The sequence below is a fragment of the Peromyscus eremicus genome, chromosome 5 (assembly GCF_949786415.1).
Source record: "Peromyscus eremicus chromosome 5, PerEre_H2_v1, whole genome shotgun sequence".
In the NCBI taxonomy this organism is placed as follows: domain Eukaryota; kingdom Metazoa; phylum Chordata; class Mammalia; order Rodentia; family Cricetidae; genus Peromyscus; species Peromyscus eremicus.
The window spans coordinates 96,096,726-96,342,941 of record NC_081420.1 but is presented as its reverse complement, the minus strand read 5'-3'; the positions used below and the strand labels follow the sequence as shown (position 1 = coordinate 96,342,941).

At 46.3% G+C, this 246,216-nt stretch overlaps 6 protein-coding genes and 2 pseudogenes across 12 annotated transcripts; 2 read left to right on the top strand and 6 right to left on the bottom strand.

Moving 5' to 3' along the window:
- Positions 1-17,255: 17,255 nt before the first annotated feature.
- On the bottom strand, positions 17,256-22,120 carry LOC131910668 (chymotrypsinogen B). Its single transcript, XM_059262558.1, has 7 exons — positions 22,069-22,120; positions 19,492-19,595; positions 19,325-19,404; positions 19,142-19,220; positions 18,731-18,911; positions 17,847-17,980; positions 17,256-17,433 (listed from the first exon to the last, which is right to left on the bottom strand). The coding sequence occupies exons 1-7, from the start codon at positions 22,118-22,120 to the stop codon at positions 17,272-17,274; spliced, it is 792 nt and encodes a 263-aa protein (XP_059118541.1). The 3' UTR covers positions 17,256-17,271.
- An 8,259-nt stretch (positions 22,121-30,379) lies between these two features.
- LOC131911096 (chymotrypsinogen B-like) lies at positions 30,380-44,054 on the top strand. Its single transcript, XM_059263058.1, has 7 exons — positions 30,380-30,509; positions 41,772-41,875; positions 41,963-42,042; positions 42,147-42,225; positions 42,456-42,636; positions 43,346-43,479; positions 43,893-44,054. The coding sequence occupies exons 1-7, from the start codon at positions 30,380-30,382 to the stop codon at positions 44,052-44,054; spliced, it is 870 nt and encodes a 289-aa protein (XP_059119041.1).
- Positions 44,055-58,042: 13,988 nt separating this feature from the next.
- On the bottom strand, positions 58,043-95,812 carry Bcar1 (BCAR1 scaffold protein, Cas family member). 4 transcript variants are annotated; one of them, XM_059263973.1, is made up of 7 exons: positions 95,626-95,812; positions 69,580-70,212; positions 63,337-63,498; positions 63,016-63,132; positions 60,857-61,954; positions 60,136-60,225; positions 58,043-58,959 (listed from the first exon to the last, which is right to left on the bottom strand). In XM_059263973.1, the coding sequence occupies exons 1-7, from the start codon at positions 95,773-95,775 to the stop codon at positions 58,447-58,449; spliced, it is 2,763 nt and encodes a 920-aa protein (XP_059119956.1). In that variant the 5' UTR covers positions 95,776-95,812; the 3' UTR covers positions 58,043-58,446. The 4 variants fall into 4 exon arrangements, with proteins under 4 accessions (XP_059119956.1, XP_059119958.1, XP_059119957.1 ...); XM_059263975.1 differs by lacking the exon at positions 95,626-95,812 and adding an exon at positions 93,105-93,200; XM_059263974.1 differs by lacking the exon at positions 95,626-95,812 and adding an exon at positions 81,193-81,306.
- Positions 95,813-112,563: 16,751 nt separating this feature from the next.
- Cfdp1 (craniofacial development protein 1) lies at positions 112,564-207,416 on the bottom strand. 2 transcript variants are annotated; one of them, XM_059263972.1, is made up of 8 exons: positions 207,205-207,416; positions 198,962-199,079; positions 195,162-195,366; positions 193,683-193,810; positions 182,708-182,827; positions 126,362-126,520; positions 115,157-115,289; positions 112,564-113,009 (listed from the first exon to the last, which is right to left on the bottom strand). In XM_059263972.1, exons 1-7 carry the CDS (start codon positions 207,266-207,268, stop codon positions 115,199-115,201), a joined length of 885 nt encoding a protein of 294 aa, XP_059119955.1. In that variant the 5' UTR covers positions 207,269-207,416; the 3' UTR covers positions 112,564-113,009; positions 115,157-115,198. The 2 variants fall into 2 exon arrangements, with proteins under 2 accessions (XP_059119955.1, XP_059119954.1); XM_059263971.1 differs by lacking the exon at positions 112,564-113,009 and having other exon boundaries at positions 114,976-115,289.
- On the bottom strand, positions 151,399-151,549 carry LOC131912159 (U1 spliceosomal RNA; annotated as a pseudogene).
- Positions 207,417-213,489: 6,073 nt separating the features above from the next.
- Tmem170a (transmembrane protein 170A) lies at positions 213,490-229,007 on the bottom strand. 3 transcript variants are annotated; one of them, XM_059263969.1, is made up of 3 exons: positions 228,702-228,996; positions 219,779-219,880; positions 213,490-216,836 (listed from the first exon to the last, which is right to left on the bottom strand). In XM_059263969.1, the coding sequence occupies exons 1-3, from the start codon at positions 228,838-228,840 to the stop codon at positions 216,706-216,708; spliced, it is 372 nt and encodes a 123-aa protein (XP_059119952.1). In that variant the 5' UTR covers positions 228,841-228,996; the 3' UTR covers positions 213,490-216,705. The 3 variants fall into 3 exon arrangements, with proteins under 3 accessions (XP_059119952.1, XP_059119951.1, XP_059119953.1); XM_059263968.1 differs by having other exon boundaries at positions 219,710-219,880; positions 228,702-228,995; XM_059263970.1 differs by lacking the exons at positions 213,490-216,836; positions 219,779-219,880 and adding an exon at positions 227,602-228,160 and having other exon boundaries at positions 228,702-229,007.
- Positions 229,008-230,460: 1,453 nt separating this feature from the next.
- On the top strand, positions 230,461-230,556 carry LOC131912120 (U6 spliceosomal RNA; annotated as a pseudogene).
- An 11,617-nt stretch (positions 230,557-242,173) lies between these two features.
- On the bottom strand, positions 242,174-243,455 carry Chst6 (carbohydrate sulfotransferase 6). Its single transcript, XM_059262557.1, has one exon. It carries the CDS (start codon positions 243,444-243,446, stop codon positions 242,259-242,261), a length of 1,188 nt encoding a protein of 395 aa, XP_059118540.1. The 5' UTR covers positions 243,447-243,455; the 3' UTR covers positions 242,174-242,258.
- Between the last annotated feature and the right edge of the window lie 2,761 nt (positions 243,456-246,216).

The following is a 246,216-nucleotide window of genomic DNA, read 5'->3' as shown; positions in this document are numbered from 1 at the left end:
AGAGGCCTGGACTTATTCCCCAAGAACCCACCTTATTGGTTTAGGATGCAAAGCTTTATCTAGGGAGTAATTTGAAGCTGGCAGCTACCCTGTTTTTCAGTTCTAGACTTGGTCAGCAGCAGGCTGCCTATGACTTTCCAACTCTGAGTTCGAGACAAGCTGGTGTCAGCTGCCAACTAGAAAAGAGAGGGGCCCAGCGCCTCCTGCTTGTGACTCTGATGAACTCAGATGGATCTTTGTGAGTTCAAGGCCATCCTGGCCTACAGAGCGGGTTCCAGGACAGCCAGGACTAAACACACACACACACACACACACACACACACACACACACACACACACGCACGCACGCACGCACGCACGCGCACACACACACGTACACACACTCAAAAACCACAGCAATACTTTTTAAATTGTATTTTATCGGTGGGATGAGGGAGGGTGGGTGTGGGTGTGGGTGTGTGCATGCGTCGTGGTGTGCATGTGGAGGTCGGAGGACAGCTCTGTAGAGTCTATCCTCTCCTCCCACTTTACATGGACTCCTGGGACCGAGAACAGATCACCAGCTTGCACGGCACCTCGCTGGCCCCGGCTTCATTGTGACTTATTGACGCCCTCCCCCGCCCCCCGACTATTCTGCCATAGCATTGCCAGGCTCTTCCAAGCATCGCCATAACCCCACCTCTCCTGCCATCATGCTTATGGTGACTACCCACATCGGTGCGTTGGCTTGGGCCCCATGTACCCTCAGTGGCAGCCACTTCCTGGACTGCAGTGGCTCTCACTGTCACCCTGTGACAGACAGCTGTTGAGGAGCCTCTTAGCCTCGGAGGCGCCTCTCATGAGCATATCCCTTAGTGCTTTGGTGACTGCATGCGCCTTCATGGTGTTTCCATGGGACGTGTATCCACCTCAGAGTCCTCAGTCCCTCTTCCATCATGGGCGATAATTCTAATGCTTCTGTCTTGCCTAGTGTGTTCCATTGCCTTTGCCGTGCTTCAAGGAACCACCTGGAAGCATGTTTGCACCACCCCCTAGAGGCCTGACCAGAGTGTCAAACGGCATGGCCTAGAATAGCATTCTCCAATGAATAAACTCTCTCTTGTGTGTCAGGCTCTGTCCTAGTACCAGGTCTCAGTCAGCTGCTCCTGACACTGGTCAGAGCCTGCAGCTCCCTCGGGACATAGTCTCTCAGCCCTCCTTCTAGGTCTAAACACCAGGACAGCTTGGGACTAGGTGCACACAGATGCAGAGCCTTGGGTGTCTGGAGAAGAAGTGAGTGTAGCCTCTGAGAGGGAAAAGGGGCCCGCTTCTAACCGCTCTGAACTCAAGAACCCTGAAGGTTTGAGGCTTCAGGCTGCGTCAGCCCAGAAGTCTGTATTGCATGTGCCTTGGGCCCTGTCTTGGGCATGGTAAGCCATCCAAGCATGCGGAGAGAAGACAAACCAGGAGCCAGCTCTCTCCTGTGACCAAGTGCCATCCTGAGATCAAAGTCAGCTCATCAGGCCCATGCAAGCACCTCTACCCTCTCAACTGCCCTCACACTTCATCCTTAATTGTTAACATTTTTTGTGTGTGTGGTGTTTTGACTCCATGCAAGTCTGTGCCCATGTGCATGAAGTACCCTTGGAGGTCAGAAGAGGGTGTTGGATCCCCTGGAACTGGAGTTACAGACGTTTGTAAGTTGATATGTGGGTGCCAGGAACTGAACCCTGGATCCTCTGCCAGAGCAGCCGATCTCTCTGAGCCTTCTCTCCAGCCTCACGCATCATTTTGTCATTTAAATTGTTGATTACGCTCAGCTTCTTGACGTTTCCAAAGCCTTTTTGTGTCTTTAGCAACAACCACACAATTTCACCACCCTCATAGTTACTCTGTCCCCCATATTTCTCAAATTCCTGATACTTAGAACCTGCTAATGAGTTCAAATCCACCAGAGTGCTATCCTCACTGGGCATAGGGCCAGAGCCTGTAATCCCAGCGCTCTGGAGGCTGAGGCAGGAAGCCGTTCTGAGTCCTATGGCAGAGACCCCCATCTCAAAAAACAAAAGCAAACAAAATAAAAACCTATCGTGGTTCAGCAATGGAAGCTCTGATGAGCTCATTGCTACCTTGTGTTTGGGCTACCAACACGTCCCCCACGAACAGCGAGGGTTCCTGGAGCCAGCCAAGCTCACAATCCCATCTTACCATCTTTGTGCAGTCTGCTCCAGAGACTCACAACCACAGTTGGAATTTCAAAGGAAGCAGCCTGAGACACGCAGGAAGCATACCAGGGAAGTCCGAAGCTCCAAACCGGAAAAGGGAGGGAGGTTGGGAGGGACAGAGAGGGTGGAAGCAGAAGCCGAGACAGGCAAAGAGAAATTAGACAGGCTTCGGTATTGTTGGCGGTTGAGTCTGAGAAGCTGAGAGACCGGGGCCTTTAAACTCTGCACAGACCGATCACCGGAAGCCGGATGAGCAGAAAGGAGGTGGGATCCCACCCAAGACCAGGCCCTTCAGCTGAGTATGTTCCCAAATACAACAGCCAGCTGAAGGCTCTCTGCCACAAAAATGCGGCTAGGCCTGCATCCTGGAGTCCCGGAGGGGAGCAGCCTGTGTGCAGTAGCCACCGTGAGCACGGATACAGGTGCTGTATGGCTGAGCCGCGCCTGCTGGCGGTATGCATCTCAGCTGGTAAAAGCAAGGTCACTCACGAGAGAGACACAGGGAGCAGAGCCTGTCTAACGTGGGCGGACTCGACATGGGCACGGCAGTCAGAGCAGCCCCCGACTGGTTCCTTTTCTGTTTTGTTTTTTGAGAGGGTCTCTCTCTATAGCCCTGGCTGTCCTGGAACTTACTATTTAGACCAGGCTGGCCTCAAACTCATAGAAATCCACCTGCCTCTGCCTCCCAAATGCTGGATTAAAGGTGTGTACCACCACATCTAGTATTTGTAGTTTTTTACCCCCTGGTTGTTGAGTATATTTGGATTAATTTGGGTATATGAATCTGGTTTTTTCTTTTCTTTTTTTTTTTTTTTCTTTCTTGTTTTGAGACAATTTCACGTTGTAGCTCAAGCTAGGTTGGGATGCATTGCATAGCCTAGGCTGATCTGGAGTTCAGAAGAGGGCATCACATCTCCTGGAGCCAGAGTTACAGTCATGAGTCTCCTTGTGTGCTCAAGGGAATTGAACCTGGTGTGGTGAAAGCAGTGTGCTCTCAACTCCTGAGCCGTCTCCAGCCCCGGGCTACCCTTGAACTCAAGGCAATCCTCTCTGCCTCAGCTTCTCTAGTGCTGGGATTACACACACGAGACACCACACCCAGTTTGAGTCTGACTTTTGATTGTAAATTTTTTAATATTTAAATATTTAACAAGTGTATTCGATGAAAATTTAGCATGTAAAGCCAGATGGTGGTACCTTTAATCCCAGAACTTTCGAGGCTGACACAGGCAGATCTCTGTGAGTTCAAGGCCAACCTGATCTACAGAATGTGTTCTGGGACGGCCAGGACTGTTACACAGATAAACCTTGTCTTGAAAAAAAGAAAGAAAGAAAGAAAGAAAGAAAGAAAGAAAGAAAGAAAGAAAGAAAAATCTAGCACATAAAAGATGTAAATGTAAATTCTCATGAGACACTATAATAGTCATAATTTTTAAAAAATGCAAATTGTTTAATTTTAAATGATAATATTGAATATATTGGAATAAATACATTATTAAAATTAATTCACCTATTTCTTTTTGGTAAGGCACAGAGCTGGGTTAGAAAATGGCTGTGCAATTTTCACACTGACCACCAGGTGGCAACCCTATCTCAGAACTGCTGAGTTCAGGCTCGCCAGAGGCACTTTGGGACTTGGCAGGAGGAAAATGGACCTAGGTTTGTGTTTGCTGTTCTGTTTTTATATTAATTACACCTCACATTTATTTGTATATAAGAAGATCTCGAACAAGATATGTGTCCTTCGCTCTTGGGTCCAAGAGCTCTCCCCTATGAAGCTGCTGGGACTTTCTTAAGAAGTTGCACTCTTGTTGGAGGTGGGAATGGGGGGGGGGGGGGACAGGACTGAGAGAAAGAGATAAATATGATCAAAATACATTGTATGAAATTACCAAAGAGTAAATAAAAATATATATTTAAGATGTACTCCTTAGGCTGGGAAGTAGTGGCGCATACCTTTAATCCCAGCACTTGGGAGGCAGAGGCAGGCAGATCTCTGAGTTCAAGGCCAGCCTGGTCTACAGAGTGAGTTCCAGGACAGTCAGGAATGTTACAGAGAGACCCTGTCTTGAAGAACAAAAATAAATAAATAAATAAATAAATAAAATAAAAAATAAAAAAAGATTGAACTCCTTTTTGTTTGCTTGTTTGTTTGTGACAGGGTTTCTTTGTGTAGCCCTGGCTGTCCTGGGACTCACTCTGTAGACCAGGCTGGCCTCAAACTCAGAGATCCACCTGCCTCTGCCTCCCCAGTGCTGGCATTAAAGGTGTGTGCCACCACATCTGTTGACGGTTTTTTTTTTTTTTTTTTTGGTTTTTCGAGACAGGATTTCTCTGTGTAGCTTTGCGCCTTTCCTGGAACTCACTTGGTAGCCCAGGCTGGCCTCGAACTCACAGAGATCCTCCTGGCTCTGCCTCTCGAGTGCTGGGATTAAAAGTGTGCGCCACCACCGCCCGGCTTTTTTTTTTTTTTTTTTTTAAAGATTTATTTATTTATTATGTAGACAGTATCCTGCCTGCATGTTTCCCTGCAGGCCAGAAGAGGGCACCAGATCTCATTACAAGTGATTGTGAGCCACCATGTGGTTGCTGGGAATTGAACTCAGGACCTCTAGAAGAGCAATCGGAGCTCTTAACCACTGAGCCATCTCTCCAGCCCCTGTTGAAGTTTTTTTAAAGTGTACTTGCCAGGCGGTGGTAGCGCACGCCTTTAGTCCCAGCACTCAGGTGGCACAGGCAGGCAGATCTCTTCGAGTTTGAGGCCAGCCTGGTCTACAGAGGGAGGTCCAGGACAGGCACCAAAACTACACAGAGAAACTCTGTCTCGAAAAACCAGAAAAAAAAAGTGTATGTGTGTGTAGGTGAGTATGTGTATGTGAGTGTAGATGCTCGAGAAAACCAGAAGAGGGCGTCATATCCCTTGGAGCTGAAGTTACAGGCAGTTGGGAGCCACCCAATGTGGGTGCTAGGATCTGGACTCAGGTCCTCCGCAAGAACAATAAATTCTCTTAACTGCTGAGCCAGCTCCCCAGCCTCAGCCTGAGGCTAGAGGATATTAAATTTCTCTGTTTTTGTTGGGAATAGAACCTAGCCAGGACCTCACACATGCTAGGTAGGTGAGAGAGCAAGCCAAACTCCATTTTTCCAGAGACACAGACACCCAGCTAAGACTCCAGTCAAGGTGGACACCCCACTCCCCCGCCCCTGCCCCAGGTTGGGTAGGCTGCTGGTCAAGAAATAGTTATGAAGCTAAAACAGAGGTTTAATCCATCAAAGTCTCCAGTGGTACTGGGAGAGTCTCCAAATGTATTTTGTCTTCTGTAGTTCTTCTCTTGGCTAAATGTTCCTGTTAACTGAAGTATGACCCTGAAATGCAAAGGCTTGTACCCTCACCTTGTGGTTTTTCCCTTTAAAAACCCTTTACTCGGGCAGTGGTGGCACATGCCTTTAATCCCAGCACTTGGGAGGCAGAGGCAGGTGGATCTCGGTGAGTTCGAGGCCAGCCTGGTCTACAGAGTGAGTTCCAGGACAGGCTCCAAAGCTACACAGAGAAACTCTGTCTCGAAAAACCAAAAAAAAAAAAAAAAAAAAAACCTTCACTCTGAGAGCTCAGGGCCATCCTCCTTCACCTGGCTAGCCAGTGTGTTGGATGCAGACCAAGTCCGGGCTTGCTTGTTTTAATTAAACCCCTTTGTACTTGCATTGGATATTGTCTCTGTGGTGGTCTTGCTTGGGGGTCTCGAGACACGGGCACAACACAGGCACCCCACCACTGAGCTACATCTCCAAGCCCTAGTCCTGGATCTTAATTAATTAATTAATCATGGTTTTGAGACAGGAACTCACTATGACAGCTCATGGTTAGTCTAGAATTCTGTATGTAGAGCAGACTGGCCTTGAACTCACTGGGAGCCGTTTGCTTCCTGAGTGTTGGGATTAAGGTGTGCCCTGGCCCGATAGCACTCTTTGAAGTACCCTATTTTAAGTTTTGCTCTTCTTCTTATCCTTTCTCCTTTTGTTTGACTTCTTTGCACAAATTCTACCCCAAATCAAGGCTGTTTTCATGTCCTTAATAATTCAGTTGTCCTGGCAGCCTTAGCTTCAACTCCATACCATCAGAATATCTAGTATTCTACAAGTCAGAGAAAAAAATACTATGAAGAACCCTGAGGAATATAGAAAGGAGCTCAGCTCCATGCCCACCAACAGGCCAGGCTAGTGTGGCTATTGCTGACTCACCCAGAATGACCAGGGGAGACACAGAGAAAACCGAGAGGAAGCAGAGATGCACTGGGAGCAGGAGTCACAGCTGAGGCCAGCGGCAGAGGCTGAGGACAGGCTGTGGGAGGATGAAATAGAAAGGGCCAGAACCTGCTGTTTCTCCCCACTCTGACGCTGTGGGCAAGAGGTGCCAGCCCTGGCCTGCCTGCAACAGCTCCTCCATTCCTCGGGGTGCAGGGGTCAGGCGCAAGTGAGGAGCCAAGGATGACGGGAAGATCTCCTTGTTCCCATCCCGTCCCTCGCAGTCTTCTCTGGACGCCACTCAGAGACATCCTTGCGGCAGGGGAAGTGCTTCCCTGGTGTTCTGGAGTGTGGGGCTTTTCAAAGGACTCACCTCACTCTCTCTGCGTGATCTTGGGACTTCGATTTCTTCCCTCAGCACTAGTAGAATTAAATAACAAGAAAAGAAAATACTCGAAAAGAAAACCCACTCATTGGGATTACAGATTCCATTAGAAAAAGGAACATCGGGGCGTGTGGACAAGATTCAAAACAAGCAAAATAAACACAGTAAACAAAAGAAAATGTTAGCAATATCAAATAAAAAAAATATTAAAGAATCCGGTAGAAATGATATCCAAACTAGAGTTATTGACAAGGGAATGATAAGTACCTCAGCCCTGTAATCCCAGCACTCAGAAGGCTGAAGCAGGAGGATTGCCATAAATTCAAATACAGAAGGGATTCCATAGTGAGTTTCAGGGCCTAAATTACAGAGTGAAATTTTGTCTCAAAACAGACAAGCCGGGCGGTGGTGGCGCACGCCTTTAATCCCAGCACTCGGGAGGCAGAGCCAGGCGGATCTCTGTGAGTTCGAGGCCAGCCTGGACTACCAAGTGAGTTCCAGGAAAGGCGCAAAGCTACACAGAGAAACCCTGTCTCGAAAAAACCAAAAACCAAAAAAAAAAAAAAAAACAAAACAAAAAAACCCAAAAAAAACAAAACAACAACAACAAAAAAAAACAGACAAACAAGCCCAGCTGTGGTGATGCATAGCTTTAATCCCAACACTCAGGAGGCAGAGGCCAGCCTGGTCTACAGATCGAGTTCCAGGACAGCCAGGGCTACACAGAGAAACACTGTCTCGGAAAACCAAACAACAACAAAAACAATCTGTTGTGATTGCAGTAACAGCAATAGATAAGCTTAATAATAAAACTAACGCATCAAAGAAATTAGTAAATTAGGTCAGGTTAAAGAACACTCTCAGAAGCAGGAAAGAGAAATAAAAAACTCAAAGACATGTGATGTGAAAGATACCAGGGCAAATGCAGTATCTAGTCCAGGAAGCACACATAAAATCAAACGGGATATAAATAGCCATCTGAAGAAACAGTGGAGGTAAATTCCTCAGATTGCAGAACTCTGACCTGTAAACCTGCAGGTCCAGTTTTCAGGGCCTGAGGCAGAAGGACAAGTGACTAGGAAGCTGAGAGCAGCCTGGGCAACCCAGTGAGATCCCATCTCAAAATCAAAACCACAGATCTGAGCTGGCCAATGCTCTGGCGCTGTGTCCTCAGTCACGGGAGACAGCGGCAGGCTGGAGGGTCGCAGCTGTGGTGTGAAATTCCAACGGTGACCGCCACAGGCTGGGAGGAGGGGGCTGATAGGCAGGGCAGCTCTGGGGCTCCTGGTGCCGTGAGTGTGTGCCCATGTTAGGAGAACTCGTCAAACTGCACACTTCTGAGTTGTGAGCTTTGTTCTCCATCGAGAAGTGCACCGTGGTGGGGGGGGGGAGGAGGGGACAAGATTGCTCAGTGCTAAGAGGCTTGCTGTGAAAGCAAGAGGACTCGAGTTCAAGTCCTCAGGACCCAAGCACAAGTCAGGTGTGACTGTATGTGCCTGGAATCCCAGCTTTGGGGGACCAGGGGCTCCCAGGAGCTTGCTGGCCAGTCACCCTATCAGAAACAGCAAGCTTCAGTTCAGTGAGAGGTCATGTCTCAAACAAAATGAGGTGGAGAGTGACAGAGGATAACACCAGAAAAGCGTCCTTGTCCTCCATATTCAGGAAGGAGCATGCACGCGCGCGCACACACACACACATACACGCGCACACACACACGCACACACACACACACACACACGCACACACACGCACACACACGCACACACACCCCCAGAGATGAAGCACAGTTGGTAGAATATGAGGTTTAGTCCTCACCATCCCATAAACTGGCACATTCATAAATGACTTGGGAAAGCGATATTCTATCACAAGAAAGGGCAAGTACAGAGCAAATGTTCCTCATGGTACAGATGAAAACGCTACCTGAGTGAATCCAATAGTGTATCAAAAGGATCCTCTACCATGAGCACGTGGGATTTGTCCCAAGTGGGCAAAGAGTGATTTGACATGAGAAAATCAGTCAGTGTAATGTACCATGTCAAGAAAATGAAGGAAGAGATCACATGACCATCTCAGTTGATGCAGAAAGGGCCTTGGACAAAATCCAGCTTCATTTCATTATCACTGAGAAAAGTAAGACTGGGAGAAAAGTTCCTTAACATGGTAAAGAGGCCTCATAAAGAATGCCGCAGATTGTATCATATTCAGAGCCAGGTGAGGTAGCTCACACCTGTGTTCACAGCACTGGGGAACCAGAAGTTGAGGGGCATCCTCAGCTACATAGACAGTTCGAGACTAGCCTGGGACACATGAGCATGTGTCTCAGAGAGAAAAGAAAGGTCTAGAAAAATGGCTTGGTGATTAAGACCACTGGCTGTTCCTCTAGAGGACCTGGGTTTGACTCCCATCACCCACATGGCAGCTCACAACCATCTGTAACTCAAGTTCCAAGGAATCTGAATCTTCTGGTCTCTGGGGCCACCAGGTATACATGCAGGCAAAGTACTCATGGACATAAAATAAAACCTTTAAAAACTCTACAAAGAAAACAAAACTAGCCGGGCGTTGGTGGCGCACACCTTTAATCCAGCACTCAGGAGGCAGAGCCAGGTGGATCTCTTTGAGTTCGGGGCCAGCCTGGTCTATAGAGTGAGATCCAGGACAGGCACCAAAACTACACAGAGAAACTCTGTCTCGAAAAACAAACAAACAAACAAACAAACTAGCTTGGCTCAATGAGGTAGCATCATATGTCCAAGCTCTCAAGAGAAATATCTACAGGGCATTTATATAATGAAGAGATAACATGTTTTCCCCTTTTCCGTGTGTGTGTGTGTGTGTGTGTGTGTGTGTGTGTGTGTGTGTGTGTGTGTATACATGCGTGAGCACGCATATGTGTGTATGTGCATGTGTGTATGGACATGTGGAAGCCCACAGATGATGTTGGAAATTCTCTTCACTCACTCTTCTCCCACCCTGTTCATGGTCTCTCAGTCAAACCTAGGCAGAAGGATGTCAGAGCCCAGGCCACTGAGACCAGCCTGGGCACAGCTTGCATAGGGATCCCCTGTCTGCTTTCCAAGACTGGAAGTACAGGTGGGCCCCCTCCGACACCTGACATTTACGTGGGTTCTGGAGATCCAGAATGCAGTCCTCATACTTGAAAGGCAAGTGCTTTAACCACTGAGCCATCCTCCAGCCTTGGAAAGACTCAAACAGAAACCCTGGCGTGGAGGGTCCCGCAGGCCCAAAGCTGCAGGATCTCCACGACACAGGGCAACAGCAGGATGTCCAAGAGGGGTCCCAGCCAGAGCCCAGCACTGATAGTGTGGCAGAAACCAGAGGCCTCGAACCAGACCAAGGACTCTGCAACAAACACTTGCAAATAAAGATACATGGATAAAAGGGTTTATCACTGTATCACATTACAGCATCCATGACGAGACTGATTTTTTTTTTTTTTTTGCTTTCCTCTTAAATTTTATTTTATTTTATTTTGAGGGGGAGCTTGCAAGGGCAGAGGAGGGATACGAAGGGACGGGGAAATGAATGGGATGGAGATGCATGTTGTGAAAGACACAAAGCTGCAAGTTCATCCCGGAGTTCACTGCACTGAGATCACAGTGTCAGAGGCCGAGGGAGGCGGTGTCTTCCACGCTCACCCTCTGCGCCGTCTTTTGCCTGGCAGAGCCGCACAGCAGCCTCTGTTCCTCTGCCACGACTCATCTCTGGGTGTCATCTCAGCCTCTCTCAGGAGCCAAGATCTGTGATGTAATCACATCTGCGTGTCGTCAAGCCTGGGGACCAGTTGGTAGCTCAGTTGGTAGCGTTTGCCTAGCACTCATGAAGTCCTGGGCTCCATCCCTAGAGCCACATACATCCAGCATGGTGGTACAAGCCTGTCCTGGGAAGGCAGGTGAAGCAGATGTTCAAGGTCAGGCTGAAGAGGTGACTCAGAGGTTCAGAGTGCTTACTGCTCTTGTAGAGGAACTGAGTTTGGTTCCCAGCAACCACACCCAACGGCTAACCACTGCCTAGAACTCCAGTTCTGGGGGATTTGAGGCCCTTTCTGGTCTCCACTAGTACCCATGCTCACTTGGCCCTGGTCTCCCCACTTCCATAGATAAAATATATATATATATATATATATTTAAATTCATAAATAAATTCATAAAATAAAAAATATATATTTAAATTCAGGGCCTTTGTTTTAGTTAGGGTTTCTATTGCTATGAAGAAAGACCATGACCATGGCAACTCTTACAAAGAAAACATTTAATTGAGGGGGCTCACTTACAGTTTCAGAGGTTCAGTCCATTATCATGACGGGGAGCATGGTGGCATGCAGGCAGATGTGGTGCTGGAGAGGTAGCTAAGAGTCCTACATCTTGACTCAGAGGCAACAGGAAGTCAACTGAGACACTGGGTGGTATCCTGAGAATAGGAAACCTCAAAGCCCACCTCCACAGTGATACATTTCCTCCAACAAGGCCATGCCCACTCCAACAAAGCCACACCCCTGTGGTGGTATTTTACTTGTACTGAAATGTGATTTTAATTGTATGTTAATAAATAAAGTTGCCTGGGGGGTCAGAGTTTTAGAGCCATAGCAAGTGCATGGCGGTGGTGGCGTACGCCTTTAAGGACCTGGAGGGCGGTACATACAGGCATGAAACAAAGGACTACTGATTCTTGCCTAAACAAGCGTGGTTATATGGCTTTATCAAAAGGCATCTTCTGAGGCCAGGACAATATGGCACCATCCCTGACGTGGCCTTCGCAACTCGGAAAAGGTACAGTGCCCTTTTCTTCGAAGGCAGCTGAACAGGCAGTGGGCCGATGGCTTCTGATGTGCAATGGAACAGCAGCTGAAACAGTTATTCTTGAAGAGTAACTAAGCTCACGCCTCTCAATAGTAAACTGGCATTTGATAGAGGGATGTGGAGAAGAACGGGATGCTGAGATGAAGCCATATACTGTGGTAGTTTAAATGTAATTGGCCCCCATAATCTCATAGGGAGTGGCATTATTAGGGTAATGTAGATGTAACCAACCGTCTTATTAAATAAGAAACACAGAGCCGATTGAAGAGTATTGAAGTACACAGCCAAGAAGAATGGACAGCTGAATTAAAAAACCATCAACAATTTCCAGATTTTAAAATCCTGAATCATGACATGACACTAATGGAATTCAGGTGTTTCTGGTACATGGACTGATCTCACCCAAAGTGAGGTTGAACTGTTGACCTTGTGTACATCCTACTTCACAAATGAGTCTGTCAGATATGCTAAGCCTATAGACTGAAGATGATGCCCCAGCATTGCGGAGAAACCTCAGGTGACTGTCCAGGCAGCTGGCTATTTCTGTCAACTCACAAATTTTTTGGAAGTTGCTTGCATGCACTTTCTGTTTTTATTTTTGTTAGTTAATATTATTTCCTTCTTGGGTCTCTGAGGGAGTTGAAGATTAGTTAGTTATAGTTGAAGATTAGTTAGTTATAGTTGAAGGTTAGTTAGTTATAGTTGAAGATTAATTAGGATAGAAAGTGAATTAGATACATTTTGGACTTAACAAAATAGGATAATGAAATTATTATCTCTGAATTTGTCAAATACAAATGGACTAGACATTGTTTAGACATTTATTATTTGTATATATTGTATATAGTTATTGTACTTTTGTATATAGCTTTTCTTTTGTTAGTTATAACCTTTTTCTTTTTTTTCCTTTTTATTAAAATAGAAAAGGGGAAATGTGGTGGTATTTTACTTGTACTGAAATGTGATTTTAATTGTATGTTAATAAATGAAGTTGCCTGGGGGTCAGAGTTTTAGAGCCATAGCAAGTGCATGGCGGTGGTGGCATACACCTTTAAGGACCTGGAGGGTGGTACATACAGGCAGTGACAAGGCAGTCACGTGTTTAGGTTTACAATCAATGAGAAGGCAGAACAGCTAGACTATATAAAGACATACACACAGGAAGTAGGCCCCTTTTTCAAAGAGCTCTCTTGGCTGAAGCAGGATCGCTGAAGCAGGAAGGGTAAGGCTCTTAGTTCTGACCTCTTGGCTTTCTTCTCTGAATTGGCTCTGTGTTTCTTATTTAATAAGATGGTTGGTTACATCTACATTACCCTAATAATGCCACTCCCTATGAGATTATGGGGGCCAATTACATTTAAACTACCACAGTTACCCTCAGCTACATAGAAAGTTTGAAGCCAATCTGGGATACATCCAAGACTCTGTCTCAAAAACAAACAACAAAATAGACCATTTTTAAAAATAACATTTATGGGTTCCAGACACAAGGATAAATTGTCCCTAGTGGCCAAAATTTAGCTCGTTATAATATGTATAAGTAGAGTCCTAAGGCAGCAGAGGACCACCAGAGTCACCGGGCAGACAGCACACATAGTATTTGGAAAGAGAATGGATGAGAACATTTCTGAAACAGATTTTTTTCTTTCTTTTTTTAAATAATTTATTTATTTAATACCAAATGCAGTTTATTGAAGGAGGGAGGAGGTCTTAAATACAGGGTTACAGCACAATGGGAGAACACTGGAGAGCAGAAGTTTGCTACCGATGTTTTACAATCTTGCATCTAAGCTGTTAACGCTCATTATGCAGGATACACAGACAAGGATCTTCCCTTAAGCATTCAGGAGGGTGGAACCTGGGAGGGAATTAGCATAGGGAGGATATCAAGGTCAAGGTCAGCAAGCAAGGCGACAGCTACCCAAAACGGGTGTCAGGGCCCTACAGGTCCCCCTTTTACTAAAAAATGATCTTCTGACTTAGGTTGCATGGGACGTCAGCAGGTCACCTTACCCGTCATGGAGACGCCTGCCCAGGCCACACAGGCACTCTGTCTTAGGTTGGTGAGCACCCCCTAGGCATTACCCGTCTCTGAATACTCATTATCATACAGGCTCAATCTGTGTGTGAGCTGCAGAGTTAACTGTTGCCAAAGATCTCAAAGTGGTGCTGGGCTTACAATCTGTGTGTTCGACATAGAAAAAACACACAGAAGTCCTAACCCACCCATAGCCAGTAGGCTAAAGGCAACTGAGCCATTCCCTTCCTTAACGAGCCTTACTGCAAATTGGAGTCCTTGTACGATGGTATCCCAAAAGCAAATGGAACTTGAGTTTATAAATTTATAATTTTCAAAGCCAATCGAACTGTGTATAACTATTGAATTAAATTTATCATGCCAAATAGAATGAAAGATTAACTAACTGTGGTAGCTACTTTTGCTGCCAGGGTCTCCACTGTGCTAGCTGTAGTAACCAACTATGAAATGGTAATCCCAGAAACAGTAGCAGCCGTGGCCGCCACTGCTATAACAGCAACAACGGCAGCAGCAATGTCAAATTCTCTTCTGGAGCGTGTGGGCATCCACTGGCATGGATACAACTCCAGGAACACGAACCGCCAAGGCCCATTTTTCTTGATCCCAGCATGACTTAAGCTGGCAGCTCTGCAATGACACCGATTTTTAAAAGCAAGTAACTTTTTGGATGTTTTAAATTCTCTTTAATTTTTTTTCTTTTCTTTTTTTTCTTTTCTTTTTTTTTTTTTTTTTTTTTATTTTCAAGACAGGGTTTCTCTGTGTAACAGTCCTAGCTGTCCTGGAACTCTCTTTGTAGACCAGGCTGGTCTGCACAGTGAGTTCCCAGCTAGTCAGAACTGCATAGTAAGAGAGACCGTGTCTTCAAAAAACAAAACAGCAAAACAAGTAGCAGGGAGGGTTGAGGACACAGCTCAGTAGGAGAGTGTTCACCTAGCAAGCAGCGGGCCTTAGATTCAGTTCCCAGTACAGACAGACAAGTAGATAGAAGACCATTAGGAGAAGGCCAGAAGATATGCAGATTTAACTGTGCGACAGATTAACCAGGTCCGGATCCTTTCCTGGGCAAAGAGTGACCTGGCCTCAGGTTGCCTCTATTGTCTTAGCGCTAATGAATGCTCAGGTTGCCTCTGCTGATGGATGCTTGAGTTGCCTCTGTTATCTTTGCTCTGGGATGTCTGACCTGTGGAGGCCCACAAAGGTTCCTAGTGAGATCTGAGCTTGCTTTACCCAGCAGAGCTGCCTTAGAGGATTGCTTGACCATGTGTGGTTACCAGGTGTTTGGAAGGGTCTACACTCGGCTGTGCAAGGAGGAGGTCTTTTGCTCCACCCCTTGGCATTCCTATAAAAATCCCTTTAGAAGAGACAGGAGGGGCCGGTGGATAAGGATCCAGGCCTTTCTGAGCTATCCTGTGTTTCTATCTGTCTCATTCCCTTCTATCCTTCTATCTAAATATTTTTCACTTCTCCCCCATCAGGAGTACCCTGGGAAAAAAGTGGAAGCTGGTCTCCCACACTGACCACTCAAGAAATAAGGGAAACCAGGGGGAAGAGAAGCACGTTCTTGCAAACACACTAAGGCAAAACATCCTTAAAAATTATGAGTGACTTGTGTTGGGAATGGTAGCACACGCCTTCAATCCCAGCACTTGGGAAGAGAGACAGGCAAATCTCTGTGAGTTCGAGGCCAGCCTGGTCTACAGAGAAACCTTGTCTTAAAAATAAAGAATAAACCAAAATTATGAGTGACTACTGAAAACTAAAATAAAAGGCTGTGTGTACTGGCTCACACCTGTAACCCCCCAACACTTGGGAGGCAAAAGGCAGGGGGATTACAACTTCAAAGACAGCCTGGACTATGAAGTGACTCCTATTTTGTTTTGTTTAATCCCAGATGGGAGGTTGGAATCATGTCATATATCAAGGAAACAAGGAAAGACTATATCAAAGTGTCCAAAGTACCCGCTGAAGACGCTCCCGCTGGCCAAGGTAGGAATAGTTAAGGTTCAGTAATGATGACAATGGGTCAAAACCCTCAGCTTGTCTAAATGCACACATGCAATCACTAACTGGTCACTGTTGTGGGAGAGTGGGGCTGGAGAGATGGCCCAGCAGTTTAGAGCACTGGCTGCTCTTTCCAAGTTCAGCTCCCAGCACTTACATGGCAGCTCACAACTGTCTGTAACTTCAGTCCCAGGGGATCTGACACTCTTTTCTGGCCTCTGCGGACATGCATGCACATAATGTACAGACATACAAACAAGAGACGCATACATATAACACAGAAAAGAAATATTAAGTATACATAATTAATATAGATTATACATATACACGCATACATAAAGTGGGCAGTGAGATGGCCCACTGACTCATTCCTGCCCAGTCTGATGACCTGAGTTCCATTCCAGGGCCCACATGGTGGAAGGAGAGAACCAACCCCAGAAAACTGTCCCCTGATTTCCTCATGCCCACGAATGCATGCACATGCATTAAATGAACGTGATAACTTCTAAAATTAGCAAAGAAAAGATGCCTAAAAATTGGTAAAGGAATAACTATTTACCCAGTGTGTTCTGTGTGAACGATACCACGAGGGCCTTAAGTGACAGATACGGGAGCATCTCTAGTGAAGAAGAAATGAGAATGAAATGGTAAGGTGGAGATACCAGTTTGTAATTCTCCAGTAAAGGCATAGCATTGTTAGTGAGGTCAGGCACCCTCACAAGAGGAGACACAGCACTCCTGACCCAGGGAGGGGCTACTCCATCTGTAACCTGACAAAGAGGCCGAAGCCAGGGGGATCCAGCCTCTAAACACCCAAAGGCAGGAAATAGTGTGTGGACCAGGAGAGGTGACAGCATGGGAGCCAGGCGTGGTGGCACATGCCTTTAATCCCAGCACTAAGGAGGCAGACACAGGTGGATCTCTGAGTTCGAGGCCAGCCTGGTCCACAGAGTGAGTTCCAGGACAGCCAAGGCTGAAGGAAGGAAGGAAGGAAGGAAGGAAGGAAGGAAGGAAGGAAGGAAGGAAGGGAGGAAGGAAGGAATCTGACAGGATGGCAGTTAACATCCAGGGCCAGGAACTCACATTGAGTCCAGGGCAGATGCAGGGATGGGGTCTGAACAGGAAGGATGCTGTAAGGATGTGTATTCTTGGGCAGTGGGGAGCAGGGGCCTAAAGGCAGAGAAGAGTCTCCAGCATGAGGTTCACTGTGAGTCTGTCAGGGCTCTAAAGGTGACTGATCCTCCAGGACTGTGGACGATAGAGTCTGGCCAAGGACTACTGCCTTCCAGAGAACACTGGGGGTCTAGCTGGTTCTAGTAAAAATAACCTGAGTTCTGACCTCGGGGGGGGGGGGGGGGGGGGGCGGGCGGGCGGGGGGAGTTCTAAGAATGGAACAGATAGGAAGAAGGAGGGGCCATCAGGGTGTATGTAACCCAGGAAGGGACCAGTGATATGTCTTCTCGGTGGGTGACAGGGGACAGTCTCATGTCCCTGGACCACAAAGACACACAGAGAGTCAGTGTTCTAATTAGATGATTTTATTGCAGATGTTTGGAGGGAAAGGCAAGAACCACGGATTCAGTTGGCTTCCAAGATCTGCTGAACCCAGGGCATGAGGGCTGTGACTCGGGCATACACAGCAGGAGTGGAGGTGGAGCAGACGCCACTGCCCCAGGACACAATGCCGGCCAGGGTCCAGGCTCCATCCTTCTGGCAGACCAGAGGGCCACCAGAGTCACCCTGCAGAGAAAGACAAAGGACTTGTCTTCAACCCTGACAAGGATACCTGGACCTGGTGGGGTGCAAGGGAGAGTGTAGGCAAGTCCTTGGGGTTCAGCGACAGCCCCAGCTGTGCTCAGGTCCTCCTGGAAGGACCTACACATCTAGCCTCCCTCTGGGAATAGGAGACACATACAGCTCACAGAGCTGGTGGCAAGAGTGGGTACCCTGTGGGCGGTACAGCACCAACTGGGCAGAGGTGCCACCCAGGGGTGACTGTTGGCATCAGCCCATCCTTTTCTGGGCACTGGGAAGGAATGAGGTTCAGCAGAGAAGGGCAGGGGGCAGTGGGAACCAGGGCACTGTGGGCCTGTGCTCTCCACTAGCCTGAGCAGGGCTAGGCCGGTCTGGAGAGGGTGGGGTGGAGGCTGTACCATGCAGGAGGAGACACCACTGGCGCCTGCGCAGATCATCACATCGGTGACCTTGGATCCCCAGAACCCCTTGCATTCAGCGGTGGACACAATGGGCAGGGCTGCCTGCTGCAGCTTCTCAGGAGTCTTGAGGGCTACAGGGACAGAGGGGGTGGAGTCAGGGCCCCTGAGTCCACCAGCAGGCTGGAGAGCACCACTGGGCCTTCCAAGCGTCTGTGGGGCAGCTGCCGTCAGGTTCTCCACCACAGGCAGGGCTGGGCCTCAAGCACGGATGTCATATTGTTCTTGCCCTGCCCAGGCCCAGCCCTACCATGTGGCCACGGGAAGTGGGTATGTAAGATTTCAAGACAGCATGGCCCCCACCCTGCTGGAGTCTCAGAGACCCATGATGGGACTCACAGTCAGTCTAGGGCCAAAGAGGACTGTACCTCCTGCTGGGCTGAGGGCGTCCTTCCCACATCTTATCAGCAATCCTTTGTTTGTGCTGGGTGAGTTTGAAATCTTAAGCCTTAACTGACACATACTAATTGTTAACTTTATAGATTGCTAGTTAATTTTTTTTTTCCAGACAGTGTCTCATTATGTAGCTCTGGCTGCCTGGAACTCACAGGATCTGCCTGCCTCTGCCTCCCAAATGCTGGGATCAAAGTGTGCTGCCGTGTCCAGCTTTAATTCACAAATTTCAAATTAAGAAATGGAAAATGTATTAATATTGAAATTTAGACAAAGGAAGGAAGGTAGGAAGGAAGGAAGGAAGGAAGGAAGGAAGGAAGGAAGGAAGGAAGGAAGGCAGACACCATGGAGGTCACACCTGGAGGAGCCTGCTGCCCAGGCAGCCTGACTCTGGGGACAGCCTCTGCTGGACAAGGCCACAGCACACTCACCATTGTACTTCGTCTTGCCCCAGCCAGTGGTGGCACACACTGTCCCCGCGGGGAAGTCATCGTCAGCACTGGGCAGACACACGGCAGACACAGTGTCAGAGAACTGGGCAGGAGTGGCCAGCTTCAGCAGGGTGATGTCATTGCGCACAGTGAACATGTTGAACTTGGGGTTCTTGAAAACCTGTGGGGACCAGAAGCTTAGCTGAGACCTAGGAAGAGCTGGGCTCTGCTGAGTTCCAGGGGACAAGCTCCATTCCTGTTGGCCCCATCAGAACAGAACAGAAAGAATTCTAAGGCCAGCCCCAGCCCTGCTGGGCTCCTGTCCTTCAAGCAGCCAGGGGCTTTCCCTCCTGGCCTTGCCCACCCCCGGCTTGTGGGCTGAGCCCTTCAGCCAGGCAGCAGCCTATGCACCTTGGCGATCTTCAGAACCTGGACGTTCTCCTCATCGGAGCCCTGGTCAAACTCGCCGGCCACCACCACATCAGATGTCCTAGGCATCGAGACACATGGGGGTGAAGATGAAGAATGGGTCTGGTCCCCTCTCCAACCCCAAATAAAGCTGGAAGCAGAACCCCAAGATAGTCTGGGACTCACGAGACCCCGCAGTGGGCAGCAGTGACCACCCAGTCTTCGCTGATGAGGGAGCCCCCGCAGAAGTGAAAGCCAGTTTTGTCCTGGGGAAGAGGAAGAGGAAGGTCAGTGCCTCCCACCTGGGCATCACCCCAGAAGGTGCCTTCATGTGCCCAGAATCCCCCTCTCACCTGCAGGGACACCTGCCAGGGCCAGGAGCCAGGGACAGCATCCTCTCCATTGACGATCCTGGACAGACCCGTCAGCACAGGCTGGATGGCAGGGACCCCACAGCCTTGGGGGATAGGGAGAGTCATGATGTAGAACTCCTCAGCCAACTCAGATCCACTGAGACCATGCCATCTCCCCTGGAAACATCTGGCTCCCCTCTAACCTCTTGGCTCAGGGGGCCCCACACATGCAGCCTCCTGACCCAGTTATCCTCCCAGGAATGAAAAGAGGCACAGCTGCCCTCTCCAGGCATATCACAAGAAAGGACCAGAAAACAGGCTGGACCAGTAGACTGTCTGCCTCAACCTCCAGGCTGGACCAGTAGCCTGTCTGCCTCAACCTCCACGCTGGCCATTCTGGAAACCTGCCAGTTTTAAGGAACTATTCATCATGTGAAACTTGGTTCTTTAACTTTGGTTTTGGTTTGTTTGTTTGTTTGTTTGTTTTTTGAGACAAGGTTTCTCTTTGTACTCCTGGCTCTTCTGGAAGTTCCTCTGTAGACCAGGCTGGGTTTGAACTCAGAGCTCACCAGCCTCCTCCTCCCCAGTAGTGGGAATAAAGAGGCATGCCACCATGCCCACCTCACTTCCTCAATTTTTAAAGAAAATTAGACTTTGTACAGGTGTGTTGGTGCACTCTTCTGATATCAACATTCAGGAGACAGGCAGGGAGATCTGAGTTCAAGGCCAGCCAGGGATACATGTAAGCCCCTGTCACAACTTGAGAGAGAGACAGAGACAGAGAGAGACAGAGACAGAGACAGAGAGAGAAAGAGAGACAGAGAGAGACAGAGACAGAGAGAGACAGAGAGAGACATACACACACACACACACACACAGAGACAGAGAGAGAGAGAGAGACAGAGAGAGAGAAAGACAGAGAGAGAGACAGAGAGAGAGAGAGAAAGGGGACTTGATTCTTGACCAGCACAGAACACGTCACAGAAGAGGGAGACAGGCAGAGGGAGCGTCAGGCATCTTGGGCGTGCCAGGACCCACTTGCTACAGTGGCTAGCACATCTTCACAAGGGCTTCACAGTTTGTACATTAGAGCAGTGTGACCCTGTGACCAGCTTCACCACTTCTGCAGTCTCTGACTCCTCAAGGGCCAGCGTCTCTCTGTCTTGTGCACAGAGACAAGGAAATGGACAAGGCCCTTCGATGATGACTGATCGACCCCCCAAAGTCACAATAATCCATTTTTATATTAGCCCAAACAATGAGAACTAAGAGTCATGTGTTCTCACAGCAGAGTATATTTGAGTGAGTGAGTTGGGTCTCCATGGCAACCCGGGTTGATCTACCACATTCTGAGTGGAAAAAGAGCATGTTGTAAAACTGACAGAGTCAGATACTGTTTATGTAATTTGAAGGATATTTGCTTATGAATGTATAAATATGTAGTGTGTTTGTATAAGCCTGAAGAAAATTGACTCAGTAGAGTGTGGGAGGCAGCAAAGGGAAGCTTGGCTGAATCTGGGTTATCATTTACAAAGAAGTATTTGGTCTGGTGGTGGTGTCATACACCTTTAATCCCAGCACTGGGGAGGCAGAGGCAGGGGGATCTCTGTGAGTTGGAGGCCAGCGATGTCTACCGATTTCCAGTACAGCCAGGACTACTGAGGCTGAGGAGAAGGCTCAGTGGATAAGAGCATTCACCTTTAATGATGACCTCAGTTCAGATCCCTGACACCCACATAAAGAAACAAAGTAGGCTGGTGTAGTAGCAAATGCCTATAGTCACAGCTGCTCTGAAGGCTGAGGCAGGAGAACTGCTTGAGCCCAGGAGTTGGCAGACTGAACAACAGGGTGCGATGGTACTTCAGAACAAAATAAGCAACAGCAATTAAAAAACAAAAACAAAACAAAAGGGAGGGATAGAGAGTCTTCTGAAATTGAGTGTAATGGTGCATGCCTGTAATCCAGCACTTGGGAGTTGGAGGCAGGAAGGACTACATTAGACCCTGTCTCCGCAGGAAGCATCATTTCCCAAGTGCTAGGACCACAGGACACACCACCACCTCTGGCTAATCTCTCTCCTTTTCTTTTCACTAGTTATTTTCTTTGTTTTTGCAAAATGTTAAGTGGATGTGGTGGCTGGTACTGTCTTTAACCCAAGTACTTGGGATGCTGAATCAAAAGGATCGCTCAAAGTTTGAACCAGCCTGGACTGCATAGTAAATTCTAGGCTAACCTGGGCTACAGAGTGAGACCCTGTCTCAAACAAAAAAAGCAAACAAGAGAAAGAAAACAAAATGCTCAGCATTTGCCAGCATGGTAACTAAACCCCCAGAGGGGCAGCTGACACCTGCTGGGCCACAGCACCCCCACCTCAGCCACATCTGGATCTACAGCCCACTGCTGGGCCCTGACTTGTCTTTCTGCTCCTGAAGCAGGGTATGAGGGCCCCGAAAGTCCTCACTGAGGTTTCAGTGTCCTGGTCATGGTTCAAGCAGGAACGGTGGAGCATCAGCTCTTTCAGTACAAACCCCCCTTATGGCTCCTTCCCTCTGATGGGACCTGAGCCCCAGCACTTACCAAAGGTGGCCCCCACGAGGGCAAAGCAGGACAAGAGCCAAAGGAATGCCATGGTGCTGGTCAGGGAAGTGAGGCTTGCCTAGTCTGAGACTCTTTTATGTCCCCTAGGGTCCTCAAGCTCCACCCAGTCCCTGTGACCCTAGCCAACTTGGAAGGCCCAAGAGCCACCCTCCCTGCTATCCAGAGACCTTGGACAGAAGTGGGGGCCAAGCTTCTTATCACAGTCCAGCTTGGCTCTTAGCCTGCCATGCCCAGCCCATGGGAAAAGGACAGCTGCCCTGACGGAACAATACCCATGAGCCTTGGTGGTGCCCAGCATCCCCAAGGCACTGTGGGTAAGACTCCAGATGGACCGGAAGCGATGCCCTGCAGAACCCTACTCGTGCATTCTTTCTGAGAGTGGGGCTAGGAGACCCTGGTGCCCATCCCCATGACACAGGGAGGCCTCCCAGCTCTTAAATGAGGCAGTCCCAGGACGGATTCAAAGAAGCTGGTGATTGAGAGGCCTCAGAGAGGGTGGCTGGCCCATGACCACAAATGTGTGTCACTCATTTGAAACAAAGGGTTCCATGGCCAGTGAGGATTATCCAGGGCTCACCTTGTCCCCAGTGCCATCAAACAGTCTGAGTGTGGAGAGGAGGAGCAGGAATGGTCCTAGGCAACAGGACATTAACCCCAGTGTGTCTGTGATCAGGGGGATTCCCTCCTGTGGTAATTCACAACAGGTAATTCCTCCTGTGGAATTAGTCTTGGGGCTGGGAGCACCTGCCTCACACACATGAAGCCCTGGGTTCAATCCCCACCACATTATACACTGCTGATGTAAACTATAATCTAAGCATCCCAGAGGTGAAGGCAGGAGAATCAGAAATTCAAGGTCACTCTCAGCTACATAGCAAGTTCTAGGCTAGCCTAGGCTACTTAAGAGCCTGTCTAGAGGAAAATGAAGAGGAAGAAGAAGGAGAGGAGGAAGCAGAAGAAGATGAAGAAGAGGAAGAGAGTCTTTGTCTTTGGATAAAGTTTTAGTTTCTTTTCACGAGGATATATTCACTGCACTACAGTAATGACTAGTGCATTAAGAGCACCGGCTGCTCTTGCAGAGGACCAGGTTGGAGTCCTAGCACTCACCTGGTGGCTCACAACTGTCTGAAACCCTAGTTCCAGGTGACCCTGCGCCCTCTTCTGGACTCTTTGAGCACTGCATGTATGTGGGGCATAAGTAGACACAGAGGCAAAACACTAACACATTTTTTAAATGACATTTCTTTACTTAGGGGGCAACACGCATACATGGCATGGTGTATATGAGGAGGTCAAGGAACAGCTTCTAAGAGTCAGTTCTCTCTTTCCATCATGTGGGTCCCAGGAATGGAATTCAGATGGTCGCGGTTGGTGGCAAGCGCCTTTACCCATGGAGCCATCTCACTAGCCCAGAGCTTTGTTCCTGTAAAATGAGGCTTTGTTTCTGCACACATTACACAGTAACAAGCTCTTTCCATTGCTGCAGATGGGGAACCGAGACAGGTGAGAAGCCACACGGATGAATGTGTTCTCAACAGTGTGCATGCAGTCCCTCCGTCCTGTGGCCAGGCACTGTTCCAGGCTGAGGCTCCAGAGCACACGGAGAGGCCAGAGGTGGGGGACACACTGAAGCAGTGAGAATCTGAAGCAATGATGATCAGGACAAAGTAAGGACCCTGGGGGTGGGACTGCAGGTGCCGGAGGGTGCTGCACATCCTCACTGTCCACGCAGTGCCAGCCCAGAGGGCAGCTCCAGTGACACATTCCTGCCATCCCAGCACTGCAGAGGCAGGGGCCTGCACATTGTGAGGACAGCCTAGGGGCTGGAGAGCCCTAAGATTTTCTAAAAATAATTCTCATTTCATGTGCATTCATGTTTTTCCTGAATGTATGTCTGCGTGGAGATCTCATATCCCCTTGAAACTGGTGTTACATGCAATTATGCCACATCATGTACGTGAGAATTGAACCCAGGTCCTCTGGAAGACCAGCCAGTGCTCTTAACCACTGAGCCATCTCTCCAGGCCCCTAAATACGGTTTTTAAACTATTCTATAAGGGACTAGAGAGATGACTCAGCCAGTCAGAGCACTTGCTGTTCTCCCAAAGGACCAGAGTTTGGTTCCCAGTACCTGTGTCTGGTGCTCACACCCACCTGTAACCCCAACTCTAGGGGATCTGATGCCTTCTTCTGCCCTCCGAGTACACACATATGTGCACATGCTTAGACACAGACACAGACACAGACGCACGCACATGCGCGCACACGCAGGCACGCACAGAGAGAGAGAGACAGAGAGAGAGAGAGAGAGAGAGAGAGAGAGAGAGAGAGAGAGAGAGAGAGAGAGAGAGAGAGGGAGAGAGAAATAAAAATAAAATGAATACATTATTTAAAGGCTAGCCTGGAGTACACGGCAAGTTTGTAGCTCTCCTAGGTTGGAGACATGTCTAAAAAACAATGTTAAAAGGAAGGAAAGCAGGCAGGAACTACAGAAAACTGAGTCTTCATCTAAGGCCCTGGGGCCCTTTGGTCTTCAAGGCCAAATGGCAGGAGCAAAGTTGAGTCTGAGTCAAAAGGACACGTGTCACTAGGCTGCTGAAGCCAAGCCGTTCATCTGAATCTGTTTGGGTTCAGTGTGAGCAGATGTCCCTCCAGGACAGCCTGAGCTCTGGCAGCTAGAGACAGCCAGGCCTCTCAGGGAGTGGCCTGCAGATCCTGAGCCCTGGGCCAGTAGCTCTCCCTAGCTGCCACTAAGGCTTTCCCTATGGTAGCAGCTGTGTAGCCGCCCTGCAGCACTGGGACCCTTAGCCACTGATGTGAGGAATCCATGCTCCAGCTCCAGGCCAGGCTGAGTTACTGAATCCTCCCAAGAGCTCCACTCCTCTCCTCAGCCTTTCCAAGCAGGTGGCCAAGCCATTTGGACTTCCCTCGCTTAGGGGAATTTTCCAGAGCAGAGAACAGAAGCAGCTCCAGATCTCTGGCTCTTCCAGCTTCTGTAAAAGCCAAACTCATCCCAGACTGGTGGACAAGGGTTGTCTGGCTCCAGACAGGAGAACAAGGGTTTGTGTGGCCCAGTTGGCTCTGAGTTACATCCTAAAGCACCGTCAGGGCGTCTCTCTTCTCTCTATCTCTGTCTTTCCCCTTCTTTTTTGATAAAAAAGATTACAGGGTAGCTTGGACAGGATTGCAATCTGATAAGATAAAGCTTTGGGTCACAAGAGTTGCAAAAGGGATTTAGGACATGTCTTTTACAATCAATGGGGTTTTCTTTCTTCTCCTTTTCTCTCTGCAGTTATTTCTGAGATTCCCAGGAAATTCCAACTTTGCTGCTGGGAAGGGAGGAGGTGATATAGGCCCTATATGCATGGCCTTCAGTAGGACTCCCTGCTATTTTAACATCCTCATTTGAATCACCCCATGTAAAAGGAAAACTGTCTCTGTAGGCAACTTCTTCAGAGTTTGGTATGCTAGAATTCCTGACTCTCAGCTGGTAAAAGGCTTCAACCAGATGCTGGCTGAGTCTCTCTGGCTTGCCTGAGGAGAAATACGGATTTATTGGTGTGACTTCTCCCAGAGGGGCTGCGGGTGGCTGCCTCTCTCTCCTTAGGAGGCCCTCTCTACCATCCATTCTTTCTGTGTTCTGTAACCACTACTACCCTGTCCCTTCAGTATGAGGTGTGTGCCTACTGTAGGGAGCTCCTGTGTATTTCACCAGCCTTTGTGGCTTTCCTAAGCTCTACCCACCTCTGTGAAAATAGCTTTGATGAAACTCTCCTCCATCTATCCTGCTGTGACTCTCCAAATGATGCTTTCTTGGGGCTGGAGAGATGGCTCAGCAGTTTAGTGCACTGCTGTTCTTTCAGAGGACCCAGGTTCACTTCCCAGCACCCACGTGGCAGCTCACAACTGTAACTTCAGTTCCTGGGATCCCTCTTCTAGCCCCTGCAGGCACCAGGCACACACATGGTGCACATATATACATGCAAACACTCATCTACATATAATAAAAATAAATTCAAAGTAATGTGTTCAGATCTGATATGGTGGTTCATATGAGTAATTCCAACATGCTAGAGGCTGAGGCAGGAGTATTGCTGTGAGTTTGAGGTCTCCACCAAACAGAAATTCTCCTCCAATTACTTGGAGATTTTTGTTTTTGCTTTTGGAGACTAGGTCTCACCCTGTAGCTCAGACTGGCCTGGAATTCATGATGTAGCCCAGGGTAGCCTGATAAATACATGAGAAGATGGGCTACAGGAACAATGATAACAAAATGTAAAGAAAAACCACAGTGAGGTATCACTTCCTGATTACTGGGATGCCTACAGGGTCTCACTCTGTAGCCCAGGCTGGCCTAGAACTTGTCACATAACCCAAGCTGGCCTTAAATTCCCTGCTAGAATTAGAGGCATGATCCACGGTGACTAGCCTATAACTTAATGTGCAAAAATGGGCCTGGGACGTAGCTGTGTTGGTAGATTGTCTCAAAAAATAAACAAACAAAACAGAGAGAGGAATAAATGCTGGTGAGAAGGTGAACAGAGCAGCTGCTGGGGTAGAACTCACTAGTGCCCAGAGAGCTAAAGGTAGCATCATTTTATGATCCAGCAATTCCACAAAAATCCACAAGAGCAAGGACTTGGGCAAATGGTCACACACCAACGTTCACAGCAGCAGTGTTCACACACAAGAGCCAGTACCAGTCACCACCCCACATGTCAGTTCCGCAATGAATGACTGGATACATAAAGTATGGAATATGTACATATTATTCAGTTATAAAAAGGAAGGCAGTATAGCCACCTGCCAGTGTAGGTAAGGTGTGAAAACATAAAGCTAGCTGAAGTTAGACAGACAAATGATGTTGGATGAGTCCCTTACAGCAATATGGTAATGGGGAAATTCCCATAGGAACCTGGTTCGAAGTACCTTACCAGGGACTAGAGAGAAAAGACACTGAAGTTCAATGGGTAGAGGTTCTGTTTGGAGTGAATAAAAAAAGTTTTGGGCTGGAGAGATGGCTCAGCTGTTAAAATACAGGCTCACAACCAAAAATAAAAGAAGTTTTGAAGACTAGTGTTGCTGTGGGATGTTCTGTATGGCAAATGTGTTGCTAATTAGTCAATAAATAAAACACTGATTGGCCATTGGCTAGGCAGGAAGTGTAGGCAGGACAAGGAGGAGAATAAAGCTGGGAAGTGGAAGGCTGAGTCAGAGAGAAACTGCCAGCCGCCATGATGACAAACAGCATGTGAAGATGCTGGTAAGCCACGAGCCATGTGGCAAGGTATAGATTAATGGAAATGGATTAATTTAAGCTTTAAGAACAGTTAGCAGCCGGGCGGTGGTGGTGCACGCCTTTAATCCCAGCACACGGGAGGCAGAGCCAGGCGGATCTCTGTGAGTTCAAGGCCAGCCTGGGCTACCAAGTGAGTTCCAGGAAAGGCTCAAAGCTACACAGAGAAACCCTGTCTCGAAAAACCAAAAAAAGAAAAAAAAAAAAAAAAAAAAAAAAAAAAAAAGAACAGTTAGCAAGAAGCCTGCCACGGCCATACAGTTTGTAAGCAATATAAGTCTCTGTGTTTACTTGGTCGGGTCTGAGCGGCTGTGGGACTGGCAGGTGAGAGAGATTTGTCCTGACTGTGAGTCAGGCAGGAAAACTCAAGCTACAAAGTGTGGTGGCACACACCTTTAATCTCAGCACTCAGGAGGTAGAGGCAGGCAGATCTCTGTAAGTTCAAGGCCAGCCTGGTCTACTTATCAAGTTCTAGGCCAGCCAGGGCTACATAATGAACCCTATCTAAACCAACCAACAAAACAAAAATAAACCAAACCCCACCACCACCAAATCTGGGTGTGTAACTTGAGTGGTCACCTTCAGGAACTGGAGAGATGGTTCAGCAGTTAAGAGCTCAGGGTAGCTCGCCCAGGAAGTGGGACAGGAACAGAATCTAAACAATGACACTCAGGCCAAAGAGGCTGGCACTCAGTGCCTGGCCCACACTGTCTTAGTCAGGCTTCTATTGCTGTGAAGAGACACTGTGACCACAGCAACTCTTATAAAGGAAAGCATTTAACTGGGGTTGGCTCACAGTTTCAGAGGTTCAGTCCATTATCATGGCAGGAAGCATGGCAGCATGCAGGCGGACATGGTGCTGGAGAAGGAGCTGAGAGTTCTGCATCTGGATCTGCAAGGGTAGGAAGAGAGAGAGAACCACTAGGCCTGGCTTGGGTTTTGAAACATCAAAGGCAGTCCCTGGTGACAGACTTCTTCCAACAATGCCACAACTCCTGATCCCTCCCAAGTAGTGTCACTCCCTGAAGACTAAGCATTCCAATATATGAGCCTATGGAGGCCATTCCTATTCAAACCATTACAGTTTCCCTGTATTTCTCCTTATTTCTGATTTAGGAAGGAGAAAGCCCGATATAAACCCTCCACGGACCCAGCAGGAGGCTCCATTTGTGTTACCCTGTGTTCTGCATCTGTCTCGTGCTGCCACAACAGAATACCCATGTCAGGACAGTTTATAACAAACAGAAATTGAGTTCTGCCCTGCTCTGGATATTGCAAGTCCAAGATCAAGGGGCCAGCCACATTGGTGAATCTGAGTCCAAACAGCCCTGTGAAGGCTGCCACCTTACTAGTCTCCACCTGAAGAAAGGTAGAAGGGCTAGAGAGGCAAAATGGGCTGAGCTTGCTCTTTCATAAGACTTTTAGTCCCATGTGTGAGAGGATAGACCTCAGGGCCCAATCACCTCCTAAACATCCTGTTCCTTAATACTGCTCTGATGGCAACTCCATGCTCCTGTAGTAACCTCCAGCCGGGCCTGGGGCCTTTGTACATGCTAAAAGTGCTGAACTATATGCAGCCTAGCCTCTTGCAATTGCTCTTAAAGGGTGCATCCAATTAGTTATCTATTCTGTAGGTAAAATTTCTAATATTTGGCGTGGGTGTAGCTCGGTACCACAGCTTCTGCCTACTGTGCATGAAAATCTGGGTTTGATCTGCAGCACCACCCCGCTCCCCCAAGTTAAGGGAGGGATGAAGGTACAGAGCAGGGTCAGTGTGCTTGGATGACATGCACAAGACACTAGTTTGATTACCAAGAATGACTCAAAATGAAACAAAAATTGTTAAGACTTAGCCGGGTGGTGGTGGTGCACGCCTTTAATCCCAGCACTCAGGAGCCAGAGGCAGGCAAATCTCTGTGAGTGCAAGGCCAGCCTAGTCTACAGAGTGAGTTCCAGGACAGCCAGGGCTACACAGAGAAACCCTGTCTCAAAAACAACAACAACAAACTGTTAAGACTTAAGACATAAAGTACATTTTAAGTCAATAAAATGGCTTACCAGGTAGAGGTACCCACAGAGGTACCCACCACTAAGCCTGACAGAGAACTGATTCTAACAAGTTGTCCTCTGACATCCAAATGTGTACTGTCCCATGAGCACACACAACCCTACCCCCAGCCTATGAAATAAAAACGATCCATGAAGCCAGGCATAGTCGTTTATGTCTATAAATCCCAGGAGGCCAAGGCTACGTGGTAAGACCCTGCCAATGTGTGAGTATCCACATGTATCAAAACGTGTTGACTGCCGGGCGGTGGTGGCGCACGCCTTTAATCCCAGCACTCGGGAGGCAGAGCCAGGCGGATCTCTGTGAGTTCGAGGCCAGCCTGGGCTACCAAGTGAGTTCCAGGAAAAGGCGCAAAGCTACACAGAGAAACCCTGTCTCAAAAAAAAAAAAAAAAAAAAAAAAAAAAACAAAAAAAAAAAAAAACGTGTTGACTAATAAATCTAGATGAACAGTTTCTGGGGCAATGGCAGGCCTAATTTAACAGGCTTTCTGAAGACTTGAATTCAAAATTTCCTAAAGAAAAGTTGGGAAAAAATATGCTTTTTAAAATATCTTGAGTGGACAGGGCTAGAGAGATGTCTCAAACGGTTAAAAGCACGGGCTGCTCTTGCAAAGGACTCGGATTCAATTTCCAGCATCCACAAGGCATCTCACAACTGTCTGTAGCTCAAGCTCCAAAGAATCCTACACCAGGCACCAGGCATGCATGTAATGTAGTACACAGACAGACACGCAGGAGAAACATCATATACATAAAATAAAAATAAATAAATAAATAGCAACGGAGATGGGCGTCCTGAGGAAAGAGCCACAGTCTGGTGTCCACAGCACTGAGAGCACCATCAGCAGAACCCTGCACTGTGTCATTCCAGGGCGGGTTGTGAAGCTGGGTCCCCAGTGGCCACAATTCAGTGGCCATCATCGGCATGTCGGCTGGAAAGAAGAAAGACCATGGTGTGCCACACTGGGAGACTTCCCTGGTCAAAGCTGAAAAGTGGACATCATTTACTCGGCTATCCAGCCTGGATCACGTGACCATGACCACTGCTGAGAAGTGTAAGAAATGTCATCTAGCTGGGGCCAGGGGTGTCCAGGGACAAGAGAGAACCATTTGTTTTGGTAAACTGTCAGCTCTCTGAGTTTTTGTTCTGTTTTTCCAGAAAGAAACTCTAATTTTAAATATTTGAAAGTGACCAAATGGCTACAGAACATAAGACAAGTTTATTGATTTCATTCTCCACAGTCCATGTATAAATCACTATATATCTCTATCTATCTATCTATCTATCTATCTATCTATCTAGATAGATATAGATATAGATATAGTTTAAATTACCAAGCTGATTTCTGTCATCGACTTTTACATTTGATCATCCTTCTTTTTTTTTTTTAAGATTTGTTTGTTTATTTTGTACACAGCATGTATGACAACAGGTCAGAAGAGGGCACCAAATCTCATTACAGATGGTTGTGAGCCACCATGTGGTTGCTGGGAATTGAACTCAGGACATCTGGAAGAGGAGTCTGTGCTCATAACCTCTGAGCCATCTCTCTAGGCCTTTTTTTTTTTAATGCCAAATGCTGTTTATTGAAGGAGGGAAGAGGTAAGAGGTCTTTTTTTTTTTTTTTTTTTTTTTTTTTTTTTACGAGACAGGGCTTCTCTGTGTAGCTTTGCGCCTTTCCTGGATCTCGCTCAGTAGACCAGGCTGGCCTCGAACTCACAGAGATCCGCCTGGCTCTGCCTCCCGAGTGCTGGGATTAAAGGCGTGCGCCACCACCGCCAGGCGGAAGAGGTCTTAAATACAGGCTTACAGCACAATGGGAGAACCCCAGAGGGCAGAAGTTCACTACTGATGTTTTACAATCTTGCATCTAAGCTGTTAACGCCCATTATGCAGGATACACAGACAAGGAACTTCCCTTAAGCATTCAGGAGGGTGGAACCAGGCAGGGAATTAGCATAGGGAGGATATCAAGGTCAAGGTCAGCAAACAAGGCAACAGTTACCCAAAACGGAGGCCAGGGACCTACAAGTCCCCCTTTTACTAAAAAATGAGCTTCTGACTTAGGTTGCGTGGGACGTCAGCAGGTCACCTTACCTGTCATGGAGATGTCTGCCCAGGCCACATAGGCACTCTGTCTTAGGTTGGTGAGCACCCCCCAGGAATTACCCGTCTCTGAATACTCATTATCATACAGGCTCAATCATGTGTGAGTTGCAGAGTTAAGTGCTGCCAAAGATCTCAAAGTGGCACTGGGCTTGCAATCTGTGTGTTTGACACAGAAAAGACCAACAGAGGTCCTATCCCACCCACAGCCAGTAGGCTAAAGGCAACTGAGCCATTCCCTTCCTTAACATAGCTCTCTGAGTTTAAGGGGAATCATTCGTTAGGAACACAGTTCCAACACGAGGAGTCCATGATGTAGAATGTCAGGGGTGATCATGCCCCCCAGGGGATGTTTTCCACAGTGGGATCTCTGGTTAGTTCAGGGACTGAGATACGTTGTCACTGAGGAAGGCATTTCCCTAACTCACTCAATTGGAGATCAACCTTGGAGAGAAGAGATTAGGTAAAGAAGCAAGTAGCTGAACTGCTCTTGGGATTATTTACACACTATGACAAGGGTTAAGTCCTGGGTAAGCTGGCCCCTAGCTGAAGCAGAAAAATTTCATAAAGGTGAGTCTCAGAATTGGCAAGGCTTGAATCTTTCTGTTCTGCTATTAAAGGAAACTGCTAGATAACCAGCATGGAAAACTGCTAATAGTTTCCACAAACATCTGCTCACCGTACCACCTGGGCCTTCTGTCTGTGAACACTCAACTCAAGAGAAATGACTCCACAGGCCTGGGACCCAGCTACTCTGAGGATAGACAGGTGGATCCTAAGTTCACATTCTTTTCAAAGATAATAAGTAAATAAATAAATAGAAATGTTTTGAAGAGCTAGTTAAACCCAGGCCTTGAGATCAGAAGTGCAAGGCCATCTTCCACCATTTAGTAAGTTGGAGACCAGCCTGGGCTACATAAGACCCTGTCTCAGTAAACAAACCAAAAAGGCTAGGGCGTATGTAGCTCAGGGGTAGAGTAATTACCTAACATGCTCAAGTGCTAAGGTCCTGAATTCAATCCCCAATATCAAAAATCTCAAAGTTCCCCTCCCTTCATCTGGTCCCTGTGCACTGGGCCTCGGTTTCCCCAAGCAGCTCCCTTTCTGAGAGTATTTGGAACTAGCTCTTTGGGCCTTTGAGGGCGTCTTACTCCCCACGGTATCAGGATTACAAGCTGGGGCGCTGCCCCCCTGCATAGTTCCCTTGCACCTTTCCACAGGGCTGTTGTTGTGAGTCAAGCCAGCCAGCACTGTCCTGGTTCCCACCCCCACCCCCAACCCTGCTGCTCACAACCCTGCGGCAGCTGCCCAGGTTCCCACAGCCCCCCACAGCCCCTCGTGCCTGATCGGTCAGGCCAGCTGTGGGTTCCCACGGACAGCACATGTCTGCGCAGGCTGATGCTGCTACCAGGGCCAGGCCACTGCAGCCATCCACCTGTCGGAAGCGTGTGTTGGCCAGGCCCTGGGGAGTGTGATGCTGCCTCTGCAACGGGGACATTGGAAGATAACTCTAGACCACATGCTCCCCTTCAGGCCCAGAGTCACCGAAGAACCTGGCAGCTGGGGGTCCTACCCACTTCCCCATGCCCAGCCAGTCAGAGCTTCCCTTTTTTTCACCTATGGGTCAATTCAATATGGTATGTGCTGAACATGAGGACACTGAGGACCTGGACTCATTGAGTGTGACGAGGGTGGCGGCTGACTCAGCTCAGAGTCTCAGTTTCCCTATCAACAACCTGAGGGTCACATCATTACTAGCTTCACAGGACCTGTGTGAGGATGCAGGACAGACCAAAGTTCTTGCTCTGTTCTTGATGTACAGGAATTGCTCACAGCATAGACTTTTTTTTTTTTTTTTTTTTTTTTAGACAGGGTTTCTCTATGTAACAGCTCTGGTTGTCCTAGAACTCACTTTGTAGACCAGGCTGGCTTGAACTCACAGAGATCTGCCACCTACACCTCCCAAGGGCTGGGATTAAAGGTATGCACCACCACTGCCCAGTGCATAGACATTTTAAAAGATTTATTTATGTATATGAGTGCTCTGTCTTCCTGTAGGTCTGCATGACAGAAGAGGGCATCAGATTCCGTTATAGATGGTTTTGAACAACCATACAGCTGCTGGAAATTGAACTCAGTAGCTCTGGAAGAGCAACCAGTGCTCTTAACTACTGAGCCACCCTTCCTGGCCAAAGAAAAGACATTTAAAGGGTCAAATATGAAGGTTCCAAAGGTGCTAAGTCACCAGTGCACACATGCTTATCTTCAGGTGTTAAGAGGACCTTTGTCCCTCCAAACTTGTCTTTCCTGTCCCACAGGATGCAATGTCTGGGGTTAGCCCTAGGAACATCACCCTTCTGAAACTGTGAGCCAACCCCAGTTAAATGCTTTCCTTTATAAGAGTTGCTGTGGTCACAGTGTCTCTTCACAGCAATAGAAGCCTGACTAAGACAGTGTGGGCCAGGCACTGAGTGCCAGCCTCTTTGGCCTGAGTGTCATTGTTTAGATTCTGTTCCTGTCCCACTTCCTGGGCAAGCTGCCCTGAGCTCTTAACTGCTGAACCATCTCTCCAGTTCCTGAAGGTGACCACTCAAGTTACACACCCAGATTTGGTGGTGGTGGGGTTTGGTTTATTTTTGTTTTGTTGGTTGGTTTAGATAGGGTTCATTATGTAGCCCTGGCTGGCCTAGAACTTGATAAGTAGACCAGGCTGGCCTTGAACTTACAGAGATCTGCCTGCCTCTACCTCCTGAGTGCTGGGATTAAAGGTGTGTGCCACCACACTAGTCTTCAAAACTTCTTTTATTTTTGGTTGTGAGCCTGTATTTTAACAGCTGAGCCATCTCTCCAGCCCAAAACTTTTTTTATTCACTCCAAACAGAACCTCTACCCATTGAACTTCAGTGTCTTTTCTCTCTAGTCCCTGGTAAGGTACTTCGAACCAGGTTCCTATGGGAATTTCCCCATTACCATATTGCTGTAAGGGACTTATCCAACATCATTTGTCTGTCTAACTTCAGCTAGCTTTATGTTTTCACACCTTACCTACACTGGCAGGTGGCTATACTGCCTTCCTTTTTATAACTGAATAATATGTACATATTCCATACTTTATGTATCCAGTCATTCATTGCGGAACTGACATGTGGGGTGGTGACTGGTACTGGCTCTTGTGTGTGAACACTGCTGCTGTGAACGTTGGTGTGTGACCATTTGCCCAAGTCCTTGCTCTTGTGGATTTTTTGTGGAATTGCTGGATCATAAAATGATGCTACCTTTAGCTCTCTGGGAGCTAGTGAGTTCTACCCCAGCAGCTGCTCTGTTCACCTTCTCACCAGCATTTATTCCTCTCTCTGTTTTGTTTGTTTATTTTTTGAGAAAATCTACCAACACAGCTACCTCCCAGCCCATTTTTGTGCCTTAAGTTATAGGCTAGTCACAGTGGCTCATGCCTCTAATTCTAGCAGGGAATTTAAGGCCAGCTTGGGTTATGTGACAAGTTCTAGGCCAGCCTGGGCTACAGAGTGAGACCCTGTAGGCATCCCAGTAATCAGGAAGTGATACCTCACTGTGGTTTTGTTTTACATTTTGTTATCATTGTTCCTGTAGCCCATCTTCTCATGTATTTATCAGGCTACCCTGGGCTACATCACGAGTTCCAGGCCTATCTGAGCTACAGGGTGAGACCTGGTCTCCAAAAGCAAAAACAAAAATCTCCAAGTAATTGGAGGAGAATTTCTGTTTGGTGGAGACCTCAAACTCACAGCAATACTCCTGCCTCAGCCTCTAGCATGTTGGAATTACTGATATGAACCACCATGTCAGATCTGAACACATTACTTTGAATTTATTTTTATTATATGTAGATGAGTGTTTGCATGTATATACGTGCACCATGTGTGTGCCTGGTGCCTGCAGGGGCTAGAAGAGGGATCCCAGGAACTGAAGTTACAGTTGTGAGCTGCCATGTGGGTGCTGGAAAGTGAACCTGGGTCCTCTGAAAGAGCAGCAGTGCACTAAACTGCTGAGCCATCTCTCCAGCCCCAAGAAAGCAACATTTGGAGAGTCACAGCAGGATAGATGGAGGAGAGTTTCATCAAAGCTATTTTCACAGAGGTGGGTGGAGCTTAGGAAAGCCACAAAGGCTGGTGAAATACACAGGAGCTCCCTACAGTAGGCACACACCTCATACTGAAGGGACAGGGTAGTAGTGGTTACAGAACACAGAAAGAATGGATGGTAGAGAGGGCCTCCTAAGGAGAGAGAGGCAGCCACCCGCAGCCCCTCTGGGAGAAGTCACCCCAATAAATCCGTATTTCTCCTCAGGCAAGCCAGAGAGACTCAGCCAGCATCTGGTTGAAGCCTTTTACCAGCTGAGAGTCAGGAATTCTAGCATACCAAACTCTGAAGAAGTTGCCTACAGAGACAGTTTTCCTTTTACATGGGGTGATTCAAATGAGGATGTTAAAATAGCAGGGAGTCCTACTGAAGGCCATGCATATAGGGCCTATATCACCTCCTCCCTTCCCAGCAGCAAAGTTGGAATTTCCTGGGAATCTCAGAAATAACTGCAGAGAGAACAGGAGAAGAAAGAAAACCCCATTGATTGTAAAAGACATGTCCTAAATCCCTTTTGCAACTCTTGTGACCCAAAGCTTTATCTTATCAGATTACAATCCTGTCCACAGTACCCTGTAATCAAAAAAGAAGGGAAAAGATAGAGAAGAGAGACGCCCTGACGGTGCTTTAGGATGTAACTCAGAGCCAACTGGGCCACACAAACCCTTGTTCTCCTGTCTGGAGCCAGACAACCCTTGTCCACCAGTCTGGGATGAGTTTGGCTTTCATAGAAGCTGGAAGAGCCAGAGATCTGGAGCTGCTTCTGTTCTCTGCTCTGGAAAATTCCCCTAGGCGAGGGAAGTCCAAATGGCTTGGCCACCTGCTTGGAAAGGCTGAGGAGAGGAGTGGAGCTCTTGGGAGGATTCAGTAACTCAGCCTGATCTGGAGCTGGAGCATGGATTCCTCACATCAGTGGCTAAAGGTCCCAGTGCTGCAGGGCGGCTACACAGCTGCTACCATAGGGAAAGCCTTAGTGGCAGCTAGGGAGAGCTACTGGCCCAGGGCTCAGGATCTGCAGGCCACTCCCTGAGAGGCCTGGCTGTCTCTAGCTGCCAGAGCTCAGGCTGTCCTGGAGGGACATCTGCTCACACTGAACCCAAACAGATTCAGATGAACGGCTTGGCTTCAGCAGCCTAGTGACACGTGTCCTTTTGACTCAGACTCAACTCTGCTCCTGCCATTTGGCCTTGAAGACCAAAGGGCCCCAGGGCCTTAGATGAAGACTCAGTTCACCTGTAGTTCCTGCCTGCTTTCCTTCCTTTCAACATTGTTTTTTAGACATGTCTCCAACCTAGGAGAGCTATAAACTTGCTGTGTACTCCAGCCTAGCCTTTAAATAATGTATTCATTTTATTTTTATTTCTCTCTCCCTCTCTCTCTCTCTCTCTCTGTCTCTCTCTCTCTGTCTCTCTCTCTCTGTGCGTGCCTGCGTGTGCGCGCATGTGAGTGCGTCTGTGGCTGTGTCTGTGTCTAAGCATGTGCACATATGTGTGTACTCGGAGGGCAGAAGAAGGCATCAGATCCCCTAGAGTTGGGGTAACAGGTGGGTGTGAGCACCAGACACAGGTACTGGGAACCAAACTCTGGTCCTTTGGGAGAACAGCAAGTGCTCTGACTGGCTGAGTCATCTCCCTAGTCCTTTATGTAATAGTTTAAAAACCTTACCTAGAGGGCTGGAGAGATGGCTCAGTGGTTAAGAGCACTGGCTGCTCTTCCAGAGGACCTGGGTTCAATTCCCAGCACGTACATGGCATGGCATAATTGCATGTAACACCAGTTTCAAGGGGACCTGAGACCTTCACGCAGACATACATTCAGGAAAAACATGAATGCACATGAAATGAGAATTATTTTTAGAAAATCTTAGGGCTCTCCAGCCCCTAGGCTGTCCTCACAATGTGCAGGCCCCTGCCTCTGCAGTGCTGGGATGGCAGGAATGTGTCACTGGAGCTGCCCTCTGGGCTGGCACTGCGTGGACAGTGAGGATGTGCAGCACCCTCCGGCACCTGCAGTCCCACCCCCAGGGTCCTTACTTTGTCCTGATCATCATTGCTTCAGATTCTCACTGCTTCAGTGTGTCCCCCACCTCTGGCCTCTCCGTGTGCTCTGGAGCCTCAGCCTGAAACAGTGCCTGGCCACAGGACGGAGGGACTGCATGCACACTGTTGAGAACACATTCATCCGTGTGGCTTCTCACCTGTCTCGGTTCCCCATCTGCAGCAATGGAAAGAGCTTGTTACTGTGTAATGTGTGCAGAAACAAAGCCTCATTTTACAGGAACAAAGCTCTGGGCTAGTGAGATGGCTCCATGGGTAAAGGCGCTTGCCACCAACCGCGACCATCTGAATTCCATTCCTGGGACCCACATGATGGAAATAGAGAACTGACTCTTAGAAGCTGTTCCTTGACCTCCTCATATACACCATGCCATGTATGCGTGTTGCCCCCTAAGTAAAGAAATGTCATTTAAAAAATGTGTTAGTGTTTTGCCTCTGTATCTACTTATGCCTCACATGCATGCAGTGCTCAAAGAGTCCAGAAGAGGGCGCAGGGTCACCTGGAACTAGGGTTTCAGACAGTTGTGAGCCACCAGGTGAGTGCTAGGACGCCAACCTGGTCCTCTGCAAGAGCAGCCGGTGCTCTTAATGTACTAGTCATTACTGTAGTGCAGTAAATATATCCTCGTGAAAAGAAACTAAAACTTTATCCAAAGACAAAGACTCTCTTCCTCTTCTTCATCTTCTTCTGCTTCCTCCTCTCCTTCTTCTTCCTCTTCATTTTCCTCTAGACAGGCTCTTAAGTAGCCTAGGCTAGCCTAGAACTTGCTATGTAGCTGAGAGTAAACTTGAACTTCTGAATCTCCTGCCTTCACCTCTGGGATGCTTAGATTATAGTTTACATCAATAGTGTATAACGTGGTGGGGATTGAACCCAGGGCTTCATGTGTGTGAGGCAGGTGCTCCCAGCCCCAAGACTATTTCCACAGGAGGAATTACCTATTGTGAATTACCACAGGAAGGAATCCCCCTGATCACAGACACACTGGGGTTAATGTCCTGTTGCCTAGGACCATTCCTGCTCCTCCTCTCCACACTCAGACTGTTTGATGGCACTGGGGACAAGGTGAGCCCTGGATAATCCTCACTGGCCATGGAACCCTTTGTTTCAAATGAGTGACACACATTTGTGGTCATGGGCCAGCCACCCTCTCTGAGGCCTCTCAATCACCAGCTTCTTTGAATCTGTCCTGGGACTGCCTCATTTAAGAGCTGGGAGGCCTCCCTGTGTCATGGGGATGGGCACCAGGTCTCCTAGCCCCACTCTCAGAAAGAATGCACGAGTAGGGTTCTGCAGGGCATCGCTTCCGGTCCATCTGGAGTCTTACCCACAGTGCCTTGGGGATGCTGGGCACCACCAAGGCTCATGGGTATTGTTCCGTCAGGGCAGCTGTCCTTTTCCCATGGGCTGGGCATGGCAGGCTAAGAGCCAAGCTGGACTGTGATAAGAAGCTTGGCCCCCACTTCTGTCCAAGGTCTCTGGATAGCAGGGAGGGTGGCTCTTGGGCCTTCCAAGTTGGCTAGGGTCACAGGGACTGGGTGGAGCTTGAGGACCCTAGGGGACATAAAAGAGTCTCAGACTAGGCAAGCCTCACTTCCCTGACCAGCACCATGGCATTCCTTTGGCTCTTGTCCTGCTTTGCCCTCGTGGGGGCCACCTTTGGTAAGTGCTGGGGCTCAGGTCCCATCAGAGGGAAGGAGCCATAAGGGGGGTTTGTACTGAAAGAGCTGATGCTCCACCGTTCCTGCTTGAACCACGACCAGGACACTGAAACCTCAGTGAGGACTTTCGGGGACCTCATACCCTGCTTCAGGAGCAGAAAGACAAGTCAGGGCCCAGCAGTGGGCTGTAGATCCAGATGTGGCTGAGGTGGGGGTGCTGTGGCCCAGCAGGTGTCAGCTGCCCCTCTGGGGGTTTAGTTACCATGCTGGCAAATGCTGAGCATTTTGTTTTCTTTCTCTTGTTTGCTTTTTTTGTTTGAGACAGGGTCTCACTCTGTAGCCCAGGTTAGCCTAGAATTTACTATGCAGTCCAGGCTGGTTCAAACTTTGAGCGATCCTTTTGATTCAGCATCCCAAGTACTTGGGTTAAAGACAGTACCAGCCACCACATCCACTTAACATTTTGCAAAAACAAAGAAAATAACTAGTGAAAAGAAAAGGAGAGAGATTAGCCAGAGGTGGTGGTGTGTCCTGTGGTCCTAGCACTTGGGAAATGATGCTTCCTGCGGAGACAGGGTCTAATGTAGTCCTTCCTGCCTCCAACTCCCAAGTGCTGGATTACAGGCATGCACCATTACACTCAATTTCAGAAGACTCTCTATCCCTCCCTTTTGTTTTGTTTTTGTTTTTTAATTGCTGTTGCTTATTTTGTTCTGAAGTACCATCGCACCCTGTTGTTCAGTCTGCCAACTCCTGGGCTCAAGCAGTTCTCCTGCCTCAGCCTTCAGAGCAGCTGTGACTATAGGCATTTGCTACTACACCAGCCTACTTTGTTTCTTTATGTGGGTGTCAGGGATCTGAACTGAGGTCATCATTAAAGGTGAATGCTCTTATCCACTGAGCCTTCTCCTCAGCCTCAGTAGTCCTGGCTGTACTGGAAATCGGTAGACATCGCTGGCCTCCAACTCACAGAGATCCCCCTGCCTCTGCCTCCCCAGTGCTGGGATTAAAGGTGTATGACACCACCACCAGACCAAATACTTCTTTGTAAATGATAACCCAGATTCAGCCAAGCTTCCCTTTGCTGCCTCCCACACTCTACTGAGTCAATTTTCTTCAGGCTTATACAAACACACTACATATTTATACATTCATAAGCAAATATCCTTCAAATTACATAAACAGTATCTGACTCTGTCAGTTTTACAACATGCTCTTTTTCCACTCAGAATGTGGTAGATCAACCCGGGTTGCCATGGAGACCCAACTCACTCACTCAAATATACTCTGCTGTGAGAACACATGACTCTTAGTTCTCATTGTTTGGGCTAATATAAAAATGGATTATTGTGACTTTGGGGGGTCGATCAGTCATCATCGAAGGGCCTTGTCCATTTCCTTGTCTCTGTGCACAAGACAGAGAGACGCTGGCCCTTGAGGAGTCAGAGGACTGCAGAAGTGGTGAAGCTGGTCACAGGGTCACACTGCTCTAATGTACAGACAAACTGTGAAGCCCTTGTGAAGATGTGCTAGCCACTGTAGCAAGTGGGTCCTGGCACGCCCAAGATGCCTGACGCTCCCTCTGCCTGTCTCCCTCTTCTGTGACGTGTTCTGTGCTGGTCAAGAATCAAGTCCCCTTTCTCTCTCTCTCTCTCTCTCTCTCTCTCTCTCTCTCTCTCTCTCTCTCTCTCTCTCTCTGTGTCTCTCTCTCTGTCTCTCTCTGTCTCTCTCTGTCTCTGTCTCTCTCTCAAGTTGTGACAGGGGCTTACATGTATCCCTGGCTGGCCTTGAACTCAGATCTCCCTGCCTGTCTCCTGACTGTTGATATCAGAAGAGTGCACCAAGACACCTGTACAAAGTCTAAGTTTCTTTAAAAATTGAGGAAGTGAGGTGGGCATGGTGGCATGCCTCTTTATTCCCACTACTGGGGAGGAGGAGGCTGGTGAGCTCTGAGTTCAAACCCAGCCTGGTCTACAGAGGAACTTCCAGAAGAGCCAGGAGTACAAAGAGAAACCTTGTCTCAAAAAACAAACAAACAAACAAACAAACCAAAACCAAAGTTAAAGAACCAAGTTTCACATGATGAATAGTTCCTAAAATAGGCAGGTTCCCCAGAATGGCCAGCGTGGAGGTTAAGCAGACAGTCTACTGGTCCAGCCTGTTTTCTGGTCCTTTCTTGTGATATGCCTGGAGAGGGCAGCTGTGCCTCTTTTCATTCCTGGGAGGATAACTGGGTCAGGAGGCTGTATGTGTGGGGCCCCCTGAGCCAAGAGGTTAGAGGGGAGCCAGATGTTTCCAGGGGAGATGGCATGGTCTCAGTGGATCTGAGTTGGCTGAGGAGTTCTACATCATGACTCTCCCTATCCCCCAAGGCTGTGGGGTCCCTGCCATCCAGCCTGTGCTGACGGGTCTGTCCAGGATCGTCAATGGAGAGGATGCTGTCCCTGGCTCCTGGCCCTGGCAGGTGTCCCTGCAGGTGAGAGGGGGATTCTGGGCACATGAAGGCACCTTCTGGGGTGATGCCCACGTGGGAGGCACTGACCTTCCTCTTCCTCTTCCCCAGGACAAAACTGGCTTTCACTTCTGCGGAGGGTCCCTCATCAGCGAAGACTGGGTGGTCACTGCTGCCCACTGCGGGGTCTCGTGAGTCCCAGACTATCTTGGGGTTCTGCTTCCAGCTTTATTTGGGGTTGGGGAGGGGACCAGACCCATTCTTCATCTTCACCCCCATGTGTCTCGATGCCTAGGACATCTGATGTGGTGGTGGCCGGCGAGTTTGACCAGGGCTCCGATGAGGAGAACGTCCAGGTTCTGAAGATCGCCAAGGTGCATAGGCTGCTGCCTGGCTGAAGGGCTCAGCCCACAAGCCGGGGGTGGGCAAGGCCAGGAGGGAAAGCCCCTGGCTGCTTGAAGGACAGGAGCCCAGCAGGGCTGGGGCTGGCCTTAGAATTCTTTCTGTTCTGTTCTGATGGGGCCAACAGGAATAGAGCTTGTCCCCTGGAACTCAGCAGAGCCCAGCTCTTCCTAGGTCTCAGCTAAGCTTCTGGTCCCCACAGGTTTTCAAGAACCCCAAGTTCAACATGTTCACTGTGCGCAATGACATCACCCTGCTGAAGCTGGCCACTCCTGCCCAGTTCTCTGACACTGTGTCTGCCGTGTGTCTGCCCAGTGCTGACGATGACTTCCCCGCGGGGACAGTGTGTGCCACCACTGGCTGGGGCAAGACGAAGTACAATGGTGAGTGTGCTGTGGCCTTGTCCAGCAGAGGCTGTCCCCAGAGTCAGGCTGCCTGGGCAGCAGGCTCCTCCAGGTGTGACCTCCATGGTGTCTGTCTTCCTTCCTTCCTTCCTTCCTTTGTCTCAATTTCAATATTAATACATTTTCCATTTCTTAATTTGAAATTTGTGAATTAAAGCTGGACACGGCAGCACACTTTGATCCCAGCATTTGGGAGGCAGAGGCAGGCAGATCCTGTGAGTTCCAGGCAGCCAGAGCTACATAATGAGACACTGTCTGGAAAAGAAAAATTAACTAGCAATCTATAAAGTTAACAATTAGTATGTGTCAGTTAAGGCTTAAGATTTCAAACTCACCCAGCACAAACAAAGGATTGCTGATAAGATGTGGGAAGGACGCCCTCAGCCCAGCAGGAGGTACAGTCCTCTTTGGCCCTAGACTGACTGTGAGTCCCATCATGGGTCTCTGAGACTCCAGCAGGGTGGGGGCCATGCTGTCTTGAAATCTTACATACCCACTTCCCGTGGCCACATGGTAGGGCTGGGCCTGGGCAGGGCAAGAACAAATGACATCCGTGCTTGAGGCCCAGCCCTGCCTGTGGTGGAGAACCTGACGGCAGCTGCCCCACAGACGCTTGGAAGGCCCAGTGGTGCTCTCCAGTGTGCTGGTGGACTCAGGGGCCCTGACTCCACCCCCTCTGTCCCTGTAGCCCTCAAGACCCCTGAGAAGCTGCAGCAGGCAGCCCTGCCCATTGTGTCCACCGCTGAATGCAAGGGGTTCTGGGGATCCAAGGTCACCGATGTGATGATCTGCGCAGGCGCCAGTGGTGTCTCCTCCTGCATGGTACAGCCTCCACCCCACCCTCTCCAGACCGGCCTAGCCCTGCTCAGGCTAGTGGAGAGCACAGGCCCACAGTGCCCTGGTTCCCACTGCCCCCTGCCCTTCTCTGCTGAACCTCATTCCTTCCCAGTGCCCAGAAAAGGATGGGCTGATGCCAACAGTCACCCCTGGGTGGCACCTCTGCCCATTTGGTGCTGTACCGCCCACAGGGTACCCACTCTTGCCACCAGCTCTGTGAGCTGTATGTGTCTCCTATTCCCAGAGGGAGGCTAGATGTGTAGGTCCTTCCAGGAGGACCTGAGCACAGCTGGGGCTGTCGCTGAACCCCAAGGACTTGCCTACACTCTCCCTTGCACCCCACCAGGTCCAGGTATCCTTGTCAGGGTTGAAGACAAGTCCTTTGTCTTTCTCTGCAGGGTGACTCTGGTGGCCCTCTGGTCTGCCAGAAGGATGGAGCCTGGACCCTGGCAGGCATTGTGTCCTGGGGCAGTGGCGTCTGCTCCACCTCCACTCCTGCTGTGTATGCCCGAGTCACAGCCCTCATGCCCTGGGTTCAGCAGATCTTGGAAGCCAACTGAATCCGTGGTTCTTGCCTTTCCCTCCAAACATCTGCAATAAAATCATCTAATTAGAACACTGACTCTCTGTGTGTCTTTGTGGTCCAGGGACATGAGACTGTCCCCTGTCACCCACCGAGAAGACATATCACTGGTCCCTTCCTGGGTTACATACACCCTGATGGCCCCTCCTTCTTCCTATCTCCTCCATTCTTAGAACTCCCTCCGAGGTCAGAACTCAGGCTAATTTTACTAGAACCAGCTAGACCCCCAGTGTTCTCTGGAAGGCAGTAGTCCTTGGCCAGACTCTATCATCCACAGTCCTGGAGGATCAGTCACCTTTAGAGCCCTGACAGACTCACAGTGAACCTCATGCTGGAGACTCTTCTCTGCCTTTAGGCCCCTGCTCCCCACTGCCCAAGAATACACATCCTTACAGCACCCTTCCTGTTCAGACCCCATCCCTGCATCTGCCCCAGACTCGATCCTGGCCCTGGATGTTAACTGCCATCCTGTCAGATTCCTTCCTCCCTTTCTCCCTCCCTCCCTCCCTCCCTCCCTCCTTCCCTCCCTCCCTCCCTCCCTCTCTTCCTTCCTTCCTTCCTTTAGCCTTGCCTGTCCGGAACTGACTCTGTGGACCAGGCTGGCCTCGAACTCAGAGATCCACCTGTGTCTGCCTCCTGAGTGCTGGGATTAAAGGCGTGTGCCACCACTCCTGACTCACATACTGTCACCTCTCCTGGTCCACACACTATTTCCTGCCTTTGGGTGTTTAGAGGTTGGATCCCCCTGGCTTCGGCCTCTTTGTCAGGTTACAGATGGAGTAGCCCCTCCCTGGGTCAGGAGTGCTGTGTCTCCTCTTGTGAGGGTGCCGGCCCTCATTAACAATGCTATGCCTTTACTGGAGAATTACAAACTGGTATCTCCACCTTACCATTTCATTCTCATTTCTTCTTCACTAGAGATGCTCCCGTATCTGTCACTTAAGGCCCTCGTGGTACCGTTCACACAGAACACACTGGGTAAATAGTTATTCCTTTACCAATTTTTAGGCATTTTTTCTTTGCCAATTATAGAAGTTACCACGTTCATTTAATGTGTGCATGTGTGTGCATTCGTGGGCATGTGGAAATCAGGTGACTGTTTGCTTGGGTTGGTTCTCTCCTTCCACCATGTGGGACCTGGGAATGGAACTCAGGTCATCAGACTGGGCAAGAAGTGAGTCAATGGGCCATCTCTCTGCCCACTTTATATGTGTGTGTGTGTGTGTGTGTGTGTGTGTGTGTATAAAATCTATATTAATTATATATACTTAACATTTCTATTTTGTTTTATGTGTATGGTTCTTTCGCTTGTATGTCTGTCTCCACATTATGTACATGCACGTCTGCAGAGTCCAGAAGAGTGTCAGATACCCTGGGACCGAAGTTACAGACATTTGGGTTTCCTGGATCTTCATATCCTGGATGTTTTCAATATCGGAGTCCTGGTCAAACTGCCCAGCCACCAGCATGTCAGATGTCCTAGGCATTGAGATACATGAAAGAGGAGTAGAAAAAATTGACCTCCCGTCCTCCCTTCCAAATGGAACTAAAACTAGAGCCCCAAGGCAACCCAGGCCTCACTTGACTTTTCAATGGACAGTCAACTCTTACCCTGGCAGCAACCCTAGGTGAACAACCTCCCAGGTCGTGTCCTCATGTACCCAGAATCCCTCTCACCTGCAGGAGGAACACCTACCAGGGTCAAGAGCCTGAGACAGCATCCTCCCCAGTGACCTTCTCCACAGCCTGGGAGATGGGGAGAACCCAGAGCTGACTCTGACTTTTGTGTGTTTGTTTTTGTTTTTGTTTTTCCATATGAAGTTGAGTATTGTTCTTTCTAAGGTTGTTTTTGTTTTTTGTTTGTTTGTTTGTTTTGTTTTTATTTTTTTTTTTGAGACAGGGTTTCTGTGTTGTTTTGGTGCCTGTCCTGGATCTTGCTCTGTAGACCAGGCTGGCCTCGAACTCACTGAGATCTGCCTGACTCTGCCTCCCAAGTGCTTGGATTAAAGGTGTTCGAGACCACGGCCAGGCTGTTTTTTTGGGTTTTTTGTTTTGTTTTGTTTTGTGTTTTGTTTTTTTGTTGCAAAGTTGACTCTGAGGACCTTTTAAGTCTTGCCTCTTCTTGTCCCTGCCTCTTCTCACCCATGACCTATCCCAGTATCTGGGGACCAGGAAAGCTGATCCCCCATAGCTGGAAGTTTTCCTGTGTCCCGCTGGGTCTTCCAGCCACTCAGAATGATAAACATACAGAGGCTTATAGTAATTATGAACTGTATGGCCATGGCCTATGGCTCAAGCTTCTTGCTAGCTAGCTCTCATAACTAAACTCAGCCCATTTCTATTAATTTATATGTTGCCCCGTGTTCTGTGGCTTCACCTCTGTGCCATGACATGCTGCTCCCTGGATGGCGGGATGGCATATCCTCTGCCTCTGCCTTTCTTCTTCCTGTCTCTCCCCTGATTTTCTGCCTGCTCTAAGCTGACTTGCCATAGGCCCAACAGCTTTATTTATTTTTTAATTTAATTTATTTATTTATATTTTTAAAAAGATATTTATTTATTTATTTTCTGAGCTGAGGACTGAACCCAGGGCCTTGTGCTTGCTAGGCAAGCATTCTACCACTGAGCTAAATCCCCAACCCCTTTATTTATTTATTATGTATACAGAAGAGGGTGCCAGATCTCATTATAGATGGTTGTGAGCCACCATGTGGTTGCTGGGAATTGAACTCAGGACCTCTGGAAGAGCAGTCGGTGCTCTTAACCTCTGAGCCATCTCTCCAGCCCCTATTATTTATAATTTTTATGTATGAGTGCTTTGCATATATGCCTGCACGCCAGAAGAAGGCATCAGATTCTATTACAGATGGTTGTGAGCCACCATGTGGATGCTGGGAATTGATCTCAGGTCCTCTGGAAGAGCAGCCAGTGCTCTTAACCACTGAGCCATCTCTCTAGCCCCCAAACAGCTTTATTTATGAACCAATCAGAGAAACACATATTCACAGCATACAGAAAGACATCTCATAGCACTTCCCCTTTTCTTTCTAATCAAAAAGGAAGGTTTTAACTTTAATATGGTAAAATTACATATAACAGACAAGCAAGAATTACAGTTACAATATTTAGTCTATTTGAATTTGGCAAAATTAAAGAAAATATTCTATCGATCCTATATTTGTGAGTCTAAAGTTTTATATCTAATTTATATTTTATCATAACCAAGGAAAATTACAACTATCTAGTCTTCAACTAACAAAGACCTCAGAAGGATACAATATTACCTAAGTAAACAGGAAGAGCATTGTAAGCAACTTCCAAAAATTTAGAATGACAGAGGCAGCTGGCTGCCTGGACAGTCACCCAAAGTTCCTCTCTAATGTTGGGGTATCCATCTTCAGCCCATAGGCCTAGTCTCTCAGTCATTTTTCCCCCTCTGTGTTCTGTAGAATGTTTGGCAGTATCTTCTGTGAAACGGTAACCTGAAGAACCATCTCAGCTTGCAAAGTTCAGTGGTCACCTTCCTATGGGTCCTGAATGTCCGTCCAGTCAATACAACATTTTGTCAAGCAGTCCAGGCAAGTACAGTTTCTTGCCCAAATGGCTATTTTTGCCAAGAAGATAAACTCCATCTAGAGTGTCTTCAATGCCCATCTTTCTCACTGAAGTAAATCGGTGCTGCCAGGAGCAGACGTGTCTCACTGTCCAGAAAGTCTAAGTTTTTAAAACATTTTAAATGCCATATTCTGTAGGTCTTTGAAGTATTTGAAGATTACCTAATTGAATTATATCTGTGTATATGTAGAAAACTTAACTAACATGACTATAACTGTGATTATCATAGAAGACTAATTATTAATCTGTATTTCTTAATTATTCTTTACAATTTCAAATGAGCTGCATGAACATAATGCATTAAACAAGAGTAGAAATATACATCATTGCCAGCTTCATAGGACCGGTGTGTGAGGATGCAGGACAGACCAAAGTTCTTGCTCTGTTCTTGATGTACAGGAATTGCTCACGGCATAGACTTTTTTCTCTTTTTGAGACAGGGTTTCTCTATGTAACAGCTCTGGCTGTCCTAGAACTCACTTTGTAGACCAGGCTGGCCTTGAACTCACAGAGGTCTGCCACCTATGCCTCCTGAGTTCTGGGATTAAAGGTATGCCTCACCACTGCCCAGTGCAGAGAATTTTTTTTATCCTTTTTTAAAAATTTATTTTTTTTTTAGTTTTTCTTTAATTTTATTTTATTATTTTTATTTATTTATTTTGATTTTTTTCAAGACAGGGTTTCTCTGTGTAGCTTTGTGCCTTTCCTGGAACTCAATCTGTAGCCCAGGCTGGCCTCAAACTCACAGAGATCCACCTGCCTCTGCCTCCCCAGTGCTGGGATTAAAGGCGTGTGCCACCACCGCCTGGCTGGGAGGAGGTCTTAAATACAGGCTTACAGCACAATGGGAGAACTCTGGAGGGCAGAAGTTCGCTACTGATGTTTTACAATCTTGCATCTAGCTGTTAACGCCCATTATGCAGAATACACAGACAAGGAACTTCCCTTAAGCGTTCAGGAGGTTGAAATCCGGGAGGGAATTACATAGGGAGGATATCAAGGTCAAGGTCAGCAAGCAAGGCAACAGTTACCCAAAACGGGGGCCAGGACTCTGCATAGACATTTTAAAAGATTTATTTATGTATATGAGTGCTCTGTCTTCCTGCAGGTCTGCATGACAGAAGAGGGCATCAGATTCCGTTATAGATGATTTTGAATAACCATACAGCTGCTGGAAATTGAACTCAGTAGCTCTGGAAGAGCAACCAGTGCTCTTAACTACTGAGCCACCCTTCCTGGCCAAAGAAAAGACATTTAAAGGGTCAAATATGAAGGTTCCAAAGGTGCTAAGTCACCAGTGCGCGCACGCGCGCGCACACACACACACACACACACACACACACACACATGTATATATCTTCAGGTGTTAAGAGGACCTTTGTCCCTCCAAACTTGTCTTTCCTGTCCCACAGGACGCAATGTCTGGGGTTAGCCCTAGGAACATGAGTCTTCTCCCTGCCTCCCGCCAACCTCAGACTAGTTGGGCACAGGGAAGTAGTGGGTCCCCCAGCTGCCAGGTTCTGAGGTGGTTCTGGGCCTGGGAGGGGGCATGTGATCCAGAGTCATCCTTCAGCATCCACGTTGGAGAAGTGGCATTCTTGAAACTCAGAGGGGATCAGCCTTTCTTGGGCTCTCAATACTGGGAGAACCGAAGACAAAGGGGATCAGCTTTCCTGGTCCCCAGACATTGGGATAGGTCAGGGGTGAGAAGAGGCAGGGACAAGAAGAGGCAAGACTTAAAGAGGTCCTCAGAGTCAGCTCTGGGTTCTCCCCATCTCCCAGGCTGTGGAGAAGGTCACTGGGGAGGATGCTGTCCCAGGCTCTTGGCCCTGGTAGGTGTTCCTCCTGCAGGTGAGAGGGATTCTGGGTACATGAGGACATGACGTGGGAGGTTGTTTACCTGGGGTTGCCGCCAGGGTAAGAGTTAACTCCCCTTTTCCTCCCCAGGACAGCGCTGGTGTCCACTTCTGTGCAGGCTCCTTTTGGCCACCAACTAGCTCCCAAATCATGACACAGAGACTTTTTAGTTTGGGATACTTGGCCTAGCTTAGGCTCATTTGCGGCTAGCTCTTTTAATTTAAGTTAACCTGTTTCTCTTTATCTACCTTTTGCCTCAGGGTTTTTTACTTTGCTTTCTTTCTGTATATCTTTTTTTTTTTTTTTTTTTTTTTTTTTGGTTTTTCGAGACAGGGTTTCTCTGTGTAGCTTTGCGCCTTTTCCTGGAACTCACTTGGTAGCCCAGGCTGGCCTCGAACTCACAGAGATCCGCCTGGCTCTGCCTCCCGAGTGCTGGGATTAAAGGCGTGCGCCACCACCGCCCGGCCCTTTCTGTATATCTTACTTTCACTGCTTCATGTGTCCTGCTGCCTGGCTTCTGGCCCCGGGTGTTTCCTTTGTTCTCTCCTCCTTCTCTCATCCCTTTTCTCTCAAGCCTAGATTCCTCCCTCCTCCCATTTATTCTCTCTGCCTGCCAGCCTCGGCTATCCCTCTCCCCACTAGCTTTGACCATTCGGCTCTTTATTAGACCAATCAGGTGCTTTAGGTAAGCAAGGTGAACCAGATACAACACAGCCTTACATGATTAAGCAAATACAGCAGAAACAAAAGTAACACATCTTTACCTAGTTAAAATAATATTCCACAACAAGTTCTCTCATCAGGGAAGATTGGGTGGTCACGGCTGCCCACTGAAGAGTCAAGTGAGGCCTGGGTTGCCTTGGGGCTCTAGTTTTAGTTCCATTTGGAAGGGAGGACGGGAGGTCAATTTTTTTCTCCTCCTCTTCCATGTATCTCAACGCCTAGGACATCTGACATGCTGGTGGCTGGGCAGTTTGACCAGGACTCCAATGTTGAAAACATCCAGGTTCTGAAGATCGCAAAGGTTCATGGGCTGCTGGACAGCTTGATGCTCACCAGGGGCTAGGAGAGCAAGCCTAGGAAGAAGCCCCTTACTGCTTGAAGAATGGACCACAGTGGGGCTGAGACTGGCCTTGGACCCTCCTTCCAGGCTCAGAAGCTTGTCTCCTCTTTCTTTAACAGGAGGGGAGGGCGTTGTTGAGACAGGGTTTTCCTGTGTAACAGTACTGGCTCTCCTGGAACTCGCTCTGTAGACCAGACTGTGTTTCCTCTTTCTGAGAGTCCCACTTCTCCCAGGGTTGGGGATCTGGTCCTCATTGGCATGTTTCCCAGAAGCCCACATTCAACATGTTCACTCTCCACAGACATTTACCCCACTTGAAGCTCGCCACTCCTGTGCATTTCCCTGAGATGTGTCTCAATGACACAGGCAACTTCCCTGCTGGACACTGTGTGCCTCTACAGTCTTGGGCAAGACAGAGGACACCAGTGAACAGCTGACATGGTCCATGAGAGGTGGATGTGGCTACAAGTACTGACCACTTGCTTGACCCTCCAGACACAGACACCTCGGCCAGGCTGCAGCAGGCTGCCCTGACCTGCCCGTCTACCACTTATTGTGAAAAGTTCTGGGGCCCCATGATCACAAATGAGATGGTCTGCGCTGGGACCAGGGGTGCTACCTACCACACAGTACAGCCTCCTGGGCTCTTCCCAAACCCTCTCCCCTCCCACTCTGTAGGAGATGCAGGCAAAGAGCCTAAGGCCAGGTCTTGGGCAGGGAAAGTAATAAAAGTTCTAAGTAGGTCTTTGTATAAGGTCTTCCCAGCTTTCTCTGGACATACCTGCCCATTATCATCTAAGAGCCTGGGTTCCCATTTCATCATTGATAACCTTAGCAGGAGTCAAGGCAGGGGCCCGTTTTCAGAGCCATCATGTTACAGAATTTCACCGAAGCCGATGAGGATGGCATTGCCTAGGCTGAGCAGTGCACAGCTTAGACGGTGGGACAGGATAGGCTGGAGGATTCCAGATGCTGCTCAAGTCTTCCCCTTCGCCAGTGGCTCCATGACCAGCACCACTTCCTCTCGGACAGACCAGTTCTACTGAGCTTCTGTTAGGTGGTGTTTCCCCGGAGGTAGACCTGATATTCAGGGCATAAACCACAAAGGAGCTGGGATCTTTTATAATCTACCCAGTTAGCATGGGCACAATGTCTACTGTGTTAGGCCTAGCCCTGGGCTTTACAGCAATGTCCAGAGGCTAGACTGCCTGGATGGCCAGACCAAAGCCCCTCTCTTTCTCCTGCAGTACCACTCTGGTGGCCACTCGGTCTACCAGAAGGATGGAGCCTGAACTCTCATGGGCAACATGTCCTGGGGCAGTGACACCTGCTTTATCTCCATTGCTGCCATGCATGCCCATGTCGAAGTGCTCATGCGCAACAGATCCCAGCAGCCAACTAGCCACTGCCTCTGCCCTCCATGCAGCCTCACTAAACCCTGCAGTGTGAGTCAATGCTGTCTGTCTCCTGTTTGGGGGCCTCCAAGGCTGCACTCTGGTCCTGAACTTGAAGCTTCACTGGGTTGGACCATAATGGGCAAGGTCAGATTAGGTGTGGAAGTTTCTGGAAGGGTCCCTCTTTGGTCCCTGTCCTCACCACTAAGACTCCACTTCCCCAGAGGGTAGTGAGGAAGGACACTGGTAGATGAAATAGGAGTGTCACAGGGAGGGTGGGATCTTGGTGAGTGGAGTCCAGGTCAACCTGGCTTATGCACACTCAAGGCAGCAGGGCTGTTACCCACCTGTTGCTGTGCTCAGGGGCCCTACCTTGGGAAGAGGGTGCAGGGAACCAGCCCATTCTGACCTCATATATTTGTGGTTCTGTGACTCTTTCCCACGGAGGGCTCTCCAGGCCTTCTCTTTCCCAAGCCATGTTGAAGTCACTGACTTTATCAGACAGACCAAGGCCTTGTGATAAGGGGGAATGTGCAGACAGGCTGTGACTGGAAGTCTCAAGGAGGCCCATCAGGTGGGACCCTCCCAGTTACACACATGATGGCCTTGTTCTAGGTGGGTTCTCAGATACCAGTTTTGGTGAGTAGAGGCCCAGACAGCTGGGAAGCCCAGATCACACCTACCTATTGTGGCCCCAATACCCACAGACAGGAAGCAGAGAGGACAAGGGAAGTGTGTAAGGGCTTGTTGCTCTAAGAACCCCACCCCGTCCTGGTGGGGTATCATATGGCCAGATGGGCCATCTCATACAGGGTCTCTACATAGTCCTGGCTGCCCTGGAACTTGCTATGTAGACCAGGCTGGCCTCAAACTCAGAGATCCACCTGCCTCTGCCTCCTGAGTGCTGGGATGAAAGGCGTGCGCCACCATGCCTGGCTTACAGGGGCATTTGAAGTGAACACACCCTGGCACTTGTCTTGCCTTGATTTTGTTCACTCAGCCACCCACAAAGCTCCTCCCCGCTTTCAGCCCTCCTCTGTCTCCTCAAGCTCAATCAGCTCTGCCAGCGGGGGATGAGGGCAGCCTCCGCCGGGTTTGTCTCCTTCGAGTCCCAATCCTCTCCTGACACATGCTCTCAGGACATAAAAGCAGCGAAGACCTCAGGAGCAGCATGTCCCAGGACTCAGCTCTAAAGGGACAGACATTCCCCTTGGGTGCACAGCTGGGCAGAGGCTGCCGAATATGGAGCCCCAACTTTAGATGCCCTGAGCCTTTGACCTCCCCCACACAAGGGCTTTCTGAAGATGGCTCCTGGGCAGAGTAGAGTTAAGGGTTTTGTAGGAATCAAAGATCTGAATGTCAGGGGGCTACACAGGCCTGGAACCTGCAGGTCTTTGCTCTGGCACGCTCTGGAAACATTCATTAGTGGGCCTGTCTGTGACTGCCACGCTGTATGGTCACCTCCATTACATGCTGGACTGGCCTTGGCAGGTGTCTCTGAACATGAGAGGGAATTCTCGGCATGAAGGGGCTACTGTAATGTTATTCACTCCGCCTATGACCTTGGGCTATGTGCCCCAAAGGAGGCGGTGCTTCCTGCCATTGTACATAACCTCTTATAAGGAGTTGGAGAAGGGTCACATGCCCCTTCTCCCTGCTCCTGCCTGCGAGGTGGATTCACTCCAGGTCAGATCAGAGGGTGACTTCTGTCTATTCCATTCTGTATTCATGAGTGTATTTCCTCAATTCATCTTAATAAATCGTTACCCATTTAATAGACTCATGTGGATTGATCTTTATGGGCTACTGTGGAGCTAAGAGAGCTGTCCAGTTGAGACTTGGGACTTCCCTGCTTTCTCCAGGGAATAGCAATGTCTCCCTCGAGCTGGGAACCCACACCATCAGTAGTGGGGTGGTCACTACTGTTCACTGGGGGTCAAATGAGGCCTGCCTCAGGCAGCCAGAACCTCCTGGGGGTTGACATGTCTCTAACTCCAGTCAATAGTGTCCAAAAGAAAAAGTACCCGAGAGACCACAGGCTGGGGACAAGCTACTCCCATCCCCTAGTGGCAGGCTGAATGACAACCTGCCAGTCTGCCAGAGATGGCTACTGACCCAGTGGTGCCACCCACCACCCTCCTGTGCATATAGAGAAACTGAGGCCCAGGGTAAAGGTCTCCCTGAGATTCAGAGGTCAAGCTCTGACTTACTCCGCCAGCACATTTCAGTAGGAAGAGCCACCTTATGGCAGCCAGAGCACCTGACCTTGCTCTGTCTGGAGGTACCTGGGTGCTGAGGGCAGATGAGGTAGTTGGGAGGTGGGCGTGTGTGACCAAGGCAGGGCAGCAGGGGTCTGTGGGGGCAGGTGCTGCACAAGTGCCTTCAGTACGCACCGTCTTCCCCAGGTGAAGCCTAGTTACACAGACAGCTGCATCCGCTGAGCGCACACTGGGGAGGAGTGTGGTAGATATCGGCTCAAGGGTGACCAGCATTTGCTTCTTTTCCAGAGGACCTCAGTTCAGTTCCAGCACCCAGCTAAAAACCATCTCTAACTCTAACTCCAGGGGATCACACACTCTTTTGACCTCTACAGGCACTCCACATACACACACACACACACACACACACACACACACACACACACCAATAAACCTTATTTAAAAAAGAAAATAACTGGTTTGGGCTGGAGCTCAGTGCTAGAATATTCACCTGGTGTGTGTGGAGCCCTGGGCTCAATCTCCAACACTAAAATAATAAGCTTGACTTATTATTGAAAAGCATGATGCATATATAAAAACTGAGTGTTACTGTGTGTCAGTCATGATGCTCGCATCAAAGCCACTTCATTTCTGTGTCATTTCCCTCAATCTCTGGTGTCCCCCAGCCTGGTCTCGAAAAGCTTGCTTGCATGCCTGTGCCCACAGAACTGTCCAGGACATCTCCCTGCTGAGCCTGGCTCACCTCTCCAAGACATTGTCCCTGTCTGTCCGAACAGCAGCTTGCCACAGGCTAAGTGCCACAGCAGGCTGAAGCAACACTACCCACAACGCCAAGTGTCTCTGCAGGGGCTTGTTAGAGTACGAGATCTGTCTTAGCTGGAGGTCAAAATTCCAATTGTAATTTCCCATTAAGAAAGAGCACAGCTGGGCGGTGGTGGCGCACACCGTTAATCCCAGCACTCTGGAGGCAGAGCTAGGCGGATCTCTGTGAGTTCGAGGCCAGCCTGGTCTACAGAGCGAGATCCAGGACAGGCACCAAAACTACACAGAGAAACCCTGTCTCGAAAAACCAAAAAAGAAAAAAAAAAAAAAAAAGAAAAAAGAAAAAAAAAAAAAAAAGAAAGAAAGAGCACTTGTTACTTCTGCAAAGTACCCAGGTTCAATCCCTAGGATCCACATGGCAGCCCACAACCATCTGAAACTCCAGTTCCAGAAGGTCCAATGCTCTTTGCTGACCTCCGTGAATACGAGACACAACGTGGTGAAGACATACATACAGGCAAAACACACATATACATAAAACACAAACAAAAAAACCAATTCCACCAAGCAGGGAGGTGGCTCAGCAGTTAAGAGCTCTTGCTGCTCTTCCAGAGGACCCAAGTTCACTTCCCAGCTCACATATCAAGGGCTCACAACAGCCTGTGACTCCAGCTCCTAAGCCTCAGGCTTCTTCAAGCATCTGCACATACAAACACGCTGGCACACACATAATTAAAAATTAAGAGATGTCCATCAAACAGCTGGACATACATGGTGGTACGCATCTTTAAACCTGTGCACCTGTAATCCCGGAGGCTGGAGCTCAGGGTCATCCTTGGTTGAGCTGGAGGCCACCCTGGACTACACAACCTCTCCACCTTGCAAATAAATAAAAATGACAAAACCTATCAAACACAGATAGAAAAAGCTGATCCCAGGGTCCTGAGGAAAGCTTTGCCCAGAAGGTAGCAACCACCAGGAAGCCTGCAGTACGGCCTGTGGGTCCTCACTGGCATGTCTTTAGCTCTTGAAGGATGGGATTGTGCTGCCCTGCAGTCCCAGCTCCTGGCTGTCCTGGAACTCCTTCTGTAGACCAGGTTGGCCTTGAACTCACAGGCTTGTATCAGTGCCACCCAGCCCTCAGCTGGGAGTCTTCTGGCTGGGTAAGCAGTCCCAGAGAGTGGTCCTGTCCACCTTCCTGTTAGCACAAGCAAGTCTGACTGTCCTATAGAACCTGAAGTTGTGTGGTTCAGGCTTCAACTCACCATGGACCCTGTCTCAAATCACTGACAGGGCACACCACTGAAGATGGTAGGCTCCCCTCTCTTCTTCTCATTCACCCCTGTACCCTCACCGGGCTAGGGAGGACAGGAACAGTGACAGCCTTATTTGAGGCCTAGCCCTTACCTGGGGTAGAACGTGGCAGCAGCTGTTCCACAGATGTTTTGAAGGACCCATAGCTGTTTTTAGTGAGCTGCTAGGACGAGGGTCTGCGACTGTGACCCCAAACCCCTCTGCCTCTGAAGCCAAGACTTCACACAAGGTGCACCAGGTGGCTCTGCCCTTTGTGTCCAACTCCTGCTGCCTGCAAGTTCTGGGGCAGTGAGATCACCCACAGGAGGGTCTGTACACACACTGATGGGGTCTTCTCCTGCATGCTACAGCTTCTGGAGCAGTGAGATCACCCACAGGAGGGTCTGGACACACTGATGGGGTCTTCTCCTGCTGCCTCCAAGTTCTGGAGCAGTGAGATCACCCACAGGAGGGTCTGGACACACTGATGGGGTCTTCTCCTGCATGCTACAGCTTCTGGGGCAGTGAGATCATCCACAGGAGGGTCTGTGCACACACTGGAGTCTCCTGCATGCTACAGCTTCTGGCCCTCTCCATCACCGATCTGCTGAGACCTTGGCCAATCCCTGGCTCCCAGCTACTCTGGCTTCCTCTACTGAACTTCGATCCTTATCAGTGTACCAGGGACTGGGCTGATGCCGACTCGCCTGGGAGCCTCTGCTCAGGGTGCTTCGGGGAGTGGGAAACCAGATGCCCAGGTCCCTCAGGTTAGAAGGTAGAGATGGGGTTACCACTGAACCTAGACCTGAGTAACGAGAAATACCAAGCCAATATACCCACACTCCCAACTTCACCCCTCCCTAGTTGAGGCATCCACAGGCTTTGGAAACAAGACCTGTACCCTCTATGCAGGTCACTCTGATAGGCCTCTGGTGGGCATGTTCTGGGACAGCATCACCTACCCTACTGCCTTTCTGGCCTGTTAGGTCCAGGTTTGGAAGGTTCTGGAAGCTCAACTCCTACCATCCCTGCATCCAAGTGAAATCCAAATAAAAACAGCAAATACCCGCCCTTGCCTCTCCACGTCTGCTCGCCAGGGTGGTTATGGGGTAGGAGGCTAGGTACCCTCAGTGGGTTCCTTGGTGGCAGATCATCTAATCCTAGACCCTTCTTTATATAGGCAGGGAAACTGAGGCCCATATGAGCATGCCCAATGGTCAAAGCTGAGACCACCACACCAGAGCGCCAAACACATACTCTAGTCTTCTCTATGGGCCAGAAGCTGCCAAAACTCCCAAGACAGCAGCCACCAAGGTCAAGGCCTGTTCTAGGCCTCTGTCTTCCCAGCTTGGAGGCCAAGTCCTTGTTTAATTCAAGGAAGACACTTTGGGTGTCCCAGGCTCAAGTTCTTTCTAGAAGCAAGGTTGATAAAGACTGGAGGGTGAGGCTGTTTTGTGCAGTACCTCTGCTTGTGAACTTTCTTTGTGAGGAACAGAAGACCCAGCAGGTACCTTGCTGTTCTGGGCCTCAGGCCCTGAACCTATAACACGTTCCACTTGGCACAAAGGACATTGCCACCTTATCTCCCTGGCCAGCTCAGCCTTCCTGCCTTCCCCCAGGTCCTTGGGCCTTGATGTTCTTCTGAAAGGACCAACCTTCCCTTCACCCTCCCAGAGTCTTCACCATGCCTAGTCACTTTGGTGGGTCAAGGGTACATCTACCTTCCCACATAGAGGTGGTCTCAAACATCTTTGTAGACTGCTTCTCATTTTTTAAATTTTATTAAATGTAGACTATTAGTCAAATGATTGGAAAAATCAATAGTGAAAAATAGTTCTTTAGGGTTTTTTCTTGGTGCAGAGGTGCACACCACTCTGTACTTGCCTGTCACAGGGAGCCCTGGGGATGGGGGCCTGTGTGTCTCCACCCCGGCCCCAGCCTGGTGATCAGCAGTCACAGTGCACTCTTATCCAGCTCCTCTGAGGAGGCATCCCACACCCTGCCTTGCTATAAATATGTACAAATCCCTGGACAGTTGAGGGCACCAGGCCCAAGGCAGAGCTGGGGTTACCTGTCCCCACACCTGCAGGATCTCCACTTTCAAGACAGACGCTTGGTAGACCTTCACCGCCCACTCCCCAGCCTCCATACCCTAGCCCTCTGCTCTCAGGCAGCAGCCAGCTGGCCTAGGACACGGCGGAACTGCTGAGTGCTGTGGCCCAGCTCCTTGACCCTGTCTACCATGTCCTGAGCAGCAGAGGGCGATGGATACTGCAAGGCAGCGGCCTTGGTGGTGGCCACAATGCCACGCAGGAGGTCACACAGCAGGTTGCTATAGTGAGTCACCTGGCTGCGCACATCCGCTGCCTTTGCCTGCCGTGACAGTGTGTCCCCAATGAACACCAGCTTATGTGCGCTGAGGATGACAAACTTGCTGTGTGCCACAAAGATCTTGGGGGGCTGGTTGGTGGCCACCGCCGTGAAGAAGGCGTCTACTGCATCTGTCAGTGTGGTCAGGTTGGCCTCGCACTGCTCCAAGTAGAAGAGCAGCAGCTGTCGGTCCGAGGGCCCCAGGGCCCCTGTCCGCCCTGGCACCAGGGGCTGGGCTGGTGTCCAGTTGGCCAGGTCGTGGTCTATGGGACGAGACACCTCCTGCTCCAGTCGCTCAAACTGTTTCAGCTGTGGAAGGCAGGACACGGTTAGGCTCTTGGCTGACGGACATGTGCAAACATTTGTGCCCCATCGAGCACTGCCCACCACAGGAAAGCAAACCACCAGTGTCAAGGACAGCATTCCTAGCTGAGGACATGCAGGGGTTCACGGGAAAGGTAACGTGCACACCAGCTTCTTGAGACGGCACCATGGCCACACGTGTATTTCTATTTCAACTACTAGTGTTGGGGACGGGTTATTTTGCCACATATCCTGGCTGGCCTCAAACTTAGGATCCTTCTGCCTCTGTCTCCTGAGTGCTGGAATTTCATTATCAACATGGATTTCCTTTCCTGTTTTACATGCCACACACTTCCCAAGCAGTTCACACTGCTCATTTACCACCGACACCACACCTGTGAGGCAGCTACCAACTATGAACCCCACTTGGTATCGGGGTAACCAGTGAAAAGCCCAGCTCAGGGTGGGGTCATCTGTCCCTTGCCATCCTTTTCTATGCCCAGAGAAGGGGTAGTGAGAGAAGTTTTCATATTTACTTTGTGTTATTATCTTCACAATCAAAACTGAATGTCTTTAGTGTTTTTCAAAAATACTTTCTTATCCTGAGAAATGATTCAAAATATGAAGAAAACTGTGGCTAAACACAGCACTATTATTTATAAGGAAAACGATACAATGTAAACATTCAACAATAGACATGTGGCCTATAAAAAGGAGTTAGGGCCAGTGTTGAAGGCTGAGGAATTCTGCAGACAGAGGCAGAGTGTGACTGCTCACAAGTGTTATCTCGGGCAGGCACAGGGAGGCACAGCTTGAGAGGAGCTGGCTGGGGGGAAGCAGCCTGTCCCCGCTTCTGTAACGCCTCTGGCTGCCAGTGCCTCCTAACCCGACACTGTGCTCTCTACAATGTCCTCGTTACTCTGACAGTAACTTCATTTGTGTCTTATGCCTGTGATTGTCAACTGCTACGGTCACAGCTACTCAGGAGGCGGCCGTGGGAGGGTCAGCTGAGCTCAGGGGGAGTTCGAGATGAGGCTGGGCAACACAGTGAGATTGCCATCTCAAATTAGTTAGCCAGAAGACAGTGATGGCCACAATGCTGGACACTGACTGGCTGGGTAGAGGGCAAGCAGGGCTCTATCCCTGGGGGTCTCACTGTGAGGTGAGGACGGGAAGCCTCACCTGCTGCAGCTCTAGCTGGCCTTTTCCCTGCCGAATGATGTTGCCCTTTTCCAGCAGCTCCTTCTGGGTCTTCTCAAATTCCTCCTTCCCCTGGGGGGAAGAGACAAGGCCTGCACTGAGAAGTCACTTCTGGGACAGAGGCACCAGCAGGTCCCGTGGGTGCAGGGGCCAGGGAACCACCAGGTGGCAGTGCAGGTACACCAGGCCCAGGAAGAGGCAGCCCCTACAGGAAGGGGCTCGCACACAGGAGGGTAGCCTTGCAGTGGCTGCACTCACTCCCCACGGCCATGGCCTCCTAGAATGGCTCCCACACCAAGAATCAAATCCAAATCTTCCCCTTGGCCTACAAATGACATGGCATGCAGGTGTCTTCTCAGAGCCCCATTCTCCTCCCACCTCCCCATTCCCCTTGTCCTACACCCTCTAGACACCAGCGTCTGTCTCCTCAGAATGTCTCCACAGCATGGAGCCAAATCTACGGCCACGAGGGATGCCCACCTCCAAGTGTTCTGGAGCCATCCTGATTGGCATTTCAAGCTCCAAGGACATAGCTAACGGGACAAAATACGGGGAGGGCACTAGGATTCACCAGTGACCATTCCTGGAGCCCGAATCTCCCTTTGACCACAAGATCTACGTGTGGGATGAGAAGGCAAGGGAGGGTCCCTGAAACAACAGTGGCATGGTCAGAGCTCTTGGGCCTGGCAGGGTGAGCACCCACCTGCAGGTGGACATAGTCATAATCCTCCATCCAGCCCCCTTCACTGTTCTCATACTGCCCATCTGGAGAGTCCTGGGAGGTGAACTTGGGGGGTGAGGGTAGAGGGCGTGACTGGATGCTGCTGGCTTTGTCAGTGGGGTTGGGGTGCAGGGAGCTGCCTCCCTCAGGCCCTGGGCCAGGGGCTTTGGTCCGTCTGAAAAGTAGCGAGGCATTGCCGTGCAAAAAGGAGGCCAGCTGCTTGGCATCCTCGGGCACGGCCCGTGAGCAGGCCACCAGGCGGTCCAGGTCTTCAAGGGTGAATCCTGGGCTTCCCCGGCCACTGTCAAGGACTTGACCATGGACCACCAGTGTCTGGTACACATCCTCCATCTTCTGTAACTGCCGGCTAAGCTTGGCGTGCAAGGTGCGGTCAGAAGTGTGGGTGGCATTGCTCACAGCACTGCGGGCAAACTCCAGGAGCTCATGGACTGCCCCATGGACTGCAGCCACTGCAGCTTTCAGGTCCTGCACGGGAGGTTCCTGGGGCTCGGAGGTGCTACGCCAGCCCCCAGGCCCACTGGCACTGCCCACCAGGTCCAGAAGGTGGGCTACGGTGGTGCTCACACCCTGCTGCAGCCGAGCCAGGGACTCCACAGCAACCTCCAGCTCCAGGGGCTCCCGGCCTGGCACCACTACCTCCAAGGAAGATGCCGATTGGCTGCTGCGTGTGCTGCCTGTGCTGGAGGCCGACAGGCGCTTGCCATCTGTTGGGGCCTCTCGTTCAGCTGGTGGGGGCACAGCATAAACACCATCATCAATCACACTCCCATCAGCCACCTCCGGAGGGAGTGCCCGCTCACGAGGCACATCATACAACGTTCCGGGGCCAGGCCGCCTCAAACCAGGGGGCACATCATAGAGGTCAGGAGCAGGGGGTGGCACATCATATACGTCCTCGGCTGGTGGGGAGTCTGGAGGAGGTGCAGCGAGGATCAATGGGTGTCGGGTCGGGTCAAAGGGCTTGGGCTTGGCGAAGGCAGGAGGTACATCATAGGTCTCCTCTCGCTGCAGTGGGCCATCGGGCACATCCTTGGTCACGGAAGGAGGAACATCATACACCTAGGGGACCAAGTGGTGGTTAAGGCTGTTGTCCATCTGCCTAGCCCTGGAGCTCAAGCTCAGCCACACAGACCCAGCTGATATACACATCCAGCATGATTCTTAGCTATGATGACTATGCCAAGAGACTAGCCCTGGGTCTGGCTGACTAATTTTCTGTGCCTGGTTATTCATGTATAAGATGGGGAACTCCCTCCCAATATAAGGGCTACATATGTGTTCAGTACGCAACACAGGTGTGTTCTTACTGCAGACAAACAGGAGAGACTTGCTACCATACTGCCAATGCTGCCTGGATCATCCTTACTACAATCACCCAATGTCACTGTCATTGGTGGACTTTCTATTCTGTATCAAGCACTTGGCTGCTAAACTCCTGTTGGCTCTCAAGACAATTCTGTATGATTATCAGTCCCCTTTTATATTCCAAGTGTCCTGGTTTGGAAGGCAGATTTTGTCGTGTCCTTGCTGATACCTCTCAGAGCACACATGAGAAGACCTGGCAGTGGGCCATTTTCTGAGGTTCAGAAGGACATTTAGTTTTGTTTTTTTCCCTGGAGACAGGGTTTCTCTGTAGCTTTGGAGCCTGTCCTGGAACTCATTCTGTAGATCAGGCTGGCCTCAAACTCACAGAGATCTCCCTGTCTCTGCCTTCCGAGTGCTGGGATTAAAGGTGTGCACCACCACCACCTGGCTAGTTTCTTTCTTTCTAATTAATTTACTATTTTTTTTTAAATGTGTATGGATGTTTTGTCTGCATGTATGTCTGTGCACCACATGCATGTCTGGTGCCAAGAGGTCAGAAAGGGATGTTGGATCACCTGGGACTGCCAGACACTGCATGGATGCTGAGAACTGACCTTGGGTCCTCGGGAAGAGCAGCCAGTGCCTTGACCACTGAACCACCTCTACAGCCTGGGCATTCAGATTATATTTGTCCCCAGATCCAGTAAGGACAGAGCCAGGGTCTGCAGACAGCAGTCAAGCCCAGCGCACATATCGTCCATGCTTTCACTACCTTTAGAGGCCTCCTGGGCTGCAGCATTTTGCCGACTGCTTACCGAATGATGGTTGGATGGTGGCAGGCCTTTCTCCACACTCGGAGGCACATCATACACGTCCATCAACGGGTCTCTACCGTTGGGGCCCTTGACTGCCATGGGAGGTGTGTCATACACCTGGAGGGCACAGGACAGGCTGCAGTGACTACGACTGTCAGGGACACCTGTTTAATGGGAGAGTGCAAGTCCCCAGAAACCTGCCTTGGGCACCTGGGCTGTGGCTGCTGTGCTACCCAGGCCCTGGCTAGGCTGAGAAAATGCAGCTCCCACAGAAAAGCCCAGTCCTCGTCCTCTCCCATGCCTCCGATCCCCAACACTTACCTCCTGGCCATACTGGCTGGGAAGCAGTCCTCGAACAGGGGGCACATCATAGATGTCCTGAGGACCTGGAGCTAGGAGGTGGCGTGGGGTGTCATACTCATCCTGCTCTGTCTGGGAGGTCTCGTATACATAGCCCTGTCCCACTCGAGTAGGTACCACCACCTGGGAACAAACAGCTGGTTGCACCACTGGCCCTTGAAGCTAGCCCCCGTGATCTAGCCATAGGCCCACAGGAGACTACACTGAGAGGGAGGCAAGGCACACAAAGGTAGTGCTGGGTTCTGCAAGGCGGGCTTGGAGGCGTTGCTTCTCATTCCCTATGTTCTCCCTTTCTAGAGTGAAATGCAGAGCTTGGGAAGTAGTTATCAGACCCCTAGGTTTTGTTCAGAGCTGCCTGGTTCTGAGCCATGAAACAAAGTCTACAGCTGGATGACCCAGTAGATTCCACAGAGTAGGGTGTGTGTATGGTTACACACAGAAGACAAGATGGGGCAGGAAGGGTAAAGGCCTAGCTCCAGAGGCAATGCCAGTGGGCAGGGGGCCAGCCTGCACTGGTCCCGGGCACAGCAGGACCAGAGGCCCCATGTAAGGTTCCCTGTGCCATTCCTGTTGACACCTCTCAGCTGCCCCGCCCCACGAAGTTCTGCTCAGCAAGAGAGCGACCTGATCATAGGACCACCGTCATTTCCAGACTCTGGAGCAGAAGATGTAGCCTGGAAAGGCAGCAAACAACCCTCCCTTAGTAGGACTAAGTAACAGTAGGACTACCGAGCATAATGACCTCAGAGCTAACTCTTGAGCAGACACACAGGGCTAGGATGTAAGATCAGCTACATGGCAAAGGAATTCTAACTGGAACCACTGTAGCCACACCCATAAGCTGCCTTGCCCACCTGAAAGGGTAAGGCCTTAGTGGGAGTCACTGGTCAGAGGGAACCAGCCCCTTCTTTCCCAGGGCCCTGACCCTGGATCCAAGGCAGTGGGCCACAGCATCAAAGCTGTGGCTCTGTATGGAGGGTAGGCAGGGGTTGGGGGTATACTCTGGGATGCTTATACACTATCCCCAGGACCATGCTGTCCCCTCACAGCAGCACTCAGCCTGGGAGGGATGGAAGTGTGCCAGACAGCCTCCCTTCTACAAGATTCTCCAGCCAGGCTCAGGGTAACCTCCCCCATGGGGCTCCCTGTTCAGCCTTCTCCACAGAAAGGCCTTTTGTTTTCTAATCAAAGGGGATGTCTGGGACAGGATTGAATCAGGGCCTCCACACACATACCCTGCCTCCTTCAGGCTCAACACTCTAGAATCCAAACCAAGCTTTAGCAGGCATGTACCAACATTATCCCCCAACCCCCCTGACCCCCTGCAGGACACAGGGGCACCCAGCGGACCCAGACCTGAAAACCTCCCAGGCAGCACATCTGAGCTAGGCAGTTGATATTCAGTCCAGCTGGGCTTCTGGGCTGCTTCTAGCAGACAGCCTGGCAGGTTGGTGTGTGCCACTGTAGGGCTGCAGGGTCTCCTCTGTGGGGTGTCCCCACCCACCAATAACAGGGCCTGGGGGCGGAGTTGCAGCTGCCTCTCCAGACTCATCTCCCTGCTTAGGCCCCAGACTTGAGTCTCCTCCAGGGCTATTTTTAGATGTTGGAACCTGCCCATGGCAGAGCAGACTGGGGCTGAAGGGACGTGGCAGGTTAGACAGGCCTGTGGCAAGGCCTGAGGCTTCTTTAGGCCAAGGCCTCCTAGGTGTGAATTCAAACCCAAAAGGGGCAGATAGTGAACTCTTCAGACAGAGGCAGGCCAGGTCTCAGTACAGAGCATCTCTGCTTTGACAGCACCCATCTGGGCCTCATGTAGACAGGGCTGTAAGCACAGGCCAGAGGGTCTCACTGCCAGACCCCTAGAGGTCGGTCCTAGGACTAAAGGGCAGGGCAGCACCTATTCCTACACCTCAGTCAGGTTGACAGTAAGCAGCCATATCGGCTAGTGAATATTTTTGTTAGGAAAACAGCACTAGAGAAAGCAGGAGAAAGAAGCTCATCAGGGAAATGGATTCATCAGAGAATGCTGAGCTGCTAATCATAGGCTAACTGCTCTGCACCTGATGCCCCATTAGCAGGCCCTGGAGACAGACAGACACACACATCCAGGCTTTTGGGGAGGGCTGTTGTTTTTCTCTCTGTCCTGTACTCCCCACAGGTTTCAGGGAAAAGGGAGATGAGCCCAGAAGCATACCCCAGCCTGTCAGTCCTAAATGGGGACGAAACTTCTAGAGTAACCCTGGCTCTACAGGGACCAAGGCAGGGATCCAAGTAGCAGGAGTCAAGTAGGAGGAACAGAGACAAGAGGAGTCTCTCTTGGCTGTTCATTCTGTTGGGGCCCCACCTCTCCAGACAGCTTGGCTGCTGATCTTTCCCCCTGCAAAATGGACAACATCCCACCAGCCTAGGCCAGCTGTTGGTTTGGGTGCTTACAGTCTAGCCCTCCTCTCATTAAGATGTTGCTTTTCCTTTTTTGGGAATGGAGGACCACAGGAATACTATGGGGCCAGACAGGTGCCTACTTTGCTGAGCATACCATCACCTTTTACTGGCCAGGAGTCTGCTTCCAGACTTAGTTCACATGCGTTCCCCACCCCTGGCAAGTTGTAGTTCCTGACCCAGGAATGAGCCTTCAAAAGTGGCCTTGCACAGCCAGATGCCTTCCCCTGGGGTCCCACCTGCACGTTTACAGCCTCTGTGCTCATGCCTAGCCAGAGGACCCTGGATACTCCTGACCTTGCTTTCTCCAGCCACACACCAGATGGCCACTGCTGCAGGGCTCCACACTCTCCTGGCCCCACCCTTCTCACTTCCTCCCACAGGTACTACACGCTACGGCACTACCTCCTCAGTCCTGCAACAAGGAGTCTTAGTTTCACACACCAAAGGGGGAGCCCTAGAGGCCTCTGAAAGCAAGACCGGAAATGTAGGCACAAATATGTACCCTAGGAGTTTACCACCATGCTCTTTGTAGTAAAATCAAATCCCATGGTATACAGAGACATAAATTAAGAAATAAAAATATATTTTAAAAGAGTGGTGGGAGTGGGGGCCCTGAGAGATGGTTCAGAGGTTAAAAGTGCTTGCTGTTCTTGCAGAAGACCCGAGTGTGGTTCCCAGCACCACATCAGGCAGCTCACAACTCCTGTAACCTCAGTTCTCCTCTAACCTCCACAGACACGTGACACAGACAGACAGACAGACAGAATACAAATCTCCAGGTGTGCCGGGCGGTGGTGGCGCACACGCCTTTAATCCCAGCACTCGGGAGGCAGAGCCAGGCAGATCTCTGTGAGTTCGAGGCCAGCCTGGGCTACCAAGTGAGTTCCAGGAGAGGCGCAAAGCTACACAGAGAAACCCTGTCTCGAAAAAACCAAAAAGAATCTCCAGGTGAGGCTACAACACAGAAACAAAACTCAGGCAGCTACTCCCATCAGTCTTGGGAAGAGATTGAATGACCAAGAAAATGCTTTTGGAATCTTGTAATGGATTTACAACTTCAAAATGCAAAAGTAACATGCATATGATCACAGACTTAGGAGGCTGAAGCAGGAGGATTGTGGGTTCAAGGCCAGTGGAGGATATAGGATGTAATGAGGTCCAAGCCACCTGAAAGATAGAGTAAGTCTGCCTAAAACAAAAAAAAGGACATGTACAGATCTGTAAAAGACAAACAGAGAAGATGCTAGATGAACTACGCCAATGTTTCTCAGTGATTATTCCTTGACTGAGGGCTTATCCCTAGACTTTCTCATACATTATGCATTGTCTATGGCAAACAAGCATTTCTCTCATGTTAAGATAAAAACAGAGGCAATGGCCGCCCAGCTCAGGAATGACAAGGCTTCTCAGGCTTCCTAGGCTCTCAGTCAGGTCACAGTCTTGGAACAGCTCCACCAATGGCTGAGGCAGAAAAGGACACAGCTAGTGAGCCTCTACGTGAGTGAGGGAAGGTGTCTTGACTTCTCCCTTTGGGCTTCCTCCTCCAGCCTAGATGAACAGTTGTCCCAGGATAAGCTTTACTGCAAGGACAGGAGGTGAAGAACTGACTGGGGGCGAGTATGAAATGTGTGCATGTACACTGTATGTGTGGTGAGTGCACGTGGAGGGATGGAGCCTGGCCTGTCTCAAGGCTCACTGAACAGGCACTTTTCCCAATTCTCCAGACAGCCAGCCACTCACGCACACATGCACACACACATGCATACACACATGCACACACGCATGCACGCAGGCTTCTATTACCTGACTAAAAGAGGCAGGAAGTGTAGGAAGTGGGGTCCAGTGACTCAGGGACCCTTGGTGGTCAGGTTGTGGGCCAGTGTCTAAGAAATCTCATCCTATGCAGGCCTGTGACTCCTAGTCAGGCCACTGGATGCCAAGCTTCTCTTTGGGCAGGGATGGGGTGACACTACCTACTTTCTAGGTGGTACCAATTAGGTTCTTGGCACCGGGTGGCTTTAAAGACAGAGGCTCTGTGCCATGGCTGAGCATGCATCTGGCCAATGTCTCACTAGACACAGCACAGACATAAGATGACTCTGGACCAGACGTGATCAGAACACGAAACTGACTTAGCTGGGCTTACGCTGTGTTCTCGTTCTCTCCCTCCCTCCCCCTCCCTCTTTTTTTTTTTTTTTTTTTTTTTTTGAGACAGGGTTTCTCTGTGTAGCCCTGGCTGTCCTGGAACTCACTCTATAGACCAGGCTGGCCTTGAACTCAGACTTGCCTGACTCTGCCTGCTGAGTGCTATGATTATAGGAGTGCACCACCACTGCCTGGCTTATGCTGTTCTCTTGAGGGCTGCTGTGCCCACCACAGTTGGCTGTTTCCACCAGGCCACCACCTGCCTAGCTATTAAGGCCTTCTAGTGGACAGTAGATGAAGGTATGGAGGAGATGTGGGAAGCTGGACATGGCAACTCTATCCTCAATATTCGGAGGACAAGTCCAGAAACTCCATTCCCTAGGTCTTTTTGCTTTGTTTTTTGAGACAGGGTCTCACTATGTAGCTCTCTGGCTATCCTGGAACTCACTCTGTAGCCCAGGCTGGCCTCAAACTCAGGAGATCCATCTGCCTCTGCCTCCTGTGTGCTGGGATTAAAGGCATGAGCTTTGATACAGGAAAACAGGCCAAAATGAATGCAAGGAAAAGTGGCTCCTGATTGAGTGTGAAACCAGGGAGCCTCTCCTTCTACTTCAGTCCTGCTTATTCCATGGGCAGAGGGTCAGAAAGCAGCATGGAGAAACTGAGGGCCCAGACACAGCCTAGAGCCCAGAGGCCCTGCCTCATAGAGATGGAATGTCTGTGGAGTCAGGAACAACTAAATGTGCTAGGTCTCCACCAGAGATGACTGCTGAAGGACTGGTGTGAGCCCCTAAGCACAAGGTAGCTTCCCTCACCCTCATGGGGGCCCAGAAGGCCACAGGGGCCAGTGACTGGACTGAGAGTCCTTCAGGAGCTCTGTTCCTTCTTCCTTAGAGAAGTCCCTTCAGTGACATACTCAGCTACCTGATGAGGCTCACTGCCTAGCCTCCCAAGCAGCTGGATGGGCAAAGGTCAACAAGCAATGTAAGTAACCTCCAAAAAAGCTCCTTAGGAAATGTGTAGTCTCTGTTCCCTCCCCTCTTCCTGTTGGCAAAAGGGCAGACCCACTGGTTGGATCTCAAGTAGCCCTATGATGGTTCTGGCCTGCTTGCCTCCAGATGCAATTTTAAGAAGAGACATGGAACTCTTGCCATTTCTCCCCTCTGTCTTGTCACTCTAAGCCTTGCAACCTCATTTTCTGGCCCACAGGCTTTATGCTTTGCTGTACTTTCCACTTGGGCCAGAATAAACTGACCAACATGAACTGCGCAGGTACAGCTTGGGTATCAAGCAGGCCCCTGAGGCTGTCCCTGGCCTGCTGCTCACTTGGAATACAGGACACGTCTCCATACCTCTAGACCTGCCACAGGCTGTAACCTGTGGTTAACATTTTCCAATTCAGGCAGCTTGCTGTAGACCTCCTCATCCACCATGGCCAGCTCAAGGTCCCTTCTTCAGACTAATATATACGTTTATCCAGTTACCTCCCTCCTTGACTTCAGACTAAATACATAGAGACACTGCAGTGTGGGTACTCTGGTGACCAGGCCCTGTTAGGCCCACAAACCAGGGCCTAGGCTAACCCAATAGGGCTTTGCTGTGCCAAGTTGGCCTTACCTTTGCCGGGGGCTTTGTTCCCTCCCAGCTGCGGGTGTCCATAGATGGAGGGACTTGGTAGATGTCATGCCCTATGCCAGCGGAAGGTGGCACCTGGTAGATGTCCTGGGCTGGACTTCCAGGCCCTGGGGGCACCTGGTAAAGGTCTGTGGCTGGGCTGGGAAATGAGTGATGAGGTGTCTGCTTTGAGAATGTGGATATCTGTTTGGCTGGGGGTGACTGGAACTGTGGGTTGGGCCCAGGGGATTGGTAGAGACCTTGCTGAGCCTTGCTGGGAGTGGGTACCAGGTACACACTGTCAGGCTGGGGCTGGTATGCAGTGGGGAGCATGGGACTGTACTGGGAAGCCGGGGGTACCGGGGTATGGACACTCTGAGGGAGGTTGGGCTGGGGCTGGGGTGGAGTGGCAGGTGGGCCTGGTCCAGGCCCTGCTGGCTTCTTGTCATACATGCCAACCAGGATCTTGAGGCGGTTACCAGGGACAATGCCCTGGCGCCCATGCAGCGAGCAGAGCCACCAGCCATCCAGGCCCTGTGTGTCCCGCTCCAGCACGGTCATGATGTCACCCTTTCGGAAGGAGAGCTCATCCGGGGACTCAGCTACGTTGTCATAGAGGGCTTTGGCCAGCACGTTCTGGGGAGAGAAGACATAGGTGGACATGAAGGCAGGAAGATAGGCACAGAACTCACCCAGCTCCCACCTATTCCAGAATCAGTAAGTACCCAGCTTTAACTTCCAAAAAAAGACTTAGTCACATCTGAAAATAGCAGGGGGTCTTTGCCCTCACTGCTTCTGCCTGCCCCCCAGCAGCAAAGTGGAGCTGACCCCAGTCTATCTTTTAGCTAAGCTAGGGCCCTCAAGACCTCGACGGCGGCAGCTGCTACCAGCTGCCATCAACACTCCCGAGATGGCTCTTTTCATGTGACTAAAAACCATTCCTGGGTCTGGAAAGACGGCTCAGCAGTTAAAGGGAGTTTCCTGCTATTGCAGAAGAACTGAGTTTTGTCTCTATCAATGATATTGGGTAGCTCACAACCTAGATCCAGGGGACCCAATGCTCTCCTCTGTACTCTGTAGGTACCTGTACTCACTTGTGCGTATATACAGACACAGAGACACCACATATAATTAAAAATAATAAAATCTTTTCCAAGTTCCTTAAGTCATGTGACAGTCTGTATCAGAAAAGTTAAGGATAATGACAATAAAGCCACTAAGTTACCAAAGGATAGTTCAGTAGAGTTCAGAAACTGATTTGAAACAGTTTCTTAAGATAGAAACACTGGGGGGGGGGGGGGGGGGCGAGGATTTTCCCAAGTTCACCTACCAAAAAGCCAGTAATCAATGGAGAAACTTAAAAAACTGCCCCTTAAGCTCAGAAGAAAGTAAGATGTTCTCCCCGTTCTAGCTCCAAGGTTCAGACCCTGTGTCCAGGGCATTGCAATTCTCCAAGAGGAAGAAATTGATGGGGTGAGGGAGGACCATGCACATCACAGGGGGACAAAATGGTCATCCTCCGCAGACCACATGATCATCTTTGTAAAGGTATTCCAAGTAGAAGAATCAGCAATTGATGAAAACGTCACAGCAAAGACAGACCAACAGGAGTTTTCTGCAAACTCGCCACACACACCTTGCACAAGACTGGAGAGGACAAAATGTTTTTACTCAAGTAAACACTTGAACAGAAGGAAAAATGTGCCAAGTTCCCAGTGAGATGACCTTAACACTGTACAATGTTCATTTGCCCATACTTTCTTAGTACAGCAGCCTGCCCATCATCATGGTTTCACTTTCTGTGGTTTCAGTTAGCTACGTATGGTCAACCATGGCCCAAAAATATTAAACGAGAAATTCTAGAAATAAATAATCCATAAGTTTTCAATTATCGGCCATTCTAAGAAGCATGATAAAATCTCTTACTAGTCTACTCCACCACCCTGGGACCAGCACATCCATCCTATCTGTGCTACTTTGCTTATTACCCAGGCTAGCAGATCCACTCAGCTACTGCAGGGCTTACTGTGTCTGAGTAAGCCCAACTGTGATGGCCCCAAAGCACATGCACACACATAATAATTCTTACATAATTCAAATTTGCCAAAGAGAAGCTATAAAGGTGCTTCTGCTAAGTGAAAATGTCAAAGTTAATAATTTATGGTTTTAGAGAGACCAATCACATACCTTTTATTATAACATATTAATTATTCTACTAATGTTATTAATCTCTTACCATAACACATTTATAAATTAGACTATTACAGATGAAAGTCAAGTACGGCAGAGCACGCCTTTAATCCCAGCACTTGGAAGGCAGAGGCAGGTGGATCTCTGTGAGTCTGAGGCCAGCCTGATCTACAGAGTGAGTTTCAGGCCAAACAGGGATATATGTTAAGAACCTATCTCAGACAAAAAGAAAAAACAAAACAAAACAAAATCTACTACTAGACATGTATTGGAGAAAAATATAGTATACAGAGTGTTTAATACTAACCTGAGCTGGGCGGTGGCAGTACATGCCTTTAAACCCAGCATTCAAGAGGCAGAGGCAGACAGATCTGTGAGTTTGAGGATAGCCTGGTCTACAGAGTGAGTTCCAGGACAGCCAAGGCTATACAGATAAACCCTGTCTCAAAAAACAAACAAACAAACAAACAAACAAAACTAATCTGAGGTTTGGAGCATCCATTGAGAGTCTTGAAATGCACCCCAGAGACTGAGGGGAGAATAATGTGAACTCAGTATAATTTAATTGTATCATAATAATTCATCATGATAAAAGTGCCATAAGGCTTTTTTTTTTTTTTTTTTTTTTTTTTTTTTTTTTTTTTTTTTTTTTTTTTTTTTGGGGGGTTTTCGAGACAGGGTTTCTCTGTGTAGCTTTGCGCCTTTCCTGGAACTCGCTTTGGAGACCAGGCTGGCCTTGAACTCACAGAGATCCGCCTGGCTCTGCCTCCCGAGTGCTGGGATTAAAGGCGTGCGCCACCACCGCCCGGCAGGCTTTTTTTTTTTTTTTTTAAAAGGAATTCTTTTACAATGAAATGGAGGCATAGAGGCCAATAAATAAACAAGCCACTTCTAAAAGGCACAGGCACTCTTTTCTAGACATGAGAACAACTCCAAGCAGGACAGGGATGGGACAGGACAAGGGCTGGGAAGCAGAGGGAAAAGGCTAAGACTCCACAGAGAGGAAGGCAGGAAACTCACTGTAAGAAGGCAGCCAATGTGGACACTGACCTTGGCATTACAGACTATCAATCAGGACTCAAATACAAATGGCCTAGTGCTGGGACAAGTAAAGTTAATAGGAATTTGGAGTTCATACAATTAAAAAGAAAAAGATGCCAGGTGGTGGTGGTGCACACCTTTTAGTCCCAGCACTCAGGAGGCAGAGGCAGGCAGATGTCTGTGAGTGTGAGACCAGCCTGGTCTACAGAGCTAGTTCCAGGACAGCTAGGGCTGTTGCACAGAGAAGCCTTGTCTCAAAAAACAAAAAACAAAAAACAAAAAAGGGTGCAAGACCAACAGAAAGCCCACAATATATAAAAAGGTCACCCAAGGGAAATTAAATGGATGCTTAGAGTTCCAGCAGGAAGAGACACGGAGGGATTATGCCACACGGTCCTGCAGGTGTCCTGGTATTTAAGGAAGTGGTGCAGGCAGGAGTATGCACAGGCTTTACTGATCTTAAGAGCACTCAGCACCAGGGTGCTTGCCTATCACATATGGGGCCCACCTGTATTGACCAAAGAGCAGTGAGAAGGTAAAAGTGAGGCAAGTCAGCCCTGCCCTCCTGAGTTAGAGTAAGAAACAAATGTGTTATGGGTCAGAACTTTAAAGCTATAAGCACCTACAAAGACAATGGTTCAGGGACAGATCCCAGGCACATTACTAATGTGGGTGCTTCTGGGGCTCCAGGAAGAAGCAAGAGGAAACCAGGAGCATCAAGCAAAGGGAGAGCAGCACCTCCCATCTTTACTGGAGCTCCCTCCTGTCATCTGTCACAGCTACTACAAGACCTGGGTACTATGTCCTTTCCATGTCACAGACACTCCCAGAACAGGAATCTGCACTTCATGTGGCCCAGAAGCCAAGTAGCCTGTGCTGGAGCCATGTGTCTTGAGGCAGGAGGACAAGAGTATAGGAAACAGGGAAGAAGGCACAGGAACCCGGCGGTGGCTCCAAGATGCCACTGTGACTTGAGCAGGCCTGCTGTCACTGCCTCCTTGCCCAGGAGCTGGGCTTAGAGATGGCAGAGGGCAGGACAAGGAAGGAGTCTGGGCTAGGTGTGGCTGGGACATCATCTGTCCTCCAAGAGCAGCAGAAGACTGTATGCTTCAGGAGGGCTGGTGGCAGAGCCTGACTAAGACCCCACTGGGCACTCAAGGTCAGATGCACTCTTCTGGCCTTCAACCAAACATCAATTCTGGGTGACCTACAAGGTCCCTCCTAAGACTCTGGGTCTGAAGACACAACAAAGATCTAGACTTGAAAATAGGACCTGGGCTCTGGCTACTTGCTGTGTGGCCTTGCCTACTGAAACTCAAGAGGTAGAACCACGCTCTGGCCAGGCTGCTGGTACACAACCTGCAATCCCAACACTTGAAAGGTGGAAGCAGAGAATCAGGAGTTCAAGGCCTGGGCTAGTGAAACCCTATCTCAGGAAATCAAAGCTACATCAACCAAACAACCAAAAACATCCCCACCCTCTGGACCTCACCTCCTTCATGGAACCAATTAGGAGCTGGAATTCAGGCGGCAGGAAGGGCCATACCCTAGGGACAGAATCCAGAGTGGGAGCTCAGGCTCTGAGGAGAGGAGTCCCAGGGAGCTACCTCTGATTTCTTTCTCAGGCCTGCCACACTGAGAAGTATCACCAGCTGGCATCTGTTTCTCCAGGACATCTTGAACTCTCCAGTCCCAGAAAAGGCAGGGGCAGAGGAGCTAGGAACCAAAAAGAACAAGTCCCAGGGAGAGACCAAGTAGGGAGGACGCCTAAGGAGGGCAGAGCCCTGAAACTGCCACAGTTCCTGTGCTCTGTCTACACCAGTTACAGAAGGTTTAAAGTGCACTGAATAAACTGGGCACTGAGTACACCAGTACTTCCACCACTCAGAAGGCTGAGGTAGGAAGAGACTGAGTTTTAGGTTACTTTGATCTATAGTGATATCCCCACCCCCTCCAAAAAAACTCCACAATAAAACATCATTTGCAATTTTAAAATGAGGTATCAGAATATCACTAAACATACTCAAGACAATAGGGGTGGACATTCTCTCATTTCCAGAATTTTTCAGTAAGTATTTCTTATTCTGAAGTTGAAAAAAACTGTTTGAAGGGAATCAACCAAAATTAAATATGTATGAAAATGTCATTAAAAAAAAATCCTGTTACTCTGAAAGCTAGGGTTTTTTTTTCCTTTTTCCTTTCTTTCTTTCTTTCTTTCTTTCTTTCTTTCTTTCTTTCTTTCTTTCTTTCTTTCTTTCTTTCTTTCTTTTTTTTAAGGGAAGGAACAAAAAACTTATCTAGGAAAGAAAACAGTGGGTCACATGCCAGGCTCTGGGTCAGGATGGACAGCCATAGTGGGTCCAGAGGCCAGAACCCCTGGAGGAGCAGGCCGGGATGGGAACTACCTTACAGCCCACCAGGCTCACAGTCCCATCCCCAAGCTGCAAACAAGAGAAGCGAATTTCCCAAATATGGTCTGCAGCCTGCCTCCGGGAATCACCAGGCCCACCCTCCCTCAGTGACCCCAGAACATCAAGCTGCCTGGCTGGGTCCCCTAGCCCCTGCCCTGGTGACCACAGGAAGTGCCAGCAGAGTGAGTCACAGGGAAATTCCCTCCAGCCAGTCAAAGGCGGGTGGAAGTGTAGACAGAAGGGCCTGCTCCTAAGTCCCTCACCTCTTAGGATTGCTGTGCAGGGAAGGCTCAGAGAGAGGCCCCACTGGGCGGGTCTGGGGACGCCAGGAGAGAGCTAAGGCAGGAGGCTAGAAGCATCTGTTGAAGGGAAGGTTCAGTAAACAAGCTAAGCAGAGAGGAACTGCAAAGCCCAGGTGAGCCGTTCGGGGGGTTCTGGCCTCCCAAATGCTAGCTCTACTTAAATAAAACACATACTCACTGAGTGCCTGCCAAGTACGCCTTGGCCAAGTAGGGTTGTAACTGTATAGTCAAGGGCAGCTGGAGCCGGCTGGGAAACACCTCATGGACTGGGCACGTGGCATCAAGAGCCTGGCACCAGGAGTTCCTCCGCCTGTGTCAGCTGGTGTGCTCTGGCCCGGAGCCCCTGTAGCAGCCTCTCTCCCGCCAACCCACGTCCTAAGCACTGCCAGTGCCTGACCCATCGACGACGGTTTCAGCCGGCCAAGCAAAGGCCCTCTCAGCCTCTCTGCCTCCCGAGTTATTACTCAAGGCCACATTGCTCCTTCCCTCTCTCAAGTCACTAGGCAACAGTTCAGCCCCAGACCAGCGTCCAGCTCTCCCTCCCACTGCTATGTGACCTTGGGTAAGTCCCTTCTCCCCGAAACACCAGACTGTCACAGCTACGATGACAAAGCTGGCTTCAGAAGACCCTACTTCTGTTTAACCAGATTACCCCGGCTCCTGCGCTTGCCAAACTCCTAAAGCAGTGGTTCTCCACATGTGGGTCCTAACTCCTTAGGGGGTCACATCAGATATTTATATTACGATTCATTAACAGTAGCAAAATTATAGTTACGAAGTAGCAACAATAATGTTACGGTTGGGGTCAGCACACCATGAGGAACTGTGTTAAAGGTCTGGTCGCAGCAGCAGAAGGTTGAGAACCACCGTCCTAAAAACAGCACATATCCACCTTCTTGAGGCCTGGTCAGCAAAGCTTACAACTGCAGTGGGCAGAAAGACATCCAGCAATAATTTGCCCTGTCTAGGAGTGTAGCTCAGTGGCACACTTGCCTGGATTGTGTGAGGCTCATGAAAGCAATAATTTGCAAGAAGGGGGAAAGTGGGGTGCGTGCCAGAAATAATGAAGGACAAGATCTTTGCATACACGTGGCCTTCCCAAGGAAGCAACACTCTAGCTGACTTACCAGCTAAGTACACAGGGCATAGCAAGGGTAGAATCCAAGGTGCTGGAGCAGGAGCAATGAAGGGAGACTTCTGTGACCCCAGAGTGGCACATAGATAGGGGCTGATTACTGTAGGATTCCACAACTTATCCCTCTATCGTCCCAGGGCCAATAAACGCCATCCAAACAATGGCTTTCTACAGCCAAATGAGCCCAGATGGGTAAAAGTCCACGGCAGCCTGAGCATTCCCGCCGCAGTCATGCTTTCTCCCCTAGCAGTCTCCCACGGGACTCTGTCATGACTGAAGCTGGAGAAGCAGTCAGCTTCCTGAGCCCATTTTCCAGTCTCCCTCAGCTGAACAGTTGTATGGCTCATGCTATGCTATATATGTTGTCTCAAGCTCACAATGGGTACAACTGGGACTCTAAAAAATGCAGAGCCAGGTTACAATTATCTGTACAGACAAGTGGTTCTCAACATGTGGGTCGCAACCCCTTTGTCAAACCTCTATCTCCAAAATTATTTCATTATGATTCATAACAGTAGCAAAATTACAATTATGAAGTAGCAACAAAAATAATTTTATGGTTGGGAGATCACTACAACATGAGGAACTGTATAAAAGGGTCATAGCATTAGGAAGGCTGAGAATCACTGGTCTAGACGATGGTGCCAGTCACATCCAAGACACCATGGAGGCTGCTGCCTGGCTTCCCAATCTCTGGCCACCTCACTCTGGGAACCTACTGCTGCACCCTACATCTACAGAACCATATCAGACATCATCCCCTTTCCTTCTTCAGGAAGGCCCAACGATTATCTGAAGACACCCACTTCCCCTTTTGCCCACCTCACATACTGCCATTTCTTGTTATCGCCTAATTCTTGTTCCTAACTCAAACATGGGAAGCACAAGTCTATCTTCAGCAGAACCCTGAGTGCCAGAGCACCAGGACTGTCATAAGAGGAGCCATAGCAAGTGCCTGTTGAAGTCAGTAGAGCCAAGAAGACCCCTAGCTTGATGTCAATGTTCCCTATTCCACACAACATCCTTGTACATGGGAGGACTGTCCCACAGGTACCACCTGGTTGAAAATGGCCCCCATTGTGTCCTGGGACCTGTGAAGGCTTCAGACCCAACAGGGTTCAAGCTAGCCTTGGAATGCAGAACAGCAGAGGGAGAACTGATGTGACGGTTATTCTTCTTAGCTCCAGCTGCCTTGGGGGAGTCCTGGGAGTACTGTGGGATTCCCTAAACCCTGACAATGGTGCAGGGTGCAAGCTGGTGGCTTCGAGTGCTGAGGAGAAGACACTACAGTTTCCCCTCCACAGAGCCTTCAAGCAGTGCCAGCCTGGGCCCACTAACCAAAGGAGGCGCTGCACGCAGGCCCAGGTCCAGCTGGTTCATACTCATTTACACAGCAAAGCATGTTCTCAGCAGCCCTAAGCCAGCTCAAGATGGGAACCAGGTGAATCAGAAAAGGAAATGGGCAACTTGACACAGCCAGCAGGTTCCTAATGACAACACAGTGGATTTTACCCTAGGTGACAAGCCGAGCTCCTTCCTGCCATGTTCATCTCACTTCATCTTCAAAACTACCCCAGGACACCAAGAATTATGTCTATCTTATCTGAAGGAAAGCAGAGGCTCAGAATGGATACACCTGTCTGATCCAGAGACAAGAAACAGTAGAGCTAGGTCGAAGGCTCTGAGATTAAAGTGGAGTCAGGGATTCACCGGAAATGCTGAGCTCCACAGAATCCTGGAGTGTTAACTGCACAAGCCTTTCCTACCCTGCTAGTCCCACCCCAAGGCATACACCCTGGCTCCCACCCCAAGCACAGAGCCTCACACACAGCAGGCACTAAGGAAACACTGGCTCCCTTCATACTCAGAACCACTGCAAATGTGAGCCAAGTTTATTTCTGGGATAATCTGTTTGCTTGTCCCAAAGCCACCTACCCAGTGGCCAATGGATATAGGCCCAGTGAATGGGTGCCCAACTGGCAGTCATGCTCACCATTTGTCCTCACTCATGCCCAGGTATCCACCTGGAGGGTCATGTAGTCGTAGACCACTGACTAGGGACCTGGCAGTTCTCCTTGCCCCAATCCAGGATCCAACGGAGTCCCGAGAGATGGCACTCCCCCCCCCCCATCCTGACAAGCCAGCTTTGACAGCACCCTGCCCTAGCATTCCCATGGACAACTAAGTAGCCAGATCATGTCCCTGATATGCTGATATGGAGTAAGAGTGTGAGAACCATGCTCAAAATTACTTGTGCATGAGCCCCACATTCCAGAGCCATCCCAAGGGAGCCACAGCTCCAGTCTTGCCTTCCTCAGGAGTATGTGACAGGCAGGGAGGGCATAGTGGGTAGCTACCAGCTCCATGTCTGACACTCTGCAGCCAGGGCAAAGGTCTGGAAAAGGAAGGAGTGAAAACCCACCTCCAGTGTGGCCCCTGCCAGGGATTCCCCGACATACACATACACTGTCCTTGGTTCTAGTAGCAACAGCTAATGACTTTGTGTCGAGATCCAGCTCTGGGCCAGAAGCAGATTCCTGCTCCAACTCCTGCCAAAGTGTCACAAGTACTATATCTTTGGGAGTCTGGGCAGAGGTGTAGTGGCATAAGGAATCCTCCTGCTGTAGAGTATGGCATCTGCAAGCCCCCATCACACCATGGAGGGTGGAGATACCTACTGCTTCCTTCCCTGGCCCTGGGATTCTAACAGAGGATTTGTGAACCTATCAGTAGACTGGCTCTAGTTCATCTTTGTGATTTGGTGCCTTAGCAGAGTTTAGCTTAAGACTGACCCTTCATTTCAGGGACAATATGGGGCCCAGAATAGAGGTAATCCCCATCCTTGACTCTGCCATCATGGAGGATCCAGAGATCAGAGCAAAGGGACAGTAGGATCTTAGTACAAGGCCTTGGTTTATTCATTTTCAGGTCTTAAGTCTCCTGGAGCTTTGACACTCTATAGCCCTAAATAGGCTTCAGCAGCTTGTAATATAGTTCATCTTCCTGAGCAGGGACAGGGGGACAGTATCACAGAAGGTGTGGTTCTCCAACATACAAAACACCCCCCCCTCCACTTTCTACCTGTCCCACAAAGGCCTGACTTTGTAGCTCACCTAGAGGTGGGAGGGTTACACCAAGATAGACGTGGAGCCTTGACTCTTCTTAGAGATCGGAGGACCAGACAAGGGAGCCTAGCCCCATCCTCTGGGTCTGAGGCCACTCCATAACCCCTCCACGCTGGGAAGAAAGGCTATCTGCTGGAGAGTGATCCTCATCACCCACCTCCCAGTCCCCAATATCAAGCCTGATTAACACTGCCTCTTTCCAAAGGCCTCCCAGCATGAGCAGGTTGGGTTGGGGCAGGGTGCAGAGAAGAAAGCTGTCCAGTCTTGGGGAAAAATTGTGGTGGGGCCTCCTGAAAGAATGGATGCTAGCAGAGGACCACAGAAGAGCCCAACAGCTACTCAAGGCCAAGTTCCCTCATCCCAGACAAAGAGTGGGAAACATAAATGGTGCAGTACATAGAGACCAGGTTCTGGGCCCTGAGTTCAAAGAACTAACTCACCCTCTCTCTCTGCCTCACCTCAGTTTCTACACTTAAAACCTTACAACCAGGATGGGGAGCAACAACTGATTCAGGGGCCTTTCTTGTGCAGACAGATTCCTTGAGACACTGCCCTAACTTCATTCCTTGGCCAGACATAAGGAGATCGCACAGCATTCACTCTTGCTCTGCACAACCACTAATGGCCAGAAGCTCCATTCTTCCTCCCTTGACCAAAGGTGACTTTGCTCGCACAACCTGGACTGCCTTACGCTGCCCTGCCTCCACCCAGCTTCCAATGGGTTCCTTCCTTGCTCAGGGCAAAGGGGAGGTGAGTGCTGGTGCCAGGAGGGTGTGCCGGCAGTTCCTCCCCAACGGCTCCCTTCCCTAAGGCACCACCTGGCTCCTGGCTCCTGATCCTCTAGGCACCCACACCTGCTATTCTGGCCCATCAGCCCTAGCTAGTCACACCATCCAACACTCCATCCGGAGAAAGGAGGGCGTGTCCCTGGAGCAAGACAATTGGAAACTTTCTCACTTAGCAAGGAATGGACACATGGTCGTTATGTGAAGGTGACCAAACTCATAGCAAACCCTAGATCGGGAGCGTCTCTCAACCTAGACCTTTCTACACCGCAGAGCTGTGAAGATAAGCTGCTGCCCTCAATGGGATTCTCCCCAAATCCCCCCAGGTCCTAACCTGTAGCGGCTCGCCGCTCGCCTGCAGCCCTCAGCAAATCTCTGCTTCTCAGAGCCCCGCAGCATACCACCTCGGGTTCAGCCTCAGGCAGCCCGGCCCGTGCCAGGACCCAGGAGCTGCGGACGCCGAGTGCGACACGAAAGCTCCGTGGGCTGCGGGGGGTCGAAAGGCTGGCCGAGGGAGGAGCGACTCGCTAACGCGCCGAGCTGACCGGTAACTGCGGCCGGAGGGACGCGCTGGGCCCGCAGGAAACGTCCTCCTCCCCTCCCGCCCGGCCCCGCGCCCACACTCACCAGGTACTTCATGGTGCCCGCCGGCCAGAGGCCGCGCTGCCCGCGTACCGCCTGCCGCCCGCGCCGCACGTCTCAGCCGCCTCCTCGGCCGCCCGCAGCCGGTCCACTTCGCCCCGCCCGCCCGCCGCCGCCCGCTCCCGGCATGCCCAGCCGCTCTACCATTGGCCACCGTGGGCCCCCATGCAAATGAGACGCCGAGTGGGCGGGCCGTGCTGCTTACAGCCCGGTGGAGGTCCCCGCCTCCCGCGGCCGCCGGCAGGCTCTGCTCGTGAAGGTCCTCTGAAGACGCCGCCCGGCCCCATCGCTCTGCTCGGGTGCAGCCTCTCCTACCCCTCCAGATGCCGGCCTTCTGCCTTCCTCACCTACCAACCCAGGAGTATTCCCACGTGTGTCCGCGGCATCCTAATCAGACCTGGATTCCGAGGCAAAGTGGAGGGAGTATGCCCGAAGAAACAATTACTGAAAACAGTAATAGCGCACGACTGTAGACAGGCCTTACTGTGTAAGGATACCAGGAACCCCGCGTGATAGTTCATGCCTAAGGATCCCAGCAATCGGGAGGCGCAGTCAGAAAGCCAGCCTGGGCGACAGAAAAGACCCCAGGGTTGGCCAGCTACAGCCTAACCTGTTGCAGTTCATAGGCAGCAACAACCCCTGCCCCTCTGTATTCCTCGACCATATAGAATTTCAGCTGGTTCCCTGAAGCCCACGGGGAGTGAAACCAGGGCTAACTACGTCCACTCCACAAATGCCTCTGGCCACTAAGCAAGGAACTAGAGGCTTGCCAACTCGTGCTTCAGTTCTTCACTGAACTCAGTGAAGGTTCCGGAAGCAGGGTCTCCACGATCAGGTCACAGTCATGCCCTAGGAGGACACCCCCACCCCATTCCTGAGTCCTGTCCAGACACAAAACTCGTGCCCAGCAACCTACTTGAAACCTGCTCCAACTTGTCTATTTCAGGAACGTCGAAATGTGCACATTGAGAACGAGAGAGAAGGAAAAGGCACCCGGGGAAAGCAGTGGACAGAGCCTCAGCTCACCTCAATGCTCCTTGCTAGGTTTCAGGTCAGTAACTGTCACCCAAGCAGCAAAATCTGGATGCCGCAAATCTCTGAGCGCAGACTGCTGGGAAAACTGGAATGAAACTTATTTCAGACCTCACAGGACCCTGACCAGTCCGCAGTCCCTAGCCCCTCACTGCACACTATCAGGCAGCTTTTGATGCCAAGAAGCAGTGAGACAGACCCACTTACAGCATAAAGTTCTGGAGAAGGTGGGTAACATACACACATGCTCAAAGCCAACCTCCACAGGCATCTGTGCAGACTTTCTCTCAGAGCTCCTTCATCAGGGGCTGGGCTACAGCAGCACGGAGAGTGCTCACAAGTCCTCTGAACACCTGGTTAAACCAGATTCCTGGGTCGTAACCCTCCTGAAAAAGCTAAGACACCTGCATTTCCCCAGGGTGTCTGGCTTAGAAACCACTGGCCAGAGCTCACAGCATGGGGGAGGGGCAAGGAGAAATGACCCAGTGTCCTGGAACATTCTCTCCTGCTGGTCACCATGCCCTACTCCTCCCTCTCTCTCTCTCTCTCTCTCTCTCTCTCTCTCTCTCTCTCTCTCTCTCTCACACACACACACACACACACACACACACACACACACACACACACACACCCTCCTACATCCACCTCCATCCAGCTACTCAGTGGGTCCAGGCTAGTGGGAACATGCCTAAGCATTTGTCCCAATGTGTGGGGTTGAAGGGGTCCTCAACATGTCATGGGTCTCTACTTTGAGGGGAGGAACAGGATCCAGGAGTCACTGCCAGGCCTGTAGGGCAGGCCTTCAGGTAGGAGGTTTCTGCAGGGTAAATAGGAACACAAATGCCTGGTCCTCAAAGGGGATAGATAGCCTCTATTCCCCCCCTGGCCAAGGGAAGTCACCACAGGGAGGCAGTGGACTAGCCAGGACCTTGGGAACGGGAGACCCTCCTTTCTCAGAAACAGATTGAAGTGGCACTGGGGGTGGGGCTGTGGTTATGAGTGTGGAAGTGGGGGAAGGGAGCTGGACTCAGGCTCAGGCATTTCAAAAATTTGCTCCTTTTCCACTTAAACAACCCCCCCCCCCCCCAGCCTGTGAGCCTTGGAATGGCATTTCCGCTCTGGAAACAAGACCCCAGGATTGACACCCCACTGTGCTGTTGGGGGGTGTGGCGCTGCTTCCCAAGCTACTGGAGAAGGAGCACCCATTAGGCTGGTTATGCTTCGTTATGTGGAAGAGCACTGACAGGGATACTGCCTGCGCACATCTGTGGCCTCTGTGCTGGCTGGGGACACACGTGCTCAGTGATCCAGTGCCCTCCCCGGCACCGACACATGCTGGCTGGGGACACACATGCTTAGTGATCCGGAGCCCTCCCTGACACCGACACATGCCAGCTGGGGACATGTGCTCATTTCATGCCCACAGCAGCTTTGCAACAACACAAGCTTTAGTGCTGGCCCCACTTTACAGGTGACGGAACAACTGTCACACAGCAATCCGTGCACAGGAAGGACAGGGCTGACATCCGGAGGAGGAGGATGGTGGGGATGCTAGACCTTAACCTACACGGACCAAGCTGCAGTAGAAAGGGCACTTAAGGACAAGGACACTCCAGGCTAAAGCTAGAGACCTAGGTCACATTCGGGGCTCCAAACAGACAGGTGTCTGAGACCCAAGTAATCCCTCCTCTCCCATATCCCCCCCCCCCCAAAAAAAAAAACACTAACAATGACCCTGCATCCAGCACTGGGACCAGCACTCCTCCGAAGTTTAGTTTCATTGATGAGGGGCTGTGTGTAATGAGGTGGAACCTTAGAGGTGGCTCTTGTGGGAAGAGCTAGCCTGAGACCTGAGAGGAAACCAGAGTTGTTGTTTTTTTGTTTTGTTTTGTTTTGTTTTGTTTTTTGAGACAGAATTTCTCTGTGTAGCTTTAGAGCCTGTCCTGGAACTCACTTTGTAGACCAGGCTGGCCTTGAACTTGAATTCACAGAGATTCACCTGGCTCTGCCTGGGATCAAAGGTGTGCTCCACCACCGCCTGTCTGGAAACCAGATTTTTGCCTGAGCACACAGACAGACATAGGCACACGGTGCAGGCACAGGCACACACAGGGACGAGCACACAAAAGTACAGCTCCATACAGGTGCAGCATGCACACACAGGATCAGACACACACAGGTGGATCTGCAAAGGAGGAGCTGAAAGACGGTGCCGGTGCCGCTGGAGAAAGACTGCACAGGCATGGCCAGCCCACAGCTCCCACCCTCCCAGACAGTTGTCAGCCATCCCAGGAGTGGCCTGGAGTCTCTACCAGCTTGAAGATGAGCTCACAGGATGCAGGGGGATATCACTAACTTCTGGGGCATGGAATGGGCATTTGCACAGTAAACAGAGGAGGCCACTCAACTGCCTATTACTGCTTGTCCTGGACCCTACTGAGAACAGCCTGGGATAAGGTTGGAGTCTTCTGGCTTTCTGAACCTCAGAAGCAGTACAGGCCCCACAGAAGAGCTATCACCACTTAATGCCCTGTAATGTCCACTGTAGCACTTACAACGGCAAAGAAGGGAAAGGAATAATGGAAATATTCAACTCTAGGGGAAGGCCTGAACAAGCCAGCCCCTCCAGGAAGACCATGCAGCTACAAGAGAACCACTTCCAAAGAGCAAATGACCGAGAGTGAACAGAGCAGGCATAAAATGACTTGCATGAGATAAGGCACACAGCCTCTCCCCTCCCGAAGCTTGGGCTGGACAGGTCAGCTGATGGCCAGCTCTGGGAGCGGCAGTGGGAAAGGATTTCCTGAGACCGGAGGTGAGCACTGCAAGCCCCAGGGACAGGAAGACATGTTGTCCCTACAGGGCCACAGGAGCTGTTGCCTTCCTTCTGAGAGGGATACAGTGTCAAGCTCAAAACCTGGGCAAGGCTACAGGGACCCTTTGACACAGTCTATCTCATCAGTCAATCCTCATCACTCTGGGGACCAGGAGATGGAATGCCACCACCCCGAGGCTCAGAGGGCAGTGCCTCTGCCAGCTTACATGGCCAGGAAGTGGCAGTAGAGCTTACATCAGTAACGGCCCATTCATCAACCCAAGCATGTCCCTATGGGAAAGGACCCCAGGTGACCTCAGCACAGTGTGGACTCCTAGGGCAGGTATTGGAGCTATTAGCCTTAGAGCTTCCCTGTGCTCCAAGGCTGGAATGACCAATGAGAGCATTCACTCCTCGTTACAGTAGTAACTCTGTAGAAAGGTGGGCGGGGCCCTACAGCCTGGAGCCAGATTCTTCCTGGTCAGCCATGTCCTTTGTCATCCTTCCTGCGAGTCCCCATGGGCTTGATGCAGAGGTAGGTCCTCGCTATGTAGGGACAGCCCAGGGATGAGAAGGGTACAAACTGACTGAGGCCTCCCAACAAACTCCAGGGTATGTAAAAGCAGCACCCCTCGTGCACAACTCCCCTGTCGCCCTCCATGTGTGGTTTGGACATTTTCACATTTCTGCAGCCGTGGCACTTTCAGAGAAGTGCTTCTTTCACACAGGACTCCCCTCCAGCAGAGGCCTCACTGGGAGCTGGCAGCCAAGGGTGGGCTAGGACTGGGTACTATTGCTCCGTGTGTGGACCAGAGGCTGGGGACTAGTGTGGCTGCCCTTGTGGCTGCCTCTGGAATCTGACTCTTGCTTCCTCATCCCCTCTACATTACGGAAGAGTCAGACTAGTAGAGGAACCTGTCAAGGAAGAGAGGAACAGGGAAGAAGGACACGGGAAACATGGGACAGGTCCCTATCCCTGGAGAGAAAGCTCAGAGGCTGGTGGCTGCCCTACTTCTGTCTGCTAGGCTGGGTGGGCAGGGACAGGGTGTGGTCAAGAGACCTCACCAGCTGAGCCATCTGCTCTCACTCTCCCATAGCAACCAGCAGTTCAGACAGAGGGGGTAACTTCACATGCCATCTGCTACATGCCCTCAGCAGCTTCTACTGAGCACCAGTGCCCACACCCACAGATAACCACAGATGGGCAGAGAACAGGGTTGTCAGACACAGGGGCTGGAGTCAGTGAGCTACAGGGCCAGCAGGGTCACAGGCAGCAACCCAGGGATTCCAGGGTATATAAAAGCAGCTAGCTCCTTCCTTGCAAAGAAACATTTGATCCCACAAGAATCTATTTCAGCCTACACAGCAGGGCCCCATGTGCCTCAGGAGATCCAGACCAAGGCCTCATCTTGACTAAACCTCCAGGAACAGGAGCCTTCACAAATGTCCAGGATTTATCTTCTCTGACCTGCTCTCCTTGCAGCCCTCCAGCCAGGGCCTTCAGGACAGAATGAGGCCCTGGGAAAATCACAGGTGACTCAAAAGCCTGAAGTTAACCTTTGATGAGCGGGTGGAGGAATGCAAACTCTTAAGGTCCTGCTGGGGAGGCTGTGAACAGGGAGTTCACAGGAGAACTGTGGTCTCATCACATTCTGAGCCAACAGATCATTTTGGTAGATACAGTGTTTGAGGGCATAGACTTCTCTGGGGGTGCATGATTAGATGTCGTGTTTTCTTTTCTTTCTTTTTCTTCTTTTTGTTTTTGTTTGTTGAGACAGGGTTTCTCTGTATAACAGCCCTGGCTGTCCTAGAACTCACTCTGTAGACCAGGCGGGCAGATATACCAGGTTTCTTTCTTTCTTTCTTTCTTTCTTTCTTTCTTTCTTTCTTTCTTTCTTTCTTTCTTTCTCTCTCTCTCTTTCTTTCTTTCCTTTCTCTCTCTCTCTCTCTCTCTTTTTCTTTTCTTTTCTTTTCTTTTCTTTTCTTTTCTTTCTTTGTTTTGTTTTTTGAGACAGGATGTCTCTGTGTAACCATCCTGGCTGTCCTGGAACTAGCTCTGTAGACTAGGCTGGCCTCAAACTCACAGAGATCTGCCTGTCTCTGCCTCCCAGTGGGAGTAAAGGTGTGCACTACCACTGCCCAGCAGATACAAAGTTTTCTAATTCCACCAATATACCAATGGTCTGATAGTTAAAAATCCACATTAAACAAAAGCAAGAGACAGCTATCCATCAATAAGAGGATGGGCTAAATGCACTGTGGCATATCCATAAAGAGAATAGTATTCAGCAGCCAAGAAGGAAGAAAACAGTGATGCTCCCCATGTGGATGGCAGTTTCTATTTTGTTGACTGAAAGAAGCCAGAAGTAACACAGAATGAACAGGCAAGTCTAAGACAGAGAAAGCAGAGTGGTGACTGCCTGGTGGGGGCCTCTGAGAACTTTCTGAGGTGATGATGACATTGCTTGTCCTGATGGAGGGCTTCATAAGCCCAAACCTTCCCTATTGTACATTTAACACCTGCACATCTCATGATGTGTAAGAATCTACCTCAATATAAAAATCTCAACAGGTCAAAATGAAACAAAGCACAAACAAAAAGGATGCACGATGCTGCATAATATTCTGAAAGACCCCAAAGCAGGTATTAGGACCTTAAACCCACTACTGGGTGTCACGGAACTTACAGTTAAATTTCTGTGCCCACTTAACCTAGGCTTTCTGGACTAATGTTCCTCTTTGCTCATTTATTACATAGTTCTGGAGGTTTTGATGATCCTACACTGTTTGTGTCTTCCACTATAATCTGTTTCAAATCCTTCTTGGAATTTGGCAGGTTTAATAATAAAATTACTGAAAAGCCCCCTTAGCCTCTAATCTCCCCCCTAGAAAAGAGATTAACTTTTGAGCCACAACTTGTGACCATCTCTCCTGCCAGAGTGGGTGTCTCTCAACCTCTGCTGAGGTCCTGGCTCTCTTTCTTGGATGAGGAAGACAATGTCTCAGCAAACAATGACTAAGAGCACACAAAAGCAGTGGGGGTCAGTGAGAATCAAGGGCACTTGCCAGGCAAGTCTGACAACCTAATTCCCCTCTCTGGGGCTATATAAAGGAAGAAGGAGAGAAATGACTCCACAAGTCATCCTTTGACCTCTACTCTGGGTTTCTCTGAGTAACAGCTCTGGCTGTCCTGGAACTCACTCTGTAGACCAGGCTGGCCTCGAACTCACAAAGATCTGCCTGGGATTAAAGGCGTGCGCCACCACGGGTGACAATGGTGACAACAAGGACAATGATCCAAAAGAGAAAATAAATGAAGAGGTTTGGCCAGGAAACAAAGAAAGCAGGCAGCTATGTAGAGGCTAAGTCCAAGGCTTGGACATGGAAAAGATCCTTGAGGGCAGTAGGTAGGAGGGGGCGTAGTTGACTAAAAGGAGTGGCCTGGAGTTGCCCAGGGCCACTCGCTCTTCTGATGCCATCATTAGCACCTTAAGGTACTGGGATCTACGGATGGGATTGAAGTCCTGCCTGGCTACTTCCAGTGCTAGACCACGCTGCTGCAGATCATGCCTGAGGACAAGCCTGCACCCCCGTAGCTTTCCATGCATGTGACCCTGTCCACACAGAGAACACAGCAGCAGAGCACCCATGGCCTGAGATATGGTGGGCTAGCCAATGGCGCCATCAGAGGCCACTCTGCTGGAGAAGTGAGGACAATGACCTGCCCAAGTTATAAGAGGATGGAATCCAACAGTCTGTGCAGAGTGGGGGAGAGGCCAGGGTCATCTGACCACTAAGGCCTTGGCAGGAACTGAACCACAAAGAAAAAGCCACTGGAGAGAGACAGGGGTCAGGAGCGGATCCCTGGATGTCATACCTGCCAACAGAGGCTGGAATCAGTGACTACCTCACAGCAGCAGCCACTAGACAGCCTCTTATGAAGAGCTGCATGCATTCCTTGCTGACTTCCTCCCAAATGCTAGGGCTCAGTGCATTCCCATACCACCCCAAAGGAAACTGAAGCATGAGGTTCTGTAACTCACTATTGTAGAATCCAACAAGCTTCCTCCTAGAGCCCGTAGCCCTGACCTACCAAAACACTGTCCCCATCCTGAAGCAGCAGCTTCTGTGATCCCCACTTAATCTTCAATAAAAAAGAGACTGGGAAAAAAAAAAAAAAAAAAAAAAAAAAAGCAACAGCCATTTCGGGACTGGAGAGATGGCTCAGCAGTTAAGAGCACTGACTGCTCTTCCAGAGGTCATGAGTTCAGTTCCCAGTACCCACATGGCAGTACCCACATGTAGTCTGTAACTACAAGATCTGACACCCTCACACAGACATGCATACAGGCAGACCACCAATGCACGTAAAATAAAAATAAATAAGTTATTTTAAAAAAATAAATAAATAAAAAAGAGACTGAGCAATCTGAAGGTTTATGTAAGGCTGTCGTTACCTGCCCTGGCATGGTGGCAGATACGGGAGATAAGAGGTGCACTCCACACCCTCAGCAGGCAGCTGAGCTGGCACAACGAGAGAAAACATAAGGGGCCAGGTGGTCACAGTCCTGCACCTGACGAAGCCTTCAGTCTTGTGACAGAACCTGCTAGCAACCACGTGATCCCGTCTTTACACAGTAACAAATGAGGCCAGGAGGTGTCCAGGGGCAGTGCTGCATGGGTGCGCAGGGGCAACCTACCTGGTAAAGAAGGCACAAGGTTCGAAACCAGTTCCTGCAATGGGAAGGGGAGGAAGGACCCAAGTCCAGTAACAGGAGAGGGCATGGCATGGGCTTGGGCATTGAGCTGAGGCTTGGGACTCGACATTTTACCCCACCTCCTGCGCCCTTCCCACAGGGCTGCAGTTGGCTACCCGGCCAGCCCTGGTTCAGACCTCTGGCTCCCTGGCCACCTACTCAAGCACAGAGGGGCCCCAGGATCATTCCAGCTTCAACCAAGTGCCCACTGATTTCCACTGGCTGCTGCTAGATTAGTCAAAACTACATTGACTCTCCTACCCGGCCATGGACAGGCTGCCTAGCTTCTGTGAGCCCAAGATGGCTGTCTGCACGGACAACAAAGAGACTAGGTTTGCCTTTCAGGATAGTAAACAACAACAACAACAACAACAGGTAGGGTCACACTTGGAAAGCCACAGAAAGCTGTCAACTGCTCTCTGGGCTGCAGCCCTGAAATTAGAGTGGCCGTGCAGCAGGATGATGGTCATTTTACCACGCTGACACTCTAGTTCCCACTGCCTTACCTCTCACTGGCCATGTGACTGTGGGCACATATGGGTCCTCCCTGAGGCCCTGTCCACGCTCATGCCCATGCACAGCACACGGGACACTGCTCACATGGGGCAGCATCTGTGTTCCTTGAAAGGGCCCACCCTCCAAGAAGGGGCACAGCAGAGGCTAGATGAGCTGCCCAGTTTCACAGACAAGAAACAAGAGGCAGAGACACACTGCCTGGAGTTGCTCTGTGCAGGACTTGCTCTTCACCTTACCGTGACAGGGCAGCCAGCCTCTTGTCACTCATGAGCATGGGTCTGAGAAGGCAACACAGTCATCTTCTAGTGCGAACTTCAAGCTAGGACAGACTGCCAGAGAGGCCTATGGCACTGGCCAGCCGTGCACTGAAGGAAGGCAGATGTCAGGGGACGGTCAGGAAATGAGTGGCCAAACACTGCTCAAGTTCCTTGCTCTCAGCTCCCAGCAGAGGCGAGAGCATGAGCTGGAGCCAGGGCCACCATGGATCCCATTCCCAACAGGGGTCGAAAAACATAGCTAAGACCCTGGCACAGCAAGACATGATGGTACAAACCTTTAAGACCAGCACTTGGGAGGAGGCAGAGGCAGAGGATCTCTGTGGAAGTTCAAGGCCAGCCTGGTCTACATAGTGAATTCCAGTCTATTCAGGGCTACACAATGAGATCTTATCTCAAACACCAAACCAAAGCAAAGCAAAAACAAAACCCTGTACAGGCCCTGCTTGGATACCCAGGAAACCACATCAACTCGACCTAGTCCATCCCAAGTTCTCTCTCTGCTATCATCTCCCATCTCCATCGGTAGCATCTTGTAATTTCTGTGGGCCAAAGTGCCTGCGTCAGCTTTATCCAGGAAAAGGCTGCCCAAATGAATGGGTGTGCTTAAAACTCAAACGTGTCCCTGAGGATCACATGGCCACTCACCAGTCTGGGCTCCCTGAGCAAGGACAGAGCAGGCAGCCCTTTCTAGAAGCCTCCACCAGGGTACCAAGGTCCCAGGAGAGAGGACAGGGCCTGACAACCTAGCTATACGCCATGCAGAATTACTGAGGGCTGTGGCTACAAGTGAGGGGGTGAGAAGTGACTTTTAGAGGGGAGTGTGGTGGGGACAGGGCTTGACTTTAGCTCTTCATAGTGATTCTTATCTATATAAGTCCTACCAGACCCCTTGCCCTTTCTAGTTACAGATGGTGCCACAGAGTCACAGAGCCGAGGACGACTACTTGAAATCTTGTGAGGTAAGGGTCTGCATGCCATGTAAGACTCCACGTCCAGAGCTCTGTACTGACTCTAGACAGCCAAACCAATCCTGGACCTCCCAACCATAGGCCTGTCCAGAGGGGCTCTCACTGTTCACTACTGCCCTGGAGACCCTGGCCCTCCAGCATGCTCGGCCGTCTGCCTTGTTTCTCTGACCAGTGTCCACAGGGGCGGAGCTGGCTGGTGCCCTATGCCCCAAGCCAGAGAAAATCCTGAGCTCTGCAGAACAGTGGAGCAGAACAGGAGAGGGGCTTGGCAGGCTTTCTCTGTCTCTTCCTAGAGATGAGGCAATTATGCTTTGAACCAGAAGAGATGGGGGTGGGGGCTCCCATCAGCACAGCCTGGAAGCCCTAATTTTTTCATCTGTAACTCAGCATTACCACTCCTGGGGGCGGGCAGGAGCTGGGATCTTTAATTCTGTAATAACAATGCTTTGCACTTACACAAGCCTCTTTTCTCCAGGAATCTCCATACCCTATGGTGGTTAATTAAGAGGCCACTTGCGCTGCCAGGAAGCCTCGACTATGTGCATCACAGAGAGAACCCGGTCCCCAAGTAGATGAAGAGCAGTCCCAGAATAAGGCCAGGCTGGACAAGGCTCTGGCCCATTGCCCCTTCCTGTCATTGGGAAAAACCCCTGACTCAGCAGAGAAATCATGGCTGCAGGCCATTACTACAGTGCAGACAGGATGAAGGTGTGGCCTCACACCTCTGTCTATCTGTAAAGTGGAGCCTGTACCTGAGTCAGTCCGTCACCCAGGTAGCCATAATCGCTGGCTACCTCAGGAGGAGAGAGACCCATGGCCCAATTGTGAAGCCCTGGACTAAGGGCTGCTCAAGTCTGTCTGATGGGTTAGGAAGACGGGGTATCAAGCAAGGGGAAGCCCCTACAGAAAGGAGGCGCTGGTCGAAAAGCCCTGGGGTTCAATCAACTGTTCAACAAAACTTCCCACAAAGTGAGTGCATAAAGCAGAGGTAGGGGGAGGTATGCTCTTTCTATTAACCATTCCGGAGCGAGGGTGTCTCGGGGACAGCACAGACCCCGCCCCACGCCTGGCCATCCGGGTGGGGATCCGGGAGCACAATAGGGCAGCTCTCCCAGGGAGTTTGCTAGGGAACAGCACAGACCTTCCGACCCCTCGGCCGGCCCGGCTGACCTGGACAGGGCTTTCCAGGGAGTGACAGAACCCTCTTCTCGGTCGACCTGGCCGCTCTGGTAAGAGGTCGGGGGAAAAGCGCGGACCCCGGCCGGGTCCACCAGTCCCAGGGGCCCGTAAGAGGCCCACACACACCCTCTCCCCAGCCCAGGCGTCCCAGGGAGCTCCCGGTGGGGCCAGCACGGGCCCCGGTTCCACTCGGCTATCCTGGAAGAGGCTGGCAAAGCGGGGTCGGAGAAGCCGGCTAGGGGGCGGCGCCCCCATCCTGTTCCCCCACCACAACCCGAGAAGACCCTCCGGCGACCCCCGGTGGCCCGGGCCTGCAGCGGGGGGCGCGGGGTCTCGGGCGGTCAGCACTCACCGGCACGGTCATCTTGGCCGCCGCCCCCGGGGCCCTGCGGCAGCGGCGCGGGCTGGCTCGGGGCTCGGTGGGCCCGCGCCGCTCACAGCCCCCGGCGCCGGCTCCCGGCGCTCGCCGCCGCTGCCCTCAGTCTGCTTTCCGCCACCGGACAGTCCGGCCGCTCCCCCCGCGCCGCGCATGCGCCGCCCGCGCCGCCCCTCCCCCTCCCGCCTGCTCCGCCGCCGCCCGCGTTAAAGGCGAGGACCCGGGACCCCTGCATTTTTCTGTCGGCACAACAGGGAGAGGAGGCCGTGTTTCCACACCTTGCCCGTCCTTCCAAAGGCCACCTCCAGACGCACTATTAGAAAAAAAAAAAATCCCATCCGGTCTGCCCACCCGGTTCTGGAGCCCAGAATCCCCCCCCCCCCTACACACACACACACACACGCGGCACGTCCCTTGGTTGTGGGTCCCAAGGCTCCTACTCCCCAGGTCTGGGAGCAGATAGGGTAGAGACTCCGTCTGGGTGAAGGCGATCTTAGATCAGCTAGCAGTACGCCAGAATTCCTCTGCACCCCCCGCCCGAAGCTGAGAGGGAGCCTAAGGCTGCTCCAGGGCCCACTCGATCCCCCAGGGAGCTCCAGTCTCCGGGCAAGCAGCCTGACTTAACCTTGGGTCCCCACAAAAGAGAAATTTAGAGTGGGTTTTAGGGAGGGTCCCACAGTGGGCCCTCCTGCCCAGGACTGGAAGACAGGCAGTCCTTCGGAGATCTGAGCCTTCCTTTCCCCCATGTTAACACCCCTAATTTCTTCAGCTGTTTCACACCTGACGTGGTACCCAAACATGCACCTGCAAGCAGTGGGCACGTGAACACTGGTCTTCAGACTGCCACACTCTTGCTGTTTTCACCTTCCTCTCAGTGCGCTGAGATACATCAGCTACCCAAAGGCTAAGAACCAGTGGTCTGTTCTGCTGCCCAACCACATACACATGTCACTGCTCCAGGGGGCCTCTTCCTGGACAAGGCCAAACCCAGGGTAGTAAGTGGCTACTGTTTCCTGGGTAGGTGAGCACACCTACCTACACCAAGTGGGAGATGGACTCCGTGGGCAGGTGTCTAGAAAGTCAACCTACTGCTTTCCCAAAGGAGCAGGTACATAGCCTGTCCCAAAAAACTGATTGGCAGCTGACTTCACTCATGAGAGGACCTAGGGGCCGAGAGCTTCAGCTAGCCCGCTAGGAAATTTGTAGTATTGTACCTAGAGACAACGTGGCTGTGGCTCCTCCTCCTCCTCCTCCTCCTCCTCCTCCTCCTCCTCCTCCTCTTCTTTTTCTCTTCCTTTCTTCTCCTCTTCCTCCTCCTTGTCTGGTTTATTTTATTTTAGCGTGTGTGTGTGTGTGTGTGTGTGTGTGTGTGTGTGTGTGTGTGTGTTTGTGCATCCATGTATGTACACCATGTATCTGCCTGGTGCCCTCAGAGGTCAGAAAAGGGCATGGGATCCTCTAGAACTGGAGTTACAGATATTGTTCGCAGCAGCCATGTGGGTGCTGGCAACCAAACTTGGGCTCTGTGCAAGAGCAGAGAGGGCTTTTAACCGCTGAGCCATCTCTCCAGTCCCAGGGACAAGCATTTTTGTCTTCCAAGTGTACAGTGGGTGGGTATCTGACTTCCTCAGAGGCTCAGGGGTGGCCCCAGGTCCCCCAACTTTTTCCTCCTAAGGTCGGGGCAACCTTGGTCCCCTCATCCCCTAGGTAGATTCTGAGAACGGACCCAACAATAAAGGGGAATATTCGAGAAAGGGGCCATCAGGACAGCCACCAGACCCAGGTCCTAGAGCTAGGTCTGATGAGGGGGCCCTTCTCTGCTTTGAATAGGGTTGCCCCTGTACCTCTTGAGTAGCTGTTCCCAGTGCTGTGCAAGGCATTGCTAGGAGAGGGCAGACAAGGCCACAGCCACCAGAGGGGTGCCTGGGCCGACAGCTGCCATCTCCTCAAAGGGCATTCTGTGTGTGTCTGGCACATGGCCCTACCCGTGCCCACCCGCCCGCGCCCAGCTGGCACCCGGGCTTCTGAGCCGAGAACAGCAGCTCAGCCTGGCGCCTGGGCTCCAGGCCACACGCGCCCGAGGTCTCGGAGGCCCGCCCCTCTAACCCAGGCTCCGCCTCACCTCCCTCCCTTTTCTTTTTCTTTGGCCGGGGAATCTCGCAGACTTCTGGCTCCTCTCCCTTCTGTCTATTTTCTACGTGTCCAGGCCAGAAGTCGGGGAGCAGTGGGTAAAATGCCCCTTTCACACTATGGGTACAGGGAAATGGGGACTCGGGATAGCGCATGTAGGGTTGGGCTTAGAAAGACAGCTAATGGTCCTTGCCTCCAGCACAGCAAACTCCCAGGGAAAAGGCTCCCTGGCAGAGATCAGGAGCTTGGGTATGGGGTGTGAAGCCGCTAGAGGAGGATCCCTCTGGGATCTGACTATCCTGGATCCCTAGAGGCCATGGCTGCTCTTCCCTCACTAAGCCTTGCAAATGATTCCAGAATGACTCACCAAGTTCTTCAGAGAACAGCCTGTGGGGATGTCCAGACCAGAAGCAGCTGGACTGCCTGACGGAGGCGCCGCAATAGAGAGGGTCCTTGAGGGCTCACCGGGACCCTCGGAGGAGGGCACTCCCTCCGGACCACAGGGAGGAGGTAGCATACTCAGCTGTCCAGACGCTTCTGTTCCCTGGGCCTTGGCCCATCTCTAGGGACTGAGGGCTGGGAGGTGGCTTCTTTATTCCCCTCCCACTCTTACCCAGGGGACTTCCGTGGTCCAGAAGCCTCTGGCCCAAGAGAATACAGCGAGTCTTTGAAGACTCTGTGACAATTTTTCCTTAGCATGCTACCTTTGTCACCGTTAGTGAGCCTGTATTGCATACTATTAACCAAAGTTCACACTTTGTTCAGATCTTAGTTTACCCCACTCTCCTTTTCTGATCCAGGATCATAGTTGTCATGTTTTCTGAGTCCTCCTGTCAAAAACGGTGACAATTTTTTGACATTTCTTGTTTTGATGACCTTGACATTTTTGAGGTGTGTTGGTCAGGGAGTTTATAGAATGCCCCTCCTTCCGTATTCATTTGACGATTCTCTCATGATTACTCTAGGGTCATAGTGTTGATGAGGAAACCACAGAGGTAAAATGCCACCCATCATATCAAGGGCACATACCATCAGCATGGCTCACTGCCGTTAGTAATGGACTTTGATCTCTTGCTGAGGCGGTGCTGGCCGGTTCCACTGCTGTGAAACCCTCCCTCCCTCTCCAGAGGAAGTCAGTGCACACGACCCTGCTCCAAGCTTGTGCTCTGCCTCTTCTGGGAGCTCCTTTTAAATGACTTGGAACTTACTTTCCATATGAGAGAATTCGCCTCTGTGTATATTTCAATCCTTTATTTTATCATGTGGGCGGGCCCATGAATGTTGCTTGTGACAGGGTCTCTTGTATCCTGGGCTGGCCCTGAACTTGCTGTGTAGCCAAGGATGACCTTGAACTCCTGATCTTCCTGCTGCTACCCCCCAAGTGCTGGGATCACAGGCTTGCTGGTGCAGCCACACCACTCGGAGCCTCCCTGTGATTAGTGCTGGGAACTCAGGTCCTCCGGAAGACTGGGAAGTGCTCTGAACCACTGAGCCATCTCTCCAGCTCCTATTTTATAATTTTCTAGAGTTCATTTATGCTGTTTTTTTGTTTTTGTTTTTACAATAAACACTTTTCCCCCCCCTGTGTCAGATCTTGGAGTTACAGACAGGTGTTAGCTGCCATGTGGGTGCTGGGAATTGAACCCAGGTCCTCTGGAAGAACAGTCAGTGCTCTTAACCACTGAGCCATCTCTCCAGCCCTAGTAAACACTCTTTAAATTGTGGCAAAATACAAATAACCCAAAACTAGGCATTTTCATCAGGCTGATGTTTTCATTGAACTCAACTCAATAACTCAGGAAATTCCTTTCATCTCAGAAGCCTTAGTCACATATACAAAGTGCCTTTTGCCTTCTTAAGTAATAGATTCCAGAGATTAGGGTGAGGATGAATTCGAGGGTCATATTCAACTGACCACAGGGAGGCTCAGGCATTGGCCTTGCTGTTCTCAGAGGTAAAGACCAATCCTCAGTAGTCACCCACATACCACTCAGAAAACCTGTCCCAGATACAGGCCATTCCCTGACTAGGGGGCAGGTGACTCACCCCTAAGTAGCTTGAATGGTGAAGTGAAGCCCTTTCTCCCTCATAGGCAGCATGCCTGAACTCCTACCAGGGTTTGGCCAGTGTAGAAATCCTTTGCTCAGTTTAAGTATCAACTCTCACTGCTAATGGGAACAGCTAACAAGGAGGGGCTGTAGTGGGCACTCTGACAAGAGGCCCAAACCCCTATACCAAGAGATTCTTTTGACACCAAAATTCCAGGAATGTTTATATTTAAAAAATTCTCACAAGTAGTCAGGGAAACATAGGCTATGTATGAACATGAAAACCTTAGGACTTACATGTTCAATAATGGACATGGGTTAATCAAGTCATGGGTGGTTGGTTACTGCTCTAATTATCGGCCTGAACCTGGGAAAGTGGGGCCTAAAACTCAGGCAGACTAAAGTCTCATGCAATAGCCAGCTTTACTCAGAGCATCAGACAATTTATACTCTTGAGGGTTAAGAAGAGTCACCCGAGTTTCAGTGACAAGACAAGCCGCATGAGGCAAAAACATGTTTTTCCATAGAGGCATATGAACAAATAATAGCCAGTGTAATAATCTGAAGTGAACTCACTCCTGTCCACCACACCTGGGAGGGTCAGGAAAGCACATTCCACGAACAACCCATGTAATGGAGGAACCGAGATCACAAGACTCTTGTCTTGTTTACTTGAAGTTTTTCCACAAGGTCTCAGAAATCTCCTCACATAGTTTGTCCATGGACCCTGTCGCAACAATGGGAACCCTCAGACGGCAGAATCTGAGTATAGAACAGATCCAGCAGGAATATATGCTGACAGTTTTCTGTAACAAGAGAAAAAGAAAATAAACTCCCAAAGTTGCATAAAATCTACATTGATGTTATGCATTTGTACTGGGAACTGACAGGAGGAGAGATGAGAAAACACCACCTGTAGTTTTATGTTGAAGGTGGGGATGGGGTTGGTACCATGCTAGCTCAGAAAGGGAGTCTCTTTTGTCTTTTCTCAATTTTCACAGACAAGATTATTTTACTTTTGAGACAGGGTTTTTCTGTGTAGTCCTGGCTGTCCTGGAATTTGCTCTGCAGACCAGGCTGGCCTCGAACTTGGATATCTACCTGCTTCTGCTGGGATTAAATGCATGTGCCATCATGCCTGATTTGTTTTTTCTTTCTTTCTTTTTTTGTTTAATTTTTATTGGGGTGGAGAACAGTTTGGGTGACTATAACTATTTTTTTAAGTTTATTGAGATTTATGTCTGCAAGTGTTTTGCCTGTATGTATATGTGAACTAAATGTGTACCTGGTGCCCATGGAATTCAGAAGAAGGTATTGGGTCTTCTGGAACTGGAAATAGGGATGGTTGTGAATATCATATCGGTGTTGGGAACTGAACGCTGGTCCTCTACAAGAGCAACAAATGCTCTTAACTGCTGAGCCATTTCTCCAGCCCCTAACTATAATTTTTTTTTTTATTTTCTAATTTTTCAACTTTTATCTATGAGAGAGAATGCTTGGAGCTGATGTGGAGAGACACCTGATGTGGGTGCTGAGAACTCAGGTCCTCTGGAAGAACAGCTAGCGCCCCTAACCACTGAGCCATCTCTCCAGCTCCTGTTTTCTAAAATTTTCCTGAGTTCATTTATTATTCAGGCTGGTTTTTTCAGTAAACACTTTTAAAATTATGGTAAAATATAAATAATCCAAAATTAGCCATTTTCATCAGTGTTAAACATACATTTTAGTGGCATTAAACACATTCAAAACCTCTGTGTGACCTTGGAAACTGGAGAGACAGATCAGTTAGGAGAGCACCTGCTACAAAAGCATGAGGCCCTGAGTTCGTATCCCCAGAACCCCCACCAGCTGCTCAAAGCTTCCAGCTTCAGAGGATCCACTACCTCTGCAGGTACCTGTACTCACACACATATTACTCTTATGCACACCCACTTAAAAATAATATTTTTTTTTTAAGATAGGGTTTTTCTTTGTAGCTCTGGTTGTCCTATAACTCTGTAGACCAGGCTGGCCTTGAACTCAGAGATCCTCCTACTTCTGCCTCTCAAGTGCTGGGATTAAAGGTGTGCACCACCACTGCCTGGCAAAATAAATAAATAAAAAATAAATCTTTTTAAAAAAATATAATTTATTTATTTTTATTTTATTTGTATTGGTGCTTTTTTCTGCATGTATATAGACTGTGTGAGGGTGTCAGATCTTGGAGTTGCAGACAGTTGTGAGCTGCCATGTGGGTGCTGGGACTTGAACCCAAGTCCTCTGGAAGAGCAGTCAGTGCTCTTAACCACTGAGCCATCTCTCCAGCCCCCCAAAATAAATCTTTTAAAAATTACACACGACCCTAAGTGAATAAGCAAAGCACAACCAAAGACAAATAGTCAGTTACACAGGGAGCCGAAGATTCAGAAAGTGCACAGGAGGTTACCAGGAACTGAAGAGTGGAGGGGTTACTGTGTCATGAGCTCAGGGCTTCTGTTCAGGATGATGAAAATATGTGGAAATGGACAGTGATGATGATCACGGGAGTGTGTGTATATGTGTTGTGGAATAATCTTTTTGTGCACTATGAAGATGTGTCTTTGCCAAGGTGCCTTCTGATTGGTTTAATAAAGAGCTGAATAGCCAATAGCTAGGCAGAAAGAGGTTAAGCAAGACTTCTGGGTAGAGAGAGAGGGAGAAGAGGAGATGAATCTGGGTGTGAGAGACACCAGAGGACACAGAGAAGGAAAAGAAGGTGCAAGATGGAAGAGAGGTAAAAAGCCACAAGGAAAAAATGTAGATTGATGTAAATGGATTAATTTTAGTTATCAGAGCTAGTGGGACAAGCCTAAGCTATAGGCCGAGCTTTCATAATTTAGTAAGTCTCTGTGTCATTTTTTGTGAGCTGGTAGCCCAAAGAAAAATCCATTGTGTGTGTGGCTTATGCTTGAACACATATACAACTCAGGTCTTCTGCAAGAGAGCACTGTGTGCTCTTAATAGCTGAGCTATCTCTCCAGCCTCTACAAGTGTAACTAGTTTTGGTTTTTCGAGACAGGGTGTCTCTGTGTAGTTTTGGTGCCTATCCTGGATCTCGCTCTGTAGACCAGGCTGGCCTCGAACTCACAGAGGTCCGCCTGTCTCTGCCTCCGGAGTGCTGGGATTAAGGTGTGCGCCGCCGCCGCCGCCGCCGCCGCCGCCGCCGCCGCCGCCGCCGCCGCCGCCACCACCCAGCTGTAACTAGTTTTTTTTTTTTTTTTTTTTTAAACAACAAACTTTTACACGTACAAGTGTTTTGTCCGTACATGTGTATGTGTACCATGTGCATGTCTGGTATCCATGAATGTCAGAAGATGGTGTTGGATCCCCTGGGACTGCAGTTACAGAAGGCTGTGAACTGCCACATGGGTTTTAGAAATTGAACCTGGTCCTCTCCAAGAACAACCAGTGCTTTTAACCACTGAGCCATCTCTTCAGTCCCAGCGTAACTTATTTTTTAATACAATTTTTTATTATTTATTTATATTTTGAGACAGGGTTTCTCTGTGTAGCCTTGGCTGTCCTGGAACTCACTCTGTAGACCAGGCTAGCCTCAAACTCACAGAGATCCGCCTTTTTCTGCCTCCCGTGTGATGGGATTAAAGGGATGTGCCACCACCACCTGCCTGGCCAATTTTTATTTTTTATTTTTTATTATTTTGTGTATGGGCATTTTGCCTACATGAATTTCTATGCACTTCATGTGTGCCTAGTGCCCTTGCTCCCAATCCCATGGAACTGGGGTTACAGACAGTTGAGAGCCATCATGGGTGGGTGCTAGGGATGAAACCTATGTCTGCTGAAAGACCACTGAGACGTCTTGCCAGCTCCAAATGAGATAGCAGAGGATGACTTCAACCCATCAACCGCTGAGTTGTGAACCTCCCAGGTGTAAAAAAAATTTCCCCCAAGGCAGGGTTTCTCTGTGTAGCTTTGGAGCCTGTCCTGGAACTCACTCTGTAGACCAGGCTGTTCTCAAACTCACAGAGATCCGCCTGACTCTGCCTCCCGAGTGCTGGGATTAAAGGCGTGCGCCACTGCCCAGCCAGGTGTAACTTCTTAAGGACATTTTTTCTTTCTTTCTTTCTTTCTTTCTTTCTTTCTTTCTTTCTTTCTTTCTTTCTTTCTTTCTTTCTTTCTTTCTTTCTTCTTCCTTCCTTCCTTCCTTCCTTCCTTCCTTCCTTCCTTCCTTCCTTTCTTTCTCTTTCTTTTTCTCTCTTTTTTTTTTTGAGATAAGGTTGGTCTTAGTATATAACTCTGGCTGGCTTGGAATATGATATGTAGACAAGGCTGGCCTCAAACTCTCAGAGATCCATCTGCCTCTGCTTTAAAACAATTTGTTTTTGAGACAGGGTTTCATGTAGCCCAGGCTGGCTTCAAACTTGCTATGAAGCTGAGGATTATCTTAAATCCCTAAGCCTCTCCTCTCCATCTCCTGAGTTCTGGGATCACAGAGGTGTACCATCACACCCAGCTAACTTTGAACAAGTTTTGAGAGAAATGCAATTACTGATTTATAAGAACCGCAAGCTGCCCTGAGAAGATTCCCCGCCAGTCCTCCGGGGCCTCATCTAAGGGTCTTCTCCGGGAGCCAACACTGAGAGAGACAGGGAGCACAACTGAGCAATGAGCCATAAAATATGAACTCCACATGCCACCCCTCCTCACCTCTAACAAGGCAAGAGATGAAAGAAGCGCTTTCACTGGACAGCTGAGCTGGGGCAGACCCCCAGAGTAGTCTGCTGGCCTCCTAGTCCTCCAGAATGTTTGCGAACACCCGGTGACCACAGTCCCTTCCAGGAACAAGCTCCCATCTTTAGTCACTCTGACAAGTGGAATTTCATTCTTCACTGGAAAAAATCCCCAGGGCATTTCGTTTCTGAACTCAAAACAAAGCCAATGGCCTGAATAGTATACATTCTCTAAATAATTAAAGGGCCCAAATCAGCAGCTGCCACGTTGGGGTCATTAGTGCCAGTCCTCAAAGCCACAGTGTCATGTTCCCAGTGAGGGCAGATCATCAGGCACCTCCTTCAGAGGCTCTGTGATGTTGCCCAAGGCCAAGGGTCTTCCCTAGGAAGGGGGCAGGGCACTGGGAAAGTCTTGACTCTCAAGGAGTGAGACCTCTTTGTACAAACAGGAAGGAACTCAATGTAGGGAGCAAGGTCTGCATTTTGGCAAGAACTCATGGTACTTGTCAGCCTTGACCTCCAGTATCAGGGCAGGATAGGTTGGGGCTGGCCTGGATTTTGGTCCCTGTGTGAACTTCTGCCTGGTATCTTACTTTCAAAGGCTATTTCTTCCTCATCTGTCAAATGAGTTTTTCATAAGTCAGCCACCAGTGCCAGGGGTACCATCCCTATTGTGCTCTGTGATGACATGAGACACGGTGGCCCAGGGCCAAATAAATGCAGTATCTGTTTTGCTAGGAAGCATTAGGACGTCTCGAGTATGGGCTGGTGTGGCAACAGGAGGCACTCAGTTAAATGTCAACACTATCAGAATCGTATTTGACTCTGTTTTCACTCCATGGAGCCCTGAGCTTTCTACTTCTTGTGTGCTGGAAGGATGCCCTGTGTTTACTGATGGGCTGACTGCAGGGGAGATTAATGTGGACACCAGAGGCATCCTTGATGACCTCTAGCAAGTTCTTTTTTTTTTTTTTTTTTTTTTTTTTTTTTTTTTTGAGATAGGGTTTCTCTGTGTAGTTTTGGTGCCCGTCTTGATTCATTGTCAATTGTTTTGTTTTGTTTTGTTTTCTGTCGCTCTGGCTGTCCTGGATCTCACTCTGTAGACCAGGCTGGCCTTGAACTCACAGAGATCCACCTGACTCTGCCTCCCCGAGTGCTGGGATTAAAGGCATGTGCCACCACTGCCCAGCGCAAGTTCTTAAAATAACACTCAATGCTTGATCAAAGGAATGTCTGGTAGAAGATTCTACAGAGTGACAACTCTGTGACTATGAGGTCTAGATGCAAGGAGATAGACCCTTATGGAGGAACCAGAGATGCCCATTCTTTCCTTTTGGCCTGCTGGGAGTGTCAGGGCTTTCCTGAGGAGGCAGCCTTGCAATAGGAGCTCAGAGAGTGTATAGGAGTTCAGGGGTCCTCTCTGGGCAGAAAGCTGCTCTAGGGGGCTAGAGAGATGGCTCAGAGGTTAAGAGTACTGGCTCCTCTTTCAGAGGACCTGGGTTCAATTCCCAGCACCCATACAGTAGTTCACAACTGTCTGTAACTCCAGTTCCAGGAGCTCTGACACCTTCACACCAATGCATATAAAATAAAGTTAAATTATTAAGAAAGAACGAGAGAGAGAGAGCCTTCACACCAATGCATATAAAATAAAGTTAAATTATTAAGAAAGAACGAGAGAGAGAGAGAGACAGAGAGAGACAGAGAGAGAGAGAGAGAGAGAGAGAGAGAGAGAGAGAGAGAGAGAGAGAGCAAGCAAGCAAGCAAGCTGCTCTAGGGAGCGGCTTTCCTCCCAGAGTCCAGTGGCCTGAGCCCCACCGTGTGTGTGTGTGTGTGTGTGTGTGTGTGTGTGTGTGTGTGTGTGTGTGCGCGCGCGCGCGCGCGCGCGCGTGCGCACGTGTGTAAAAACAAAATGAGGTTCAGGAAAGCTGTTCCTTATGGGAAAGGCTGGGTCAGATATGACTCTGCCTGCTCTGGGGTGTGAGATGGGCAACGGGACACACAATCAAGCTGGTGAGGAGTCCCCACCCTGTTCAGATGTCTTCCGCAAAGACACAGACCTGGGTCTATGCAGCAGAAGATTCTGGAATTCAAAAACTGTATAGTCTAATTGTTCCTGGGATGGCCTTTATCTTCCTAAGTCATTGTATGTCTTATCCAAATTATTGGAGGTACACTCAGAGACAGGCAGACAGGCCTTTTTTGTATCGGGGTTGACATAAGCAGTGAGGGCCATATATGTGCTTCTCAGAAAGAACTGGGCATTCTGTTTCATATTTGATCGGGTGCATCCAGGGTGGTCTGACATTCTATTTCAAAGCCTTGAAAGTACACACTTTCCCTGACATAACACCACCTTGTAAAAGTCATCTAGAAATAACTAGGAGTGCAGATAAAGAGCTAACAAGACAGTTCAACATAACATTATTCAAAATAAAACATGTTTCCTAAATGGCCAATGACAGAAGATCAATAAAATAAATTATAATATGTGGTTCTTAAAAACTGAGTCTTCATCACAGGTTTGAAGCCAGGCTGGGCTATACATAGGGATGGATACCTTGTCTCACAAAGGCAGAGTGTGGTGGTGCACTTGGAAGGCAGAGTAAGGTGAATCTCTGTGAGTTCGAGGCCAGCCTGGTCTGCCAGAGGTGGAGATGTAGCTCAGAGGAAGAAAGCTTGCTTAGCATGCCTGAGGAGCTGGGATGGCTCCCCAGCAGCCCATAAAAACAAGACGGTCCAAACAGCATACAGAGGAGCGGTCTGACAGAATTTTGCAGCGGCTGCAATGCCCCACCCCCCACAAGCCACTGAGCACATACAATCACTGAGTACACTCAGTCTCTGACTTCAAAAATGCTTTTGATGAACTGCATTTTAAGTTTTCGTGTGTGTGTGTGTGTGTGTGTGTGTGTGTTGAGGACTGAACCCTTCCTTACAAATAAATGTTAGGTCAGTGCTGTGCCATTGAAGTACTCCTGTAATGATGCATTTTTTTTATAGTACATTAAACTTACAGGCTGGAGGGATGGGGCTTGTTTTGTTTACACAGCCTCAAGTGTCCCAAGCTAGCTTTGAACTCACTATGTAGCCTTCATTTTTGTATCCAATTGCCTTCCCCCTGAGTACTGGGATCACAGGCATGCACTACCAAGCCTGGTTTTATGTGCTGCTGAGGCCTAAACTGGGGCTCTGTGCATGCTAGGTAGGTACAATACCAACTGAACTATATCCCCAGTCAGAATTTTATATTTCAAAACAGGGTCTCACTATGTAGGCCTGGCTGACTTGGACCTTGTTGTGTAGATCAAGCTGGCCTGAAACTCACAGAGTTCAGCCTGTATCTGCCTCCCAAGTCCTAGAATTAAAAAAAAAAAAAAAAAAAAAAAACAACAACAACAACAACAACAAAACACCTGGCCAGTTGTGGTGGCACACATCTTTAACCCCAGCATTCGTGAGTTCTAGGACAGCCAGAGCTACAGAAAACAAAACAAAACAATTGGCATATGCTATCACACCTGGCTCCCAGCATTTTCATTTTAATGTATTAAGTCTTAAATATCATCACTGGAGTTGGTTCTGTTCTTCTACCATGTGGGTTCCAGGGATCCACTCACTTCTCCAGTCTCGGAAAGTCTTTACCCCATAACTTCAATGGATTACATTTTTATTATTGTGTGTGACTGTATGTTGGTATGTGCACCCACATGCTGGTGGTGATGTGCGTGGAGAGGTCAGGGGACAACCATCAGGAGTCACTCTCTCCTTCCACTATGGGTTCTCAGATTTGAACGGAAGTCATTCAGCTGGGCAGCAAGTCCTTCACCTCCTGAGCCACCTCACTGGCCCTCGAGTATTACAGTTTTAAATACCCACGTGATTGGCGATTGGTGCTGTCCGTATTCTGTCACCTAAGTACAGTGTAATCTCAATTATATCAAAAGGTATGAAAAACACAGGGAAAAAATATCCTGAAGTCTATACAGATTTTTTGTTGTTATAGGATCATGTGAGATTTATATTGTTTAATTTTTGTTTTCAGTTTTTCTTGGGCAGGGGAGGGGATTGAATCTACATCCTCATGAATGCTAAGCATGTAACTTACAAGAGCTACACCCCAGGCCCTTGTTTTCAAATTTTCAATGAACAGATAGATTTCTTCTATAACCAGAACAGCACAGCAGTAAGAGGAATGCAAGCATGGGGCAGCAGGAGGTGAGAAGGTGGCCAGGCTCAGGTTAGGCTCTGCCCTGGCCAGGAGCAAAAGAACCCATGCACTGCTTGTTTTGACAGGGTGGCAGGCATCTGGTGGTTGGGTTCTCTCCAAGTGGCAGGGTAACCTACTGGACACACTGCATGCTCAGTTTAGCTGATGCACACACACTTGGGTCTCACCATCTGTGGCCAACCTGGCAGCAAACTATTACATCATCAGCTGTGGCTGCTGGGAACTTTGGTTCTGTTGCTTGTATTCCTTGCCTGCTTCCCAGGCCTGACTTCAGTGGCTTCTTTAAGTTCTTGAGAACTAAGGGAGGCTTCAGCTTAGCCCTTCGCTGGGACTCCAAGGATTTAGAAAAGAAGGAGGAACTCTTGTGGGTGAGTCCCAGCTGATGCAGGAGGGACTGGGGCCTGGCTGGTTCAACTCACTGTGGTTTTGCTGATGTGGCAGGAATTTAAGAATGAGAATTATTTAAAACAGTAAGGATAAAGGGAGATGTAATTTTCTCAAATATATAGCTGAAGGCTTTGAAATATTTTATATAGGCAGGAAGTATATAAGGCCATAAAACACTGTTGTACCTAAAACATCACCTGGTTGCTCGTACATTCATTTCCAAGAGGAGCTGAATGACAGTAACACACGTGTAGTTTCATTTGAGTGGCTGAGGAAGGATGACTGGAGCCCAACAACCCAGGGTTAGCATGAGCAGCACAATAAGATCCCATCTCTTTCTTTCTTCTTCTTTTTTTTTTTTTTATAAAGATTTATTATGGCTGGGCGCACGCCTTTAATCCCAGCACTCGGGAGGCAGAGCCAGGCGGATCTCTGTGAGTTCGAGGCCAGCTTGAGCTACAGAGTGAGTTCCAGGAAAGGCGCAAAGCTACACAGAGAAACCCTGTCTCAAAAAACCAAAAAAAGAAAAAAAAATTATTATGTATACAGCATTCTGCCTGCATGTATACCTGCAGGCCAGAAGAGGGAGATAGATCTCATTTTAGATGGTTGTGAGCCACCATGTGGTTGCTGGGAATTGAACTCAGGACCTCTGAGAGAGCAGCTAGAGCTCTTAACTTCCAAGCCATCTCTCCAGTCCCAATCCCATTTCTTTCTCTCTCTCTCTCTCTCTCTCTCTCTCTCTCTCTCTCTCTCTCTCTCTCTCTCTCTCTCTCTCTGTGTCTTTTGGTTTTTTGAGACAAGGTTTCTCTGTGTAGCTTTGGAGCCTTTCCTGGAACTCACTCTGTAGCCCAGGCTGTTCTCAAACTCACAGAGATTTGCCTGGCTCTGCCTCCCAGTGTTGGGATTAAAGGCGTGAGTCACCAACGCCCGGCTTAAGATCCCATCTCTTAACACAAAAAAGAGACCCAAACCACAAAACAAAACTCCACCTAGATTATTCAATGCACCCCTTCATTTTATAGAGGTAGGAATGGGATCAGGAGGGGCAGAGGGCTGGTCAGCAGAGCTAAGTTTAAGTCTACATGTCTTTACACATCATAGGGTCCCTCAGTATGATGTACTATTTAGGGGAGGAGTAAGACAAAAGTGAGGTATGTGTGGGTTTTCTCCAAACTAACCAATTCTCTTAACACCAACTGGTTAGCCAACAACCTGATTCAGTTCTGATACTAACTACCCACATGATAAGGGCTTGGTCCCACAAGCCCAGTCCCAAATGCCAACTACAAATGAGTGCCCAGGCTATCCACCCCTCTGCCCAGCTGACTACAAATTTGGGGACTCCCATGACCATTTCCCCCTTTGTTTGATAATTTTCTAGAACTCATAAGCTCAGGAAACTTCCCTACTTACAAGTTTATTACAGAGAATGCAAATGAGCAGCCAAACAAGAAGTAGGTAAGGGGTTGGAAGGTCCTCGGCACAGAAGCCTGTCCTCAAACTTAGGAGTACAACATCCTCTTGGTATATGGATTGTCCCCAACTTCCAGAACTTCTTTGTAGTTTTTATTGTTGATTTCATTACATTGTTAGGACTGATTAGATCACTGGCCAACGGTGATTGATTTCTCTTCCCTGGAGATCAAGGAAAGGCTGAAAGGTCTAACCCTCCAATCACAGGGCCCTTCATTAGCATTCAGAAGAGGGCAAATTCCAAGGTTCCAAGGTTTTCAGGAACTCTTATTTCTTTTGGTTTTTCGAGACAGTGTTTCTCTGTGTAACACTCCTGGCAGTCCTGGAACTTCCTTTGTTGACCAAGCTGGCCTCGAACTCATAGAGATCCACTTGTCTCTGCCTCTGCTGGGATTAAAGGTGTCAGGAACTCTAATCAAGCCTGTCTTATGGCCAGTTGTTTGCAGCTGGCTCTGGCACACATGCTGATGTGGGTGGTGGTGGTAGCAGCAGCACATGACTTTAATCCCAGCAGGCTGATCTCTGTGAGTTTGAGCCAGCCTGGTCTACAGAGCAAGTTCCAGGATAGCCAAGGCTGTTACACAGTGAAACCCTGTCTAAAAAAACCAGAAAACAACAAAAAAGGGAAGTTCCCTTTCTTAAATTTCACATTCAAAAATCCCAGAATGGAGTTAAGAGAACAGAGACCTATTAACCAGCGTAAAATGGGGTAGTCTGAGATGGCATCTTCCAAGTTTAAAAATGTCTTCTAATTAGGCATGATGACATACACCTGTAATCCCTGTATTTTGTAGGTGGATGCCAATAGATCAGGAATTCAAAGCCATCCTTGACTACACAGTAAGTTCCAGGCCTGCTGGAGTTATAGGAAATTGTACCTCAAAAAACCAAAGCAGGAGCTGTAGCTCAGTTGCTAGCATGCATGAAGCCCTAGGCCTGATTCCCAGTACCACATAAACTGGGCATGGTGGCACAGAACTGTAATTCCAGTACTTGGGAGGTGGATGTAGGAGATTTGAAGTTCAAGATCATACTCAGCTACAGAGCAAGTTCAAGGCCAGCCTAGGCTATGGGAGACCCTGTCTCAAACAAAATAAAGCCCAAGCAAACAAAAGCAAAAAAGAACAAGTGTCTTCCATTGGTCGGTCAGTGTTTAATAGGGCAAATGTGCTCAGGGGAGATGAGGTGGGCATGGTGAGGGGACCAAGGACAGCGACATTCCTTCATGCCCTCAGTCATCTCAGCCGTACTCCCCAGAGTGAGGGCACCCACTGAAGCCTCAAGCCATTCCGATGACCTAAGGGCTTGGGGACAGCTCAGGATACTGGGTATGTGAATATAGACCATTCCATACGTAACTTCTGCTACAAAATCTGGACACAGACTGAGATTCACGCTGGTATCTGCAGATTTAAAACTCACTTATCCAAGTCAGGAACCATTTATTTTGCATCTAACAAGTCGGGGCCTGCTGCAGTATCTAACATATGGGCTGCTCACCACCCATCTCTGTGCGTCTGTCAGGGCTGTCAGTGAGGGAAGGCCAGCTCGGCCTTGATGGGCTTCACCATCAACTAGTACAAGTCCTAACACACCTGTTCTGGGAAGAGGTACATGGCCTGACCCAGTCTCCTCAGCTCCCCCAGCCAACCCTCAGCTGTGTGTGTGTGTGTGTGTGTGTGTGTGTGTGTGTGTGAGTGTGTGTGTGTCTGTGTGTGTGTGTCTGTGTGGTTGTGTGCACTCATGCTTAGTGGGAGGCCAGAGGCTGACATCAGGACTCCTCCTCAGTTTCTCTCCACCCTATTTTTTGCGAGTCTTACTGAACTTGGACATCGCTAATTTGGCTAGACTGTTTGGCCAGTGCACCCCGGAGATTGACTCCCTGTATCCTGTCATGCTTGGGATCACAGATGAGCTTTTTTACTGGCTCTTACATTAGTGCTGAAGATCCAAACTCGGGTTCTTATGTTTATCCACTGAGCCATCTCTCCAGCCCCTCAGACCTGCTTTTTACACTTGTTTTTGTGTGTATGGGTGTTTTGAACGCATGCTATGTGTGAGCACCACAGGGATGGCTGGGGCCCACAGAGCCCAGGAGGGGGCATAGGATCCTCAGGAACTGGAGTTGCGGGTGGTTGTCGGCTTTTATGTGGGTGCCGAAAATGAATCTGGGTCTTTGGAAGAGCAGTAAGTGCCGATAAGCCACCTTTAGCCTCTCAAATCTGCTTTTGAAAATAGAGTGGGGGGCAACTTGACAAGACACTTTTCTTGGGCTGGAGAGATGGCTCAGAGGTTAAGAGCACTGGCTGTTCTTCCAGAGGTCCTGAGTTCAATTCCCAGCACCCACATGGTGGCTCACAACCATCTGTAATGAGATCTGGCTCCCTCTTCTGACCTGCAGGAATAAATGTTCTGACACTTTATACATAATAAATAAATAAATCTTTAAAAAAAAAAAAAGACACTTTTCTTTTGGTTTTTTGAGACAGGGTTTCTGTGTGTAGTCCTCTGGAGAGCAGGCTGGCTTTGAACTCAGAAATCTGCCTGCCCCCCTCCACTTGGAATTTTATTTATTTTTATTTTTTTGTTTTTCAAGATAGGGTTTCTCTGTGTAGTTTTGGTGCCTGTCCTGGAGCTTGCTCTGTAGACCAAGCTGTCTTCGAACTCACAGAGATCTGCCTGCCTCTGCCTCCTGAGCACTTGGATTAATAGTGTGCGCCACCACCCCGCTTTTTTTTTTTTTTTTAAACTGGTCACTTTGAACTACTCTTCTGAGAATTGCTCCTGGAGCCACTGAGGCAGGGGATCAGCTGGAATGCCTGCCAGCCTCAATGGGACATAGAGAAAGCTTGCTACCTAGAAAGCTCATCACTATGTGATAGTACAAGGATGGAAATGTTCAAGGCAAATCTGATTGCTGAACTTAGTGCTTGGATGGTGTATCTCACTGAGTATAATAATGTGAGGGGGTGGAACAGAATTAATACTCATCCCTAGCAACTTTTTGAATATGAGGACTCTAAGCCAGAGGTTGGAAACAGGGAGGCAACTGCAGTATCTGACTGGAAGATGCTCTCCTTAGTTTCTCAGCCTTATCCTCCCCGACTCCCCAGAGCCAGGCAACATCCAGAAGTGAAGGCAGCACTCCTACCTCAGCATAGCAGAGCTCGATGTGAGTGATACCTGGCTCCATCCTTTCAGTCCAGGCCAAAGATGTCTGAGGGATCTCAGCTGCACACCTACCTCTTCAGCAGAGTCTCAGACGCTGCCCTGGCTGGGGAGGCCCCAGGACAGTGGCCTGTGTGTCCTTGACTTTGCTGTGCTGTTCCCTCCACTACAGACATTTCTGTATGTTCCTCTGTCTCCTGACACTCCTCTCCCAACACTCACATGGCTGCAGGAGCCAAACAGCACTGAGAGGCCGTTCAGTGTGCTGTGAAACCACATGATGTGTGCGCGCTCTGGCCAGTTCCCTGATGACTTCAGGCAAGTTTCCTATTGTGGAAAATGGGGCCATGCGGAGGCTGTGTGGTGTGTGTGTGTGCAAGTGTGTATGTATGTATGTTGGGGTGGGTGATCCTGGGAAATGGTTTTATTTGCTGATGACACCAGGAGCTTCTGGTCTGTTGACCTATCACCTTTACATTCAGATCAGTTCTGTGTGTCCAGTTCTGTGTGCTGCAAACTCTATCAGCCATGTCTTACCAACATACCTAAGTACTTCTAGCTCTCATGAGGAACTGGTACCAAAAGGCAGAACACTGTATTTTCTGGAGTGTGCATCGCACATTTCTCATGCCAGACAGACCCCGGCTCAATAGTGGCCAAGGCCTCAGTGTCTTTCTTCCTCCTTAGCTCCACAGTGTACACCACACTCAAGGTTACTTCTTAATGTGTCCCTGTAAGCCCCTAGAGGCCTTGTGCACAACTCTTAATTAGAGCACTGTGTTCCTCAAGAAGTAGGTGAACAGAGTACAGAAAGAGGCTTGTTTTATTATTTGACCTCATACCGCTCTAGGGCAGTCAATTCCCCCCCATACCCCCTAATTAAAAGGTACCAGATACTCTGGAATTCTGACACACCCAACTGGGACATAGAGAAGACAAAGGACTGGGGCAGGGACAGAGAACTCAACTCCTAAGACAGTCTCTGTTCCACAGGATCAGTCATAGAGGGCCCTTAGATACCTCCTTAGTCAATAGGCCCATGGTGAGGGCCAGCAAAGCACTGGACCACCAGACCCACAAAGGGCTCCAAACTGTCCCCAAGTACTGACTCATCCTTCACAGGTCCCCACAAACATTTAACCATTCCTAATTCCAGAATAAAGGGCACCATCTCTGTGGGAGCTAGATAAAATACTTTTTTCACACATTTTTATAAACTGGGTTAGATAGTGTCTACCATGGTTCAAACAAACTGTTAGAAAAGAGGATTTTTTGGGGGGTGGGGGAGTCAGTGCTGGGACTGAACCAAGGGTCCATTGAGAAATGCCAGGCATTTGTCAAGGTGGCTTAACCCTTTGAAAGTGAAGCAGGGTATCAGGACAGCTAACAATGTGACTGAGAAAGCAATTCCCACTAAGAAGTCTGGTGGGCTCACACAGGAGTACATACTGACCAAGAGGAAAAGCTCCTGGGTGGCCCGTGCCTGTCCCCCATGTCCCACGTGTGTCCTCCTGTGTAGTTCCCTGCCTCCATGCTACAGTCACTGCATTCAGGGCACAGGGCGTGGCCGGCAGGGCTGAAGACTCCTGGCACCTCTGTCTGGTTTATGCCTATGAGAAACAGCCACTTGTTCAGAGAACAGCCATGTCCAGTTCAGGCGGCCTGGCTTGCTGCTGGGTCCTGCCCCTCGACTCTGACGTCACAGTGAGAAGTGCGGAGTGTGTTTTCCGAGCTGTTGAAACAGATGTAGATCTTAGTGAGCAGAGAGGACCTCCTTCCTAACAGGCAGCCCTCTCCTACACTTCTGCAGCCCTGGGAGTCAGCTGTTGGGAGGCAGGTCACCCTCTTCTGGCTCAGCCTGAAGCGCTTCAAAATCCTTCCTTACACAGAACACAATCTCTTGGATAATGTTGAAAAATGGGTTCTGTTTGTCTGTTTTGTTTTGTTTTTCGAGACAGGGTTTCTCTGTGTAGCTTTGGAGCCTGTCCTGGATCTCGCTCTGTAGACCAGGCTGGCTTCAAACTCAGAGATCCACCTGCCTCTGCCTCCAGAGTGCTGGGATTAAAGATGTGTGTCACCACTGCCCAAAAAAAAACAAAACAAAACTGAAATCCAAGTTCAGAATAGCTCAGCAACTACCAACACATGGCCATCTGCTTTCCTCTCTTACCTCCCTACCCTGTTGGGACAGCTTTAAAAAATAAACAGAAAAGGCTGTTGATGACAAAGGCTGGTGGTGCGGGCACGCTGGCCAGCTAGTCCCAGTTCCCTCTCTTTCAGCCTACCCTTGTGACAGAGGCTGGAAATGCTACGTGCACACATCTGCAGCTCCCCTGCAGCCGGAGTGGTGTGCTGACCCAGGGCTGCTTTGAGGCCACTGTCTTACTGATCCTGACACACACCGGTTCCCTCATTTGTATGTTCACATGTACTAGAGTTAGGCAAGGAGGCACTTCATCAACACACCACGTGTACTGTAGAGAAGGCTTTTAAACTGTGTGAGATAGGGTGCTGGGGGCACACAGAACTGCAGGAACAGTCAAGAGAGTAGTCACCCCAGTGCAGTGGGTGACATGCCAGACACCACCACAGGTCTCTTGTAGGTCTGGAGATCCTGGGTGCTGGCTGGTTCAGGTTAAAGACTTCCTCTGTCATCCCAAGACCTGTAGAGACCATCTGTTCTGATGCCAGCTTAAAATGCTCTCTTGCCACCTGAACAGTCCTTTGCAGATGGATGTAACAGACCACGAGTTCAAATGTAGCTTGTAAACTCCCTTTCTGGGTAATGAGATGCTAGCCATCTGGTGCCACCATTCAGTTTGGTTGCTACAAACACCGCCCACACATCTGAGGCCTAGATGAGGAAGCCTAGTGGTGTTCCTTGTCCTTGTCCTGATGGCATCAGCTCACTTCAGCCTTCTGAGACCCTGATGTTACTCACACCATCCACAGGCCAGAAAACAGAGCTGTGGTCAAGGTCACAGAGCTGTGGTCAAGGTCACAGAGCTGTGGTCAAGGTCACGGAGCTGTAGCCTTGAAGCCCACTTTCTTCCTCACTCACATGCCCCAGGAGCAAGTGACGGGATTTAATGCTGTATTGGCATGGGGGGTTTGTTATTGATTTCCTTCTTTCATGCTTCCTAGGCAGGTAGTTTGGGTTTGGAATTTCCCTAAGGAGTATAAAGACAATAGTTCTTTAGAATACTCCCCACCTCCCATTTTTAAGACAAGATTTACGCTATAGCCTAGGCTGACCTGGAACTATACATAGCCCAGGTTGGCCTCAAATTAGTAGCAATCCTGTCTCAGTCTCCCAAGTGCTAGGATTCTAAGTGTGTGCTAGCACTACTGGCAAGAATATCCTTTGTCAAATAAAAAACTAAAGAATTACTGAGGTAGAAAATACATCTGAAGTAGACTTTTTTTTTTTTTTAAGAGAAAAAGGGAGTAGGAAAAAAACAAAAAACTACTCAGTATTAATTTATACCACTATCCCACCTTACACATGAGAATTTCATATAAGAGAGAAGCTGAATCAATTGAGAACAAATGCCCAGGGACTCAGCATCTGCCCAGGGAGCCCCCTCAGTCTCTGGGAAAGGCTGATGTCAGAGAAATGCCTGTGGCCTCACAAAACTCCCACCACCCGGACAGGGCTGGACGTCGTTGCAGCAGAGCGAAGGAAGGAGAGTGGCATCTTCACCTTCACCGACCTCACAGAGGGTTTCTATTTGTTTATTTAAATCAAATTGTAAAAAGTAAAATGGATGAAACCAGCTGAGATTAAGATACATAAACCAAACTGCAACGTAGAAAAAGGGCCTTGCTGGAAACATGATGAACACTGGAAATATTTCACAGACACACGGAAGAGCTCACATTGTCAATAGGATTAAGCTGCTACTAATTCTCCCCAGAATGTCAAGGTTTCATTTTGCTCAGCCTGAGATCTCGCTCAATTTCAAACTGCCTGTGGTCCACTCGATCCAGAAAAGCTTTCCGTTCAATGTACCTGGAAGAAGACAGAAACAGTGTCAGTAAAGTCTAGCAGAAAGGCGTCCACCCCTGCACTGTCCCAACCCAGGGGAAGATCAGGCTGCAGTAACCAGTGGGAGAGCCAGGTTGACTAGATGACCACCTGGACTATCACGGACCCAAACCATCAGGCTGCAGTAACCAGCAGGAGAGCCAGGTTGACCAGATGACCACCTGGACTATCACGGACCCAAACCACTGTCATTTCACCCACACAAGGACAATTCTGTTCAGACATGACTGAAACTAAAGTGGAAAGAATGAGCAACCCCTTTTTGTTTCAGACAGGATCTCACTCTGTAGACCAGGCTGACCTTGAACTCACAGGAATCCACCTGCACAGAGATCCACCTGCCTCTGCCTCCTGAGTGCTGGGATTAAAGGTGTGTGCCACCAAGCCAGGAGGACTTTGAGGAAAGGAGAAGTAATGCCATCTTATTTACCTATTGGTAAATAATGGCTGGGCAATTCTGGTCAAAGTTTGAATCTTTCTGAGCCTCACTGTTGTCTACAGCAACAGGATGACACTGTATTTTCTGGCTTCAGTGGTATGTTGAGTTGGCAGGTAAGAGAAAGATATTCATCCTCTCTCCCCCTCTCCCCCCTCCCCCCCTCCCCCCCACCTTCTCTCTGGTTTTTCAAGACAGAGTTTCTCTGTGTCCTGGCTGTCCTAGAACTTGCTTTGTAGACCAGGCTGGCCTGGAACTCAGATTCGCCTGCTTTTGCTTTCCAAGTGCTGGGATTAAAGGTGTGCTCCACCATTGCTAGGCCAAAATATATTCTTTTCAAAAAGAGATGTATTTTGTGCTTGTGTATGTGTGTGTATGTGGGCAGGCACATGTGGAGGGCAGAGGACAGCTAACTTGTAGGGCTGCTTCTCCCCTTCCACCATGGGGTCCTGGGGACTGAACTCGGGCTGTCAAGGTTGGCACAGTTGCCTTTGACCCACTAAGCCATCTCACTGGGCCAAAGCTATGTTTTTGTGTATCTCAAAACACAAAAAATATACCTGAAAATGGAAGAAATAGGCTAAAAAACCAACCACCAAGGACTACTCTGAGGGTGAACCATTAGCCAAGGTTTGCAAAGCCATCTGATTTCCTCTGCTGTTTCCCTAGGTACCTTCTCCTTAGTTTGGGGTCAGGCTGCTTCTGCGGCATAAGGAGGAGGCCAGTTCCTGAATTCCCCTAGCAATGAGACCAAACACCTCTGCATCCACAGTCACACACAGGGCTCTCCTGGAGCCTGGAGCTCTGCTCCAGCTCTCAAGCCAAGGTCAGAAGGCTCCCTCGAGGTCTCCCTCAGTCTTCCCAGACAGGGTGGGAGGGAGGCCAGCCTATGCTGGCAGGCATGATGCTCAGGAGGGAGCCTGGCTGCTTAATGAGACACAGCTGCATTTTAATGGCCCCTTTCTTGCCATAAAGTGTGCTGCGATTTGCTTGAGGGGAGGAACTCTCTGCTGCTAATTAATCTATTGAGGGAGCAAAATTGCCATTAAAAATGGGAGACATAATTGAATCTCTGCACTAATTTTTCTTTGTTGCACTGTGGAAAATGTGCATCTGTCACTACAAGGTTATTACATTCATGGTGAAATGTAACCAGGTCCAGGAACCTGTGTTCTTCGCTGAGTTCAGGTCTTGTTTTCTGCCCCTCAACATCCTGAAGTGAAGCCCATCCCACCTGCTTGCCAGATGAGCCTGTGGCTACTAATCCTCCACACACTACCAAGGACTATACAGGTTCTGAGGACAGTGGAAGCTGAATTTGAATCCTGTCACTCACTGGCTGTGTGGCTCTGGACAAGTCATATAAACTTAGCAAGTCTCAGTTTCCTAACATATTAAAAGGGGAGGGGACAACAACAAAGACACAGACACAGACACAGACACACACACACACACACACACACACACACACACACTACTGCTGAGGCTGAGGCAAGAAGACTGATGTGAGTTCTTATACTAGCCTGGGCCAGAGACCACTCCTGCATTTTTATTTTTTTGGAGACGGGGTCTCATGCATTTCAGGATGGCTTGCTACATATAGACCAGGATGACCTTAAGCTTCTGACTTTACCTTTCCAGTTGCTAAGATTACAGGTATGAAGCACTATACCTGTCTTATGTGATGCCAGGGCTTTGTACACACTAGGCAAACACTATACCAACTGAATTGTCTCCCTGGATCCTGAAATACTGTCTTAATGAACAACAAAAAGAATTCCAAACCAAAAAAACTTACACCCCTCCCCCTGCCAAAAGAAAAGGTAGAGGGAGACAAACCCTCCTTACTCAGATGGGCTGCTCTGAGGAGTAAATGAAATAGTATATTAATAATGCTTAGCATGGCACAAGAGCTCAACAAACCGGTGACATAGCTAATACTGTCACTATGATTTTCGGTAGTCAGCTTCCATCAGGGTCTTGAGGACAGCAGATGGCCCAAGTTGGGATGTGTGCTGTCGGAAACTAGTAACTACTGCCTTGTCTGGATCAGCAATTAGGCTGTGGTGTCGAAACTGTCAATGAGGCCAGATTAGCTGGAACACACGGAAAGGCTGTGCTCAGGCTTGACACAAGTCCCTTGGGTCAGAGTTGTCAGATTTAGTAAGTGGAAATAAAGGAGACCCAGTTAAATCTGAAATTCAGATTCCCTGGCAGAGAGAGCAGTGGCACAAACTGTATGCTCCTCTGATAAAGGCAAAGAATGGGGACCTGAGTGAGGAGGTGTGGACACAATCCGAGGGCCTCACCTACTGCGATCAGTCGTTCCCAGCCCCTGCCTATCCTGGATCTGGAGTAGACATGTGGGAATAGGGGACTTGGTGGCAGACATGCTAACTGCCCCTTGGAGGAGCCAGCAGAAGAGCAATGAACACAGGCGAGAGATGGTACTGTGTAAGCGTCACGTGTGGGTGTTTCAGGACAGAGCTCTCAATCTGCTGGGAGAGCAGGAAAGAGAAGGAAGCGTCTCTTACATTGGGATGCTCACTGAGCATGGATAAGGGCTTGCAGGTTCCAGATGGCCTGGAGACCATCTAAAGTGCAGAATAGATGCTAATGGGGCAAAGCTGAGGCCAAGGGAGCCTCAGACAGCAACAAGGGCACACGCACAGATGCAACCCAATTCTCCAGGGCAGCCCAGACAAAGGCCATCAAGGCAGGTCTGGCTATTTTATTCCCCTGTTCACAGCCACAGGCAGCTGCTAAGAGGATCCTGTGACAGCTTGGTTTACATACAAGAGCTGAGCTTGCTGATGTGCAGAGGCTGACATGGTGCTGTGGACGAGAATGACTTTGATATCTACTATCTGTACTTTGGGGAAAGGTATAGGTATTTAACTTTTGGCTTTTTGTGTTTGTTTTTTTTCCTTCTCTGTAAAACAGGAATAAAATGTAATGGCCCTCTGTGGACACAATGAAACTCAAGAAGTGCTTTGTAAGAGCCGGCTACACGAGCTGTTTGGGGTTTATGTTCTCGCTTCTCACCAACTTAACCACAGCCATAATCTGTAAGGCCTCAGACCAGGACATTTGGAATCGAGACCAAGACTGGAAATGCTCCTGAGGAAGGGCTGCCTTGAAGGCCACCTGAGAGGTCGCCTACTTCAACTGGGCTGCAGTGGTTTCCAGGCACTTTAACTGGGCCAAGTTCCAGAACACATCTGCTTGCTGACAGGTGCAATGGGAATTATGGTTCTTACTCTTCTTTGGTCTTGCTACTTTTCTGGCCTGAAGGAGTGTGTCATCCTCTCATGCTACTATACTCTTTTATGGCCCATTTAAGCAGCAGCAGCAGCAGCAGATTTATTTATTTACTAATTCACTCACTCTACTCTTCCTTCCTTTCTTCCTTCAAGACAGGGTTTCTCTGTGTAGCTCTGGCTGTCCTGGAACTCACTCTGTAGTCCAGGCTGGCCTCAAACTCATGGAGATCAGCCTGTCTCTGCCTCCCGAGTGCTGGGATTAAAGGTGTGGGCCACTGTGCCTGGCAGAGCAAGCAGGTCTTTATTATCATTAACAAAATATACTAATAGCATCAAGAACTGAGGTGATTTTCCAGTTTCCCTTCCAGAACTGGGTTATACACAATAGGCTCTGACATCTTTGGAATCTTTTGGCTCATATTACTTTTCTGCCTCAATTATCTTGAAATTCAGGACACTGGGTAGGAAAGAGTAGGGAGCATTATCAGGGAAGATGCCAGTACCTCCTGTCAGAGAACCCAGCCTGGAAGAGGTCAGAGGGTGCTGGCTCGCTGTGTACGTCTGGTGCTGCACAAACAGCACAGCAATGATAAACTCCAGCTCTGGTGGGCAACAGAAGCACTCAGACCCCCCATGTCTCTGGGGTAGTCCTACAGGGCAGGAGTCCTCTGCTCTGGGGGCTTACTGCACACTAACACAACATGACTACATCAGTCACTTAGTACAGCAGAGAAACAGGGTCATGTGACCGAGGTGGTGGAGCTATTCTAGAGTGGCATCTGAGCCGACAAATCAGAGCCTGGAGGGGAGGGACCTCACAAAGGGAAGAGCACCAAGGCTGGACTGCAGCAAGCCGCAGGAGAAGTGGACAGAGGGGGCGGGAAGGCCCTTCTGTTCTGAGTCACTGGCAGAAAATGGTGGCTAAGTCTTAGAACCAGTGTTTGCTTGAGAAGGCAGAAAAGCCAGCCTGGGAGACTTGGAGAGATGCCTCCAAGCTCTACCCCATCACCATGGAAAATATTCCTAAATAGCTGGCCAGGACTTCAATGGATAAAGCATCCGGCTTTCCAGTAAGGTCTGAGTCTGGGGTGGTCAGTTAATGCAAGTGGGAGAAAAGAATGTGAGCAGAAGCCTGCGGAAGGCCGGCATTTTGCCGTTTTGCTTCATTATCCTAACACCAGGAGAGGCCTAGGAAAGGTTTCCACTGTACAGATGACTGAGCTGGGACTAGTGCCTGTCCTCGTTAGCTAGCTCTCTGCTGCTGGGAGGAAACAACCATAACCAACTTGGAGAAGTGCAGATTTATCTGACTTACGAGTTATAGACCATTATGGAGGGAAGCCATGGCAGGAACCTGGAGACAGGGACTGAATGAGAGCGCTAGGATTAAAGGTGTGCACTAGGATTAAAGGTGTGCATCACGACAGGGGTGGTGGTGGTGGTGATACTTTTAATCCCACTTTTAGCACTTGGAGGCAGAGGCAGGCAGATCTCTGAGTTCGAGGCCAGCCTGGTCTACAGAGTGAGGTCCAGGACAGCCAGGGCTACACAGAGAAACCCTGTCTGGAAACACAAAAACAAAAAAAAGGTGTGCATCACCATGTTTGGCAAGATTTATTTTTAATTTATGTGTCCATGTGTGTATGTGTTGTGAGTGCAGGTGCTACGGAGGCCAGAAGAAGGCACCCGATTCTCTGGAGCTGGTGTCCCAGGCGGTTGTAAGCCGCCCGATGTGTGTTAGGAACTAAACTCTGGTCCTTGGGAAGAGCAGCAGGCACTTTAAACCACGGAACCATCTCCAGTCCTACTGTCTTTTTTTTTTTTTTTTTTTTTTGGATATCTCCATTGACCTCTAGTTGCTGCTACTGCCATTTCTGATTCTGACATAAACAGAACTCCATTCTGTGTACTCTTCTGAGACTGATGTACTAGTTCCACCTGCTCTGACCTTCACTTCAGTACAGCCGCAGCCTCCCTTCCTCCGTTACACTTCAGTGCTTCTGTGACTCGCCTGTGTTCACACCCCCGGCTGGACAGCAGCCCACTGTGCAGACCGGTCATATTTGATTTAACTGTCACACTAGAGACAGACCGTTGGGTTATTTCTTGTTTCATATGTTGTGCATACTGTCAGTACATACCTGCATTTCTGCTGGGAATAAAGTTGAGAGTGAACTGCTGAATTACAGAGAATGACTATATGAAGCCTGAGCAGACCATGGTAAGTGGTACTTTCCAGTTTAACCATTCTCCTCTCAGCTGTCTGCCACATGAAGAGACTGCCCTCTTTGTCACTGGTAATGTTCTGGTCTTAAGGTCTACTTTGTCTAATATGAATGTCATTGGATCAGTTTTCCTCTGGCTAGTACTACATAATTCATCTTCCTTCCTCTCAACATATCCTCATCCCACATTTTTCATCAATCTTTTTAAAATGCCAAATTGTGCTTTGATTTTTAAAAAAATTTAACTTGTTAATTTCTAACCTTTTTTTTGGGGGGGGGGTTTCGAGGCAGGGTTTCTCTGTGTAGTTTTGGTGCCTGTCCTGGATCTCACTCTGTAGAGCAGGCTGGCCTCGAAATCACAGAGATCTGCCTGCCTCTGCCTCCCAAGTGCTGGGATTAAAGGCGTGTGCCACCACCGCCCAGCTAATTTCTGACTTTTAACTGGAACATTTTGTTTATTTACATTCAATAAAAATATGATAAATGTAGTCTTAAATCTACCATTCTAAGGGCTACAGAGATGGCTCAGCCAGTATTGCTATTGTTGAGGACACAATTCTGTTCCTACCTACACAGGTGGCTCATAACTGCTTGTAATTCCATTTCCAGGGTATCTGAAGCATGTGCACATACCTAAAGACACACATACTCATAATTAAAATAAAACAAATCTTAAAACAAAACCCCCAAACCTATCATCCTATATGCTTTCTATTCTATTTGTCTGGCTATTCCCAGGTTGCTCTAGAACTCTCTATGTAGCCAAGGATAATCTTGAACTTCTGATCCTCCTGCCTCTACCTCCAAGGTTGGGATTACAAGCTTGCAGTACCAAGCCCAGTTTATGTGGTGCTGGGGATTGAACCCAGTGCTTCATGCAACTAGGCTAGTGCTCTACAGATGAGCTACATCCCCATCTTAGTTACACCATTTCCCATTTTCTGAAAAGTCCTCACTAGGTAGACACCTTCAATTTCTTTATTATTTTATGTACATAACTGTTTTGCCTAAATATGTATCTGTGCCTGATGCCAATGGAGGCCAGAAGAGACATTAGATCCCCTGGGACTGGAGTTATAGAGGGCTGAAAGCTGCCACGTGGGAGCTGAGAATTGAACCAGGTTTCTAGAAGAGCAGCCAGTGCTCTTAACTACTGAGCTATCTCTCTAGCCATTGGATAGGTGTCTTTTTTTTGTCGTTTTGTTTTTTCGAGACAGGTTTCTCTGTGTATAGTTCTGGCTCTCCTGGAACTTGCTCTATAGACCAGGCTGGCCTTGAATTTAGAGATTTGCCCATCTCTGACTCCCCAAGTGTGTGCCACCACCTCCTTATTGGGTAGGTGCCTTTTTAAATCTTGTTTTCCACTCTGTATTTTATTAACACTCCCTTATCTCTAACAGCATTGCTCCTTACTTTTATAAGATCTCTATCTGCTTGAACATAGTGAATGTTGTTCAACCCACATAATCAATACTCAGAGAGGCAATCCAGTGTAGCACACTCTAGCACTTCTTCTGCTATGTAGATCCCTGTGCAAAATTGAATAGCTTAGCTAGACTGACTTGGATCTGGTGGTTAAGCAAGCTTATAATCTTTTTTAAAAATTTTAAAACATATTGGATAGCTTCCAGGTTGATTTAAATGTTAAGACATTTAGAAATACCTCCAGGGCCAATGAAATGGCTCAGTGTGTAAAGGTGCTTGCTGCCAAGCCTGACGACCTAAGTTCAATCCCTAGGACCCACCATTAAAGGAGAGACCTGAAACCCACTATGTGTCCACCTCTCCATAAAATTGTAAAAGAAACAAAACAAACAAACAAAACAACAACAACAGAAACAAAAATTCGCCCAGTTTGGTTCAAATAATGTTAAGGTCTTATTTTGAAATATTACTCCAGAGCTGGGTGTGGTATGCATGCCTATAATCTCACTTAGTACTAGGGAAGTTGAGGTAGGAGGATTGTGCAGGCTGGTTTGGGCAACACAGTGAAGTCCTATCTTAAGAAAAAGAAATACAATGCCCCTACTTGTTTTTAATTATAATTTAGGGTATATTTTATTTATTTATTGGCTGGCCTGGAACTCACTATGTAGACCAGACTGGCCTCAAACTCACAGAAACCTATCTCCTCCTGTGTGGTGGTTGAAAGAAAATGGCCCTCATAGAGAATGGCATTATTAGGAGGTATGGTATTGTTGGAGAAAAAGTGTCACTGGGGTTGGGGGGGGGCAGGCTTTGAGGTCTCATATACGCTTAAGCTATACCCACTCTGACACACAGTTGCTGTGCTCTTGCAGATCAAGATGTAGACCTCTCAGCTTCTTCTCCAGCACGATGTCTGTCTGTACGCTGTCACTGCCACCCACCATGATGATACTGTAAGCTAGCCTCAATTAATATTTTCTTTTATAAGTGTTGCTATGGTCATAGTGCCTCTTCATAGCAACAGAAAACCCTAATTAAGATACCCTACCTCCCAAGTACTGGGATTAAAGGCTAATTTAGGCTAATAACCTGAATAACATGTACTTATACAGGCCATCACGTGATGATTGGCCGTGTCAGAGGAGCAGCAGGTGGCAACTGACTCCAGGAGATAGGCCCACCAGAATGCAAGTCACTGGGGGTGAATCTCGGATAGGCAAGGGGCTTTGTCTCTGGAATGTCTCTTGCTACTGCTGTGCCTTTACATGTTTGCCACTGCTATCTTTCTCTGGTATCTGGCATGGTGTGATTGGGTGTTAGGGGAATCCTCCCTGCCTTTAATGTAGTGTGATTATCTCATGGAAATATCCTACTCTACTGGGCATTTTTACCTGTGGATTATTATGAAGATGATTTCTTCTTAAGCTGTACTGTTTAAAGTGTTGCCCCTGCCCCTGATAAAGTGAGGGCTACGCAAAATAGAAAATAAGAACAAGGAAGTGTCACACAGCTAGGTCTTACAAGTTTTTCTTGAAGAGCTGTTTAGGTTAATGATTAAGGAAAACAATCGAGTCCCAGGAGTTAGCTCAAGTTCTTTTTGATATTGGGAAAGGTGTTTATGGGTTTCGGTGTGCATCATAGCTAAAACAAAGCTTTTAAAAATGATTTAAGGTTAGGTTAAGGTTTTTTTTTTTTCTTTCCGGAGCTGAGGACCAAACCCAGGGCCTTGCTAGCAAGCGCTCTACCACTGAGCTAAATCCCCAACCCCAGGTTAAGATGTTTTTGTTAACAGCTTTGAGATAGAAAAATCTCAGGGAACAATTTAAAGTTCAGAAAGGCACACATTCAAAGTGTGAGTGAGGGACTCACTGATATCAGGGAACCAAACAATGATTGCCTGGCCATTGCTGGCTGACGTACCTTTCTTGCTCGGATGGGTTGTTGATCAAAGGTGATGATTAATTCCTATACCCATTTCTGCCCTCAGCTTCCTGACATAAAAACTGTAGATGAGTGGGTATGCACCCAAGGATTTAAAGTAGAGCTGACTGATTGTCTTGCATATGTAAAAGTTTAGATGTATGATTCTTTTAAGATTTTTTTTAATAAGATTACTTTTTAAATAATAAATAATAAAGTAATTGATCTTTTCTTTGTAACCACAAAATGCAGCCTGCCAGTAAAAGAACTAGCTGAGAAAAATACCTTGCTTGCTTACACTCTGTTAATCTATAACAAATTGCTTAGACATAAATGTATGCGGGTTCTTGGGAAGAATTTGTTTTTTACCTGTAATACATAAAATGTTTAATCATAAGGGAAATACAAATAAAAAACAACGTGTAATTCATTGTAATCATTCACTTAAAAAATAGTATGTAACCACATTGTAACTTTCATATTGCTTGAAAGATTCTGCTGGGGTAAATAAGCTGTAAGGGAAAAAATAAAAACCCAGAAGAAACACATCTGGGTAGAGGTAAGAAAATAAAGGGATGAGAAGAAGATGATAGAAAGATCCTGAAGGTGGTGTAAGTGTGTGTCTCCCTTTTTCGCCAGCCCCTGATAGTTAAGTTTTGCTCTGCTCAATGGCCTCAGAGAATTTTAACTTTTACTGCCTCAGATAGAAAAGTCAAATTGAGTGATGAATCTGCCGATTCATGGCTGCTCTTCAATTCCTGAGCTGCTGAAGGCTCTTTACGGCAGCTCTCTTCAAAGTGCTTTATACATATTACATCCATGTAAGTGACATATACATTCTGCTTTCACCGGAATGCAGGTGTAAGATTATACCGATTTTACTGGTAAAGGAGCTGAGATGACTGCCATGCTGAGAGAGAAGATCTTACTGGTGAGGTGCAGGGTTGATGGGAAGCCCAGACTGTGTAAACGGCTGTTCAATACCTTAGGAGTGAGGAATACTGACTGAAGCCATGTGCCTGTGTTCCTTAGGTTTCTCTTGCACTCCCTAAGCACTAAATGAGCCCCATTTCTTTCTACTTACCAAAAAACATACAGGAAAGCTGGGTGTGGTGGCTCTTGCCTGTGATCCCAAACTTGGAGGACTGAGGCAGAAGGATTGCCATGAGTGTGAGGCTATACTAGGTTACAGAGTGAGATCCTTTCTCAACACTCCCACAAGGAAAACAAAATAAACACTAACAAGGAAAAGGTCATTTTTGGTTTACTCCAGAGTGAATAGGAAACGGTACAGCAATGGCCTTGCATATATCTTATAGGCTGTAGAAAATGGTCAGACTATGCCCTGGACCATAGTAACCAAACCATTCATGATAATGTGACAGTATCCTGGCACTGGGTTGGCTTCCTTTGCTTTTGAAGCACTTGAACTAGCCCAATTCTCAGAAGATCAAATGATTCAGATTAGGATAAGCCAGCTGCCATAAGCCAGACCCAGCCTTGTGAATAAACCAGGAGACTTACAGATCACTGAGCTTTAATTCAGCAAACTCAGTCCAGGGGAGCAGTGCTCCTCACTCCTGGCCCCATCTTCACCCAGTGGCATCTCACAGATGGGATCTGCCTCATCTTACAGAGCTTCCCCAGTAACCAACGCACTCCATTTTCATTGCACAGTGAAAAACTCCTGCTTGCTAAACAGGATGGTTTGAAACAAATCATTGCTGAGTTCTGAGGCCACAGAGGAACAGAACTACTCCTTACCCTTCTTTCCCTCGGTTATGGATAGCCAGTTCTTCACCAATCCCTTCTTCCTCCTTGAAGCTCTCCCAGTCCAGTTTAGACTTCTCAAGGGTGCTCATTTTCTGTTTTTTTGCTCCAATTTTCCCCAAAAGGCTGCTCATGCCACTTGACCTTTTTATCCTATGGAAAGAAAAAAAAAAATGAATATAAGAACACTGATCTCTGGATTAACAGTTTGTTTGTTTGTTTTGGTGGACCCAGGATTCCCTAGATTGGAGCCATTTGTCTCAATGGAAGCTTGTATTTAGGGCATTTTCTTTTCTATGTGGAAACTGTAGGCAGGGTAGAATCCTAATCCGCCTTTCCTGCCTAACACACATGACTGCTCAGCTGCACAGCTGACAGGAAGCCCTCAGCCCTCAGACCTCTGTGTGTGAGGCAAGTCTCTGCTTGCAGGGAGGGAGGAGGATGGTGGGGTTCAGACAAGGCTTTGGAGTCACATGCATAAGTCCAAATTCTAGCTCTATTCCAATGACTCAAGGCTAATTGTTCAAGTACATGTGTCTCGATTTCCCAATCTACACTGAATGCTTACTCATGGATGGTGGGAACTGTTCATATAAAGGGCTAAAACAGCATCCAGCATAGGGGTCAAGGTGCAGTTAACTGTTGGCCACTGTGAATCACTGTCCTCGCTTGTGTTCTGAAGCCCCAGGGGACTATTTCACAGAGTAAGAACCAGGGCCTACTACATACAAGCAAGAAGTCATAGCACTGTAATAGGGCCTTTTAAAGGCAACTGCCTTTCAACTCCTGGAAACAGGGCCTGTTTTTTTCCCAGGAGGTAGAGAACATCCCAAAGCAGAGAATGTACAGCCTGTGCTCTACTTGCTGATGATGCTATCTATCATGTGCTGTGGGAGAAACCCCAAATGCCAAATTCGAGTCTCGGCAGGTTGAATGTTTCTAGTCAATGTCACATGAATGAGATAAGGCAAACAGAAGGCAACCAGAGTTCATAAGAACTGATGTGAGAGGAGGAAACTATAGAAAGAACATGGGTGTAAAAACATTAGTTTTTTGTGGGTGGGGGGCAGGGATGTGCAGATCAAAGGTCAACTTTGTGGTGTTGATTCTCTCCCTCCACCTTTATCTGGGCATTGATGCCAGGCTTGTAGACTTGGACTGTCAGGTGCCACCCACCAAGCCATCTTGCCAGCCTGCTTTGGGCTTTATAAAATTAAAATGAATTCTCTGCTGGAGGAAACTGGAGGTTATTTTCTGCCTCACAGAGATAGGCAAGAGTTGAAATATGCAGGCAGCGCAGGCTGGCCCTGCAATGCTTACTCTCCCAGTGCCTTCTCAGCTTCCTTCCCATCTGACGTGCATTTGGCCTACTGGTGTAGATAACTTCAGGTTTAATGCCGAAGGGAATTGTTTCTGAGCCGACCTATTATCATTCCAACCTGATACGAAACCATGGACTGTGGGCTATTTGTGCCCTAGGATAGGCCAACAGGTTAGTGCCCACACCAAAAACACAAGACTCAGGAGTGATACAAACATTCTTATTCTGATAACACTGATACAGAGGATGTCAGGCTAGTTCATTCCCCTACACACTGGGCTTATTCATTATTAAGATCAATTGGATAAATAAACAAAATTAAGAGAGGTTAAACAAAAATACAACGAAGGCCAAACCAACAGAAAATGCAGATACGAGACAAAATGAGGCCTCAGGACTTGAGTGTTTCCAAGATGAGAAGCTGCTTAAGAGTTTTCTGAGATCTACTTTGCTTAAGATAATTCTAAATGGGATCTAATGCACTGTATACATATATGAAAGGACCCTGGTCCTTTTTGTGTGGTAGTACTAAGCAATGATCATAAGAAAATTCAACTCCAAGGTATACCCTCCTGTTAAGGAAACAGATATTACGTGTGTCTTCTCTGCTCTGTGCCTCAGCAGGGACTTTGACTCATTGCTCTCTGCAGGAAGAGTCCTACTGCTGCTCATCCTTGGTCATGATCTAGGCTACTGTCTATTTACAAGGTCTGGAAAGGAACTGAGGAAGAGGCCCCTATTGAAGAAGTTGGCAGAATGTGCCAATGAGGTTCGATGACGTACAAGACCTTCCTTCCCTGTGAACTTTAACAGCAATTCCAGTAACTAGGCACCCACAGGAGAGTTCTTGGTTTGAAAAGGGATTTAAAGTCATCTTTTTTTCATCCATCAATTATAGTCATTCAACAGAGATAGCAGCTCCATTGTGCTTGAAATTAGGAACACACACACACACACACACACACACACACACACACACACACACACATACACACACACACACACAAAGCTACAAGGTCTGATCTTTGGCTATGAGGCGAAAAAAAAATCTAGTAAATAGGGTAACAAATAGGCAAACTGTGACCATTTACTAGAAGACTCTAAAGAGGAAGTCGCTGAGGGGCTGTTTAATATAACCTTATTCCACACATTTGTTAACCACACCGCACTGTAAGGGAACAAACCTGTTACAGTCCACAGTGGCGGACCTGGGGCTAGTTCAGTGCTCCTCACACCAGCTGCTGGCTTCTCCTGTGCATGACCCGCAGCCTGGGACACAAATCCCGTATCTGCTTGCACACTCCCATTTCTACTATTGCTCAGTTGGGGGAGGAAGAAAGGTCCACTTTCCCTGTTGTCCTGGAGCTCATCCATGCCTTACTCATTCCTTTTTCTCTGTTGAGACACGGTCTCACCATGTAGCCCAGCTGGCCTGGAACTTGCTATGTACACAGCTGACCTAGAACTCAAGAGATCTACCTGTCTGTGCTAGGATTCAAGGCGTGAGCCACCCCACTCTGCTGTCTTACTCACTCTGTCTCACCCACACTGAAGCAAAAGCTTACTCACGGCATAAGATTTTTAGACTTTTAATTGACCAAGTCCCCGGTTTGACAGCACAGTTACTCAAAAAAGTTAACTATTACTCACAGTTACTCAAATGAAAAAAAAAATCCCCTCCTCATAACAAAAAGACTCAACACTGTTTGAACTGACAGACAGAAAATCAATCCAAGTGGACCAGCAAGCACAGCACATGTCTGGAGCATTAGTGAGCTCTCCTTAGAATATTTACAGAGCTGGGCTCAAGTCTACACCTCACATCAAAACTGGCAGAACCACTAACGTGCCAATCATCTGCAGCAGACTCTTTGGCAGAGAGCTGCCTGTCCCTTAGTGTCTGTCCTCTGTTTACAAGGGAGGGACACACACATGAACTACTTTCCAGGGCTGGGTGTAGGCCTGGCACCTTGTAGGAATGTGAGGAAAGCTCAACCTGAGAACTCCCTGTTGCAGGCTTGGAGCTGCTCTTCCTCTGGGTTTTCCCTAGATTAGCTGAAAGCTCTAAGAATGAAAAGTACAATCCAAATCTCTGATGGCTCATTTCACTACCCACCTGTTAACTAATCTCCCCAAAGCCCCGATCAGAGCAGAGCACTCAAGGAAAGGACTAAAGCCAGCAGTGACGAAGCCTCTCTAGACCCACCCATCTCAACACTGAACCTGAAGGCAGAAACCCCTATGAAGAAGTCCTAACGACCGTCTTGTGAGTTTAGGACCATCGGAACTCTTTATACTGTTGAAGCTGATACAATCCCAGGAAAAGATGCGGCACCTATCAACAAAAGGTGAAAACGAAAGCTGGCCAGCAGCCACAATCTCACAGCCTCACACTGCTCTTCAGTTCCACTGCTCCTGTGCTAATCCAACGGTAAGGGCATTTGTTGGTGTGGCTTGATTTCCCTGAGACAGGGTCTTGCCATGTAGCCCAGGCTAGCTTCAGATTTTTTAAATATGTGAATTAAATATACCTGATTATTGTAATGGCAAATGTCTCTTCAAAAACAATGCTAGGAGCCCCTCTCCATGTGTTCAGTGTGGAGATCTGATCTGTTCTGCTGTGGACTCTCAGCTCAAAGAGGACAATGCAATTGTAGCTGACTATGGTTCAATTTGAATGAAGATCTCCTCCTAGGTAAGAGCCCTCCATTTCCACCAGTGAGACCTGAATCACCTCCCCAGAGCAGAAGTACTTTAGCTACATGGTTTCTGGTTTCTGCTGTAATCAGGCCATTAATTTGGAGACAGTTAACTGGAGCTAAGTGTTCTCAAATGACACCAATGTGACTGACCTGCTGGACTCACATTCCAAGAGACAGTTAATGGCCCTCCCCTCTGTGAAGTGTAGTCCTCTGCTGACCTTTGGTTCTGAGACCAGCCAACTCAGTTGGGTTGTGTCCACACACAGAGTAATGTATTATGTGTGCTTACTGATGTGCCTAGTTTAGAACTTCTGGAGGGAGTCCAGGTTTGACCAAGTGTTGGGGAGACTGGACCCCCCTTTACTTCTTTCTTGGTATACCCAGCAACTGTCACACTTGCTTCACATACTTAATACAAAAGGATAAGCCAGGTGTGATGGAACATTCCTGTAATCCAAGCATTGAGGAGACCAAGACAGAAGATTGGGAATCAGTCTACCTACACGGTGAGACTCTTTTCCTCAAAAACAAAACCAGAAGCAAAAACAAAAAATGCAAATGGATATGCACTGTCAGTCAATAATGTGAGCTTTATGGCATGGTACTTCAAGTTCACTCTGTTCCTGCTTCTGAGCAAGTTTATGAAGAACATACCTCAGTTCTTCAGAAAGCAATATTCTACCAAACTAGTTTTCCTCTTTGCATGTAGATGCTTCACCTATATAAAATACATGTCGCCGGTTGTGGTGGCGCACGCCGGTAGGATTTGCTGAAGGAGGCGGAGGCAGGAGGATCACAAGTTCGAGGCCAGCCTGGGCTACAAAAATATATTAAAAAAAAAAATACATGTCAATTTTAGGTTCAAAGCTGAGCTGCTGAATCTGCCCCTAAGCAAACCCTAACCTGAGTGAGATGTGCTTAGTCAACTTGAGAATTGTAGCATATACCTATGATCCTAGCAGGAGTCAGATGTTCAAGGTCAACACCCCCTACAGGATGAGTTCCATGCCAGCCCGGGATACACAAGGCCCTGTCTTAAGGTATGGGGAGATGAGGAAGGGAGGGAATCCCTAAATACACGCTACAACATAGATAAACCATATAAACACTACACTAAGTGAAAGAAGAAAGTCACAGAGAATGCAGATCACATGATTCCATTTATATGAAATGTCCAGAACAGGCAAATCTATGCAGACTACAAGTGTTAACAGAGTAAGAATCTCCACGATAGAGGGGATGGAAGGGGCTGGAGAGCTGAGGCAATGGCAGCTGTTATGGTTGGAATATGAATTACACCCTCCCATCCTTTGCTCAGATTGGTGCTGTTGGCAGCATCTAATTAACTGACCAATCTATTCACAGCTGAATGAGCTATTAGGAAGTGGAGCCCAGCCGGGCGGTGGTGGCGCACGCCTTTAATCCCAGCACTCGGGAGGCAGAGCCAGGTGGATCTCTGTGAGTTCGAGGCCAGCCTGGACTACCAAGTGAGTCCCAGGAAAGGCGCAAAGCTACACAGAGAACACAGAGAAACCCTGTCTCGAAAAACCAAAAACCAAAAACCAAAAAAAAAAAAAAAAAGGAAGTGGAGCCCAGTTAGAGGAAGAGGGTCATTGGAGGCATACTCTTCATTTATTTTTAAAAACTTGACACAGACTTACTATGTAGCTCAGCTTGGACTCCTTCAGCCTCTTGTGTGCTGGTATTACAGGGATATGCCACCACGTCTGGCTTTAGACATGCCTTTTAAGGGTGTATTTTTGTCTCGATCCTTCCTTTTCCATTCTCTCTGCTTTCTGGCTACCGAGGTAAACAGCTTGTTCCTCCCTGCCTTCCTGTCAGTATGCTGCCTAGTATATCAACCTGACACAAGTTAAGAGTCATTTTGGAAGAGGGAACCTCCACTAGAAAATGCCCCCACAAGATTGGTGTGTAGAGATGCCTGTGGTACATTTTCTCAATTGATGGTTGATGTGGGAGGGCTCTCACTGTGGGAAGTGCCACTCCTGGGCTGGTAGTCCTGGACGATGTAACAAAGCAGGTGAGCAAGCCATGAGGAGCAAGCCATTAAGCAGCACATCTTCATGGCTTCTGGTCCAGTTCCTGCCCTGACTTCCTCCCTTAAACTTCCTTTGATGATGGACCATGACGTGGAAGTGGAAGTGAAATAAACCCTTTCCTCCCCTGGTTGCTTTTGGTCATGGTGTTTTATCACAGCAATAGAAACCTAACTAAGACAGTCAGTGTCAGATCTGAAAGTAATGGGGCCAGCTGACCACAGACAGAACTTCTGAAACCACGATGGGAAACACACGATTCCAAAATAAATAAAGAACCAGTGATATGATTCAGTAGGTAAGGGAGCTTGATGACCTGAGTTTGACCTCTGAACCTTGATGGTGGAAGGAGAGAACCGACTCCTGCAAGATGTTCTTTGTTTAACCACACCTGAGCACACACACAAAATAAAGAAATGTAAAACAATTTTTAGTTAATGAACTTTCCTTCTTGAAGTTCTTTTTCTCAGGTATACCGTAGCAATTAGAGCTGACTGAGCAGCTGAGGGTGCAGGTTTCCTTTTAGGAATAATACAAGTTTCCCTGGGAACTGCTGGAAGACATGGCTCATTTTCCATATTCTGGTTCCAGAGCTATGTGGACAGATGTACAGCCTGAGAAGATGCTAGAAGCCAGCTAACTCCACTCTCAATGGAGAAATTCTACCTCAATAAAGCTATTTTGGAAAATGTATACCTATTCTCTAAGCACTGAATTTACATACCTAATTTATCTTTTATTGTTCAAAAGAAACTAATTTTTGATTTGTTTTGTTTTGAGACAAGGTTTCTCTGTGTAGCCCTGGCTGTCCTAGAACTGGCTTGGTAGACCAGGCTGGCCTCCAACTCAGAGATCCGCCTCCCTCTGCCTCCAGAGTGCTGGGATTAAAGGCGTGTACTACCACTGCCCAGCCCCCCCCCCCCAAAAAAACCTATTTTTAAAGCAAAAACATTACTTAGATTCACAAAGGTACCTTAAAATTGAGCTATCATGTGGCCAATCCGAAGGTTTTCAGGCCAGGCATGGTGGCACGTGCCTTTAATCTCAATACTCAGGAGGCAGAGACAGGCAGGTCTCCATGAGTTCAAGGCTAGCCTGGTCTACATAGTGAGTACTGGTTCAGCTAACACTACAAAGTGAGATCCTGTCTCAAAATCAAGTTGCCAACCAACAAAGGTCTTCTGGCACACCATTTATAATGATAACGATAGAAATGGGCACCAGTCTACAGTCATACTTCCCTAACCTCCTCTGAGCTTAGATGCTGTGCAGGGTTGGGCTTGGTTAGTTCTTGGAAGGCAGAAATGGGAAGCAATGTTAGTCAGTGGTGTTGCCCTCCACCCCACTCTGCTGCTTGTTTTTATAACAATAAGAAGACAATTTGGAAAGGCCACGGGAAATCAGTTTAAGATTTCAACTTTTCAGTTTGAAAATGTCAGAGTGAGAGACACAGCACTGCCAGTATCTGAACAAGCTTCACTTAGACTCGTCAATTAACTTTTGGCCACATATGCTTTTTTTCTCCTTAATATATGTTTACTTTCGGAGACAGTATGGAACTATTCTTAAATAATTTGTAGACATACCACGGCACCTCTCACTACTTCAGCTTTCATCTCCTAGGACACTCTCCTACATAAACTCAACACCTCATATACCCAAGAAACTTAATACTCTTCCCAGCACAGCACATTTCAAAGTGTCTTAGTCTCCTTTTAAACTTTAATCTTGAGCAGTCTTCTGCCTTCTGGCCTTGGTGTCATTATTAATTTTTAAGAGTCTACTCTGGCTGTCTCATAGATTGTTGCTCACTGGATTCACCTGTCTTTTGTGGACAGATTCAGGTTAAACAATTCTGCTGAGCATGCTACCTTGACAAGGCTTGGATGTGTTTGCTGTACCATCAGTGGCACAGTGTGAGGTCAGCATATACTGAACGTTAGTAACCAGCGGCAGCAGCCTACCTCGCCACTGAGGCAGTTACGTCATCATCCGTCACCAGGCACCTTTCCACCATTAGCTACTTGACGTGTGCACCCCTTAAAAGTGTCCGCCAGGCACAGCTCCCTCTCTTGCTTCTCTTGCTTCTTGCTCCTCTTCCCTGTCTGTCTGCCTCTCAATGTCCCTACTCCTAGAAGGCTTTTTGCTCTTTCACTCTCTTCCTCCCTCCCTTACTAACTCTTGGACTAACTTCATTGTGTGCTGGGCGTTTGGTTAGTGGCATACCTTGGCAGAGCCCACCAAAAGGTACCCACTTGGCCTTTTTTTTTTTAAAGCATTAGACTGAAGACATTAAGTATTATTCCTATAATAAGGGGATGACTGTAGGTACACTTCCTCTCTCTAATTAACTTGTACTATGGAGGATAATTAACTTGTACCAGAAGTCCAGGAAATTCTGGTTGCTTATTTTTAGTACCTCATTTTGTTATGCCCAGCCATATCTAAATACACACTCGGGTAAATGAACAGTAAAGGATCCTACTAGAAGGATAAACACACAGAAGATCCCCAGAGGATAATAAGCTCTGGCACGAGAAAGTCTTAAACTCATGAGAACAGTACGAAAGAAATGGTGAAGGATCATGGAATTACTAGCAGAGCCCTGGTTTGAAGAGTACAGCCTAAGGACTGGGCCTCTCAGGACAACACCACAGAAATGCACCTAGATGTGTGAACCATGAGGGGCAAATGATGTGAAGCTGGTGGCAAGGCAGAGCCTCTGACTCTCAGACATTAGGAAATCCGACTCCTGAATTTCCCTTGCCCAGTCCCACTCCAGTGTAGTTTCACTTATTCCCAAGGAAAGAGATAATTCCACAGCCCTTCCTGACTCTGCTCCAGCAGTTTCCTTCCTGGAGCCATTCCCAAGGTGGGGCAGGGGGACCTCCTGGCAAACAGGGAAAGGCACGCCACTGTTTCCTGGCAGTAAGAAAGGAAGGCAGTGGCAAGCTCTTTGAGAAGAAATATTCAGTTTAATGGGAAGAGGATTATGCATGGAGAGGGGATGTTTTGTCCCTGAGGAACAAACTGCTGTTGCTTTCATTTGTGTCCCCAGATCAAGCTGGGGACAATGATTTATTGACCAATACAACAGACCATTTGCACTTCTGAGATGGAATTTCAAAAAAAATTAATATTAAACACAGCTTCTAATAAAGACCATGATGACATTTAGCTTTATGCATAGCCCTGGGAGCACAGTGGAGGAAGATGCAGCTCATTTTCCAGATACTGATTCCATATGGGTTCCCAACCAATCCGAACCACAAAGCTAAGAGGAGTCCAGGCAGACCCAGAATCTGACATTTAAAAGGCAATGATCTCTCTCAAGGAGAACATTGCTTAGCTTTCTGCTATGACCCTGCCAAGCCCATGAAGGTCAGGCATGTGCTGGTCGGAGGGACAGAGCCATATACTCACATAATTAATACTCCTGTTAGGAAAACACGGCTGGACATAGCTCTCTAGGCTAGCCCCGGAGAGAAGCAAAACAGAAGACAAATGGGTCTCAATGATGGGGTGTTTGGCTAGCTGCTCAGGGAGGACTTGGCACATTTTCTAAACCCCAGTGTTGATTTCTCTGTAACTTTAAGCATCCCTCCCTCCCTCTCTGTCACCTTACAACAAACCAACACTCAAGAGTCTGAAGATATATCAGCTGGTACAGTGCTTGCATAGGAGGAGGAAGCCCTTGGTTTAGCTTCCAGGATCAAGTAAACCAAGCATGATGGCGCATGCCTATAATCCTAGCACTCAGGAAGTGGAAGCAAGAGGATCAGAAGTTCAAGGTCATCTTCAGCTATATTATGAGTTTGAGGTCAGCATAGGATACGTGAAACCCTGTCTCAATAAACAAAACACTGAACAACCAACCCTGGGTATGTTAATATTTTAAAGACAGCTTTAGTGGCACATGCCCATAATTCCAGAACTTGGAAGATGGAGGCAAGAGAGGAGCAGAAGCTCATTATCAAATTCAGCTACTCAGGGAGCTTGAGACCATCCTGAACTAATACACATGGCCCGTCTCAAAAATCAAACAAAAAAATCCAGATGTCAATAAAAATAAAATGTAAATTCATAGGCATCTTCAAGGTTGAGGTCATGTTTAAATTTCAGGACATGGAGGTGTCTTCAGTCAGACCAGAAACAATCCCTTGAGGTCATAGACACCTCATTTAAAACAGGTCATGTCTGGCCCTTTTTAGGAACAGGTAGACACACTAATCACATGGCTCTAAATGATACTTAATAGCTGGCTCATATATTCTTTTGTAGACGTTTCTCCAACTCTTCTACACCTCTGACTGCCATTAAATAGCATGTGAAATCCCAAATAAGGAAATCGGTGCTGGACACAACTGTGATTACTGATAAAGCTCAGCATTCTGTCTGGAGAGGAGTATGAGATATGGTCCTTTTGTCAGATGAGGCTGAAGTGGTCGGGAAGCTTCTCTGGGAGTCCAATTCCCAAATCCCCTTCTGGTCAGCATCTACAACATGCTTGCTTGCTCAATTGCTAGAGTAATGTCTCTGTCTTATAGAAACTACAGTCCTGCTAAAACGTCACTGAAAAATGTAATGACGCTCACCTCAACCTATCCTTCTACCTCCTGGGGCAGCTCCCATCTGTCCTCAGAAAGCCAGATGTTCCATCAGCAGCTTTCCCCTTGTCATGCCACCCCTGCTAATCTAGAGCTAAGGAACTCATGAGAAGCAAAGACCTGCATGCAACTGATTTCAGGAAGGCAGCTGGAATCCCAAAATGTCACTCTGCTAAGGAAATGTAATGGGTTTCAAGAAATATTTGCTCTCATGTAGCGTGGGACCAGAAGCAGAAGATTCTTTCTCTTTTTCTCCCTCCACTTACCTCTTTTTTAGACGCAGGAAATGGTTTTCATAGATGGTGGCCACAGCCAGGCCATCTGTCAACCACAACATTGCTTCTTGAATGGATGGAAGGCTTTTACTCATTCCATCACTGACCACCGAAATAAGAATCCCCATCTCTAGATCCAGAGAAAATGGGTAAGCACAGCTGCTTTCCTTAAGCCACCAATCAGTGGGTGTGAGAGCAGCCTTTTCATATAGAAATACAGACAGTTCTGTTATGAACTCTTCAGTGCTGAGTGATGGTTTCATTTGTACCTAGGTTCCTCAGTGCATCTGCATTTGTACTCATAGCCACAATAGGTCACAATGAAAAGACGTGAGTCAGGTCATTCATGGTAGAAACATCTACTAAAGCTGTTAACAATCACAAGCTGTCACTGGCGGCCAGGCAATGAAATAAAGCTAGCCGACCCAGCAGACACGTCAACTAAGATTAGACTACTATAAAAAATTCAAGTGTGGCCGGGCGGTGGTGGCGCACGCCTTTAATCCCAGCACTCGGGAGGCAGAGCCAGGCGGATCTCTGTGAGTTCGAGGCCAGCCTGGGCTACCAAGTGAGTTCCAGGAAAGGTGCAAAGCTACACAGAGAAACCCTGTCTCAAAAAACCAAAAAAAAAAAAAAAAAAAAAAATTCAAGTGTGATTGAGAAGGGCGGAGTATTCAGTTCTCCTGGTTGCCCCCACGTACCTGCCACATGCTCTGGGAAATGGGGCACAATACCCTCTGCTGAGTGAGGCTCTCAGGACTTTTACTCTCTCCTGGGGGACCAGTGGCTTTGTGCTGCCTGGCATTCCTGTTACCACGGAGCTGGACTAGTAACTCTGCAAAGACTGAATGAGCAAGCACCATCAATGCTTTCACAGTCTGGACTCAGGAAGGAGACTGAGCATGGGCACTGACAGTCTGACCTGAATGGTACAGCTCAAAGTGGGGCACACATGTGAAAACCAGAACCAAACCCAAACCACAGCCTCAATCACTTTGAAGAAAGTTCTCCTGGGAATGAAGATAATGGAAATCACCCAAATATAAGCTACTAAACTTATGCTCTGAAAGCATGCTGGGAAATCTGATGATCAGCCAATTCTTTTTTTTTTTTTTTTTTTTTAATAATTCCTGAGTCCTCTGGAAGAGCAGTCAGTGCTCTTAACTGCTCAGCCATCTCTCCAGCCCCAACCAGCCAATTTTTAATCTCAGAGAATACTTTTAAAATAACTTTATTGGGATATAATTCACACAATAGAGAGCCCACCCACATAAGGCATAGAACTCAACGTTTGGTTTTTTTGGGGTGGTGGTGGTGGTGATGGTATTCAAGACAGGGTTTCTCTGTGTAGCCCTGGCTGTCCTGGAACTCCCTCTATAGCTGGCTGGCCTCGAACTCAAAAAGATCTGTCTGCCTCTGCCTCCCAAGTGCTTGGACTAGAGGAGTGTACCATCACAGCTGGTACAATGGTTGTTGGTATATTATCATAATCTAATTTTAGAACACTTGGTCGTCACCACAAAAACCCTCACAACGGGTGTGGACAGGATGGCAGGATGCCTGAGAACTACTTGTGCAGCAAAGTTCTAGGTGTTGCCAACACTACCTTGAATCTATGCTTCTAACGCACTGAAGCGCTATGGCTTTACCCACCACCTAATTACTACATATTTATCTGTACTCTGTACAAGTTAACTTCTTGAAACTCAAATAACCCATTAGTAAAATGAGGGTAGTAATAACCACCTTGAAGAGTGATAATTAAACCAGAGATAAGACTTATGCTAAACCCTTATCTACAGAATGCCTTTGGTGAGCCAGCCTTTGCTGCCACTGGAGACAGAGACACAGATTTTTTTCTCTTTTAATTCACCCACAAGAGACAAATATGCAAACAAGCAGTTATTTTCTTTAAAAACTGCACACAGAACCAAGTGGTGGTGCACACACCTTTAATACCAGCACTCAGGAGGCAGAGGCAGGTGGATCTTTGAGTTCAAGGTCTACAGAGTAAGTTCTAGAACAGCCAGGGCTACACAGTGAAACTGTCTTGAAAAACATAAAAACCAAACCAACCCCCCCCCAAAAAAACAACAACAAAAACCTTGCACACAGGAAGTGTAGCTGAGCAGAACAGGGAGCAAAGAGATGGGGAAGGCTACAAGAGGAAGGAGGCGGTCAAGGAGAAATGTGCAAGAACAGCCGGGACAGAGGAACCCAGGTGGAAGCATCTGATGGTGATGGCTGTGAATGTACACATCACAATACTCAGCACACTAACGTTTCCAGCAGTCTCCACTATGGTCTTCATGTGTCCTCAAAAAGATGCACTCTATGCAGGGAATGGTGGCGCATACCTTTAATCCCAACTCTCAGGAGGCAGAAGCAGGTTGATTTCTGTGAGTTCAAGGCCAGTCTGGTCTACAAAGCAAGTTCTAGGACAGTCAGGGCTACACAGAGACACCATCTTGAAAAACCAAAACAAATAAAAACATGTACTCTAAAATCCACACACATACAAATTTAAAAATTTTTAAGTATTTATTTTTTATATGTATGTAACATAACATTTGTACACATTTGGGTAGGTCTCGAGGTGCTAAAAAGAGGGTATTGGACCCACGAAACTGGAGTTATAGGCATTTGTGAGCCTAATATGGATACTAGGAACCAAACTCTGGTCCTCTGAAGAAGCAGCAAGTATACTCAAGCAATAAGGCATCTCTCCGGTCCCCAAACTTAAACTGTTACTGCTAGAAACATTAGTGGACTTGGGATCTAAGAGTTGCTTGTTCTGCTTTTTTCTGAAGGTAAGTCATATCTGGCAGCAAGATATGTTTTATCTCCCAACCCCAAATAAGTCCCTTGAATTTCAAATCAAGAAAAGCCGATCTATTGTGTAACAGCCCCCCAAACCCGAGAACTGGCTTTCTATTTGGACTTGGTCTGATTGTTAAGTTTTAGTTTCTCTGAAGATCTCTGGGAGCCTTCTAAATAGTCAATTTTGGGTACTTTTTTCCTGACACTCACTCTCCAGATGACATCACTTGGCACACTGTCTGGTCCTGGTATGTACTCAATAAATATTTGTTAAAAGAATGTATGAATCTTGGGAAATAATTTTGTACATCATGCATAAATTCTCATAAGTGAAATGATTTAAGTGAAACTCTGTTGGTTAGGGCCTTTGTGGCTGTCCATCCTTAGCAATTTCCAGGCAGCTGTGAACTTCAAATCAGCAGCAGAAAAGCATTTGTTTATTGCAACACATGACAGACATTCTGCATAGTTGTCAGAAGTGTGGAGCTTACCCTAGGCTGGCCTGCACCATCCTGAGGATCTGCAGAATGTTCCACCATCATATCATAAACTCTAATGTTAGATACTTGGTTACAATCATTTCAGTGACAATAACTAAAGAGAAAGAATGGAAAGGAGCTGGTGGTGGTGGTGGTGGCAGCAGCGGCGGCGGCGCACGCCTTTAATCCCAGCACTCGGGAGGCAGAGCCAGGCAGATCTCTGTGAGTTCGAGGCCAGCCTGGGCTACCAAGTGAGTTCCAGGAAAGGCGCAAAGCTACACAGAGAAACCCTGTCTCGAAAAACCAAAAAAAAAAAAAAAAAAGAATGGGAAGCTGATGAATGTTTTCCTTTAGGGTAGAATCTGTAGTAAGTGAAAGAAAGGCAGGTTCATTTTATACAAAAATGGAACTCTGTAATAACTAGATCATGAAGACAACCGAAGACTTCTTTATTGTAGCAGGTTTTCCCACTCTTACTGGAGACAACACAGCTGGGCTCTTTTTAGGGGTGTGTGTGGGTATGTTGTGGGGTCACTAGTGCTTGTATACATGTATTGGAGGTTGGTGTTGTATGTGGGTACATGTACAAGTATGTATTGCTAGCAATACACAAGACATAGGACCTAACATATGCTAGATAAGCCCTCTGCCCCTGAACCTGTATCCTCCAGCCTGGAGGAAAGAAGTGGGGCCACTTTCAAAGTTATATATAACTTGATGGATATAATCAGAGCAATGAATTAACTCAGTACTTAGCCAACTGCATTTCTTGTCAGAATCTGCCAGAAAGAATCATCAGGTTTACAGATTTGCTACAGGCACAGGATAGCTTCAGAAAAGCGAGCATTCCTCCAGCCGTGCAAGCTACATAGCAAGACCCTGTCTCCAAGCAAGCAAGCAAGCAAGCAAGCAAACAAAAGCTTTTGGGGGTGGGGGAGTAGGGGTGGGGGAGTCGGGGTGGGGGATTGGTGAAATGAGGTCATATACAAAGGCCCCCAACTTCAGAATTGCTCTGGACTTCTCAAGAGCAGCTCTGGAAGCTGGAAGACTGACAGCTTCCTCTCACCATTCTCCAGGGAAGACTCTTCTCAGCAGCGGTGCTGTACCAGTGAAGCGAAGGCAGAAAGAACACTCACTACCACACACTTCACCTCTCACAAACCTGTTCTGAGGAAGGCACTAGAAGATGAGTTCTATGACAACCCGGAAAATCAACCCAGAAAGAGGAAGTTATAGGACCAGGGAAGAAGGACAGTCCACAAAGGACAGAAGGAGTCCCAGAACAAAGCTGAGAGGATTGAGCAAGAGGAGGAGAGGCTCTAGAAGGGATCCCGAAGGGAATGGAGGAAGGTGGACAGATCGCAGCATGTAGGGGCCAGGATTATGGTCTGATGTTAGAATGCTTGTCTAGCATTTCTGAGGACCTGACTCTGATGCTCCATCATACAAATTATAAAAAACGAAAATATCCAATATAAAACATAAGACTATATCAAACAGTAGAAATTAGTAGAAAATAGTCTTCAGCCAGACTTTAAGCTTTGATGGAGTCTGGGAAAAAAAAAATGGAAACACAGAAAACCAACCAGACAATAAAAAGTATGTATTTATAACAGGAAACACAGTCCACACCCTTTGAGTATCGAGCTAAATGCAGTGACCGTTACCTCGAAAAAGGTGCCAAGGGAAGGAAGCTAGTATAAGAATATTCAAACAGGAGGGGCAGCTGCTTACTTTTTCTACCCTGAAAACAAAATCTAGGGCCTTCTCATGCTAAACATGCACTCTACGCAATGAGCTATACCCAGCCAAGCTGGTGCTTCTTAAAGGCTGGAGGAAATTAATAGAGACTGTGTAAAACTTACAAAACAAGAAACAGCACTACAGAAGCACATTATTTTAAAATATGGAACAGAGAGTCGGGGGGAGAGGGAGGGAGAGGAGTAGCTTAGAAAGTTTTTATTAAGTGACAGCGTCTAGGAAGCAGAAGACAGGTTGCAGTCAGGTGACTGGTATGATATATTTTGGCTTTTCAAACTGTACATCTGTATAATTTTGATTAAAAAAAAATTCACTGGAAACTGGAGAGATGGCTTTGTTGTTCTTCCCAGGTTTGGTTCCCAGTACCCAGGCCCAGGCACCCTTCCTTACCCTGCCTATTAACTCCAGCTCCAGAGGATCCTAAGTCTTCTAACCTCCACAGGAATCCACACAAGCATAGCATACACACACACACACACACACCAGATACACAGACACACACACACACACACACAGACACACACACACACACACACACACACACACACACACACACACACACGGGTGTGTGTAGACTTTGTGACACAGACTTTAAATCCTAGCACTCAAACTGCAGTTAGGTGAATCTCTATGAGGCCAGCCTGATCTACAGAGTTCCAGGCTAGTCAGGACTACATAGTAAGACTCTATCTATATCAAAAACCACAAATTTTAGCCAGGTGGTGGTAGTACATGCCTTAATCCCAGCATTCAGGAAGCAGAGGTAAACAGATCTCTCGGAGTTTAAAGCCAGGCTGGTCTATAAAGCAAGCTCCAGGACAGCTAGAGCTGTTACAGAGAGAAACCCTGTCTCGAAAAACAATAAATAAATAAATAAGCAAATAACCAATCACTGGTAGTCAATTTGGGTTAACCTTTTTTTTGGGGGTGGGGGGAGGTGGGGATGATGATATGGTGTAGCTCAATAGTATTGTATGTGCCTGGCATATGTGAGTTCAATCTAACAACCACCCAAAGGGGAAAATCCTGGAGAATCTTCAGTCTTCCCCTGTTAGTGTCTTCATCTTCCTAATTTTGAAGCTGTCCTGTTTCACCTCTACTGCTGCAGTATTTTAGTGTCCTACTTATTATTAATAGATACTGTGCTTACGGATCTGCAGTCCTCTCCACAACATCAAAGTTCCCGAATGGAGCTGTTTTTGATAGCACTCTGTGCATATGCCATTTACTCTAATTAGTTCATTTGCTCATTCACAATGTCCTGTATTCTTTCCTAGTCTATGCCAGCAGCCATGCTGAAGCCAGGGACACAGCGTACCCAGGGTTCCTATTCCTGGGAGCTCTGGCTCCTGACAGCGCATGATAAATAGAACACCAAGAACATCTACTGCCTGCTTCTCCTCCAACAGCCACCACATCTTGTTTAGTGTTCCTCAGAAGTCTAAGAACCATCAGCTCTGGAATCCCTGAATTACTAAGAATACAAACTTGGGCCCACAGGATGGCTGTGTGGGTAAAGGCCGTCAAGCTTGACTCCTGGAACCCACATAGTAGGAGAGAACCGATCCCACAAGCTGTCCTCTGACCTTTATAAGTGTGCATGCAAGTAGAAACATACACAAAATGCAAATTCTAGGTTCCCTTTCTTGTTCCCCAAGACATACTCTAGGAGCAAGGCCCCGGCCTCTGCACATCACTAGGAATACACTTTGGGTTGAGGACCACCATTTAAGCAAGCTCTTGATTTCTTTGGCCGAAGCACAAGCAGTCACCCAAACGTTAAAGCGTGGACATAGCTGAACTGGTCCTAACTAGATGTAGTTATTAAGTCAGCAAGAGGCAGATTTAAAAAACAATGAATATATAGACTTAAGATTCAAGAGAGGCTGGGATGGGGTAGCCATTAACTTATTGCTCTTTCTCCATTGGAAAAACAAATGAAAAAAAACTCTCATTGAGTACATTGATGGAATGAAGAAAAGTAAGAAGCTAGAATATCCTTTCAGTGCCTAACAGAAAAGGTTTTACAGAATCCTACTTCTTAGTAGATTCATGATCTAATGACTAGACCATGAAGAGTTTACATATCTCTTGAGAATGACCCTCACTCTACAATCAGGTCCATTCCCAAGCACAATGTATCCACAGAGTTTTGCTATTATTTTGAAGGCTGCCTCTCAGGCAGGCCATCCAGTCTCTAGGACAAAATGAAGCAAATTCCAGCTCTTAAAACACAAAATGAGGGCTGGAGAGATGGCTCAGAGGTTAAGAGCACTGCTTGCTCTTCCAAAGGTCCTGAGTTCAATTCCCAGCAAACACATGGTGGCTTACAACCATCTGTAATGAGATTTGGTGCCCTCTTCTGGCCTGCAGGGATATGTGCAGACAGAAGATTGTATACATAATAAATAAATCTTTAAAAAAAACAAAACACAAAGTGAGCCTTATTCACCAGGGTTACATCAATGAGTAATAATGGAGTTTCATTCTGCAGCTATGAGGACTGCTACTGGCACTGCTTAACCTGCTATGTGGAGACATCACATTCTTATGGTCAGGAGCTTGAAAAGAAAAATCACCACTGATGTGATGATGGTTCACCCCTGTAGTACCAAGATTTAGGAGGCTACAGCAGGAAGATCAATTCAAGGCCAGCCTCAGCTCCATAATGAAACTCTACCTCAAAACAAAACAAGAAGGGGGGTTTGGAGAGATGGCTCAGTGGTTAAAAGTACTGGCTGCATTTCCAGAGGAAATAATAGGATAAAAAGGGTAGATTATTGAATCTTCAAAGAAAAAGAGGAGGATATAGATATAAGATAAGAGGTAGATTATTACTACCTTTAATCTACTTAAATTTAAAGTAGATTAAATAGAATTTAATCTACTTTAAAAAAGCAACTACTAATTTTAAGTATTTTACATCCAATCCGATTTTTGTATACTATATAGGTATTATATATAGATACAAATTTGAGATTAATTTTGTTAGAAAATACTGTACATATATTTCTAATCTTATTCAGGTATTGTGCCTATGCAGCTCATTTAACAATGTAATGCAAATTGCTAGTCCTTGAAAGTTATTATTACCAACTAATTAGGATATAAAGAAATACAAGTTAGTAATTGGTCACCTATTACAATCCAACATATAGTCAGGTTACACATGTTTTTAAGGTCAAACAGAGATATAGTTTAGACAGACAGGTCATCTTCAAACACTTGAGATCTATAAGATATGGCATTTAAGATGTTTTAATAACATAGATTCTTTTTTTTTTTTTTTAATGACAGTGAGACATGTCTGCTCCTGGCAGCACCAATATACTTCAGAGAAGATGACAGGCACTGAAAAAACAAAACTCCACATGGAGTTTATTTTCTTTGTGGCAAGTAAGCCACTGGGCAAGAAAATGCCCTTGTCTCAACTGTTGATAATATGATGTCTAAACTGGATAAGCAGGATACAAAAGGACTGCTGAACCTTGCCAAGACAAGGTAGGAAGGCCCTTTAGAAAATCCTGCTTAAAAAAAAAATCCGCTGGGCGTTGGTGGCGCACGCCTTTAATCCCAGCACTCGGGAGGCAGAGCCAGGTGGATCTCTGTGAGTTCGAGGCCAGCCTGGGCTACCAAGTGAGTTCCAGGAAAGGCGCAAAGCTACACAGAGAAACCCTGTCTCGAAAAACAAAACAAAACAAAACAAAACAAAACAAAAAAATCCTGCTTCACAGATGAGTCTGTCAGATATGGTTAGGCCTATAGGCCGAACAAAGATGGATGCCCCAACATTGCAGAGAAATCTTGGGTGACTGTCCAGGCAGCCAGCTGTTTCTGTCATTTCTCATATTTTTTGAAGTCACTTGTTTGCACTTCCCACTTACTTAGGTAATATTATTTCCTTCTCAGGTCTCTCAGAGAGTTGAAGATTAGATAGTTATAGTTTTCCTTGTTACTCACTGAAGAGGTGTAAAGTGTATAAGATTGAAAGACATCAAAAGATATTTTTGGTTGGTAATACAAGTTAGGATAGAACATGAATTAGATACAACACTTTGGACTCACAAAAATAGGATACATAACGGAGTATTTTCTCTGAATTTGTCAAATGTTTATGGACTGGACATTGTTAATGTAACTCTTGGCTGTATATATTGTATATACTTATTGTATATAGTTTTTCTTATATTAGTTATAACCTTTTATTATTTTAGACAAAAAAAGAGGAAATGGGTGATATACTGTGTACACTAATAAAGCTTGCCTGAAGATCAGATGACAGAGCCAGCCACTAGATTAGACATAGAGGTCAGATAGTGGTGGCACACACCCTTAATCCTATCACTAGGGAGGCAGAGATCCGTCTGGATCTCTGTGAGTTCAAGGCCTCACTGGAAACAGAGCCAGGCAGTGGTTGCACACACCTTTAATCCCAGGAAATGATGTCTGGGCAGAGAAAGGTATATAAGGCGTGAGGAAACAGGAACTCACTCTCTTTAGGCTGAAGATTTTGTAGAGGTAAAAACCAGTGGCTGGCTGCTCTGCTTCTCTGATCTTTCAACTTCTACCCTGATATCTGGCTCTGGTGTTTTTTTTTTTTTTATTAAAAGACCATTTAGATTCGAACAACAACTTGTGTGTGGTTGGTGGCTTCCATGTGGCACAATGCCCTCCAGACTCACCAGTGTTACAAGGACCAGTGGCTGGGTCCTCATTATTGCCATACTTTGCTAATCCATCCTCCTATCTCTGGACACCTGAGCTGTTAGCAGTTTTACACTATTAGGAATAAAATATGGCATGAAGTCTTTAAAATTCACCCGTTTTCATTTCTTTTGAATGAAAACAGAAGCAGAATTGCTGAGTATGGAGTAGGTGCATATTAAACTTAACAACAACGATGCCCAATAGTTCTCGAAGTTGGAAACTCTCCTAGGAGTTTGGCTGCTCTATATCCTTGCCAACATTTGGCATTCCTTATCTCATTTCAACTAACATGGATTGACTTTCACTTCCTTGAAGTCTCTTAATGTCAAACATACTTTCATGTACTTATTTATCTATCTTCTTTTATGAAGTCTGTCTACTTTTATTTAAAACATTGGGTTGTCTTATGCAGTCAAGTTTTATATATATAGATATGTATACACATACCAAGATATCTCCAGTAAACACTTCTTGTCTTTCTGTGCCTACTCATGTTCTTAATAATATTTCTTGAAGAACAGGAGAGGTATCTGCATGGCTACTGGGTCAACATAAAAGAAAATCACTGGCAATGTTACTTATCTAAGGCGCAAACTGGGGCAGGTGAGATGGCTCAGTGGGTAAGAGTGGTGTACATCTGACATCCCAGCGCTCAGGAGAGGTGGGAGGATACAGGCTAGCCTGCACTATGTAATAGACTGTCTCCATGACTGCACTCCCCAAAAGGAAAATTGTGTCTCAGCAAAGTCAGAACCATTATACTCATTCCACTGCCTAAATGCGGTGTGATGTGCTCAGGTGAATTCTAAAATGATAAGTCTTTGATGGTTACCTGTTTCAGATATATGCTATGTTTGCTTCAGGACCAAGGAAAACCACAAGAGATGGCTACATGGAAACATGCCTCTGTCAGATAGAAATCAAGAAGGGGAGCCCTGAAATGCTGCTTAGATTGCCATCAAACAAGAGTTGTGGAGCTTTTTTTTTTTTTTTTTTTTAAAAGTAGAGGAGAAAACCAAAAGAGACAAGAAAGGAAATACTTAAAACCCCTCATACCACACTCTGGTTACTAACAAAGCACACGGCCATTCTCACACTCTCCACAAGCTGATTATACATAAAGAAGGAAGTTATGGTGGTTAGCAAGGCGTGACCACGCCAAGGCTTCTGGGCTGCGCTCCTAATTCATCTGCTATGTGCACTGCCCCACCCTGGAGAAAGTACTCTTTCATTTGTTCCCCTTCAGTGGCTGAGGTATCAATTTAACTCAGGAGAAGACTGAGAGCTTTACTAATTATTAAGCTCTACAAGAGCCCATGTGGAACAGAAGCACTGGGTTATCAGTTACCTCACGGTCCTCTGGAAAAACCCAGAACTGCTTGCCTACCTTCCTGTGCCTAGCACCTGTAACCTCTTTGTAATCTTGTCCATGAAGACTTACAAATGTCTCCCTGCCCCGCCCTCCTTGAAAACAGTAAGATGAGTGCAAGGACCAGAAGAGGATGGCACGAGGACAGAACTGTCACAGCAACCTACCCTGTACAGAGAAGCCTGCATTCACTTGTTTTTCTAACACCCGCATATCCCTGAGGCACAAGCCCCAGAGTCAGTCTACAAGGTGACTGGGTAACCAGTTGTGAAGCAGAAGCCAAGGCTGATGGCTGGGGAGATATGGTCAGCAAAAGAAGGAAGGAAGGGCCATGCAATGGCACAATAAACCTCTTGTCTTTTTATACCACTTACATGCAACATGGGCTAGAGAGACAACCCAGAGGTTAATAGTCCTTGCTGCTCAATCATGAGAACCAGAGTTCAGATCCCAGCACACATCTCTAACTCCAGCTCCAAAGGATCTAATGTCCTCTTCTGGCTTTGGCAGGCACCCACACATACATGTGCCTAGTCACACATACAGATGTACACACATAAATAGAAGACATTTTTAAAAGAAGAGAAACACAATCTCAGTCTAACAAACTGAAGTCTAGAGGCATGGCTTAAAAATGAACAAAATGAACAAAAAGATGTCCCAGTAAAAAATAATCTACCTGTTCCAATATACCCTGTTCACGTAATTTTTCTCATTTCTTTTCTAAAGATTAAATGTTTTATTAGATTTACTTACTTAATTTATTGTATATGAGTGTGTGAGTATGCCTGCACATACCACAGTCTCTTGTGTGTCCATCAGAGGACCATTTTCAGGAGTCACTTCTCTCTTGTACCATGTGGCTCTGAGGAACCAAACTTAGGTCCTAAGACTTGGCGGCAGGCTCATTTACCAGCTGAACCATCTTGCCAGCCCCAGAGTTCTGACTATGTCCACTCAGAGAATCTGAACATCCACAATCATTTACAGTTCCTTCCCCACCAACATGTAAAGGACATCCCACTCCTTTAAAGCTGAAGGCCACTCTATGGTACAGAAGGACCATAATTTATCCTGTGGTTACCACTGATGCTGAGGAGGTGATACCCAGGAGAGCAAAGTCACTGAGGAGAGAAGTTCCAGTGTGCAGGTGGTCTATAATAAACACAGGTCTTGAAAAGCAGCGTGACTGAACTTTATGGTTTCTGAAAATCTGGTGAAAAACGGCTTCTCCTAATGACTGGAATCTGTGGGTTTGGGGCTGGAGAGATGGCTCAGTGGTAAGAGCACTGGCTGTTCTTCCAGGGGACCTGGGTTTGATTCTCAGCACCCATATAACTCCAGTTCCAGAGGAGCTGACATCCTCTTCTGGGCTCCACAGACAATGCATGCCCATGGTACTTAGACATAATGCAGTCAAAACCTCATACATGTAAAACAAACAAACAAACAAACAAATCCGTGAGTTTTTTTCTCACTGAGAAAAATGCGGCATCTTTCCTAAAGTGTAGGGGTCATTTGCATTTCCTTTCTTGTGACCTCTCAGTTTAGTGCTCTTTAAAAACTTGAGTGAGGCTGGGTGTGGTGGCACATGTTTTGATCCCAACACTCAAGTGGATCTCTATGAGTCTAAGGCCAACTTGGTTTACATGGGGAGTTTCAGGCAAGCGAAAGCTACATAGTGAGACTCTGTCTTAAAAAAAAAAAAAAAAAAAAAAAAAAAGTAATTTAATTGAAAACAAACAAATCTGAGTTGTTGTGATTAAGTTGGTTTTCTTCCAGAGATTCAGGGATGGTTCAACATAGGCAAAACAAGACATGTAATATAGTGTATAAATGGATTCAAGGGCAGAAATCACATGATCATCTCAACAGATGTTGAAAAGGCTTTGGACAATATCAGTATTCAATCATGATAAGGTCTTGAAGAAACTAGGAGTGGGAAGAACATAATGCATGTATACACAATGAATCTATAGCCAACATTACACTAGATGAGGGGAAAATTAAAGCATTACCACTAAAATAAAAAACAAGGTCCGTTTTCTCCAATCTTATTAAATATGTAGAATCAGGAATATATTAACTTGCAAAGAACTCAAAAACCAAATATGATATCAAACAACCCAATCAACAAACAGGAAAAATGAAATAGTAATCAAAAACTAAAATCCAAATAACTTGAAGGAGGAAATAAAAGGGTAGGGACGAAAAGGACGAAGTCAAAGGATCATTATCTTCAGGTGATATGATTCTACAGATAAAGGACCCTATGGATTCCACTAGGAAACTCTCCGATCTGATAAATATTCAGTAGTGACAGGATATAAACTAACACACAGACCCCAGCAGATTTCTATATGCAAGTAACATGCTGAAAAAGAAATCAGGGAAACATCACCAGTTACAACTACCACATCAAGAAAAACACAACAGGACAACACAACACAGCACGTCCCTGCAAATGGAGTCAAAATAAAAAGCCCAAGACATAGAAGGCCCTTGGCAGACTTCGCTTCTTTGCACACAGGTTCTTTTCTCACTCTGGCTCCCATTTGCTCACTAAGAGTTAACTCCTAAATCAGAGAAATGCTGTTTCAGCTTTACAGAAAGCTTCTAAGGACAGGGTCAATGCAAGGACCAGATTCTTCATGAACTCATTAACAAGACAGGTCACTGTGTCCTCAGGGTTCATTCATCAGCAGGAAAAGTTCTGCTGGTAATGGCTGGCTGTTTCCTGCACATTCAAAATGCACAGCAGAGCAGTGGTCTCCATTGTGACTCTGCTTCCTGACTGGGAAGGAAAGAAAATATTTTCATGATGACCACTCTCTTCTTAGGCTAGTGTTACATTTGGCTTAAAGCCATCAGGGGCAAGCACAGAGCTTCCACTCCCAGGGCAATTTTTTTTTTTTTAATTTTTTTCTTTTTTTCAGGGGAGAGCGCGAACGCAGTCCCCCACTACCACAAATTATGCAGTCGAGTTTCCCGCATTTGGGGAAATCGCAGGGGTCAGCACATCCGGAGTGCAATGGATAAGCCTCGCCAGGGCAATTTTTAATGCTCCCCTTTCCAGTTAATTATGCTCTAATGATGCTATGTTTTCTTCACTAGGTTTCACTGACAAGGCATCAGTTTTTAATGAATTGTGTGTACATGCTGACAGCTGTAATTAGAAAGGTTTTGTAGTAATTGCCTGCCCAGCTGCCTGTACAGCACGGCATCAGCTGTACTTCTCTGGTTGCCATTCTTGACCTTACTAGTCCTACTCCAAAGTGAGATTCGAAGCTGCTAATGGAAATCCAACTGATTCTGTTGTAGCATTCAGAAATGCTGTTTTATAATGTTGAGCTCGGTACCTAGCCTGAGGAAAACCATGTAAGACTGCACAATTACCATGCTGTCGAGAGAAAACAGGTGCTTCTCTCGGAAATAAGACACCGGCTGAGTTGGCAGAGGGCTCCAAAACACAACTCCGAGACAAACCTCTTGGAGCTGGACAGGACTCGGAGTGTACTCAGCATTGTGCTGACAACCCCAGGCAGGAAGGCTCCTTTGGCCTTTATATACACAGCAGGTTTCAGCAGGAAATGGTGGACAGGGTGGTTGTGGGAAAACTGACACTTTTCACAGCTTTGGCCTCAGCACTTCTGGAGGAGTTGAAGAGTTCTTTTCCTCTTCCTGCTTTTCATTTACCCGCATTTCTAAGATTCTCTTTAAAAAGGCAGCATGGATCCATGGAAAACAACTCTAGCGGGAACACGCAAAGGCTTCAGTCTTTCAACTCTGCTTTGCTCCTTAGCCTTGCTCAGGTTCATTTCCCATGGTCTGTTTCACATCTAAAGTTCCAGTGGCATTTAACTGATACACATTCCAGCTTTGTGCTTCAAGATGACCTTGTGCCTGAATGTCCCAGGTCACAAGGTGATGGTTCCACTCAGCATGTCAAAACATCTACTGCCGGGACCCTTCCTCTGTATTTGTGTGCTAGAGGTTTTAGAACCCTTTGTTAATACCAGGGCTTGTTTTTCACTGCAAGAGATTGAGAACCGAGGCTGGGAAGACGGCTCAGTAAATAAAGTGTTTGCTGTGCAAGGGTGAGGACTAAAGTCCAGATCCTCAGGCCCATGTAAAAGCCTGGCAGGTGTGGCAGTCACTTCATTTTCAACACTTGGGAGACAGATAACAGGTCCCCCAGAGCAAGCTGCTTAGCCCGTCTAGATAGAATTAGCAAGCTCCAGGTCAAACAACAGACCTTCCCTTGTTAAGTAAGTGGAAAAAAGACTGAAGAAGCTATATGATGTCAACTTTGTATCTCCATATACACACATGTGAATGTGCATACACATGTACACATACAAACGTACACATGTGCAGATGCTTAAAAAAAGACAGAGTCCAGGCAGTAGTGGAACACACCTTTAATCCCAGCACTCGGGAGGCAGAGGCAGGTGGATCTCTGTGAGTTGAGGCCAGCCTGTCTAAAGCATGAGTTCCAGGAGAGGCTCCAAAGCTACAGAGAAATCCTGTCTCAAAAAAAACCCCAAAAACCAAAGCAAAAAACAAACAAACAAACAAACAAAAAAGAACACCCCAAAAACCAAAGCAAAAAATAAACAAAAAAGACATAGAGAAAACTGGTCCTTTCTTTCTTAATTATTAAGACTAGGAAACGCTAGGGCGTTTAAAGAAACTGCTGTTCACTAGGGTGACCACCCTTGCTGGTGCTGCTTCTCACTGGTAACCCTTTCCACTCCTCCATGAAGAACAGCTGGAACTCTGGTGCACAACCCTGCTGTGCCTCAGCCCCAGCAGCTTTACCAGAAGCAGTCTGTTTTCACTACCAGCGGATGAACAGGAAGACTACAAAAGTCTGTTTAACCAGAAAGAGGAGAGCAGGCAGCGAGGAACCCACTGCTGTCATCACTTTCCACCTCTGCTGGCAGCTAAAGGCAAGAACAGGATTAAGACTTCTGCCTGGCTCCTCCTGCACACCACATACCCCTGCTCCACCAAAGCAAAACCTCCTTTCTCTAAGAAGGGAAACTATCTAGAGGCTGAGAGTCAGGAGCCTTTATGCACCCTAGGACAAAACGGATTGCACTGTGATGTCTGTCATTTTGATACACTGATGGATCTGTCTTGTTGATGATATTTTGATTGCTTTCCTAAACATTCAAGACTTTAAATTTGTTTGCACAGAAGCCCCAATCATGACAATATGAACAAGATCATTTGTTTTCCTATTGTGAGTGGTTTAAGGTAGACCAACATGGACGCTGGATTATAAGGAGTGTAGTTCAGTTAACTTGAAACAATGACTCCAGTGTGGATGTTTGGCCTTCATAATAATCTCCTATGAGGACTTTGCCTTGCTTAAAGTGTGCAGCAAATTCAAGGTTTGCTGGTACAGACTTGGTGTCAGTTCAGAAAGGTCATGAGACTGTGTCCTGGATCCTGACAGGGAAGAAGCAGGTAAACACAAACGCAAAAGAACGCAAACTACACAGCCTCAGGATAAGTAAACTTGCCAAACCTCTCTAAGGGAACTCTCAAGTGCACGTCATACCAGATTGAGAGATAGGATGCAGGAAGTAACAGAAACTAGATCATCTCTAACAGTCATACTCTGATTTTCCAAAATAGCTCTAAAAACTTCCACTCAAAAGCAACTCTCCTGCAAGAGATTCTATGCCATCTCCTTCCAACGTTGAAAGCAAATCTCTCCTATTCCTCTTTCTATTCCACTACTTAAAAAAGAATTTTAAGTCTTGTCAGTCAATAGGACTTCCCACTCTGAAAAATGACTTGGCTTCTCTTAGAAAATGCACATGGTCTCACCTCTCCTATCATTTGACAGCAAGTAGGTAAGGCCACAGTGAAGTCTGAAAGCTCAAGCATGCTGACAAAAATAAGTATTTATTTAATTTTTTGAGGTAGGGTCTCACTGTATAGCCCAGGATGACTTCAATCTTGCAGAAATCCTCCTGCCTCAGCTTCCCAAGTGCTGTGATTACAGACATGCGCCACCACACAAGGCAATACATCTTTATTAACAAACAAAATTAATTTTTTAAAAAAGCTGCTTAGCCAAGAACCTGTCACAGACTGGTGAAGACTCAGGAGATCTGACAACTTACTGCAAGACAGAATACTCGTGTGGATCCTGGAACACAGGATGGTTTTAGTGGGAAACCAGCAATGTCGTGACTATGGCCTCCTGAATAAAGTAGAATGGGCATGAGTGGAAATCCTAGTCATGTTCTTATCTTACTGGGAAAGCACCCAGACTCTCTTGAGTATGTTGATTATGGGATTTTCCTACACAAGCTTTCTCAGGTTGAAGAAATTCCATTCTGTTCCTAGGTTGTTGAGAGTTACTTCATCCTTCTTATGGCTGAATTCCATTCCATTCATTCATAGATACACATTTTGTTTATCTGTTTACCACTTAGTAGTGACTGGGCCATTTCTACTTTTTAGCACATTTGTGCACCAACTTTCTGTGTGGCTGTTTTAATTTCTCACAGGTATAGCGAGTGGAACTGCTGGGCCACGTGGTGTCTATGTTGGCTAATTTTATGTCAATTTGACCCGGGCTAGAGTAATCTGAGAGGAGGGAACCCCAATTGAGAAAATGCCTCCATAAGATTGGGCTGTAGGGAAGCCTGTAGAAGATTTTTATTATTATTATTATTATTATTATTATTATTATTATTATTTTATTTTTTGGTTTTTCGAGACAGGGTTTCTCTGTGTAGCTTTGGTGCCTGTCCTGGAACTCACTCTGTAGACCAGGCTGGCCTCGAACTCAGAGATACGCCTGGCTCTGCCTCTGGGATTAAAGGCGTGCGCCACCACTGCCCGGCTGAAGACTTTCTTAATTAGTGATTGATGGAGGAGGACCCAGCCCATTGTGAGTGGTGCCATCTCTGGGCTGCTGGTCCTGGGTTCTATAAGCAAGCAGGCTGAGCAAAGCCACGAGGAGCAAGTCAGTAAGCAGCACCCCTCCATGGCTACTGCATCAGCTCCTGCATCCAAATTCCTGCCCCTTTTGAGTTCCTGTCCTGACTTCCCTCAATGATGGAATGTTACCTGGAAGTTTAAGCTGAATAAACTCTTTCCTCCTCAAGTTGTTTTGGTCATGGTGTTTCATCACAGCAATAATAACCCTAACTAAGACAATAACTCTGTTTATTTTTTATTTTTAAGGAAATGTCAATTTCTTTCCTGTAAAGTACTTACATTTAATCAGCAGTATAGAATGGTCTTGGTATCTCCATGCTCTGGCTACACCTGCTATGGTCAATCTTTTTTTGTTTTTAAAGAAACAGCCTCCTTTATAGTGCACACTGGCTTGAAGCTCACAATAATCCTTCTGCTTCAGGCTTCTGAATACTGTGATTCCATATGTTGAACCACCACTCCTGGATCATCTTTTAACAAAATCATTTAATTTTTAACTTCACTTTATTTTACATGCATGGGTGTTTTGCCAGCATGCACATCTGTGCATCACATGAGTGACTGGTGCCTGATGAGACCAGAAAACGGTGTCAAACTGCTGAAACTGGAGTTACAGATGTTGTGAGCTGCTGTAGAGTGCTGGGAATCCACCCAGGTCCTCTGGAAGAGCAGCCAGTACTCTTAACCTCTGAGCCATCTCTCCAGCCCCCTACATTATTATTATATGAGCTACCCTAGTAGGAGTAAATTGGAATTTCATTATATTTGATCTGCATTTCCCCAATTAATTATATACACCAAACTCTTTAAGTAAATATTACTATTTTTATTTAAATCTACTACAGACATTTAATTGGGCATAATTAAAGTTAACAGATAACCTTAAATCATACTGAAATCTTGCTAGAAACCACAAGAACACACAGCATAAGCCTGCTCAATGCAGGACTCTCCTTTGTCATAACAGAGATGAGAAATGGACCCAGGCTATCTTGTTTGCAAGCAACAGGTAAGAAAACTTTGTAAGTACACAATCAAGTAACTCCAGGGCACACTGAGTGAAAACAAAGTGTGGAACGTTCTGAGACGTATGAAGGTTAATCTACGGAGGCAAACACAGCCAAATTTATTACGGAGACAAAGCCATCTCTACAAGTTAAAAACTACAGCAGAGGAGTCTAAAGATAAGAAGGAAAAAAGCCCTTTCATAGTCACTGATACATCTCTAGTGAAATACATTCCAAGAACAAACAGAACTGCAAAATTAAAATACAGCAAACACCAACTGGCCACAGGCAGGAAATGCACAAAATTAGACTGGATTATTTAGTCACACAGATCAGACGGCAGCTATCAAAGACAGAGGGACAAGTGTCAAAGGACATGGGAATGTACTTGAAGTAGTAATGCCAAAGAGGAAACAACTTGAGAATCAGTAAGGATGGTAACCACAACAAACTGAAATAAGACCAAGTATTTACATTTATGGTTCAAAAATAAAAATCAAAAACTGAAATTAAGTTCATGGCTTTATGATACAAATATTAAGTAGTCACTACTGGAGGATGTTAATGACTGAACCAGTTTGCAAACAAGTAAATAAATGAAAACAATTTATTTTTCCTATATAAACTAGGAACTAAAGAGAGGAAAGATTCTGTTATTCCTTATTTATTACTTACAATACTCATAAAGACATAAATTTCTCCTCCTGTCACCATTTTCCAAACATGACCAGGTTTATAACCATTAGTGGCTACTAATGTGTCTGTCTCTCTCTCTCTCTCTCTCTCTCTCTCTCTCTCTCTCTCTCTCTCTCTCTCTCGCGCGCGCGCGTGCGCGCGCGCGCACACACACACAAAATCAAAAATTTAAAACAAAAAATTAAGCTTTATGAGTTTCCTAATATAAAATGTTATTCAACATTTTCAATACTAAGCATGATATAATCTTGGTACTAAAAAACAAACAAAGCTGGGTGTGGCAGCACATACCTTTATTCCCAGCATTTGAGAAACAGAGGTAATCAGATATCTGTGAATTCAAATCCAGATTTGTCTATGTAGTGAGTTCCAGGCCAGCCAGGGCTCATGGTGAGACCATGTCCCCAAACCAACCAACCAACCAACCAACCAACCAACCAACCAACCAACCAACCACTGCTCAATTATACATGAGTGAAATCTAATCAAGTCTCTATATTAACACCAATTTGTAAGATACGCAAAGGATAGAGGAATACATTAAATGCCACTATGAAGTCAGGTGAGTGGCACATGCCTGCAATACTGACAGACAGACAGACAGACAGACAGACAGACAGACACACACACACACACCCACCAAATACATAATTAATTTAGTTGAAAAGAGAACTTGCCGGGCGGTGGTGGCGCACGCCTTTAATCCCAGCACTCGGGAGGCAGAGCCAGGCGGATCTCTGTGAGTTTGAGGCCAGCCTGGGCTACCAAGTGAGTCCCAGGAAAGGTGCAAAGCTACACAGAGAAACCCCTGTCTCGAAAAACCAAAAAAAAAAAAAAAAAAAAAAAAAAAAAAAAAAAAAGAGAGAACTTGTGTACATCTGGTTATAGAACTGTTTCCCTTCAATCACTGGGATTCCAGTCCTTGAAGATGGAAACTTTTTCATTCTTCTCTACATCCCTAGCAAAACACTTTGCAAAAAGTATTCTTTAGTTCTGAAGAGCTAAACAACATAAGAAAGAAAGGGAAGTAGGGAAGAGAGAGACAGAGACAGGGAGAGAAGCAGAAAGGAGAGACCAGAAAGAAGCCAGTTTCACTTAAGAATGAAGTAGTAGTTTGTTGAGTGCATGTCACTTGCCCTGCACAGGACATTATGGCGGGGAAGAAGTCTTAATGTCTGATGCCAGGCTTGAAGTCACATAAGCAAGAGATGGGCAGTGTTGGAGGTGTCCCATGTATACAGATGGGAGGCACCACAGCCTCTCAGTTCTGACAAGTGCATCTTAGGTCTGCAAGATGTTGGGTGAGGTATACACAGAGCATACTCTAATTACCTTTGCAGTTTTTTCTAAATCTACAATTCATTTATTCTCTCTCTCTCTCTCTCTCTCTCTCTCTCTCTCTCTCTCTCTCTCTCTCTCAGTTTTTGAGACAGGGTTTCTCTGTATAGCTCTGGCTGTCCTGGAACTTGCTCTGTGTATACCAGGTTGGCCCAGAACTCACGGAGATGTGTCTACTTTTGCCTCCCAAGTGCTGGGATTAGAGGCATACACCACCACTGTCTGGCTTTATTTATTTTCTTAATGTAGTAGGAAAAGTATTGGGTGTTTTTTTTTGGGGGGGGGTGAGTCAGCGTTTATCTGTATAATCCTGGCTATCCTGGAACTCGCTCTGCAGACCAGGCTGGCCTTGAACTCACAAGATACCCACCTGCCACCACTACCTAGCAAGTACTGTTTTAAAAGTTGCTATCTTTGGGCCAGCAAGATGGATTAGTAAATAAAGATGTTTACCCTGCAAACCTAGTGACCTGAGTGTGTTTGAGCCTTAATACTCAAGCAGTGGAAGGAGAGACACCGACTTAATACTCAAGTAGTGGAAAGAGAGGCACTGACTTAATACTCAAGTAGTGGAAGGAGAGGCACTGACTTAATACTCAAGGAGTGGAAGGAGAGACACCGACTTAATACTCAAGCAGTGGAAGGAGAGGCACCGACTTAATACTCAAGGAGTGGAAGGAGAGACACCGACTTAATACTCAAGGAGTGGAAGGAGAGACACTGACTTAATACTCAAGGAGTGGAAGGAGAGACACCGACTTAATACTCAAGCAGTGGAAGGAGAGGCACCGACTTAATACTCAAGGAGTGGAAGGAGAGACACCGACTTAATACTCAAGTAGTGGAAGGAGAGACACCGACTTAATACTCAAGTAGTGGAAGGGGAGGCACCGACTTAATACTCAAGGAGTGGAAGGAGAGACACCGACTTAATACTCAAGTAGTGGAAGGAGAGACACCGACTTAATACTCAAGTAGTGGAAGGAGAGGCACCGACTTAATACTCAAGGAGTGGAAGGAGAGACACCGACTTAATACTCAAGCAGTGGAAGGAGAGACACTGACTTAATACTCAAGTAGTGGAAAGAGGCACCGACTCACACAAGCTATCTTCTGACTTCCACATGGATGTCATGGCAAAAACGTGTCCACATACGTACACACGCACACACCAAGGAAGTGAGTAAACAAATGTTAACCAAGACCCTGGTTCGAGAGTACTTTTCCTGGGAGGGAGCCTTTCAGCATGTGGGTAAAGCCGTCAACCAAGGCAAGCTCTTCAAGTGAACATGTCTTGCCGTGGCCTAGCTGCCTGCACCTACCCTTCAAGGAAGATGGGGTCATTAAAGGAAACTGAACATTGGAAAAAACAAAAACAAAAAACAAAAACAAAAAAAAACTAAAGCAAGCCGGGTGTGGTGGCACATTCCTTTAATCTTGGAAGCAAAGGCAGGCAGATTTCTGTGAATCTGAGGCCAGCCTGGTCTACAAAGTGAGTTCTGGGACAGCCAAGGCTATTTATTACATAGAGAAACCCTGTCTAGAAAAACAAAAACCAAACAAACAAACTAAAGTAGCTTCCCACAGCAACAGTGTCCTTCTCTAGAACAGCAACAGTGTCCTTCTCTAGAACAGCAACAGTGTCCTTCTCTAGAACAGCAACAGTGTCCTTCTCTAGAACAGCAACAGTGTCCTTCTCTAGAACAGCAACAGTATCCTTCTCTAGAACAGCAACAGTGTCCTTCTCTAGAACAGCAACAGGACACTTGTGTTTTGGAAAACTAGGGAAACCAGATGAAGTGTGCAGCTTGATTAGTAGGAATCTAAATTTAGACAGATCTAGTGCCATGGCATTAGGTGATGACATGGGGAAACTAAGTGCACATGTCATTTTATAAGTTTGTCTGATATAACCTATGATGGTTACTTAGAATTATTCTGAAATAGAAATTTTGTTTTTATAAGAAATGAAACAGTAAGTTTAAATAAAACAAACTATACATTTGTAATAAAATAAATCTAAATTTAATAACACAATTAAATCAAATCTTGGCTCTTTTTGTTTTGAGTCAAGGTATTGATATGTAGCCTTGGCTGGCCTGGAAATTGCTATATAGATCAAGCTGGCCTCAAACTCATAGAGATCTCAAACTTAATTCATTTTTTAGTTTGTTTTTGAGCCTTGTCTGGCCTTGAATTCACACAGATCCCCTCACCTCTACTGTGGTTCTTTTTGTGAAGACTTGTCTTACTTACTCTTATTTATGTGTATATGCATATGTACATGTATAAGAGAGTGCCTGTAGAAGCCAGAAGGAGGGCACTGAATCCTCTGGAGCCAGACCGATTACAGGGGGTTTAGATCTACCTGGCATGGGTGCAGGGAACCAAACTTGGGTCCTCTAACAGAACAGCAAACACTCTTAAACACCGAACCATCTCTCCAGGCCCTAAACCTTGGTTCTTAAGTAGATATCTTTTTAACATCTTCAATGGAAAATAACCAAAAAGTATTTCTACTGGGAATAGAGGTCTCCAAAGGAGCATTTATGCAGCTGAGCTGTAAGCTGAATTACCTGCTTGGGTAATGGAGCACCATTTCATTTTCAAGTGTCTGGCAGATAAACCATACTCGTTCACGCTTGGGGACTTGACAGACATTTCTCATTTCTCAAGAATGAACGAAGTAAGTCTGTCACTTCAAGGAGAACAACTGGCAGCACTGGTTGCCAATGACAAATTCTGAGCTTTAGAATTCTGGAAAATTTGTACATACCACCATGAGCTGGACAACCTCCCAGTACTTTACACAGTTCTCTGATGAAATTGGCAGTAATTGTAATCAATGTTATTTACAGAAACTATCCAGTGAAGTCAGCCAACATTAGAAGAGCAGCATAATCCAGCAAATAAGTATTTCTGAGCAAATGAGACGTGGTGCTACAAACCATATCAGTGAATAGTTCTTCAGACTGCAATGAAGCTACAAAGTGCACGGATAGGCCAGACTGTGCTCTTAACTAAACCAGAGGAAACTAGCACTCTTCACATTTTAGTGCAGCAGCACAGGACAGCAATCATCATCCAAACTGCTAAAACATTCCTTTCTCAGCTACCCATTTGCATAAAGCAATCTGTTAAAGCAGATCACATGCTCACACAGATGTGAGGCTAGCCATGTTGTATTAAGCCAGGCACTAAAGAGATTTACAAAGGCACAATGCTGTTTTTTGTAAGTAAAAAGAGTTATGTTAACAAGTAATGGGCTTATCCTGATTGTTATTAAAAAATGAATTGCAAGCTGAGCACAATAGCACATGCCTATAATCCCAGTACTTAAAAGGTAGAGGAGGCAGGAGGATTGTTGCAAATTCAAATGCAGCCTGGTTTATATGTAACAAGTTCAAGCCAGCCAGGGCTGCACAGTGAGATCTTGTCACAGAAAAACTTAACAAACAAAAAAAGAATTATCAAATATTTTAATTTTCTTTCAGCTCTACTTTTATTTACAATAAATAACAACAGTTAAAATTCAGTCAAGGGCTGGAGATGGTTCAGTGGTCAAGAGCACACAACACACTGCTCTGCCAGAAGACCTGAGTTCGGTTCCTATTACCCAGGCAGCTCACTCCTGTCTTTAACTCCTGCTCCAAGAGATCTCATGTCCTCCATAAACACCTGCACACACCCAAAGACATATACATAATTAAAGATAATAAAATAAAAATCTATAAAACCTGCTCAATAATTCTGAGGAGTGGAAAGAGGCCCTGAGAACAAAAAGATCAGAACTGCTGATCTGGAGCAATGTGCTGTGCCTTAGCTTCTTGCCAGCAGGGAAAGCCAGGTTCCTATTAACAGGGAATAATTCACACCAACGGTTCCAAAATAGCAAAGCTCTGTAGAGGCAACTATGCCGTTGATTAAGTGCTAGATTCTAGTCTGTGTATTGGATCTCCTCCCCTACAAAGAAAGACTGAGGGGAGGAGAGATTTGGCCATTGCAAATCCTTCAATCTGCCTTCCCTGAAATCAATGTAGTCACAACCTGTAAGCAGTCACTCTACCAAGCGCTAGTGCTCACCTTCCACCAGACTGTCCTACAAGTGTTAACAGCCAGCTAATCTAGACATTTAGGACCATTAAAAATGATGTCTTCAGGGCTGGAAAGATGGCTCAGTGGTAAGAGCACTGGCTGCTCTTCCAGAGGACCAGCATTTGATTCTCATCACCCACAACTGTCTGTTAACTCCAGTACTAAGGGATCTACCCTTCTTCTGGCTTCCACAGGCACATGGTGCACAGACACACATGCAGGCAAGGCAAAACAAACATAAAATAAAAATGTTAAAGTGAATTAGTTTATGTTTTGGGGGTTTTGAGACAGGATCTCACTCTAACCCACACTCACTATGTAGCCAAAGCTGGTCTTCTGATTCATGGGTGACCTTCTTCTGCCTCTGCCTTTTGTGTCCTGACAGTAGACCTGTGAATCACTAATGCCCACCTAGTTTATGATTTACCCACCATTACCACACCAGCTTTTCAGCTCTTCTTCTTCTTCTTCTTGGAGTCTGTCTGTCTGTCTGTCTATTTAGTTAGTTTTTTTGAGACAGGGTTTCTCTGTATGGCTCTGACTGTCCTGGAACTAGCGCTGTAGACCAGGTTGGCCTCAAACTCACAAAGATCTGCCTGCCTCTGCCTCTCAAGGGCTGAGATTATAGGCATATGCCATCACACCAGGCTCTTCTTAAGGATTATGCTTTGCATTCATAACAAAAGGGCACTAGGGAGACTGAGGTAGGAGGATTCCATGAGTTCCAGGTCAGAGTGATCTATAGATCTGAGTTCAAGGCTAGCTGAGGCTATATAGCAAGATTTGATCTCAAAAACAAACAACCCCAAGAAGAACAAACCTGAAGGGCAATGGTGGTGCATGCCTTTGATCCCAGCATTCAGGAGGCAGAGGCAGGCACATTTCTGTTTGAGGTCAGCCTGGTCTACCAAGTGAGTTCCAGGACAGCCAGACAGCCAGGGTTACACAGAGAAACTCTGTCTTGAAAAAAACCAAAAACCAAAAGCCCCCCCCCCCCCGCCCAGAGGCGGGGGGGGGGGGGGGGGGGATCTGGAGTCTGTGGCCTGAGACAGGACACCAGACTACATCTTTAGAAGTACTGATAGCAGCAACGTGCTGAAATACCTTAGAACAGAACTTTGAATGGCACACTTTGATTTTGAAGAGTTAACTTCCTGTTCTTCAGGTACAGCTAACATTCTAACACTGAGCTACATAACCAACTTAGAAAGTTTTTGAAGCTGGGTATAGTGGCACTTGGGAGGGACAGAGGCAGGCAATCTCTTGAATTTGAGGCCAGCAAGTTCTAGGACAGCCAGGGATACACAGAGAAACCCTGTTTCAGGAGGGAAAAAAAGTTGCTGAGACAGGATCTCATGAAGTAGTCCAGGTTGGTCTAAAATTTATGATCTTCTTGCCTCACCCTCCTGAGTGTTAGGATTAAAAGTGTACACTATCCCACCTACCCAGATGACTTGCTTTTGTATTATGTTAAAATGTTTGAGAAATAAGTTAACAAATAAAGAAATGGTTGGGCCAGGTGTAGTTCTGCATGCCTGTAATCTCAGCTACTTGAGAGCTAAGGCAGGTGCACCTTGAGTGTCAGGTCAGCCTGGGATAATGTAGTGAGACTATACTCCAAAATAAAAAAGGAAGAAAGTTGTGTGGGCTGCAGAGATGGCTCAGCAGTTATGAGCACTGGCTACTCTTCCAGAAGACCCAGGTTCAATTCCCAGCACCCACATGGCAGCTCACAACCGTCTGTTGTATGATATTTTGTTTGTGTTCTGACAATTAAAGCTTGCCCAGCTAGCTCAGTCAGTAGAGCATGAGACTCTTAATTTCAGGGTCATGGGTTTGTGCCCCACATTGGGTGCCACATGAAGTGTGATCCTAATTCGTCTTTTAACTCCAGCTCCAGGGGATCTGACACCCTCACACCAATGCACATAAATTTAAAAAGAAAGAAAGAAAGGAAGGAAGGAAGGAAGGAAGGAAGGAAGGAAGGAAGGAAGGAAGGAAGCTATGAATATAACTGAGTAGTATAGTGTTTGCCTAGCATATGTGAGGCCTGGGTTCAATCTCAGTATGGGCGAGAGGCACTGTTAAAGCAGGTGTGGTTTTTGGTTTAGAAAATATGTTCATTATATTTCAACAAAACATGTAGCACAATAACAAAGCCAGTCTTCACCCACAACATAAGCCATGAGCCTGTGGGCTGAAGTACCTTCCATAAGACCACCTGTTACTCTTTATTTCTTCACTTACAAGCAAACCTGTATTAGTGCTGTTTTGTCAAGGGAAAAGAATCACTTATTACACAATTGTAGTTTGCTGTTGGCCTTTATATTTTTGTTTGTGTGTGTACATGGTTTTTTGAGTTAAGGTCTTACTGTAGCCCAGACTGCCCTCAAACTCAGGACAATTCTCCACTGAGAGGTCTCTTAAGTGCTGGGATTGCAGGCGTGAGTCACTATGCACAAATCTCACTTGTGACAGCAAAACTTCTGTCCCACGGGGCTGTTTTATATACAAGTACGAATTCTTTTAAACAATGATACTATGCCAGGCAGTGGTGGTGCATGCCTTTAATCCCAGTACTCAGGAGGCAGAGGTAGGTGGATCCCTATGAGTTCAAGGCCAGCCTGTTCTAATAGTGAGTTTCAGGACAGGCTCCAAAGCTACAGAGAAATCCTGTCTCAAAAAACAAAAACAAAAACAATGATACTACATGGAACCAGGGGTGAGGGCAGGAGGCCTCTCAATGGACCTCAAAGGCTGCAGCAAAAGATCCAGCTGAGATTCTGTTAGTACAGCAGCTGTAGATTTTGTGGCAATGGACGGTCTTGCTCTTTATGAGCAAACTACTGACTCTGCAATCCAGCCCCTCACCCTCTGCAATCCAGTGGTATGTGAGCTAGGAATACTCAAGAATCACTACAAGGAGACAAAGAGCATTGGAGCCACCCTGAGGTCAAACAAAGTCAAGGTCTGTGAAAAAAAGAAAAGAAAAAGAAAAAAGGGAGGAGGGAAGGGAAGGAGGGAGGAAAATGCTCACTGTGTTCATCTAGGAAAAAACCTCATTAACCACTTCCCGCCCCCCAAAAATAAACACATGATCTTTAAAACAGACGAAAAGACTTCACACCTTCATGGTCTCTCCTGACTGCTCCTCGGGGACCTATGCAGAGATGAGAACAAAGGCTGGGAGCATGAGACCCACACAGAGGGCTGGAGCCCAGCTTGGTGATACTATGTTGCAATCTCAGCATTTGGCAGACTGCGGCAGGAGGATTACCTCACATTTGAGGCTAGCCTGAACTACACAGTGAGTTCTAGGTCAGCTTGGGCTAAAGAATCAGATGCTGTCTCACAAAACAAAACCACCCCCAACAAGCATCAATCTATTACTTTAAACATCTTCTTGCCAGAAAGAAGATAAAGGTTTTATTTAATAATAATTTACCTTAAGATGGTAATTAATATACAAAGCAAAATATGCAAAAGGTATTCGAAAGGTAGCCTACATTCCACTCTGCTGTCTCTCAACCAGCAAAGTGTCCTTTGTGAGATGAGGCCTCCAAGAGCTGTCACTAAACCTGTAGTTCTCAAAGTGTCACAGGGACCCAGAGACCTCTTCTCTCCAGGGAGTTGAAAAGGTTAAAATCACTTTTGTGATAACAATAAGACAGTATTTCTCCTTTTCTCTTACAAGATATGGTGGCATTTCCCACAGGGCAGTGTTATAACTCCGACAGCTAGTGAAAATGCTAAGCAGCTGTAAAGTAGCCATCTTCTATGCAAACAGATACAAAGGAGAGTCCTAAAAATATAAAATAATGCCACATTTCATACTAGAGTCTAGACGCTTTACAAAAGATACACAAAATTATGCTAGTCGCAGTAACAGGGGATGAGTTGTTTTTTGTTTGTTTGTTTTTTCAAAATAAATTAATGTTTTAAATTTTCCTGCTTTAGGGGCTGGAGAGATGGGTCAGTGGTTAAGAGCACTGACTGTTATTCCAGAGGACCTGAGTTCAATTCCCAGCAACCACATGGTGGCTCACAACCACCTATAATGGGATTTGGTGCCTTCTTCTGGCCTGCAGGGACACATGCAGGCAGAACACTGTACACATAATAAATAAATATTTTAAAAAAATTTTCCTGCTTTAATTTAATTCAGTAAATGTCAACAGGAATCCTTAACTATTTATGTGAATACAAAGGAGACCTAAGAACACCCAGGTTGAGAACCACTAACTTGTGTATGTAGGTAGGCACTCATTCATTCATTCACTGAATATGTGGAGTGTGTGAGTGCAGGTGCCTATACCTCATGTATCTGTCCTTGTCTTCAGCCTTGCTTTGAGGCAGGATCTCTTCACTGCTGAATACATCAGGCTAGTTGGCTGCCAAGCTTCTGGGGATTCTCTTGTCTTTGCCTCCCAGCCATGGATGAGCTGGGATTACAAAAGCATGCTACTGTATCAGGCCTTTCTTTCTGCAAATGCCCAACTGCAGTCCTTACGCTTGCAAAACAAATACTCTACCTGCCAAGCCATCTCCCAAGCCCCCAAGCATTTACAAATCCATGCTAAGCTGGGAGCAGTGATCATTTCTGTAACCACATACTTGAGGGTAGAGGCATGAGGATCAGTACTTCTAGACTATCTAGAGCTACATGAGTCCTTATCTCAAAAAACAAAAAGGGAGTATAGTGGCACATACCTTTAATCCCAGCACCTGGGAGGCAGAGACAGGTGGATCTCTGTGAGTTTGAGGCCAGCCTTGTTGATACAGTGAGACTCTGCATCAAACAAACAAACCAAAAAAACAACAAAGGCTGGCAAGATGCTTGGTATGTTTAAAGCACTTTCCACATAAGCCTGGCAACCTGAGTGTAACCCCACATAAAGGTAGAGGAGAAAAGTGACTTCTCCAAGTTGCTCTGACCTCCACACATACATGTGTGCACTCACATCATAGCATATACTCTCACAGTGATAATAAATTAAAACAGGTCAGTTGTTTATTTTTAATGCTGTTAAACAGTGGTCCATCTACTGCCTCATTTTGGAAATGTTTATGAGTGTCTTTACACAGGTTCTGACAAGGAAACCACTTCTTTACCTGTAGCTACACGTTATTTGGCCATAAATACAAGTTTAAGGTGGATACTGCTGCGTTTTTCCCACACCATCTAAAATACTCAGCGTATAAATGTGTGGAGTTACTCTAATCCCAAAAAGAGCTTACAAGTCAGAAAGCAGTAGCTTGCGTGATGGGAGGGTAAAGAGAACATGCTGATCTCCTGACTTGATGGACTAACCCTCTCTCAATAATTATGATAATTATTAGTCAATAATTATGTACGCTAGCTAATGGACATTTGAAGGAACTGGAAGGCAACCCAAACAAGGCTCCAAATGAGCATGGGGAGGAAGGGAAAGCGGGCCAGTTCCTCAGAGTGCTTTCAGAGCACAAGGCTTAATCCAGTAAGGAGAGGCTGGAAACACAGAGCATGTGGGTTTTAGTGCAAGTTTCACATACATGTTAACTCTACACCCTAGTTTTGTGATCTAATGTTAACTAGAAAAGAGGTCAACCCTGTTATTTTAGAGGGAAAAAAATAAAAAGAACAAAGGCAATTTTCTTGTTAGTATCATGTCTTCAGTGTGGTATGTGATGTGCGTGCAGGTGCCATGAGGCGTCCGGCCGCCTGCTCCGTGCTGTGCCTTGTCTCCTGGGAACAGTGTCTCACCGAAGCTAGCCATTTTGGCTATGCTTCCACTAATTGCCTGTCTCTGCCCAGTGCGAGATTACAGGCATACAAGGTCATTCCCTGCTTTTATATGGTGGCTGGGGATCCAAACTCAGGTCCTCATGCTTACATAACAAGTGCTCTTACCCACTGAGCCACCTCCTCAGCCCATTTCGTTTTAACTCAGGCTAGAAGTTGTTATGTAGTCAAGAATTACCTTGAACTCTCAATCCTACAACCTCTACTTCCTGAGTACTAGAATTACAGGAGTATATCCGCTGGAAGAATAACTCTTTAAAAAAATTTTAGTTACATTTATTTGCGTGTATGTGTGCATGTACATGAGTGTGTATGTGTGTGTGTGTGCCATGGCACATGTATGGAAATCAGAGGACAACTGGCAGGAGCCAGTCATCGCCTTTTTCCAGGTGACTGAACACAATGTGTTCACCTGGGGATTGAACTCAGGCTGTCAGGCTTGGCAGCAAGCCCCTTTACTTAATAAGCCATCTTGCTGGTCTAGAAAAATAGTTTTTAATGAGTTCTTCTGAACCAGAATGTATATTAAGATAACCTGTCTCATTTCATCTCAAAATAGCTCTATGAAGTTAGAAATTATGATTGCATCCTTTCATCTAAAAGAATCAAGCAAAGAGTTGAACCTGGCAAGTCTATCCAAGTCCAAAGCATAAAAATTATCTTCTCCTTACTTCCAAAAGAAGCAGGACTCTTCCCTCTACTGTAAATTCCAAGGACCTCAAAATAACAGCTTCAAGATTTCGGTCTAAAGAGTGACAAGGAGCTAAGAACCCAGTAAGTCAAGACTCAACAGTCTAGTGGCAGCATAAGCTGCATGTATGTGGGCGTCCTATTTGCTCCTGAGTAACTGAGTAGTGGGAACACACCCACGTTTACAAGATGGCTGCTGCTCAGCCTGAGTAAGTATCAACTGGCTTCTTAAGATACAGATCAGGTCAGCTGGAGCTCTCCAGTTCTCTAAGGAAGCAGTGCACAACTGTCCACCAGAAGGCTCAGGGTCCAACCAGAACCAGAAAATCACAACAAAAGCAGATCAAGAGCTGGGCACCATTTATTTTTTTCATGAAAGAATTAACAAGAATCTAAGCAAGGTATTCTGCTCCTGCCTCACCATCTGCATGTCAGCCCATTTTCTGAACTACTGCTAAACTTCACTCAATTTCTCCTTTCTCATTTTGTTTCCTGGAAGAAATCTGTCACTCACAAATTTAGACTCAATCAAGCCCTGACCCCAGACACATATACGCACCTTTCACATACCTGGCTGAGTTCTAAACAAGAGCACATGTTAGGAAGAATAAAAGCCCCAGCAAGGAACATTTTACTTCCAATGTTCCACAAGCAAACTGCTCACTAAAGAGGAAAATTAACTTTATCAACTTAGGAGAAAGAAAACAGCTCATGGCCTCACTGTTTTAAATCAAATCACAGGCTTAATTCCCCATCCAAGAACAGACAGTCCTGGCGTGGAGGCAAAGCAGTGATGTTTGCTGGATGAGACTCTGCAGCAACTGCTCACTCATCTAATTACATTACTTGCTCTGAAGCCCCTTCAGACCTAGTTTACTCAGTTACACTTGCCGAGAGAAAAAGCAAGCACATTTCCTGGGCCCCATTCATAAAAATAGCACACGGGCCCATTTAACACCTTCGCAAGCAGATGCTCAACTAGCCAAGGTATGCTTAAGTGATCTCATTTCATTCAGTGTGTGTGTATGTGTGTGTGTGTGTGTGTGTGTGTGTGTGTGTGTGTGTGTATGCGGCTTAGATACCACTACACCAGACAGCAGAAGCCTGACATATGGTGGCTCACTACCCATAACTCCAGTTCCAAGGGACCTTACCCCCTCTTCTGACCTCTAGGGATAACACAGGCATGCACACAATACACATACATACATGGAAGAAAACACTCATACACATAAAACAAAAAACTATTAAAATTTAATGCTTTTAAAATAAAAAAATTAAATAAAAAAGGATGAGTAAGACTAGAAGACACCCTTTACAAATACATATACATGCCAAATAGTCATGTGAAAATACATTATCTGTACAAATTTTCAAGGTAGTGCAAGCTAAAATGACAGGAAATACCATTCCATACTTACTGAAATAAAAAACTACACCAAATGTAGACAGGAGATGGCCAGTTAGCACTCTCCCGGGCCAATGGCAGGAAAATGAAATGGGACAACTATCTTGAAGAATTGTTTTCAGTTTGTTGCAACATTAAATACTTCTACCCTGGTTTGGCATGCCCATTCCTAAGTATTTATCCAAAAGAAGTAAAAACGTTTGACTATGGAAGACTGAGTGACTGAGCGTGGTGATGCATGCCTGTAACCCCAGGTGGAGGCAAGAAGATTAGGAGCTGAAGGGCAGCATCAGCTCTTTAGCAAGTCAAGACCAGCCAGCTTTACACAAGACACCCTCCCATCATGCCTCCATATTCCTCACCCAAAAAAAAGGTTTAAAAATAACCATGGGCTGATGAGACGGCTCAATGGGTAAAGGCCCTTTCCAGGAAGCCTGACAACCTGAGAGAGAGCCATCCCCGAATCCACAGGTCCAAGGATAGAATAAATCCCTAAATCTTCTTCTGACTTCCACAAATGAATACACACAAAGGAGAATTTTGAAACATTTAAAGATAAACAAACAAACATAAGCCATCAAAACAGTAGAATGGATGGACACAACCTGCTACATTTACACAATGGAGATAAGACAGAAAGGAACTTCTAATACACATACCAAGGACAAATCTCAGAAACACTGAGTCAAAGACGCCAGAAACAAAAAGCAAAATAATGTATAGTTTATTTATATGAAGTTCTGAAATACGGAGAACTAACCTACCAAAATAAAACTAATAGTTGCCAGTGACAGAGGTGTAGGGCATAGCCAAATGGGAAAGGGGTATGAAGGAACTTTCTGGAATGATGGCATAAAACATCCTATTTGAGGCTTGGGGATATAAACTGATGTATACAATTGTCAAAATCCACTGAGCTGAACAGTTAAGGGTCCTGTGATAACCAACCTACCTCCTGTCTTGAAAGTTTCATGCTATGAGACCAAAATAAGCAACACTCAACAGATGCTGCTAAATCCATAGTGAGCAATCTTACAGATGAAGAGTGAGTCTGGCGGATTCTCATTCACATATTCTCACCATTCTTTATCATACAGTGACAGGAGACCACACAATCTCCTCAGTGTTAGTAGTCAGTGACTTATAAATGAAATGAATGCATACTAACCACACTAAGATGACATGCTTGTCTCTGAAATCTTCTTTCCAATGAATGTCCAAATAAGGATGCTGGCTCAAGGAACAGAAGGAAAGAAAGTAAAGAAGAAACCAAGTATGAGAGAAGATACAGAAGACGCTAACAGTGTTAGGGAACAGTCTAGTCAGTCGAGTGTCGAAGGAGACAGGATATGAAGCTATTCAGCATGTTTGAAGTGAAAAGGAAAACACAGAGATGGAGAAGCTATGCCTCCCTGGGCATGATGGTGCACACCTTTAATCCCAGCACTCGGGAGAAAGTCAGGTGGATTTCTGTGGGTTAGGGGCTAGCCTGGGCTACATAGCAAGTTGCAGAACAGTGCCAGGGTTACATAGTGAGACTCTGTCTCAAAAAACAACAAACAAAAGAAGTTATACCCCCACATTGCCTCCTCTCCACAGCTTCCCAGAAGCAGTAAGAAGATTCTCCAAAGCTACAAACAGGTGCCTTAGCACTACACAGAGTGTCATCCCAAGACAGAATGTTTCAGCTCATGTCCCTTATATCTACACCACCCAGCAACTTCGTTTACTGCCACCAGTCAAAGCCTAAATACTTTGCATATCAAAACCCCTTCAGAACACTTTAATCCGGCACCTGTGCTAAAGGGCAGAAAACAATGTAAGGGTTTCCTGTTGTCCATAAGACAGCCCAAGTGAAGTGCAGGAAAGGCTGACGGAATACCATGTGTTTCCTGGTTAGGAAACAAGGCTACCAGGCACATGGCAGGGCTTCTGCATATTCCAGCGAGGATGTGCATTGTGAAATGTGACTGTGGAAACACTTCCACAAGGAGACAAGTCGACGTCAAAGAAGGGAAATAGCAGGAATTGCAAAACAGGTCTGTGGGATGAGTAAAGAACTTCCTCCATGTCTATGCTTGAACTACAGTGTGAGTAAGCTCAAGTGTCATTCCAATCACATTTCAGACACTGCAAACTGTTCCACGCTTAGTCACTTGCTGGACACAAGTGATGGAACCCAAACCAACCTGCTGTTACAACTAACACTGAGAAGAGAATACACACCCAGAAAGGGTAACAAGTCTCCAGAGACCAAAGTTCACTTGTTGCTTTTTTTGCAAATGTGATACTGAAGATCACATATGTATATATGCACACACACACACACACACACACACACACACACACACATTGTTTTACTCACTTCAAATTCACCAAATGCAATCCACAACTCTGCACTAGCTGCTGAATGTGCTGGCTAATTTTATGTCAACCTGACACGAGCTAGAGTCATCTGAGAGAAAGGAACTTCAATTCAAAAAGTGCCTAAAATTGGGCTGTAGGCAAGCCTGGAGGGCATTTTCGATTAATGACTGATGTGAGAAGGTCCACACCATGGTGGGTGGTGCCACCCGGGCTGGTGGTTCTGGGTGCATAAGAAAGCAGGCTGAGCAAGCCATGGAGAACAAGCCAGTATGCAGCTCTCCTCCATGACCTCTGCATTAGCTCCTGCCTCCAGGTTCCTGCTGTAAGTTCCTGCCCTGAGCCAGGCGGTGGTGTTACACACCTTTAATCCTAGCACTTGGGAGGCAGAGCCAGGCAGATCTCTATGAGTTCGAGGCCAGCCTGGGCTACATCGTGAGATCCAGGACAGGCACCAAAAACAAAACAAACAAACAAACAAAAAAGGGGGACTGGAGAGATGGCTCAGTGGTTAAGAGCACTGACTGCTCTTCCAGAGGTCTTAAGTTCAATTCCCAGCAACCACATGGTGGCTCACAACCATCTGTAATGAGATCTGGTGCCCTCTTCTGGTGTGCAGACATACATGCAGACAGAACACTGTACACATGACAAATAAATCTTTAAAAAAAAAAGTTCCTGCCTTGACTGCCTTCAGGATGCACAGTGCTGTGGAAGTATAAGAAAGATAAACCCGGGCTGGAGAGATGGCTCAGCGGTTAAGAGCACTGGCTGCTCTTCCAGAGGTCCTGAGTTCAATTCCCAGCAACCACATGGTGGCTCACAACCATCTGTAATGAGATCTTGTGCCCTCTTCTGGCCTGCAGGGGTACATGCAGGCAGAACACTATACATAATAAATAAATCTTAAAAAAAAGAAAGATAAACCCTTTCCTCCCCAAGATGTTTTTGGTCTTGATATTCATCACAGCAACAAAAACCTAACTGAGATGCTCAGAAATATGAAAAACGGCAACAGGGTATCTGTGATGAATGTTTAAGATAAACTAATATTTGCCATATAATAAAGTAGAAATACTAGACAAAGTATATCACTATTTTAAAAATTCACAAAAAGGAAAGGGAACCTCTAGACAGCTAGACTTAAAGGAGGAAGTGAAAAACCACAATAGTGCACATGACCTAATTGAATGACCAAGAGGGCTGAGAGATGGTTTTAATAACTTCCGGGCCTGGGTTTGGTAAACCAAATCCAAACAGGACTTGTCTTGGTGTTACAGAGACTGGGAGCCAGAATCTAACACTCAGCCAGTGTTGCAGGGAGCACCCAAGAGCGCATCTCTGTTCAGGGTAGAGGCAGACAGGAAAACATGTCTCTTCTGAGAAAACTCATATGGATTTGCGATTCAAGACTATAATCCTAACTACAGTGTTCCAGGGATTCCAAACCATACATTTACATTCAAAATTAGCCTAAGCCAAAGCTCAAACCGGGGCATCAAAGAAACAAATTCATACCTGTTTTGAAAAATACAGTTTAACTCCTAGCCTTAAAAGAGCACCATCATAAGAGAACAAACAGAATAGCTTTAGAACCTAAGAACTTCCTTCCAGTAAAGAACCTTCAGCTAGAAGTTATAAAGGAATTAAATGATTACACACATGTCCTAGCCATGCTTTGTAGCACATGCCTTTAATTCCAGCACTCAGGAAGCAGAGGCAGGCAGATCTGTATGAGTTCGAGGCCAGTCTGGACTACAGAGTGAATTCTGGGACAGCTAGGGCTACATAGAGAAACCCTATCACAAACAAACAAACAAACAAACAAACAAACAGAATAAGATCCCATGAAAAAGCAAATTTGAAAACAAAGCAAACAGGGATTGCTTAAAAAAAAAAAAAAAAACGGAAAAACTTAAAACGTAGCCACTGAAATCAAATGCAGTGCTCAGATTTAAGCAGACTGGACAGTGCTAAAGAAGAAGTGAAGACACAAACAACACCGGAAACAACCAAGAGGCAGTTCAGAAATCATGAGGTGGACGACATCAAAGAGAAGTTAAATGATACAAGGACAGGAGGAAACTGACTTGCCTCACGGGAGCTCCAGGAGAGAGAATGCAAAAAATGCAATAGTCAGAATGCCAGAGAATTTCCCAGGCCAGATAAAAAGTCACCAACTCAGATTTAATAAACCAAACAAATCTACACCAAAACTGAAAGACAATAACGCAGGCTAAAGGGAATGAGTCCCTTCTGGCTACCACACAGAGTAACTTAGAAAAAAAAGAAAAACTGGCTAGAGATAAAGGATGGAATTCCTTAACATGAGGCTAAAGAATCTAACTAACAAGAGTCAATTTTGGGGCAAGTGATACGATTTGAACTGAGCCGCTGCCTTTTATCCTGGTAGTGGCACGCTGGATGGATACAGGAAGAGAAACTGTGGGTTTTAAGTAGACTTAGGAAACGATTACAACAGTTCAAGCCTTTGGAAAGACTTTAGAATAGCCTACAGACAGATGTTTTAAAAAGGATATGGAAGTGAAGATAAAATAGGCCACTATGATGAAGGAAGGAGTGGGTGGGATGGAACAGAGGGTAAGAATATTTAAAGACCCATCAAAGATACAATTAAAAGAACTTACTGGATCGGGTACAGGGTAGGGAGCAGATGAGGAAGAACTCTGAGGTTTGGGCCCAATGAGTAAGAGTACAGTGTGCAGTACACTTCCCTTGTCCCTGAACACAAGGTAGGGCTGTGCAGGTCAGCTGCTGGGTTGGAAAGAGGCTTTTGGCAAGCTTCTTAACATTAGGGCTCACTACAAAGGGCCCACGAGGAGGGAGGGGCCACGAATTTGAATGATCCTGGGATGCACACTACAGAGCCCAATAATTACCATAAAAAAGATACTTTCCTCAGTTGGGTGGTGGTGGTGCTCGCCTTTAATCCCAGCACTCAAGAGGCAGAGACAGGCAGATCTCAGTGAGTTCGAGGCCAGCCTGGTCTACAGAGTGAGTTCCAGGACAGGCACCAAAACTACACAGAGAAATCCTGTCTCGAAAAACCAAACCAAACAAACAAACGAACAAACAAACAGAAAAGATACTTTCCTCAAACTTCCACAGCTGGAGTGAGGAAGAGCTCTCAATCTAAACAGAAGGCATGGCAAGGCATGGGTTTCCCCTTCATTCTCAGTCAGCAACTGCTGACATGGTGTCATGTTCAAACACAGCTAATAATCAAACTGTGTTTTTACGGTCCTAACATTCATGTTTACTAGGTCAAAAGACAGATGCTTAGAATCTGTCATTTTCTCACCTTTTCCATTTCTTTAGGTTTTTCTAGCTCATCTATTTTTCAAAGTTTTAAATTATTTCATCTTACATTTACAATGGGTTTGCTTGAATAGTAGGGCTTTGGCAAGAACTCAGGCCCATGTAACTAGATACAGCAAATGCAGACTTCAGGCCAGCCTGATTTTCAAGCCCCAACCAAAATAATTAGAATGCAGCTGCTCAAGCATCTCCTGGAGGAAAAATCCCTACTTGAAACTAAAAATTTAATATTTAATGTGAATCTTGCTATATAATCATAACCATCCACAAAATAGTACTAAGAATCTTTCATCAGAACCTCCATCAGAACATAGAACTCACTGATAGTCATGCTCCAAATGAATGGCATTCTTTATGGACATTGGAACAGATAGTAACTTCCACGCCAAAGTGCCTAAGACAGCAGCATACAGCATTTTGAAAGGATCAATATTAATAATGCAGTTTCTAAATTTCTTTCTTTATAAAATTCAAAGTTTTTAACCTGAACTTTTTTTACATTTATTTATTTTTGTTTGGGGAGGAGAAGGTCATGAGTACCACATCATGTGTACAGAGGCTACTGGACAACTTGTGGGAATCTCATCAGGATATTTGGAACAAGTGCATTTAGTGGTTATGCCAGCTCATCTTTATTTGTATTTAACAACCAAACGCCTCCATAAATAAAATTGCATATCATAAAAATGAGAGGGGTAAATCATTTTCCAAACAAAATAGAGTTAAAACAATTTAATGTATCTAGAAACTGCACAGAACAAAGAAATCTCAATAGACTACTCTAAATAGACAAAAGAGAAATGTACAGCACCATACACAGTCTTAGGACTGCTTCAAGCACCTGAGAGCTTGCATTCCTAGGATTAATCTGCCCTCTAGTGCATGCTCAATGATCACAGCTGTAACTAACCAGGGGACTTGGACTCATTCCTAGAGCATCATAACGCTCTTTTTAAATGAAGGTCTTCATCTCCCTGTTCACAAATCCATTCCCACCATTATCCTGAGTCAATTCTGCTAGTATAATAATTGCAAGTGCCTGTTCTACACGTGCAAAAGGATCTAAAGTATTTCACTTTTTTTCACACCAGGAGAAGTGGCACAGCCGAGACTGTAAGAATACAACAATGGGTTATAATATACTCTCCAGCATGCTAATCTTACTTTTTGATGACTTCATCTGCAGAGCTTTTGTTGGTATGTTATTTTTTGAGACAGGGTTTGCTAATGTCCCTGGCTTGCCTAGAACTTATTATGTTGATCAAGCTGGCATCAAACTAGCAGCAATCTATCTTCTTGCCGCTGCCTCCCAAGTCACCACACCTACCTAGCTAGAGGTTTATTTTTAGAACAGTTTAAAAGTACCTTAAAGAGACTAGAGAGACAGGTCAGTGGTTAAATTGCAGGGGCCTCAGCTTCAGTTCCCAGAACTTACATGGTGGTTCACAACCATCCCTAACTCCAGCTCTAAGGGATCTGACATCTTCTGGCCTCTGTGGACATTAGGCACATACATAGTGCACAGACACACATGCAGGTGAAACTCCATACACAGACAGTAAATTTTAAAAACATTAAAGAGCTTACTCTAGCTACTGTCTAACCCACAAATCCTTGTAGGGATATACCCTAGGGCAATGAAAACACCCACTAACACTCAAGTTTGTACATGAACGTTCACAGAAGCATTTACAGTAGCCAAACGTAGAAGTCATCCCAAATCCACTAATTAGCATATACATAAACAAAAGGTAGTAGAGTCTTACAATTATATTATTCTGCAAAGGGTATAAAAAAGAATCAAGTATACATAAATGCTGCAACATGGATGAACCCTGAAGATAATTCTGTTAAGTCAAAGAAGCCAGACACAGGGTCTGGGGAGGTACCTCAGGGTTTACAAGGACTTACTGCTCTTGCAGAGGACCCAGGTTCTGTTCCTAGCACCCACATGGCAGCTCACCATCACTTGTAACTCTAGTTCCAAGGGATCTGACACCCTGGCTCCCACAGGCACACACATGGTGTAAACATACATAGAGGCAAATACTCATACACATAAAAAACATAAAAAAGAAAAAAAAAGCAAATACTGGAATTCCACTCATGAAATGCCCAAAATAATCAAACCTAGACCCAGAAAGTCCACGAGTGAAGTTGAGCATGAACATGGGAGAGTGACTAGTAATAGGTCCAGTGTTTCTTTGGTAGGTGACAAAAAACCAATTGTAGTTGTCCACTACTATGAATATACCCTGTGAGTTTGCTAGAAACCCAAGAAAGGTATAATTCAAATTGATAAATTACATAGCATCACATTTAATCTCATTAAAGCATTTTTTGGTTGCTTTCCTTTTGTTTTGGGCCAGATTTGGTAGTATACACCTATAATCCCTGCACTCAAAAAGTTGAGGCAAGAGGATCACAAGCTTGAGGCCAGCCAAGCTATATAGTAAGACCCTGTATTAAAAACAAACAAACAAACAAACAAACAAACAGCCAGTGGTGGTGCACACCTTTAATCCCAGCACAGGGGAAGTAGAGGCAGGTGGATCTCTGTGAGGAGGCCAGCCTGGTCTACAGAGTGAGTTCCAGGACAGCCAGGATGGTTATACAGAGAAACCCCATCTCAAAAAACAAAAAACAACAACAACAAATGGCACTCACAAAACAAACAACCGAAAAATCATCCAACTATACATTACTAAATGAACAAAGCACTGTTCATTATAGAAAATCACTTAGATCTCCCATACTGTCAGATCATGTTTGCTGGAATATCTACTTTCCTCTATCCCACCCCCCCACCCCACACCCACCCCCCGACAAGGTTTCTCTGTGTAACAGTCCTAGTTGTCCTGGAACTCACTCTGTAGACCAGGCTAGCCTCAAACTTACAGAGATCCACCTGCCTCTGCCTCCCAAGTGCTGGGATTAAAGGTGTGTATCATCACCGTCTGGCCTCTATTTTTAATTACAACAATTACCAATAAATTTTTACTCATGACATCCTAGACATTTATTTCTGTTGGGACCTAGCTGGAGGTCTTACTTCTGTGACTGAACCACTCAAAGGACTTGGCTTTGGTGTGTATGCAGGTTTTTAATATACATTCAACTGTAAACATATCACTGGAGAAAGAAAATATGAACATATCCAAACAAAAAAACAAGGCAACTAGAGAGTCTAATTGAAACATTTCCTCCCAACATTTCGGCTATGTCTAATTTCTGTTAATTTAGGAAAGGTCAACTGTCAACTGTTCAGACAGAAAAACTATTCCCAAAGGTTAGGTTCCTGGGACAGTCAAGGACACCAACACTGACAAACCACCTGAACAGGTCTTACTGTTGGTTTTCAGAGACAGTCTCAGATGGACCACAGACTCACTATGTACTCAAGGCTGGCCTTTAACCCCCGGATCCTACTGCCTTCACTGCTAGGTACTAGGATTACAGTCATCATACCCAGCTTTATCAATTTGAGCCATAATCTTCATATGGCTCTATAATAAATCCTATCTTTTCTGTCTTTGGGACAAACACTGCTTAAACTGACGCCACCAGGAACTTGTTTGAGATTCAACAATAAAGCCTTTTTCTATGTCCAAAAATCAAGAACAAGACAAAACCACAAGGGAAAAATCGTATCTTTCAACCTTATATTTTTATCACCTTAGTTTGTTCCCAATCTATAAGGCTACAGCTTAAAGTAGTAACTCAATAAAAATAATTCTGTGCTTATAGCAAGGATTGTTAAGTTTTGATGGGACTAATGAAGTAATAAATGTAGAAGAAAAGAACAAATGGCCAGGCACCAGCTAGTAGAGCTAGATGAAGCAAGAATTCAGTGTACAGAGGAAGAGAGAGATCAAGAGGCCTGGATGATGAAGCCATGGGAATTTAGACACACTAAGTAAGCATCGTACTTTCCTCTACCAAATGTAACAGCCTGATTCTGGCCTCTAATTAGAAGAGGGCTTATTCCATCCCCAACACACAAACTCTGACTTTTTATAGCCTAAGCTGCATGCTATTTTAAACATGTGGAGGAAATGCATTTTCAGTTACAAACATTGGCTCCTCGGCATCTGTCCTTATTTGTTACGGAGAGATGTGGGGCAGGATGTTTTAGTCTTCTGCACTGGTTTTCCTGTGTTGCTTAAATCTGTTTAGAGAAAAGGGAAATACACAATTTCCATAAACTGAAGCAGCTCCCAAAGTGGGGAGAAAAAAAAGGCCATGGAAAACATTTTACTGTATTACTTTTCTTTTATATATTAGATGACTCCTAAAAATTCCTCCCTTGAAAAGACCTTCTATACTTAAGTGGTATCTGTTGCAGGTTCTAATGTTTTCACTGATAAAATGAGTCCAAATCCCAAAGCAGATGACTTCCTTTGGCATTCCAAGCAGTTATAACTATAAAAGTTTTCTAAGACACAGGTCAGAAAAACAAGCAGATCACCCTTGAAGGCCATGCAACTTATCAGAAATTCAAAACATAATACTGTACCATAGGTAATTTAAAGTCCCATATTCATGCACTTTTACTCAGATACTTAGAATATATTTTTATACTCTGATATATTCCATTATAGCTTTCAAAGAAATGGATTTCGACAGATTTCATTTCACTCTTTTGTAAGAGAGTCAGTGGGTCATTAACTCTAGAACAGCTGCCAGCAACAGCTCCTTTCCTCAGCTGCCCTGTATCCCGGTAGCTTTCCTGTCCACAGCCTCAGGAAGACTCCCTCCTTAATGAACTCTAGTCAGACTCCTTTCAGCCATTTCTCAACCAAGTCTTGACACTGCCTCTTGTCTATGCCAGGACTATCTAGCTCAGGTTTAGGAGGAATCCCTCTCAGTCAATTTAAAGAGACTGTCCTATGCTGATATCCAATCACCTCAGCTGCCTTTAACAGGAGTCTGTTTAGCCAGAATTTTCCATAGCAACAGTACTATTAATGTACAACAGGAAAGGTGGTTAGTATTATCTGAGAGGGGTCTCCCTGACATCACTTCTCACATAACTGACTTGCATGTAAACCTCTCTGAGATTCTACTCTAGGTAAGTGCACTCTAGGGGATATAACACTGTAACAATATTACTCAGAGTTGGGGCTAAAAAGATGAAGATTTGCCTACACAGTTTGATAGAAAAATTGGATGAATTTTTAGTGGGAGAAAAAAATGTAAAATAAAATGTTCCTGTTTGCCAGGCATGGTGATGATATACACCTTTAATCCCAGCATTCAGGAGGCAGAGGCAGGCAGATTTTGGTGAGTTTGAGACCAGCCTGCTCTAGAGAGTTAGCTCCAGGCAAAGCCAGGCCAATATAGTAAGACTGTCTCAAAAACAAGAAAACAACAACAACTTTCCTGTTTACAACAAAGGTGAGTACATTAACGAGGTGACAGTCCTCATCTGAAAGGTCAGAGGAGCCAGCATAGGAGCCTGGTCTACCAGAACTCTCTGTTGCAGGTGTTAGCTGGCTAGTTAGGGATACCCATGGGATGAGGCCTACAGCCCTGGGTTTCTCTTATTTACTTCTTATATATGCTAAGAAGACAGGAACTTGGCTTTTTCAAAGAGAAAGAACCCTAGGCTTCAACTGAAAATAACTAAAGCACGGGCCACGCAAAAGGAGTAAACTATCCGAGTTTCTTTCTTTCGATCATTTTTGACTGCTTTCTCTGAGACAGGGGCTCACTCTGATATAGACACGCCTTGAACTCTTGGGCTCAACTGGTCCACCTCCACCTATCTTAATCTCCCAGCAGCTGGAACGGCAGGTGTAAATGACTTTCTTTTTTTTTTTTTTTAATATTTTTTTTTCTTTTTAAAGATTTTATTTATTTATTATGTATACAGTGTTCTGTCCACATGTATCCCTGCAGGCCAGAAGAGGGCGCCAGATCTCATTACAGATGGTTGTGAGCCACCATGTGGTTGCTGGGAATTGAACTCAGGACCTTTGGAAGAGCAGTCAGTGCTCTTAACCTCTGAGCCATCTCTCCAGCCCGTAAATGACTTTCTTAATTATGTTCCTTTGTCCTCAAAGGCAAAGGGGGGTGGGAGGAACTAAGTACTCAATTCAAACATTCATTAAAAGTTCTGATGAAGAGCCAGGCGGATCTCTGTGAGTTCGAGGCCAGCCTGGGCTACAGAGTGAGTTCCAGGATAGGCTCCAAAGCTACACAGAGAAACCCTGTCTCAAAAACTCCAAAAAAAAAAAAAAAAAAAAAAAAAAAAAAAAAAAAAAAAAAGTTCTGATGAACTGCTAACATTGTCATGCAAAAATTATTATTTTTTAGCTATACAATTTACATGTTTAGCTTTGTGGTTACCTTCTTTCAAGCTGGATTATTAAATAAGCAACATATAGCTATTTTTTTCTAGCAAACTCTATCCGGGTAAAAACTTCCAACAAGGCAGAGCAGAAGTTTCCTTCCCTATCTCAGAACAGGAGTGGTGACCACTACATTAGAAACAGGGTCTTGCACAGAAGTTTCCCGAGTGTGCCAAGACCCCTGGGACAGATGCAAATACTCACCCCGACCCCGCAGGGAGTGGTGGCGCTGCTGAAGTGACGACAGCCTGAGGGTTTTCCTTCTCAGTTTGCTTGAGGAAAGACTTGGCTTCCTTGGACGCAGCATCTACTTCCTTAGTCACCCTGTTTCACGGAAAGAGACATCAATTTACAAGTGGGCCAAGGAGTCAAAGTGCAGCAAAAAACAGAAAGGAAAACTGGGAGCACACTCACTGCTGAGTCTCCAATCAATTCCAGCCACTAGATCAAAGTTCCCTCTAACAGTCCTACCCACAGATGCTTTCCCAGACTAATGATATTAACTAATGACACAACCAGCAGTGAAGTGTCATCAAGTCTGCTCCATTATATCGGTCAGTGTGAAGACTCCGGCAACCACTCCTGAATCTCAGCTCACTTGGTGACTCACGTGATGCCACAGAGACTCCTGCACTACTCCTCACCTAACATATCGATATGAAGACTCGAAGGGCCAATGAAAGGTGAGATGGAGAGATGGGACACAGGGACAAGAGCACTGCCATCCATCATGTCAAGAAGAAAAGCAGTGTGGTGGTATTTTACTTGTACTGAAATGTGATTTTAATTGTATGTTAATAAATAAAGCTGCCCAGGGGTCAGAGCCATTAGAGCCATAGCAAGTGCGTGGCGGCAGTGGCGCACGCCTTTAATCTCAATACCATAGAGAACCTGGAGGGCTGTACATACAGGCAGTGACGAGGCAGTCACGTGTCTGGGTTTACAACCAATGAGAAGGCAGAACAGCTAGACTATATAAAGACATACACACAGGAAGTAGGTCCTTTTCGGAGAGGCCTGAGCTAATGGCCAAGCAGTTTAAATAATGTAAGAGTCTGTGTGTTTATTTTATAAGTGGGCTCTGGGACTGGCGGGACTTGGCGGTGGGAGCTGGAGGAAAATTCTCCAGCTACAAAGCAGACTACTGGAAATACTCTGCAGAAGGCTCCTTCCTGCTCTACACCTAAAACCCAAAGACAAAACACAACTTCCTAAAACTGGGCAAATCACAACTACTCAGGGAGTAGCAAAATGTAACACAATACTATCCAATTTCAAATTTGGAAAACTAAGCCGGGCGGTGGTGGCGCACACCTTTAGTCCCAGCAGTTGGGAGGCAGAGGCAGGCAGATCTCTGTGAGTTCGAGGCCAGCCTGGTCTCCAAAGCGACTTCCAGGAAAGGCGCAAAACTACACAGAGAAACCCTGTCTTGGAAAAAAAAAAATCAAATTTGGAAAACTGTATCGGATAAAACTGAGTTCTAAAGGATGAAATAAGGATACTTAAGATGTCTCATATTCCAGGTAAAGAGAAAAGGAGAAATATGTAGTGCATGCTTTGACATGCTAGAGCAATAAAAACATTTGGGGAATTTTGTTTAAATTCCAATCTACCAGTAGGCAGGTCCAAAATTATAGTCAGTGCATTATAAATATTCAAACAAAGACTGGCCAAAAATGATAGAATAAACCCTATAAATTCCATCTACGAGGGTATACAAGTCTCTACCACCTTCCAGGATAAATTTTCTAACGAAGGGCTACCTCGCTGCTGCACTTAACACTGTTATGATATGTATGTACATGGCACCAAGTTAAGCTTGGAGCTAAGAGGCGACAAGCAATTCCAGGTAATACAGGAACACATCAGCAACACTCCACTGCTTACCATTTGCTGTTACAGCTGAGGCTGGGGAGGTTTGCTCTACAGCACTAATATACCAACGGGAAGCTCATTTACCTTCCTAAGTACTAAACCTGAAATCTAAGGGGTTATGCTCCGTACTCAACTATCCAGAGACTACACAGCAATGGAGTGAAAATTCTGCAAAAGATGGCATATTCCAAACTGGTTGTCACACATTTCTGTCCCACATGCTCTTCCAGAACCTTAAGCAAGCCCCTTAATGGCTATCTCACCTAAGGGGTTCTGTGCCAGTGGCTCTACAGGCCTTCTAAGACCTTCCCTTCCCTTGGGAATATATCCCTTGGGATATTCCCTTGGGAATATATCTTTAGAACTCCCAGCTAAAGCCACTCTGCAGCAGAGATCACATGGAAAGACCACACAGACACAGGTATCTGAGGAATCGTTCCTAGCCCCAAGATAGCTGAGTCCTTAAGCATCAGAACTGGAAGTAAGTGATCTTTATGATGGTCCCAACCACTGTCTGATTACAAGTACACAAGAGAGCCTGAGCAACAACCACCTACTTGGCCCTAGAGACCTCTGAAACTATGAGAAATTGTAATAGAACAGTTAGCTGTTTTATGCAAGCCAATATATTTTAGGGTGATTTGTCATACTGCTAAATCAATACCCAAAATAAACCTGCATCAAAATATTGGGCTTAATGCAGATCCCAAAATACTGGATTCAAAACAGTCCCTTGTCTTGAGTAAATCTACAGAAAATTAATGTGATTAATGAATTAATGCATGCTTTATTGTCCACTTACTATCAAAGTCTCTAATAGTGAAACAAATGTAACTAAAACTATACAACATTAACAGAAGAGGTAAAACAGAAAAAGATATTAATTAAATTTTCAGAAAGTAAAGAAGCTGGCCATGGTGTACATGCCTGTAACAGCTTCACAATGGGACAGTTGAGCAGGAGATCAGGAGTTCAAAGTCATCCTCATCTACATGAGATTGACTCAAAAAAAGTAGCAAATATTTAAGCAGCAACTGGTTTTGGTTTTTCTCTGATCCCCTAAGTTTACAGCCACGTGGAACGGATAACAACAAGCCACGCTGTGTCACAGGACATTAGAAAGGCTTGTTCAACTTAACTCTCTGCAGGGACGTGCAGAGGTGGAAGAGAGAGAGGTGCAGGCTGCCCCACCAGCCGAAAGCTTGCATTAGGAACAACTAACCTTTTTTTTTTTTTTTTTTTTTGGTTTTTCGAGACAGGGTTTCTCTGTGTAGCTTTGGAGCCTATCCTGGAACTCACTCTGTAGACCAGGCTGGCCTCGAACTCACAGAGATCCACCTGCCTCTACCTCCCCGAGTGCTGGGATTAAAGGCGTGCGCCACCACCGCCCGGCACAACTAACCTTTTTTACCTCAAAACACAGGCTATGCCCCCACCACTGCTAATCCCGAGGGATCCACAACACTTAGAGAAAATGAAAACCACAGAGGGACAGGAATGAAGAATGAAGCCCCATCCTGAAATTAGAAGAATTAAACAAAAAGCCACCCAGAAAGGCTGTATATTCCAGAGGGCTGAGTGACAGACCTAAGTGCTAACCACCCCATAATGTCCTTAGCACTACTAAGAAATAGACACTTCACTATGTACGCTACTGAAGCACAGCTTGTTGCCCAACCATAGTAGAGCCTCTTCTGAGTTGAAACAATACACATTTCAGAAAAGGGAAAAATACAACAAAAGAAAGACTAGAATTGAAGGAGGAGTTTCAACAAAGAGCCACACAACACTTGATTGACACAGGCAACTTCAGAGGATCCACATCAAAGCACAGAGCTGAAATTCTGGAACGCTATGATATGAAGAACAAGTGGCCTAAGGAACAAGGAGAGGAAAGTGGCAATCATGTAGCTTATGTTTAGTTGTGTTGTTCCTGTTTTACTACAGGGCCGACAAGACTCTGGTACACACTTAAGTCAACATTTTCTGGGAAGCATTCCAAATGCTGATATTGTTAAATATTAGACATATAAAGAAACATAATAGGGCTTCTGCCATCAAAACCTCACAGTCCAGCACGACACCAACTACAGAAGCGACATGACAACCCATGCCATAGAGTCACAGAGTAGGCATGGGGAGAACAGAACCCTTGGGAAGGAAAGCCCTTCTTAATTTCCTGTGCCAGAGTCTATCCATGCCCACCAGAAAACACATTATATAAACTGGGATATTTCTAAGGAATTTGGTGGCTGACACAAAGTAATAGCAGATTACTCTCTGCTGAAAACATCCCGAAACAACGCCACTCTTTCTGCCATTTTGTTTTGCAGGACAGGGTCTCTGTGTGGTCCAAGCTGGCTCTCTACTTGTGCTCAGCCTCCTGAGGTGCCAGAGAGTAACCTCACTGCTAAGAAACAGTGAAGGATTTAGCTATCATACTACTTTTAAGTAGGAGATTAGTTAACTTACAATCATCTTATACATGAGAAGGACTCCTGACAGGAAAATGCCTATTATTAGCAATAATTAATCTATTTGTTTTTAGCAGAAATTCCATTTTAACTTCATTTTCACTCACTCAACTTCCTGAAAGTCTTTATTTGGACAGAACTTTTCCATGACTGGACTTTTCCAAAAGGTGAATCATTTAGGAAAGTCTGAGCTCACAGGGTCAGCTGGCTATGCCATAGAGGAGGGTAAGAATGATCATTTTCCTCCTTTCCCCAAGGCTTAAAAAATTACATAGTTTTCAAGGAGGAAAAACAAACAAAACAGCCAAATCCAAAATTTTACCATTATAATAAGTTAGAGAAACTGAAAGACTAACTTCATGCTAACACTACCTCACTCTTCAATTAGAAATTCCTCCCACCAGCTCTTCCACATTTCCTTCTTTCCTTTTTTTTTTTTTTTTTTTTTTTTTTTGGTTGGTGAGACAGGGTTTCTCTGTGTAGCCTAGGCTGTCCAGGAACTCGCTCTGTAACCCAGGCCGGCCTTGAACTCACAGAGATCCACCTGCTTCTGCCTCCCAAATGCTGGGATTAAAGGCGTGTACCACCACAGCCCCGCTACTCCTTCACATTTCTTAAAGATGCAGTAATGCCCTTAACTTGATACAAACACAAAAAGGAAAAACAAAACAATGATGTCAAGAGATTAAATGTTGTGCTCAAACCCAAACACCAAGTTTGTGTCTGAGTTGTCAGTTAAAGTTCAAATCTCCTAAGATCCTTCAAGAAAGTTCCTTATAGTACCTTATGTTTTTATTTATTTTATTTTTATTTATTTTCGAGACAGGGTTTCTCTGTGTAGTTTTGGTGCCTGTCTTGGATCTTGCTCTGTAGACCAGGCTGGCCTCGAACTCACAGAGATCCGCCTGCCTCTGCCTCCTGAGTGCTGGGATTAAAGGTGTGCGCCACCACTGCCCGGTGTACCTTATGTTTTTAAAAAAAGTCTTGCTAATAGTTGGGTCATGGTGGCACATGCCTTTAATCCCAGAACTCAAGTGGATCTCTGAGTTCAAGGCCAGCCTGGTTTACAGAGCAAAGTTCCAGGACAGCCAAGGCTGCACAGAGAAACTCTGTCTTGAAAAACAAAAACAAAGTAAACAAAGTCTTACCAACATGGCAACTATTAACAGGTTTAAATAAATGTTATATAGCCGGGCGGTGGTGGCGCACGCCTTTAATCCCAGCACTCAGGAGGCAGGGGCAGGCGGATCTCTGTGAGTTCGAGACCAGCCTGGGCTACCAAGTGAGTTCCAGGAAAGGCACAAAGCTACACAGAGAAACCTTGTCTCAAAAAACCAAAAAAAAAAGTTATATAAATATACATATAATGTATACTATAATGTATACACATTAAACATGTATATAAACAACAATATAAATCCCAGGTTGACCTTGATCTTCCTGCTTCCACTTCCCAAGTGCTGGAATTACAGGAGTGTATCACCACAGCAGACTTCAACAAGCTTTCATATTCTTTACGGAAAAGGAGTTTGAGAGGACACTCACTTGTTCTGTTATATATTTCTATAATATATAATTTTTAAATAGCATGTATTACTGTTAAGTATAAATAAATGCCTATGTATGAGAGTGTGCAATTAATGTAAAGAAAGTGCTCTTATCCTGTTTTATTTTTGACAAGAGACACAGTGCTGCCCTCTTCTGACAAATGGTACAAATGGCAGGCTCCCTGAGTACTCACCAATATTTACAACTGCCATTTATTTGCTTTCATGAGTGAAGAGTGAGAGCAGTCGCCTTTGATCCCAGCACTTGGGAGACAGAGACAGTGGGATCTCTATGAGTTTGAGGTCAGCCTGGTCTACATAGTGAATTCTAGGACAGCCAGGGCTGTACAGAGAGACCTTGTCTCAAAAACCAAACAAACAAAAAAGTAAAGAGTAGTTGCACATGACTGTACTCCCAGCACTTACTTGGGAAGCAACAGGCAGGAGAATCAGAAGTTCATCTCAAAAAAGAAACAGAAAAAATATTAAATAATAATGTTTATAAAAAACTTTATGAAATTCATAATTTGATCAGAAATTTACTGATTTCTCAAAGCAATGGTTATTCAGCTGACTTTGTTCTCTATGTAGACCTTCCTGTAGATATTCTACGTGACATGTGGGAAGTGATCCAAGCCAACACAGGCTTTGAGACATACTCTTACCATGTTGTCCTAGCTGAAACTTGCTCTGTAGACCTCACTGGCTCTCAACTCTGCCTCAACTGTTTTGTTTTTAATTTGTATTTTCTATGGTATATTAATACTCTCTAACTTCTTAGAGTTTGAGAATTTCATACAGGCAAATAATGTGTTTTGACTAAGTTCACCCTCCACTCCCTCTCTTCCAATCCCTTCCTTACCCTTCTACCACTATCTAGTACCAACTTCCTGTGTTCGTTTTTCTTTTCTTTTTTTTTAAACCCACTGAGTCTACTTAGTGCCGTTAGTATGTGCTTGGATATAGGGAATCACCTGGAACATGGAGAGTCTCTCAGGGGCACATCCTTAAAGAAAACTGACTCTGCCTCTCTCAGCAGCCATCAACAGCTTCTTAGCCAGGAGCTCAACTTTGTGACCCACCTCCACATGCTGGGATTTTGTCTGGATGATATCATGCAGGTCCTGTGCATGTTGTCACAACTGCTGTGAGCTCTTACATGCAAATGACCTGCTGTGTCCAAAAGTTTCCTAAATGTTGATGGTTTACTGTCAATATTCTGCCATTCCCTATTGGATAACTGCAGTATGATTTCTGGAGGCAAAATACATTACTAATTTACACCATCAGTAATTATGTGATAGACCCCAAAGTGACTAATTACTGAGGGTGTCTTACAATGAAGAGGTCTGACAGACGCTGCCCACGTCCTTTAACTCTCCACTAACACTGGGTTCCTGAAGGACAGCTAGTACTGCCAGTGCAGTAGTTTTGTCTAGGGCAGCAGCTCTCAACCTGTGGGTTGTGACCCCTTTAGGGGTCGAACGACCCTTTCACAGGGGTCACCTAAGACCACTGGAAAACACAGGTATTTACTTTATAATTCATAACAGTAGCAAACTTACAGTCATGAAGTAGCAATGAAAATAATTTTATGGTTGGGGGTCACCTCAACATGAGGAACTGTATTAAAGGGTCGCAGCATTAGGAAGGTTGAGAACCACTGGTGATTCTAAGGTGATTAACTAGAAACTGAACATACAGGGCAAAGCAATAATCCAAATTGAAGCGTGTTCTCCAATACAAATGGTTTGAACTTTTTGTTGTTGTTGTTTTGTTTTCTGAGACAGGGTTTCTCTGTGTAGCCTTGGCTGTCCTGAAACTCACTCTGTAGATCAGGCTGGCCTGGAGCTCACAGAAATCCGCTTACCTCTGCCTCCTGAGTGCTGGTTTAAAGGCATAAGTCACCACCACCTGGCATATGTCTGGAGTCTTAAAAGACCAAACCCACTGTTTAATCTTGACTGTGTAAGAACAACTAGAAAGAGTATAAACGGAATAACTGGGCCTAAAAGCCCCATGCATAGACCTACTCAAAATACAGACTGCCAAATTGTTACTGGTGAAAAATGAGAAAATCTTTAAAACCAAAAGCCACCTCTTACTAGCTTAAGACAAAAGGTACATCAACTTCATATGGAAAAACAAAAGACCCAGGATAGCTAAAAGAATCCTGTATAATAAAGCAATCTCTGAAGGCACCACCACCACTAACATCAAGCTCTACTATAGAGCTATAGTAATAAAAACAGCTTGGTACTGGTATAAAAACCGACATACAGACCAATGAAATCAAATTGAAGACCCTGACATTAATCCACGTACATATAAACACCTGATTTTTGACAAAGAAGCCAAAACTATACAATGGAAAAAAAGAAAGTATCTTCAACAAATGGTGCTGGCATAACTGGATGTCAATATGTAAAAGATTACAAATAGATCCATATCTGTCACCATGCACAAAACTCAAGTCCAAGTGGATCAAAGACCTCAACATAAATCCAGTTACACTAAACTTAATAGAAGAGAAAGGAGGAAGTACTCTTAAACGCATTGGCACAGGAGATCACTTCCTAAATATAACACCAGCAGCACAGACACTGAGCACAACAATTAATAAATGGGACCTCTTGAAACTAAGAAGCTTTTGTAGGGCAAAAGACACGGTCAATAAGACAAAAAGACAGCCTACAGAATGGGAAAAGACCTTGACCAACCCCACATCTGACAGAGGACTGATCTCCAAATCAAATAAAGAACTCAAGAAACTAGACATCAAAATACTGAACAATCCAATTAAAAAATGGGCTAAAGAGCTAAACAGAAAAGTCTGAAAAGAAGAATCACAAATGGCTGAAAGACATTTCAAGAAATGCTCAACATCCTTAATCATCAGAGAAATGCAAATCAAAACAACTCTGAGATACCACCTTACACCCGTCAGAATGGCTAAGATCAAAAACACTAATGACAGTCAATGTTGGAGAGGATACAGAGCAAAGGGAACACTCCTCCACTGTTGGTGGGAATGCAAACTTGTACAACCACTGTGGAAATCAGTATGGCGTTTCTCAGAAAATTGGGAATCGATCTACCTCAAGACCCAGCCAGACCACTCTTGAGCATATACCCAAGGAATGCTCAATCATACCACAAGAATACATGCTCAACTATGTTCATAGCCGCACTAATTGTAATAGCCAGAACCTGGAAACAACCTAGATGCCCGTCAACTGAAGAATGGATTAAGAAAATGTGGTACATATACACAATGGAGTACTACTCAGCAGAGAAAAACAATGACATCATGAGATTTGCAGGAAAATGGATGGAACTAGAAAATATCATCCTGAGTGAGGTAACCCAAACCCAGAAGGACTAACATGGTAGGTACTCACTCCTAAGTGGATTCTAGATATAAAGCAAAGAACAATCAGACTGCAACCCACAGAACCAGGGAGGCTATATAGCAGGGGGGACTCTAGGATGACTGTGGCTTATAATAAGTTTTGGTTTTACCCAATCACTGGGCAAGCCTCAATCAAACATTTCACTATTAGGATAAGAATTTATACTGTATCAAGCTGATAATAGAAAAATAAATAAATAAAAATGGGGGGGAAAAAAGACAAGAGGTACAGTAACTATGAGCATGGAGATACCTGTTGGACATATGCATTATTCATACTTAGCCATTAGAATCATTACATTATGAAGAACAGAGATCACTTGTATCAAGGTCTGCCAAGCCTGGCAAACTGATTCAATTCTCAGGACCCCATGGTACAAAGAGAGCCAATGGCCACAAGCTGTCCTCTGGCCTCCATACACGTGCTGTGACATGAGTGCCCACACCCACACATAAAGACAGACAGCACTGAACAGTGGTGAATCTGAATGACAGAATGTGAACTAGGTGAGTGTTTACCAAAATATTATTCTTGCACCTCTGCCTTAAGTGCATTTCACAAAAGAAAATGTTGTCGAGGAAGAGTTTTAAATGAGTGAATTTGGTACTAGAGAGATGGCACAGAAGTTAAAAGCACTGACTGCTCTTCCAGAGGACCTGAGCTCAATTTCTAGCATCTACATGGTTCACAACCATCTGCAACTCCAGTTCCAGGGGAACTGACACCCTCTTCTTACCTCTTCAGACACCAGGCATGTACACGGTACACAGACATACACACAGGCAAAAGACCCACACATATAATATAATTAAAAATAAATACAATAAGCACTGTTGGGCACAGGAGCTCATGCATGCAGTCTCAGCACTCCAGAAGTTGAGGAAGATGGAACATTGTAACTTCAGCCACCTTGGACCACATAGTAACTCCAGGACAGTTTGGGCTATAGTGAGAGCCAATCTAAAGAAATTTTAAAAAGTTGTGCTCTGTACTATTTATAAAACTGAAAATACAAAACTCCACTTTCCAAAATGTATTTTCACTGGATAAAAACAGGCAACCATGGATCAACCAAATATGGACAGAAAACATTTAGGGGAAGAAAATCCATCTGCAAAGAACATGTACACATATTTTTCTTGTCACTAGTCTCCATACATTGTGCTATTTTCATGGCATTTACATTTTATCAAGTATTATAAGTCAGATATTTAATGTACAGAAGATGTTGTACACAGGTTATATGTAGACACTATGTAATTTAATATATGGGACTTAAGAATCTGAGGACTCGCTAGGTGGTAGTGACACATGCCTTTAATCCCAGCACTTGGGAGGCAGAAGCAGGTGGATCTCTGTAGGTGGAAGTTTCTCTTTCACCTACCTGTTCCCAAATACCCAGCAGTTGCTTCTTAAATAATTGACTAAGAGGCTTAATATTATTTATAAATGCTCAGCTGGTAGCTTAGGCTTATTACTAACTAGCTCTTATATTTAAATTAACCCATAATTCTTATCTATGTTTAGTCATGTGGCTTGGTACCTTTTCTCAGCACTGCATTCTCATCTTGCTTCCTCTGCATCTGGCTGGTGACTCCCGACTCTACCCTTCCTCTTCCCAGAATTCTCCTAGTCTGGCTACTGGCCAATCAGTGTTTTATTAAACCAATAGGAGTGACAAATCTTTACAGTGTACAAGAACATTATCCCACAGCAGATCTCTGAGAGTTTGAGGTTAGCCTGGTGTACAGAGTAAGTTCTAGGATATTCAGGGCTACACAGAGAAACCCTGTCTTGAAAAACCATAAAAACAAAAACAAAACACCACCTTGTAAAAGCACTAGTTCCAAACCCATGGAAAACCTCTTACCTCACTTCTTCACCAGCAAAGTCAAACACCTTGGTAATTTTCACTTTTTCTGATTCTTTAGGTTTCTCCAGCTCATCTGCTTTCACCAACAGTTTATTTGAACTAGTCTCTTCAGTCTCCTCTGCTGCCTAAAGGGTAAGAAATGGAATCAGGCCTGTAGTGACATACACGTTTAAGTGCAGCACTCAGGAGGCAGAAACTTGAGGATCTCTGCTAGTTTGAAATCAGCCTGGTCTACATAGTGAGTTCCAGGCCAGCTAGGGCTACACAGTGAGACTCTGTCTCAAAAACAAATATATCAATCAGTTTCACCAAGGTATAAGACTAAAAGAACTGTCTGAACATGCTGTTTAGGGTTGTTCTGCCGTGGTTCATTTCCAATCAGTTAAAAATTACTAGAGGACCTGGAGACGGCTCAATGGTTAAGAGCACTGACTGCTCTTCCAGAGGACCCAGGTTAATTTTCAGAACTCATAAGGTGGCTCACAACCACCTATAACTCCAGTTCCAAAAAAATCTGATGCCCTCTTCTGGCAACCATGGGCACTACATGTATGGGGTGCATAGATATACATGCAAGTAAATTACCTGTCCACATAAAATAAAATAAAATAAAATAGGCTTATTGGAGAGGTTGGAAAGATGACTCAGCAGTTAGAGAGTTTTTGCAGAGGCAGGGTGGTGGTAGTTCACACCTTTAATTCCAGCACTTCGGAGGCAGAGACTTGAGGATCTGTGCTAGTGTGAAGTCAGTCTAGTCTACAGAGTGAGTTCCAGGCCAGCTAGGGCTACACAGTGAGACTCTTGCCTTGAAAAACCAAAGGAAAAAAAAAAAAGAAAAAGAATTTTTGCAGAGGACCCAAGCTCGGTTCTTAGCACCCAAATCAGGCAACTCATAACAGCCTATAACTCCATCTCCAAGGTGATCTATGCCTTTGGCCAATGTGGGCACCTGTACTTACATGCACATATCTACACATAGGCACGAACATATACTCCTAATTAAAAATCACAACAAATAAATCTTTTAAAAATTTTATTTTTTTTAGGTGTATGCATATGTATAAGCCACATGTATACAGGTACCTTTGGAGGCCAGAAGAGGATATTAAACACCCTAGAGCTAGAGTTACAGGCATTTGTCAACTACCTGATATGGGTGCTGAGAACTGAACTCAGGTCCCTTGGAAGAGCATTAAGTGCTTTTAACCACAGAGCCATCTCTCCAGCTCAACAAATAATCTTTGAAGAGTTTATAAAGGTCTACTGACAATATATCTGATTAAAACAACTCATTTTCCCTACTGCTAAGGAATGCTTTGCTTTTCACTTAGTAAAGTCAATATCAAAAGACATCAGGTTTGCTTTTGGCTTTGAGATTCAAATCTCAGTCAGTTTGTAAATTAAAAAAATAGGAAGCTGCTGGGGAACTGAGGGTGTTTTTGGAGAGTTATCTATCCCATCAATCTCTCAACTTACTTTAACTTGTGAACTTGGAGCTGCTTTTGACTTTGGTCCCACATCATTAAGGAAGCTGGCCCACAGTTCATCTTCCTTCTTCTTCCTTGCATTCTCGGACCCAAGGCCTCCTTGCTCCTCTTCATCTTCTCCACTACTACTACTTCCAGATTCTTCCTTGCCGTCCTCCTCGTCTTCTAACAAGAGGCCACTTTGTTTTCTCTTTCTAATCACCAACAGCCACCCAGAAAAAGACAAGACAGAACGCAAAATTACTCATTCTCTTTCCTCAACCCTTAGACCACCTTACACACTTGAAAGTTTAAATCTGTGATTACTAATAATACAATAGGAGACAGAATAGGTGAACTTTGATTTAATTGTTTGAAAATATTTATTCACTTACATAATGTGTATGTGTGTGTTCCTGAGTTCATGTATGTGCACCACATGCACACAAGAGCCTGTGGAGGTCAAAAGAGGGTGTCAAATCCCCTGGAACTAAGGTTACAGGCAGTTGCAAGCCTCCATGTACATGATGATAACTGAACCCAGGTCCTCTGCTGGAGTAGAAACTGTTTTTAACCTCTCAGCCAACTCTCTAGTCCTGACTTAATTTTTTGATTGTTTTTCAAAATAAGGTTTCTCTGTGTGTAGCAGCCCTGGCTGTCCTGGAACTTCCTCTGTAGACTAGGTTGGCCTCGAACTCAGAGATCTACCTGCCTCTGGAGTGCTAGGATTAAAGGCATGTGCCACCACAGCACAACTAATTTTTTTTAAGAATATTTATTCGGGCTGGAGAGATGGCTCAGAGGTTAAGAACCCTGGTTGCTCTTCCAGAGGTCCTGAGTTCAATTCCCAGCAACCACATGGTAGCTCACAACCATCTGTAACGTGATCTGGTACCCTCTTCTGGCCTGCAGGCAGAACACTGTGTACATAGTAAAGAAATAAATCTTTTTTAAAAAAGAATATTTATTCATCAACAATAGTACAATTTAGAATTATACCATACAGTGAAAAAAATACCCACAATTTTCTCAGTGTTTTCAAATTCTTGGCATATTAATCTTTGAAGTTTAGGAACAATAAATCAGTATCCCAGTATTCTCAGGGTTTTTTAAATTGTATTTTAAACATATTTCTAATGATCTTCAGAGTCGATAATTTGAATAGCTGGAACTCTTATTTAAAGAATAAAACACATTGAGTCTAGTAGCACTTACAAAGTTTAACTACATCCTGAAGGAATATTTAATGAAAATTTAAAATTCAGGCCTCCCAGTAACATGGAATCACATATGGATACTGCCCATGTGAGGACTTACCTGCACTGCAAATGTGCTATACCTGGAAAGCAACTGAAGGGCTCTCATGACATACACTGTGTCCACTGTGTGTGTGAACTCTCCAGTAAGCACTGTCTCTTTACTACTCCCCCTTCTTCTTAATACAGGGGAGCGCTGAGCTCACTTGAAACTTAAATTTAGTATGCCAAGACCGTTATTCTCACTAAGGAAACACCTGAGGCAGGCATGGTGGTGCACACCTTTAATCTGAGCACTCAAGGAAGCAGAGGCTTGAATTTTCCTGTGAGTTGGAGGCCAGGTTGGTCTACGTAGTGAGTTCCAGACCAGCCAAGCTACAACGTAAGAACCTTTCTCCAAAACAAAACAAAACAAAACAAAACAAAACAAAACAGCAAACAAAATTAAAAAATAAATAAAAACCCAACAACTAAAAACAGATAAAAAGAAAATACCCAAGATCACCTCATAAGATTAATCTGTTCAGAAATGGGGTTCTATAAACATATGTGCTAAACACTTTTTTACTTCTAAAAGCCACTCCATTTGGAGAACAAAGTCTACTTATTCTCAGATTTACTTGTATCATGTTCTTCTACACACTCTAAAAAAAAAATATAGCAATTTCATGCCACCTCCAAAAGAAACAAGTTCAAATACAGAAAAAGAGAACTGGACCTAAGACTTCAAAAGTCCACGTTACACTATTTGGATCTTGAAAACATCATATAGTACTTAATGTTCATTTTCTCCTTTTCAAAAACTTCGATACCCAAGACAGAAACAACAGTGATAGAGAGAGTCCTCCAGAAGACGCCTTTATCTGAGCTATAACCTGTGACTGTGACTTTCCTATTTTGGGATGGACTGTAATTCAGAACATGGCCTGTAGAAAATCAACTGAAAATAATTTAATTTAGACAAACCATTCTACACCTTCAAATTTGACTTACAAAAATCCTTGTACCAGTATAACAACATGTTCTGCTAATGTATTCTGAGGCCTTTTGCTGTGACAAAGACCATACAATCTAATTGCTCCTCAATAAGGGGATGCTTAAGTCAAGTCAGGCCTATTCATAAAGTGTGGCACTCCAATCCCTGAAAGAACAAGGTATGTCCAGGACTGCCATGGTGTCCTTTAACATAATGGACTCAGTGAGAATTGTTAGAGTGGTGCCTCCCTGGAATTGCAGTCCTGCTCAGAAGACTGAGACAAGAAGCTCAAGAATGGCCCAGCCTGGACAACACAGTGAGAGAGCAAGAGTGAGCATGGTATGCAGTGTGCTACCTTTTGTATTATTTTTAAATAAAGAGCGTAGGAAATATACTCCCACACTGAGTGTGACAGTATCTAAGGTAATAAGCTTTTCGGGGTAAGAACAGAAAATGAATTCTGTAGTAACAGAGGACTGTTTTAACTATGTGCGTTAGTTTACCCAGTTATTTTTAAAAGTAAGCCCTAAAAATTTTTAAATTTGTTGCAAAGGCCAAATTTTTTTGAAACAATTTTACTTATTTTTAGTTTATGTGCATTGGCGGTTTGCCTGTTGTGTCTACGTGTCAGATCCCTTGGAAATGGAGTTAGAGACAGCTGTGAGCTGCCATGTGAGTGCTAGGAAGTGAACTCCAGTCCTCTGGTAGAGTAGCCAGCTCTCTTAACTGCTGAGCCATCTCTCTAGTCCATTTTGTTTTTGTTTATCAAGACAGGGTTTACCTGTGTAGCACTGGCTATCCTGGAACTCACTTTGTAGACGAGGCTGGCCTCGAACTCACAGAGATCCGCCTGCCTCTACCGCCCAAGTGCTGGGATTAAAGGCATGTGCCACCACTGCCCAGCTGAAGGCCAAGATTTTAATTTCAGAATATCAGCAAATATTTCCTTCATACAGAAAGGTGTTAAAAACCTTGGCAATAGCTGAGTAGAGGTGCGAGGTCTACAAAGCAAGTTCCAGGACAGCCAGGACTGTTACTGAGAAACTCTGTCTCGAAAAACCAAAATAAAAGAAATTTTATAAATTTATTATATAAATATTATGTAAATTTAAATTATAAAATTATAAATTTTATAAATAAAAGGTAGTGGTGGCGCACGCCTTTAATCCCAGCGCTCGGGAGGCAGAGCCAGGCAGATCTCTGTGAGTTTGAGGCTAGCCTGATCTACAGAGCGAGATCCAGGACAGGCACCCAAACTACACAGAGATACCCTGTCTCGAAAAACAATAAATAAATAAATAAATAAATAAATAAATAAATAAATAAAATAAAATAAAATAAAATAAAAATAAAAAACACCCAACAACAAAAAACTGTGGCAATAAAGCTAGGTGTAGTGGTTCATGCCTACAATCCTTACAATCCAAGAGGTTGAAGCTGGAGGCTAGGCCAGTCTGTGCTACAGCACGCACACACACACACAATAAATGTGAAAAGACAGACAGACATCTATCATGAGAGCAGTTTCAGCAATGAAGATAGATAGCTCTTATGTAAAGGCCTTGAGGGCAGCATCACCTGGCTGGAATGCTCTGAGCCTTCTTTCTTTTCCCTTTGGTTTTCTCAGCCTGCTCTTCACCGTCCACTTCGTCTTCCTTCACTAACTCATTGACATCATCTTCACTGTACTCTCCACCTGAAACCATGTAACAGGGTGGTCAGACCGCTGGAATGAAGATTTTCACAAAGCATGAAGAATGAATTCTGAGCCAGGCATGGCCGTGCACACCTGATGCTCAGTACTTGGGAGGTGGAGGCAAGAGAACCAGGAGTTCAAACTTTTTCTCGGTTACACAGTGAGGTTGAAGCCAGCCTGGGCTACATGAAATCTTGTCTCAAAAACAAAAGCAAACAAACAAGTAAACAAACAAACAAACAAACAAAACCCCTAAAACAGCAGCCACAATAAAACAAATCAAAAACTTTAGCCCTCGTAAGATAAATATTTCTGAGCTGGGCATAGCAATGCACGCCTTTAAATGCCAGCACTCTGGAGGCAGAGGCAGGCAGATTTCTGAGTTCCAAGCCAGCCTGGTCTATAGAGTGAATTCCAGGTAAACCAAGGCTACACAAAGAAACCCTGTCTTAGAAAAAAGAGAGAGAGAGAGGAGGGGGAAGAGAAAGCAAGCGGGTGGGAGAGAGAAATTTCTGTTTATTGAATGATGCAGGATCAATGACACTACAATAGCAGTGAACATCACTGAAATTCAAGTGGTATTTTTTATATAATTTACATTATAAAGGGTTTCCTTGGGGGGGTAAAAAAAATTAGTTCATTTCAGGCAAGTAAAAGAAAAGGTGGAATCAGGACACCCAGCTGCACCACAAAGTCAGGGCCTTAGTTAATAATAGGTTGTAATAAGGGCCAAGTAGGGTGATGCACCTGAATTGAGGCCAGCCCAATCTATATAGCACAGAGGCCAGCCAGGGCTTTGTAATGAGACCCTGCCTCAAAACAAACCAAGAACAGGTCATATTAAATGGACTGAGCTGGGTCTGCAGCTCAGTGCTAAAGCACCTGCCCATTAAAAAAAAGCAGGTGGCAGGAAGGGAAAACACTCTACCTACAGACAGCAAAACTCAGAAGCAACAGATTTGCTCTAAGACCAGGTACCTCCAAAGCATGGTGGCAATGCCTATGATTCCAGACATGAAGGCGGAGGGCAAGGAACCAGACTGGACTTTCATCCTGGCTAGGAGTATTGATATAAAAACAATATAAGGAGCTGAGTGGGGGGGGGGGCATGCCTTTAATCTCAGCACCTGAGAGGCAGAGGCAGGCAGATCTCTGTGAGTTCGAGGCCAGCCAGGTCTACAGAGCTACTTCCGGGACAGGCTCCAAAGCTACACAGAGAAACCCTATCTTGAAAAGCAAAAAAAAAAAAAAAAAAAAAAGTTTTTAAAAAAGTTATGTATAAGCATAGCAATATGTGAGTACAGGTACATGTACAGTACAGAGCTGGAGTTACAGGAGGTTTCTAGCTACCCAATGTGGATGCTGCGAACCAAACTTGGGTCCACTGCAAGAGCACCTCACTTTCTTAATCAGACCCCAGAGTAGGCATCTTGGGTTTTGACAAACATATTTTGATTCACCTTGGAAGCTGTCTTACCTAGGGTTTTTATTGCTGTGATTAAACACCATGACCAATTACACAGAAACCCTGTCGAAAAACAAAATACCCAACCAAACCAAACCAAACAAACACATCATGACCAAAAGCAACCTGAAGAGGGAAGGGTTTATTTCACCTTATAGTTTAAGTCCATCATGAAGGAAGTCAGGGCAGGAACCTGGAGACAGGAACTGATGCAGAGGCCACGGAAAAGCGGCTGTTACTGGCTTGCTCCCCACAGCTTGCTCAGCCTGCTTTCTTATAGCACCCAGGACCACCAGCCTGGGGGGTAGCACCACCCACATCAACCATCAATCATGAAAACGCACCACAGGCTTGCCAACAGGCCATCTGGTCGGGGCATTTTCTAACTGAGGTTCCCACTTCCTAAATGACTCTGGCTTGTGCCACATTGACACAAAACCAGCCAGAAAAGAAGCACCGATGAAATGGACTAAAATTGCTGTCATTCACAGAGAACAAATTAATGTTTTGGAATATTCAAAGATGATAACTGAATGCAACAGAAACAAAAAGTCCTATAACAATAAAATACATGTTTCTATTTGCCTTCTTTCAAACAGTATTTCTGTTTCAGGTTTTTGTTTTGTATTGAGACAGTCATGTGTACCCCAGGCTGGCCTCAAACTCACAGTGCAGCTGAGATGGCCTTGAACTTCTGGTCTTCCCACCTCTACCTCTCAAATGCTAAGATTAAGGAAGTGTGTTCTCACACTTGGGCATCAAACAGCACACACATCCCTACTTCTTCACAATAGACTCTTCTCAAGAAGGCAGTGGGTCTTGCTAGACCTAAAACTGAATGTAAGATTTTTATTCCACGATATGGTACACGTAAGGGTCCTCAGGTTCTCTCTCCAAAGCCACCTTCCCACCTCTACTGTCCATGGTTGACCTCTCATCCCTCATCTCTTCCTTCCACAAGAGGACAGTGTTCGGAGGAGCACAGCATATATATTCTTCACATCTCTCCTCTGCGGTCACCTGTGGCAAACGTTCTTTCTCCACACCTTTCACCTTGTTGCTATGGGGGTGGCTGACACAGAGCTCCAGGTTCCCCGGGCTCACAGGGAACAGGAGGGAAAGAGTGAAAAGAGCTTTGGGGCACACGCTGTTGGCCTCCTCCAGTTGCTGCTCTCCTCCCAGAGTGCACCTCTCTGAAAGGTGCCTGTGAGGAGCAATACAGGGAGACTGCCTAGGTTCCCACTCCGCTAGCTCAGCCACCACTTTTTTGTTTTTTGTTTTTTTTTTAAAGACAGGGTCTCACTATGTACCTTTGGCTAGTATGGAACTCACTATGTAGACCAGGCTAGCCTCAAATTCATCTGTGAGCCTGTCTGCCTGCCTGCTTCTGCCTCCTAAGTGCTAGGATCAAAAGCATGTGCCATCACACTCAGCACTCAGCTACTATCTAGATTAGTGACTTTCAACTATCTGCTTATGCTTTCTGATCCTCAGTCTTTTCATCTGTAAAATGGATGGTACAAAAGCACACGCCTGGAAGCACTGTGTGATTAGGTTAGCAGTGAGTTATCATTCAAGTATTTTAAAGGTATGTGCACACAAAAGGCATTCTTGAACAGGGAATAGTTAACCTCTTTCTAAATAGTGAAACACTGATATCCTCTCAGCCTCCTTAAAGACAGATAGCCAAGAGCTAAAGAATGACCCTTCTCATCATTCCCACTTCAACACCACAGAGAGAGTGTCTAGCGCAATAGGTCAAGCAATAGAAATACAAAAGTATCAGAAAAAGACTAAAGCTTCCTATTCAGCCTTGACATAATTAGTTATCTACCTGGAAAATACCATGGAACCTACAAACCTCCAGAACTAATATGTGGTTTAACAAGTTTGAAGAATGCAAGATTAGCATGCCAAAAACCAAAGTATAATGTTCTTGTGTTCTAGCAATAAATAAACAACTGGAAATAACAGACCTACATAGAGAGGAGAGCATGTTCACAGACTGGTAGAGAAGACTGTTATCCATTCTCCTCACACTGACCTACAGATTCAGTGCGATTCCAAACAAAATCCAGGCACAGCATCTGTGGGGAGACTGAAGGAAGCCATGAGTTTATAGGGGGACCTGTCTGGGTGGAGGCAGGTGGGGGAAGAACACCGTAACTACAACAGTGCAGAGGGTCTAAGACAGGCTCAACACAACAGTGAAGATTCCAGAAAAAACTTCCAGGGAGAAGTTTCTAGAAGGCTCACTGACTACCGACCAAGTCATGCCAAAGTGTATGAGGACACTGATGACACTCCAGCATCAGGAATATGGCAGCAAAGAGAAAGTCCTTCGGAGACAAAGAGATCCTACACAGCGAGCACTGGGCAGCAAACCCGAGATACTGCACAGGCCAGGCAAGCCCTCCCCCTATCTCCGAGCTGCATCTCCAGACCACAAGACAGACTTGCTGGCGACTCTGGGACCCAGCAAGCCAAGCAACTTTCACAATTCTGATGGAAAACTCCTCCCAGCCTAGGCTTCTGTTATCAACCAACCATCAAACAGGCCTGAGGTAACGTTTAGACATTCTAGGTCTCAGAACAAAGTTTCTGCCTTGCCTCCTTCCTCAGGAAGCCATTAAATGTTCTCTTCTCATTTTGGTGGAACATGTCAAAAAAGACGACCGCACACACCGAAAATGAGTGAATCTGAGGCAGGCACGGTGGCCCACACCTAGAATTACTGCATAGGTGGAGGGAGGAGGATCAGGAACTCAAAGTTAAACCAGTTACATATGGACTTCAAGGCCAGGCCGGAACACGGGAATACAGAAAAGGAACAGAGGAGACCTGAAAGAGTGGTCATGATGGCGGAAGACCCAAGGTTTAGAATTCCAACAGGCAGAGAAAGAGAAACCACACCAAAATGAAGCAAGGCCAAGGTAAAGATAAACTTCCAAGAGATGGAGATAAAAACCCAAGGAATCTAAGTATGCTGGGCGATGATTCTGGCAATTCTGAAAGACCAGAGCATGGACAACTAAGTTAAAAATGAGAAACAGCAAGACGGCTCAGTGGATAAAAGCACTTGCCACCAGCCCTGACAACCTGAGCTCCATCCCTGGAAGCCACATGGTGGAAGGACAGCACCCTACTCCATGTTGTCGTCTACCGCCTGCATGCACACTGTGGTCACACACTAAACACACGTAAAACAAAACAGACAATCACTAATTCCAGAGGAAGGTAGTCCAGCTGAAGCAATCACAGCACACCCCATGGCTCAGCTGTGAACAGGTGTCCATACAATCAGCAAAAAGGTAAACGGAATACTTATCTAATCAAAACGGGTACAATGGCAGGAGGGAGTAATTCCTTTGAAGAGGAATTGAAGAGAGGTTGAAGAATGTATGCTGGAGACAGGGGAATGAGATACGATGCTAAGAAGAAACTCACTATGTATGACTTAACTCAAAAGAAACTAGCAGGCCGCGTGGTGGTGATGAACACCTTGAATCCCAGTGCTTGGGAGGCAGAACTCTGTGAGTTTGAGGCCAGTCTGGTCTACAGAGCAAGTTCCAGAACAGGCTCCAAAGCTACATAGCTAAACCCTGTCTTAAAAAAAAAAAAAAAAAAAAAAAAAGAAAGAAAGAAAAAAAGAAAGAAAGAAAGAAAGAAAGAAAGTAGCAAAGCCAAGCTAGAAAAGAGGAAAGCAGTTTCCTTAAATGGACTGAAATATCTGACTATGTTTGAGTATGTATATGCATAACTTTCATTAAAATGAGATGAAAACTGATTTCCAAAAATGGTCACTCTGGTTGTCGGCAAAAGAACAATGTTAGAGAGAATGGGGTGGGGTGGGGATGGCTCAGAGGCATAGCACTTGGCTAGCTTGTTTGAGACCTGGGTTTTATTCCTCAGCTTCTGAGGGTGAAGAAGGAGTAAATGTTGGTAGGTGGAATGAGGAAAAAGTCGGAAAATTCTGAACACTCCTAGTGAAGGATGATGGTAGTCTAGAGTAAAATGACAGCCATGAAATTGGCCCAGTAACTTTCCAGATACAACAAAAGCTTTAGATTCTAAAGCTGGGGAGGGGTCTGGAGAGATGGCTTGGCCTTAAGAGCACTTCTTACTCTTGCACTCACGTGGTGGCTCACAGCCATCTCTAACTCCAGTTCCTCCCGACCCCTTCGAGCAGCACACAAGCAATATGCAGGCATAACACTCATATACATAAAATACAATTTAAAAACCTAAAAATGGGCCAGGCAGTGGTGGCGCACTCCTTTAAACCCAGCCATCGGGAGGCAGAGGCAGGCGAGTCTCTGTGAGTTCCAGGACAGCCAGGACTACACAGAGAAACCTTGTCTCAAAAACAGAAACAAAAATCTAAAAACAATTTTTTTAAATAGATTTAAAAACCGTTTGGAGGGAGGATGTTGAAGAGAGAGCTCGGTGGTTAAGAGCCCTTGCCGTTCTTTCAGAAAGGACTGGAATTCCACTTCCAGCACCATGACACCTGAAACTCCAAGTTCAGGAGATCTGACATTCTCTTCCGGCTTCCCCAGGTACCACACACGTGTACATACATATGCAGGCATATATATGAAATTAAAAAATTAAATCTTAAAATTTTTACTGCATTCTCCCATCCCTAGTGGTACTCATGTGTATGCCTTCCTGTAGAGGGCAAAGGCCAACCTAGAATATCATTCTTAAGCAAGCTGTCCACCTCTTTTGAAAAAGGTCTCTTATTGGTCTGGAGCTCACAAATTAGGTTAACTGGCTTGCAGAAGGACATCGCCCTGTGTCTTCCCAGCACAGTGGGATCATATAAGCATTGAGCATTTACACCAGGCATTTTTATCACATGAATTCTGGAAACTGAATTCAGGTCTTCTGGTTTGCTAGGCAAGCATTTTACCAACTGAGGTATCTTCCCAGACTCCCTCCCTTCCCCCAGGACAGGGTCTTATTACATTATCTTGGCTGGCCTGGAATTCACAATGTTGACCAGGCTATTTTCAAATTTATAGCAATCCTCCTGCCTCAGAGCCCCTCAAGTTTCTGGATTATAGGCTTATACTACCACACCTGGCACAACGTAACTCTGTGATTGGATGGATAAGAATGACTAAGAGGTGTGTGTGAAAGACTGTGTGTATGTGTCTGTGTGTGTACAGTGGCTGAAGGAAGATGCCCGTGTCTTCCTCTAGGATCTTTTCACGCATTATTTTTTGAGACAGTGTTTCTCACTGAACCAGAAGCTCACTAAGCCAGTGAGATCCCAGAATGGTGTCCGTCAGTACTCAAAATGTCACAGTTAAAGGCACCCACAAGCTACTTCCAGCTTTTACATGGGAGCTGGTCTTGGAACTCAAGGCCTCATGCTGTAGAGCAAGCCTTCTTATTCACAATCCCTAAGCAACTACACTGGAATAAATAACTTTAAGGAAATGGTTAAGCCAGGACAAGGTACAAGATAAGTTTTTCATATTAAGATACCTTGGACTGGAGAGATGGCTCAGTGGTTAAGAGCACTGGCTGCTTTTTCAAAGGACTCAAGTTTTGCACCCATTCAATGGATCACAATCATCTGTAACTCTACTTCCAGGGGATCCGATGTCCTCTTCTAGCCTCTGAAGACACCAGGTATGCATATAATGCACAGATAGATGTACATGCGGGCAAAACATCCATATACATAAATGAATAAAAAATTTTAAAAAGATTTGTCTTGACCTCACATAACTTGGGATTCTTAACGTGCCCCTCTCCCCCACCAAAAAAAAAAAAAGAGAGCCACGCCGTTAAGAGCGTGTGCTACGCTTTCGGTGGACCTGACTTTGGTTCCCAGCATCCATGTTGGGTGGTTCACAGCTGAGTGTGACTCCAGCTCCAAGGGATCCAACATTGCCTTCTGGTCTCTCTGGGCACCTGAACACACTGCCACACACACACAAAAACAGTAATAAGGGGCTGGCGAGATGGCTCAGCGATTAAGAGCACTTGCTGCTCTGGCAGAGGGCCAGGGTTCGCGGTTGGCAGCACACACATGGCAGCTCACAACCACCTGTAACTCCAGTTCCAGAGGATCCGGATGCCCTCTTCTGACCTTTAAAAGCCCTAAGCATGCACATGATGCACAGACATGCATGCAGGAAAAACAGTGATACGCATGACACAACAAATCTTTAAAAATAAAACTTTTTAAAAAGTTCTTAAAAGTGGGCAATGAGGAGCCACTGTAAAGAGACTAAAATACATTATCACATGAACTTTCTAACAAGCCGATCCCTTGTGAGACGAGAGGCAGACAGCTCCGTCTCGGACGAGGAGGGAGCTGGCAATTCCCTGAAAACAACCTCCAATGTCCGGGTCGGCTTCCAGAACGCTTCGGAGCGACGGTGCGCTCGCTCAGCCTGCCAGCTTCACGCGCCAGTTCCCGCGCTCCGAGGGGGCGGCGGCCCAGGAGAGCAGCTGTGCAGAACCGACCCACGCGCGTTCCAGGCCGGCGGTGGGCCAGGGTCCTGAGGACGGGGACGCCGGACCCACGCGCCCCGGGGAACTCGAGGCCATGAGGCCAACGCCCTGAGGAACCTGGAGAGCTTCGAGTGAGGCGTGAAGCGTGGGAACAACCCTCCTCTCGCTCCAAGCCTTATCACTCACCCGACGGCACGTAGTCCTCATCCTCGTCCGACGTGGAGAAGTCTTCGGAATCGAATTCCTCCATGCTGCTGTCACTTGGGGCCTGCTACCCACACGACTGCGGCCACTGCCCCCAAATAGCAAAGCTCTAGGGCGAGACCATAGAGGTGCTGGACCAGCCGCTAGGGCAGCCCTGAAAGCGTGCGCACATGCGCAGGCGGTGCCACGTGGTCAAATACGACATTTCCGGCTGGTGCGGTCGATCATCCTACACTCTCCTAGCCCTTGTGGGATTTCGGATCCACCCGGAAGCGATGCATGCTGGGACTTGTAGTCTTCAGCTCTACCGTGCATCCTCGCTGGAGAACGGCCTATCTGCGGAAATACAGATGTCTCTCTTTATACGTGTCTTTTTTATTTTCAGATCGCTTACTTGGTAACTGTTTTTGTAACTCTTAAATCAATGATTAAAATGTTACTCCCGGACATGCGCAGCAAGTAAAAACTAAGAGTTGATACTGTGCTAAATTCCCAGCGACTTTTGAGCTGGGAAGAAGGCTGAAGCTCCGCCTTCTTGGTTCAACTTTACCGCTAGTATCCAGTCTTTTAGCACAGTTTTAATGCGTTTCCCCCTGCATTTTGTTTTTTTCTGGATAATTTTGCAGTCTAAAATGGCTCCCAAGAATACTACTGAAACTCTAATATTCTAAGCGAAGAAGACTGTGCCTTACTGAGAATATCTGCCTGTTAAGTAAGTTGCGTTTCAGGCCTGAGTTACAAGTGGTGTTGGTAGCGAGTTCAATGTTAATGAATCAACAATAGGGTAACCAACTAAAAGACGAAAGGAAATCTGCTTATCTGTGAGTGAAGCCACTGCACGAAGTGCTAAACTGACACTTATAGTACATGACGAAGCAATGGGAAAGATGGAAAAGCAATTAAATCTGTGGCTTTGTGGGGATTCGAGAGATGGCTCAAAGGTTAAGAGTACTTGCTGCTTTTGCAGAGGACCTGGGTTCGGTTCTCAGTACCCACTACACGATGGTTCACAACCACCCTGGAGTTGTGACCTCGGTGGACACCAGGCATGCCCATGATAGACACACATACACACACGCAGGTACACAGGCACGTACACGTAAAATAAAAACAAGTAAAAATCTGAAAAATTTGTGGATTCATGAGATGGCCTGTCAGAAAACCATAATGTGCCTGGCAGTGGCGCAGGCCTTTTTTTTGTTTTTGTTTTTGTTTTTTGAGACCGGATTTCTCTGTGTTTGAACTTGCTTTGTATAGATTAGGCCTTGAACTCACCGAGATCTGCCTGCCCCTGCCTCTTGAGTGTTGGAACTAAAGGCATGCGCCACTACCACCCAGGCAAAGGCAGGCAGATTTTGGAATTCGAGGCCAGGAGGCCAGAGTGAGTTCCAGGACAGCCAGGACTAAACAGAGAAACCCTGTCTAGGAAAAATAAATAAATAAAATTTAAAAAAAAAAGAAAGATAAAAGAAAGAAAACAATACGAAACTGAAAGCCAAATTTTCATGCCTCAAACACCGCCTTTCTCAACCAGCCCCTTGGTCAAGGTATAATTAAAGCTTTCAAGGCACACTATACAAGGGGGCTTTTTTTGTTGTTGTTTTTGTTTTTTGAGACAGGGTCTCACTATGTAGCTCTGGCTGTCCTGGAACTCAGGTGCTCACACCCATTCCACCCAATCACCAGTATCTATGGATTTGCCTGTTCTGGACATTTTATGTAAAAAGAATAATACTATGTGTGGTCTTTTGTGGTGTTTAGCATGGTGTTTTCAAATGTGGAATTGTGCCCTCATATAATAATGTTTTACCTTTTGAGGAACTGCTAGACTGTTTTCCAAGAGGATGCCCTGTCTATATTAGCAGCAGCAGCCTATGAGAACCCATTTCTCTGTCTACATCCTTGCCAACACCCAAGGTTGTCTTTTTAAAGGCTATGAAATGGCATCTCATTATAATCTTGATTTGTATTTCCTTGATGACAAAAGATGTTAAATATTATGTCCTTATTGGTCATTGTATATGGTCTTTGGGGGGAAAAATGCCTTTTCAGTCAGGTGTGGTGGTACATGCCTTTAACCCCAGCAGAGGCAGACAGATCTCTGTAAGTTGAAGGCCAGCCCGGTTTCCATAGTGAGTTCCAGGCCAGCCAGGGTTACACAGTGAAACCCTCTTTCTCACATACACACACACACAGTCTCCTCAGAATCTTCACCCATTTTACAACTGGTTTTATTGACAGTGTAAGTACTTTCTGTATCCTGGATATCAGTCTTCTGTATTTCTGACTAGAGAATAGTTCCTCCAATCTTCGGAGGCCTCTTTGCACTTCTTGGTAGGTGAGGGGTCAGTCTCTGTTTCTGATGGCGTCACTAAAGGACAGGGAATGTGAGAAGCACCAACACCCCCTGCGGCTGTTTGAGCAGACCTGAGTCTCTGGAACACCAGATGACTCATAATGGAGTCCCAGCTAACTGGAGACCCTGTGGTTTGGCGCCAAAACCTAGGGCGTTGTCTGCTTCCTGCCCTTCATTTGCAGACACACGGCCTGGACATACTGCCCACACGGCCTGGACATACTGCCCACACGGCCTGGACATACTGCCCCCACTGTACACCCCCACATAACACGGTTGTGTGTCGTTCGGACTCACTGGACAGCAACTTAACATGACCTTAACTGATGGGGTAATGGATGCATATATGCCAGTGAACATACAATTAAACCAGATCTGTACCTCCATGCCGGTCTCTGGAGTCTGCTTCCGGGAGATTCGTCATGACTCTGTTTCCTTCACCCCTCCCCCACGGAGCCGAGCCGCTGTTGAGAGGGAGCAATAACCCCACAGGTAATTCCTTTTGAACGTGAATTTTTAGTTTTGATGAAGTCTATCTATTATTGTGTCATCCGTGTATGCTTTAGGTATTTTATCTAAGAACACGGCCTAAGCCAAGATCATGACTCTTACTTTAGTATCCTTCTAAGACTGGAGAGTTTTAGTTCTTACATTTAGGCCTATGATTCCTTGAAACAGACTTTTCTGTTTTAAAACTTTTTATTTGGTGTGCGTGCCCTCTTGCATGTGCTTACATCATGAACAAGCAGGGATAAGAGGAGAATCAGCAGGGCTCTGCTCTCTCCTTCCAACTTGCAGGTCCCAGGGATTGAACTCCGGTCGTCAGGCTTGGTGGCAAGTGTCCTTACGCATGGAGACATCTTGCTGGCCCTAAAACAGACTTTTCTTATCTGAAAATAATAGAATAATAGGAAAACTTAGACACAGTCTTTTGAATTTCACTATTCTTGGCCTTATTATTCTTGGATATTATAAACACTCCCTGTGACTAGTAGTGTAGCCCATCATGGAGGGCATTCTCCAAAGAAGATATGTTGGTATTCACCAGCAATCCTCTCCCATTTCTCCTAACACTAATGAAGGTCAGATTCCCAACTAAAATTCCCAGCCAGTATGAGAACTATTGCATAGTTTCGAGTACTTACGAGATTCTCTTTTTCCATTCTTTTTTTTTTTTTTTTTTTTTTTTGAGAGAGGGCCTCTGTAGTCCAGCATGGCCTAAACTCACCCTCAGACTTGTGATAATACTCTTGCCTCAGGCTCTGAGCACTGAGATCACTGGCCTGAGTCACCATGCATGGCTGTTTATCTGAGGAGGGCTACCTGTATGTGGTATATCCATGTTCACATGTGCATATAAGTGTGTGTGTGTGTGTGTGTGTGTTTGCGCTTGCACTTCTGCACATGTGGAAACTAAAGGTTAGTATTGAATGTCTTCCTCAATCACGCTCTGCTTTACTTTAGACAGGATCTCTCTCTCTGTTTCTTGAACCCAGAGCTAGCCACCCTTATCCTAGGAATCCCCTGCCTCCACCTCCTGAGCACTAAGGTTTCAAAGGAGCCTCCACACCTGCCCAGCATTTGTGTGGGTGTGTGCTGGAGACCTGAGCTCAGGTTCTCATGCTTGCATTGCAAACGTTTTACCAACTAAGCCAGCTCCCTAGCTTGGAGATGCTTTTTTAAAAATGGTGGGTAGCAGGTCAACTCTAGCTCTAAAACATGTGCCGATGGATCTAGGAACACTGTACAATTCAAGTGTAGCTTAAGGGCAGTAGTGTGAGTCCAAGGCTCTGGACTTGATCTCCAGCACCAAAAAAAGAGAAAGAAAGAAAGAAAGAAAGAAAGAAAGAAAGAAAGAAAGAAAGAACGAAAGAAAGAAAGAAAGAAAGAAAAGTTGTCAGCACTTAAAAATAGATGGATTTCAAACAGTCTAGAGTCCTAATTTCTCAAAAAAAAAAAAAAAATTAAATATGGCAACAGGAAGTCATCATCCAGCAGGACAAAAACAGGCCAAAGCCAGACAACAAGGATCCCTCCAGTCAGGGCAACAGTTAGACCAGTGCTAAGCCTCTTAAGGCGCTTGGTTCACTGATGTCTTGGCAATAATTTAGAGGATCATCCCTGCCAAATTTAGCACCGTTAGCTCGTCATCTTCCAGTCTCCACCTTCAAGCTTGGATTGTCACTTTTATGGAAATTCAAAGTTCCTTTCATTATGTCTCAGGTCCATACAATCATGGGGACTTCTGGCTGAACCCTGACTGTCCACGCCTGTTACTCTGTATCCTTCCAGGATGGCAGAAACATGTCTCTGATCTGACAGGTAGTCACATAAGTACACACATGTGCAAAAAATTACCAAGCTGTACAGTCAAGATCTGTGTACTTACTGTATGCTTAAAAAAAAAATTATAGCTGAGTGTGGTGGTGCACGCCTTTAATCCCAGCACTTGAGGGGCAGAGGCAGGCAGATCTCTGTGAGTTCAAGGCCAGCCTGGTATACATAGTGAGTTCCAGGATAGCCAGAGAAAATAATGAAACCCTGTCTAAAAACAAAAAATGAACAAACAAAAATTTATAAGATAGAATGGATGGCAAACTACCCAAGGCTGAGTGACCCACCCTGCTGAAAATAAAAGAGGCATATTAGTCACTGAGTACATTAAATTATGGAAATCTAGAGTTTCTCCTCCAGTGGACCACTGAAATAATATATAATTTGCACATTACTCAGCCATCCTAGTCCAAGAGCACACCAATTTTTTTTTCACATGTATGGTGTACATATACGTTCACATGTGTCTGGGCAGATGTTCCTACGGAAAGCAGAGGTTGACATTAGTGTCTTCCTCGTGCTATATTTTATTTACTGAGGCAGGGCCTCTTGATGAACCTTCAGGGATCCATCTCTCCCTCCAGAGTGCAGGAATTACAGGTAGGTCCCTGTGCCTACAGTTTGTTCTGTGAGTGTTGGGGATCTGAACTCTGGTCCTCATAATTGCACAGCCAATGCCTTCTCCACTGAGTCATCTTTTTAGGCCCCATACGAAGCTTCTTGATGTGAATATATGTCCGGATCAGTAAAGTTAGTGAGGGATGTTCACCTTAAGCACAGTTTAAGCACATCTTTGAAAGAGAATTTTATTATAAATTATTATAACGTTGAACATAAGCCAGGTGGTGGTGGTGCCCACCCTTAATCCCAGCACTCGGGAGGCAGAGGCAGGTGGATCTCTGAGTTGGAGGCAGGCCTGGTCTACAGATCTAGTTTCAGGACAGCCAGGGCAAACAAAACAAACAAAAAAAAAATGTTGAACCTAAGAGAAATACAATTAAAGCATACATAATTCCATTATAAAAGATTACAATAGAAATGTAATTCCAGGAGCTGGCAAGACATCCGTTTACCGATCCTGACAGGAGTTTGATCCCAAGGACGAACATGGTTGAAGGAGAGAACTGATTCCTGAAAGCTGTTCTCTGACCTCTACTGATATGCCATGACAAGCACATGCCCTTGCTCCCACCAATAAATAAATTAAAAATGGGGGTAGGGGTCCAGTCATGGTGGCACATGCCTTTAATCCCAGCACTTGGAAGGCTGGGGGCAGCAGATCTGAGTTCGAGGCCAGCCTTTAAACAAGTTTCAGTCATGGCTGCATAGTGAGACCCTGCCCCAAAATAAATAAATAAATGGGGAAGGGAGAAGAAAAGAAAAAAACCAACTCCAGAGCTGAGTGTGGTGATGCACCCATAAGCCCAGCATTTGGGAGGCAAAGACAGGTAGACTGCCACAAGTTCAAGGCCAGCCTGGGCTTCATGAGGAGTTGGAGGCTAGACACGAATAGAGCGAGACATTGCCTCAGATAAAATCTAAAAACAAACAAAAAAATGCAATTCCAACTCAAAGAATTTAAAGTAATTCTTTATTGATAAACATACTAGCATTAGAAATGTCAGTAGAAAAATAAAATTTAAACAAGTTTCTAATGTACAAAGATTTGATCGCTTGGACTATAGCAGTTAAGTGCAATAACCTAATATAAAAAGTTGAGCTGATTTTGGTCATAACCAGCCTTACATAGTACACAGAAAGAAATACAAGTTCACAAAACCTTCTGCATGTGGGCCACTAACGACACCAGGGCTTCACATTCCAGGAAACAGTTCCTTGGGGAAGGTTGGGTGTTCTGCAGTGTCACAAGAACTTAATGAAAAACGGGGCGGTCAAAAGGACATTGGAATCAAAAGCCAACATACAACTTAGAAACCTACAGGACACAGGAAGGACACCAGTATTGGCACGAATGGCTTCTCACTAGTGCCAGCATTTCCTAAGGAGTGTCTTGCTCCAAAGGAAGTTAACAGCCCCAAGACACATCTTGCTCACATAATAATCATTACACTTTTGGACACAAACTTAATTTTTATCCCACAATTCACTAAGGAATCAAGAGATCAGCTTTTTGGTTGGGGGTTACCCCTCCATCTCAGAATTTAAAAAGAGGGGGTGAGAAGTGGAAATATAAATGCAGGGATCAGGGTCCAAGAAAGTCCGTAGTGGGAGACACCTCCTGAAGAAATTGTATAAGGTGATGTATTCTACAGAAATCATGACAAGTAAATCTGCATTTGAGACAAGAGAAAAGAGGAAGATGAGGAACAGGGATCAAAGTGGAAAGCATTCTTGGTTTATCATTCAAATGAAAACATATCAAGCCTTTACAAAGCTCAGTCTATAGAGTCTATAAACACTTATTCACAAAAGAATGCTTGACACACATTGGGATAGATGAAATACTCAGTAATTTGAAGATACATTTTACAGTTCAAGTTCTTTATTTTTTAAGAGCAGATAAAACATAAACAAGAAACAGATGGAAACAAAAACGTCCTTCAAAATGCCCTAACTTTTGTGTGTGGGCTGTAAACACAAAGACCTAACATTTTAATCACCAATTCAGCTATGTGCTTAGGGTGTGAAATTACACCCCAAAGAGTGTTTGGTAAGCACTCTACGTACGGTGCTCTTCCATAAATGGTGTGGTCATTTCCCAGAATGCAGAGGACAACGTTCCAGTTTTCCAACTGAAAGGTTGTTTTCTCAATTCACAGCCCCTGAGACTAAAATGGAAGTCTTTTGTCAAAAGAAAGATTGCTCTTATTTCTGGGGAATATTAAGGGCCCTTTATCTGCACTTCAACTGCCCACCAAATCTGACCTGTCACTGAAGTTTTAACAAGTGGTGGTCTAAAGGAAAGAGCCAACTGGTTTTTGTGGCCACCCCTGCAATTTTCCCCCAGCAATTCCTGGAAAAATTGACCCTCTTGGCTATTTTACCTTATTTTAAAATTTATGTGTATGTGGGGGATAGGGAATATATGCACATAAGTGCAAGTGCCCACAGAGGTCCTCTTGGCTATTTAAAATTTTTATTACTCTTATTTATTTATTTATTTATTTATTTATTTATTTATTTATTTATTTATTTATTTATTTATTCATGCATGTGAACAGCATATGGAGGTCAGAGGACAACTTGCAGGAGTTAGTTCTCTCCTTCCACCATGTGGGTCCCAAGAATCAAACTCAGGTCAGAGGTAAGCACCTTCACCTGCTGAACCATCTTGCTGGTCCCCTCCTGGCTATTTCTAACCAGAAGCTGAAAGCATATTGCTTTAAGATAAATTTATGCCCTCATAGGTTGTCAGTCTTAATCTCACAATGAACATTCTCCTTTTAAAATGTGAGAGTTAAATACCGGAGGCTACTTTGAGAACAGGTAACAAAAAGAACATTGTACTTTATACAAAACCGTTAAAATGATAAAAGGCGCATACTTTTTTACATCCCTTTCCCTTCTGAATGTCACAGTTCACAGGTCTTTTTAATGAAAAACAAAGTTAGGCAGTAGAGTTAAAAAGTAAAATAGCTAAAATAAAGTTAAAAACTATCTCCTTAAGGATATAAATTCTCTTGAATAAGAGGAAGTTTTAGGCACTTTCTGGGAGTTGATACTCAAATACTGCCGAAGTGGGCTGAGGAGCCATTGCTAGGTAAACACAGAAGGAAACCAATAACCACTAACTCATTTCAGCAGTACTCCACAAGTTTGAGAGTCATCAAATACACTTAAATTAGGAAGAAAAACTATAACAGAATCCTGCAAGTGTCTTACTTGTGCCTGAATGTCCCAAGAGCATCTAACCTGTCTGGTTTTGAAGTTCAACTCAAGCTACTTAAGAAAGTCTGCATGTTTCTAGAGAAAGTAAATAAAATGGGCAGCGTTAAAGGTGATAGGTAAAGATATCATGGAAATTATTTGGAAAAAGAGCCTAAATTAAACATGATGGTGATGCCTATAGTCCCAGCTACTCAGGAGGCTGAGGCAGGAAGATCACTTGAGCCCAGGAGTTTGGGCTAGCCTGGGTAACAAAGCAAGTCCTCACATCTTAAAAAAGAAGAAAAGAAAGAAGAAAGAAAAGAAAAAAAAATCTCAGCTAGCTAGCTTATTTTGATCAAATGATAAATTCACATCTCTTAAAATATATTAAATAATCAGAGGTCAAGATAGTTAACCATGAAGTGTCACATTCTCAGTAGTCACCTACTTTTGACAGTGGAACCAAAGCTGTTACTTTGAATTAACTTCAGTTCTTCTTCCCGTTACATTCCACCAGTTCTCAAACTGTTCTCACCCCAAGCCAACTTGGCTTTACCCTCACAACGATAAGCTTTTAGTACAGTGCAGCCTGCTTCCTTGAAATTAAACAGCATTTTCCATTGTTTCTGTGAAACAGCAATGTTGCATTTTTGCAAATAATGATGCAAATTCTTGTTCGAAAGATGCAAACTTGAGGCATCGTTGGCTTAGGTGAAGATATGCATGTAAAACTTAAATAGCCAAAAGAAAAGAAAGACGAGGAGCTTGGTTTGGCTGGGAATGAGAAGTGCCCGCAAGGGTCTTCAATTGCTGGAGCTTCTAAGTGAAGGAAGAGCTGCGGTGTTCTTCACATTCTCCTGCCTCCAAGTCGTTTCCATCGGAGGAATGAAGAAACCAGGACACCATCTCTGCCTTTTGAGGAGTCTATAAAACGCAGGTATGACATCCCAGTGAAAGGGCATATGCTATAGGGTGGCTAAAACCCGTAAAAAAGAGACCACCACTACACAGAACGTCTGTCCAGTGCCAAGAGTGAGGGCTTCAAACGGGATCATCTCCTTCCCTGCAGCTCGGTAAACCCCAGCAATTGCTGCACCTGGTCCAAATTGAATCGTGTTAAAAGAGAAAAAACATCAATTAATAAAACAAAGCCTGAGATTAATGACGTCACTAAAATATAACACTTAAAAATTTCACTATTGGGAGACAGACTTTGCATTTAATTATGTCAGAAGTTTTGTGTTCCTTGTCCTTTCTGGTCCACACTAACTTTCTTTGTGTGGTTTGCAAGTCAGCATTTAGCTTTGTACCCCCTACGATTGAGCACCTCATATTTACTGAGTGATCTGAAGTAGTCAAGAGGACAGGACAAGACAGCAATTCCCCCATGGTCCACCATCTCTCTTCACTCCTGTGCCATTCAATTAGCCCCATGCCTATCACTGAAAGGGCACCAACTCATTCCTGGCAATGGACGACAATCTACTGAGACAGATCTAGAAATGTTTCCAGGCCACAGGGAATCCCAGCTCCACTGGGATTGCTATTATACTGAGGGCTCCATCCAAGGAAGAAAGAAAGGAGTGAGGAAGAAAGAAAGGAGTGAGAAAGTAACACAGCATTCTGAGCCCTAAGGCTATTCAAAGGGCACCAGGGCAGAGAACTCAGGGTCCCTTCTGTTTCCCAGGTCACTGCTTTCCTTATTATAGTGACTACAACTTCCAAGAGAGTAAGAGCATAGCACACAAACACCTGTGTCAACCCAGACACCCCCATCTAACATTCTACACAAGCACATGTGTTGATCCAGACCCCCCAACCCATCTAACATTCTGCACAAACACTGGTGTGGACCCAGCTATCCATCTGAGAGTCACAGGAACTCACAGAATACAGATGACTCCATCAAATATCTACAGGTAGGCTGGGGCTGTGGATCAATGATAAAGCACATGCTTAGCATGCACAATGCCACGGGTTCCGTTCTCAGCATCCCCAAAAGAAAGGAAGACTACACATTCTTAAACTGTGATGTGAGATATTATTAATGTGTTTTAACAAGCAAACAGTGTTAGATATTTGACTTTGCCTCCAGTGGCAATCAATGCCACTAATCTCAGAGCACAAGTTCCATGGCACCTCTGTACTGACTGAGCTTCCTTGAAAAGAAAAGAAGCCTGAGGAACTTGATCTGGGCCTTCACATGAGACATGGATGACGAGGAAGAAAGGAAAATCTTACAGAGAACAGGAAGAAAAAAAACTACCCCCAATCCTGAAAACAGAAACGAGCACATATTCAGTGACTGTGTGCCAACTACTGTGCCAAGCATTCTACTCTGTAATGAGACATCTCATCTAATCAGCATTCAAGGATGCAGGGTGGGTAGTTCATCTCTGCTTCACTGACAGAGACCAGTCCCAGGGGCCAGAAATTCAGTGTGGCTACTGCAGTGTTAAGCGACACAATTAGGACACAGAGAAACTAGGCTACGGTGCCTCAGAAGGAAAGAAAGAGAGAGAGAGAGAGACAGGGAGAGAGGAAAAGAAAAGAAAAGAAAAAAGAAAGTCAAAGAGACCAATGGACATTTCTGCTCAAAGCTCAGGGTTAAAAATTCACAGGGAAAATAAAATAAGTGACAAATTAGGAATGTTACATTCCTATGTTTCATAAATAAATTTATGATATATATATATATACACAAAATCCACATAAAAATACAATCTGTGGCTATTAATATAAAATATAATTTTTATTTTCATGATGCTTTTAAATTTTTATTTATAGATAATACATATGCTTCTATGTAAGTATGAATTTAGAAATGATTCAAGCTTCATTTTGGTCCCTCTAATTGTGTTAGTGAAATGAAACAAAACAAAGACAAAAAAAGAAGCAGGTTTAAAAATAGTCTGTAATTTCCATGCTACTCCGGTCTCTGGTCAGGAAGTCTGGGGGTGGGGGTATTGTGGGATAATCTTTTCGTACACTGTGAAGATATGTCTTTGCCAAGGACCTTCTGATTGGCTTAATAAAGAGATGAATGGCCAATAGCTAGGCAGGAGAGGATAGACGGATTTCCAGGGAGAGAGAGGAAGAGGAGGAGGAATCTAGGTGCACTTAAGTGAGAAGCCAGGGAGACACAGAAGTTGTTGGACATATGATACAGAGTAGAGGTAACCAAGCCATGTGGCAGATTAAAAGCAGGTTAACTTAAGTTATAAGAGCTAGTGGGACAAGCCTAAGCTAATAGTCTCTGGGTTGATATTGGGGGCTGGAAATCCAAAGATAGTCCAACAAGAAAGCCTGCTCCATAGGGGAGCACGGAGGATTGAAACACACAAATCAGGCACTTCCTTTGTGTGTGGAGCTGGGGTCAAACCCAGAGCCTCAGACGCTAGGCCAGCTCTGCCATTCAGCTTTGCATCCCTAGCCCTCAATTATCTTTCTTTAAAAGAATTCCTATCATCAGATTTATCTCCATCCCTAAAGGAACCACACCCAAAAGAGCGGAAGCAATTAGGGAACCATTCTGCAAAGCCAAGTCAAGTCAGACTGGAAGAGAAAGGCGCTGAAGCTTCTATAACCAAATCTTTCTATTTTGCTCGTGGCCTGTCTCACAAAGCTTCAAATCTGGCCTAGGAAGCCAAAGAGATTAGCCAGGTAAGGGGCTTGAGAGCTAAAAAACAAAGCAAAACCCAAAAAGGAATACGTTAAAAAAACAAGATCCAGACTTAAAAGCTAACTCTTTAAAATTCACTGTGTGTGTGCACACATGCAACACACACATAGCACACACCTTTTTTTCTTCCCAGTGCTAGAGACCAAACCCAGGGCTTTGTGCTCACGAGGCAAGCATTCTACCACTGAGCTACATCCCCCCTCCTCCTATATCTATAAAAGGAGTCCTAAAATTAGGTGACTAACCACATCGCAAGTTTTTGACTGGTATTTTAATGTCTAACATACTTGTCAAGATTCCAGCAGTAATTGGTCCCACGATGCCCATCAACAGGATGCTTACAGACATGAACCTACCATATTTGTGATGTCTGAGGGTGAAGAGGGCCAGTAATCCAGCAGGGACATGAAAGAAGACAGAGGACACAAGTGCCCACAGGAACACACCATACCACATCTCTGTGAGGGCAGAGAAAGGCAGAGCTGGAGTCACCGTCCTTCCCAGTGAGGCCCCGCCAAGGGGCTCGGTCCAGGCCGCTGCACCCGTTACTCCCATTCTCACAGCATTTAGTTGTACTCTAGAGGGTTTGGGTGGTGGTGGTTTTTGTTTTGTTTTGTTTTTGTTTTTGTTTTTTTTTTCCCTCGAGACAGGGTTTCTCTGTGTAGTTTTGGTGCCTGTCCTGGATCTTGCTCTGTAGACCAGGTTGGCCTCAAACTCACAGAGATCCTCCTGGCTCTGCCTCCTGAGTGCTGGGATTAAAGGCACGCACCACCACCGCCCGGCTTGTTTGGTTTTTTAAAGTAGGGGAGAAACCTTATTTTTTTTAATTATTTATTTTATGTACATTGGTGCTTTTGCCTGCATGTACGTCTATGTGAGGGTGTCAGATCTTGGAGTTACAGACAGTTGTTAGCTGCCATGTGGGTGTTGGGAATTGAACCTGGGTCCTGTGGAAGAGCAGTCAGTGCTCTTAACTGCTGAGCCATCTCTCCAGGCCTTTGTTTTTGTGAGACAGGTCTCACCATGTAGCCCAGAACAGCCTCATACTCATGTATCTGAGGCTGGCCTTGAACTCTGAACCTCCTGCTTCCCTTGAGTTGGTATTATAGGCATTTGCCACCACACCTTTAAACACTGATGGTGTTTAAAGGGTTCACAAACTACCACACACAGCTGATCTCCTGTTTCCGTATTGAGGACTTAAACTCATCATAGGACTTGGAGACACAGACATCTTTCGACCCAGGCTTGCTCACTAAGTCCTGTCTATGAAAGCTCTCGAACACGAACAAGGCTGTTATCAGTGGCAGACACTGTGAGCCTACGGAGCTTAGAAGATGGAAGTCTTCAGGCCCTTTAAGGGAAGAGCTAACCAACCCAGCAAGCTACATGTACTCTCAAGAGTACAAGAGCGGGAGAAAGGCAAGGCAATCTAGTCCACAGGTCAAAAGACCTACATGATTTCTCGACTATGCTAGCACAAGCCAATAAATATCTACAAAGTGACACTGTTTCAAAATAAGCAAATAAATAGCAATAAAAAAATAAATACTGTTAATCAAGGTATCAAAAACTCTTTAAAATGTGAAATAAAAACCTGCCTGGTAGGGCAGGCCCGTAATTTCAGCACTAGGGAAACAGAGGCAGAATGTTCATGAGTTCAAGACCAACCTAAGCTATATAGCAAGACCTTGTCTCAAAAACTAAGAGGAAGAGGAGGAGGAAGAAATAACAACAACAATAGTAAATACACGGCTGGAGAGATGGTTCAGCAGTTAAGAGCACTGGCTGCTCTTCCAGAGGTCCTGATTTCAATTCTCAGCAACCACATGGTGGCTCACAACCATGCACAATGAGATCTAGTGCCCTCTTCTGGCCTACAGAAGGCAGAACACTGTATACACAATAAATAAATAAGTTTTTTTTAAAAAATAGTAAATACACATGTCTGGCTGGCTTGAAGACAAAAGGCAGGTAGGTGAGAAAGAAGGCTACAGAGCTGGGTGTGAACACACCTGTAACCAGCACTTGAAGTACAGGCACAAGGCTCACAAGTTCAGTCATCTGCTAAGCTTCAACTTGGAGGCTGGCCTGGGCTACATGGGCCTCTGTCTCAGGAAAAAACAAAACAACACAGAGCTGGCTCCTACTGACAACCACTACTCTTTTGTTTGTTTGTTTTTCGAGACAGGGTTTCTCTGTGTGACAGTCCTGGCTGTCCTGGAACTCCCTTTGTAGACGAGGCTGGTCTCAAACTCACAGAGATCCGCCTGCCTCTGCCTCCCAAGTGCTGGGATCAAAGGCATGCACTGCCACTGCCAGGCTGGACCTCTACTCTTAAAGAGGACTCTAATTCAGATATTAACCTTTTTTTCCCCTTTCTGATGCTAGAGACTGAACCCAGGGCTTCACACATTCTTAGCACACACTGGCCAATAGTACTCAGTTCCCAGATGTGACATAAAAATATCTCCAGACCATGCCAAATGTCTCCACAGAGACCAAGCTTGCCGAGATCTGCTGTGAAGCAGAACAAACATTTACAGGAGCACTTGACAGTGACAGGCACACAGGTGGATGGGATTACATCAGCAGCAGCTTAGGTCTGCATAGGAAGTATCCCTCTCAGGCTCATACACTGGTCCCTAGCTAGTAGTAATATTCCAGAAGATGGTGGAAAGTAGAAGGTGGGGCCCAGGTAGAGGAAGCAGGTCACTAGGGGTGGCTCCTTGACTATCTCTTTCCTGCTTCTTGGCTGCCATTGGGTGAGCAGCTCTGCTCCACCAGGCCATGGTACCTCACCACAGCCCCCAAAACAGTGCATCCAACTGACTATGGACTGTGGTCTCTGAAACCTTGAACCTGGGTCTTTGAGGGCTAGATGATTTTTTTAAAAACATCTATTTAATGTGTATGGGTGCTTTGCCTGTCTGTATGTGTGTGGCATGCCTGGTACCCAAGGGAGCCAGAAGTTCCTGGAACAGGAATTACAGATGGTTGTGAGATCCATGTGGGTGCTGGGAATTGAACCTGAGTCCTCTGGAAGAGCAGCCAGTGCTCTTAGTAGATGAGTCATCTTCCCTAGCCCCCAGGATGACTCTTCAGAAAACCTCACAGATGCCCCATCTAGGGCTCAAAGCCTGTTGGAAATAACTGATAACTGACAGTGTTTGGTCTGGTGACTAGGGTGTCAGAGGTTTAGCAGTAACTCATACCGTAGTTCCCATCATTTGGGCAGCTGAGGCAGAAGGATCACTATGAGTTTGAGGTCAGCCTGGGCCACAGATATGTCACAAAACAAAGCCAAGCCAAGCCAAGCCGGAAAAAAAAAAAAAAAAAGCCAAACCATTTTTGAGTGTCCCCCCCACCCCCCATCTAGACTCCCATCACTCTGAAACTGTAACTGCTGAAGTATGGGGCCTGCAAGAAAGTTCTGTGACGACTCTGGGAAGGCTGTGGCCCCACAATGAACAAATGAATGTGAATCCACCCCCAGGAACTTACAGCAGTCACCACCCAGTTATTGTCCAACACCACTGACCTGAGGCTGGACCCCTCTGTGCGGCTGCAGTGAGGGCTTCTTACTGGCTGCCCAGAGTGGTGGATGTGGAGGCGACAGTGCCCGATTCACCAGAGACACATCAAGTTAGTAGTTCCCACATATGTGAGTCTGGCCTAGGTGTACCATCCAACTGCTGTGGGTTGAATTGTATTCCCCCAAATTCACACTAAATCTGACAGCACTATATTTTGTTTTTTGAGACAGGGTCTCACTATGTAGCCCAAGCTGTCCTGAAACTCACACAGATCCATCAGCCTCTGCCTACTGAGTTCTGGGATTAAAGGTGTTCATCACCTTTAACTGTCTTGTAAGAGAAATATTAACTCCACCCCGCCCCACCCCTGACCGCCAAGACACAGTAACAAGGCTGCTCCCTGAAAGGCAGGAAGGAAATCCTGATGCTGATTAGCACCCAGACTGAGGAAACAACCAGCTGTTCAAATGTCTAGCCTGTGCAGTTGTGTTCCAGCAGCCTGCCAAGACACCTACCCACTCACTCATTGCTACCTCCCCTGGAGCACAGCACCTAGCCAAGGAGGGCTACCGGGCCCTAGCGGCACCATTCTGAGCTGTGGGGCAGCAACACACAGGGACGCACTACCCCCATGCACACCCTGAGTCCTATGTGTTGGCTTCTTCAGTGCCCACGTACAGTACGACTTAAAACACTTGAGGGGCAAGAAAGGCTTTATTACATGAAATGAGTAGTTTATAAAAATACTCTCAGACAGGATGATTACAAGATTTTAAAAGCTACAGCAAACTTAAAACATTAAAAAAAAAAACCTAAGTGATTTCTTTTTAATCTACTGTACCTCAATTTACCAACTGTTTAATAGCTATTTATTGATTGATGTGGAGTTCTTTTCATTTCTGGCTCAACACACTGTCAAAATGTTTCCCTGGCTTACATCTCCTTGCTCCTGCTTCACAGCCAGTGCGTTATCAGCTGTGTTTTCCTTGGCGGCTCTAGTGGCGGCCTTCTGCTGCTGTAACACAATCTTTTTGGCTCAAGGTTCTGTAAGCTGGGAAGTCCAAGTCTGAGAGGCCACCTGGGGACCAGAGTCTTCTCAGTGCTGTGACTCCCTGCTGGAACTAGGCTGCCCGGACGCTCATGCCCATTGGCCTGCATCACTCAACTGTGATTTAATTGGGAGCTTGCTTACAGTTTCAGAAGGTAAGTCCGTTATCACCAGGGCAGGAAGCAGACAGGCATGGCACTCGAACAGTAGCTAAGAGCTTACATCCCAACCCACGAGCACAAAGCAGAGAGACAGAGAGCCTGGTGTAGGCTTTTGAAACTCAAAGCTCACCCCCAGTGACATACCTCTTTCCAATAAGGCCACATCTCCTAATGAAAGACCCCCAGCCTCCCCGCCTAACATAGCTTAGCTCAGCTGCTTATGAATAAAGCCTGAGAGGTACTGAGGAGTTCAGTTAACGGACATGGGATAAACAGAACATTTGTACTTAGCCACCAGGCCCCAGAGCAAGGAACTAAAAGGTCAGAAAAACACCCTGTACCCTAGACAGAAGCTAGGCGTGGGCGAGCTCGGGGAGAAACCACGAGCTGACCTGGGTTCGAACCTGGCCTCATATGAATCATCCAATCAGAACTGGCCTCATTTGCATCATCCAATCAAAACTCTGTAACCGGGCTTCTTGTTTCTGTACCCGTGCCCGACCCTATAAAAAACCTCTGCTCCAGCCCGTGGGCGCGCCAGTCCCTTGAGCTTCTCGAGAGACTGTATCGCCCCGGGTACCCGTGTTCCTGAATAAAGCCTCTTGCTGTTTGCATCTGATCCGTGGTCTCGGTGTGGTCCTTGGGCGAGGGTCTCTCCTGAGGGAAGACTGCCTTCGGGGGTCTTTCACTAATCCTTCCCAAAACAGTTCTACCAACTAGGGACTGAGCAGTCAAACTTATGAGCCCATGGGAAGGAGGGGGGAGCATTCCACAACAGCCAAGGCTTGCCTTGAATTCAGGATGTAGCTCAGGAGGGTTGGCCTCAAATGCACAACCATCTTGCCTCAGCCATTTAAGTGCTATGTTTACAGGTGTGTGCCACCATACCAGGCCCTGATCATCTTATGTAAAACAACACTCCATCCCTTGACACTTCAGCCATGTACTCTGCCTCTCACACTCATGACCAGGTATGGTGTCCTTACTTTTCTCTGTATCTCTCCACTGAAATGAATGATCCATATGGAGGGGCTCTTGTTTTGTCTGTCAAGGCCTTTCTAACAGATACCCCAACACAACCGGAAGGCTGGAGAGATGACTCAGCAGTTATGAGCCATTGCTACTCTTGCAGAGAACCAGAGTTCACATTCCAAAACCCACAATGGGCAAGTACCTGTAACTCCAGCTCCCAGAGATTCAATGCCCTCTTCTGGCCCCTATGGGCATCCGTACACATATGTTCATACACATAAGTAGACATAAATCTTAAAAAACAAAACAAAAAACCAGATACACCACAATCAGTAAATATTTGTTCAGTGAATGAATAACTGACTTGTCCAAGCTGGATCCATTCTTGACTACAAAACAGTGTTGCTTATTGAGCATCACTTTGCTGGCCAGTGGTGGCATACGCCTTTAATCCCAGCACTCGGAAGGCAGAGGCAGGCAGATCTCTGTGAGTTCGAGGCCAGCCTGGTCTACAGAGTGAGTTCCAGGACAGCCACAGCTATTACACAGAGAAACCCTGACTCAAAGGGAAAAAAAAAAAAAAATGAAATTACTTTAGTGAAATCCCTATCTTCAGAGTATGAATGTCATTCCTGATTGTGACAAATGACAACTAAAAGCCAGTCATGGTGGTGCAGGCCTTCACCTCAGCACTAAGAAGGACTCAGGTCCTCTGGCAGCCTCAGCTGCATAATGAGACCTTGTCTCAAACAAACACAGAGACAACAAAAGAAATTTGAGCAAGTTAGAATGAGAATCTGGCAGAATCCTAAACGGCTAAAGTGCAAAGGTGGGTTTAAAAAAAAATCAATTCAAAGCTTTTTAGTACAGAGAAACCACAGAATACTTCAGGGCATGAGTTAGCATAAATTAAATATAACCTTTTCTGTGTGACCAAAACAGAGGAAATCAGCCTCAGGACCCTGAATAAGATTCCTAGTGAGAGGTCTTTAGCATCTCAAACTAGGGCTAACTTCAAGTGCCCATTCTAGCTGGAATTCCAGATAAAGATGGAGGGAGGAGATATGTTTACTGCTGAATCGGTCAACTTGAGGTCAAGGGCTGTACATACTGGATTAGCCCTTGTGATTAGTACATGGTGATCAATGAGGGCTTTACCCTCATCCGTGTTTATGCCTCCAGCCTGGAGCCCACACTGGGCCAGACGGATGCTTGATGAAGGCGTGAGTCTGGGTAAACCATACTCTGGAGTCTCATATCAAGTCTGGAGGGATGGCTCAGCAGTAAACAGCAGTTGCTGTTGTGACAGAGGGTGGTGTACACCTTTAATTCTAGCACTTGGGAGGCAGAAGCCGGAGGATTTATGTGAGTTCAAGGCTAGCTTAGTCTACAGAGCCAGTTCCAGGACAGCCAGGGCTACACAGAGAAACTTGTGTCTCGAAAAACAAACAAAAGGAAAAGAGTGGTTACTGCTTTTCCAGAGGACCCAAGTTCAGTTCCCAGCGAGTTCCAGGTTAGTGTCAAAGTGAAAAATAAACAAAAAGCTGAAGTAAACACTAGTGTAAATGATGCTAAAGAGTCGGGATAATCAGATGCAATGTATGATTCTTTCTATTTATTTTCAAGACAAAGTCTCTGTAGTATGTAGCCCTGGCTGGCCAGGAACATGCTGTGTAGACCAGGCTGACTTTGAACTCAGATATCTGATTGCTCCAGACTCCAGAGTGCTGGGGTTAAAGGTGCAAGCCACCACACCTAACAATCAGCTCCCAGACTTCGTGGAACTTTTAACAGTCCTTTTCTCAGCTCCCTAGGCCATCCGCCTTTCTCTTTCTTAATAAACTACGTCTTTTTCCCACCAAATGAACACAGAAACAACATGAACAACAACAAAGGAGAGATGGCTCAGAGGCTGAGAGTAATTGCTGTTCTTCCAGAAGACCCAAGTTTGATTCCCAGCACCCAGGTCAGACAGCTCACAACCAATCACCTGTAACTCCGCCTCTGGCCTCCGGGGGCGCCTGCACTCATGTCCACATACACATATTTAAAATAATATATTTTTTTTTTTAAAGAAAAAAGAAAGCCTGGGAAAAAGAAAGAAAGAAAGAAGAAAGTTATCTGGTTAATTGAAAAAAAAATTTAAATAAGGCCTGGTAAATATTTTAGAAGTGCTGTGACTTGGGGACTGTGAAAGAACCCATCCCTGCTTCAGAAGTTTTGAGCTGAAGAATCATAAAGTGTCCTGACTTCTGCAGTACAGGAAGTTAAAATGTGATCTGTACACACATGTACATAGGCGTGACAGAGAGAAAGAAGAACCAAAAGTTATGCTTTGCATAATGAAATTTCCATCAACACAAGCCAAATATTCAACTGTGGCCCCATAATCTAAAGTAGCCTGCCATCTGCTTGCCTAACTTCATGGGTGATGGTCTCACAACTGCCTGATGAGCCCCAGTTTTGGGTTTTTACCCCCGGAGCTGAGGACCGAACCCAGGGCCTTGCGCCGCAAGCGCTCTACCACTGAGCTAAATCCCCAACCCGAGCCCCAGTTTTTAAGCAGTGTGTGACTTTAACACTGAACATAAGCATATGGGTATTTGTTTTACTGTGTTTCAATTTCTCAGGTTTGGAAAATTCCCAAATAGTTGACGAGAAATAAGAAAATGAATTTAAAAAAACCAGACTGATTTAATCCTCAGAGAGTATGAACTGTTGTTCATCATTTGGAAAGGGACTCCAGAAAGGGGTTCGTGTGTACTTTTATTTACTTTTTAATCCTCACTGTCAAGGGTGACACTATTACTTTTCCGGACTCTCATTTTAGACAGATCACAAGCTAACATCTTCAGCTGCCGCAAAAAGCGACAACCACTTTGCCAGCGACTACACAGGCAGGTCCCAGGTGTCCACAGAGAGGCGCCTGGCAGTCGCTGCCCAGTGGATGGGACTCACAGGTGCCTGGCTCAACACGCAATCCCTCCCGTCTTCCTTGACGATGTCTCTGGCCCAGCTTCTCTGTTTACGAAGTCCAAGTTTCAACTTTGCTGGGGCGCCCTAACACCCCGCCCCCTCTGTCGTACCCCCCCCCCCCGACCCCAGTCGCCTTGCCTTCAAAAATCCAAAGAAAATAAACCATGCCCTCCCCGAAGGCCTTTACTCTGGATCCCAGGGGAGGTAATTCTCCTCCTCCCCAACTTTCTGAACTCTGGCAGTTCTGCTGTGTAAATGTAACTTTGAAAGCTCTCCTGACAGGAGGCGGTGAGGCTCGGGTGGCAGGGAGGGGCAATTCCGAAGCTGAAGTTCTTCAAGGTGTGGGTGGGAGAACCCGCAACAGGTTTGAGCAAGTGATTCCTACATAGACCGGCTGGAGGGGAGATGGGTGGAGGGCAGAGTCGGAGGGCAGGGTCAGCAGACAGGCTCTCGGAGGGACAGGACAGGCGTCGCCCCAAGGCACCCGGGTGCCACTCGGCGGCGGCCTGGGCCTCGCCCTGGGGGTGGAGGGGGGTGGGGGGGGCGGCGACAGGTGCACAGTGCGCAGGCGCGGGGCGGGGCGTACCTGGGAAGGAGCAGAGCGAAGTGGAGTTGGGGCACAGGGTCCCATTGCCCACCCGCGGCACGAGCTTCAGGCTGAGGATCTGCTGCATGAGCCCGGCCGACCCGCCGCCGCCGCCGCCGCCGCTCCCCTCGGGCTCCATCCCGCCGCCATCCACCGCCCGGAGTGCCGCGGGGCCCCGCACCTCCGGCGCCACGGCGTCACCTCTGGCCGGCCCTCTTCTCCCGGCCACTCCAACGGCGCTACTAAGTAATCGTTTCCCCTTCCAATCACAGGGCGCCGCAGATGGAGGGGGCGGGGCGAAGGTTGTTCCCGCCCCCCTGGCGCTGCGTTCGGTTGGAAAAGGCCCCCGGTGTGCTGCGCCCCCTAGTGGTCAAGTCTCTCCTGCTCCGTTTGGGTGCGTTGCGTTCTGCTTTAGTGTCGTCTTTTAGCAGGACAAGTCCAGTGAGGTTGCTCAGCGGGGAAAGCCCTTACCTGCAAGCATGAGGTATCTGAGTTCCATCCCTAGGACCCACACGGTGGAAGGTTGTCCTTTGACCTTCACACGTGAACTGTGCACATAAATTTATCATAAATTAATCAACATTATAAAGATTACAGCCCCCAAAATAAATACATAGATAAAAACAAATGAAATGATCAATAGTGTCCTCAAATTTCTGTGTAGGGCTGGGTGTGTATTGGCAAAGAACCAGCCTAGCTGCACAATATCCTGGATTTCAACCCCAGTTGGTTGTAAAAGGCTGTAGGTTCGATACCCAAATAACCAATAAACAAAATAAGACGTTAATTGTGCAGTGGTGGTGCACACCTTTAATCTCAGCACTCGGGAGGCAGAAGCAGTCAGATCTCTGTGAGCTCCAGGCCAGCCTGGTTTACAGAGAGTGTTCCGGGACAGCCAAGGCTACACAAGAAACCCTGTCTCGAACACCCACCCACCCCCACACAAAAAAAAATGTGTTTTGGATTTGAGTGTGCACTGGCTGATTTTGTGTGTCAACTTGACACAAGCTAGAGTCATCAGAGAGGAAGGAGCCTCATTTGAGGAAAAGAAAAGCCTCTGTGAGATCCAGCTGTAAGGCATTTTCTCAATTAGTGATCAATGGGAGAGGGCCCAGGACATAGTAAGTGGTGCCATCTCTGGGATAGTGGTCCTGGGTTTTATAAGAAAGCAGGCTGAGCCAGCCTGAGGAAGTGAGCCAGTAAGCACCTCCCCTCCATGACCTCTACATCAGCTCCTGCCGCTAGGTTCCAGCCCTGTTTGAGTTCCTTGTTCTGATATCCTCCCATGATGCACTATGATCTGGAAGAATAAGCTAAGTAAACCCTTTCCTCCCCAACTTGCTTTTTGGTCATGGTGTTTCATCACAGCAATAGAAACCCTAAGACAGAGTGTATGCCTTTTCCCAGGCAGCTAGTCCTCTCCTTTCTCTTTCTTAAGAACTTACCTCCATTTCTATTACTGTTTTTGTTTGTTTGTTTTTGAAACAAGGTGTTGCTATGTTGTCTTGGCTGGCTTGGAACTCACTCGCTGTATAGACTATGTCTGGCTTCTACTACCATTTAAAAAAAAAAAAAGAAAAGGAGTGCTCCCTTCCACCACACACACACATAAAATTGAAGTGATGAGCTGGGTATGGTGGCGCAAGCCTTTAATCCCAGCACTTGGGAGGCAGAGGCAGGCGGATCTCTGTGAGTTCGAGGCCAGCCTGGGCTACAGAGTGAGATCCGGGACAGGCACCAAAACTACACAGAGAAACCCTGTCTCGGAAAAAAAAAAAAAATTGAAATGATGCAGAGATTAGCATGGCCCCTTCATGAGGATGACGTGTAAATTTGTGAAGCATTTGGTGCTGTGGGATGTTCTGTATGGCAAATGTGTTGCTTTGATTGGTCAATAAATAAAACACTGATTGACCAGTGGCTAGGCAGGAAGTATAGGCGGGGCTAACAGAGAGGAGAAAAGAAAGAACAGGAAGGCAGAAGGAGTCACTTGCCAGGCGCCACCAGGACAAGCAGCATGTGAAGATGCCGATAAGCCACGAGCCACGTGGCAAGGTATAGATTTATGGAAATGGATTAATTTAAGCTATAAGAACAGTTAACGGGGGCTGGAGAGATGGCTCAGCGGTTAAGAGCACTGGTTGTTCTCCCAGAGGTCATGAGTTCAATTCCCAGCAACCACATGGTGGCTCACAACCATCTGTAATGAGATCTGGTGCCCTCTTCTGGCCCGCAGGGGTATGTGCAGACAGAACACTGTATACATAATAAATAAATAAATCTTTAAAAAAAAAAAAAAAAAGAACAATTAGCAAGAAGCCTGCCACAGCCATACAGTTTGTAAGCAATATAAGTCTCTGTGTTTATTTGGTTGGGTCTGAGTAGCTGTGGGACTGGCAGGTGACAAAGATTTGTCCTGACTGTGGGCCAGGCAGGAAAAGTCTAGCTACAATTCGGCTTATTTATTTATTTATTTATTTATTTATTTTTGAGACAAGTTTTCTCCATATAGCCCTGACTGTTCTGAAACTCACTTCGTAGACCAGACTGACATTGAACTCACAGAGATCCACGTGCCTCTGCCTCCTAAGTGCTGGGATTAAAGACCTGTGCCACCACCACCTGGCCATATTTTTATAAACATGAAAAAGAATTTAAAGGAAAACAGGCCATGTTCTGAAAGCATAAGAATGTCAGGTGTGGTAGCACAAACCTGTAATTCCAGATCTTGGAAGATTACTGTAAGTACAGAGCCAACCTGGGCTACATAGACTCTGTCTCAAGGGGTGGGGAGTGTGCAGGGGCCTGGAAATATGGCTTAGTGATTAAGAGTGCTTCCTGCTCTTCCAGAGGACCTGTCAGGAAGCTCACAATAGCCTGTAACTCCTGTTCCAGGAGACCCAACACCCTCCTGGCCTCTGAGAGTACCTGTACGTACACATGTGTCACACACATATACACACACACACACACACACACTCACACAAATATGTTTTTCAAATGGGGCATCAACTATGAATCAAGTTAAGAAACAAGAACTTCAATCATACCACAAAGATACATGCTCAACTGTGTTCATAGCAGCACTATTCATAATAGCCAGAACCCGGAAACAACCTAGATGCCCTTCAACTGAAGAATGGATTAAGAAAACATGGTACATATACACAATGGAGTACTACTCAGCAGAGAAAAACAATGACAGCATGAAATTTGCAGGAAAATGGATGGAACTAGAAAATATCATCCTGAGTGAGGTAACCCAGACTCAGAAGGACAAACATGGTATGTACTCACTCATAAGTGGATTCTAGATATAAAGCAAAGAACAATCAGACTGCAACCCACAGAACCAGGGAGGCTACATAGCAGCAGGGAGGACCCTAGGATGACTGTGGCTTATAATAAGTTTTGGGTTTACTCAATCACTGGGCAAGCCTCAGTGAAATATTTCACTATTAGGATAAGAATTTGTACTGTATCAAGCTGATAATAGAAAAATAAATTAAAAAAAAAAGACATGCGCTAGCACACCCGGGTGTACACACAGACAGCAGCAGCTCCAGTAGGCTCTTTGAAAAACCTTTCCACAGGCCCAACACCTGTGCTCAAACCTTTCCCAAACACTGACTACTGAGGTGCCTCTCATGGGAAACAAGGACACTAAGGAGGGATGGAGGCACAATTCTGATGTGAGGCTCCTCCTGGCCTAGGCTGTTAGTCCTTACTTGTGTCCAGTATGGTTACTTCTGCCACACCATTTTACCAGTGACCTTACTATGTGTAATGGCTAATCTCGGTTGTGAACTTGACACACCTGGGAAGAAGGACTCTCAACTGAGACATTAGCCTGGCTTTAGGGAATGTCTGAGGTGGTATTTTCCTAACTGCCAATTGATGGGGAGTGGGGGGTGGGGGTGGGAATACAACCCACTGTGGGTGGTACCAGCCCTAGGCAGATGGACTATATAAGAAAGGTAGCTGATTGTGAGCCTGGGGCTTCCCTATGGTCTCTGCCTCAGATTCCTGTCTTAAGCTCTTGCTTCCCTTGATGATGGACTGTAACTTATAAACTCAAATAAACCCTTTCTTCACCAGAAAAAAAGAAAGAAAGAAAGAAAGAGCCAGCAACGTAAATTCAAAGTGTGAAGGCTATTCCTTTACCTCAGGCATCCAGAAAACCAGTCCTCAGATGTTTAAAGTTGGGAAAACAAATGCAAGGACAAAATGATGAATTTCCTTTATGGCCAGTTTTAAAAGAGATGTTTTTCTGCATTCATTGTTCCTTGTTTGTTTGGGGGATTTTTTTTCTGCTATTTTTGAGACAGTATCTCACTATGCAGCCCTAGGTCTCTCATCCCTGTCTCCTCTCTAGGAGGCCAGAGAACCACCCGGGAATGCTTTATCCATTAAACCAGAATTTTAAAAAAGAAAGAAAGAAAGAAAGAAAGAAAGAAAGAAAGAAAGAAAGAAAGAAAGAAAGAAAGACAGAAAGAAAGAAACAAGAGCTTTGTGTAGACACACACACACACACACACACACACACACACACACACACACAAATAGATTTTAAGAAATAGATTTTAAAAGTTACACTGTGAAAAATACCTGGCTCCTAGCTGGGCATGGTGGTCCACGCCTTTAATCTCAGCACTCGGGAGGCAGTGATCTCTGTGAATTCAAGGCCAGCCTGGGCTACAAACAAAACAAAACAGTATGTGGGTCCTCATGACATAGTAAAGTCACATACCATTTCAGTAAGAAGGCAGTGAAAGCTGAACGAACTTTAAATTTGAAAGCATCACGTGCAAAATACACAGCATTTCTCTTTCAAGGATATTAGTAAGATGACTGAATAGCAGCATCCTGAATCCTCCTGAAGCCCAATTTTAGAATGCTTCTAATGTTCGTTCCACTACAATGCTGTTGGATTTTTTTCTCTTTTCTTTTGGTCAACCAAGAATCGTATCCAAAACAAAAATACTAAATGTTAAAAGCCATCTTTTCGCCGAGCAGTGGTGGCACACTCCTTTAATCCCAGCACTCAGGAGGCAGAGCCAGGCTGATCTCTGTGAGTTCGAGACCAGCCTGGTCTACAGAGAAAGTTCCAGGATAAACTCCAGAGCTACGGAGAAACAAACCCTGTCTCGGAAAAAAAAAAAAAAAAAAAAAAGCCATCTCTTCAATGCATTGTCAAGATTGCCAGAATCCATTTCAAGGGGAAGAACCCATTATTTTGGGGTTATATGACAGTCGCCTGTGCACCAAAGCAGGAAAAACTATTTTGAATTTAGAATCCTATCACCAAACTATAACTGGAAGCTTATTTTTAAGATTAACTTTGTTTTTATTTATGTATATGTGTGTCTGTCTTCATTAGTGTATATCACTGTGTGCCTGTGTCAAATCCCCTGGAGCTAGAGTTACAAGTGATTGTGAGCTGCCTGAATGGGGTGCTTGGAACTGAATTAGGGTCCTCTGGAAGAGCAACAAGTGCTCTTACCTGCTGAGAGAGTCAAAGAAAGGTATTAGACCCAAAGGACTCAGAAAATGTGTATTCTTATGCCTTTTCTAAAGAAGTGTTGTGTGAACTAGAGCAGAGGTAAAGAGTAGTGAGCACGGAAGAGAGGGTGCAATGCAAGAAATGGGGGATTAACCAGAATGCACCACATCCCCTGTGGAAGTCCCAGCAGCCACCTGTCCAGATTCGACCAGAAAGAATTATCCTCGGAAGAATAATAAAATCACTTTCAGTCTAGCAACGACATGATTACTAAAATTTTAATGACTGGGAAAATGAGGAAGGGAAAAAGAAGGAAAAGGAATTTGTGGGAGCTGATTGTAGGTGCTCTCTCCTGTAATCACATAGAACTTAGGAGTCTGAGACAGGGAAGCTAACCAAAAGTTCTAGGCCAACCTGGGCTCCGTAGTGAGTTTCAGGCTAGCCTGGTCTACAGTGTGAGCTATTGTCTCCCAAAATAAAGAGATGTGCCAGTGAGATGGTTCAGTGGATAAAGACACCTGCCACATAAGCCTAATCAACTGAGTTTGCTCTCCAGAACCCATGTAAAGGTCAGAGAAGAGAACCAACTCCACAGAGTTGTCCTATGGCCACACATGTGCCAATGGACACACATACCTACACACAGTAATGACGGTTTGGTTTGGTTTGGTTTGGTTTGGTTTGGTTTGGTTTGGTTTTTATTTTTGAAACAGGGTTTTTCTGTGTAGCACTGGCTGTCCTAGAATTCACTCTGTAGACCAGGCTGGCCTCAAACTCAGAGGTCCACCTGCCTCTGCCTCCTGAGTGCTGGGTTTAAAGGTGTGACTCACCACCGCTGGGCTAATAATGATTTTTTAATGTGTATGAATGTTTTGCCTGTCGGTATGTCTCTGCACCGAATATATGCCTGATGCCCTGGAAGCCAGAAGAGGATGTCAGATCCCTTGGAAGTGGAGTTACAGACAGCTGTGAGCTGCCATGTGGGTGCTGGGAATCAAACCCGGTTCCTCTGGAAGAGCAGCCTGCTCTTAACCACTGAGTTATCCTTCCATCCCACAAATAAAGTTGAAGGAAAGAAAGAGAGAGAAAGAGAAAGACAGAAAGAAGCCAGGCATGGTGATGCACGCCTTTAATCCCAGCAGTTGGGAGGCAAAGGCAGATAAATCCCTGAGTTTGAGGCCAGCCTGGTCTACAGAGGGAGTTCCAGGATAGGCTCCAAAGCTACACAAAGAAACTCTGTCTTGAAAAAACAAAACAAAACAAAACAAAGATCCAGTTGTGGTGACACACACTCTAAGGATATGCTGAAGAAACAGGAGGCAGGAGGATTACAAATTCGATGCCAGCCTGTGCTATACATTTTGTGAGTGTTGGTGGTACATGCCTTTAATCCCAGCACTTGGGGGGCCAAGGAAGGTAGATCTTTTTGAGTTCAAAGCCAACTTGGTCTACAAGGTGAGTTCCAGGACAGCCAGTGATATACAGTGAGACCCTGTATTAGTTACTTTTTTTCCCCTCAAGAAATGTGCTTGCTGGCTAGAGAGATCTCAGTTCAAGCAAGCTAAGTGTAAAGAACAAATTGGTCAGTAGAGGGCAGTGTGACAAAGGCTTTCCTGAGAAAGTTGATGTAAGTAACTCTGCCTCACACTTCATTCTGGCCAGAAATATGATTCCTTATACCTATGACTGTTGCTGATGGGAAATGCTAAACTAAAAACCACTGGAAGTAAGCATGAAGGAACGTTTATAATCTTGAACAGGATAAAGATTTCAGAGACAAACACAAAATTCAGAGGCCATAAGGGAAGAATTCACTTGTAACTTTGTAATTTGGTGACGCTGAATGTGGCGACGTGGTGATTTGACGTCATACATACAAACGTACAACCCAGTCAAATTTCATACGTAAAATGTGCAGCTGGTGTATGCCAGTCACGCCACAATATCACAGTCCAGCTGTGAGGACTGCTGCTGGGGGTTTTGGCTATTTGTTTTTTGTTTTGACTTTAAAAAAAATTATTTATTGTTCTTAGCTCTGGCATTCTAAGCAGCTACTTCATTTTACTACGCCTGCGCATACCATAAAAATTGGGATGGTCTGTTCCTAGGCTGACTCTCTCATTTGATGGCGGACTCCTTTAGGGAAGGGGTGCAGCTGGTTCTTTTTTATCCTCAGTGACCAGCACAAAGCAGGAAGGCAGGCTGGGGAAGAGTATGCAGGCAGGAAAGGGATCAAGCAGAGGGACTGCAATTGTCCACCATACTGCTCAGTAGTTTTGGTTTCTGAGATATTTGTAGACAAGTGCTTGGGTGCTTCTCTAACTTCAAGGGACCATGTCATAGTCAAGGTCAAGTGATATTGATTTCTAAGCCTGTGGTGTGGTCCTTTGCTGTGGTCTACTTTCATCCCTAGTGTGGTTTACTTGCTGGGACTGTTAATGGTGAAGTCAAACCTTTGAGGTTTGTTTGTTTCTTTTTGTTTTTAGTTATTTTGTATGGGGCTGTTCAAGACAGGATTTCTCTGTGTAGCTCTGGCTGTCCCGGAACTCACTCTGTAGACCAGGCTGGCCTTGAACTCAGAGAACCACCTGCCTCTGCCTCCTGAGTGCTGGGATTAAAGGCGTGTGCCACCACCATCGTCGCCACCACCACCACCACCACCACCACCACCACCACCACCACCACCACCACGCTGTCAAGGCTGTGACTTTGAATCCCAGCTCATGTATTGAGCTATATGGACCAAGTCTTTCTGCTGTGGACCCCCAAATCCAAATGTTGCAGTCTTGTGCTGGGTGTAGTGGCATGCACCTGTAATCCCAGAGCTCAGGAAGTGTAGGCAGGAGGCCTGAGTCTGAGCCATCTCAGACAACACAGTGAGCCATCAGAGAAGAAAAGAGAGCCAGGAAGAGTAAATCTTAACTTCCAAGGTGATGGGGTAAGGAGGTGGACCGACCTTAGGGTGACCACTGGATAGACAAAGCAAGGCTGAGGCTGGGAGGGTGGTGCAGACTTGTAATACCAGTACTTGGGAGACACAGGTAGGAAAATTGCCACAAGCTTGAGGTCAACTTGGGCTACTTAGCTACACAGTAAATTCCAAGCTACTTTGGGTATTATTCTAATACATAACAAGCCCTGATCTCAAAAATAGATAGGCCCAAGAGAGCTGCCCTGTCCCTTCCCGTAGTGTGATTACAGAACTAGTCTTTACCTAAGTGCTATTCTTTAGACACTGCCAGCACCTTGCCTGTGGTTTATAAGTCACAGTTTGTGCTGATGGACCTTCATGGTCAACTTGAGCAGACTGAAGATTACCTAAGGGATTAGTAAAGCACACCTCTGGGTGTGTCTGTTGAGGGCTTTATCTGAGACCGTTAGACCATGGTGGATCTGACCTAATGAATGGATAGTGGTTTGAATGACTCCCAACATGATGGAATTATTGGAAGGTGGTCAAAAGCTGACTGGAAGAAGCTCATCACTGGGGGCATACCCTCATGGCCGTACCTTGCTCTGGCCCATTCATGTATCCCACTTTTGTTTGTTTCCTGGCCATCATGATGTGAATTGCTCTGCTCCACCGCAGTCTGTCACAATGAAATGACATCACTGAAATGCTGAGCCACCTCTCCAGCCCTGGTTCCTTCCCTGCTAAGTTGTTCTTTCTGAAAAGCTATGAGAAAAATGACACATACACAATCTAAGGCATTTTGTTGCATTAGCCTAAGTAGATTAAGGTCACTTTCTGAGCTGCCCATTAATAAAATTAGAGTTTAGCCTGTCTTTAATCCCAGCATTCAGGAAGCAAAGGCAGGCAGATCTCTCTGAGTTTGAAGCCAACCTGGTCTCAGGACAGCCAGGGCTATGTAGAGAAATGCTGTCTCAAAAACAAACAAACAAACAAACAAACAAATAAATAAACAAGCTGAGCAGTGGTGGCGCATGCCTTTAATCCCAGCACTCGAGAGGCAGAGCCAGGCGGATCTCTGTGAGTTTGAGGCCAACCTGGTGTACAGAGTGAGATCCAGGACAGGCATCAAAACTACACAAGAAACCCTGTCTCAAAAAACCAAAAATAAATAAATAAATAAATAAACAAACAAACAAACAAATGAAATTGGGGCTTTAAACATCATGCTCACACTGTCAGCAGGGGTAGAAATAGGTTTTTATGTAGCTTGAAGCTTCGAAAGCTTGAAAGATGAAGATGATGTGAATCTCAGTTGGTAGCATGCTTGCCCAGCATGCCTGAAATCCTAGGTTCAATCCCAATACCACATACCACAGAAAACAGATGCAGAGGCACAATGCCTCTAATCCCAGCACTCAGGAGGTGGAGGCAGTGTATGTAACAGGGCAAAGTTCTCCATCTTATCTTAGCTGAAGCCTTCTTTGGTTCCTGTCCCCTGTCCTGAAAAGTCCCTTGGGAAAGCACCTAACCCTGTTCTAGAAATTGGCAGTTGAAATGCCTCAGCTAACTGCATATTCTTGGCTCTTGTTAAATTGCTTGCTTGCTTCCCCCTGCAGCTGCTAACCAGAATGCAGTTTTTCTGTGTTTTTTGTCTTTAAAAATTCCTTGTAATATGCATTCAGGGCTGCTCTAGGAGAAGTGTTTCCTCTCCAGGTGAGTGCAGACTCTCAATTCGAGCTTTGGTTGTGCTGAATGGTCTTTGGGTCTCTCCCCTACAACAGCAGGAGGGTCATAAGTTCTAGGTCATACTTTGGAGATGGTCTAGTGGGTAAAAGCATTTGCAGTGCTGAGGACCTGAGTTCAAATCTTCAGAACCCACATAGAAGCTGACCAATGTGTGTGTGTGTGTGTGTGTGTGTGTGTGTGTGTGTGTGTGTAACCTCAGGGCTCCTACAGTAAAATAGGAGGTGCAGTCAGGAGAACCCCAGGAGCTCAAAGACCAGCTAGTCTGGTGTGCTCAGTGGTAAAAACAAGAGACCCTGTTTCAAAGAAAATAGAGAGACAGCTCCAAGGTTAAGAGCACTAGCTTCTCTTAGAGAGGACCTGGGTTCAATTACCGGTACCTACATGTTGGTTCACAACACAGGCACACAGGCACATACCTACATTAGCAAGTTCTCTCTCTCTCTCTCTCTCTCTCTCTCTCTCTCTCTCTCTCTCTCTCTCTCTCCAGGGCTGGAGAAGGCTGAAGACTCATGGAGTAAAAGCACTTGACACAAAAGGCTTATGATCCGAGTTTGAATCCTGGAACTCACCAAATTGACCTCTGACCTCCACATGTGAGCTCCCACATACACATCATGCATACAGTGATAAGAAAATTAAAAAGTGGAAAGAGAAGACCCCAAGGTTGTCCTCTGATCTCTACATGCACCCACATTCATACGCCCCATAGGCTCATATATGGAGCTGTTTGGGAAGAATAACATGTAGCCTTGTTGGAGGAGGGTTGGGGTTTTGAGGTTTCAAAAACACAAGCCATTTCCCAGTCAGCAGCGCCCTCCTCCCTCTCTCTCTCTCTCTCTCTCTCTCTCTCTCTCTCTCTCTCTCTCTCTGCCATCTTGTGTCTCAAGATGTAAGCTCTCAGCTACTGCTCGAGGGCTATGCCTGCCGCCATGCGTCTTGACATGATGGTCGTGGACTCACCCTCTGAAACTATAAGCCCCAAATTAAATGCCTTCTTCTATCAGTTGCCTTGGTCATGGTGTCTTATCATGGCAATAGGAAAGTAACTAAGGCATGAATGTATGCACACATGCACACACACGTGTGCTGGGTCATTCTTAGCTACACAGTGAGTTTGAAGAAAACCTGGGCTACATGAGCCCCCTCCCCACAAAAAAAGCCTAAAGTCTTCAGATCACGTATCCTGTCCTTTGTGCTAAATTCCACCAGTTGTTGAAGGCCACACCTACGTTGAGAATCAGGAACCAACAATCATGAGGATGATGATGTTGTGACAACAATCGAGAGTTCCCGGATCAGTGTGTCCCTATTGGATTGTGTGGTCCTTGGTGTGGGCTCAAAGCCACTTCCTTGTCCTCGCCTGAGGAAGGAAGCCTGCCCTTCTTTTAAACATTGACTCTTCACTCACTGGCTCTTGTTTCCCGAGCTTAGGGCTAAGTTCTGCACGCCCAGCCTCCCTTGAATGAGCGAGCCCCTTTGCTGTCGGAGCTAGGTGTGGTTTGCAGGAAGTACTCTTACTCTGTCTAGAAGAACCAAGGCAAGGCAGAATCACCCTAGAAGCCGTTTTATCTTCTAAGCTCCTGGCAAGCGTGAGTTCTAGGCACCCCATGACCTGCCCCCACCTGCCTCCCAGACACTGACCCAGCCAGGCTCTAACTCTGCCACTGGCTGGCCTTGGCTTGCTGCCCAGATCTCCCCAGCTCCCTCCCTCCTCTTCTTTGTCTCCTTCTAGGTTACACTTGGGGTTCTCTGCTCCGGACCCAGAATTTTACCATTTTCTGTTTCCCCTAGTTGTATTTTATAAGGGACAACTATGTCTAGGTATTATTGCTGATAGGAGACAGAGCTAAGCAAAGTTGGATCATCCCCTCTTACCACTGCACACCCAGAGCAAATCCATTTCTCTCCTTTCTTCACCCTTCTTAAGATGTGACCTCGGACAAGTCCTGTTACTTCTTGGGATACTTTTCAAACATGGTAGGCTATAAACTATAATCTGGATCATGCAGCTTATTTATGATGTTTATTTCCATAATTAGGATTTTTCACTTCAGGACAAATCGAAGTCTCATTAAAAATTCATCATCCTCAGGCATGAGGTGTGTGTCTGGGCTCCTCCCAAGAAGGTCAGGCAAAGAGTCTAAGAGGAAACCACAAGAGGCATCCTCTCTGATTCCTTCTCGACCACGCACACCACCATCCAAGCCTTTGATGGACCATGAGACGAGGGCACAGGGGTGAACAGAGGTCAGAGTGAGCAAATGTGAGGCAGGTGAAAGACCCTAACCCTTCAGGCTTACACCCCCAAGCCCCAAGAAATAAGGAACTAAAAAGAAAACTAGTCCCAAGGGCCACCTGACTCAGCCACTACTCAATCACCCCTGTAACAATATAACAATGTAAAAAGATTTCTGTTAAGAGATGTGCTCAACTGTGACTGGGATAGTTGCAAGTGTTCCAGGAAGGACCACTGTGACCTTTGTGTAAACTCCACTCCCGCCCTGATACCCCCCTTGAGGTTTCAGGAAGAATGTACATGTGGACGTGACTGTACCCCCTCTGTGATCAGACCATGATCTTGTGAAACGAAATTGTATGGGAATTGTAATCTTATGGCTTTTATGGGTTTTTCCTTTAAAAGCCCTCATGTGGCTGCAGTAAGATGCGGCTCTTGCTCTTAGGAGCAGAGTTTGCCCTTCTGTACAGAAGCTTCAATAAAATCCTCGTGCTGTTGCATCAACTGGACTGGAGTCTGGGTTCTTGGGGCGCCCACTTGAGACCCTAAACTTTGGGGTCCAACAGCAGGTGCACACATTTTAGGAGCCAGCCTACAGCAGTACCCTTCCACTCCCGACCGGGCCTGGGACACCATTCTCTGCTATTGCATGGTATTACCAAAGAGAAGAGAAAGGAAAAAGGGGAAGTCTGAGTCTGGCTGCCCCTGTGACCAGAGGAAGTGGGCAGGGCTTTCATTTTCTATAAGAGAGTGCTTGATGGGAACCCAGATCCTAGAGGACTCAAAGGAAAACCATAATCTGGAGAGAAAAAAAATATGGAAATCGGACTCAATCCTTTCCTAGTACAGGGCAAGACCACCCACACTCCCACTGCTGGTAGTGGACTTCCTTCTGGGTTCTCCAAGCCCTTTCTTTATCGTACTCTGCTAGGCCCTAACGTCAGAGCTGGGACTCTCCACTGATTTTTTTTTTTTTTTAAGATTTATTTTATTTATTACGTATACAGTGTTGTGTCTGCTTGCAGGCCAGAAGAGGGCACCAAATTTCTTTATAGTTGGTTGTGAGCCACCATGTGGTGCTGGGAATTGAACTCAGGGGAAGAACAGTCAATGCTCTTAACCTTTGAGCCATCTCTCCAGCCCCATCCACTAAAACTCTTAAGATTCTGACTGCGCATCAGTGGAAGAAGCCCACTTGAAACTGTCCATGCCTCTCGGCAGCAGGAGGTCCAGAGAGAGGTCCCGCTGCTCAAGCTCGGAGTACACAGGTCGGTAACCCAGCAGCTGCAGTGCGCCCGCACACAGTTCCTGGACCCGCCGAATCTTGGCAAAGGGCAGCGCATGACGCCAGGCTTGGGACACAACGAGCGCATCCCTGGATGAGGTCTTGAAGGCCTCACGGCGTGCGCCTGGCCCTGAGCCGTGTGTGATGTTGTGGATCCAAGTCTGGAGCTGCGGCGTGAGGTCCAGGCCGGTAAAGGCGTAGAGCTCACGGATCTCGGTGAGCGGGTCCCGGGCCAGATCTTCATAGCGCACCAGGCGGTAGCGATCTTGCAGGAAGGGCGGTGGCTTGTGCAAGGCGGCCTCTGCGATGCGCACGTGACTGCGGCACACCTCACTGACCACGCGCAGCCCGGGGTCCGCCTCTACCCACGTGCCGTTAGTACCCAAGACGATGCCGCTGTCCCGTGCCAGCGCCTTGGCAGTCTGCTCTCGGGAGCGCAGCACCGCCCGCGGGTCGCGCACCAGGTGCACGATGCGTAGGTTGAGCGCAGGGTCACTGAGCAGCGGGTAGAGAACCTGCAGGTTAAAGAAGCGCACCTCCTTGAGCACTATGTGGCTGTAAGAGCTGCAGGCTTCCTGGGCCAGGCCGAAGGGCCGCGTTGCGCACAGAGACTTGCACACTTCCTCGCTGCTGATGTGGCCGCGAGCAAAGGCGTTGCAGACCGGAGGCGAGCACAACGCGCGGCTCACCGCCCACTGGAAGAGATCTGAGATGTTGCGGCGCCAGGGCAGGTAGGCATCAAACACGTCCATGTCGCATAGGAACACTGAACGGACCAGATCACGCACGGCCATGTGGAGCGCGGGGGCACTGCCCTGCGACAGGGCATCCCACACGTGCCAAGCCGGCTCCATCAGGTAGAAGACATCTGGGTGCTGGCTGAAGAGCTGGCCCACAAAAGACGAGCCCGAGCGCCACGAGGACAGCACCAGCACGTGCACATGCTCCCTACTGCCCGCTGGGGACCGTGGCGTTTGCCGGGAGACCAGGAAGACCAGGATGCAGGTCTGTGCTATCAAGAGTGAAAACACTAAAGCGCTGGAGAAGCGGGGCAGCCGCATGCCTCTGGTTAGGGCCTATGAAAAGGGAGGGACAGAGTTAGGGACTGTGGCCTGAGCTCACACCCCAGGCCCAACTTCAGCACCACACCAGTTGCATACTCTCTATGTAGCTGTAGGGGGACCCTAAACTTCTGCTCCTTCTGTCTTCATCTAAATGCTGGGATTACCAATATGTGTTACCACACTTGGTTTAGCAAATACGATTTTTCAAACAGAACTCCTGCCTTTTGCTTAAGAATCCCTCTTATGGAAAATATTTTACTGTTTAAAATAACCCTGGACTTTAAAATTATAACCTATTTTTATGTTCAGGCTATCTGTGTATTATTTCTCCTGCAGTTGTACATAAAATGTTTTTACATTAAAAAAGGACAAATACTATAGAATTGTATTACCTGAAATATATAGAATATACAAATTCATAGAGACAGAAAGATTAGACGTTATCTCAAGATGGAGAAGAAAGGAATATAGAGCAATGATTTCCCAAGTACAGAATCTCTGTTTTGTGTGAGGGAAAAAACCCACAAACAGACAGTAGTATCAGGACATAATATCATGAATGTAATAAATCAATACAATTAATGTTATTAATGAATATCATAAATATAATTACTGAATGAATACTGTGAATGTAATCAATGAATGCCACAAACGTAATTAATATCATGAGTGTAATTAATGAATAACATGAATGTAATCAAAAATAAATAAATTAAAATATTTTTTAAAATCCCTTGTTACTTCCAGGTATTTGGCCATATCTAAGTACTGCCAGGCTTTTCAGGTTGGATCCTGCCTCTTTACTTCCTGCTCTGTGACCTTAGCACAAGTCAATCTCTCTGTGACTCTATTTACCCATCTGTTAAGGGGGGGATCATACAGGCGTCTGGCTTCCAGGATTTGTGGGGGATGACTGAAAAACACATAGGGGAAGGAGAGTGTCATGACTGAAGACTAGAACCACAGTGTGCTTCCATGTTGTATGATTTTTTTATTAACAAGTAGCACAATTTTTGTTATTAAAAAGTGTTGTAGAATATTATTTTAAGATGTGTTACATTTGTTTATGCTGTGGAACATTTGTTTAATGATGCAAAGATGTATTGCATTTTTTTATGTTGCATTTGTTTAAGTCTGTGAAGCTGTGTTCCTGTGCCTGTTTAAAACATCTGGTTGGTTTAATAAAGAGCTGAACGGCTAATAGCAAGGCAGGAGAAATGATAGGTGGGGCTGGCAGGCAGAATAAATAGGAGAAATCTGGGAAGAGAAGATCTAGGAGTAAAAGGAGGAGGAGGACACCAGGGGGCAGCCACCCAGCTACACAGCAAGCCATGGAGTAAGAAGTAAAGAAAGGCATGTAGAAATAGAAAAAGGTAAAAGCCCAGAGGCATAAGATAGATGGAATGATCTGAAAAAAGTTGGCTGGAAATAAGCCAACCTAAGGCCTGGCATTCATAAGTAAGAATAAGCCTCGTGTGATTTATTTGGGAGCTGGGTGGCCAGCGCCCCCAAAGAACAAAGAAATAAAGACAAACAGGGCAGGTAAGGCACTTGCTGCCAAGCCTGATGAGCTGAGTTTAAATGCCTGAAATGCACATGTAAAAGGACAGAGCTGATTCCCCATTGTCCTTGTCCTTTGACCTCCACATATGTACACAGAGAGAGAGACAGAGAGAGAGACAGAGAGAGAGAGAGAGAGAGAGACAGAGACAGAGACAGAGAGAGAGAGAGAGACAGAGAGAGAGAGAGAGAGAGAGAGAGAGAGACAGAGAGAATAAACAATATCGTTGCCCTCACCCCTAGAGAGAAAGTGCTGGAGCTGGGATGGACTCCAGAACAAGGGCCTTCTCTGGAAGCCATGAGTTTCAGAGGGGCCCAACGAAGTGGGAGGCAGAATGGAGGTAGAGAAGCAGAGAGGCAGAGCGGACACGTACCCATGCAGGCTGCTGGCCCTTCCCCAGCTGAGAGTACTCACTGCTGTCCAGAGCTGGGAGAGTTGCTTGTGTTGATCACAAATCCATGGGAAGTACCTGGAGGTTCCTCAGCCTGAGAACACAGGAGGAAGACTGGTCAGAGCCCCTGGAGGGAGACAGCCCCACTCACAGAAAGCTCTCCTGGAGGGGGCAGAGAGGCCCTGCCGCTGGCAGCTTTCCAAATGAATGTGAACTGATGGACTTTCCAGGTGCTAGGAGGAGTGAGGGCCGGCTCTGAGTCCCCAAACTGCCATGCAGGAACTTTAAAGTCTGGAACAAGTGATTTGATCTCTCTAAGCTTTAATATCTTCTGTAAATGGAGATTGCAACACTTAAATCTTTGGCCTCAAATTTACTATGTGTCGGGGATGACCTTGAACATGACCTTTTGATCCTCCTTCCAAATGTGATTACAGGTATGCATCACCATGTCTGGTGTCTGAGGTAACAAACCCAAGGCTTCATGCATACTAAACAAGCACTTTATCCACCCCATCCCCATGGCCTCCAACTCTCTACCACCTTGCCTCAGCCTCCCAAGTGCTAGGATTACAGGCACCTGTCACCATGTCCAGCTGTGACATTTAACTTCTTAGGGTTGTTGTGAGGGATGATGTTGTAAACACCTGTGAGGAGAGAGCTTGGCATGGGAGGCCTCGGTCTAGATGAGCCATCCTGAGATCACTTACATATCTTCTAGAATAGATTTGCCTCTAAGAGCCCCTGCTCCCTTTAACAGGTCACATTTGTCCAGTAGGTAGGAGCAACACTAGGCCCAACTTCCACACCCCAAG

What these genes read in the sequence shown, in the direction of transcription:
- Tmem170a (XM_059263968.1), bottom strand. Translation starts at nt 228,840, where the DNA reads ATGGAGCCCGAGGGGAGCGGCGGCGGCGGCGGCGGCGGGTCGGCCGGG. An exon ending in TTCGCTCTGCTCCTTCCCAG is followed by an intron (nt 219,881 to 228,701) that starts GTACGCCCCGCC and finishes CTGCCCTCACAG; the next exon opens with AGATGTGGTATGGTGTGTTC. An exon ending in TACTGCTGGAATCTTGACAA is followed by an intron (nt 216,837 to 219,709) that starts GTATGTTAGACA and finishes AATTTGGACCAG; the next exon opens with GTGCAGCAATTGCTGGGGTT.
- Chst6 (XM_059262557.1), bottom strand. Translation starts at nt 243,446, where the DNA reads ATGCGGCTGCCCCGCTTCTCCAGCGCTTTAGTGTTTTCACTCTTGATA.
- LOC131910668 (XM_059262558.1), bottom strand. Translation starts at nt 22,120, where the DNA reads ATGGCATTCCTTTGGCTCTTGTCCTGCTTTGCCCTCGTGGGGGCCACC. An exon ending in GCTGCCCACTGCGGGGTCTC is followed by an intron (nt 19,221 to 19,324) that starts GTGAGTCCCAGA and finishes CTCGATGCCTAG; the next exon opens with GACATCTGATGTGGTGGTGG. An exon ending in GGGCAAGACGAAGTACAATG is followed by an intron (nt 17,981 to 18,730) that starts GTGAGTGTGCTG and finishes CTGTCCCTGTAG; the next exon opens with CCCTCAAGACTCCTGAGAAG.
- LOC131911096 (XM_059263058.1), top strand. Translation starts at nt 30,380, where the DNA reads ATGTCGGCTGGAAAGAAGAAAGACCATGGTGTGCCACACTGGGAGACT. An exon ending in AGGTTCTGAAGATCGCCAAG is followed by an intron (nt 42,226 to 42,455) that starts GTGCATAGGCTG and finishes TGGTCCCCACAG; the next exon opens with GTTTTCAAGAACCCCAAGTT. An exon ending in GGGCAAGACGAAGTACAATG is followed by an intron (nt 42,637 to 43,345) that starts GTGAGTGTGCTG and finishes CTGTCCCTGTAG; the next exon opens with CCCTCAAGACCCCTGAGAAG.
- Bcar1 (XM_059263973.1), bottom strand. Translation starts at nt 95,775, where the DNA reads ATGCTACCTCCTCCCTGTGGTCCGGAGGGAGTGCCCTCCTCCGAGGGT. An exon ending in CCAGCCAGTATGGCCAGGAG is followed by an intron (nt 63,133 to 63,336) that starts GTAAGTGTTGGG and finishes TGTGCCCTCCAG; the next exon opens with GTGTATGACACACCTCCCAT. An exon ending in ATGACTATGTCCACCTGCAG is followed by an intron (nt 60,226 to 60,856) that starts GTGGGTGCTCAC and finishes TCTTCCCCCCAG; the next exon opens with GGGAAGGAGGAATTTGAGAA.
- Cfdp1 (XM_059263972.1), bottom strand. Translation starts at nt 207,268, where the DNA reads ATGGAGGAATTCGATTCCGAAGACTTCTCCACGTCGGACGAGGATGAG. An exon ending in CCACTCCCTGCGGGGTCGGG is followed by an intron (nt 126,521 to 182,707) that starts GTGAGTATTTGC and finishes TTCTTTCCATAG; the next exon opens with GATAAAAAGGTCAAGTGGCA. An exon ending in CATAACCGAGGGAAAGAAGG is followed by an intron (nt 115,290 to 126,361) that starts GTAAGGAGTAGT and finishes GTCTTCTTCCAG; the next exon opens with GTACATTGAACGGAAAGCTT.